The following is a 230,853-nucleotide window of genomic DNA, read 5'->3' on the forward strand; positions in this document are numbered from 1 at the left end:
TATGGTTTTCTAAAAACTTTACAGAAATGAGTTTGTTAAACTGATGATTCCTAAACTTTTCTTATTGAAACATATACATGTTAAATGAGAAACAAATATATTTAGTCTCATTGTTTTTATTTTCAATATAGGACATTTTAGTCTACTTATAAAGTAGAGATGAGACAAAATAAGTGCATGTTGTCACAATATTCACATTTTAAAACATTAAAATTTGGAGAATTTCCATCCATCCAGTCTTTTATTGATGTGGTGACCCAAATAAAAACTCCTGTGACCCACCTGTGGGTCACGACCCAGTGTTTGGGAACATCTGGTTTAAACTACAGGTGCATTTACAGGCAGGACCTCGAGTGGAATATTGTTTAAATATGATCACATGTTGAACACATCACATCCACATTATGGTCACCTGTCAACCAATCACGTAGTGAGCAGGTTCACAGAGGAAATATGATGTCATCAATAATTCAGGTATGATAAGTCTGTCGATACAGAGGAGCTTTTCATTATCTGCACACACACACACACACACACACACACTATTATTATAATTAACAACAACAGAAACTCACTGAGTGTAACTGGAAACTGTTTACTGTCACTGAGTGATCGCTTTAGTCTGAAACACCTGCTGACCTCACCTGTCTGTCTGTCCGTCTGTCTGTCTGACTGACTGTCTGTCTGTCCGTCTGTCTGCCTGTCTGTCTGTCCGTCTGTCCGTCTGTCCGTCTGTCTGCCTGTCTGTCTGCCTGTCTGTCTGTCCGTCTGCCTGTCTGTAGTTTACCACCGTCTGATGTTTGGAGTCCCACCCCTTCATCAGACGTCCATGTGTCCATCCAGCGGTGGTCAGCTGACAGGTCATGATAATCATTGTACAGATATCAAACAAAAACATGTTCAGTCACACTGAGCTCAGTAAAAATAAAGCAGGTAAAAGTCCTGCAGCACCTCGAGCATCACCTTGAATCTCACATGACTAGAACATCAGGTAGAACCGTCACAGTGACGTGCAGATTCAAGGTTGAAGGTTTGAGTAAAATGATTTTATAGCTTTATTGGATGGACACGTGGACACGCGGAGGTGTGTGTCCTCATTCGTCCATGTCCGATGAAGGGTCCGGGCTCAAAACGTCTCACGCGGTGATAAAAAACAAAGTATAAGGAGCAGTTTCTGGTGTTCAGACTTAATTTTATAACTTTAATATTTGTGATTTTGGACGTGGACGTGTCAGGATGTCTCTCAGCTTCACCTCTTCTTCTTCTTCTGTCTGTGACCAATGTTGAAGATGTTTGAAACTTTGAAGAGGACACTGTACTGTGTGTGTGTGTGTGTGTGTGTGTGTGTGTGTGTGTGTTTTTGTGTGTGTGTGTGTGTGTGTTTCTGTGTTATGAGACGTTACATCATGTGTCTCCTCTCTCTCTCTCTCTCTCTCTCTCTGTGCAGGCTAAGGACAGCGATGATGATGAGGAGGTGGTGCAGGTCGACAGGGACCACTTCATGGATGAGTTCTTTGAACAGGTGAGACACACACACACACACACACACACACACACATTTCACACATGTCATGGAAAACCCTAAAAGAACTTACACACTAATGTTCCAGCTGTAATTTGAGAAACTTTTTGAATTTTTTATCAGAAGGTCACGTTGACCCACAACACAGATCAAACACTAAAAATACAGACAAATCTCTTTATTTAAAAATTGTTGCTGCATTCGTTCTGTTGAACATTAAAGAAACTGAAAGCAAGAAATGTCAGTTTACAATTTAAATATTTAAAGAATCATAAAATTTTTTCTTGAAGATATTTGCAAAACAGAATCAATTGAATTCATGTGTGTAATGAATTTACTGATAAAACAAACAGATACATTTATAAATAAGGTAATTTAACTGGAGCAGGAAATTAATTCTGCCACTGTTAGACAAGTTCTATTCAAGAAATGATATGTAATATATCACATATAACAAGAGGAATTAAATATCAAAATGACAATAAAATCAGTACCAACTTTATTTTTGTTGTTTGGTTTCCAGAGGAATCAGAAATGAACTGAAACTTCTGATGAAATGTGTTTTTTCAGCCAAAAAAAACCACAATAAATAGATCGAGGTTCATACATGTTAGTGTAACTCAAAGTGTGTAACAGACAGAGTGAAACAAAAACCACAGATGAAAAAGCAGTAAAATAAAACAGAATTAAATAAAACTAGAAAATGAAAAATGAAACTAGAACTACATCAAATAGGTTAAAAAGCCAAAACAAAATAAAAGGAATAAAACAATACTGATAATAAAAGAACACCAGATAAAATTGAATAAAATCAATAAGCGTCTCTTCTCTGAGTCTGTGAGCTGCGGAGCTAAAGCAGAGTTAGCAGGACGTTAGCTTAGAGCAAAATAACAGATATCTGATTTAACATTTTGTTTCTGTGATCCACTGATCCAACATCACACCAGCAGCATCTTTCATATGACGGGAGAGAAAAGCTGCTGTGTGTCACACTGGAAAACAAAAAATATAGAAATCCATTAGAACCCCACCAGAAAAGAAAAGTTTTTTTCCTCTAACATATGAGGGAGGCACTTTAAGACGCAGGTTGTTTTTTAGCTGCACTTTCATGCTGTTTTTATTTGGTTGTTAACTCGTTTTAGTCAACCTTGTATGTACTTTTTAAAATGTCAGTTTATGACCTTTGACACCTCAGATTTTTTTATTATACCTTCAAATATGTTTTAAAGGTGTGGCGCAATATAAATCAAGTTTATTATTATCATTATTATCCCAAAAAGAGAGCGGAGAGAACGTCTGAACCCCCAGAGAACGTCGCTCCGACTCATTAATCGATGATTATTAATTCATACAAACATGTCAGAACTGTAATTCAGAAACACCTAAAACTGTGTAGGGGGTTTCCGTTTCTTTTTTTAATCCCCCCAAAGTGGGCGTGGCCTGACGTTTTGTCAAAGTGCCGGTCTGATGCATAAAGTCACAGAACGTTACTGACTGAACCAGAGACGGCAGGACAGCTAACGCTAACGTTAGCCTACATTAGCTTGGTTACATCGTGTGTGTTTAACCTCCAGGTTTAACTGAATGTGACTGAGATGTGCGTTGAATTAATTTGCACCTTTACCTGTTCTATAATTTAACACAGTTGTTGCCAAACACTGGGTCGTGACCCTCAGGTGGGTCGCGGGAGATTTTACTGGGGTCTCCAAATAAATAAATGACTGCAAATGTAAAGATTTATATGCAGAACACCTTTTATAAAGTATTGAAATGTGAATATTCTTTTCCTGATGTGAGGAAATAAAAACAGTAAGATGGCCTGGTTCATGCTAACGTTAGCTGTTGTCTGTTTTATATATATATGGCCCCTTGAGCCTAATATTAATATTAAGTGATAGAAAAGAATCTGGGCGGCGATGAGGAACTTACACGACTGATTCTGCAAAAATTTCCAAAACTGAAAGAAGAGTAGCAGATGAGTATTTGGAGGCTCAGTTTTGCTGCTAAATCTGTAAACGAGGAAGAAAGATGAAGCTCACTGACATTTCTTTAACCAGGTAGAGCTCTTTTATATTTAAGAGGAGTTTGAATTGTGAAACCAACTCCAAATATTTAAGCTGATAACCTCAAGAAAACTCTGGCAACTTGATTTTTGTGACTTCTTTGGGTTCACAGCGTGTGCACCAAACAGGAAGTCAGGTTACTGATGTGATGAAGAGCCTTAATTCTTGTGGATAAAGGTGAAGGATCCCATTTAATCAGTTTGATAAATACAGAATCTGAATCCTGACAAATGAAAGTTTATTTTCGCGCTGCGTCATAAAGAATCTGATGCAGGAAAGACGACTGAAAACTTTGATTTAGCTGCTTTATTTGTGACACGGAGAATTTTGGATTACCTGAGTGATCTGTGCAGAGATCTGCAGTGACACCCATCACACACACACACACACACACACACACACACACACACACACACACACACACAGACCTGATCTGAAGATCTGCTTAATGCCACCATCTTTTTATTTCCCTCCTGTTACGAGGAGCTTCATGGACAATCAGACTGTCAGTGGAGCTTCACTTTGACCTTTGACAGTTTTTCAGACGAATAATTGAACTCATCAGACAAACTGATGGTCACAGAGCGGAGACGCGCCTGAAGTTTACAGCCTTCATCAAAGCGTCTTAACGAGCTCGTTTTAAATTATACGAAGCAAAATGTGAGAAAAACTCCTCGATTAAAATATTATATTTACAACAGACGGTGAGAAAACTTTTCCTAAACTTCACTGCTGACTGCAACTAATGATTATTTTTAAAGTCAGTTAAGCTGTCGATCATTTTCCCCACTAATCGATTAGTTGTTTGGTTCAGAAAATTTTGAAAAATATTGATCAAAGTCTAAAATGACTTCCTCAAATGAAAACGATCTTCAGTTTACTGTCAGAAAATATTCACTTTTAAGAAGCTGAAATCACAGAATTTTGACTTTTTTAAAAAAGATTAATCCATTATCAAAATAGGTTGTCCGTTAATTTAATAATTACTTCATAATCAGTTGAATCAATTTACTGTTTCTGTTCCCACATTATGAGGACTTCAGTGTAGAGACTCCTGGTCACATATTTCTCCAACAGAGTCAAATCTTTTCAGGAGTACTTGGTTTTGAAATGCTGAAAAAAAAAAGTCTAAAAAGACGTAACGAGACAAAAACAACGTAAAAGATGTAGCAAGACTGAAATTACATAATGAGACTAGAGAGAAAGACGTAACGACAAAAATAAAGATGTAACAAGATGAAAAATCAGAAAAGAAAAGCAAGATGGAAAAAAGTATAACAGATGTAATATGATGAAATAAAAAGTGTTAAGACAAAGATGGTGTCAAAGATATTTGCTTTAATTTTTTTAAACAATTTTACAGACCAAATGATGAATCTATTAATTACTAAAGTAATGTTTCATGCAAAAATGTCAGAAAAAGCTGTTTTCAGTCCCTCAGATATGAAGATTTCCTGCTTTTCTCTGATTAAAGACGTCACCTTGGACTGTGAGAGACATTTTTTTTAATTATTTTTGACATTTTTTAGAACAAACAATTAATCAATTAATTGACTAACTCTTAATTACTTTCAATTCTACTTTTACTTGAATAAAGTGTGTAATTTTTCCACCGCTGCAGATTCTGCAGAAATGACGTTGATCATGAACTTCAGCCGCCTCTTTAACTCCCTACAGTCTGTCCTCCATCTTTAGTTTTATAAGAAAAAGAAAACGTGTCACATTTTTCAATAAATCAGCGTCAAGTAGCGACTTTTAACTAAACTTCCTCAGCACTTAAAGAAAATCAGTTTGTGTGGCGTGGGAGAGCGGTGACCTCACAGTCCGCAGTGGAAGGTGGATTATCCTCCTCAGCCGAGCCGATAGACATCGACGGGAACAACACACACACACACACACACACACACACACACACACACACACCGACGGACAGATTTGGCGTTGATCTCCCACCTGAGGGCAGGAAGCTTCAGAGCTGATCATCATCTCGTGTGTCAGACAGAAAAACAAACAGCTGATCATCACAACAGTCAACACACTGACACACACTGACACACACTGACACACACTGACACACACTGCAGGCTGATGTTCATTTCTCACTTCAAAATATTTATTACATTTATCAGCCAGTTAATATTCAGCCTGTATGTGGACATATCCTCTGTGGCTTTTCCAAAATAAGTCTTTTATTTTGAAAAATGAAAAGAGATCCCCCTCAAACTTATTTTATTTTTTTACAGTGTGTTTATTGATTATTGATTGATCATAATATTACAAATTAAAGAGAAGAAATACGTACGCTCTTTTTACCCTCAACACAGAACACGTTCTCCACACCTGCTAACAAATAATTCAAAATCAAAAAAAGGAACATAAACATACCTTTGATAAAATATTTGTCTGTTCCTACTGAATAAATAAATAAATCTTATCAATTGAAAAAAAGGTCCAAACTAATGATCAATCTGCCAATACTTTTCCCACTAATCGATCAGTTGTTTGGTCAGAAGATGTTGATGTTGACGTCTGTGTGATCCGTCTGTCTTTAGGTCGAAGAGATCAGAGGCTGTATAGAAAAGCTGTCGGAGGACGTGGAGCAGGTCAAGAAGCAGCACAGCGCCATCCTGGCCGCACCCAACCCTGACGAAAGTAAGACTCACACACACACACACACACACACACACACACACACCTGTGAACTGACGCGTCCGACTGAAATCCAGTTTACTGCAGTAAAAGCGAAAAGTTCAGGCTCTGGAATGTCCTCAGAGTATAAAAGTAAAAAATCGTCCTCTGAAAGACATTTCCTCTGATGACGTTAACTGAAGCTCATCTTCTCTCCTCCTCTTCGTCAGCTTTGTATTGTTACGTTTCTGACATCGTTCTCATCGTCTTACATCTTGTTTTGTCTTGTTTTGTTGTTTTCCCTTCGTTAGGTCATTTTTGTCTCGTTACATCCTGTTACCTCATTTCTGTCTTGTTACGTCGTTTTCATTTTGTTACGTTTTACATCATTTTCATCCTGTTCTGTCATGTTACGTGGTTTTTGTAGTGTTACATCATCTGTTGCATCTTATGCGTTGTTTTTGTCTTGTTACATCTTTTTTGTCTTATGTCTTTTACATAAATGTCATCATGTAATTTTTATATTTTTACGTCATATTTGTCTTGTTAAGTTATGTTGTGTAGTTTTTGCATTGTTACATCGTTTGTGTCTTTTTACATCTTAAATGTCATTTTAATCTTGTTACGTTGTTGTCGTCTTGATACATCTTTTACATCATATTTGTCTTGTTACATCGTGTAATGTTGATTTTGCGTTGTTATTTCTTGTTACATCATATTTGTCTTGTTGCATCTTTTACGTTTTTGTCGTCTGGATTCATCTTTTACATCATTTTCTTCTTGTGACGTCTTTAAGGCCATTTTTGCTACATCTTTTTTTATCTTGTTATGTCTTTTATGTAACTGTCGATTTGTTACGTATTGTTATGTTTTATTTGTTGTTGTTGTTGTCTTCCTTCATCTTTTGCATGATTTTTGTCGTGGTACATCGTGTTACATCATTTTCACATTGTCACGTCCTCTTAAGTCTTCATTTTTGTCTCACTATGTTTTGTTAAGTTGTATTTTTGTCGTGTTACACCTTTTACATCGTGTTCTCCTTGTTACGTTGTTTTCATCTCTTGTTACATCGTTTAATCATTTTTGTCTTGTTGCTTTTAGTTGTTTTCGTCTGATGTTGTTTTCATCTTGTTATGAAAGTTGATAAAATCAATAAATTTGAATATAAAACAGACTTTATGGGTTTTAGACTCAAAAACATGAGAAAACGGGGTCCAGGTTTAAAAGTACAGACTTAGAAAATAAAAAAGGTATGGAAGTGTGCAGCAGGTCTGTGTTGTTGCAGACAGTTTTAGACACGTTGTCACCATAAATACAGAAATAAAAGAGTTCAGTATTGTGTCTGTAACTGGACCCTGAACCTGAGAGTGAAATCCGATCCCGTTAACGTCTCACTGATGAGGAGCGCAGTTCGGGGTTGGCGAGCATCCACGGAGCAGCGCCGCCGCCGTCCGTCACCTCAGTCCACCTCCTCCCGACACGTCAGGGGGGAAAATCAAGAGCGAGCTGCAGTGCGTTCACCCTGACCCCGACACTGCTGTGACTCAGCAACAATGACTCAATGTCACCGCTGGAGCCTAAAGCCAAGTCTGTGCTGTCAGAGCCGCTGCACTGTAAAAAGTCTGCCCTCAAAACGGGGTTTGCATCAGAGATTCACTGGAGGAGACTCTCAGACGCCATTCCTCTGCTCCTCCTGTTAACCCTTTGACTCTGAATGATGGAATCTGTGCAGACAATCGTGTTTCTTCTTCTCACAAATCACTAATAAACATCCGTAAATCAGCAGGAGAAAGATGCTGCTTATAACTCCTGAGAATAATTGAATAAAAACATGAAAAAAGAAGATTTTGGTGTCTAGTCGGACATGTTTCAGTGCTGCTTTGAGGACATTTAGACTCATAACCTCTTTTTTATTTAACTCTTAGTTCTGCGTCTCGCTGCTTTTCTAAATTATTCCCTAAAATAAGCAAATTCAAACCTGTGTTAAATGAATTTAATTTTGTCAGCCCTGGACTTCCTTCAGAACAGCCTGACACATCAAATAATCACCAGAAAACTTTTGTTTTTAAATTACATTAAAAATGTGATATTGTTTACATATATGGTGTTTTGACGGACAGACGTCTGTATGTTTTCACGTTTGGACCTACTTTTCAACTAGTGATCAATCTGGCAATAATATCTCCAATAATCAATTCATTGTTTGCACCATAAAATGTCTGAAAATATTGATCACAGTCCAAGATGGCGTCCTCAAATGTCCTGTTTTGTCAAACCTGAAGAAACGTCACACAGCAGATCTACAAACACGTCGTCTGTCTTTTATTTTGACATCTTCATCACACAGCTTCCTGTTTGTTGTTGCATGCTGTCAGGGTTTGATTTGACGTCTTTGCATGATTTCTTTTCAGTTGTTTTGCATGATAAATGATTTTTGTTCTTGTTCTGTTTCTTTTCCGTCCTCTTCTTCTCTTTCTTCCTCTTCCTCTCCGTCCGTCTGTGTTGTTTTTCCTGTTGCATGCTGCCTGTGACGTCTCTCCTCCTCTTCTGGTTGAAGTGTTTAAACTGCATGAAGTCCAGTTAACCTCAGAGGAGATGACGAGGTTAACCGCTGACCACAGGATGTGAGTGACATCTGTCTGTCTGTCTGTCTGTCTGTCTGTCTGTCTGTCTGTCTGTCTGTCTCATGAGTTCTTTATGTGTTAATACAAAAAACAAAGACAGGATGTTATCAGTTCAGTTCAAAATACTTTAATCGTCCTGTTTGGGTTAAAAACAAGAAACATCTGAAACACAATTTGGTTCTGAAACCCGGTGCTAATGTGGCACCGGTTCCTGTCTGGTTCCTGTCTGGTTCCTGTCTGGTTCCTGCAGGACCGAATCACAATGTAGATTACAAACATCTGAATGTGTTAGCATGTAGCTACCTTCAAAGCTAAATGTCTGTTTTTCAGGATTATGATTGAATACAATATTGAAATCTTAATGAGGCAATGTTTTGATGATCATTTAAGATAAATTAATTGTTAGATTCATTTAATGATAACATTTTTTGTGCAGTCCTAAACTTAGACGCAGCCTAAATCTGTTAAAGAATAAAAAAAATAATATTGAATTATAAAGACAAATGAATTAAATCAAGAAAACAAAGTTCATTTCCTTTGTTTGGAGTCTAAAATAGAAATATCTGATATTATCTTCATCATCATAAAAGAAAGTTAGTGTGAGGTTATACTTTAGTGTTAAACTTTCATTTGTGTTTTATCAATAATTCTGACAATTCTGGAAAAAAAAGCATTTCCCCTCCTGTTCTTGAAGACTTTTATTGTGAAACATGCAGGAAGTGAGATGAGAGGCGAGTTAAAGTGTTTTTGTTTTTGGTATTGATGATATGAGAAATAAATTAATGTTTTAAAGTAAATAGAGACAAAGTGAGGTTATAAATGAGTGTGTGATGAGCAGAGGATTAATATCATGATGATATTGTCCACAGAGTGAGACGTTGTGGGACGGAGATGATCTCTGTTGTGTAAAAACATCACTTCATGTTAAACTGAGTCGACACTCTGACTCTTCTTCTTCCCTCTGGTGAAAACACGTCGCTTTCTTTCTTCTTCTCCTCCTCGGTTCTGGGTCAGCTCGCTCAGCGCTGCCAACACGCCGTCATACAAAATGCATCCCGGTGTTTCTGCCTGAATAATGCATGATGGGAGTTGTAGTGAGAGCGGAGGCAGGTACAGATGTAGTTCTGCTTCTGAACCGCATCCATTCAGAAAGACTCTGATCCTGCAGCTCACATCACAGAGCAGAGGAGGAAGGACTGCAGTGAAAGTAGTGAAATGTCCTCAGATTTATCAAGTTTTTGTCTCCATTCATCATGAAAGAAATGTAACAAATGAAAAGTATTTTGTCACATCTTTATTGTTTTGTTACGTTATTTTTGCTGTCATGTCTTTTTCATCTCATCTTGTTACGTCTTTTATGACGTTGTCTTCTTGTCATGCCTTTTATGTTCATCTTTATTTATATATAAATATATATATATACATACATACATATACACACATATTATCACAAGTCCTCACAACACAACACACATGTTGATTCAAACTCCTCCTCCTCCTGTTGGACTGATGTCTCTGATTTATTTTTACATGCTCATGTTTTTTTTTCTGTTCTCTGTTTTCTGGAATTATTGTAAAATGTGTGAAACTTTTACTGCCTCTGTAACTTTTTAAAGGAATAATTATCTAAATGCTGCTGCAGAGTTACAGTAAAAACAAGACAGACGCTGCCGAGTTTGACTTTACTGAGTTAAAAGCCGTCACTTTTGCGTCCACTGAGTGAAATCCTGCAGACTGTGACTTTTCACAGGTGTGACCTGCAAACTGGACATGCCTGTCGTCATAGAAACAGATCATAAGATAGTGATGTTTATTGTAAGTTCAGTAATATCTGCTGCCTTCACTGACACACACAGCTCAGCTCACAGCTCCAGCTGTTTCTCCACCGGTCTGAGACTCAGCCTTTTCTTACTCATTATGTGTAACCAATCAGACAGTTCTGTGGGCGGGACATTGAGCCAGACTACAGACAGTGAGAGGCGCCCACATCTTATTTTTAAATTTATTTAACCCAAAACTTTCATCTGAGTTTTGTGATCCGTTACATCCTGTTTCTGTCTGTCTTCTGCACTCACATGAAGTTTGATTATTGATCCTACACACAATTTGTTTGTTTGTTTTTGCTTTTGTTTTTTTATGACGCCCCCAATCAGAAAACATGACGGCTTTTTAAAATATCAGTCCCTCCAGGATTTTGCCTGCACTTTTTGTTGCAGCCCAAAATGTCTGATTTCTCTGCAGCTTCTCAAAAACAGTCGCGACGTTTCAATGAAACTGTTGGACCACAGAAAACTGCAAAAGAAAGTTGCGATTTTATTTTGTATAATTCATTAAAAAATTAATTCATTCAAGAAGAAAACCTGAGTGTTGTAACTAAGCTCACTTAAAAAGGTCAGCGGGGGGGTCAGCGGGCTGCTGATACTGGAACCAGTCTGAACTGGATTTCATTGGTTTCCTGTTTCTGCTGAATTCACCTCATGAACTCAGAACAACCTTCTTAAACAATGAATTCATTTTTGTTTTTCTCACTGTAAACGTGCTCTGTAAATAAGCTAAAATGTGATTGGCTGTTAGTGTTGAGCGTTAGCATCACGTGCTAACGGCAGTGAGGAGGGAGGGAGGGAGGATGAGGAGGGAGGGAGGATGAGGAGGAGGCGGTCAGACGGGGAGAGCAGGGTGAGTCAGAGGTAGAGAGGAGGCAGCGGCTGAATGGCACTGCAGCGCTCGTAAATCTGACTGCACTGCTGCAGTTCACACACACACACACACACACACACACACACACACACACACACACACACAGTCGGCGTTCCCCTCCTCCAACATGGCTGACATGATGTGATGTTACTGTTTGTGTGCTCACATCATCCAACACTGACTTCACATCCTCTCCTTCTTCTTCTTCTTCTTCTCTCGTGACCTTTTCTTGTTGCCAAATTCAGTTTTTATGAGTGTTAACGATCCTCAGAATCATAAAATTATCCACTTCTGTTTTTTGTATAGATAAAGATAAAATGAGCTCTCAGACTCATTAAATCCTCTGAAAATCCTCTGCAGCCTTTTTAAATTGAGTCTGTCTTTAACTCCAGATCAGTGGCTAAACGTCTCTTTTCTAGAAAAAGCTTAATATTTTTTTCTTTTAAAAACAGAGCAGCTTGTTTCCTGCTGAGTGAGTAAAATACTATTTTTAACTGAGGACATGTCAGTAGATTTTTAAAACAGTTTTGTCTTCAGACTTCTGTATTAATTGCAGGGTTCATATGGCTGCTGGAAATCCTTGAAAACACTTGAATTTTAATGTTTTCAAGGTTAACAAAGTGCTTGAAATTGTAATCACATTACTTTCATAATAAATTGCTGCCTGATTGAATTAGTTATTTATATTTTTAGATAAAGAAATAAAGATAAGTCAGATATTTGCTGATCCACAGTTAATCATTAATTGATTTATTGCCAAATAAGAATTGAACTGATTAATTAATTGTGCACTCATTGAATAAGGAAACTTCAAATAAGAAAAAAACGACAAGACCAAAAAAAACCCTATGTTTTAGATCTTATTAACGATTATTGATTAATCAGTTGTTTGCTTTTTCAACAATCAGTTAATGAAAATGCACAAAATTCACAACCCTAACAGGAATTAGTTTGCAGAGTCATAAAACATCACTTTGGTTGATAAAAGCACAAAAACATCTGATTTAATTTGGTGAACAGGAGAAATAATCATTGTTTTTGTTTGTTATCATCAGCTGTAAGAGACTTTGGAAAAAGGTTCTGAGGACCTCAGAGCAGAAAAAGATTTCCCCGGGTTGGGAACCGATGTCATCTAGATTTTGTGCATTTTAATCGATAATCAAACATTTTAACTATTGTTCATCAGTTGATCATTAATACAGCTGCCCGCTGACAGTCAAGTGGTTGATACATTTTTAATCAGTTACATTCTTAACAGCGATTAACTGATTAATCATTAATCATTTAAATCTGTATAATGCGTCTAAAAGTACCAGAAGAAGAATTTATCCTCACCAAGATAATCAATTCTGCATCTCATCAGCGCAGAGAGAACCACGAGGAACCGACCGAGTGTTTTTGAGGTTAATCATCGTTTATTCTGACAGTCAATTCATCGACTGTGGGTCATTTTTTAATTATGAAATTAAAGGAACAGTTCAACATTTTGGGAAACGTGTTTTAATCTGAGAGGTTTGAGGCGTGTTAATTAGTTAGTGGTGAAATAAAAATTAAACTAAAATAATCAGAAGGCTGTGTGGTCGGCATTACCGCTGACAAACCTTAAAAATCTAAGTCTAAATGTGTAAATTAATAAACTTTATTGTTAAATCAACATTTGAACAAACTGTCTGTGTGTGTTGTCTTGTTTGCAGAGACCAAGCAGGAGTTGGAGGACCTCACAGCTGACATCAAGAAGACAGCCAATAAAGTTCGTTCAAAATTAAAAGGTATGTTCTTGAAAACATCTTCACCATCTTCTTTTTAACACAAAGTTAACGTTGTGAGAAAAGTTTTGTAATAACTGGTTGATATTTTAGATTTAACATCAAACACTTGAATGAGGGTACGAGAATTCATCAGCTTTGAAATAAAATTGATGGTGCAAATCAAAAAATATCATACAGTGTTGTTTAAATATGTCCAACTTTTCCACTTCACTGCCTTTGACTAAATATTCAGGTTAGAGTAAGAAAAGCTGATTTTTTTTTAAACATTTAGCGTTGTTTACATCACGAGTAACACAAATGATAAATAAACAGCATGTAGATTATTAATAATAATAATAAATGTAGAGTTTATTGCTAAGTAACAAGTCTGTAAGAACAAATACATTTCAGCACCCAGATTCCACTGTTTCTCTAGAATGATCAGTTATATGTGCGTATTTCTGAAAACAAGTCTAAATAAACGCTTCAGTTAGCGTTTATATCCGTGAGACGCAGCTGCGGCATGAGACGCAGCTGCGGCGTGAGACGCGCGGCGCTGCAGACGGCTGCACCGATGAAAACCGTCACTTCCGGTGGAGACAGGAGGTCAGACAGTGAACGTCCCTGCAGAGTAGCTCCTTACAGCTGCACCATACTGAATTTATCCCGTGACACAAGACAGCACAGGTGAAACTCCCCGACCAGTCTCCGTTTTTTTTTTCTTTTTATTCATTTGGTCACCTGATTTGAGTCCTGGTCTGTGATTGGATGGTTCACAGGACGAGCGCGCACGGCGACCTTCAGCTGCTGCAGAAGAGGAAAATATTCAGAAACAGAAACAGTGGTGGTGATTTATCAGGCTGTAATCACTACACACACACACACACACACACACACACACACACACACACACACACACACACACACACACACACACGCACACACACTGAAGGTTCAAGGACATCACTGCTTTAATGTGAACAGCCAGAGGTTTGACTACACACACACACACACACAGACACACACACATGCCTGCAGACACATGTACACAGACACATGTACACACACACACATGCACACACGCCTGCAGACATGTACACACACTCTTACACACACACACACACACACACAGACTGTACATATGCAGTCTGAGAATAGCGGTGATGCTGGAGATAAAAGCTATAATTGGAAACCCCACAAGGCCTGAGTGTTATTGTCCTGTCTCACACACACACACACACACACACACACACACACACACACACACACACACACACACACACACACACACATACTGCAGCATGTCTCTACTGTAGATGTGTCATCCCTGAGATGTGGGAGCAGGGCGGGGCATGTTGGACGATCAGGCTCCGCCCACAGCTCTGACAGCAGATTCATGTTCTTGAAAAGTCGTCGTCGTCACGTCTGAGTGTCGGGGGTTAAACTGTGGAGCTGCGTGCACACACACACACACATACACGCACACACACACACACATTACTTTAATAGAGTGATGCATTCACACAACCTTTTGCATCTTGTTAATGAGACCAAACAGTGATGGACTCAGCACTCGGATTATTTATTAACCTCAAAGTCAATGTTTAAGTGTTTATATTCATGTATTTATTGATCTGTACGTCACCTGTATTCCACTATCTGACCCAACAAGAACAGAAGAGTCATTTTATAGATATTCTCAGGTATTTTTATTTCAGAGTTTTCAGATCAAACAATTTCTTGCTAATGACGCAGCAGAGCGTTAAGGTGAATAAATCTGGACTGCAGAGTTTCTGTACAAAAACACGACTTTATAACTTTTTTTTTTTAATGAATCTGGTGAAACTGGATCAGATTTTATGGAGAAAGTATTTTCTGGTTTCCTCTCTCATGTGTTCAGCTTCAACTGTCACCAGTTTAATTACAGTGTCCTGATGGACAGATAGCTCTAGTTTGCTTGTTGCTAAAGTAGCTAACTGTTAGCTGTTAGCGGGAACTCTACTGGCTGAAACCCGGCTATTACAACTGAATTTTTCTATTGGCTGATCTGGAGGCAGGTGACAGGTATATATATATATGTATATATATGTATATATATATGTGTATATATATATATATATATATATATATATATATATGGTGGCAGCTTTCATCACCAACCAATCCAAAATGCTGCTGCTCCACTTCGCCACAGATGTAACTAAAGACAGAAAAGAAAAGAGCAAAATAAATAAAAAGTCTTAGCAATATAAAAAGTTGCATTAACAAAATATTCAATAAGGTAGTTGTATTGATTTGGGCTCCTAACACCTGAAACTATTTGATGCATTTAATTTGAAAGGTGGTAAATGCAAATTCTGAGGTCTGCAAGGATTATTTTCAGCCAAAAAGGGGGCGGGGCATGATGCTGGAGCAGGATTGGCTGCTCTTATCCATACAGATCAGAGTGTAAACATGTTTATTTCTGCTGTACATTTATATTAAATTAAATTAAAATATATATATTAATATTTTTAATGAGACTCAGGATGAGTCATTGACATGTTTCTTATGTAAGAACCGACATCACTTTGTTTTTTGATGCTAAAGATGCTAAAGATGTCCTTACACACACACACACACACACACACACACACACACACACACACACACACACACACACAGACAAGGACTCACAATCTGTTGCTTACTCACCCAGTTTCATCTCACTGTCACTGAAAAACACAAAAATACACACAAATAAAACACACACACACACACACACACACACACACACACACACACACACACACCATCAGTGCTGTGTGATATTGCTGAGTCATCGTGGATCCAGCAGAGAGCAGCTGGGCCACGAGCCAGGAAACAAACACACACACACACACACACATTCAGTGGAAAATATTATATAAGCGTTTCAGTTCATCTCATCACTCGCTGGAGACAAACCGACATCACAGGGTCACATGACACCAGGACAGACCTGCAACCAGTTACCATGGCACCCAAAGACACACACACACACACACACACACACACACACACACACACACACAGTTCCAGCTGATGAGTTAATTATCAGCTGTGAATTTTTTTAAGTCTCAGGACTTCACCTGGAGTGAACCTGCTGGTTTGGCTTCCTGTCAGCGCCCCCTACAGTCTGTTCACTTCATTACAGACACAATAAAATAATAAATAAATCATTGATCATCACACTCCTGTTACATTATCACACTCATGATTGACAGTTTTTTTTTGTTTGCTTGCTTTTTTACTAAAAAGGATCAAAATCGCTGCAGCGCAGCCAGAGATGTCGTCATCTTCTCACCAGACATTCTTCTTCCTGGTCAAACCCGATGCCTACATTACCCAGAAACCCTTCATCTGATTTAAAGGGATAATTCGGATAATTTGAAGTGTTGTTGTGTGAAGTACTTATCTGTAGTCAGTGTATTACCAGCAGGAGTACCAGTGTAGGAAGCTCTTTACAAACCAACCAAACTCCATTGACAAAATTAGTAATTTTACCTCACGTAACTCAGGAGCTGCTGGTCTACTGCTCTTAGTTTGTTTGTGTTATTTTGACTTTTGAGTTTTAAAATGTTAGTTTGGACTCATCAAAGTCACACAATATGGCAAACAAACTAACCAATCAAAGCAGCAGTAGAACAACAACTCCTGTGTTCTGTGAGGTAAAACTAATGTTTCTGTCAAGGGAGTTTGGTTGGTTTGTAGAAAGTGATATTTGTCATATATAATAGGTGTGCTGCAACGCTATCTGTCTGTCTGTCTTTTAAAACCAACTTGAAAACAATTTGGCCAGTCTTAATTTTTATTTTATTATTATTTATTTTATTTTATTTTATTTTATTTTATTTTATTTTATTTCACTACTTTTGACTCATTTGTTTTACGTCACATACTTTTATATTTTTTATTGGTTGACTGGTGTTTTTTTCTTTTTTTGTATTCCTTTTGTTCAAAGTCTTTTAATTTGTATTTTAAGCTGTACAAAATACATGAAATCACAGATACGTTTCTGCTCTGTCACAGTATTACTGCCATTTAATAATCAGAGTTGATTTTATAAACAATTACAATCATACTAAATGAAAAATAGAGGAAAAAACAACTGCAAAAATACAGAATATTATGAATTGGTTATGAGAAAAATATTCAGAAAATAAAACTGAAATTCAAAATTAGATCTAAATAAATATGTTATATACTGTATGTAATAAGGGGTCAGCAGAATAAAACTCAAATGTCAGTGCCGTTAATTTATTTTTCTTCTCTTTAAGCTGTTTTAATTCTCATGTCTTACTATTTGACTGCTCAGTATCTGTTTCTGTTTTATATTCTTGTGGCTGCAGCTTTTGTGGTTCGTTGTCTGTGCAGCACATTGTCCACCCACCTGGAATAAAATTGCTGCACAGTACAAATAAAGTTCTGCTTCCTTCTCCAAACTGGGGGCGTGTCAACAGTTGTAATGTACTATGGATAAATTCCTCATACAACCACACTTCAAATCATCTGAACTATCCCTTTAATGTCGGAGTTTTTTTATCAGACGAACAGGAGGAAATACGCATTTGTTTGGGACTATTTTGAGTGGCGGATTAATCCACATTTGGTGCTGTGATGAGTATTTCTAGCAGCAGAACGGTGATGGAGTCCAGATAAACTACAGTGTGTGTGTTCATGGTGATGAAGAAGAACATCCACACACACACAGACAAAGTACATGTTAGGAGGTGCGTTCAGTGTTTGTCTCTGTTGTTAACGTCTCGGTGGACTGACGCGTCGTCCTCGTCCTGCTGACTTCAGTGTTCCTCTCGGCTCTGTGGGCGTCCGCAGACCAGAATATCTCACACACATTATTAAAGTGTGTCTCCCTGGTTGAATAATGAAGCACTGAAGCTGCAGCAGAGTGATGAGGTGGTGCTGATGGAGGACGAGGAAGATGAGGAGGAGGACAGAAGAGCTGCTCCTCAGAGACGAAGGTGGGCCGGCTGCAGGTTAAAGACTGAGCTGCAGTGAAGGAGGATAATCTGCAGTTAATCCTCAATTAATCCTCACACATCAAACCTGGAAAACAGACTGCAGCTCAACATGGACGACGTCCAAAACACACAACGATCTATTTACACTTTATGTTGCTATGACGTCACATCAAAATGATATTTAACACATTAAAACATGAACTGTTCCATCAAAGAATCTAAAGATGATGTTTCCTGTTTGATCTGTGTGTTTCTGCAGCAATCGAGCAGAGCATCGAGCAGGAGGAGGGTCTCAACAGATCATCAGCGGACCTCAGGATCCGTAAGACACAGGTGAGACACGTCCAGGTGTCCATCACATGTCTGACAAAACACCAGAAACAAACAAACACATGGCAGGGTTTTTTATTTTATTTATTTTATTTTTATTTATTTCTATTCTGTTTAGATTTTCATTTAAAAACTTTAGAATAATTATTAATAATAAATAGTGAATTGATAGTAATTTAAACTTTAGTTAATATTTATTTTATTGTTAACAAACATTCAGTAATGTTTACACATTCTTTATAAACAATCCATAATGTTTACAGATGCACTACACTGTATTTTTAACCTTTTACAAAGTATTTAAAGAGACATGTTGCCCAGAAATCAAACATACATATTTGTTCTCCTATCTTAGAGCTGTTTATCTATTTAGATTTTTGTGGTGCGAGTTGCAGAGTTTTGGAGATAAAAGCCGTCTTCTCTCAGCTGCATTTTTTGGGTCTCGTATAACCAAACAAAAGTTCTGACTCCATGCATACACATTCTGCCATAATGGGGGAAAAATTCCCTGCATCGTTTGCATTTCTTTAAACCAATCGCAAACATCTTGGGCGGAGCTAAACCCAGGATGCAGCGACGGTGCTGCTGCAAAATAGTGTCAAGGGGGAACTTGTTTTGGTGGAACATTTGCATGTCAGGAGTAGAGCTTGAGATCTGTGCCTGAACCCAGAGAGACCAGACGAGTTTGGGTCGGGTCAGGCTGTATTTCTCCACTCAAATCCCCGCCATGTATCGTCCCTGTCACTGCCCACTCCTACTGTTTGGTGCACCGGAGGGAAGCTTGTAAAGAAATATCTCGGGCTGTAACTGGGACCAGGCTGAAATATGCAAGTGAGGGACAGGTTCAGGTCGGGTTCAAAAACAGAATTTTGTAGGGCTTGGGCCTTTTCATGCACGATTAAAGTTCTAGTCAGGAGGCAAGCTCTGGCATTAAGATGACTACATCACTGCAAAGAAAAGCTAACAGCTGTTAGCATGTTTATGTTTGTACCATTGGTGTCCCACATGCTAATTTGCCATTTTCAGTGTGTAGGTTGCAGCTCAGAGACTGTTCTTGTTTCCCAGCGACTTTGAAAACGTAGATAGCAGACGCCATGATGCCGCTCAAAGCAAGAGGCCAATGGCAGACATCCGATAAGTCAGACTAGGCACTTTGAGCTCCGCGGGTCAAGTGCCATCTAATCCCATTATACTGGAGAGAAGGCAGAAACTTCTGTGGACGATATCTCCAAAACTCTGCAACTCACACCAAAACTGTCATGATGGATAAACAGTAAGAGGAAAAATATGTAGTTTGGATTTTGGGTGATTTCAAGATTCAAATTTATCTAAAGAAGAAAAGTAAATTATCTCAATGAAAGATGACAGGTTGGAAAAACTTTTGTTCAGTTTATTTAAAAACTTTCTCTTTCTTTTGAGAGTTTGATTTTTTTACAGGACAGAACTGATTCATTTTAAAAAAAACAAGTATTTCATGTTCAGTTAAGTTTATTTTTTATAACTAATAAATTTGGTTTTACAGTGAGGGTTGAGCTGCACCTTAAAACACTGTCCTCTGTCTTCTTCTGTGGTGTGGTACACAGGGACATGGTTATAGTGCAGTGCAGGAGGACTCGCACAAAATCAGACTAAAGTCTGGATTCTACTGATTTATATTTAAGTTTTTTCAGTTCCTAACAAACATGAATCGCTACTGAAGCCACTTTTTCAAACCTTTTACATGTAATTGAGTAATATTTTAGTGATGTAACAGTACTTGTACTTGAGTTTCAGTACTCTCTTCATTGCTGATCTGTTCTTCTCTCACTGTTTCCTGTCTGTTTTCTTCTTCTGTGGTTGTCTGCAGCACTCGACGCTGTCACGTAAGTTTGTGGAGGTGATGACTGAGTACAACACCACGCAGTCCAAGTACCGTGACCGCTGCAAGGACCGTATCCAGAGACAGCTGGAGATCAGTGAGTACACACTGCTGACCGCACACTGCACACATGCAACACTCCACACTGCACAAACCACACGGCTCTCAGCTCCTCACTCGTCACGCTCTGACGCTGCTCGTTCCTCTTTGGCATCATGTTTTGATGCGCCGTTGCAGTCAGGTGACCCAACAGCAAGGAAGTGAGAATATCAGTGTATGGAGGAGGTGGAGAGGGCGGAGTCTCACAACAACAGGATATCAGAACGTCAAAGTTTGTTACAGCTCAGTATCACAAATCAGGCCACAAAGGGCTGCACGTATAACAGAACAGCGATAAACCACAAACATGCAAAAATGCATAAAAGAAACACAACGGCATACGGCGTGAGGAGCTGCCGTTTGATGGGCCGCAGCCCCAACTAGTGGCGGGCGTCTGCATAAACTGGCATCGTACATGAATAAAATGCTGCTAAATAGTTTAACCAACTAGTATTTCTGGTGGCGACTAACGAGAGTGGTGACGTTTAATCCTATAGTCAACGAATCACACACATCAGGATGGTGCATGTTTATATTTGTTAAGATTGATACATGCAGCATCAGAGTATTTGAGTTGAGCTGGGAGTGAGAGTACACACACACACACACACACACACACACACACACACACACACTGTGGTTCACATCCCGTCTCCTGCTGTTCAGCGGTTCAGGAGTTCTGAGTTCAGTGTCACCAACAGAGTTAGAAACAACTTCACACTGAATCTACAGAATTAGAACCAATAAATTAACTGTAAGGAATTTTATTTTTCACCTCTGAAATAACAAACAAGGTCGATTCAGTCTGCAGATAAACATCACAGTATAACACACACACACACACACACACACACAGGAAGGAGGTTGCAGACAAACAAACAGCAGCACATTAAGCTGATGCAGACAGATAAACAAACACAGCAGCAGACAGACGGACTGCAGAGGTGCTGCAGAGATGTTATTCTCAGCTCTGACCTTCACACACACACACACACACACACACACACACACTGTTTACTATTACTGTTTTACTTTCCCTAATTTATCAAACATAACTTTAATAATTTTATATGACACAGTCGACAGTCCTTCACTGTTTGCAGCAGAAATGAGCAGATTATCTTGGATTGATTGATGATGTCTGGCTCTGGTTTGGTTCAGTTGTGCACAAAAAAAATCTTTATTTATAAAATTATTCTTTATTGTTGCAATTAGAAACAGAAAAAACTCCTCATATAATAACAAATAAATAAAACAATAAAATAAAACAAAATTACAGTCAGAAGTCGCCTCTACTGTCAAGCAGCAGCTAAATAATAATACTAAAACGCTGGCTGAGTTTCTGTGATTTCACGCTCTTATTTTAGGATTTTGGGGATTTGGCAGTTGCCTAGCAACACACCTTTAATCCTAATCTACCTGTGGTTCTACCTGCGGTTCTACCTGCCATGTTCTCTGTTTACATTGAGCTTCTGTCTGCAAGTCAGAATGAAAATATCTGCTGGTGAACTCTTAGAAATAACAGTTCTAACTAGAACCAACAGGGTTCTTCAGCTTGTTCCCACAGGAGAACCTTTTCACTTTGAACCCTTTCAGATGGTTCTTCCAAGAACCTGGGATAAATGATTAAACCTAGAAGCATCTGTGAAAGGTTCCACCCAGAACCCCCTATGAAAAGTTCTACAGAGAATCTGTCTATGGTGTAATGTATCCTCTGACAAGAACCCACCCAGGAGGTTCTACAAAGAACCCATTTTTCAATTAAAGTTGACATTTGGCAAATCAAAGATTTTAGAAATAAAACTTGTAAATAGAACCATATAGGGTTCTTTGGCTTGTCACCACAGGAGAACCCTTTTTGGTTCCTGGTTGAACCCTTTATAAAGGCTCCACTTGGAACCCTTTCAGAAAGTTCTCCCTAGAATCCAACATAAAGGGTTAAACCAAGAACCGTCTGTGAGAGGTTTCACCCAGAGGTTTTACAGAGAATCCTTCTATGGTGTAATGGTTCCACCTACAGTTCTCTCTGGGGGTTCTATTCAAAGTCTTCCCACCTCTAAAGGTGCTAACAAGAACCTACCCAGGGGGTTATACTGAGAACCATTTCTTTATTTAAACTTGACATCTGGCACATAAAAGGTGATGCCTCAGGTGTTCTCGACTCTAAACATTCTCTCTGTTCTTTTCTCTGTGTTCTGTCTGCAGCTGGAAGAACCACCACCAACGAGGAACTAGAGGACATGTTGGAGAGTGGCAAGCTGGCCATCTTCACCGATGATGTAAGCACCGCACCTGAGCCCGGCTGGCGCTCCGGGTCACTTTAACCTGCGCCATTCTGCATCCCATCAGCACGGTCAGTGACTGTGGGGATGCAGAATGGCCACGAGGTGCGCTGAGACATCAAGTGAATACGGCCTCTGTCACAGGACCACGCAGGGGTGGGGAGGTGGGGGGTGTGGGAGTTTGGGGGGGGGCTGTGAAGCTCTTATTTTGATGGAGTCACCTCGCATTATCATTCACTCCTTCAAATTAAAAGCTCCCATATGTGCAGGTACAACTGCTATTGATCAAAGCTGAGGTCACGTGTTGTGGTCAGTGGTCAGTTCTGCAGCCGGTAACCAGTGGAGGTCAACTCAGACACACTTTACAGCTGCTGTTAAAGGGATAGTTCATATTGTTTGAAGTGTGGTTGTATGATGAACTTACACGCCCTAAGCAACTGAAGCTGTTATATCACTCTCTGCAATCCAACCAAACTCCACTGACAAAATCAGTAATTTTACCTCATAGGACAGAGGAGTTGCTGGTCTGCTGCTGCCTCCACCTGTTAGTTTCTTTGCGTCATTTTGTGACTTCAGTGTTTTAAAGGGTTTGTTTGGATACATTCAAGTCTCACAATAACACAAACAAACTCACAGATAGAGGCAGCTGTCGACCAACAACTCCTGTGTTCTGTGACGTAAAATTACTGATTTTCTCAATGGAGTTTGGTTGGTTTACAGACAGTGTTATTTGGCTTAAATAACAGTGGTTTCCCGTTGAAAAAGTCTGTCTGACAGCAAGGTAAAGCAGTGAAAAATTTCTAAATATAGTGTACACTTAAACTAATATGGATTTTGCTGCTAACTCCTGCTGCTTCTCCAAGCTGGGGGCTTGCCAACTGTCATCTAGTGTGGGTAATACACTGACTATAGAGTAGTACCTCATACAACTACACTTCAAAAAATCTGAACTATCCCTTTAAGTTACTCTGTAAGCAGGTAAGTGCATCGGACACTTTAGTAACATGGCACCACTCAGCATCTGCGCCAGAAAACAGAAGAAACTGGAATTCAAAAGTCCTGACCACAGTTTACACCAACACCAGAATCTAATCAACACCTCTAAAAGTACTTGGATAAACAGCCACTGTGGCCCCAAAAACATTTTATTTTGAAGTATTCAAGTCACCATAGGTGCCATCTAGGAGCCGTCATTGTTATATGCCCCCCAAACTTAAAGTTGGGGGTGCAAAATATCTATTTTGTTTCTAAAATACTGGCCGTGGCTTTGTCAGCAACTAAAACCAATTTCCAAAGTACTTTTTTTGAGACTTGGTAATGAGACAGAAAAGAGAGGAGACTAAATACTGACCTCTCTTCTACTTTGCCATTTTTTCAATAGCTGTTGAAGCTGCTTCCTGCAAAGATTTTTCACATTAAAAGCCTTCCAGCAGCAAAGTATTTGAAATAAATAATGAATTTTTTTTTAGTTTTTTTGTTTGAAAGTCAGAGTGGTGAGTATGACGATCTACAGCTGGCCCTGCCCGTGGTTATTATTATAATTGTTATAATTATTAATTGATTTGATTTTTACAGTATTATCTTCCTCTTCCTCTTAACTAATTAGTTTGACATTGCTGTAAAGTTAAAGATCAAGTTTAACATGTTCCCAATTTTTTTTTTTAAGTTTTTGGTTGCATATATTTAAATTTTTGTTTTTACACATTTTACAGTATTTTATTTGTGTGTGTGTTCTTTTTTTTACCTTTTTTCATCAACCTTTCATAGTAAAATCATGTTCCTCTGCAGATCAAAATGGACTCTCAGATGACCAAGCAGGCTCTGAACGAGATCGAGACCCGACACACCGAGATCATCAAGCTGGAAAACAGCATCCGCGAGCTGCACGACATGTTCGTCGACATGGCCATGCTGGTCGAAAGCCAGGTAAGTCACAAGCAGGAAGTTACACGTGCCTTCGTGTTAGAAGTTGTAAAACAGTAAACATGTTAAACTTTGCGGTGTGTGTGTGTGTGTGTGTGTGTGTGTGTGTGTGTGCTTTTAGGGAGAGATGATTGACAGAATTGAGTACAACGTGGAACACTCCGTTGACTACGTGGAGCGAGCCGTATCCGACACCAAGAAGGCTGTCAAATACCAGAGCCAGGCCCGCAAGGTAACGTAAAAAAAACTACGACTTTTTAGATGAAAAGAAAACTACGGCTCCCAGAAAACATTGCTGCAAGAAACATTTAGTTGTAGAGTGTCAGAGTCTGTTGCTGTGTCCCCAAATTACATGAAATTGTCACAAATCCCATTTTTTATGATCAAATCACAGCTGATTCACTGTTTTGGTGTATTTTGACATGAAAATGTTTGTTGTGTTGTAATGAAGATAAACGTGGTTTAAATTGTTCAATTATTGATAAATAACTACAGACGACTCTGCAGTTCAAGTCTGATTACCAAGCTTCTGAAAGATGATGATCGCGCTGGAGCCGACGTTGTAAAGTTACAACAGTAGCGTTAGCATTAGCTTGATCTTAGCCTTTCCTGCTCAGCTTTCTTTGGGGCTGACCCCATCACCTACACCTACAGACAAGTCTGTACATTTACTGCCACACTGACAACTGACTGCTGAGTTAAAGTTTCTGCTCCGCCGTATTCAACGATATATCGAACAATCTGGCGCCGTGATGTCAGCTGGTTTTCTTGTAAATGTGATGAAAAATGGCCCTAAATGAGGCCTAAAACTCTGATGTCTCATTCTTTGTCTAACAAACCGTGTGTCTCCTGTCACCCTGCAGAAGAAGATCATGATCATCATCTGCTGCGTCATCCTGGGCGTGGTCCTGGCGTCGACCATCGGCGGCACGCTGGGCTTCTAAGACGCTCCGCCACCTGCCGCTGTGACGACCGACACCGACCGACCGTCTGACCGCCAGCAGAGAAGAGAAACACCGACGACAACAACAACTACACAAAAACTTGAAACACAAATGCAAGACAGATAACCAATCAGCTAGGAAGAGATAACAATCCAATCACAGATAAGAGGAAACACCGCGGGGTTGGGTGGGGTTCAAAAAACAAAGACAAAAAAAAAAAACACAATAAAAATGCCATCACATAATAGCAGACTTAAATACATAACGTATACAAAAAGAGGGTACAAATAAACCTACTATTTATTACAGATGTACATGTAAATGTATTGAACATATGAAGAAACACATGGGTTAGCTACCTGTAAAAAAGTATGACCTACAATATGACATTTACTTGTTTGTTTGTTTGTTTTGCCTTTTTTTTTTTCTTATTTTTTAACAGTTTCTTTCGTTTTTCGAGAGTCTCCGGACAGTGACGGCGACCGCTGCCGGGTGCCACTTCTGCAGGACGAGCGTTCCAGAGCCCCGCCTTCATTCGTTTGTTCATTCCTAACATTTATAATTTCCTAGTTAGAGGTTCTGGAGCTGAGTACGTTCTACAACATCGCGGAACACGTTCTCAATAAACGTGCTCGGCTTTCCGGTTAAGTGGACGTTCAAAAGTCTACTCAGCTCCGCCAGCATATTCTGGAGCTCCAGAACGGGAGGCTCCGGAACGTTGTCAGCAGTTCTGGAATATTCCAGACGGAATGCTGTCAGCATTTCTGGAATGTTACGGAATGCTGCCAGCATCGCAGGAATGTTCTCGAAGAACGCCATCAGTGACGCATTCCGGAATGCTGTCGGGAGTACAGGAATGTTCCGGAATGCTGTCAGTGATGTGGGAGTGTTCCGGAATGCTGCCCTGCAGGACGAGCACCCTCCGGCTTTAGTAGAACCAATTCTGTCCCTGTTTCTGGGAGGGAGGGACCGACCTCGCTGTTGGCTCGGCCACCTCTTTAGACCACCTCTCATTGGTTGTTCGCTCCTGTCATTCACCTCAGTCAGCCTATTAAATTAGCTTAGCCCGGCAAAGCCCGACCTGCCACACGCCATTAAAGGCGTGACGAGGACAGAGCGTGACACGCCGCCCACTGAGCTGTTTTTCACAGCCAGCTGAGTTGGTTGGGAAAACACTGTGGGGAGGGGAGGGGGGTGTCATTGCAATGTGGCAGGTTTCCACGACGACAACCTCCCCTTCTTGTCACACCTATCCAACCAAAGAGCTGGGGGAGGGAGGGCCTCTGGTTTTCCTGCTGATTCGATTGGCCGGCGGCAGAAAATGCGACATTTGACTGACAGGTGAACGGTGGGAAGCAGAGGGGGGGGGGGAGGGGGAGGGTTTAAAGGAGGGTGGGAGGAGACGGACAGTCAATCTATGCAGTTTAGAAAAGAGGAAGACGACTTGTCCCGCCTCCTCCGCCCAGGATAGCCAATGAGGATCGTGGGGTTCACGTTATTGCACTGATCGCTGTAGAAATGTTGTAGCGGAGGCCGGGTGTCATCTTCAAGCTGTCACAACTGTTCTTCCGGAAGATTCTAAAAAATGAAGAGAACACATTAAAAAGTAAAGAAGAAAAATAAACTAAAACATAAGGATATAAAACTAACAAACAAGCCAGACAACAAACGAGATGGACAGAAAATGTAGAAAAATCTGCAGATGCTGGCGTGCCCTGGTTACCTGAGTGTCGTGGTAATATTGTTGCTTTTTTTCTTTATTAATGGGGAACGTTTGTTGCTTCGTTGTTCCGTGGTGCTGCTGTTTATAGTGCGTGCGTGACGTGTCCCGTGACGTATCGGCCTGACATCATTTAGCGGTTACTGTTTAGTCCATATGGTTTGATGCATTTTGCCTGTTTCCTCCCTGCATCCCTCCATCTCCTGCCTGAGTGTGTGTGTGTGTGGGAACTGTGATTTTTAATTCACTCCATGTATAAATGCCTGAGTTGCACAGGTGCTACTGAACAGGAGAGGCTTTTCCTATTGGTGGACTTTCCTCCATGGAAGGTGGAACATGTGACACACACACATTTACATACATGCACAGCATAGCACATGCATGAACACCGTTTCACTCAGAAATTCCCCCTCAGCGTTTTAACTTTTCCTGTGTTCCACGTCATGCCAGTGCTTGTGTTAGACTGGGTCGCTTAGCATGCTAATAGCGTTAGCGTGTGTTACGTGTAGATCGTATAGAAGCCGCTTATTGGAGATTGAAGTTTTCTGTTCTCACTTTATGTTTTTAAATGTTAAAGACACTTTCCGTGTGTCCAGACCAGTGTTGGGTGAAGAATGAAACTTATAAAATAGGGACGTGTTAAAAGTTCATTCTTGACCTTTGAAATAGTAAATTGACAAAGCGAAGAACAATTTATTGCATCTAAAAGTCTTCATAAGTGGTTGGACTGATGACGCTTTAAAGTTTTTTTGTCTCTCATGTTAATCTAGGTAGCTTAAAGTGAAGCATTGGACATTTTACAAACCTGTAGCAATATACAGAAAATGAATAACACCCAAATTCTTGAGAAGTGGGACAAATCATGTCCTGCAAAAATGACAAAACTTTAAAAATGATTAATACCAACATTCTAATTCCAATAAAATGTGGTTTTATAATCATCTTTGATTTAAAATCATAAACAGGGTTAGCTATACCATAAGGACCCCTGTCTCAGTTCCTGGTTTAGAAAAGGCAGGAAAACTGCTCAAGCACCGGTAAACTTTCTATTTTTAGACAAATCCATCAAATCAAAAAAAATATTGCTATCAGATGTGTCAACCCCGCAGCCCTTCGAAATCAAAGCTAAATAAGAATTGTAGTTTAAAAATGTGTATTCTAAAAAGCATTAAGAGACTCTGAGACACTTTAAAAAATGAAATGCTGCTCACTGCGACTGTGCTGTGTAACGAAAAACTCAGTCAGATGATTTCCATCTGACTGAGTTGACATATGTTACAAGGTTTAACAGCCAAGAGTTTAATGTTTTAAAATATATTTTCTGACATTTTGAAATATGTTTTTTCCCAGTTCTCAAGAATGAGTGATTAACTGTGTATCAGATTGCGTTAGCATTAGCAGGTAGCGATCTGGCATGACAGAAATTAACATGCTAAAGTAAAATAAGCTAGTCCTAACTGAGTTTTAAACAGGTGTTAACCTCAGCACTGCTGCAGACTGGGTCAACATATGTGTGTGTTACATTTCAAGACTAGCATGTTGTGTTTCGTTACTGTTAATGTGGTCTGTGTTGAGACGTAAAACAAACGTGTGTGTTGCCCCAAACTGGACACACGGGTGTGTTGGACACAGTATTGTGACTCTGGCTTTAGACTGGGGGGGGGGGTGGGTTTAAGTAGATCTGTCCGTGCTCAGGCTCTGTGATATGGAGGTACGTCTGCCTCCGTTGAGGCCTTTGCCGGACGATCCTGCACCGTTACATCGCAATCGCTGTCAAGGTAACAACAACCACAAATACTACCTTCAACTCCACTAAATCAGTCTACACTATACTCTGTGTCAAAGCAATAAAGTCAGTTTGTTGTAGTTAAGTTTTAGTTGACAGAAAAAGTGTTACCTAGCTATCTCACGGTGTCTAGATTCTTGCAGAGTCCTTTTGTTAATTTCCTGACAGTTGTAACACTTCAGGGCTTGGATGGACATAAAAATAAATGGTCTGTTAATAAAAAGCCACTTTGCAGCTCTGTTGCTCTGGACGGCTACACTCCAACAAGAAGCTAACGCCACCGGTTGTTTGATAAGTATCGTTAGCAAGCAACCGAAGCCACGGCGTTCAAACCAAGATCACGTTAGCTTCTTGTCATGTCTGGCTGCTGGAGCGACGTGCAGACACAAGGACACGGTCATTGCTTTGTTGAATATGCGTGTTAGCTGTTAGCACTGTTAGTCGTAGATGTTTGTGATGCTGTGTAGTCGCTAGGTGAAATAAAGAGCGAGGATTTTCAGCCTCAGGTTTGGAGAAGAGCGGAGGTGGGAGCTTTTATTTTTACTCTTTGACTTCCCGAAACCAAAACTTAACTTTCTGTGTTCACCAAAGCTTTGCAAACATCCCCAACCCCTCTGAGCAGCCAAATCCAATAGATGTTTGTTCAAATGAACTGTCAGTAGATTTAGAATAATTTACTCTGCTGTTGTGTTGTTGGCGTTCATGGCTAAATCCTGTCTTTATAAGTTATTCTAAGTGGTTTTAGACTGAAGTGCAAACACTGAATCTGTCCACAAACGGATTAAATATCAAATGTTTGATGCCTGTGATGATCAAAGCCAAGTATGCTTGTTTTAACTACATTTCCCAGGTGTCTTTGGACTCTCTTAGGGCTCCGCAAAATCAAACTCAATACAATTTACTTCCACCAATCACAACGCTTCGTTCATCATAAAGTCAGCCACACAACATTTAATTCAGTTACATGTTCTTGATGGTCGATGGTTGTCGAGGTGACGTCACGGTTGTCGCGGTAGTCAAGCGACGGTCAGGCGGTGGATATAAATCAGTGATGTGAGGATGTCGTCGTAGCACCAGCCAGCTTGTTGACACTGATGTTTCTTTGCCATGTGTGCGTGTGTGTGTGTGTGTGTGTGCGTGTGTGTGTTTTCTGTAAAGTTCTCGTTCCTGTCCGGCAGACATCCGTCTGGCCCTGCTGCCATCATGGGAAAGAAAACACGGACAAAACCATAAACGCAGCGAGGTTACGGTTAATGAAACGACTTTCGCGAAGGTTGGGAGGTTTGTCCGAGTGTTCTGTCCCCCCGTCCGTCCGTCCATTTGTCCTTCTGTCTTCCCTCCATCCCATTTGTGTTGTAGTTGTTTGGTTGTACAAAAAGACGACGTCGAGGATTGGGAGTCTGTCCCTTCCCCTCCCCAGCAGGCCCCGCCCATCCCGTTGTGTGTAATAATGATAATAATGATAATAAAAAAGGCATGCAAAAGCGTTGTGGAGTTTGCATGATGGTGTTTTTTGTCCCCCACCCCCCCAAACTGCCCTCCATGTCGTGCACTTTACCGCTCATCGGACCCGTCTGTGGTTAGCGCGTTAGCTAACTACTCATTCTTACTTAATCTGCGTTATTTTTCTTGTTTATTTTAAAGTGATACATGTCGGCGTTAAATGTCGACGTGTGATTTGTAACATTGTTGGAACAGTTTTAAGGTTGAAGATATTTAAATTAATTCTCAAATACGCCGCTGTCGACTTCAGCCACCCTCCACCTCCCGCTAGGTTACACGCCGCTGTTACCAGCTGATCTGTGTTTGTTTGCTTCCTGCGTTTGTGTTGTTGTGTTGTCGTGGTGGAAATCGTCCCCACAAATGTTAATTAATGTTCTTCAGTATGAAACTTCAACCTGTGGGCGAATAACGTCCTTCCACCCGGCCTTGTGTGTGTGCAGCATGCCTCCCTTCCTCTTCAGTGAAACAAGATTTGGTGCGTGAATGTGTGTGTTCGTTTGTGTCGGAGCAGCACGAGTTTGTTTTGATGTGCGAAGCGTCCGATCGCAGGTCCACGGGTTGCAGCCGTTAAATGAATTCCACTTTTTATGTTAAAATGATGACAGATGAGAAGAGATCAGACATATTTATGGACACCATGATCACTGTTATTGATATTATTATTATAATTACTATATTTATTAAAATTCAAACCAAAGCGTTTCTTGCCCTCCCCTCATGTGTTCTCAAAATGTTCGCCGCTAATATCAAAGAGCACAACGCGAGTCAAGTTTACACTGAGATGTTTGTCACAAATGGTTTAAAAAAAATATAGAATAAAAAAACCAAGCTACCGTACCTACAGAAACAGAAGCCCAGCCCCCCTGCCCACCACCAGCCCTCGCTGCATGTTGGTCTGTCCGCCAATCAAACCGACAAAGCTATTCAATAGTTATCTCACGCCGCAACGACGATGTCTGCCTCCACGCCCGTGTTCCTTTCCTTTTCACCTGTAGATGTTAGTTTGTGGTCTAATTAGTGGAAAAATATGACACATAATCATCTGTGAAAAAAAGTTAGTATATGTACGCTTTTTCCTCCACTTGAGGCAAATACGGAGACGACGGTGGTGCTTTCTTCTTCTGTTTATTAATTGCTATTATTCTTGTTATTTTGCCGTTATTTTTTTCTGTACAGCTTGTTTATGGGTCTCTGTGTTCACACCACAGGATCAATGCTTCCCTGCAGGTTTGTCATTGACTTTCACAGCTGAAGGGTCAAAACCAACCAACCAAAGCCTCCTCAGCCAGCCCGTCATCACTCATGTTTAGCTGACACAAAAACAGCGGTCGGGTAAATTACGACGAAGCAGCGCTAGCTAGCAACGCTTCATCGTAACTGTCACGACTGTAATGTCACCACTCGATTCTTGTCTGCTGCTTGAACTCATCTACTGCACAACCACATGGTCGACATAAAAAGTCAAACATCTTGAGATTCATAGGAAAGGAAAGCTGGCTAACAAGTTTACCAGCTAACGTTATGCCTTTATTATCATCCTGACTCATGTTCGTGCTCGTCTTTTCTGCGCCCAGGTGTTTTTTTCAGCTTGAATCAGTCAGTATAAAATCAGACATCTGTCCCGGCAGCTGCGTTAGCTGCTTCCATTGGCAGGTTCTGTTGCAAATGATTTGTTTTACAAGAACCATTTTTGTTGAGCATCTGCAGTGGAGAAAAGTTTGAGGACTGCCAAACATCATCTAGAATCTAGCGCTTGTAGCTAGCTAGCCAGCTAGCTCCTGTAAAACCTACAGCGAGCATTGTCCTGTGTGTGAAACAGGATCGCAGCCTTGTCAACTGAAGTCACATATGTAGGGAAGAATATATATAAATCTTACACCAACATACTGCATTTCTATACTGCTTCGGTTGGCTGTGTACAGTTTTTGTCAGAGCAGGGTGCAGAAAGCAGAACAAAATCATCCGGAGGGAGTTTGGGTGCGACGCCAAGACTCCAAAGATTGACTTACCGTTAGCTGTTAGCCGTTAGCTTGTGCGTAGAAGTAACTTGGCATATTGTTTCACTGAAAAATGACTTGTAGTTCCTGCAGTTTGAGGTCATTTTAACACACAACAGGTGTGTGTGAGCTCAATACACTGTTACTTCTGCTCATGAGTTTTTTCAGTGTGAACCAGCAGCACGGCGTCTGAGACGGGCGTCTGTCTTCCACGTTTGTACTCAACAGACGCCGAGTTCAGAGGATCCGAGTCAGTCGTGCTTTTTTGTTCCTCCGCTGTCGGACGATCAAACTCTCCTCCGCGATGATTTTTGTCTTCCTGAAACAATTTTCAAAAACCAAAACCTGTTCGGTGCCCCGCTCTGGATGATGCTGATGATGAAAACGTTTGTTTGTTTATTTGTTTGTTTGTCGTGGCTTTGATCTGCGACTTGATATTAATTGTTGTTTCTGTATGTTTTTTTTATGTGAAGCTCCACCCATACGTCTTTCTGCTCTCTTCATTGTACGAGACAGTATTTCAGTTTGTATCAGTGTTTTTTTCCCTAGTGGGAGGGGTGGGATGAGTCAGGGGGAGGGGCCATGAAGACAGACCACGCCCACATGGTCTCTGCCATAGCAAGTAGGAAAGACACTTAAATAACATTGTTATTATCATTATTATTGTTATTATTATTATTATTATTATTACCATAAATGACAAATAAAATGCAGTAAACATTTGCAAAAACCCAGAAGGAGAACGAACGGCTTCACACAAAGTGATCAAACTAACATAAAATCTTTAAAAGAGGGAGGTTATGACGATTCTATAATAGCAATGATTTAAAGAAGTACAAAAGGAGTTATGTTATCATAAATAATAGTAGTAATATTGAATATTGAATGCTCGCAATTTTGTCAAACTGAAACTGGATTCTTTGTGTTATGTAATTATTGTAAATAACTTCAAAGAGAGAAAAAATGACTTGCATGTCTATGTATAAATCTACTGAGATATCTATTCCCGTCAAAGTTGACAAGTAGTTCGATCTCTGTCCTTTTTTGCCACTTTTGCTTCCCGCTTGAACATCATTGGTCCTCAGCTCCGCCCCTCGGCCCGCCCACCCGCCCCGACAGCCATCTTATTCTTTCTGTGCGGCTGAGAGACGACAGCAGAGAGACAGAGAAACATCCTCCAGCGTCCTTGTCCGCCATACTCAGATCAGACGCTGCGTTTACACCAGGAAAATGTCCGACAGTGTTCTCACCCACTGAGACGCTCTGCTGGACGATTTTTTTTTTTTTTAAGTTAGGTTTTTTGCTTTTGTTTTTCACTTTCATGGTGTAAACGCAGCCACAACCACACCTCCGTCCATCACCCCAGTTCCAGAGGCTCCACCCACGGGCTCCTCTGATGAAAGTGCTTCCCTCCATATTCGGAAAATTAACCCCGCCTCCAGGGCTTTCCAGGCCACACCCCCTGATCACTTCGGAAGCCGTGTTAGCGGGTTTCCGAACTCTCTCTCTCTCTCTGTCTGACTCTGTGTCTCTCAACTGCAGCTAGTTAGCCAAACAACTTAGCTAAAACACGGCCTCCTCACCTGCACGTTTCCCCAGAGATTAGCTTGCGGCAGATCCTGTAATGCAAGCACCCGGCTAGCTTGTGCTAGCTGACTGCTAACGGTTTGATTGGTGTAAGCAGCTCTAAAGCGTCATCCACACCAAGAACTATAACTATAAAAATATTGTTGCAACAGTAATTCAAGTGGATGCCGAAATCCACACCGCTGTGGTCCGGATTCCTCCATCCACGACGATTTGTACGACTAATTTTTTTTAGTTTTAGTCTTTAGTGTGGACGGCCCTTTAGTTGGCGCTAAATTTTGAATATTCAAAAAAAAAAATTGTCACAGTGCCATGTTGCTTTTACCCATCAAGCCTGCGAGGAAAAATGGATCTGATTATTAAGATTGATCCAGAAAATCGAGATCCGCAAGAAGCTTTTCAGTCGCTGCTGTGAAGCTTCGTCTCGATGTGAGACCACAATCTGACCCCGTCAGTGGAACCACAGCAACATCTGGGTCCCTTTCACCAGAAACATGTTTAAGCTAACGTCATCTTAGCCACATTGTAAGAAAGATCCCTGGCTTTAAAATGCTGGTGGGACAGATGTGTTTCTGTGACGTACCTCAGAACGCCACCACACTGTTCCATCGTCCAGTTCCTGGAGAAGGTCGTAGCTTCGGTTTCTCAAAAGCGTCTAAGCGCAAAAAGATTGCTCAAAGGTCAAACTTAAAAATTTGGATCTCAAACTGTTTGCAGCAAACAGATGGTTTCACCTGATCAGACTCATGAAAGCAGTTCTTGTTTGGGCAGAGTGCATCTTTTGCCTTTGACGGGTTTGAGGAACACGGTCCTCCCAGAGTCGCCACCTAATCTCGGGCCCGGTCTCCTGCCTCACACAGGCCACCATAACAAAGCGTGCAATATTCAGAGAAACAAGGGCTTTCTTTCTCATGCAGAGGCGTTCAGGCCCGGCCGCTCGGCTCAGACCTCCTGCAGGAACAAAATTTTAGACACCACAAATTCAGCATCCGTAAAGACGGACGGCTCTTGCGACACCCCACGTTTCTTAGCGAACAAGAGGCTTTCTCTCAGGGGGAAACGGCAGGCAGGAGACGTGAAGTTAGACAAAATATTTCCACAAATCTTTCCACGGAGACAGAAAAAAGAGGACAGGGCCATCGCTCTTCAGACGCAACTTTGACCGGAAATGCAACTTGTGTCCCGTTTTTTTTGTGTGTGTATGTGTGCGTAGCGTAATGTAAAAGCGATCTGTCCCCCCCCTCCCTGCCCCTCCCCTCTCTGCCCTCCCCCCTCTAAAAAACAAACACCCCCTCTCCCCCTCCCAGCCCCCCCACCCCACCCTCCGCCTGCCCCTCCAGCCCCGTCTCCCCCCTCCTCCCCCCCACTCTCGTACTGCTGTTGGCTGTTCTGTTTAGTTCATGTGACGTGCCAGTATTCCCCCTACCCCCCCCCACTTTACCCATCTGCCCCTCTCTTCCACCTCCCCCACTCTCCCTCCCCCCTCCCCCCACTCTCTCCCCCCCACCCTTCTCTCTCTCTCTTGCTCTCTCTCTCCTCCTCCTCCTCCCCCCTCTCTCTCTCTCTTCATGGATCTTTAAGATGACAACTCTATGCAGATGCTGTCTTTTATAAGTGTGTCAAAATTTTAATTTAAAATAAAAACTTAAAAAAAAAAACAAACCCTGACAGACATATTGAAATGATAACAAAAAATGAATAAAGAAAAGGATTGTTCAGTGTACTTCTGTCGCCTCATCGTATCTTTATTGCTTTGTGTCTTTTTAATCACTTTCACATCAAATCTTCAGTTTTCTCCACCAGATTCTTCCAAAAAAAAGTTTGAACGTTGTGTAAAACAAATAAAATCAGAATACAGTGATTTGCAGAAAACCTTTTGACCTCTGTTCAGCTGGAAGTTGTGCAGGTTTTGTCACACACACCTGGCAACCTGCCTAAAATGTCAGACTGTCCCTTTAAAAGAAAAACACCAGACACTTTGTGTTACAGCTCAGATGTCTTCATTATTTCAGGTTTTTTAAATCACAAAATATTTTCTCTTCTTGTATTTGTTGTTAAAGTTTCCTTTTCTTTACTTTTTTGTTTTTGCAGTGATTAGACTTTAATTTGATCAGAGTAAAAATACACTTTAAAAAACAAAAAGTTGAGAAAACTCAAAATTTTAAGGCAAAGATTTTTGAGTTTTGAAAAGGTGTCATCAACTAATGTTTTGCTGAGATAATGAACTTTTCTTTGTTGGATAAAAGTAAATCTTTGAGTTGCAGAAACCTCATAATAGTTAATAATTTAATATTTTGAATAAACCATTTTATTTTCAAGCTTGTTAGCGACTGTAAAAAAGACCCTGTAACATGACGAGTGTAATATCATTTTTCCAGACAGAAACGATGGACACATTTATCAAAATAAGAGCAGCTGATTGGTCAACTTCTGCTGCCTGATGACACTGATTAAAGAAATCAAACTTGTGCAGCAGCAGGAGGTGTAGAAACAGGATTTATTGATTTATAAAAACACAGAACAAAGTGAGAGAAGCCACCAAACACACACACACACACACACATACACACACACACAGAGCAGCGTCTTGTCTCTGTTACACTGTAAAAACTGAGGAGGAAAAAATATTTTTTTATTCCTGGTGGTTCGAGTCCTGAAGGTTTGTTCTTCTTGTTGAACAGAGAATAAATGAGATTAAAGTTAATTATTAATCCTGAAAAAAAAAAAAACATCTCACTTACTGAAGTACATGTTGTTTTCTTTATAATACAGATGAGTTGTCAAATATTGATTGACTGATCAATCGATCAAGATATTAGATGATCCGTTTTGTTGGCGGTGGGTTAGAAAAGTCAGGAAAAGCTAAATTATTCATCTGATGTTTTTGTTTTGTTTAAGTAAAACATCTGTGAGTGAGTCAATATTAATCAAATCATTTTATTTATTATTTAATATCTGTTTTATAATTACAATATTACTGTTTTTTCCTCAAAGCACAAACAGAAATACATTTTTTAAAAGAAAGAAACAAGAAAACAAATATTGCGTCACAGGCCACAACCTCCTTTTATCACTGGATATTCCAACTCAGACACAAGATGTGAAAAAGTTTTACCACCTTATGTTTTGTTGAGATAATTTACTTTTTGTCTTCAGATAAACTTGAATCTTTGAGTTTCAGAAACATTTGTTTTTCAAAAAATGTTCATGATTTAATATTTTCAGTTGCAACCATTTAATTTTCAAGCACCCAGAAAATGAAAAGTCAGGTTCTCAGCTCACTGTAAACAGTTTCTGATTTCTGATTTTTTTCATCAAGTTCATAAACTTTTTTACAGTGTTATTCCAAATTTGATTTCTTTTTTATATTTTAGTACTGTTAATGTTATTACTAATTGATTTTAAATTTCTGCAGCTGTGAGGCACTTTGAAAACTTTGAAAAGTGATAAATACTATTCTTATTCTCCTTCTTATTATTATTAGTAGTATTAGCACCAGTATTTATAGTATTGATGAATTAATTTGTGTGAATAATCCCTCCAGTAATTAATTGTGTAAATGATGGGAAACAAAATTATTCATGCATTTTTTTTTTATGAAGACATTTTTAAAATAATAAACAGAGTTTGGTGTCTGTCTGTTTGGTGGTGAGGGGCACTAGGACCCAGCGGAGCAGTGTCTCTGATTGAGCACCTTCACCTGACTGAGCAGGTGAGTGAACTCAGGTGTGAACTGATCTGATCTGCAGCTCAACACAAACATTTCATTCAGCTCTGCAGACAGTCGGACGTCTCTGCACGATTTCTACAAAACTCTGCAGCTCACAGCAAAACTGTCTACGACAGGTAAGAACAGAAACGGCTTCTTGATTTTGGGTGAACTGATCCTTTAAAAACACCTGACAGGTATAAAGTTTGACGTTTAAAAAGATCCAGAAGTTCTGCTCAACTTCTCAAACAAACAGGAGGAAACGGTGCGTTTGTTGGGGACTATTTTCAGCTGCGGATTAATCCACGTGTGGCAGCAGGACGACGTCTGTCGGACTGAGACTCAAATTTAACTACAGTTTTATTTCTGCTTCCAGTTTGTACACTGTAAAAAAAAAAAAACAGAAAAGAAAAGTAGAGAAAATGATCATTTCGAGGCTCATGTTGTCACTAAACTTTGAGTTTGAAGTCAAACTCCTGAACGTAACAAAGTGTTTCCATCTAATCTTTTGTTGAGAGAATTTACTTTTTTCTTTACATAAACTTCAATCTTTGACTTTTAGAAATAAAAAAAAAAAAATCTGTATTTAAAACAACTTTTATCTGGGTGTTTGAAAAATAAATAGTTGCAACTGAAAATACTGACTGACATTTTCTAAAAAAAAAAAAAAAAAAAAGTAGATTATCACAAAGGATTGAAGTAAGTTATTATTAAACTTTAATTTGATCTGGATAAAAAAAAATACACTGTAAAAACCAAAACATTTAGAAAACTTACTGAAACTCTTAAATTTTGGAATAAACTTTAAAAAGTTTTGCTGACCTATAATCTTTAGTGGATAAATTATTTTAAATAAACTTGAATCTTTGAGTTTTAGAAACGTATAAAAAAAGAAAATCCAAAGTTGATCACAGTGAGCCGCACTGATTTGTCTTTTTTTAGTGCCTGAAAAATTAAAGTTTTAATTGAAAATATTATAATTTTAACATTTACTTTCATTTTAATGAATTTTGTCTTTTTTTTAAAGAAAAATATGTTTTTAAAAAGTTTTTTTTAGATAATTTATTTTTTATATATATATATATATATATATATATATATATATATATATATATATATATATATATATATATATATATATATATATATGTGTGTGTGTATGTGTGTATACATACATATATGATGACAAATCAGGTTTTATAAAACCTAAAGTAAAAGATTGTAGGTCAGCGAAATTAAAACTTCAAACCTGAAAAGTCTGTTGCAGTTAGTTTGCCTTAAAATTTAGTTTGCTGTTAGAAAACAAATTTAATATAAGACAAAACTAATAAAGAGACAATTCAAATAAAATTGAGAAGAAAATCCAGATAAGCTTTAAGATACAAGATTTAAAAGATGATACTGAGTTCTAAAATAGTTTTTAAACTTCTTCTTCTTACACGTTTAACTTCTTCTTTTACAGAGTTTGTACTATATTTAATTTTTATTTGTGGTTTAATTCGTTTATATATTTTACCTGTTTGTTCCGGTGGACATTGTTCATGTATTGTCATGTAGTTCAGCACTTTTTGCTCAAAACAATTTTCCTTCAGGACAATAAAACTTTATCTCACCTAATAGTTTGACTCAAAACTCAAAATTTTACAGACTGTTTTTTTTTTTTTTTTTTTTTTTACAGTGCAGTACTTTTCTTTTATTAAGAACCATCAAGAAGAAAAAGTTTAAATCTGTGTTGGAGGATTTCTGATGGTGATTCTCCAAAGTGTCTGAGCTGCTCGTGAGTCGACGCCTTCGTTAACTTCACATCATAACGAGTAGAAATAAGGGGTTTACAGTTTTTTCTATAAAAGTTCATACGGAGGTTATGATACAGACGTACAGCGACAACACATCATCTAACCAAACACCACCGAGAGTCTACTGCTACGTTTCTACACGTCACTTTCCTACTGCGCCATTTTGCATCCCCAACTCACATCAGTTATTATGATGCAAACAAGTTTCTCCAATGAAATCAACAGCGAGTCCAGTTTTCTGTCACAGCTGCGTGAAGGTGAAGTCACGTTTTCCTTCATGTCCAAAAATCACAAAATCAAAGAGGCGTCAGAGTTCTGAAACACAAAAACTCTCCACGACCCGAAACACATTTCATATGAAAACATCCTGTTCAGTTTCAGTATGAAAACATTTTCTTATAATTATGAGAATTACCAGAATTATGACTCAGATCTCATAAGTTTAAAACTTTCTCATAATTCAGAGACACATTTTTTTTTTTACAGTGTTTATTCACTGAATTATGATTATAATGTTTTTTACAGTTATGAAGGTGTGAAAAAAGAAACTGCAGTATTTTATTATTAGAGTTTGCAGTCAGGAGAAAATAATAAGAATTACAAGAAAAGTTTCTCATGTTCATGAATATTCATGTGATTTTCCTCCAATGAAGAGATTTATATCTAATAACTATAAACATCTGTCTGCTTTTATTTGATCATAATTACAGAACCTCATGAGAAAAGACTTATTAATACCTGACAGACATCTTGATTTCTTATAAAACAAGTATCTCAAATAAAGTTTTTCATTTATGATTCATTTATTGAGACGATTAGAAAACATTCAGTGAAATGCTGCATTTTGTAATTGATGATGTTTTTCTCAGAATTATTCTCAGATCTCAGATCAGTTTGGAGAAAACGAGATAATTATGAGAAAATATTCTCATATTTTCAGACGACTTCATATTATTTCTCAGAGTTATGAGATCTGAATTTTCTGAGAAATGTATGTTTTATAAATTTTCTCATTCTTATATTTAGATGATGAGAATTTTCTCATGATTGTGAAATCCAGTATTACTGTGGTTGTTTGGGGTCTTAATTTATTTTAATTAGAGATATGAATTTTATATGACAAGTTTTTTTTCCCTCATAATTATGATTATAAGATTTCTTATTCTTGTATTTATGAAAATGATGAGAAATAAACTCAGCTGTTTTTTTTAAGTAATTATAAGATGTTAAGTTCCTCATGATTACAGAACCTTGTAATAATGACAGATTTTTTTTTAAACTTATTCTCATAATTAGATGATGAGAAAACATTTCCATAATTCCAAACAGTATTTTGATATTAAAGCAAATTGAATTGAGATTCAGATCTCACCATTTGAAGAAAATAAGAAATTCAAGAAAATGTTTTTACATTCACTGATGATTGTGTCTAATTTTTCATATTTATTATAAAAACCTCATAATTACAAAACTGTGCTCATAATTTAGACGTATGAATTCTGAAGGAGAATTTTTCCTCGTTCTTTTATTTATGAGGACGATGATAAAAAGAAACGTCAGTGTTTTCTAATATGAGATCTTTACTTGTTCATAACTGAAGAATCTAATAATTATGAGAAAAGATTTTAAAGTTAAAACAAAACAATGTAATAATTACCAGACGGACATTTTGTAATTATGAAATCATTTTCTTATAAGATGGATTTCTATAAGTTTACTCCTGATCATAGTTTGATTCTCATAATTACAAAATGCAACATTTTCTAGATACAACAGTTTCCAAAAAAATAAGATGATTATAACAAAATGTTCTTATTTTGATAAATATTTGCAGATGACTTCATCTCAACTGTCATAATCATGAGGATTAGAAAAAACTTCAGAAACTTGAAAATGTCTCAGATTTTTCCTCGTTGGTGGACGAGCGGCGCTGTGGGTTTGAGGAAGGGACACAAAATGGCCGCCACAACAGCTGCAGCTGTCTGTCACTGATTGGACGATTGTTGACCTTTTGATCTGATGGACCTGAAACAGGACAGACAGACGTCAGTGTTTCTGACAGACGTCAGTGTTTGACAGACGTCAGTGTTTCTGACAGACAGACGTCAGTGTTTCTGACAGACAGACGTCAGTGTTTGACAGACGTCTCTGACAGACGCGTCCTCGCTGTGACAGCAGCTGCAGATTGTGACAAACAGTCATCATCACATCAGAACTTTTATAAACTCTACGTGTCTTCAGTTTGTCCCACGGCCCTCTAACTACCTGTACATGTCCGTCCTCAGGCACAAAAACCAGTGAAGACGCAGATAGAAGGAGAACCATGAAGGAGAACCATGAAGGAGAACCATGAAGGAGAACCATGAAGGAGAACCACTGATGCTCTGAGCTCGTGTGATGCTGGTCGACAGGCGGCGGCCTGAAGTCTGCTGCTGGTGAGTTTCTTCAGAGACAAACCTGCGTGGCTCCCGACAGCAGATTTGTCCTCCAGAGAAATCCACATCGAGTCCACGTCGAGTCCACGTCGAGTCCACGTCGAGTCCTGCAGTCAGTGAAGGATCCCGCTTTTTAAACAGAACGTCGTGTCGTAGAACAGTTCATGGAAGTTCATTAATCTGAGGAGGGAAAAATTCCACCAACTTCTTTTGGTTTTTTTTTTTTTATAAAATATTATGAAGTGTTATTTTTCTCATAATAAAGACGTTGATTCTCATAATTTAGAGAAATATTTGTGAGATCTTAATGATTTCAAAGAAAAAGTAAAAGTTTGAGTTTATTCATAATTATTACACAAAACCTCATAGATATGAAAACTTCATCATAATTAAGAGAAAGTCACAATTTTAAGGCAGGAAATTGATCTTTGTCAAAGAGCTGTACACTGTAAAAACAAAAAAAGTTGAAAAAGTTTTACAGACGACTGATCTTTTGTTGAGATAATTTACTTTTCTTCTTTACATCAAATTAAAGGTTTGAATTTTAGAAACTCAAAAAACTGTATTTTTAAAGTACAATCAAATTTGTGACCATTTTTTTATTTTTGTTTCTAAAACTCAAAATATTCAAATTTTTCTAAAGAAAAGTAAATTTTCTCAACTAAAGATTACAAGTTTATTTCTTTTTTCTATTTCTTAAAAAAAAAAAAAATTTTTTTTTTTTTTAGAAAAATCAATTGCAGTACATTTCCTTAAAATTTAAAGTAATCTCCACTATTTTTTTTACAGTGTACAACCATTTAAACTTTCTAAGACTGAATCAAAGAAAATGTCAACTGTTTTTATTTTATGTTTATTTCTCACAATTATGAGAAACTGAGTTTTAATTATGGGAAAGTTTTTATAATTAAATATATGTGGTAGATTTTTTTTTTCCTCACACGACACTAATGTGCTTCCATACTTTTAAAAAGTTAAAAATCGTCTGAATCCGACTGAAGAGCAACAGAAACGTTCTGATTGGCTCTCAGTGGTGATGATGCAGGTGAACTGAGGCCGCGTCGTCCAACCGCTGCACAGACTCCGAGAAACTAAAACACTGCGTGAAGAACCGCACGTTCTGCCGCTCCGATCCACCTTTAATGTTCTGTAGAAGTTCATTAAACGCGTGACTCACAACAAGAGTTCACGGGTTTGATTCCCGTCAGTGCAGCTCATTTTTACAGGGTTTTTTGGGCTGACCTGAAGGCATCTCAGCACCCACAAAAATACTGTTTTCTCTCAGCGTCACGTTTTACACATCAGAAGTCTGAACGTCCACAAAAAACACAAAGTCTCCTTGTTTTTCGTTCGTGTCGACGTCCTGCAGATCTGTTCAGAAGTTTTATGTTTCTGTGTAAAGAGACACTGAGGAGTGTAAGGATGACCCTGAACACATCACAGAGACCATCAGCTGACCCTGAACACATCACCGTCAGTCTCGTTAAAGGCTCGGTTACTGTCTGAGCGCCGTTCATCATCAAAACAAGAACAGACGGGATATTTATGTTTCCATGGTAACACTGCTTTAGTTTTCCATTAACTTTCCGGGAGGAGAAAAAGTTTGGAAACGTCTTCAAAGGAAAAGACTCTGGAACTGGAATCATCACTGAATTATTAACTGGAAAATTAAAGCACTCCTGAACACGTCACATTTTATAAAAATTAAAATATTTAACCTCGTCAACCATCAGTCTGAATTCACGTATCTGAAATCTGAAGATTCAAAAACTTTACAAACTCAGAAAGAAATATACAATCAATATAAACACGCAAAAAAAAAAAGAAAAAAACTGTTCAAAGTTTGATTTTGGGAGATTTTTTTTTCTTCAGAAATGCTGCTTATAACTGATATTTATTGATTAGTTTATTTATCAGGGATGAATAAAATGATGATTTAAATGCACCAGAGTTCAGCCAAAATACTGTTTTTCTTATAATCTGTAGTGTCAGATGTGAAAAAGAACAGAAGATTCAAATTACACAAAAAATCTAGTTGCTCAAATTTGGTCAACGAAATTTAAAAAGAAGAAAAGAAAAGAAAAGAAAAAAGAAAAAGGAATCACACTTAAGCATCTGAGCTCTTAGTCATAATCTGTTAAATCTGGAAAGTGGAAGAAAAGTCACATGATCTGGTCAAAAATAACAAAAAAAAATCAATATTAAGAATTTGTAAATATGAAACAATAAAACGTAAAAAAAAAATGATACATAAAAACTTTGACATTAACCAATCAAGTTTTTGTTTCTCTCTTAAAACTACAATACCCATGAGCCTCAGCTGCTGTTGCTGTTGAGGCGTCAAATTCAAAATGTTGAATTTGAGAAGAGAACACGTCGACCAAATCAATTTAAACATTTCTCACTGTTAAAGGAGCGCACAGCAGAGTGAAGCTCTGTGATTGGCTGTTAGTCAGTGAAATGCATCCTGGGACATGAGTGAAATATCACCTCTCACGTTACATTTTGTGCTTCTGTAAATTTCAAAGAGAAGAACTCTGAGCAGGTGATTTCAGGTTGATGGTTTTCAAGTCAAATATTTCAGTGATAGAAATAATTTGACGTGACGTCTTCAGGTGAAACGTCTCCGTCAGGTGTCCAGCCGCTCCGCTCGCCCTGCAGGCGTCCTCAGGAGACGGCGTGTTTGTCTCGACTGTTTGAGGACCTCAGGAGGAGCAGGGGTTGTGACGTTTAGCTGAACGGTCTTGAGGAGACGGCGAGGAAGGCCGAGGACCTCCCTCTGGACAGTGGCGGACCCCGCCAGTGCACCTTCATGTGGTGCCGCAGGTTGGATCGGGACGAGAAGCGCTTGTCGCACTGCTGGCAGGAGAACGGCTTCTCCTTGGTGTGGATGCGGCGGTGGCAGACGAGTGCCGTGGACACCCGGAACGACTTGCCGCAGTCAGGGCAGCGGTAGCGTTTGGGCTCGGTGTGGATCCGCCGGTGGTTCTTGAGGGACATCAGGTTGGGGAACTCCTTCTGGCAGGAGTTGCAGAAGTAGGTCCCGGTCTTGTGGCTGTTCTTGTGGTTGAGCAGCGAGCTGGCGTGGCGGTAAGAGCGACCGCACTGACCGCAGACGAAGCTCCTGGAGCTGCTGGTCGAATCCGCCGGACTCAGATCTGAGAGGAGACAGACACCAGGGTTCAGTTCAGATGGACACACAGGAACTGATTCAGAGGACGTCCTCACTGCTGGGACCAGGTCTCATCGACAGACGTATAAATACCACGCCAACGTCTTCAGTCATTTCACGTGTTTACAGAACGCCATTGATGCTTTCCACGTGTCACGTCGCACCGTTTAGTCTGTCCTGACTTACACGCAGACAACATGTCGTTTTATGTATTAATGTCCTCAAGGGGACGGAATATAAAGAGAGACAAAGTCCCAGGAAACAGGACTTTTACCCAGGAGACACAGGTTCCTGTCCTGTACGAAACCAAAAGCCAACGTTAACTTATTTAACTTATCGTGCGTAACTTAAACTACGTCACGTTTATAACTTTAAATCTCGTACGCAGCCTAACGTCCATTATGTACAACTTAAACCACATATACAACTTAACTAACTTTAATCTTAACTGTATTCTTGTTGTAAAGCTACTTTTGGTGCCAAAACCCAACCAAGCTGCAACTGTTTCACACTGTTAACCACGATGAAGATCGCCATGACAACGGTGGTCACCTGACTGTTGTTCCCAGGCCCAAAACTCATAAATTGTGCTGGACTGAACGGCACTAAATGACACATGGAAAGCTTAAAATATGTGATGGTGACACGTGACATGTCATTAAAAGTGGCGTGCTGTTTATACGTCATGTCGTCTACAAATCAAAGTTCCCCTTTAACCAACATCCACCTGCAAACCTCTGGAGTCAGTCGACTTCAAGATAAAACCGGTTCATCACTGAGCCGCTCCACAACGTCTAACAACATCTGTACACAAAGAAAAAAATGAAAAAAAAAAATCTCCCACTTAACAAGATTCACGTCTCAGAACAGGAAATCTAATCAATAATCTAATCAATAATATAATCCTCGTCTTCAGTGAATGCAGCTGCAGGTTAGTAAATAAAAGTCTTCAGATGTTTTCAGAGGCTCTGAGAGGCGAGTGTTTTCATCCAGGTGAGTTTTAATGTCTCCGTAAAGTCTAAACACTGATATTATTATATTAGTCTAACGCTAAACCTCAGATTAAACATTTACATTCAAAAGAAATGACAGCAGACTCCACATATCGACCTCACAGAGGCATAAAGGAAGATGAAAGGATTTCTTTTTTTACATTTTCAGAATAAAGTTTAAATTTCAAGCATGAAGTCAGTAAAGGAACCAAAAGTCAAAGTTGAGATTGAACTTTCAGTTTGTGAGCATCATGTCAAAATCAAGTTGAAATATCGAACGTAAGAAATGTCAAAAAGAAAAGGGTAAATATTTACACTTTATTTATGTTTTGTTTTTATGCTCAACATTAATGTTGTTCTCAGCATTTTAATGACTTAAAAGTCAAAATGTCAAGTTTAACATTAAAATACAAAAACCTGAAGTCTAAATATCAAAAATAAAAGTTGAAACATCAACAGTGACGTAAATAAAGTCAAAATGTTGAGCATTAAGTCAGAATGATGAAAATGAAGTTGAAATGTTGAACCTAAAGTAAAAACCATTTTAACTTTATTCTCAAAATGTAAAATAAAAACAAATCTTCCTCTGACTTATTTTTTCTTAAGTTTGGCACTAAAACTAAAAAAATTTACTTTAATCTTGAAATTCAAACTTTATTTTAGAAATGCAAAATAATTTTTTTGTTTTTTCCTGAATGAGGCCGTGATAAAAACCTTCCTCCTCCTCCTCTTCTTCAGTCGTGAACAGCAGAGAAACATTTTAGTTCACACCAGAATTCTTTTTCTCTTTTGTCTCTCAGGGCTTCCGTAGTTTTCATCAGACTTCTTTGTTTGTTTGTTTGTTTTTAAGGAGCTGCTGCTGATTTAATGTGTTTTTAAAAGTGAAAAGAAAAAAACCAGCGCCGAGCGTCTGCAGCCGTGAAACGGCTTTTCAGAATAAAACAAAGAAGTCAGATTAATTAATGAGCGTTTCAGTTTACAACCAAAATCACAATGAATCCCCGGGAGGCCGTCGACTCGGCTGCTTGGATCTGAGCTGCGTGACCAAAGGATTTTCATTCAGTTTACTGTCTGACAAATCTACCATAAAGGGTTATTACACACAAATTACTTGCCTGACTTTACATAATCCACAGAAACAACAGTCAATGTAAAACATACAGATAAAATAAAATACTAACTAGCAGCTTCATTTTTGAATCAGACATTCGCATCCTTTTAGTTTTGTTTATTTACAGAGGATCGTTTATAATCAACAATAACAATTGGCTGCAAGATGATTGGCTGCTGAAATGTAAATAAACTGCAGGTCAGGATATGAACATAAAAGAAAAAGTGCAGTTTGGCTTCAAACTTTTTGAGTTTAAATTCACTCGACGTCCTCGATGGTTTGATGTTGGCTGTGAAACAGTTTGACAAAGTCTTCAAACCTTCATCATGAGAAAAGACACAGGAGGAAACTGAAGGCTTCAGTTTAGAAACATCACTGCTGTTCAGAGGAAACCCTCATTTCTAAAAAGTTGGGCGACGCAAATTAAAACAGAATGCAATGATTTGCAAATAATTTCTGACCTGTATTCGACTGAATCCAGCTCAAAGACGAGATATTTCATGTTCAACTGACAAACTTTATAGTTTTGTGTAAATCTGCAGTCATTTTGTTTCAGGATCCTGTTTCTGTCTGTGATCCATCATCTTGTCTTCTGACACTCAGTCAGTGTTTGTGAACTGAGACACTAACTGTTGAAGTTTTAAAGGTCAATTCTGTCTCATTCTTTCTTGATATTCGTCTTCAGCTGATCAACAGTCCACAGTCTCTGTTGTCCTATTTTGTGCTTCATAATGCACCACACATTTTCAATGGGAGACACGTCTGGACTGCAGGTCCAGGTCAGTCTAGGACCTGAACTCTTTTACTATGAAGACACGCTGTTGGAACACGTCCACAACGTGTCTCAGCATCATCTTGCTGAAATAATCGGGGACGTCTCTGAAGAAGACGTCAGTGATGGCAGCATGTGTCTCTCTGAATCCGTCCATACCATCACAGCTGCTGTCTGTTGAAGTCAGTGCTGGGAACAATCTGGATGGTCCTTTTCCTCTTCAGCCCGGAGGACACGACGTTTTCCTCTTTGCGTCCGTCCATCTCAGATGAGCTCTGGTCCAGAGACGTCTGCAGTGTCTCTGGATGTTGTTGATATCTGTCTTTGTCTTTGAGTCTGAACTTACATTTGTAGATGCAGAGACAAACTGTGTTTACTGACAACGGTTTTCCAAAGTGTTCCTGAGTCCATGAAGTGTCCTTTATACAATGATGAGGTTTTTTAATGCAGTGCTGTTGGACTGTTTGTAGTTTTTCAGAGTGGTGAACTTCACCTCATCCACGCTGTGAACCACTGAACGTGAATGTTTACAAAAAACAACAAATGTGATCAGTTTGACATTTAAATATCAGGGTTTTTTTTACTGTATTCAGTTGAATTCAAGTTTCTGCAAATCATTGCATTCTGTTTTCATTTGTTTTTTGCAACATCCCACATTCTTTAGAACTGGGGTTTGTAGAAAACCAGGTTGTTTCAGGGTCAAAATTACCTTTTAATAAATTAACAGATGCATTTAACACTTCAGCTTCTTTTAAAACCATTTTCTCAAAGAGGAAACTGGATTTTATCTTAAAAAAAAAAAAAGAACCAAAACACAAAGTAAAGTTCTTTCCGATTGAACCTTTGCACAGATCAGATTTAACAGCAAATACAAATAAATAATTAAATAATAAATCACATCTGAGCTGTTTTTAGTCAAAATCGTCTTGGTTGGACCACAGAGTGTCTGGTGTTTTAATTTTAAAAGGTACATTCCAACATTTTAGGCAGGGTTGCCAGGTCTGTGTGACATGAGCCAGGTCCATGTGTGCACATGCTGATCTGGAGTCAGTTTGGTAGAATTTGGGCAGAAATAAATTATTTTATTTCAAATACAGATGAAAAGGTCCACCCAACAATTCATCCAGTGGCAACACTTCAAAAGTAGCCCAAGTACGAGGAAAAAATGCAGACCTGGCAACCCTGATTTTAAGGAATCCTCATGCAAATAATGCAAGTTTAAACTCTCCAAGATTATTTTTACAAGCCACTATTATTTTATTTATTCAATTAAACGTTCTTTATTATTAAAATATTATTTAAAATATTTTAACCACTTTTACTTTGCTGTCAGACCGACGTCAGACAAATATCACTCTACAAACCAACCAAACTGCTTTGATAAAATCAGTCATTTTAGCACAGAACAGAGGAGATGTTGGTCTGCCGCTGCCTCCATCTGTTAGTTTGTGTCATTTAGTGACCTCAGCGAATCAGAACGAACCCTTTACACAAATTATTCACACTGTATTTGCAACAATACTGCAAGTGGCCACCAGGAAAAACTGAAAGCAAGGCTGAGCTGCGACGGCGTTGCTGTTTGATTTTACTCGTCTGCGCTCCAGTTTTGATCCGTCCTCCGTACGTCTGCAGCCCCCAGCAGCAGCGTTTTTGTTTTATCGCTCAGACTTGATTCCGTCCTCTTTGTGCTTCTACCGTGGATCAGTACCCAACGTGATTAGTTAATTTTCTGGCTCTCTTTATGATTGCGAGTGTGTACGGGGTCTTTTATTTTGAAAACTGACTGGCTTCTCTCTGCTTTTTCTGTGGATCTGCTCTGTGCAGGTTGATACAGCATCCGTCAAAATTAGACTCGGCATGTATTTGAAGCGGAGCGAAGAGCTTCTGGAACGTTCCAAGGTGCAGCTGGGGGAATCACAAGCTTCGTGTAGAATGGAATGTGGCCGTAATGCACAACAGTCAAAGCTAATGTTAGCACCACAAACTGCACATTAAATAGTGGTCGGAGCTCGCAGGTCTGAAAAGAACCTCGAACCTGCATTTTTTTTCTAATGTCTGACAGGGAGCACGTCAGACTGTAGAAACGAATCCAGCAAATGCTTCATGTGTTCCACCATCTTGCAGCGCCGGCGTGCCGTGTCCGTCACTCTCGGCGTCTACTGGTTGTGTTGAGACTCTTGTCAGATTTTTCATTGTTTTGGTCAAATCGTTCATTCTCACGAGAACTTGCAGATCTAGGGTTCCGTTCTAGGCGCCATGTCTGCTGTTGCCTGCTGACGGTGACAGATGGATAAGTTTTTCTAAAAAAAAACAAAAAACTAAAACTTTTTCCAAAGTTTAAATTTGAGACGACTGTTTGTGGTTCTTCCAGATTTCCTAGACATTCTTGTCAAAAGTAAAATTACACAAAAAGTAAGTAAGTAAAAGTAGAAAACTGTAAACTTCATATGACGGCTCATCTTAATTTTTTGCTCGTACTGCAGGGAGACGCCACTGCAGCAATGGCGTCTTGTTAACTTCTGCCATGGACAAACGGCGCGTGCAGCTTGTTCATGGCTGCCAAACTGTAAAAGGGTCAAATGCAAAAAATGAGCCAAACATGAATGGTACCCAACCCTCCCAGATGTTCCTCATAAACTGAACACTGAGTGTAAATTTCAGAGGAAGTTAACAGTAAAGTGTTGAAGGAGAACGGAGTGAAAACACTGACCTCACTGGGTTTTGTTTTCAGCTATTTATTTTCAGTACTCAGCAGTAAGGGTTATAGTATATGGACAAGTTTTTCTGTTAAGAAATGAATTATCAAAACATAGTTTATAAAAGTGTATAGTAAGCATTACATATATATGCATGGAAACAAAAGTTAGACTTCAAAACAAAAAAAGGGGGTTATAGTTGTTCCAAACCAATCGTTTTCTTCTTCTCTCTAAAAACTACTCGAAATGCAGGCGGGAAAGTGTCCACTCAGAAAACCAAAAAATCAAACATGGTGGAGGAAGAAAATGCAAAAATAAAAATAGAGAATGTACAGTTATTATTTCTGTGTTCTAGATCAAGATCACATCGACTCCTACAGCACTTGACGGTCACTGCACGGCTTTGACTTTTTGTCTTTTTTCTTTTTTTTAAAACTAGCACCAGTGCTCCTGAAAACGCTGACAAACGGTGGTTTTTCAAACACACACAGAGGCTTCCAAATAGTCATAGAACGCAATTAAATATAAGGAAAACAAAATGACACCAATAAATACAGGAGGTTACCATAAAAGTGTAACATAAAAAAAAAGGTTTTCAAATGATGAGGACTGAATGCACTCCAAATAAAGAGGAGAATCACCGAGTCGTCCCTTTTCAACGTGAGTTTGATTCTTGTGAGACAGGAAGTAGGAGGAGGAGGAGGAGGGAGGGGGCGTGGCGGGAGGGAGGAAGGGAGGGAGGTGTCAGTCAAACTCGGCGGAGAGATAAATATGGAAGCAAGGGATGATGGGAAGGCTCGACTGAGAAAGACCGTCACAACATCACTTGGTAAAAGGCAAGAAAAACACGTTCCATCATGGTGGTGTGGTTACAGTTCCTTAAATGTTCAGCAGAGTCCATCAGTAGAGTCCATCATCTCCACAGAACAGGGGCATTGTGGGTAGGGGGAGGTGTTTTACATCAACACAGCTCTAAACTCACACATCCTAAAGACTAGCGCCGTCCATTACAAGTGTTAATAATAATAATAATAATAATAATGATAATATAAATAAATGCATTACTACAATGATCTGTCGTCTTTTTTCCTTCTTATAAAAGAGGTACTGTAGAGAATACAGTCAGAAGTACGATTACAATACAGGATCAAACAAAACAGAACCGTGTCGGCTCAGGCCGATCAATATACACCTTTAACTCTGTTTTTACTTTCCCACGTAGTTTCTTTCTCCAATTTTTTTTCCAACCTGCAGCCACATTCAGCTGGTTGTACAGTGAACCTGCGAGACAGAGATCGGGGCACGACGCCGTCATGGACAACGGATTCATCACGTGATCACGCGCACAGATTCAAAAGTGGCAGGCGTCTAGACTCGAAATGATTAACTTCATAGGAATCAGGGCGTCACGATTCTCTTTTGATTTTAAGATCAGGATTTGATTTGAACATTTTCAGCGCAGACGAGTCCCTCCAGGAAGATCCAATCACAACTATTCACGACCTTGCAAGTTTTTTTTTTCCAATTGCTGGTACTTTTCTGCAAATCTGACTGATCGGTCACTGATCGGATACTCTTTGTATCCTGAATCTGTCTGGTGAATTATGGAACAGTTTTATTCTACCTGGAGTAAGTTACCTTTGATTTTTAAAGGATTTATACAAAAAATGTCTAAAAACATTGCAACATGCATTGCAATTTTTGAGAAAAGCTGCCATGAAATTGGGGATTTTAGGCCGTAACAGTCCCCTAAAACAGTCTGCAAAATCCTGGAAAGACTGACTGACTGACTGATTTGTCCTGACAATATTCTCACACTCTCCTTCTCTATAGGTTATCAAGTGTGATATAACGGCCGGTGAGCTCCGCTGTGTCGTCCTTTAACTGTTTTTTTTTTTCTTCAGACACGCCTCAAAGCACCATCCTCACTGATGGAGGAAATAAAAACATGATTTGATTCAATTATTAAAAGTGGAGGCCTATTTAGATTTTTTAACTAAATATTACAATTCATTCTCCACCTGTTGGGCCGATTTCTCAATCAAGATTGTTAAAAAAAAACACATTTTCAACGTTTTCTGGACCAAACGGATTAATCATAAAAATGATTGACAGATTGATAATTAAAATAATCATTAGTGGCAGCCATATAAAGATGTTTTCTTGAATAAAAATTGTTTTATCAATTTGATTTGAAAATCACAGTAGAAGAATAATTTGATCAATATAAATGACAGTTATCAGGATGTAAAACCGCAGAACAGCAGAACTGTCAGTGCAAAATAAAATGTTGAAATTGAAAAATCGAATCGAAACGTGACTTTGAAAATAAGAAAAAGTCATACTGAATTGTGGGTTTGGAGAATCATGACAACCCTGGTGAGGAGGTGACGTCAGATTAATGGCTGATTACAGTTTTAATGCCTCAGGCTCACGAGAGGCGGCGACCTGACTGCTCCTGTTGAATCTGTGCGAGTGAACGAGGCGTCAGAAGTCCGTCGGTTTGGGAAGCTACAAGAATATAAAGCTCATCTTTGTGCAGTAAGTCGCACACACACACGCACACACACACACGCACGCACACAAAACACGCACACATTTAAACCAGACCCTCAGAGACTGAAGTGTCCCGTCTTCAGTCCTAAAAAGCTCCCAGAAGTCATTGCTGCCTCCCATTAAAACACTCAGGTACAAAAAAGGAAAAAATAAACCAAACCTCTCTGTCTCCACCGGCACGTCCACTGCGTCTACATGTTGGTCACAGTTAAATAAAAACAGTTTGAAACTTTGTGTAGGCTGACTCGGTCAGAATGTGGTCTAAAAACTTTGTGACGAAGGCCACGAGAGAAGATTCATCGACACAAGACTCCCTAAAACATCGGTCAGGACTGAGACGGACGAGGGCAGGAAACACAGACTGCAACACAGGACCGATCAGCTGCCGGGACTGAGATGGACTCAAAAACAAGCATCAGACTTCCTCACGCTTTCATCTGGACCCTCACAGCAGCCACGACCCAAAGAACATGTCTCTACAGAGGACTCGTCAGTCTCTACAAGCTGGACGTTAACAGTCTCATCACAGCTGAGTCTCTGCGGGGCAGCAGCCGTCTGTCCTCGACTTTACGGGGCAACATGCAGCAGGGGAGGGGGGTAAGGCAGGTGTAGTGAAGTCCATCATGTCTGTCTACAGTCCATGTCGGTCTGTCTGTCTGTCTGTCCACCTGTCAGTCAGTCTGTGTGGGACAGTCGGACAGGTCTACAACCGGCGCAGGAAGCCTCAGCTTGAGGTGTGTGTGTGTGTGTGCGTGTGTGTAGCGTCCATGTCAGTCTCAGCACCCTGTCCTTCGCACACACACTACAGACACACATGGAAATGAGGAAGAGGAGGGTGAGCAGAGGAAGAGCTACGTTTTGGCACCTCCAGAAACCTTGGCATGTGACTGGCTCCCTCCCCCTCCCTCCCTCCCTGTGTCTCACCCCTCCCCCGCCCCCCCTCCCCTCATCCCTTAGCTTATATGAAGGGGCCGCCGGGCATACCCAGGAAGTTGGGCGCACCCATGGCCATGGGAGGGGGCGCCGTGGAGCCGCTCCAGTGCACCTTCATGTGGTGCCGCAGGTTGGACTTGGAGGAGAAGCGCTTGTCGCACTGCTGGCAGGAGAACGGCTTCTCCTTGGTGTGGATGCGGCGGTGGCAGATGAGCTGCGTGGACACCCGGAACGACTTTCCGCAGTCAGGGCACTGGTAGCGTTTGGGCTCGGTGTGGATCCGCCGGTGGTTCTTGAGGGACATCAGGTTGGGGAACTCCTTCTGGCAGGAGTTGCAGAAGTAGGTCCCGGTCTTGTGGCTGTTCTTGTGGTTGAGCAGGGAGCTGGCGTGGCGGTAAGAGCGACCGCACTGGTCGCAGACGTGGGACTTGACGACCTCGCCGCCGCCGCCCCCCCGGCCGCGGGCTTTGGTCATGCTGCCGGGGTCGAGTCCTTGCTCTTGCATCAGCGTGAGGTCCAGGCCCGACCCCCAGCCCAGCTCCTGGGAGCCCCCCGGTCGGGGCTGCTGGGGTCTGGGCTGGCGGGGCTGTGGCGCCTGGCCGTGGGTGATCTCCATGTGGAGCCTGAAGCTGGCGTGTGTGGGAAAGGCTCGTTGGCAGGACCGGCAGGTCAGCTCCCGCTGCTTCTGGTGGACGCGGCGGTGGTTGTAGAGCTGGGAGGAGACGCGGAAGGCCTTGCCGCAGTCGTGGCAACGGTGGCGCCGTGTCTCAGAGTGGATACGGCGGTGGTTCTTCAGGGCGAGCAGGTTGGAGTAGGTCTTGAGGCACACGGCGCAGTGGTAGATGCCGACAGTGTGGGTGTTCTTGTGGTTAAGGAGGGAGCTGGCATGGCGGTAGGAGCGGCCGCACTGATCACATCTGTGCAGAGACAAACAAGAACAAACAAGGGGGAGGAGCGAGGGTACGGGGGCGGGGACAGAAAGACAGAAAAAGGGAGATTAGTAACGGAAGATGGTGGTTTGTTTTCACTACTCTAGTCTCAGTTACTGGTTACCACTTTTTCTGTATTCAATTATTGAAATATTTTAACTAATCATCATCTAAGATGTTGCACATACAGGTATATGATCTGAAATCCGGCTTAAAGCTTTTAAAGAAAAACACTACAAAGTGGTGTACCATGTAAAATTAGGATTTCTACACAGGTCACAGGGGAGAGGACGGCTGGGTGGGGGAGGGAGGGACATGGGACAAACAACTGGGATTCATGTAGGGGACTGGGAGGTATCTGCCGCTCCCTGCACTGCACAAATGGACACAAGCTTCAAACAGCTTCTTTCACATCTGGAAACGGTTTCAAAGACCTGCTGTCACAGCCTTCTTTTGAGTGATTCTGAATGTAGTGATGAAAAATCCATCAGACATGCCCAAAGACCCTCAACCTTGCTGTGCTGTAGTAAAGAGAATAATAACCTCTGGACATGTGCAGTGCAGCTAGCTCCAAATACTTCCTAATCTTCCCTGAGATTTCAGTTTGCCAAGACATCAGAATGCAAGAGCCAATCACATGACTGCATTTTCTAGTCTAATAACTGGCCAGTGTCATGATACTACCTGAAGAAAACAAACATTAACAAAGTCAAAGACTACAATAAAAATCAGAACAAGAGCAAGGAACACACAACATCAATGCTTAAAATTTTGCTAAAATGCTACACACACAATACTACGTAAATAAAATCTGTGTCAAAGTTTGCTGAGAGAACAAAGCATGAAAACAAAACATCTAAACATGAAATGTTTGATTGCAGGAATCCTAAAAAACTCAGGTGTGTGATATATGCTAACTGAAAGCAAACAGGGTTGACTTATCTGGTCTCTCCACTAATTCAATTTGTCCAAACTTCAGAAAAATCCGAATTCCGGCACGCGTATGGTCCCAAGGAAGCCGGATTGGAGATCATATACCTGTAATAGACATGTAGAGACCTAAATTTATCTTCACTAATTTTTTTTCAACTTCGAAGAATCACAAACAACTGACGAGAACTCACGTGTACCGACACTCTTCGCCCTCTCCCGTGGGTGCAGTGGCCTTCCTCCTGACTTCCATGCCTACCTGGTTGTCCCCGCAGCGGTGCCGGGCCAGACCGGACCTCCCCTGGAAACTCTTCCCACAGGTGGGGCAGCCGAAGGGGGTGGCGCCCTCCTCGTGGACCTTCTGGTGGTTGCGGAGGAACCTGGCCAGCCGGAAGGCTTTCCCACACGTGTGGCAGATGTGCTTCTTCCGCTGCGTGTGGATGCGCATGTGGTTGCGGAGCGCCATGTAGTTGGTGTAGGGCTTGTCGCAGAAGTTGCACCGGAAGTTGCCCGTCTTGTGGGTGTGCTTGTGGTTCAGCAGAGAGCTGGCGTGTTTGTAGGCGCAGCTGCACAGGTCACAGGCGTAGGGTCTCTCGTCAGAGTCCATGTCCACAGAGCTTCTGTCCATGCTGATGGTGTTAGTGGAGCTGTTGGTGGATGAGGACGAAGGCAGGTGCTGGGCTGGGCAGTCGTGGGCTGCGAGCTCGTCGGCCGTGGCAAAGCCTTCGCAGCAACCGTCGCATTCAAAATCCATTTGGGCCCCGGGGCCCTGCGGGCCTTTGCACAGGCCGGCTGTAGTGTGGGTCGCGAGCTGCCTCTGGGTGCGGAAGCCCTTCCCGCACTCTTGACAGTTGTGCTTCTTCTGGGCGAAGTGGAGCCGCAGGTGGTTTTTCATTGCCAGCCTGTTAGGGTACGTAGAGTTGCAAACATTGCAGTGGTACTCTCCAATTTTGTGAAGGTTCTTGTGATTGGCCAGGCTGCCTGCGTGTCGGTAAGTCTTTCCACATTCTTCACAGGAAAAAGGCCGTCGTCCGCTTTCAGCTGGGTCAAACTTCTGGGGTCTGGACGTTCCAGCTGAGGAGTAGGGCTTTTTGAACCCTTGATGACTGTATTTCACACCCATCACCTGCCCCTTTGATGACTCTCCTCTCATTGGCTGCATCTGAGATGGACCAGGTTGCTGGAAGCGGGAACCGTTGGGGCCGGTCCGAACAAGGCCTTTGGCCCGGTGCTCCTCATGGAGACGGAGGTGGTTGATCAGCTGTTTTTGAATCTTGAAGGCTTTGCCACATTCTTCACACTTGTGCCTGCAGCAGACATGGACAGAAATGGAGAAAACACAACAGAAAGAAATCAAATGAATAAACTTCAATCAATATCAGGGCAGCGGTGGGATCAAACACAGCCATCTATACAAGCTGTTATCTTACGCATTATGGAGCAGGAGTCATCCTGATAACACTGGCAGTCCTGGTGCAACACTATAATGAGCAACTAAAGTTCAACCAGTTTACAACAGAATTAATCACTGGCAAACATCCTATAAAAATAATATCCAATCTTCTAAACCATCGGCCTCCACATCGAGCTGAAAAATCTCAACAACTGGAAATTTGGAACCTCGATGGTAATGAAATATTAAGTTCAATCCAAACAGATGAAAAGTGTGTAATAAGATTACATTACTTATTCACTTCCATTTGCAGAACAAGGGCAACATGAGCACCACCTTTTTGCACTAATGCCATATTAAGACATTTTTAACTCTTTAACTTAAGCTGTTCTTTTGATTGTTGTGGCCTAAGATGCCTGACTTCACAGCAGCTTTTTGAAAAAAAATGTTATGCACATTGCAGTGTTTAGACACTTTTTGCAATGAAATTGCAGGAACAAGAGAAAATTGCAATTTTGACTGCAAATTGGTATTGATGCTTAAAAACCAAAAGGCAACCCCACTCTGTTCTGACTAATCTTACTGAAAAGGCTTGGGATGACTTTTAACTAAATCTGCTGTATTTGTAAATAAAGAAGTGCACCTTTCTACAAAGCAGCTATTTTTTGGAATTCAAACACAGTCAAAACAGTATAGAATTATAAAAAAAAATGATTAATACAAATTGCACAATATTAATGAAAAACCTTGTGTTCAACTGAGTTGGTTCATTGAGATGTATGACATTTGCACGGGGGACTACTATGATTGGTGGAATTTGCAAGAAGCTACGGTGATTTTTAAAATTTGCAGAAATGTTGTGGTGATTTCTTTCAGAATCGACTGATTATTCCTAACTTTATATCTACCATTAGTAACAATTTTCTTATATGTGTGCAAAATGAAACATCTTTTAACTCATGACAACATCTGTCCAAATAAAATAAGAAAATGGACAAAATCAGGGACGCACCTCTTCAGATCAAAGTGGGTCCTTTGGTGGTTCTTGAGAGCCAGTAGATTGTAGTAGCGTTTCTGACACACCAAGCAGCGGAAGACGCCGGTCTTGTGGGACTTCTTGTGGTTAAGGAGTGAGCAGGGGTGTCTGTATCCTCGTCCACACTGGTCACACTTGTGGGGCTTGTCACTTTGGTCAACCATGGGCCTACGTCCATCACCACCAACATCACGGCTTCCTCCGGCGACCCCACCGCCGACGCCATCTCCTCCAGACATCCCTTTGGCTCCATTGAGGCCCTGCTTGTTCATTGAGCCGGCCCGATTCTTACCGGGGCACAGGTGGGTAATCAGGTGATGGCGATCAGCAAAAAACATGCCACAGTCAACACAAATGTGGTTGCGTCCATCCATCTTGTCGTTGCCATTAGCTGAGGTGCCTCCAATACCCTGTGGCTGTCCGTCCGGCCTCTGGGGGCCGTGGACTAACTGGTGATTCAGGAGGTCCTGCTTCCTGGAGAAGCTCTGACCGCAGGTGGAGCAGATCATCCTCCAGTCCTGCTCCAGGTTGGAAGGTCCCGGCCCTGTTGGGTTATTGGCATGGCTACGCAGGTGGCTTCTGAGGGCTCTGAGGCTGGCGTAGTGGTTGCCGCACACCGAACATTGATACACTTCTCCATCATCGTCGTCGTCTTTGTCATTGCTCCCCATCCTCTTCCCTCCGCTCTGGGAGTACTGCCGCTGGCTGCTGCCTTCCTTCAGGTTGCTGGAGCTCCCAGCAGGCAGTGAGGTTCCACTGGAGCCGTGGTAGTTCATGTTCCCCATAAAACCATTGGACATGTTGGCCTGCGGCTGTTGCTGCTGGCCACGGCGGGGACACAAGTGTGACTTAATGCCAGACACATCTCCATACATCTCACCGCAGTCCGCGCACACGTGTCTGTCAGCCTGACGGTGAGCAGAGTTGCTCTGGGACAGGGAGCTGCCATCGAAGCGATCATGAAACTCTAGAGAGTCCAAACCACTGCTGTGGCCACCGTCAGGTACAAAATGAGCAGCATCACCCAGATTTCCTGGCAGTGAGATCGGAGTGGTGGCGCCGCTGCCTTCTTGGACGTAGCTCTGCTGGGAGTCCAGAGTCAACGGTTCTGGAGACAGCCAGTCATTGCTGTCGTTACTAATGGGCTGGTTGGAGGGACGCCCCTTGTGGCTCCGTAGGTGGCTGTGTAGCGCTGCTAGGTGAGGGTACTGCTTACAGCAGATGGTGCACTGGTAGTGGCCCGTCTGATGGCAGCGTTTGTGGTTGACCAGGCTTCCTGCATGCCGGTAGCTTTTGCCACACTCGCCACACTTGAAACGCCGCTCTCCATCATCTGGAGAATTGGCCTGGGGCACCCGACCTCCGGATGGAGATGACACGGAGCCCTGTGATCCAGAGCTTAGTGTGTCTGAGTTGAGGATGGAGCTGTCCTGGCCGTGGGAGGCCGGGTGGGGGTCATGAGTCAGATAGTGGACTTTCAAGGTCTCCAGATCTGGATGTCCTGCGCCACAGTATGCACATGTGTAGATGGGATTGTTGACGGGAGGGCCCATGATGGGGTCGTAGGGACCTCTCTTCTCACTGGGCAGGGGCGGCAGGGGCAGAGGATCCCCCAGGGCGGGGGTGTAAGCCGGGGATCGAACCGCACTAAGGTTGTGAGGCATGATGCCCGGGAAACTGCGCGGCAGTCCGAGGGAGGGCGAGGCCGTGTTGTGCAGCAGGATGTGCTCCTGAAAGTCTGCCTTATTTGGCAGCGCTACCTGGCACAGGTGGCAGAAACAGGAGGCTGTGTCGTCGCTCTGGGACGACTGGGTGCCGCTGCTGCTGCTGCTGCTGCTGCTCACCATGGAGGCCCCGGGCGTCTTGAACTTCGAGTGAGTTCTCTCGTGGCTGTTTAGGGCAGCCAGGTTGCTAAACTGTTTAAAACACACAGAACACTTAAAAGTCCCTTGCTGGTGACACTTTTTGTGGTTCACCAGGCTACCGTGGTGCCGGTAGGTTCTGTCACACTGATCACACTTGAACGGTCTGTCCCAGGCGTCGTCGGATTCAGGGGAGCCTTTTTTCCCGTGGTCGTCTGTCTCGTGGCTCTGTAGGACACTATGGCCCATACCACTATTGTTCAAATGGGAGCGCCCGAACCCGTCCGAGAGGTCTTGGGCGAGGCCGTAGTCCCTCTCGTCGTGGCCGGCTTCTTCAGGTACTTCTTCGCTCTCTTCTTCTGTGTGCGCACTACTGGGGGACAATGTATGGATACGTAGGTGGTTCTTCAGAGCTACTGCGTTTGGGAGGGTACGGGTACAAACGGGACACTGGAATGAACCCACTTCGTGAGATTTCTTATGATTGGCTAGGCTGGCAGCGTGCTTGTAAATTCGTCCACACTGTTCACACTCAAAACGTCCTGTCTCTTCTTGCTGATAATGTGCTTTCATATGTTCTAGAAGACTTGGAGTACTCGGGCAAACCATATCACACTCTTTACAGGGGAAACCCTTGGCACGACTCATATCATGCATTGCCATAGTACTCTAAAGCAAATCGGTTGGCGGGAATCACGGTTCACAACAAAGCAATGAACAGTGATGTCAGGGAGGTAACAGCTGGGCTTAGCTCTTCAGCTGGGGGGCGGCAGCAGTGGCCATTTTCTCCCCAAGAGGGGTCAGTGTGGGTCCAGCCGATCAGGGCCCACCCTGGGAGGTGGCGGGCCTGTGGGGGTCACACCAGCCAATGAGGTATCACTGTGGAGAGAAGAAGAAAAAAAAGAAAGGAGAGTTACTTTAAGAGCATCTCGACACCCTGTTTCATCATCATTTTATTTAATTAAATAAAATCATGTTTGTAAAAGTACAGTTGCACTTTAGGTTGAGCTGCACAATTAATCACAATTGCAATAAAATCTAAATATGGCAAAGTGAAATATCCAAAACGCAGAATCAGAACCACACTGCAATTTTGTAAAAAACCGGAAAAATGTGAGAAAACAGCATTATAGTGATTCAGACCTAAATAAATATCAAATTACTTGCACAATCAATTGATTATCAAAATAGCTGCAGATAAATTCTCTTTCGATCAGTTAGCCATTTGATATGGCTACCTGCATGTTAGTTAAATCTCAAAACGTCTCATTTTACTTCAGTCTTCCAGCATCAGACATCTCATTTGATCGAAAATATCACATCACAGTGCAGAAGATCTGCAACCCGGGTGTTAATATTTAGTGAAAGAACCAATAGTTAGTATATGTAGCAGCGTTTCCTCTACATTCATTTAGGAGTGGCGGCCCGCCACTCCTAAATCCTAGCCGCCACTCCTTCAAATTCTTTTTTTTTTTTTATTGTTGACGCAAATACACCACCGCCGCATCTCTTCACCTTCAAAACAGACTCCTGTCGGTTACTTGCGAGCACTAAGGTAAACTGCAGATAACTATCTTGCTCAGTATGGAAATATACTTGCGCTGCTCATTTGCATGATGCTAGCGTTGTTTGGGGGGCGCGGTCGTCAAGCACGTCAAGCACCTAGGCGACGGGGCAGAGTCAGAGGAGCGAATTCCCGAATTACAAATAAACAATAAAGCAGCGAATTACCGGCCGGAGAAGAGGTAGACGTAAATTATTAGCTTTAGATAACTCGACATAGATTTTACAAGTTAAACAGACGTTCACAATATGTTGATGACCAGCTAACGTTACGTAACTTATCGGTAGTTTAAGTTAATTTGGCCCGGTGCCAACTCAGTGTCGCTAACGTGAGTAAACTAATTGATAGTATTAGGCTAACGTTAATATCTACACGCCATTATGTAACAACTGACTGCATTTTTCAGATGAGTTTATTGAAATATTTCTCTAAGAAGAGAAACGGAACGCTGCTGAAAAAAATCCTAGAGGAAACACTGGATGTAACATTATAATATAATATTAAATGATAAATCCAGTGGGCCAAAGCTTCTCTCTCTGCACCGAGCAGCAGGCAGGACACACCTTTGTTGATAGTGTAAAGAGGATGAACCCTCCCCCTCCCCCTCCCCCACCTCCATCAGCGGTCAGCACCAACAGCAGCCTGATCTCACACCAGCACCACTTTCCATCCAACGTACAGTTATTTACATTAGTACAGGAAAAATTACAGGAAGTAGAAATCCACAGAAACTGATGACAGATGAGAATCACATTTTAAACTCTACGGATAATCTTGATTTATGATAACGTAGGTCTGATGCATATTTTCTGCATCCAAATGATTATTTCCATTGTTGATTGATCTTTTCTTGATCAACTGAGTACTGGTTTGGTCCATAAAGTGTTAGAAAATGTTGATCAAAGTCCAAGACAACATCCTGTGAGTGTCTGAATGCTGCTGGCGGTCTAAATATTGACACACGACTGTTTGTTCCTGGCGTCACGTGATGCTCTGACAGAGGACGCCGCACCTGCCCACCCTCTACAGGAGGCTTTTATTCAGGTGTGTCATCATTCATGACCTCCACATACCTGAGATACATACATCATGACAGAAATCTGTTTTCTCTAAAACAACAAACCGTACCAGACAGCGACAATATCTACAGTGACACTACGTGGTTAATTATTTTATTTTATTAAAGGGTTACTACTGCATTTTTTTGTTTGAATACATAATTCAGGTTAAAGACAATTAATTATTAAATTAACTACCATCCATTTTCATAATTGATTTATTGATTTGAGCCTATTTTTTAAGAAAAAATATATACACTATTTGTATCACTGCATATTAAACTAAAAAAATAGAAAAACAATCTGCCTTATCATCTTTAAAAGGAAATTTTGATGTGAGCACATATCAGACAACACTGATACAGTTTACAGACTGATATCGGCCGATAATATCGCCCAATCGATCGATCGATCAGTGTGACTCCAGCACACATCCAGTTTGTGTCAATTAGAGTAGATCAATATTTATATACAAAATGTGTTTTAGTGAGGTCAAAAGAAAACAAATTAAAGGAAAACAATGGTTGATCTATGATGATTATATGATTATTATTATTACACATAATTAATAAAGCACATACAGCAGTGGGGTCTGTGCAGCTTTAATGTGGAAGTAAAGTTACTGTCAAGAAGAAAAAGTAGCAACAAAAACTTAAAAAATGGTTCAAATTGAGCAAAGTAAGAGCCAACACACACAGAGAGAGAGAGAGAGAGAGAGAGAGAGAGAGAGAGAGAGAGAGATCAGTAATCAGATCAATAGCTGTTTAAGGAGCAGGTGATTAATGTGAGTCCAAGTCTGTGACAGTTTTAACAAGATAATCTGAGATCTGTACCAGAGAACAGCAGGAGGTCACGTTAATCTGCTCCATGGACACACACACACACACACACACACACACACACACACACACACACACACACACACACACACGTTACACCTTGCCAAACACTCTGAAGTCACATTCAAGGACTTTTCAAGACAGACTCACAACTGAAACCTGAAGTGTTTGAGGTGAGAAAATCACCTGATAAATACGCCATAATCAATACACTCACACAGCTCTGCTCCTTCTTTCACTCGTCAGGTTTACAGAAAAGTTCTGAATTTCAAAGTAAAAGTCCAATGAAAACAAGACAGAGCTTTTGTCCGTCCTCTCCTGCAGTCGGTTTTCTTTGTTCACACACTTTGTAGATGTTTCATGGCTTTTTTTTCCTTCTACATTAAATTTCAATGTGTTTCTCCAGTGAAAAGCTGTTGGGTTGATAAAATATCAGACATTTCAGGGTTTCTTCCCTGGATGTTTTTGAGACAAAGCGCTGGAGAACATGGTACACATTTTGCCTTTAACAAATATTGCACCTCCTGCAATTTGAAAATTGACAAAATCCCAATCTGAGGAATGAAAGTGTCAACAGGATTTAAATTTTATTCCAAGATGAAACAAAAAGATAAGAAAAAGATGGTGACAGAGGAATCAACATAAAAACACCCAGCTGCAGATTTTAAAATCTGTCTGCACATTTCACAAGTCAAGAATGATGAAGGACATGAACTTTGGACAGGCACCAACAGGTGGGTCAAAAAATGCACAATTATAATAATAAAAAAAATCACATGAGTTGATCTGATCCAATTACAACCATATTATGTTTCTACGTGACATTATTATTAACTACCACGATGCATGAAGATCATCATCACCAGACCTTTGCAGCAGCTCTAACCTGACATGAGGAACTTCTGATTTCTGATCCCAACTCATCTCATCAAACTTCATCTGGAGGAGTGAAATAAACCAACCACCTCAGTCATGGTGACAAATTTAAAATTCATAAACCACAAAATTCACAACATGACCGACACAAGCCTCCATGTTCTGAACAAACACTAACGACAAGTAACATCTGCATCTTGGAACACAAAAAAAGCAAAATTAAACTCTTGGCAATGCATCATGGGAAAGTATGCAAACGAGGCCTGTGGATATCAGAAGCCACAACCCTACAGCGCCCCCAGTGGTCGGAGGACGCCATTACACATGTCAAGGTCTCTAGTTGATGAATTTAAAGATTCTCAGACGATGAAAACACAAACCACTGACATCAACTGACTACAAAACTTTACACCTCACAATTAATACTACTACAACAGAAAAAACATCTCTATAGTATCAACAAATATACAAATTCAGATAAAAATTAAAATGAGAGCTGCAAAGATTAATTGGCTTAATGATTATTAAATTAATCACCAACAATTCTGATAATAAATTAATTGGTGTAAGTCATTTTTGTATTTTTTTTTTTAAGAAAATTTAATTAAATTCTCTGATTTCAGTTTCTTAAATGTGAATATTTTCTGGTTTCTTTACTCCTCTCTGACAGTAAACTGAATATCTTTGAGTTGTGGACAAACTGATCAATATTGTTCACTGTTTCCAGACATTTATAGACCAAACAACTAATCAATTGATAGAGAAAATGACTGACAGATGAATTGATATTGAAGATAATCGTTACAGGAAAGGCTTGATGGCCAACTTCATGCTTAATGGCAGCATTAATAATTATTTAAGTATTTAAAAGGAAAACCAGAAAATATTCACCTTTATGAAGCTGGAACAGAATTTAAAAGATGTTGCTATTTTTGGGTTTTAAGGGGTTAAAGAGTCTCAGGCAGAGCTTATAATCAGAACTGATTACTTTTTCAATCAGTTGTTTGGTCTATAAAATGTCAGAAAGTGTTGATCAGAGTCCATGATGACGTCCTCAAATGTCTTGTTTTGTCCACAACTCAAAGATATTCAGTTTACTGTCAGAGAGGAAAGAAACCAGAAAATATTCACATTTAAGAAACTGGAAAAAAAGACTTTTCTTCTTAAAAAAGTACTCAATCCAATTAATCCATTATCAAAATATTTGCTAATTAATTTAATAATCAACCACATAAAGCCAGTTAAGTTTAAAAAGGGGAAAAGAATAAAGATATAAAGAACAAAAGAATGAAAGTGTGAAGTTAAAGGTGGATAAAAACAAACCAAAGAGGTGGAGGCACAGATGGAGGAGAAGGTGGGGGAGAAGAGGTGGTGAAGACGAGGTGGGGGAGAAGAGGTGGGGAAGACGAGGTGGGGGAGAAGAGGTGGGGGAGGGGTGGCAGCGGTTCAGGTTCAGAGTGACGGATGAAGAAGGGGGGTTAAAAAAAAGGGGGGGGGGAGGGGGACAATGGAAAATAAAGGTGTGGAGGAGGATTTGATTGGCGGGAGAGGAAAATGGTGGAGGGGAAGGTGGAGGAAAACACACACACACACACACACACACACACACACTGACGAGCCGTGGTCTGACAGGTAGGACGGCAGAGAGGAAAAATCAGAGCAGGTACAATCAGACAAACTGAATCAAACGGAGCCTGAGATTCATTAAATAAAATGCACAATAAATCAATAATAGTAATAATGATCATAGTAATAATAGTAATGTTGATGGTGACAGTTTGCAGGTGAAGCGTGCAGGTGTGGAGTCCTGCAGACAGTTTGAGTTTGATCTGCAGAGACTTCTCCTCCGACTCTCTGCTGAGCCTGAAGCAACACTTCAGATTTTTTTTCCTTTATTTAAGTCAGAGTCTCTCTTTTGCATGACAGACCAGGACCAGACGACAGCAGAAAAACACCACAAAAAGACCCAGCAGAAGAGCGATAAACATGCTGTATGTACAAAAATCTGCATTACAGCAAACCAAGACACTAAAATGATAAAGATATCTATCAGTGATAGACTCGTCATCAATAGCAATAAGAAAGCAGTTCAATAAAATGTGCGTTAAATGCAAACCACCATAACGAACACACCCCAGCTCATAAACAGCTTGTCACAACCCTCGCTAACACTAACAGCCAATCACAGAACAGCTTTGTTGTTCCGTTGCACCATCGACAACAGAAATAGCAACAAAATAAATGCAGATTTAAAAAAAAAACAACTAGGACAGGTCAGCTCACCAGGAATGGTCATTTTTGTTGTTTTTTTAATGCCTACCAAACACTATAAGATTGTGAAAAGACTTCAGTCTGACACCGTCTCACACCTAAAGACAATCTGTCAGAGGTCACAGACTAAGATTTTGCAAAGACCAGACATCTTGCCGGGTCACGATTTGTAAGACTGAAATTATTTTGCTCTTGTTCCCGCTCTCCCAACATAATGGTTCTGAATTCTTACTTTCCTATGATAAACTACTGTTGACATTTTTACACATTTCCTCCAAAACAAATAAATCAGATGTTTGTACTCATTTGTCAACTGACAAGATTGTGACAAGATTAATATTTCAATATATTGACTTTAGTGATTTTTTTAAAGTAAAAAAAAAAGTCTAAATCCTCTGATTTCAGCATCTGAAATGTGAATATTTTCTGGTTTCTTTACTCCTCTCTTACAGTAAACTGAAGATCTTTGAGTTATGGACAAAAAGACGTCATCCTGGACTTTAGGAAACACCGATTGACGTTTTTCAGCACAAAGATGAGTTCTGAGCATTTTAATGTTTATGCATTTTATCTGATTTAATAACATTTTTATTAATGTTTGTTTATTAACTGGCCCCTGGCTTCCTGTCATTTTGCAAAAGTGGCCCCCAGCTAAAGCAAGTTGAATATTCCTTCACAAGGACTCCTGGAAACTTGTCAATGAAGCCTTGAACTTCAAGGAGCCCTAGAACTTCAGAGACTCCTGCAACCTCCTATAAAACCTCAACAACTTCTTCAAGTACTCCTGAAACCTTCTTGACTAATCCTGGAAAATAACCCAAGAAATTCTGAAAACCTCCCCAAGAACCGCTACAAAACCCTCAAGGCCTCCTGGAACCTCCTAAAAGACACTAAAACGCTCCTCAGTGAGGAACTTTCTCAAAGACCCCTAAAACTTTCTCAAAGATGACTGGAACCTCCTCAAGAACTCCCCTGATATCAGTTATATCTGTGTACCCAGTGCAGACATCAGTCCAGGACATGTTTAGCCTAGCTTAGCACAAAGACTGGAAGCAGAGGGAAACTGTTAGCCTGATTCCATCCATCTGATTTACATGTTGTACTTTGTTAGCCAACAAGCTAGTTACCAATTATGTAAAAAACTTCTGAATTTATCAGTTACAATAAACGTTTATACAACTGCATCTTGAATTTGTACCTCAAAATGAAGGTTTTGTTACTTGATAAAAATTGAAAAGTAATATATAATAAGTATATAAGTAACTGTCATTCAAAAATGACAGAAAATGCTGTTTTAAGCCTCTCAAATATGGAGATATCCTGCTTTTCTGCATTCACTCTCGTATTTAACTGAGTATCTTTGGTTTTAGACTGACAAAATGAGGCATTAAAGGCATCACACTGGACTTTGAGAAACATTTTCACTATTCAGTCCCTCCAGAGCTTTTTTTTAATTGCTGCAGCCTAAAATGCCTGATTTCTCACCAGCTTTTCTAAAAGATTAAATTAATCAATCATTAAATTTAGCGCCAAATATTCTGATAATTGTTTTATTAGTTTGAGTATTTTCTGAGAAAAAAGGTTTAAATTCTCTGATTTCAGTTTCTTAAATGTGAATATTTTCTGGTTTCTTTATTCCTCTCTGACAGTAAACTGAATATCTTTGAGTTGTGGACAAAACAAGACATTTGAAGACGTCATCTTGGACAATTTCCACAATTTTCTGACATTTTATGGACCAAATATTTGATTAAAGGAGAAAATAACTGACAGATTGATTGACAGTGAAAGTAATTGTTAGTTGCAGCTCTAACTTAAAGTACCAAAGCTATAAAGAAAAGTTCGACGTGTTCATTTCAGATCTCTGTCAAACGTCAGGCAGGACAAGAAAAACTGAACTGAACTGAGTTCAGAAACTTTTTCTGGTCCAGAACTGTGTGCAGTTTGTTAATTAATTTTTCTGTTGTTGTGATATCAAATGAGAATCAAGTATGTTTTTAATACAAGTACTTAACAATTAATCACAATATGACCAAGAGCAATATCCAAATTGCAGAACAAGAACTAAATAGCATTTTTTTTTTAAATGTAAGAAAAAAGCATTATACTAAGGGTTCTATGGAGATGAGCTGACAAATGTTATTCTCCAGATGAAAGTAAACATGGTTGTTTGGTTCAGACATCAATAAATATCACATCATCATGATTTTAAGAGTTTTGGGTTTTTTTTCAGTAAACATGAAAATTGTGATGCCTAAATGATCATTCAGTAATTCAGCCCTGTTAGTAATGTATTTAAGTTTACAAAGAGCCCTAAAAACGATCCTCAATAATCCAGCACAGATTTAACAAATGAAGCATTTCATTCACAAACAGATTTGGATCAGGCCTCTCAGCAGCAGCCAATCAAAACGCTCTCTGTTTTTTCCTTCAACTTTTTTTTTCCTCCTGGAGCTTCAGATCATGTAAACAAACCGGCCTGAGCTGCTGACTGATTAAAACTCAACTTTATTGATAAATCAGAGGGTGCAGGTGAGCGCGCGAGCGTGTGAGGAGGGATCCTCCGTGTTGTTTTGATGGAGAGCAGCAGCAGAAGCAGAAAACCGTTTATTCTCTGCATTAAACTCCACATCAGCACATTAACAGTGATGAGACCCGCGCACAGACACACTGAGCCGGCTCCGCCGCAGCGGGGCTCCCTGACCTTGGCCCGTCTCCTCTCGCTCGGGTTCAGCCTCGGCATCAATCTATCGGGACAAAAGCGGAGAAGAGGCACGGCCGACATTTGCTGCGGCCGACTCCCCCGATTTAACCGGGGGAGTGACACCCGAGCCCGGCCTCTCCTGCAGGAGATCCCCCCCTACACCGAGGAAAACGGGCCGGTGTTAGCCGTGAGAGTCCGACATGATGCCGCCCGCAGAGCAGGACTGCACCTCCAGACATCAGCCATCAGCCCACCTTCACTGAGACCCCACATCCATCGGAAAATGGCTTTCAGCTGCACAGAGCCATTTTCCCCATGCTAACCATGCTAACGGGCTAGTGTCGCCTCTTTTTCAGCCCCACAAACACAACCTGCTAACCCGCTAGCATGCAGGCTAACGCTGCAGGCCGAGGATACGTTCATGTTGGTAACAACAACAGTCACAGTAACAATAACGAATTTAAGCGTCAATAAAAATCACATTTTCTGGATATGAGGTGAAAGGCAGGAAGATACACGGGGCGCGTCTAGAAGGGAACCCTCGGTTTGAGGAAATCTCACGAGATTTGTCCGCGTTTCTTCACTGAGTATTAACAGTTTCATAATGTGACTGTTATAATCTGGGGAGATTTAGGGACAAAATTATCTTTGACTCTGTTACAGAAACAACAACGAAAAGGCATAGCTATTATGACACCTCAAGTATATGGAAAAGAATAAATAAATACATAACTTGAATAATTAATATTTAAGTTAACATTTCCCTCGTATGGTGTTTTTCAATTATTTTATTTTTGTTTCCATTTTATTTCTTATTATGTTCCATAAAACTTTTGTAAATACTATACCTTATATAATAAAAAACTAAATATATAATTAATATTCAAGTTTATATTTCCCTCATACAGTTTGATTTTCAATATATTATTGTATTTGTTTTTTTGTTTATTTTCCTTTTTACATTCAATAACACTAATAATAGACAAGTTGTTACAATTAATATTTAAATTTACATTTCCCTCATACAGTTAGAATTTTTATCCCGTTTTTTTATCTTTTGATTTTGTGTAATAACACTGCTTTCAAAATAATCTGTAAATAATAAATAAATTGTATAATTGTTTTTCTCCTGCAATTCGTTTTTTTTACGTATTCTAATTTTATTTATTAATTTGTTAATTGATTATTGTTTTCTTTTTGATATGTTAAATAACGCTGTTCTGTGATTCCTGTAAAGTGTAAAAATGATAATTATTCGGTATCCGTCAGATGCAATGTACACTTTTTGTAGAAATGTGATTAATAAAAAAAAGTTTGGGGATAAAAACACCTGGTTAATATTTGATTTCAAATGAACTCTCGCGAGATTTTTCACGGGTCTGGGGTTCCCTTCTACAAGTTACCGATACACGGCCGCGCTAGCGTTAGCATTAGCCTGGCTAACATTAGCAACAACCCCCCGCGATGACAGAAAGAAGTTGAGAACAACAGAACCGTAAACAAAAACAACAAACAACACAAACACCGCCACGTACGAGCCACTAACACGTCCAGGTGTGTGTTCACGTGCAGTCCGTCACGAGCGGAGACGAACTCGCGGAGGTTAGCATCCCAGCTAGCCCAGCAGACCCGGGCTAGCCCGCAGCTACACAAAGATCTCGACAAACACACCGCGGCCCCCTTTGATCAAAACCCGCTTTTTGCGCCGTTTCGGCCGCGGACTCACCCCTCAGTTGGCCTCTGCGCCCCAGAAGTGACCGATGCACGGCGAAGAGGTGCAGAATGTGCACTTTCACGGATTAGGCATGCTTATTTGTTCCTCCTCCTCTTCAAACACCGACTTTTGCTTCTTGGCTCTCTCTCCCCCCGCTGCCGCCGCTACCGCTGCGCGCCGCGCGGTGCGCAGCTCGAGCGCACACTTTTACGCGTCATCATGCGCAGAATGCGTTTCAGCAGCGGCCACAACAACATCCAGTGTGTGTGTCGGTGTTTTCAATGCAGGTTAATGTCTCACTCTGTGTCTCAGAGCCGCTCTGTGTCGGTTGTGTCCATGTTGATGCGGATTACAGACGAACAGGCGGCAGACCTGCGCGGTGCGGCTCGGTTCGGCTCGGCCTGTCCTCCGCTTGAACAGCCGAGCAGAGCCGAGCGAGCGGCTGCTGGATGATGAAGATGATGATGATGATGATGATGATGATGAGGGGCAAATGACACTCTGAGGTCATTTTATCAGCTCTCTCCTGTAAACAAACACATTATAGGAGCTGCAGAGTTTCACTGTAAATATATTAGAAATGAGTCCACAGCTTTCAGGCTACCGCTCATCAATTAGTCTATTATTAGTCTTTGATTAATTAATGGATCATTGACTGCAGCCAGGTGGATCTGTCTGAGGCATCATCTGGAACACTTTACTCTCTACATAAAAATCTATTCTGATACAGTTACTAATTACATGTTAAAAATGTAATCAGTCATCCAGGTATCACAGTATTAAAGTAAATTACTTTCCATTACTTGTGGATTAACTACAAAATGTGGTGAACTAACCTAATATTTAGCCTAATATAGTGTTTTTATGGTTGCATCTTTGATCATCAACTAATCAGTCGATTATTTTCTCAGTTAATCAACTTTTTGTGGTTATGGTGAAGAATGTTGATTAAAGTCCAAGATGACGTCCTCACATGTCTCGTTTTGTCCACAACTCAAAGATATTCAGTTTTTACTGTCAGAGAGGAGGAAAGAAACCAGAAAATATTCACATTTAAGAAGCGGAAATCAGAGAATTTGGACTTTTTTGTCTTAAAAAAATGACACAAACTGATGAACTGATTAATTAATCTTGTAAGAATCTTGTCAGCTGAAAAATAGTTTGTGCTCCACATGTTTGGACGTGTTTTTCAAGTTTTTCCTGTAACAGTTATTTTCGTTATTGATTAAAAAGTAGGTTTGCTCTGTTTCTCCTTTAATCTGTCATTTTACTGTTTTATTGCTGAAACAAGCATCACCTGTGACAGAAACACTCTGGTATTTATTGGGAAATGAAGATGTGGGGTCTGGATTAAAGAGCCTCAGACCCTGAGACCATCTACAAATGCAGTCGGCACAGGAGGAAGAGGAGGAGAAAGAAGAAGAAGAGGAGGAGGAGGAGGAGGAGGAGGAGGAGGAAGAAGAGGAGGAGGAGGAGGAAGAAGAAGAGGAGGAGGAGGAAGAAGAAGAGGAGGAGGAGGAGGAGGAAGAAGAGGAGGAGGAGGAGGAGGAGGAGGAAGAGGAGGAGGAAGAAGAGGAGGAGGACGACGACTCTGTTTACATGGATGATACTGAAACATGTCACTCTTTGTATGTTTCATAGCCTACACTCTTCAAAATAAGGGTTCCAAAAGGGTTCTTCCTGAAGGGCTGTGGTTCTACACAGAACTATTTGTTTCTGAAGAACCCTTTTTGGAGGGAAAGGTTTGTCCAGGGTCCTTTCCAGTAGTAAGGGTTCCATTAAGAACTCTCTTCATCCAAATAACCTTTTTTAAGAAGAAAGAGTTCTTCAAGGATTGTTGAAATCCTTGAAGAACTCTTTCAAGGGTTCTTTGTACCATAATATAAAATGGTTCTTGGTGGAACCGCATGGGTTGATTCTAGATTTAAAAAAAAAACCCTGGAACATAAAAAGGTTCTTAAGGTAAAACACACTGGATGCATTAAGCTAACGTAGGCTAACGTTAAGATTAGCTGTCCTGCTGTCTCTTGTCCAAGTATGTAAGCTAATCTGCTAAAGCAGGTTTAGCAGGATGTTAGCTGAGAACAACATAACAGTCAGTTTGACATTGTTTAATAACTTTAGTGTTGCTGTAATCTGCATGAACACAACACAGAAATCTGTGTTTCAGTGAGCATAATGTCACACAACGTTACTGACTGAAACAGAGACAGCAGGACAGCTAACGCTAACGTTAGCCTAAATTAATTTGATTACATCCAGTGTGTTTTACATCCAAGTTTAAATAAATGTGTCCAAGATGTGTGTTGATATTTCAGAATTCATTTACATCTTTCCTATCCTGTAACACTATGAAATGGTAATGTTAGCTCGGAAGTGGTCGAATGCTAATGGTAGCTGTTGTGAAATAGTTGCTAATGTGTTTGTATATCTTGAAATATGTTCTCAAATATGTCCTATTTTCTCAATCATTGTTTTTTCAGTTGTTGATCAATCAGGAAGTGGTGAAAGGATAACAATTGGTCAGATTTTTATACAACTTCTAACCAGCAGGACTACAAACTGTGTGAATATGATGAACTGGGTCCTGTCCAATCCAGTGGTAGGCGGTAATCCAACTTTCTAGATGCACACGGCCTGTAAAATCCAACGAAGAACTGTAGGTGACTACGTGTCCCAGAATCCATTGCCTATCAGTGGTGACGTAATATTTCCTCGCCTGTATCTAACTCTTTCCCTCTTGTTCATACATCCTTCTTGATTCTTCTTTATTTGCGGACTTTGTGCTCCAGTTGCAGCAGTTTTGGAGGAGCAGCAGCAGGATGGGTCCCGTCGAGGTACAAACTTCAGCATATTTGTTGAATGGAATGAAATAATCTGACATTTCAGACGCAGATTTGCTCTGAGCTCCAGGCTGCATTCTTCCGCGCTTTGTGTTTTCATTAATGGGTCTATTTAACTTTAGAATCTCATACATTTCTCTGAAGGTAAAATATTCACGATCAGACTGATACATTTCTACATTTTTTAGCGTTAATTAATCCAACTTTTCTGTCTGAGTTCGCTGTTGGTAGGAAGAGAGATCGCACCAGGCCAAGCTCTGTCCAAAATTCTGCTAAATTTATCTTCTTTTCCTTATTAGTTAAAATTATCATATGACATAACAAGTTTAAACACATTTTTACGTTAAAGAAACTATCCTGCTTAATTCGGCTTGTGAGTGGAAAAGTTACCAGCCGTTACAGCCATAAATCAACTCAGTTCACTGATGATGATCTGTGTCTGTACCAGAAAGATTGAAGAGCTAAAAGCCAGGAGTGCGCCTTTTAAAATGACAACAAACACGTGTTAGTAACGCGCTCATTAAGTTTCTTATGTCGAGCCTGAATTAGGATGTGAATCAGCGTTTAAAGATTCATGTAATGTTGGGAAACTTCAGGAGCAGCAGCCTGGCACTTAAAAGTGATCAATATATATTTACAGAATATATACATAAACACCTCTTTTTGTAGTGATCCCCTAAATGTGCAGATGATGATATTTACATCTTATTTATAAATGATTTCAGGACACTGAAACAATAAACCTTCACTGGTATTTGTAATAATTATAAATAATGATTAAAAACACACAAATAGAACAAAACATATAGATATGAACTTGAATTCAGAAAAATAATCAAGTATACATAAAATGCTGCCGATAAAACTGAAAAATAAAAATCCTGTAAAAAAAAACCACTAGCTGATATAGGTCAATTTATTATTATTATTATTAGATGTAGTAGTATCATTATCATTCTCATTATTATCATTATTATTATTATTATTACTATCATTGTTGTTGTTAAGTTTACCAGACATGTTTTGGTGTTTTCAGACCGTTTTTTGTTGTTGTTCTTGTTGTTGTTCTTGTTGTTGTTGTTGTTGTTGTTGTTACTACTGTCAGTCATTTTACACTGAATTTGTGCACATTTTATAAAATTAAATTAAAATGAATGTTTTATACTTCTCATCTGATGGTTGTATGTGGTTTCATCCATTTGACATGTGATTATATTAATGTCATGATAACAGAAGTGTGATTTACTGTCATTCTTCACGCGACCACCAGATGGTGCCAAACTAAAAAAAAGAAGCAAATTAAAATCTTTCATCTTCATTCATTTCATTTCTTTGTATAGTTTTGTTTAGAGCTGCAACAATTAATCAATCAATTGATTATTTATTCATTATGAAATTAACTGCCAACAATCTTGATACCTGATTAACTGCTCTGAGTCATTTTTAAGTAAAAAAAAAAGTCTAATTTCTCTGATTTCAGCTTCTTAAATGTGAATATTTTCTGGTTTCTTTCCTCGTCTCTGACAGTAAACTGAATATCTTTGAGTTTTGGACAAAACGAGACATTTGAGGACGTCATCTTGGACTTTGATCAACATTTTGCAACATTTCATGGAGTTGGTTTTAGGGACTTGTTCACAAAGTTCTTACATTTTAAAGGCCAACCAACTATTAATCGAGAAAATAATCAACCGATTAATCAATGAATGACAGTAATGGTTTTGTTGTGAGTGAACAGTGTAATGAATCTGAGTTTAACCTCCTCACGTCGTCTCTCTCTGTCTCTGTGTCCTGCAGCTCCTCCACATGTCCGTCTTCTCTCAGAGTTTTTCTCCCTGCGGTCGATTTCTGGCAGCAGGAAACAACTACGGAGAGATCGCCCTCTTCAGGTGAGACGCACAGCTGCACCTGAGAGAACCAGTCCGTCAGTGTGCAGGTTTTCATCAGTGTGAAGGTGTGTTTTATTAACGGTGAGTGTGTTGACCTGTTGCAGCCTGTCCGCAGCTCTGAGTCCAGACGCCAGCGGACTGAGTCAGAAACCTGTTCTCACCTTTACAGGTGAGTGAAAACACACGGTGCCCTTCTTCACTGTCTGTGTGAACGTCTGCGTCGGTTTGATCTGTGACCCTGTTCAGGTTTCTAATGATGAAAAGTCTGAATCTGCATGTTTACTACTTTAATATTAAAAAATGACAATGTGCTGCTGCATCAGCTGCCTGTTTTCCACAACACACCTTCATCATTAGTTGCTCTTTATGATGTAATCATCATCATCATCATCATCATCATGAAAATCATAGTTTTTCCTCACGATTGTTTTAGCGGGTGTATATGTATGACAGAATAATAATATTGGAATAACAAATACTGAACAGACTGCAGTAGTAATGTGAATTTATTGCAATAACTCGTCTTCTTGTCCTCGTCCTTCAGCTCACGAGGGTCCCGTCTTCTCTCTGCTGTCCACCGACTGTCACCTCCTGAGCGCAGGAAACGGAGAGGTCAGCGCGTGGAGCTGGAGCGAGCTCATCAAGAAGGTGACGAGTCTCTGACTTCAGACCACAGCAGACGGTCACGCAGTACAAGTACAGATACTCGAGTAAAAGTAGAAGTACTGATTCAGCTTGTTTACTACACTAAACAGTCGTCCTCTGAAGGACATTTCTACTGACTGTCTCTGTGTAAAGACAACTGAACCTCAGCTTTTCTCCACCAGAGTCTCCGTCTCTGTCTGATTTGTCTTATTACCTCATTTTTTTGTCTCGTCGTGTCTGTTCTCTTCACGTACATCGTTTTCATCTCGTTACATCGTTTTCGTGTCTGTTCTCTTCACGTACATCGTTTTCATCTCGTTACATCGTTTTCGTCTCTTTACAACTTTAATGTTGTTTTTGTTATTTTTCATCGTGTTGCTTCACTTTTATCTCATTATGTTGTTTTTGTCCTTTTTTGTCTTTTCATATCACTTTCATCTCTCTGTCTTTTTCATGTTGTCCTGTTTTTGTCTTGCTAAGTTATTTTCATCTCTTAACATCTTTTAGGTCGTTTCCATCTTGTTATATGGTTTTCCTTTTCTTCTTATGCTGTTTGTTGTTACTTCATTTTTGTTTTGTTACACTGTTTTTGCCGTTTTTTTCTTGTTATGTTGTTTTCATCTCTTTGTTTTTTACATTGTTGTTGTCTTGTTATGTCATTTTTGTCTTTTTCATCTTAAGTCTCTCGTTGCATCGTTTTCATCTTGAGCGTCTTTTCCGTCTCGTCCCGTCTGTCCTGTCTGATGTCCTCTGATGGATCCACCAGTCAGTCGTCTTTTCTTTGTCTTATTGTTTCGTCCATTCAGGTTGAAATCAGCCTTTGATGTTGGAAGGCGGGGCACAATGATGCAAAATAACAATAATCAATAATTCACCTCAGTCATTAAAAGTCAAGTCTGTTTAGAAAATGTGAGGAGGAGAAAGTTCAGATGTTGGGAGGAAAAGTAAAAGATAGCGATTAAATGTTTCAGTAAGTTTTTCCTTTTTCTGTCTCTGATCTTGAAACATTTTGTCTCATACTTGACTTTTTGTTTCCTCAGAATGTCAAACCTGTGTGGACAAAAAGACCCAACTACAAGTGAGAGACGACACACACTCTTTGTTTACTTCTTTTTCTGTCCATCCTGCTGACTGCAGTCACTGAGCCCCCTGTCGTGTCTCTGTCGTGTCCCTGTCGTGTCTCTGTCGTGTCCCTGTCGTGTCCCTGTCGTGTCTCTGTCGTGTCCCTGTCGTGTCCCTGTCGTGTCTCTGTCGTGTCTCTGTCCTCAGATCCACTCTGGAGATCCCTGAGATCAACGCCATGATCATCAACCCCAGAGTGAGTCCATAGAACACGGTTCTCTTCAGGCAACACTGAACAGTTTTCCCGCCTTTTTTAAACCAGGAAGTGAGACAGGGGTCCTCAGGGTATAGCTGACCCTCCTTATGCCTGATTAAATCATCTGGGACACAACTTTAACTTTACAGGACCAACAGTTTCATTAAAATACATTTTAGAACAAAGATGATCATAATATCACATTTTTACACCTCTGTTATCAGCAGGTGTTGTTATTTTTAAACTGTTTGAAGTTGTAAATTTCATTTTTATAAATCCTTAAAGAATAAATTTACACCAAAAAAATGGAATTGGCATGTTTGCATTAATGATTTTTTAAAGTTTTCTTTTGGTAGGACCTGATTTGTCTGCTGCAGTAAACTGATCGGACAGTTTGAACGCTGCTCTCTGTGTTTCAGGACAACAGTCTCGTTGTCGGAGGAGGAGACAACAACGTCCACATCCTGGACCTGGAACACGGAGTCTTTAAGGTCTGTCACGGTTCCCGGGTTGACATCAGTTTGGACCACTGACATATTTAAAGATGGACTATTTACAGCTAAAGATCGCCCTCTGGTGGCTGGTCATAAGCCCCGCCCCCTCCATGTTAGCAGATGGGACATGAGCCAAACTAAAACGTCAAATAAATGTTTCCCAAAGATGTTTTCTGTCATTGTAGGTGATTTTTTTTTAATCACACTGATGTGTTAAATTCTCTCATCAGTTTTCACTCGTATCAGAAAATGTTGAACTAATTTTTGTAAAGAGGGAGGAAGACTGGATGTGGCGTCCATCTTTATTTATTGCGGTGGTTTGGACTCACTGAATCATGTTGAGACTGAGAGTTGTTCACGGCGTGAAGTTAAAACGTCCCTCGGGTCCGTCCAGCTGAACCGTGTCCCTCGTCCTCAGTCTGTCCTTCAGGGTCACTCCGACTACGTCCACTGCGTGAGTGTGAGAGAGAGGGAGGCCGAGATCCTGTCGGGAGGGGAGGACGGAGCCGTGAGGATCTGGGGTGAGTCGCAGAACAACAAACAGCACGCTGCTGTTTTATTCATGAGAAACTTTATTTACACTGAGCTTTCTAACAATCCTCCTGAATTCTGCTCAGCCTTACAATTTTGTCCAAACTATGCAACATTTCTGCAAATTTAACCGATCATCTTCATTCTTTTTTTTTTAGAAAATCTGCTGAAATCAGACATTTTAAGACGCAACAATCCTAAAAAAAAAAAAAAAAAAAAAGACAGGCCTGTGAAATCCTGGAGGGACCAGATATTTTTTCTATCACGATATCATGATAGTCAGTATTTTGTTAGATCTCTACTGAAACACAGTCGCATGTTTTCAAATGAAATTAAAAATAAAAAGGAATAAACATTAACATCAGATAAAAACAGAAAAAGCATTTAAAAAAAAACCAAAAAAAACAAAACTGTTTTTGAAATAAAAGGTGATATTTCACCTTCTGAGTTTTGTCATTTGTGTTTTAAATGATGATGATGATGATGATGATGTCGTGTTCTTCAGACAGCAGGACGGGTCAGTGTGTTCACTGCATCGAGGTCTACAAGTACGAGGTGAGAAAACTCTGCTGTTTGTTTGTGTTTGATTTCTTTTCTTTTTGTTCCTCAGCCTGTCGGAGGAACTGAGAACATCTTAAATAAAACAAACAGCAGAACTTTAAAAGTGGTCCACATGAATGTGGTCGAGCTCAGAATAAACTCGGGTCTCTTCGGTGTCTGTAGGTGTTGAAGTTGTGTGTCAGTTGATGTAACGTGTGTGTTTCAGAGCTGCGCTCGCCCTCAGTACGGTAAATGGATCAGCTGTGTGACCACCGACTCTGACTGGATGGTAAGAAAACAGACGCACACTGAATGTCTCTGAAGTCACATTTCTCACACTCTCTGACTCTGTGTGTGTGTGTGTGTTGTGTTGTTGTGTGTTTGTTCCAGTTGTGTGGTGGAGGTCCGTCTCTGTCTCTGTGGCATCTCCGCTCTCTGTCTCCGACCTCCGTCTTCCCTCTGACAGGCTGCCAGAGACAAGCTGCCTTCTACCAGGACATGGTGAGCCTTACACTGTGTGTTACAATATCTTAGTGTGTGTTACAGCGTTACAGTGTGTTAGTGTGTGTGTTACAGAGTGTTGGAGTGTGTGTTTCAGAGTGTTTGTGTGTTAGAGTGTGTGTTGATGAGATGTTACCGTCCTCTTCCTGTGCAGATCCTGGCTGTGGGTGAAGGTCCGTTTGTGTCTCACTGTCTGCTGGGCGGAGAAGTCAAAGCTCAGATCCCCTGTAAACCACAGAGCCTCAACACGCTGCAGCTCAACACCAACAGCACCGAGCACAGGGTGAGTCAGTGAACGCATCACATCCTCACAGTCAAACAGAGGAAGAGGACCAGAGGAGAAATACAGAGTCAGAGATAAATGAATATCATTCATGTAGGAAAACAACAAGTTTATTTCACTAAAATTCAACTTTAATCCTTTTTATCAGTTGTTTCCCTCGTTATTGTTAATGACTGATGATAACTGTGACGTCACACACTGACAGTGTGGGGTTATTTTTATATGAATCCAAACGTTGCGTAATATGCCTTTAAATTAAAGTGCAATCTAAGCTGTGGGACTCCTGAGTTTGCACTAACTGTGTTATTTTGTGTTTGCAGGTGCTGACAGTAGGGGGCAGCAGCGATCACATCGACGTGTTCACCAACCTGTCGTACAGAGCGTTTTCACTCAGCTTCTGACACACACACACACACACACACACACACACACACACACACACACACACACACACACACACACACACACACACACACTCAGTGTTGACGTGTTTGATTGCGTCTCTGTTGTTATAAACTCACCTCAGTTTTTGTATAATTTAGTCTGAAGATAATAAAATATTTTTGTCTCATTTTATACAAACTGTCATCGTTGATTTTTGTAACAGAATCCTCTGCAGTGTTTTAAAGGGTCAGTTCACACAAACAAACACACCAACAGATGGAGGCAGCTGTAGACCAACAACTCCTCAATTGATTAATTCTAACCAGTTATCAATTAGAGAAAGAATTTACAATCTGCAACCATATTGGGAACAAATTAGCAGTAGATAATATTAAACAAACACTGTCAGTTCAAACATTATTATTATTATAAAATATATCATTATAGCGTCTTTAATTAAATGATCATGAAGGAACCAGTGAAGCTGCAGTTTTGTTCTTCATCAGTGACTCAAACTGATTTCTGGATTTAAAAAGTTGAACTGAAACTTTTTAATTTATTTATGATGCAAAAAAATACATTTAATACATTTTCACTGTGAAAAGCAAACCATACAAACATCTTTACAACAGCGCCCTCCTGTGGTACAAAACAGAAACGTTCCTCCAACCAAACAACAAACAGAACCACCACCCGGTGCATTCAGGGAGCAGAATATATGTCAGGATAAATGAGCGTCAGTGACTTTGTCGGGATCAGACCACATCAGCGAACTAAGATGAGCATTAATGTCAGTGACAGGATGAAAAGCAGGCAATGATCCTTTAAAGAGTCATTCTGGTGTTTTTAAACCTGGAACCAATTTTTACATATTTTAGGGTCTGAATGAGAACAAAGTTGATTAATGTAGTTTCTGACAGCTGATCGATCAAGTGATTAATCGTTGCAGCTCTAATTGAGACACAGTCAGGAAGTAAAAATGTGCATCCAGTTAAAATCCTGTGAGAACATGTCCAATGTCATGTGTGACAGGACACATTCAGACGATGTCCTGAGCTGATTTCTGGACATTTTTCAGAGGTCATGTGTGAAAACAGCTCATGAGACACCTGAGGTCACCTGAGGACAAAAACATCTCGTGTTCTGGAAGTAAAATCAACATTTTTGTCAACAAAGTTTTTAAACAGAGCGATAAATCATCTGTTTCTGGACAAACAAAAGGATCTCACTCCATGTCTGCAGGGATCCTGTTTATATTATCAGACCCATTTCAGTCTACTGGACCCATTCCAATTCTTTTTGTGCCCATCAAGTCATTCAGACACTAAAATATATGAAAACGTGGAGTTAAAAACACCAAAGTGACTCTTTTAATGTTTGAAAAGATGAGATCAGATCAGACTGTAGTGTCCAGTGTGATGTCAGTGTGATGTCAGAGGTGGGCGGGGCCTCATGCCGCTGACAGACAGGCCTGTCTGACGCTCTGTGCCCACGTGTTGAGCAGCTCCGTCACCGAGTGTTTGTCCGGCAGCTGCAGCAGTTTAGACGTCATGTTTCTGTGGACCGTCTGCAGGAAGCTGTTTGCACCTGGAGGGTCAGACACAGGAGGTCACGTGGTCAGACACAGGAGGTCACGTGGTCAGACACAGGAGGTCACGTGGTCAGACACAGGAGGTCACGTGGTCAGACATGTATTTACATGCACGTCAGGTGCATTAGTGTCCTTTCTCATGTAAACACCTGATCCTGAATCAGTTCTCATCATGTAATCCAGGGTTCTCATGTTCCATGTAAACATCCGATCATGACTGAGACTCAATCCCTTATTTTTGTGGCATTTATTTTATTTAGCATGTTTCTTATTTTCGTGTATTTATTTTACATGTTTCTCATTTTTCTGGCAGGTTTATGTTTTATCTAATTCATGCAATTTTAAAAATCTAATTCTACGGTTTCTGTCAATACTTTTCTCACGTTTGTAGGATAAAATCTCACAAACATATTAACAGAAATCATCACACACACACACACACACACAAATCATTGCTGGCGATGTGTGTGACCTCAGATGGCTAAAATAAACATTTATTTTTTTTTAAACAGTCTGTAATAAACTGAGGGAAACCGTAGGTTCGTGTCACTCAGGAGCTTCTATAACTTCTTGTTAAAACAGTTATTATAGTTTATCAACTCGCACCATCTGCAGGTCAGCAGAGGAAACACACTCAGATTATTCAGCAGGTGTCCACAGAGGGGGGCGTTTAAAAGCAGAGTGAAGAACGTGTGTGTGTTGGTTTGTCGTCTCACCGTACTGGTCCCCGTCGTCGGCCCAGTATGGACTCTGATCTGGATAATCAGCAGGAACACTGAGCTGCAGAGGAGGAACGCTGGGGAGGTTTTTATCATCTGAGGACGAAACAAACACAACGAAAACGTTAAAATAACATTCTGATTATATCATCTCAAATAATGTTGGACAACAGTGGTTTCAAACGGTGGTAAAACTTGAGATGCTGCTGTGTCACATGACCTGTGGATTATCAGACAGGGTTAGTCAGTCTGTGTCTCAGGTCGGGCTCAGGACCAGGTGTCAGTTTTAAGCAGGTCTCAGTCTCACCCAGCTTGCAGACGAGGTGCACGGTGCCGTTGTTGCTGCAGTACGAAGGATCCAGGTTGACGAGGAACTTGACGTCGAGGCGAGCCACCTCCCCCTGCAGGATGTTGGGGATTGTCCCCCGCTCGTCCTCCTCGTGCTTCCTCTTCCTGCCGGAGATGTTGGGACCCCTGAGGAGGAAGAACACAACTCAGATGGTTTCACATGACCTCAGGATGGTTTTAACTTTAAAAAATTATCTTTAGCTGGAGACCTTTATTCCTGCTCACTGACTGTAGATGGATATTTATTTCTTTATTGCTTAAGTTTCTCTTTTCATGTTACTGTTTAGTTTTGTCAGCTCTGCCTTGTTTAAAGCACCTAAAGAACATAAACCTTAGAATTAAAAAACACTTTCAGTATCTTTTGTTCAGCTGCTGCGATATTTGAGATTTTTGATGTTTGTGGGGTTAAAAGCAGTAAAATGATATTTTAACATCCATCAGCAGCATCTTTCCTCGTATCTGTGGATAAACCGTAGAACTGGACCGTTTCCTCTGCAGAAAGCAGTTCTGGTGTTTTCTGTTCTGATCTGAGTCCAGATGTTCTGCAGAGGTGAGACGTACGTGATGGGGGGTCCGTGGATGGCGGTCATGGCGGGGGCGAAGGTCCGGTACAGAGAGTGGTTGAAGACCGGAGAGCGGATGTTGGCCATGACGGCGTCCAGCAGCGGCTGACACAAATACTGCTGCTTAGTGGCCACAGGAGGCGGCGGCGGGGTCGGCTGAAAGGAAACGCAGGGACGCCGCGTTTTAGTACGAATTATAACAAATCATATACTGCACATCCAGACGTGATAAATGCCACCTGCAGGTCAGATTTCCATGTGAAAAAAATTAAAGAAAAATACACAAAATAGATAAGAAAAAAATCAGAGACACCTCAGAAATCCCCTCTCATTATGAGAATCAGGAAAAAACTGTATTTTGACTTTTACTCTTCAATTATGCTGAAAACTATATTTTTAAAGATGAAACTCCTGTCCATTACACTTTGTAACGCACCAACCTCCTGGTGATTAAATCTTTTATTAAATGTAGACGTCGACTCCTGAAAATGGAAAATCTGAAAGAGTCGACAAAACTATTCAACAACAAACACGTTTAAAAACACTAAGAAGAGGAATCAGAGGTTCTCACCACGGCCATGTCGTTCTTCAGCTTCTCTAAAGCGATCTCACACTTCTGCAGCGTCTTCAGAGGACACCTGCAGGTCAGAGGACACGGACACAGAGTTTAATCGCCGAGTCGATGACGAGACGTGTGGACGAGTCAGTGATCGACCGTTACCTGGTGTTTGGATCCGTCAGGATGTTCAACAGACTCTTCATCTTACTCAAGTCCTTCTTCCTGTCTGTTCACACAGAAACAAAACACAAAGGAACATTCATGACAATAAAGAAATATGAAGGCCGCAACAAATATCAATTTCCATTATTGATCAGTTTGCTGTTTATTTTCAATTATTCATCATTTTGTTTTAGTGTAAGAGTCAAAATTTGTCTTCTGATTCAAATTATTAATTGATTATAAAGATATTTGCTGATCTATTAATCTATTAATAGTTTACTTGCCAGCAATGTTGTGAGTTTTATGTCAATAATGTAAAATATGTTTCCTCTGCATTATGAAACTGCAGGATGCTAACTTCAGTTTGTATTATTAGCCTAATTAGCATCAACTGGCAGCTACAGCTTGGTGGATTTTGATCACAGAACGTTTTTGGGGTTATTGACGACGCTGAATCCACTTCTGACCTTTTCAAATATTCAAAATGGCCGTTTAAACAGGATGCAGCTCCTGCAGGCCGATTCTGATGAATGTTCAGTCAGTTTAAAAATGTCAGAAAATAGTATTTCCAGGTTCAGAATATGACTCAGCTGGTCAATAACCGATTCATTGATTAAATGTTTCGGCTCGGAGGCCGACCTTCGTTCTTGTCGATCTTGTTGATCATCCTTCGCAGAGGCTCGATGTACTTGGAGAGCTGTTTGAGTTTCTCCATGTACTGCTGATCCTCCAGAGACGTGGCTCCGGCCGGACTCATCACTGAGCTGGGGTTACCTGCAGGACGAGACGGGGACAGGTGAGGACAGGTGAGGACAGGTGAGGACAGGTGAGGAAAATGGTTGAGAGGAAGTGGAACCTTTTATATGATTTATAGGAATATACTCTCTGTCCTCCAACCGTCTGGATTCTTAACCATGTTTAGTGTTTAGCATGTTGTCAGCTGTCACCTGATCACCAGATAACACACAGTTACTCTTTTATTTCTTGTGTTTCCTGTCTTGTTGCTGTGTGTTTTGGATCGTGTGTGTGTGTGTGTGTGTGTGTGTGTGTGTACCTGGAGTGTTGAGTCCAGGCGAGGGGACTCCATAGTTCTGGGGGGTTCGGGCGTTGTGGGGGCTCTGTGAGGGCTGAGGGGATGGGCTGGGCTGGAAACCCCCTGGAGACGGCGTGGGACCAGAGCTGCAGACAGGAAGCAGGAACGATATTTTAAAAAAAAAGCAGCAGCAGTCAGCGTTTTATTTTGAAAAGCCTGTGAAGCCGCTGCCATGTACCTGGCTGAGTTGGGCTGTGAGGTGGGGGGTTGGGGTGACGGCTGAGGAGGCGGGGGCATCGACTGCGGCGTCTGGACCTGCACCGGCGAGGGCGACGACATCATGGAATGCGGCTGAACCTGTGGAGGAAAAGCGATTGGACAAGAAGAGAGGGAGAATGAGCCAATCACAGGAGGAGAAGCTACAGCCAGAGGAGCAGCACGAGAGGTTCTCAATCATTTTTAACGTTGATATCTGGGTTCTTAACCATGTTAGAACCAGAAAGACCCGTTAGATCATCAAACAAAGATCTCACAGCATCTAGAACTTTCAGTCATTACGTACCGACTGTCTTTAATTCTCTTTCATATGAACTACGATCTGCTACAAGAGTGTTCTCTTTAAAAAGTAAAAAAAGTATACTTTCTTTTCTTACATGCCAGTTTATGTTTTGTCATGTATGATGTATTTTGAAGCACATTGAGTTTACACTTAATTAAATAAAGCTGACTTGACTTTTCAAACCTTGAAAACATTAAAGGTGGGGTTTGTTATTCTGGAGAAAGACTGAATATATTTGAACCAAACAAATCCTCCTTCACAAGATTTACCATCTCCTTCACTCTCCTTCTCCTCTCCGTGTCCTTTGCACAGGCGAGCACGCGGCCTGTCGTTGATCAGCTGATGTGGTGTTGTGTGGCTCGGCCTGAGACACTTTCTGTTTCCTGTTCATAAATCCAGGACTGTGTAGAAACGTCTGACTGTTTTCAGCGTATTCTGACTGATTTATGATTTGTGATATTAGAGGTAATGATAATGTTTACACCATTTTCTTATTTTGATTAAAAAACACATTAAAGTGATTATTGTGTGATTTGATGCACTTTAAATCAAATCTAGATTAACTGAGCAGCACAATAAAGTGTACTGGATTAGAAAAACACCCCCCACCTTTAAAATTCATCCGTAAGAACCCTGACAACCCTGATTCACCACGTGTTCCCGTAGCAACGTGTCTGACCCTGAGAGGGTGGAAGCAGCAGGACACGATGAGGTGACAGGCAGTGACAGACAGAAGCACACTGTGGACGGGACAGGGAGGGCGGGGTCAGAGGTCAAGGCTGGGGAAAAAATACCTGCTGCTGTGTCATTGGCTGTCCTCCCGCCGCAGTGGCGGCGGCGGCAGCAGCAGCGGCGGCGGCGGCAGCAGCAGCGTTTGGAGGAGTGATGGAGGGGTTCAGGGGGGCTCGAGGCAGCCGGGCTGGAATCTGCATCCCAGGACGGACCAGCTTCAGAGGACACACAACAGAGACACACCAGGACAGGTGAGCAGAGAGGAGGCAGACGGACACTGCAGCGCGCACACACACACACACACACACACACACACACACGCTGTCTGGCTATACTTGTGAGGACTCTGACAGCCTGTGACTGTCACCCCCACCCTGATCCGACCATCATCCGTCAGGCAAGTGGGTCAGAAATCTGTTTGCTCAAAGTCAGTTTTTACTTGTAGCTCTGCAAATACCTTTATTTATTTGTGATTATCAAATACAAACAAGACTAAAGTTAATTGTCTTGTTTAATCTACAGCTGCAATTTCTATAAAATGTCAGAAAATACTGAATCATGTCCATGTCAGTCTAAAACCTGCAAAATATCAAGGTTAATATAATAAATGAAGAAAAAAAAATATAATATTATATAATATATATATATTTTTTAACGAAAATGTACTTTACTGATCAATCAATTCTCAAAATAGTTTAATAGCGTTATTCTTTTTCAATCACTTGCCCAGTCAGGAAAGTGATTTGCCAGATTAACGAGCCAGACGGGCATTTTACTGCCTTATGGTTGAGCTTGATTACTGTGTCATCTCCACAGATTTTAATTTGAAGGGTCAGTCTCATTTTAGTCCACTGTGCAACACACAACAACTCTGATTGGTCAACAAACATGCAAGGCATCATGGGATGGAATTACTTGAATAATCCTGCTCTACCAATCTCTGTATGTCTGTGCAATTTTATCCTGTTTTATGTGGCAATAATTATTTATAATTTATTCTTAAATTCATATTTTTCCTCTTGTTTTATTTTTTTGTTTTATTGTGTTTGTACTTTCTGACCTTGAGCTGCTGTAACGAGTAAATTTTGTTATCTTATCTTATTGCCAGTGGGTGTCTAGCAACATGCTAACAACATCTGTTTAACACAGAAAAATGTATAAATAACTACAGAAAACACTCAGTGTTTGATTTATCATTATGTGGTAAAGGTGCAACACTAGCATTAGCTTTAGCTTAACATTAGCCTTTCCTGCCCAGCTTACTGCAGGGCTAACCTCCATCACTTTTCCAGCAGTTCAGAAAAAACAGATGAGACTTTTCTTAGTGTTGAGAGGCTGCAGCGGTTATTAACTGACACACTGCAATCTGAACTGAACATTTACTGCCACAGTGACAGACTGACTGCTGAGTTAAAGTTTCTGTTCCACTGTGAGCAGCACTACTGTCAGTCTGCTGCTCCCTCTGCTTCACTTGCACAGTAAAGTTCAGTAAAATGTTCAGTAAAACCATCACAGCCCTAGTAGTAAGGACTGGACAATTTTATTTATTTATGAATTTCATTTTACCTTTATTTAACCAGGCAAGTCACTAACAACAAATTCTTATTTACAATGGCAGCCCAGCAGCCAAAATGTGCTCACAAAGCAGCAAAGTCCTCATTTTGATGGTTTAACAGTGAATCCTCACAATGATAGCGAGATAAGCCCACACACACACAGATACAGATGTTTTCAGATGGAATAAGGACAGACACAGCTGTACTTTCATCTTTAAAGTCCGGCTTGATAACCGTACACTCTCTCTCAAGAGCTTAGATGAGGTGGTTGCTATGACAACATGTTAACTCAGCTGGATGAGATGAAGGTAAAGTGAGTCCACGTCTCTACATCACATGAATCTGACCGCAGTGTGCAGTTTGTGTTTATTTACCCGAAGAGCCAATTTGCAGATTAATATTTGCTTTTTTTCCTGTTTGACCACAGAGTCAGAAACGATCGGACATTAGTCTTCTTCCACCTGTGGGAGGTTCAGAGCATCTTAGAGGGATACTGTTGGATAGTACAGGAGTACCGGTGTAGAGTACCGGAAGATTAAACAATGTACGGCACTGTACTGTAGAACGTCGCTTTCACTGCTTAAAAACAAGCTTTGATTTAATTTAGTAAAATCTAAATAAATTCCACAAAGCTTGTAAGTAGAAGCCAGTTTAAATCTCACACCTGTGTGACACAGACAAGTTAAAGGTGTGCAGGTAAACAGGGCGGAGTGATGTTGCAGGGTGAGATGTCTCCTTTTCTCTCACACATAAAGCACCTGAGCTGGAGGCGGCGGCAGTCTCACCTGTCCAGGTACACCTGCAGTGGCTACAGCAGCGGCGTTGAGCTGCGCCTGTGCTGCGGCTTGCTGTGCTGCTTGCTGCGCCTGCTGGACCTGCTGCTGCTGCAAGGCTGCACGGGCCTGCTTTCACACAAACACACACACACACACACACACACACACACACACACACACACAGAAGGCAAAGCATGCAAGCAGAGGGTCGGGTAAGCAAGACTACTGGAACTCTACGCTGTGATTTATCAGCTGGCAGTTGTTCTTCACAAACTAAAACAGTGAATCACACGCATTGATGTGAACCCTTTACACCAGTCATTCCCAAACACTGGCTCGTGGCTCACAGGTGGGTCACAGGAGATTTTATTTGGGTCACCAAATAAACACAAGACTGTGGAAGAAATTCAGCAAATTTAAGATCTGTCAGACAGTTAAGAGAAATTCAATCAATTCCAGTGAATTCTGCACAACCTTGCAATTTTTTCTCCATGAACCAACTCGATGTTTTGTTTTATTATTCACTTTTTTCCTGCATTTATATTTTTTCTATTTTGTCACAGGTTTGTCACTGTTATTAACATTTATCAACCCTCTGTGTGCTGTTGTTTTATCATTTTGAGCTGTTTTCATTGAGTTTGAGCTCAAGAAGATTTTGTTTCTTGGTGAAATACCCGTCAGGTGCACGTCTTCATCTACAAATAAAGCAGGTTTTGTTAGAGTTTTTGTAATCCTTAGTCTTTTTGGTGAGGTCACTCAGAACAGAGTGCAGTTTTGTTCTCCCTGGAACAAGCTGCCTTTGATTTTAATGAATTATACAAAAAAGCAACTTTATTTTGAAATTTTCTCTTGCTTCTGCAATTTTATTGCAAAATAATGCAGAAAAACATTGCAGCTTGCATCGCAATTTTTTTTTAGAAAAAGCTGCCATGAAATCAGGCATTTTAGGTCACAACAATCCAAAAAAAAAGCACAAAATCCTGAAGGGACTGATTACAACATCTTTCATAAAGCATTTAGAACGTCTATATTGTTTTACTGATGAGAATTAAAAAAAAAAAAAACCAAGAGCCTGTTATTCTGCCTACACTGTCAATACAAAAACGTTCAGAAAACTCAAAACTTCAAGGGAATGTACTGCAACAGATTTGAGTTTTAGCATCCCTAAAATTGTGCTTAAGAGATTATTGAGTAAATTCCCTGAAATTAAAGTGAATGATGGTTAAATTTTTTATATTTTCAAGATTCTAAAACTCAAACATTGAAATTTATCCAGAGAAGAAAGGTAAATTATGTCAACTAAAATTACAGGACAGCAAAACTTTATGTTCATGTCAAAACGTAAGAATCTGAGTTGCAGTGTGTTGCCTTGAAATTTTAAGTTGTCTCAGCTTTTTTTTTTTTTTTTTTACAGTGTAAATGCACTTATTTGAACATCCTGACATAAACAAGTACCTCAGGCTGATATAGAGCAAACAGTGTTTTTATATGTACTAAAGTACAGAAGCATGGAGGTAAAACATCTCTAATTATGTTTCTAATTATTATGATACATACAAATAAAAACTAATGTTTGCTCTGGAACCACCATGAAAATAACACCATGACAACCGTTCTCACTGTATAAGACTAATAAAATTATAATGACATAACCAATTATTTTGTGAACATGCACAGAATTGTGAGCGAGTATTTTATTTCGTTCTCAGGGTCACTGGGATCTAGATGAATTAGATTAACAGAACGGGTAGGTTTGACCACGCCCACCAGGGGGGCCTAATGTTCAGATTTGTTCCTGATGTATGTTTCAAGACATCTGCCAAACCCCTTGAGATGTGCCGTCTCTTGAAAATATTTTGAACCTATCCTCCAATAGAACAAACTCTTCAAACCAGATTCGTACAGGGTTTTACAAGCTGTATCTGTGCAGGTAAGTCTCACCTGGATGGCCTGGATCTTGAGCTGGTGCTGCTGCTGCTGCTGACTGAGCGAGTTGATGGGAACATGCTGAGCGGACGCGATCTGTCCAGCCAGCGACTGAGGCACCATGCCGGGCTGCTGCTGCTGCTGCGGCTGCTGCTGCGAGTGTGGAGGCATCTGACCCGGCTGAGGCTGCGCCTGAACCTGCTGCTGCTGCTGCTGCTGCTGCTGAACCATGTGCTGTATGGACTGAGCCTGGGCCTGAGCTTGAGCCTGAGCATGAGCCTGGGCCTGAACTTGAGCCTGAGCTTGAACCTGAGCGTGCTGCTGCTGCTGCTGGAACTGCAGCTGCACCATCTGCTGCTGCTGCTGCTGGATCCTCGTCTGGTGCATCTGCAAACAGGACCAGGTGTTAGATGATAAGATTTCCTCATCATCAGCGAAAGAAAACAAAAAAGTAAAGTGTGTTAACAGTTAACACAAAGCCCCACTGCGGTTTAACTAGAGCAAAGGTTTTGATTTACAGTTCAGTATCAGATTTCACCAGACTGACCAGGAATCGCCACCACGTATCTGGGGGTTGGGCTTTGCTCCACGGAGCTTTGTCAGGCACGTCCCAATTATGAAACATTTACAGGGATGTGTTGTGGTAAACTAACTTGTACGTCTCGCTAGTGTTCCACCGACACCTAGCTGTAAAAGTCAGTGTTACTGGTTCAGTATTTGGCTAAATATCAATTCAGTCTGAAACTGTCTAAATTTCTCCAACCAATACTCTCCATGTTAAATTGTGACTGTGCCCTCATGCTCTGTTGGACTTGTTGTTAGCATGACTGTATACCTGGTTCTGCTGCTGCTGGTTCTGGGCCTGCTGCTGGTTCTGGTGCTGCTGAAGCTGTTGATTCTGGTGGTGCTGTTGCTGCAGCTGCTGCGCCCTCAGCTGCTGCTGCTGCTGCTGCACCTGGAACTGCTGCTGGATGGCAGCGTTCTGCTGCTGGACCTGCTGGAACTGCTGGAACTGGATCGACTGCTGCTGCTGCGGCGGCGCCTGTTGCATCTGTGGTATCTGCATCTGGCCCGGACCACCTACTGCAGAGTGAGCGAGAATAAGGTGAAGGACAGACCCGGTTTACAGCTCAGGACCAGTCTGAGGAGCGCTCTGGAGTCTAACACACACACAACGTGCCAAAGCGGAGACTGAAAGTAAGACCAGCTCTGACGCCAAAATATGCAGTTTAGACGCAGCCAGCATCCACCGAACGCTCTGAAGATGTGTATTTACAGCAAACACACACCACATGGAGGAAACACTCACTGGCTTGTGGGTTTCCAGCCACCCCTGCCATGGCATGCTGGCCTATCTGCATCGGCCCCATGGCCCCCATGCCACCCACTGGAGCACCGGTGGGGCGAGGCCCCATGCCAATGGCGCCCGGGCCCCCTCCAACCCCTGTCAGGTTAGTCAGGGCATTCATGGGATCTAGCAGAAGGGTAGACAACAGACAATATTTCACAGCTCCAACATGCACAGCAGAAATCATGAACACCATGAGTCTGGTAGTGACAGCAGAGGACAGAACACAGCAAAGAAAAACCAAATGAAACGGAAACCAAACAGAGACAAAACCCACATCCACTTACCGGGACCGCCAAGAGTCTTCTTATCTGTGGAGGAAACACCAGGAGTGTAATGTACAGTTAGGTTCAATATCATATATTATCATATTGTTATCTTCATCATCATGAGGTGCGATACAACTTTTTTTTATTACCTCTGAACCTCTATTTGTTAAAGGCAACTATTTTATCTGTTTGGTCTGACTTTCAAACCTGTCTGTCTCATTTTGCTGCCAGTGATGAAACCTGAGATTGAAACCCTGATTAATAACCACTCCTCTCTGATTCTTTTTTCAAATCACTGTGAAGTGTAAGCAACAAGCTGCCTACTGGACTTTGATTATTATAAGAGCTAACAGGTCAAATACTTACGGATGTCTCTGAAGTGAATGATCAGCCTCGCCACCAGAGATAAATACTCCTCCTGAAAATAAAACCACAGTGAGAGCCATTAAGACATCATCATGTTTTGTAGGAGGAATTTTAATTTTTCGCTCACCCCCTGAGGTCTGAAAATCTGCTCTGCAGTGATACAGTACTTACTCTGGATTTGGCTTTGACATAAACATGGTTCTCCATGTCATTGCTCGACTTGGTGTGTGCGGTTCCTGCCTTCCTCATCGCCTCTTCACTGGAAGCAAACAGAATCACACAGATCAAGACACTCAAATCATTTTCCATTTCATTCAGGTGTCACCTTTCATTGTTCTACTGTTATTTTACTATATAAAGTCTAAACAACATCAGTGATTATTCAGTTAGAAAAACTGCTGCGAATAAATATTAAATATTTAATAGATTTGTCGTTTTCGGCTTCTTAAATGTGAATATTTGTTGTTTGTTGTCTCCATTGTATTATTATTGTCATAAATATTCCTACTTGGAACCTTGGGGTAATTTCTCTCAGATTAATTGATAAAGACAATACGAGTTTTTTTCTTGTTGTTGTCAATAAGAAAAACAAAGTAATAAAGAATGAGATTAAATCATACCCAAACACTTAACATGTCTATAGTAGCTGTTCCTGTTCTGTAACCGGTGACATTAACCAGGTAAGAGCTAGAACGTGTGAAGAGATAAATATGAACAAACTGACGAGCAAATTATGCTAATGATGAAATCTAATAGAAACTTCCATTAGCCGTTGTTCTGTTCATTTTAAGTGCGCCGAATTAAAGAATGCACCAAAATCTTTCACAGTTTATTTTCTGATATATTCATGGACTTGTGTTCAGTTTGTTTTTGAAACGGTAATTTTAATTTGCCGTTTTTTCAAACACGGTTTGACGTGACGTTTTTTCCTGCCGAGCTAACGTTAGCTTAGCTCATTAGCCTAACGCAGCAGACAGAAACAATGAATCAACTAAAACACAACGCTGACGCAAAATATCTCACATCTGAGCGACCACTTTCTGTCGGAACTGAGGGCTCCTCCAGTCGCTGTCCGGTCCGGGAACTTCCATGGCAGAAATTATAGATTTATGGAGGATTTATTTTTTTTTACTTGAAGACTTTAATGTTTTCTCTCCGCTCTTCCTCCTTCCGCTTCGAGGAAAATGGCGGCTGCTGTGTTTGTGTTCGTGAACGCGGCCGCCGCCTGCTGGACTGAACGGTGAATAACAACACACTGTACATTTACCTGCACATTAATGATATAAATTGAATAAAAGTTATTTCGGACATTTTAAAAATAATTTTAATCAATCACTCAATAAAGAAATAAACGAATAAACAAAACCAACCCAAAAAAAAAACCCCAGAAACAGCCAATGATCTAAAAGAAATAACGTAAATAAGTAGGAAGAAGCAATGTTTATTTGGTCCTACCCCATTTTATTCTATCAGTTTATCTAGAGGCTAACATACATAAAGGCTGATCACGATAAATAGTATAATATAAAATAATATATATATAATGATATATAAGCTTTAAAATAATAATATATCATTTATTTATAACAATAACACATATCACCAAGTTCCTTCGCACAGTCATATTTATACAAAGTGTATACTCAATCCACAGAAAAATATAATCATGTTGATACAAAATTATGTGCCATACAAAGATCATTATACAATCCACATAGCACATCAGTACTCTGTATCAGCTGCCATATTGTTGATCTGTGGAATAACCTACCATTCATAATAATAACAATAATAATAATAATTATTATTATCATTATTATATAATAAGTGGTTTGAATTCTGTTTAAATGCACTGACACGTTCATGCTCTTATTTTGGATCTTATCCTGAGTATATGGCTATATGCACTGTTTATCTGTATTCATATTTTTGGTATTTCACTTTATATCATGACAACATGTGGATGAAAAACAATGTACAGGAGATTTCTGGGATTTATTACCCAACTGAAGCTGTACGACTGGCAACTTCTATTTGAAAATCAGGAAAGACTCAGGAAAGAAAATGACTGACCTCATTTCCTCAGGGACGCTGTTCCAGAGCCTCAGAGCACTGACTGAAAACGCCCCGTCCCCTTTAGTTTTCAGCCTGTGGAACAGACGAGAGAACCCTGCCTGAGGATCTCAAGGTACGTTCTTTTACTTCCATGGCAGAAATTAAAGATTTATGGAGGATTGTTTTTTTTACTTGAAGACTTTAATGACTTTTCTCTCCGCTCTTCCTGCTTTCGCTTCAAGGAAAAGCACACAGACACACACACACACCTAGACTGGGACTCACCTCATGACCTATGACCCACATATACACCATCCCATTTATTCCTAAATACTCAAACTGTAGTTGACTGTTTTTATGAATCCTGCCTCTCCAGAGTGTGCAGATTACTGGGTTTAACTTTTTTTTTACAAGGATTTATCATCATTTTCACATTTTTGAACCTATCAGGTTTAGAGGGGCTCCATCAAAGGAGATTAATGATCTGAATTTGCTCTAATTGTTTTGGATATTTCTTATCGACTTGTTTGCTTACAGCACAGTAGATAACAGATAAGGTGTTGGATTAAAGTTTAAATGTTGCTTGGTTACAGGAGTTACTTTCTATCATAGACGAGAGCTCGTGGTTAGAACTTCCTGTGTGTGCAGAGCAGGTGGCTCACGTTGGCCTTCGAGATGTGCTTTCTAATCTATGCAAAATGTACCTTTATTGATCAATCATAGGGCAAATTCTATTTGGCACAGCGGCACAAAAAAAGTAGCAGTGCAGGGGAAATGTAGGAAGAAAATTTTTTTTTTTTTTTTGTTATTGTTTTGAAAATGTAAGGAGTCGAAAGTACAGATATTTGTGTTCAAATGCTGGGAATAAAAGTAAAAATTAAAGAGCAAATACCTGAAAAATCATACGATAACAAAGTAATTGTACTTAGTTTCTTTCCGTTTCTGCTCGTTGGTGTTTTGACTCGGACTTGTTTCTGTCTTGCAGGTCTGGATGGTGACAGGTCCAGTCTGAGTCAAAACATCTGAAGAATAAGTTTGAGTTAAAGGGACAGTTCACTCTAAAATAAAAAAAAAATCAACATATTATTCCTCTTACCTGTTGTGCTCTTCATCCATCTAGAAAATCCTGGTGTGTCATACAGATCAGTCAGCCTTCTCTCCACTATAATGAAAGCAGACGACACTCAGCTGGTGCAGATCAAAGCACAAAAAGAAAAAAAAAAAGAATCAGCAACGTGTCCTTTCAGAAATCATGACCTGGTTCCTCCACAGACCTTGCTGTGAGCAGGAACTACTTTCTTTCTAACAGAAACTCAGACTCTTGTTGACACAGATGTTTATAGTAATGCAGTACATTTCGTCAATAATCAATAAAGAATCACTTCAAATCCTTTTGTCTAAGCTGCACATTTTTCTCTTTGGTTTTGATTAAACATTTATTTGTGGTTTTATAGTTTTTGCCTTTTGAGTTCAGGATGATGTTTCATATCAGTCACACCTACATACAGTCCAGAGTCCACAGAGGTAGATCACCTGTTCGCCCAGCAGACGCTTCCTGCTGACATTCATTATTCCACAGCTCCATGTTTGTTTGTTTGTTTGCTCCGTCAGATCACAGAGGAGCTCTACAGAAAATCTTCAGCAGACTGAAACACACAGATCTCTGTGAGCTGAGGTAAAAACTTTACTCTCTAAAGGTTTGTGACGAAACGCTGAATCATCTTTTAGAGCTGCAGTGAAATGATCAGAGGTCTGTAACCCTTTTATCTGTCTTTTTTAAGCTCAACCTTTATCTAGAGCACCGATTCGATTCGAGCAGGAGGACATCTGAACGTGAAAACACAGAAAAGAGCAGATATGAATGCTTGCCATGTGTTCCTGAGGGATCCTATAGGCTCTTCACAGGTTTCTTGCAGACTGTTGGTATTGTTCCACTGAAGCGTAAAGGCGTTGCTCTGACAGCTTCCTCTTGAGATGCTTCTGGATTTGCTCGGCTTGATTTTAATCTGAGCTCAGCTCTCAGTTCTCCTCTGAAGTTTTAATAATATCCGTACATTACAAGCCTTGACCACAATAAATCCTCTGACCAGTGGTGGCCTTTAGGTCAGGTCTTATCCTCTGTCCTCCAGCCACCTATGTCCAATGTCCTGACGGTCACTTCCATGGCCATAGTGAAGATAAGCCGGGACGCGGTGCAGCCACGGCCATGATCAGTGTTTCCAGCTGCTTTTTTTTTTTTTTTTTTTTTTGGCATTTTTAGCGGCACGTCATCAAAGAAGACTTGTGAGGGCCGGTGAAGAAGTCAAAAGCAGTCCAGAGGAGCTTCTGAGGGACGAAGGTCCAGGATCACCACATGGACGTCTGCTGCTTCCTTGTTTTGGTGCTGGCGTGTTCCAGACAGCTGGAGCAGCCTGGGATCCCTGGAATCAAACAGTTTCTTCTTTCAAGGTCCTGTCAGGACTCTGACAGGAAAAAAGTTCAATTCACCACAATTTGCACTTTACTGAGATTTTCTGCAGCAGTGAGTGGCTCCTCTTTTTCCACAGGCGCATGTTCTCCACTTCAGTATGTGCAGGAATACAAAGCTTCAATACATGCAGCCATGATGTTTTAAGATCATTCAGATGAAAATGTTCACTCTGTTGTTTTTGTGTGTTGCAGTGTTACTCTGAAACCTACAACCGCCATCTTTGATCTGATCCAGAAAACAACAAGATGGGGAATGGGATGAGTGAGGAGGAGTGGAAGAAGGAGGAGCAAGAAAGAGTTGACAAGTTTGTGAAAAGAATCAGTGAGGGTCCAAATCTGAGAGTCAACGACAGAATCAAGAAGTTCACCAGTCTGGATTCTTCAGACAACCTGAGAAAACACTATGAGAAGAGGAAAATGGAGGCAGGTGACTGTGCTGCAGACTGGATCAAGAACCTGGTGGAGAAGCTCGGAGCCTTGACACCAGCTCCTGAACTGGCGGGCCTCGGAGCGCTGGCCATCGCCGTCCTCATTGACATGATTTCCTTCAGCCCACCTGAGGAGAACACAAAGGAAGCTCTCAGATCAGTGTTTGCTGAGGAGAAGGCCTCTGAGGTCTGGGATCAGATCGACGAGTGTCTGAAGAGATGCAGGATGAACATCAAGAACAAACACGAGCTGGTGAAGGACATCAGACGGATCGAGCGCCAGCTGAGCGCTGCGCTCACCAAGCTGAAGAACTCCTTGTCGAGGCACATGTCATCTGAGGCTCTGAAGGCCTGGGTGAACGGGGCGGCCTTCCACATCCAGATGATGATTCACCTGGTCAGACTGGGAGGGACTGAAACCTGTGACCAGGTAAAGGAACTCCTCTTCATTTACAAGAAGGACCTGGACCCGCTGTTTGAAAAACACAAGGAAATGATAAAAGGAAAGTGCCACTTGAAAGAATTACGTCATGAAACTGTATTCTATTCTAATGTAAAATATCTGGTGGGTGAAGATTCAAAGTTGCATCACATGGATCCTAAGGGCCACTATAATACACATCTTGAGGCTTATTATAACCGCAGGTACGGCAGGCAGAAGTCTGAGATTCAGCAGTACTTCAGTGACGTAGGACAGAACCTGCAGAAGCTGATTGATCAGAGAGGCTCCTTCAGTATCGACTGAGAGAGAAGCTGATGGATCTGAATTCAACAGCTCATTGATTACAGAAACAAACTATATGTTCAGTACAAATGCAAAATATTAATAAAAACTACAGAAGGTGATTTATGAAGAAATTGCAGGTGTGAATGCTGCCTGTTGAAAAACTCATGTCAAACTGAACTGATTTCTTGAATGACGTTATTATGTGGAATATTTGAAGGTTTAGTTGAAAGATTGTCATTAAACTGAACTTCTGACTTTATAATATATTCTATAATAACATTGCATGATGTGGAATATTTAAAAATTCAAAAACTACTTGGTGTGTTTGGAAAAAAATCGGATGATTTTCTTTTTTTTTAAGACTGTAGGATTCACTGTGACTGTAGTCAGACTCTCGATGACATTATTGATTTTTACAGTAATACAGTGCATTTAATCAATAATCAATAAAGAATCATTCTTGTGTGGCACATGTTTTCTTGTTGCTGTTGATTTGACATGTATTTGTTGTGTCATGGTATTTTCCTGTGTGTTGTCATGCTGACTCAGCAGTTCTGTGGAGTTCAGTCTGTTGTTTCATATCAGCAGTACAGACAGTCTACAGTCCATACAGGCAACTGACCTGTACGACCAGCAGACACTTTCTGCTCAGTCTTCCTCACAAATCACTCATTCTTGAGAATCGGGACAAAAATGTATTTAAAGGAGGTTTTGATTTTCACAGTTAGACCTGAAAATAGATTTGAAAAGGTCAAACTCTTGGATATTAAACCTTATAACAGGACAACTTTTTTAGGACTAAAACAAAGATCGTTTCAGGAGCAGATTTTAGTCTCTGGGTGTTTCCTGTTGGGATCTACTTTCTAAATATCAGATGATAAAAGTGTCCTGTGGTTCAGCTCAGCAGCAGGTGGCGCCATCAGTCTGTCTGTCTTCATCTGGTTTGACTTTCACCTCAGTTTGAAGTCAGACAGAAAATCTTCAGCAGACTGAAACTGGACTGAGTTCACGTCAGGACAAAAGTCTCTGAGCTGAGGGACGAACTTCACCGTCTAAAGGTTTGTGATGAAATGTTGGAGACACCTCAGGACTAACCAGGAGTTTAACGTGTCTGTCCATCTGTCTGTCTGTGCATGATGCAGTCTGAAACCTCACACGTTTGTCACCGAGATCAGACTGAAGGCTGAGTTTGAAATAGGGCTGCAACTAATGATTATTTTTTATTGTTGATTAAATTGTTCATTATTTTTTCAGTTAATCAATTATTTGTTTGGTCCATAAAAATAACAGAATGCTAAGAGACTGAAGCTAAAGCTAACAGGCCCCAGGTCATGATGTCATGCTCATGATTATTTCCAGTGTTGTTTTATTTGTTTTTTTCTGTTAATCAATTAGTTGTTTGGTCCAAAAAAATGACATGAAATAGGAGCTTGATGACGTCCTCAAATGTCATGTTTTGTCCACAACTCAAAGATATTCAGTTTACTGTCAGAGACGAGGAAAGAAACCAGAAAATATTCACATTTAAGAAACTGAAATCAGAGAAATTTATCTTAAAAATTACTGAAACCAGTGTCAGTGATCAAAATAGTTGCAGATCAATTTAATTGACCTAAATGGTTCAAAATTGATTAATTGTTGACTTTCTGCAGCTTTAGTTTGAAGGGTGTGGCCCGAGCAGAACTGACTGTATCTCTCTAGTACGTCTGTAGCTGCTGTTATCTGGATCAAACAGTCACAACTTTCTGTCCATGATAAACTCGATATGCAACATGTTCTTTAAAAACCATAAACACCATCAATCATCACATATGATGCAGTAGAAGTGTGTGATGGTGTCTGTATCTGCAGAGTCTGCAGTCTCATCATTTCTTTCATTATTTTGCTTCTCGGGATACTTTACCAACCCAAGCCATCATTATTTAAACATCCTGGTAAAATTGATTTCTATATTTATTATCATACAGCATCACGTGTAGTAAACCTTAATGACTGCATAAATTCACAGCCATATTTTAATGTAGGCTAATAACCAATTAACTACTCTGAGCTAGAAGCAGTTAAATGTATTTTATAGGATTATAAACATGTTTTAACATTAATAATAACACATTTCCACCCAGAACCACCACAAAAAACTAACATAACCTTTGAGAAAAGGCCAGAAATTATTACAAAAATAAAACACAAGACATTGTATGATATCATGCTAACAGACTGAAGCTAAAGCTAACAGATCCCAGATCATTATACAAACTGCTAACTTTATCTACACAGACCAACCTGTTGTTTTTGTGTGTTGCAGTGTTACACAGAAACCTACAGCCTCCATCTTTGATCTGATCCTGAAAACAACAAGATGGGGAATCGGATGAGTGAGGAGGAGAGGAGGAGGAGGAAGGAGAAGAGGGAGCAAGAAAAACTTAACGATTTTGTTAAAAGAATCAGTGAGGGTCCAAATCTGAGAGTCAACAACAGAATCAAGAAGTTCACCAGTCTGGATTCTTCAGACAACCTGAGAAAACACTATGAGAAGAGGAAAATGGAGGCAGGTGACTGTGCTGCAGACTGGATCAAGAACCTGGTGGAGAAGCTCGGAGCCTTGACACCAGCTCCTGAACTGGCGGGCCTCGGAGCGCTGGCCATCGCCGTCCTCATTGACATGATTTCCTTCAGCCCATCTGATGAGAACACAAAGGAAGCTCTCAGATCAGTGTTTGCTGAGGAGAAGGCCTCTGAGGTCTGGGATCAGATCGACGAGTGTCTGAAGAGATGCAGGATGAACATCAAGAACAAACACGAGCTGGTGAAGGACATCAGACGGATCGAGCGCCAGCTGAGCGCCGCGCTCACCAAGCTGAAGAACTCCATGTTGAGGGACGGACACATGTCGTCTGAGGCTCTGAAGGCCTGGGTGAACGGGGCGGCCTTCCACATCCAGATGATGATTCACCTGGTCAGACTGGGAGGGACTGAAACCTGTGACCAGGTAAAGGAACTCCTCTTCATTTACAAGAAGGACCTGGACCCGCTGTTTGAAAAACACAAGGAAATGATAAAAGGAAAGTGCGGGACACATTCAATCGTTATCTACATGGCTGTTGCTTCTACATCCTTTGTGGATGAAGATTCAGAGAGGTATTTCATGTATTCCTCTGTCAGCTATAAAGCCCATCATGAGGCTTATTATAACCGCAGGTACGGCAGGCAGAAGTCTGAGATTCAGCAGTACTTCAGTGACGTAGGACAGAACCTGCAGAAGCTGATTGATCAGAGAGGCTCCTTCAGTATCGACTGAGAGAGAAGCTGATGGATCTGAATTCAACAGCTCATTGATTACAGAAACAAACTATATGTTCAGTACAAATGCAAAATATTAATAAAAACTACAGAAGGTGATTTATGAAGAAATTGCAGGTGTGAATGCTGCCTGTTGAAAAACTCATGTCAAACTGAATTGCTGCCTTTACAATATAGTATATAATAATGTTTGAATGATGTGGAATATTTTAATGCTATTTGAAAGGCTGATGCCAAGCTGAGTCACTGCCTTTATAATACATCATATCACTAAACTGAATTGCTGCCTTGATATTCTAATATTGTTTGAACGATGTGGGATATTTGAATGTTTGTTGAAAATCCTGAAAAATACATTTTCGATAAAAGTTTGGAATTGGAATGTTGATAGTTTTTAAGTTGTTGTTTTTTGTGGGGGGGCATAATTTGATTCTCAGGATGGGGAGTAACATTTCTTTAAAAAATTAAATAAGAAATAAAGAATATGAATTAGACTGTGCAAGATAAGCATTAATTACTCCAGTATAGCCTGTAAATGGATGCTGCTGCTCTTAACTCATAATGTTACATCATTATTATTATTATTATTGTTATTATTATTATTATTATTATACCAAACGTTTTATTGCTATTTTTCTTTAAATTTTCACCACTTTTATTTACATTTTGTTTCACAGTTCGTCAGTCACCACAAACACATAAATAAAAAAAAAAGCATCCAGTGATTAATATTGTTGAAATAAAATGTGGAATAATGTTAACAAATCATATTTTGTGTGCTCATAAATTTGTTTACAACTAAGTTTCCCATTATTCTGACAAACTTTCCTATTACTTTGAGAAAGTTTACCATTATATTGAGAAAGTGTCCACTTTTTTGAGAAAGTTTCCCATTTTCCAGACACACCTACATGTTGTGCGTGTGATAAAGTGTTAAGAAACAAAGATTTGAGAGCAGATTTTTGCTTTGAATCAAACTCCAAATTTGCTTTCAACTGCAGAAAATCTGTGAACAAAAGCTCCTGAATCCCAACTCTGTATCTGTCCAGAGCTTTTACTCAGGTAGGAAAGAAAACTATGAATAACGTTTCCTTCTCAGCTTGATGAGCTGCTGAACAAACTTTCACAGATCAAATTCTTTGTGATTTACTGTCAGAACAAAAACTACAGAGAGTCAGGACTAAAACAAAGATCGTTTTACGAGCAGATTTTAGTCTCTGGGTGTTTCCTGTTGGGATCTTCTTTCTAAATATCAGATGATAAAAGTGTCCTGTGGTTCAGCTCAGCAGCAGGTGGCGCCATCAGTCCGTCTGTCTTCATCTGGTTTGACTTTCACCTCAGTTTGAAGTCAGACAGAAAATCTTCAGCAGACTGAAACTGGACTGAGTTCACGTCAGGACAAAAGTCTCTGAGCTGAGGGACGAACTTCACCGTCGGGGTTTGTGATGAAATGTTGGAGACACCTCAGGACTAACCAGGAGTTTAACGTGTCTGTCCATCTGTCTGTCTGTGCATGATGCAGTCTGAAACCTCACACGTTTGTCACTGAGATCAGACTGAAGGCTGAGTTTGAAATAGGGCTGCAACTAATGATTATTTTTTATTGTTGATTAAATTGTTCATTATTTTTTCAGTTAATCAAATAGTTGTTTGGTCCATAAAAATAACAGAATGCTAAGAGACTGAAGCTAAAGCTAACAGGCCCCAGGTCATGATATCATGCTAACAGCCTGACACTAAAGCTAACAGGCCCCAGGTCATGATATCATGCTAACAGCCTGAAGCTAAAGCTAACAGGCCCCAGGTCATGATATCATGCTAATAGATTGAGGCTAAAGCTAACAGGTCCAAGGTCATGATATCATGCTAACAGCCTGAAGCTAAAGCTAACAGGCCCCAGGTCATGATATCATTCTAATAGATTGAGGCTAAAGCTAACAGGTCCAAGGTCATGATATCATGCTAACAGCCTGAAGCTAAAGCTAACAGGCCCCAGGTCATGATATCATACTAATAGCTTGAGGCTAAAGCTAACAGGTCCCAGATAATTATACAAACTGCTAACTTTATCTACACAGACCAACCTGTTGTTTTTGTGTGTTGCAGTGTTACACAGAAACCTACAGCCTCCATCTTTGATCTGATCCTGAAAACAACAAGATGGGGAATGGGATGAGTGAGGAGGAGAGGAGGAGGGAGGAGAAGAGGGAGCAAGAAAAACTTAAAGATTATTATAAAAATATCAGTGAGGGTCCAAATCTGAGAGTCAACAACAGAATCAAGAAGTTCACCAGTCTGGATTCTTCAGACAACCTGAGAAAACACTATAAGAAGAGGAAAATGGAGGCAGGTGACTGTGCTGCAGACTGGATCAAGAACCTGGTGGAGAAGCTCGGAGCCTTGACACCAGCTCCTGAACTGGCGGGCCTCGGAGCGCTGGCCATCGCCGTCCTCATTGACATCATTTCCTTCAGCCCATCTGAGGAGAACACAAAGGAAGCTCTCAGATCAGTGTTTGCTGAGGAGAAGGCCTCTGAGGTCTGGGATCAGATCGACGAGTGTCTGAAGAGATGCAGGATGAACATCAAGAACAAACACGAGCTGGTGAAGGACATCAGACGGATCGAGCGCCAGCTGAGCGCCGCGCTCACCAAGCTGAAGAACTCCTTGTCGAGGCACATGTCATCTGAGGCTCTGAAGGCCTGGGTGAACGGGGCGGCCTTCCACATCCAGATGATGATTCACCTGGTCAGACTGGGAGGGACTCAAACCTGTGACCAGGTAAAGGAACTCCTCTTCATTTACAAGAAGGACCTGGACCCGCTGTTTGAAAAACACAAGGAAATGATAAAAGGAAAGTGCCGTGTTCAAATAATAAGTGACGAAATTTACATAGTGGGTAGATCTCTGGTGGGTGAAGATTCAGAGCACCATTACATGGATCTTCAAAGCGGCTTTGATAAACATTTTGAGGCTTATTATAACCGCAGGTACGGCAGGCAGAAGTCTGAGATTCAGCAGTACTTCAGTGACGTAGGACAGAACCTGCAGAAGCTGATTGATCAGAGAGGCTCCTTCAGTATCGACTGAGAGAGAAGCTGATGGATCTGAATTCAACAGCTCATTGATTACAGAAACAAACTATATGTTCAGTACAAATGCAAAATATTAATAAAAACTATGGAAGGTGATTTATGAAGAAATTGCAGGTGTGAATGCTGCCTGTTGAAAAACTCATGTCAAACTGAACTGCTGCCTTTTTAGTATCATACTGTTTGAGTGATGTGAAATATTTTATTAATTGTTGCACAGCAGACGCCAAAAATTAATTGTTTTTCACTGATACCAGTAATGTAGAAATGATGAGGAACATTTGAAAGTTTCTTGAAATGTTGACGCCAAACTGAATTGCTGCCTTTACAATATAGTATATAATAATGTTTGAATGATGTGGAATATTTTAATGCTATTTGAAAGGCTGATGCCAAGCTGAGTCACTGCCTTTATAATACATCATATCTCTAAACTGAATTGCTGCCTTGATATTCTAATATTGTTTGAACGATGTGGGATATTTGAATGTTTGTTGAAAATCCTGAAAAATACATTTTCAATAAAAGTTTGGAATTGTAATGTTGATAGTCTATTAATTATTTTTAAGTTGTTGTTTTTTGATTTGATTCTCAGGATGGGGTGTAACATTTCTTTAAAAAATTAATTAATTAAAATAATCTTAAAATTGCTTTCATGGTACTAAAACAGTAGTATTTCGACACTTGTAACTTAAAGTTGTGGGTCCTCTCCTCTGCCATTGTTGCTACGAAATGCATTCTGGGAAACGTGGCTGCCCCAAGTCCACACAAGTCACCACCCGATGCATCCTCGATAAAACGGGCGGGGCAAGAACACATCCGGGTATTTGACTGTACTTGGCGAGATGCGGACTTTTGAATTGGAACAGTACTTGGACTGAGACTGATGACGTTTCTCAAGTACACAAGAACACAAGTACAGAGAAGAACGCATATTGAGAAACGGCTTGTGTTTATTACTTTTTTCAATTAATCAATTAGTTGTTTGGTCCATAAAATTGCAGAATGCTAACAGACTGAAGCTAAAGCTAACAGATTATTATTTTAAGGTTGTAATAATAATAATGGTGATGATAATAATAATACTGATACTACGACTAATAATAATAATAATAATAATAATAATACTTTTCTACGTAAATATTTTTATGTGCTAGTTTTTCCTGAGTTTTTTTTAGCTTGTTAGTCACCACAAACACTTAATTAATTACCCAAAGAAAAACATGGAATAACGTTTACAAATCATATTTCATGTGCTAGTAACTCCCCTCTCTCTCCTCTCACTCTCCACTGAACTACGAATTCATCTATCCGCCTACATTTCCCACAATCCTCCGCTATCAGAGAACAGCGGGCTGCTCCACGTGCTCGGGGATTTAAACAAGTATCTACTACACGGAGGAGCGCGAGGAGGGGCGGGAAAAGTGTGTCACTGGGGCACGAGGCTCTCCCCGCGGTCACATGGTCCCGTTTTCTGCCGCGTGCGGGCACGTCGGCTCCGTACACTGCGCGCGCGCCCTGTTTGAAAAAAAAAATACAGAGAGAAGGAAGCGCGTGCAGCAGCTGACAGGCTCCTCGTGCAGCAGACAGACATCAGTTGTGTTAAGGTCATTCAGAGAAACAGAGAAAGAATCACCTGTTCGTCTTCTTCTGTGGTGTTTCAGTCCTAATGCTGCAGTTCTTATTTTTCATGATGCGGGAAATATCCGGGATTTTTTAAAAAACTCTCGTGCGTGGCTCTATTGGAGTTCAGGATGACGACAACTGCCATGGACACAAACAACAACAACAACAACAACAATACAGGTAAACAACACTTCCCTCTTCCCCTTGTTCATCACCCCAATATTAAAGCCAGGTGACACCAGGTGCTGCGCGCGGAGCGTCGGTGTTTAACGTGAGCTGGCGGAGCCGAACCGTCGGGGTGAGTGTGACGGTAGTTGTGTAGTTCAGTGCAGATCCGTTAACTTCGGTTTCAATATTTCCTGCGCCGTGTTTGTTGAAAAGGTGAGCTTTCTGTCGGAGGTCCTTTAAAATGTTTCAGGCTGCAGGTGTCAGCGAAACGCCGCGCGACAATCCGCACCTGCGCTCGGTGATCTGCTGTGTGTGTTCGGAAACTGTAAACATAAAGTTCATGAATAAATATCACTCTTTATCGTTATTAAGCACCGAAACACCACAGGGAACTAACAAGATTTAATAAAACTACAAAAAAACTACAGTTTGGTTGGCAGTGAATAAAAGCTGCTGTTGGTGACTTCTGATCCATTTTGCGCTTAAAAACGTGAGGAAATATAACAGGTTAACACAGGAAATAATATGACATGCAACAAAATCAATCAATTAAAGCAGCAAACTTTGACACCTGACAGATTAAAATCATTAAATTGGCTCTTTCATGAATGGAGTTTGGTGCATGAAAAACCTGTCAGCATGAAACCAGAGCTGCAACATTTAATCGATTGGTTCTTGATGAATTGATGTCGGGCTTTTGGAAACACTGATCTTAATTTTTCAGCATTTTCTGACGACTTTATAACTAAACACCTGATCTATTTATGGAGAAACAATTGATACGGAAAATAATCACTAGTTGCAGCCCTACAAAAATCAGAACAGGTAAATCATCAATCAATTAATCAATATAATCAATCAATCAATCAATCAATCGCGGCTCTTTGCTCTGTCAGTAAAGAAGCAGCAAACTGTGGAACATGAAGGATTAAAATCCATAAATTGGCTTTTTATCGAACGGAGTTTGGTGCGTGAAAAACATGAAACCAAATCAATAATCTGTCCGATGATTCTGATCGGTTTGTGTTTCTGTACGAGCTGCCTCACTGCCCTCATTCCAGGCTCGAGCTCCGTGCAGGTGGAGTGTCAGTGAGGAGGAGGAGGAGGAGGAGGAGGAGGAAGCACATGTCGGTGTGTCTGATGCGGATCATCACGGGGACCGTCACCGTGATCCCGGCCGTGTTTCGGGGAACTGGGTCATGATGACAGCCTCGGTCGCTGGGTCGTTTGTGCGTCTGTGTGCGGTGCAAGTGTGTGCGCGCGCAGCCGTTACCGGTTCACATGGAGCAGCTCACTCGGCCATGTGCGCTTTGTTTTCACTGAACTCGGCGCGCTCTGATTGGCTGTTGGTCACACTGAGCTCATTGCGTAATTCTCCTCCTCCTCCTCTCTTGTGCGTGTGTTTCTCTCTCAGATTTTTTTAACACCTCTCCACGTTTTGATCAAAGCAGCAGAAATCATTAATAACTGCAGAAATCAATGAATTATTAATGAGAGAACAACCAATAAAAAAAAGATAGATGGCTGTGTAGGGGAGACCAGGGCCAACTGCAACATTTTTTTTTACATTTTCCCTCGTAAGTCACAGAATACATGAAATACACTCGTCATCTTTTCCTATAAGACAAATATATATGTGCACTAATTAATAATACACACATATATATATATGGATGATAATGATTAATCAATGACTGACTAATCACTCGTTAAGAATTTAATTGATCATGTAGAATTTAGTTGATCTTCTGTCATCATAGAGAGCTACATCTGAAATATGCAGATCTCTATCTGTTCCACAGGCTACACTCTTAGAAATAAGGGTTCCAAAAGGGTTCTTCCTGAAGGGCAGTGGTTCTACCCAATTTGCTTCTGAAGAACCCTTTTCAGAAGAAAAGGTTTGTCGAGGGTTCTTTGTAAGACTAAGGGTTCTATTAAGGATGCTTTTCATCCAGAGAACCTTTTTTTACAAGAAAAAGTTCTTCAAGGGTTGTTGAAATCCTCAAAGAACTATTTCAAGGGTTCTTTGCACCATAATATAAAAATATTCTCAGTAAAACCTCCTGAATGTGTTCTTGGAATCTAAAAAGGTTCTCAGTAGAACCCACAGGGGGTGTTCTAGATAAACCCTTATATTATAAAAAGGCTCTTGGTAGAACCTCCTGGTTGGGTTCTTATTAGCAGCCTTGAAAAGGTAGAAATGTTCTGGATAGAACCTCCAGAGAGGTGCTGTTCTTACATGAGCAGATTAACTGTGTTGGACTGACTGGACGTGGACGACTGACTGGACGTGGACGTCTGACTGGACGTGGGCGACTGACTGGACGTGGACGTCTGACTGACTGGACGTGGACGACTGACTGGACGTGCACGTCTGACTGGACGTGGACGTCTGACTGACTGGATGTGGACGACTGACTGACTGGACGTGGACGACTGACTGGACGTGGACGTCTGACTGGACGTGGACGTCTGACGTCTGACTGACTGGACGTGGACGTCTGACTGGACGTGGACGTCTGACTGACTGGACGTGGGCGACTGACTGGACGTGGACGTCTGACTGGACGTGGACGACTGACTGGACGTGGACGTCTGACTGGACGTGGACGTCTGACTGACTGGACGTGGATGACTGACTGGACGTGGACGACTGACTGGACGTGGACGTCTGACGTCTGACTGACTGGACGTGGACGTCTGACTGACTGAACGTGGACATCTGACTGACTGGACGTGGACGACTGACTGGACGTGGATGACTGACTGGACGTGGGCGTCTGACTGGACGTGGACGTCTGACTGGACGTGGACGTCTGACGTCTGACTGACTGAACGTGGACGTGGACTGACTGGACGTGGACGACTGACTGGACGTGGACGTCTGACTGGACGTGGGCGACTGACTGGACGTGGACTGACTGGACGTGGACGACTGACTGGACGTGGACGTCTGACTGGACGTGGACGTCTGACGTCTGACTGACTGAACGTGGACGTCTGACTGACTGGACGTGGATGACTGACTGGACGTGGACGTCTGACTGGACGTGGACGACTGACTGGACGTGGGCGACTGACTGACTGGACGTGGGCGACTGACTGGACGTGGACGTGAGGGTGAAGCATGAATGGAGCAGCAGAGGACGAGCTCCGTCTCTGGTTGGTCAGTGTGTAGGAGACGTGGATCAGGTCAGACAGGAGGAGACGGAGAGTGTTTCTGCAGGAGTCACAGTTATTATTTTACACCAGCATCATATTTAATGATGAACTCTTTAAATTTAAATTTATGACCCAGTTTCCTAAAACATCTCAACAGCTGTTGCAGGGTTTTAGTTCATGTTCTGCTTCTTTTATTCTCTTTTTTTACCAACCAGATAGAAGAGTTGGCTCGTTGGCCTTTTCCCCTCTTCAGTAAACCTTTATTAAGTGAAATGATGAACAGTCCTGAGGACAAAATGTCAGGGGGAGAAAACAGAAGAGACGTTGGCGTTTATCTCACCGAGCAGCCCTCTGATTCGTCACCATGGATGAGCTTCACTGGAACACATGATCATATCGTCATGATATTCCTCCAAAAGTCAGAATGTCATTTCATGATTTTAAAAGAGCTGAGTTTTATAAAACTCTTTAAATTCTCCAGATAATCTTCGAACATCGTTGTCTCTTTGTTGTCATTTTTGCCTCTTTTCGGTCATTTTGTGCTAATTTGTGGTCGTTCTGCATCTGTTTGTGGTTGGTTTTAGTGTTTGTGGGGTCACTGAGTTTGCCATTGTAGTTGTTTCCTCTCTCTTTGTGGTCAGTTTGCGTCTGTTGTGGTTATTTTGTCTCTTTGTGGTTGTTTTCAATCATTTATGTCTCTTGTGCCTCATAAGTTTGCACTTCTTTCTGGTCTTTTTTTAAACATTTTTTGTGGCTGCTTTGCATAATTTTTGTCTCCTTGTGGTCATTCTGTGTTTGATTGTCATTATTTTGCTTCTCTTTGAGGTTGGTTTGCACCTTTTGTGGTCATTTCTGCATAATTTCCTTCTCTTTTCAGTAACTTTGTGCTCCTCTGTGATTGTTCAGCATCTTTTTGTGGTTGTTTTTAGTCTGACACTGGTTGTTTTTGCATGATTTGCATTTTGGTGTGGTCATTTTGTGCCTCTTTTTGGTCCTTTTTGTGTCTTTGTAGTCATTCTGTCTCTCTGTGGGTCATTTTGCATCAGTTTGTGCTCCTTTGCATCATTTATCTCTTTTTGTGGTTATTTTGTGTGTCTTGGTCATTTTGAGCTTCTTTTTAGTCATTTGTATGTCTTTGTGTTTATTTGTCACCTCTCTGTTGTTGTTTAGTTGTCAGTCTGTCCACAGAATCAGAGTGCAGGAGTTGCACAACATCACTGAGGTCCTCACAAGTATATCCATCCAGCCTGTGTGTGTGTGTGTTGGTGATGAATGGAGGGAACGTGAGAGTGCAGCAGAGGGTGGTGTGTGTGTGTGTGTGTGTGTGTGTGTGTGTGTGTGTGTGTGTGTGTGTGTGTGTGGGCGGGCCGGACTCAGAGCCAGTCTCGTTGCAGAGTCTGCTGTGTGGAGGAGGCACGTGGCTCAGGGGTGTGACAACACACGAGCCTCTCCTCCTCCTCCTCCTCCTCCTCCTCCTCAGTCTGCAGGAGGGAGGGAGACACATTACTGACACACATCTATAATATCATGTAACTGAGTGATTCTTACAGTAGTGATCTGTCTCTGGAGTGTCTCTGTAACACTCCTGCCTTCTTCTTCTTCAGAGTTTTCATCTGAAGGTCCATTTAGCAGCACTGCCACTGATCTTCATCAGTTATCAACAGATATCAGATATGAACATTTTAAAAGCCTTGTCCTGGTGCCCCAAATATTCACTAGAGCACCAAATATGGATTAATGCACTGCAGAAAATAGTCCCCAACAAATGCACTATTTCCTGCTGTTTGTCTGATTAAAACTACAGAATCTTTGTGGGTGTTTTGCGTAATTGTGTTGACTATGTTTGTGCTCATTTTGCATCAGTTGGTGCTCCTTTGTTGTCCTTTTGTCTTTGTGGTTGTTAGGAGTCTTTTTTTGGGTTATTTTGCATAATTTTATGCTTCTTTTTGGTTGTTTCATGTCTCTTTTTTTGTCAGTTTGTGTCACTTCCTGGATATTTTGAGTATCTTTGTTGTCTTTTTGTGCCTGTTCTCAGTTGAAAGCAGCAGGCAGCTTAACACTTGTATATTAAATGTGTTGATTATTCTACTAATCAACTCTCCTGACTGCACAGCTCTTTATATTTGAAAACAGATGTATTATACATATTTTTTATTGTAAATTTGTGTTTCTCTACCTTTGTGTCTCTACACACCTCAGCAGTGAGCCCTTAAATCTGTTTAATCAGACATCATCATCAGAATTATTAAAAGCATCAGATTAGCAGCCAGAGTGCACGTGATGATCAGACAAACATCAACATGTGTGTTTGTGTCTGTGTTCTCATTAAGGCAGCAGCATGTTTCTGAATGTGTGAAAACAGACGGCTGTGGCTGTGTGTGTGTGTGTGTGTGTGTGTGTGTGTTTCACACCTCACAGACTGCCAGTCGTCACGTGCAGCACTGACACGTGGGAAACAGTTGCTGCTGCTGCTGCTGCTGCTGCAGGATGAGAGCACAGAACTACTCTCACATCTGTAGTTTGAACACATGCAGGAAGTCTGTCACGTTCCAGACCTCCTGTCACCTGCAGCATCTCTGCACCTGTGTGGACAATCACACCTGTCACTCCTCTCTGAAGTCACACTCCTCCTCCTCCTCCTCCTCCTCCTTCTTTATCTTCACCCTCTGAGGCAGTACTGAGTGAAATGTTTCACACACAGACAGTGAACACATGTTGAGATCATTCAGTGTGATTTACACTTCTGAGGATGTTGTTGTCTGCAGAGGAGACTTCTACTGCAGTAGAAGTAACAGTAGAAGTTCTGATTCAACTTGTTACTGCAGTAAAAGTGAAAAAGTTTTCCTCTGAAGGACATTTCTACTGACTGTTTCTGTGTAAAGACAACTGAACCTCAGCTTTTAACACTATTAATAATAATCATGTATTGTTTCAGATTTTTGTATATTTAATTTCTGTATTCTTTATTTTTATCATTATATAAACTATAAAAAAACTGTAGTTTATTCATCAGCAGAGAGTTTGTTTCACTGAGGAGGAGGAGTCAGTCTGTTCCCCCCTCCTCCGCTCCCCCCTCCTCTCTGTCCCTACAATTCCTAGAAACTCAGTTTGTTTTTTCTACTTTTACTCCAGAACACCCCCCATCCTCTCGCCACCCATCTGTTACCATGGCAACAGGAAAACAGCCAGGCTTCCTCTGCACCGCCCCCAACTGACCTCACGCACACGCACGCTATAAAACAAGGAGCTGCTTTAAAAAAAATCTACATTTGTGTATGAAATATTAATAAAATATAATATATAAAATTAAATTTAAAAAGACCCTGCAAACACTAAACTGAGCTGTGAGCTCTGTGAAAAACTTATTTTCCATGCTGCTACGTCCACACCTGTCTTTTTATTTATTTTTTTATTGCTTTGTTGTTCTTGTTTTTAATTCTATTTTTTATTATTTCTTTATTTTATTGTTTTTATTTATATTGTCATACATACCTGATTTATCTTGTATTTATTCTGACAATTTCGCGTCTTTTCTGTCTTATTATTTTAACGTTATATTGATTTGGTCATGTTTGGTCTCTGTGTTTAGCTAATGGTTACCCTGGTCACCCTGGAAGAACCTTTTAAAAACCTTTATTTCTAAGAGTGTATAAAGAACTGATGGATAAAATGTGGTTCTGAGCGATTGTGATTTCTGACCAAACATCTGCAGAACCGATGACATTCACACACAGAACCACGTCTGTTCTCTCAGCTGTGTGAGAACATGTGTTGTCCTCCAACATGGCTGCTCACCATCTTGCCTCCTCTGTCCACCTCCATCTCTCTACAGGTGGTGTGATCTCCTATGTGGGTTCCTGTGGAGGTTCTCCAGCTCGGACCAGTCCGGTCTCCATGTACAGCGAGAACTCCAACTCCCAGCCCGGGTTCCCCTCTTCATCCTCCTCGTCCTCTTTAACGCCCTCCTTCCTCAGCAGCAGCAGCTCCAGTTCAGGGTCCGCAGGAGAAGACGGCTCCTCCTCGGCCTCCTCCTCAGCGGGAGGTTCACCTCGAGGTCGAGATGACGGCGGTTCTCTGAGGGCGTCGCCCAGCAAGTCTGTGGCCAGTCTGACCAGTAAGACCTGACAGCTAAACCATTAACATCAGATGATCCTTCATTAGTCCCACAGAGGGGAAACCTGCAGCGTCACAGCAGCAAAGAGGACAGAAACACAGAACAAAGCATCAATAAACAACAGTCAATAATAAATAATAAGTAAACAAGAGGAAATAGAACAATGTGTGTCATATAAACATATAAGAGACGCAGCAGTTGATTTTACATCAAGTAACTTTTGTCAGTTTCTCCAAAATTTCTACATCTGTTATATTGTTGTTGTTTGTAATATTTTAAATAAATACCAGCATGTTCCAAATAAATTAAAAGAAATGTTCCAAATAAGTAACATCACCGTCATATTGTGTGTGTGTGTGTGTGTGTGTGTTTCAGAGCTGAATGGCATGGTGCTGCTGTGTAAAGTTTGTGGTGACGTGGCTTCAGGTTTCCATTATGGAGTTCATGCCTGTGAAGGCTGCAAGGTGAGATACTCATCACACACACACACACACACACACACACACACACACACACACACACACACACACACACACACACAGTAGAAGTGAGAATTGTGCTGCGTCGCCATGAATCAGCTTTAAGGCCTCAGTTTCCTTCAAATGATGAACACTGAAACTTCACTGTTGCTTTACTGACACCATTGGGTGTCGTCCTCTTGAACACAACACTGACTCTGTGTGTGTGTGTGTGTGTGTGTGTGTGTGTGTGTGTGTGTGTGTGTTCCTGCAGGGTTTCTTCCGTCGCAGCATCCAGCAGAACATCCAGTACAAGAAGTGTCTGAAGAATGAGAGCTGCACCATCATGAGGATCAACAGGAACCGCTGCCAGCAGTGTCGCTTCAAGAAGTGTCTGTCTGTGGGCATGAGCCGCGATGGTGAGACACCTCACCTGTCTGTCTGTACACCCACAGCTATAGAAACATAGGTACCTTGTTAGCTGCTGCTGTCCATGATGGGTCAGTGCAGTCACCATATTGGTGAGGTCAAAATCTGCTGTAAACAAATACAATGAGCCTCATGTTCTAATTAAATAACAAAATGTTCCAGATAAAGAACAAAATGAACTCTGAACTAAGACGAGCTTTAATTGGCTCATTAACTCTTTAAATTAAATAAAACTGATCTGTCTTTGTTGTTCCACCAGGCTGGTTTCCCCTCAGTCGTCTTCTGTCACAGTCGATTTTGTAGTGAAGTCTTTATCTCTCAGTGCACCTTGCAGTGTTTACCAGCAGATCTTGACCTCACCAATATGGCCGACCAGCAGACACATGTCAAATTGTGAATGTGGTATCTGCGTTCCTATATCTGTGTGTACACTGGGGTTCACATATAGCTCTTGTAACAACATCCCTTCGTCCTCCTCATCCTCATCCTCCTCCTCCTCCTCACAGCTGTTCGTTTCGGACGGATCCCGAAGCGAGAGAAGCAGAGGATGTTGGCGGAGATGCAGAACGCCATGAACAACATGGTGAACAACCAGCTGCAGAACGACTTCCAGCTCGCCAGCCTCTCTTCCTCTTCCTCCTCTTCATCATCATCCTCCTCCTCCTCCTCCTCTCCCTGCCCGGGGGTGACCATCGCCCCCCAGCCGCAGCCTTCAGCTCTACCACTTGCACCTTCCTCCCCTTCCCCTTCCCCTCCAGCTCCTGCCTCGTCTTCCTCGCCCCCTCCTCTTCCTCTTCCTCCTCCCCCCTGTCAGAGCCCCTCCCCCTCCTCTTCCCCGCCTCCCAGCCCCGGGTTGGACTCCACCATCAGCGCCATCGCACGGGCTCACCGGGAGACCTTCCTATACGCTCATGACAAGCTGGCCAATCCCCACGCGCCACCTCAGCAGCAACAGAATAATCACGCCCACCACCACAACGGGGAGGTGGAGCCCAACCGGTGCCCCAGCGGTTACCAGGCCAACGGCCTCAACACCATCTATCACCATAACAACAACCTGGGGACGGGGCGCTACCTCACACATCACCACCACAGCAATGGGAGGCGGAGCCTGCATAACAGTAATTTCATTGGAGGAGAGGAGTTCAGTGATCATGTGACCCAGGAACAGAACTGTCCAATGAAGAACCGCACGGGGATAGTGCTGGTAAGAACCAATCCAAAACAATTCTTTAAATGAGTTTAAATAAGCCCTGCCCCCGTTAGTTACTGTTGCTAAGCTGCCTAAGGTCCTGGATCATGATATCATGCTAGCAGACTGATGCTAACGCTAACAGGTCACGATATGCTAACAAACTGATGCTAAAGCTAATAGGTCCCAGAGCATGATGTCATGCTAACAGACTGAAGCTAACACCTGCTGTCAGTAGTTGCTGTTGTTGAGCTGTGATTGGACAGTTGATGTTCAGGTGACCCCTCCTCTTCCTCCAGGCCTGTCCAATGAACATGCAGCCTCACGCTGACCCCTCAAAGACTCCTCAGGAGATCTGGGAGGACTTCTCTCTGTCCTTCACCCCTGCTGTCAAGGAGGTGGTGGAGTTTGCCAAACATATCCCAGGATTCAGTTCTCTGTCCCAGAATGACCAGGTCACGCTGCTGAAGGCGGGAACCTTCGAGGTATGATGGCCGTAGCGTCACACTAACACCTGTCAGACTTTATGTTTGTAGAAACATTTGAAGGTTGTTGTCTTGTTTTCTGCAGCCCCTGGTGGCTGTTAGAGGAACTGCAGCTTATTGGCTTCAGCATCCTCTTCTTTGTCCTTCCAGGTGCTGATGGTTCGCTTTGCGTCGCTGTTCAACGTGAAGGAACAGACGGTGACCTTCATCTCTGGCACCACTTACAGCCTGGAGGAGCTGAAGGCGATGGGGATGAGCGAGCTGCTGGGAGCCATGTTTGACTTCAGCCACAAACTGGCGGCGCTGGAGCTGAACGCCCAGGAGCTGGGACTGTTCACCGCCGTGGTGCTGGTGTCTGCAGGTGAGGGTCGGTCAGAAGTATTTTGCCCACCAATAGAATAACTGGTAAAGGTAAAGACTTGTGGAATAGTTCAAAAATACATAGAAATACATGAAACAAAATAATTCTAATGTTTCAGATGAGATTTAAAAGAAGACACTAAAGTTGCAGCTTGATATCCTCAGGTGGGAGTTCCATATTCTAATATAGGCCTGTTGAAATAGAGGCCTGGTTCTCTGAGGTTAATTAAAGCTGCAGATATCAAGGCTAAAAATGGTTAAGAACCTAGATATAAGTTCTAAAACTGGTCAAGAACCCTGATGTATGTGTTACAAATGGTTAAGAACCTTGATTACAGCATTCTTCAGCTATTCTGTTTGGTCCGATCAGAATGTGTTTTAACCTCTTCCTCCTCCTCAGACCGGTCCGGGATTGAGAATGTGGCGTCCGTGGAACAGCTGCAGGAGAACCTGATCAGAGCTCTCCGCTTGCTGGTCAACAAGTCGGCCGTCGCCCCCGGCAACAACCAGCACAACGTGGAGTCGGCGCGCTTCACCAAACTGCTGCTGAAGCTGCCCGACCTGCGAACGCTCAACAACATGCACTCTGAGAAACTGCTGTCTTTCCGCATCGACGACCCCTGAGGACCTCACTGATGATGTCACGGCGCTCTCTGTTCTGACTCACTTCCTGCGGTCGCCGACGATGATAAATAAGATATCATGTGGTGCTCTCCATTGCCATGACGTCATTACATCATCATCCCTGATGTCATCGCATCGTTAAGACTGGTACGATGATGATGTCATCAACAGAACTGTTCGTCACACAGCTCACCGCCAAAATAAGAGTCTGTAGCGGACAGCTTGCGTCCCACGGGCCAAGTTAAAGGAGCAGTCCCACATTTTGAGAACGCTTGTTTTACCCAGAGGTCTTTAGCGTAGCTTAGCATAAAGAGTCTTGAGCTCATCACTGTCAAACTGAATCCCTGAAGGTTTCACCTCATAAAATCATAAAATTTACTCGTTAATAATAAGGTTGTTTGTTTTTTCATTTCAAACAGGTTGTTTTCTGTTTTCCTTCTCGTTTCCCAATTTCAGATTTCTCATTTTAAAATGGAAATTGATTGGCGTGAAGTACACTCACCAACAGAGTGGAAGGTTTGTTTCTCTTTTATAGGAGCTGGGCTAACAGTTTCCCTCTGCTCCCAGTCTTTGTGCTAAGCTAAGCTAAACACATCCTGAAGACGGGGACCGAGAACGAGAGGATTTATCGAAATGTGGGGACTCTTCAGAACATCCAGAACTTCCAAACACGTCACACACACAGAAGCTTCACTTCAACATTCAACTGTTTTTGTTTGAATGAACACCAGCCAATCAGACAAAGGAACAGCAGTGATGGACACTGACCAATGAGACAGAGGACAGAGGGTGACGTGTTTAAGGACGATCAGTCATCTCTCTAACAAACATTATGCAGCTGATCTTCTGTATAAAACCTGTAAATAAACATAAATATATCCAGTTATGCTTGAACTGTTTGAAAAACTGTTGATATGTTATACATCTATATTTTTTGTTAATATGAATGTGCAAATATTACGACTGTATAAAAGTGTGTGGGGCACAAACGTTATGTACAAGGTTTGAAACGTTGAGTTTGAAATGCATCCAATGGACCTGAGATATTCTGAAGTTTGTATTCTAATGTGTGTTTTCTGTTGTAAAGATATTATATATATATATACAGTATATATAAATATACACATCAGACTCCTGAACGCCTCGTCTCTCTTTAGTTTTCAGCTGACATACAGAATCATTTACTTTGAAATAACAGCAGTGATTCTTTTAAATCTGTGTTTCTCAAACATTTGACAGCACTTACCACCTCTGAAAACACTGAGCTCTCCAAATGAAAAATGTTTTTGACCTTTTGGCGCGGACAGGTTCTGTGGAGCGTCGCTGTCTTTTATGTCGTTTTTCATCTCGTTACATCTTTTAATTATGCTTTGTCTTTTTTGTCTTTGAACTGTTTGTTCAACAATCTGAAAACACAAAGTTTAGTTCAGTGTAGAGCTGCAACAATTAAGCCATTATTAATTGATTATTAAATTAATCTACAACTATTTTGATAATTAATCAATTGAGTGTTTGGAGTTATTTTTTAAGACAAAAAAGTCAAAATTCTCTGATTTCCGCTTCTTAAATGTGAATATATTTCTTTACTCCTCTCTGACAGTAAACTGAATATCTTTGAGTCGTGGACAAAACAATACATTTGAGGACGTCATCTTGGACATTGAGCGACATTTTTAAACATTTTCTGATATTTTTGGGACCAAACAACTCATCGATAAGTGGAAAAATGATCAACAGATGAATCGATAATGAAAATAATTCTTACAGTCAAGACGTGACAAATATATGAAAAATAAAAGCAGATTTTCAATTTGACTGTGACAGGATTAATTAATCGATTAATTGAGAAAGTGTTTTTTTAACAATGAAAATAAATATGAAACTGAGAAACAGATGGAACAGAAACAGAATCATCATGTTTGAAGTTTTTAACTGAATCAATAATTATTATTAATTTTATATTTTTAAGTAATCATTCAATATGTTCCATGTTAACCTGAGAGTTGGAGACAGAAGTCACACGGAGGAGAAGTAGGTCAAACTGGATCCTCATAACCAACTCTACACTCTGCTCTCTGATTGGTCAAGTGCCTTAAAGCCTTAGCATCCACAGCGACCAATCAGGAGTCAGCAGGTGGGACGACGAGCTTTGTCCCAGTTTCAGACTCAAACATAACTTCCTGTTTGTAGTGAAGTCTGTTGATTACATATGGAGCAGACTGAATACAGTCAGTGTGTTGTAATGAATTTAACATTTTATTTACCTTAATCAGATATTTTATTTTGTATGTTTTTTTTATTATTATTTATTACGTTTTTTTTTTTTCTTTTACAGACCTGACAACAAAAAGCAGTGAAACAATTAAAATCCAGCAAGAAATAAAAACATTAAAAATGTCATATAAAACTTTAATGTGTCCAGAAATCGTGAACACAGATAAAAACTGTAAATTAAAGTTATTACCAGTATACTTGTATTTTTTTTTGGTAATTTTAAGTATATTTCAAATGTACTTTTAAGAAAATGGATTTAAAGTTTAAGTTCAACTTGTATGCTAATTCTACAGTACTTAAATATTTCCATGTACTTACAAGAAGTTTAATTTATTATAAATCGTACATTACTGTACTTTTGAAAAATATGTTAAATTGCAAATATTTATCAAAGTAAGTACTTTTGAAAAGAATTAACTCCTACATAATAGCCTTAACTATTTTTTTTATCAAAGTGTATTTGAATGTAATTTCATTAGAAGTGTATTTAAGTATACTTAAAAAGAATGTGCTGTAATATTAGTTTGTTTAAAGCTTTGGTGACCTTGAAAAAGTAGCACAAACAATAACTTCATTAGTCAGTCATGAACTATATGAGTACACACAGCCAGATGCTTCAAGTTTACTAAACATACTTGAAGCTGTTCCACATAAAATTTCACTAAATACACTTTTAAAATGCAGATTATTGGCAGGATTACAATATTAAAATACAGGATGACACACTACCATGCACAGTGCTCACACAACAACTACTGACTGATTTAATTGAGAAAATAATCCACCGACTATGAAAATAATTGTCAAAATATTAAATAGCAAGGGCTCATAAAGACATGTTTTATATCCAGTATATGTAATCCTGTTACATGTAATCCATTACTCTTAAGCCTGACTATAGTACTGCATAGTAGAAGCATTTGTGCTTTTATTATGTAAAAGATAATTAAAGCTGTCAGATAAAGTAGTGCAGGAAACAGTATTACAAACTGAACTGCAGTACAGTAGTTCAGTAAAAAAATGGAAATCCTTCAGAAAGTCAGTTGTTTTCCTGACATGTTGTCTCATCACATGTACATGTGTGTGTTATGTCACAGAGTACAGTAGGACCTGCAGCTGTGCATGCTGGGAGGCCCAGACAGACAGGAGGACACAGTGACTCCTAGTGGCCACAGAGCAGCACTGCAGGGATGGATTTTCAAAATAAAAGCCCCAACTCAACAAGTCAGTGATCTTTTTGTTCATATATGAGAACAGGTTGAAATGTTGTTTTATTTTTTAAATAAGTATAATAATTTATAGTTTTCACAGTGATACCAGAGATTTATTTCACACCCAATCTTCTTGGTTTAAACTGTTTATTATTTGTAATAATTATTATTGTGATTACAGATGTTTTGTACAGAACAGATTTGATGCAACAGTGAAGGTCAGACAACAGGAACAAACGTGTGATAAACAGATAAATACTTTAAACATAAGAAATGGAAAACAAAACCACATCACTGGTCAAGAGAGACACAGACATCCAGTGGACATGTGAGGGAAGATAAAGGGTCAAATGAGGAGAGGAGAGGAGAGGAGAGGAGAGGAGAGGAGAGGAGAGGAGAGGAGAGGAGAGGAGTGAGGAGGAACAATAATTGGTCAGATGAGAGGACTGCTGCTGAGAAAAACCAACCAGTCAGTCAGACTGGGATCAGTTTTATAAGGCTGAGAGACAGACAGACAGAAAGACAGACACAGAGAGAGACAGATTAGTTCATTGTAATAACTGTGTAACGTTTCTTTTCTATGTCAAAGCATCAGAGGAAGAAAACATTATGATATGATATTTAACCAGCAGCAGTGGAAAGTAACTAAGTACATTTAGGAAGTGCAAATCAGTTTGCATATTAAAGTTGTTGTTGTTGTTGTTATAGGTTTCGGCTACAAAACTTTATTTTCTTGAACATGCAGGTTTTTCTAACAGCTTGTTTGTTTATTCTAACTGAAAATATTAGTTGATCGATTGATCAATTAATTTAGATTGGCCATTGTTTTGCATGATCTGTGTCACTTTAACATACAAGCATTGAATTGTTGTCTGACAGTAAACCTGCACTGATGTGTCTAACTGCTACGTTACCTTCAGTCCAGATGTGTCCACAGGTTGTCCGTCTCTTCGTACCGACAGCAGTCGGGCTCGTCCGTTGCTCGGGTAACCGTCCTCCACCTCCAGGTGACACACCAACAGTGCCGTCTTCAGGTAGACCAGCAGACGCTGAGCGGGACGCCAGTCGATGGCAAAACTTTCAAAACACACACACAGAAGATAAACGTCAGCGTCCAGGAGGTGTTTAGCCTAGCTTAGCACAAAGACTGGAAGCAAAGGGAAACTGTTAGCTTAGCTCCCAGAAAAAAATACAGGAAATCCAACTGTTGTCAGCTGAAAAGCTAATCACCAACTGATCCTGTAGTCAGGTGGGTTCAGTTCAACATATTTAGAGGTCAGTCTCAGCAGTGTCAGCTCCTCATGACAGCTGATCATTGATTATTGATGATCAGACCAATCAGAGGTCTCGCTTGTCATCACTGATGGACAGAAGGACAGACAGCCTGTAGAGTCTCACCTGGATCTCAGTCCCTGAATCTCAGACAGCAGCTCGAACTGACCCATGTAACACTGCAGGACGTCCAGCAGAGTGGCGCTCAGCTCACACCGTCTGCCCGAGACACAGTCCTCCACCAGACCAGCTGTCCCCTCGTCCACCTGGACACACACACACACACACACACACACACACACACACACACACACACACACACACACACACACACACACACAAACACACACACACACACACACACACACACACACACACACACAGGTTTATTCTTTTTTATTTGTCTGCATTATAGCGGAAACAGTTATTCAAATAATCAATTATTAAATTAATCCCCAACTATTTTGATAATCAATTGAACAGTGTGATGAGCTCAGGTGTTGTTACCTGCAGTCTGAAGCGGTCATCGTGGCTCCAAGTGACCGACAGCTTCAATGGCTCCAGCTCATTGGACGACTGGTCAGCGGGGGGGCGTGGCCTGAGCTCTACACACAGCTCTGATTGGTTGAAGGACAGCAGGTTGATCTGCATGACGTCCTGAGCGGCAGAGACGTCTGTCTGCAGCCTGATGGGTGAACACATGTTAGTGACCAATCACAATGAGCCGAGCAGGGACACGTGACCTGATGACACTCACTCATCTCTGAGTCGCTGCCAGTTGATCAGATGACCGAGCGCCGCCTCTGACTCCGCCCTCAGCCGGGTCAGCTGACGATCACATGACTGCAATGCATTCTGGGCCTTCAGCAGAGACCCGCCAAGCTGTTCACACTGCTGCTTCTGAAGGAGTCAAGGAGACAAAGAGAGAATGAGGCAAGGACAGGAGATTAGGAGTGTCTGCAGTGGATTCTGGGTATTGTAGTAACAACTGAACTTGACTGTAAACAATATTTGTAAAATGTTTCTTTTAAGACTGCAGTAAGATCCACAATAAAAACTTTATTTAAACAGAACTGACCCCAAAATAAAACTTTATTTAAAACAGAGAATAAACACACGTGACACCCAGTTTAACAAGGGACAAACCAGGGACATCAGTTTATTTTCAAATACCATCGCAACCACCTGAAACACTATAGTAACCACCTGATACCCACCTAGCAACCACCTGAAACACCCCATATCAAACACCTGATGCCCACCTAACATCCACCTGCAACATCATAGCAACCACCTGTTGCCGTGTGTAGCAACCATGTCAATAATGTAGTTATCACCTGTTACCCTCCTAGCAACCCCCAAAACACCATAGCAACCACCCATTACATACCTAGCAACTACCTGAAACACCACAGAAACCACCTGTTGTCCACCTAGCAACCACCTGGAACATCATAGTAAACACCCGAAACACAGGAGCAACTGCCTGTTACAAACCTGGCCAACACCATACAACCACCTGTCACCCATGCAGCGACCACATCAATACTGTAGCAATCAAGTGTAGAGCAAAACCAACGATCAGCAAAGCAATCCACGTGGAAACAATGGGTTGACTGATCATTGGTGCTGATATTGCAAAATTTTGGTTTTTCTCACAGAGCCACAAAGCACAGCCCTTTACTGCCTGCGCACGCGTTTGTGTGTGTGTGTGTGTGTGTGTGTGTGTGTGTGTGTGTGTGTGTGTGTGTGTGCGCGTGTGGACACCTTGCTGTGCAGCTGTTGGACCAGCTGTGTGAGTTTGTGTCGTCTGTCATGGATCTGTTGGATTCTGTCCTGCAGAGATCTGAGCAGAGTCTCCGTCTCCTCCACCCCCGACCTGTACTCCGCCTTCAGGGCCTTCCACCTGCCCCGAGCCCCGCCCTCTGACACACACACACACACACACACACACACACACACAAACACACACAAACAAACACACACAATAAATGTAATTAAAATGAATTCAGTTTTTTCTACAAGAATAACTGTAATAACTATAAAGAAGAGTAGAAAAGACTGATACAATATTTACACAGTAGTGTAAGTCAGTAGTTTATTTACTTACATGACTTTAAATATATCTACTGTTTATAACATGTCAGACTTCTCATTGTTTTTCAGACCATATTTGAAATTTGAGTATAAATGGTTTGATGTTTATTATAAATAAATGGTTTTAAAATCATGTAATCAGCATGAATGTATGTACTATTTGTCCTATTATGCTGCCAAATAATTAGATTGTAGATCAGTCGTGTAGCTCGAACAAATCACTAACACCAAACCCAGACAAGTTTCAGTGCAGCATTTTATTCAAGCTGCAGTTCTAAAACAGCACGTTAGTCCTTTTTTTTCTTTGTGGAAATGATGGAGGGAGCAATGTCACGGTTTCCCCAATATCGACAAAAATAATAATAAAAAAGATTATTAAAAAACAAATAAATAGAAAATAATGCAGCCGTGGTTTCCACTGTGCCTGTGAAATGCTGAACAATACTGAAAAAAAAAATGTCCCATGGTTGAACCAAACTGAGTCAAACATGATGAGTTCAATAAAAAGTAAATGTGATCAAATTTTCCTTCAGAATTTCTACAGCCCTGTACATGATGCACATGTACTGTGTGTACCAGGTTGAGGGGGGCAGGGTTGTGTCATCAGTTGCTGGGCAGACTCCAGACGCTCCAGCAAAGACATCATGGAGTCCAGAACAAACAGCTGACGCCAGAGAACCTTCTGAACACGACGACTGTCCTAAACACACAGACACACATACAGCTGTCAGTCTATGAAACAACAGATCAATTAATCGATTGATTCTGACATTCTGCATAAAATATGCCACCTCACTGTGAGCATACAGAGCTACAGTGAAGGGAGACTAACATCACAAACATTTCTCATTATGTTCGTTACAGTTCTGTCATTAGTGAGGACAATTTGACCAGCTGCTGTCCCCTCAGCTGGTCTGAGAACAGTCACAGGAGTGTAAACTTAAAATACTCCAGTAAAGTAGTACTTTGACATGGGTGGCCATCATATAACAGGCTTTTATATAAACCCAATATCACCCTCTGCAAACTAACCAAACTCCACTGACAAAAACAGTAACTTTACTGTTCGTTCTACCACTGCCTTGCTCTGTTAGTTTGTTTATTGTGTGACTATTAACAGTAACACAAACACAGTAACAGATGGAGGCAGCAGAAAACCAACAACTCCTGTATTCTGTGAGGTGAAGTTACTGATCTTGTCAAAGGAGTTTGGTTGGTTTGGAGGGAGTGATATTTGTCTCATATAACCAGACAGGTTTTTGTGTTTCTTGGCTTTTGGCCCCCCTGCATAACCCTCCAGAGTTCAAAGGCAGACAGACCGTCAGGTAGAGGACCATCCTGGCTGCTTCAGCACAGTCCGGCTCCACAGATTCTCCACAGGGGTCGAGGAGAGCTGGATCACAGCGCTGTAGGACACTGAGAGACACACACAGAGTTTATTAAACACTCTGAGCGAAAACTAACAACTGAGATCTTTTTAAACTGGAGCTTGACTGGTATTATCAGCCTGATATTTGCTTCTCGCAGCCCTGTCAGTATCGACATATACATCATGTGATATGTGCTAATATAGAAACATTTTTAACAGAACATAAAGCAGATTGATTTTAATATAACTTGTTAAAGTTTACTGTTTCAGTACCCTGGTGTTAATTTGGACAATAAAGCTAAGTTATTGTTAATTTCAGAGGCCCCTTGTGGACAAAGGTGGTAGTGTTTCCACCATAATAACGACAAAACAAAAAATAAAAGTATCTAGCTAAATAAAATTCTATTAACCACTTTTTAGGGATCATTGCAAAAAAACGTGTTGATGTATATATTCTATATTCTGTATATGTTGTGTAAAAAATATTGCCATTTTAATTTTCTCTCTAATATCGGTATCAGCCCCAAAAATCCAGTGTCAGCCTTATTTTAAATGAATCTAATTTCAAAAGTGGCAGACAGTGGTTTCGCCAAAGGACCATACCAGTGATCCTACATATTTCAGCCAAATTAAATTAAAGCTCATGTATAATTTCCATTACTGCTGACGTGCTGGAAAATGTTTTTGTGTAATACTCCAATATAGAGTTTAATTTTTGAGTTGTTTGTGACGTTTCTCTTGCATAAAAATAACAACGTGGTTTTAAAATTACTTCATTTTTTTATTTTAAAAAATATGCGTCTTTTTGTCTAAATGAAGAGATGGACCAGTCACCGTCTAATATGCGATATTTCACAAAAATAACTGATCACTGTCAGTCAGTTAGCTAGCTTCTGCTAACGTTAGCTTCAGCTAACATCCGTCACTGCCGTAAACTGCAGTCTGACCGTCAACTAACATTTAAACACGTCGTTTGAATCTTATCAGACGTTAACTGTGTATAATATGTAATATATGTTCCTTATATGTTGGTTATATGTTAAGTTTTAAAGAAACTTACGCTCGAACTTCAGCCATTTCTATTTTGAAATATCCGCGGTCCCACGAGCGATCTCATTGGCCACTTGACAATGACGTTTAGGAGATTGGGCCAATCAGAAATACTTTTTTCTTCTTCTATGACGTTTAACGGTGGCTTAGATATTTGGTGTCGCATTACTGCCACCTACTGGAATTAGTTAACTACTACTGTAGCTGACGGAGCAGATGCTGAATTTCATGTTAGTTTATAAAAGGACAGCTACTGACTGTTATATAATATTTACATGGTTAATTATTTTATTCAATTTTCTTTCATTATTTTGATTTTATTTTATAAAAGGACAGCTACTCACTGTTATATATTATTACATGGTTAATTATTTTATGTTATTATTGGTTGTGTTATTTTTCAGAAGTACTGGTACTGACTATTTTATGATATTATATGGCTAATTGTTATTTTGTTTTATTTAGTTTTGTTTTGTTTTATCTGGAGGCTGTCACATCAGATGTGTAAAATGGGAACATTCTGTTGGTTTCAGGTGTTTTCAAACCAAATAGTTTGGTGATGTTTCCCCAAACATTTAGCAAAAAACATGTTGTGCATACAGTAGATACTAAATATCACTGCAGACTGGACAGTTTGAAGCACTGACTGACTGAGACTGATGATGATTTGTGATTTGGGGGTATATAAATAATCCATGTCTCCACCTTATTTTCTTATTAATTAAATTTGTTCACCATAGGACTTTTATGCTATTAGCTAGTTAATGAAAACACAGATGTGACAACACACCTCAAACCTTTTTAATTCTGAATGACATACATGCAAAGTTGTGTAACTTTATAGTGCCTGTTAAAGGTACAAAGTTCATTTATTCATTGTGCCACAACACAGGGCTATAAGGATGTTGTGGTTATATTTCCAGTATGCTGCTCAATAAAACAAACAATAAAGAAAAAACTAAGTAAATGGGTGAGTGTATAAAGGTTCAGGGTTCAAGAGTTCATGTAGTGGCGTTATGCAAGTCCCTTTATGCTACACACTCACACAAACAACGGAGCAAATGAGAACCAAAAATGATTCATTTTGGTAAAGTTTCACTGAAAGGAAGCTGTTCTGTAGTCTGGTGGCACAGCAGTGAATACTTCTGTATGTTTTAGTGTAAAATGACTCGTATTCCACCTCAGGTCACATTCTTAATTTATGGGACACATTTAAGGTCCACATCAAACGGACGTCAGAGAGCTACTTGTTTCTGAATATTTACATATTTCCTGTAAAAACAGGCAGGTGGGGGGAGACATGTCACAATAACACAAAGGTGTCAAAAGTACACACAGTCTGTACTCCAGTCGAAGTACAAGTACATGTGTAAACATAAAAGACTCTAGTAAAGAATAGAAAAACTTACAGAATATAAAAGTATTACCGACTGTTTCTGTGCAAAACTAATCTCGCTCCTGTCTGTTTTGTCTTGTAAACCTTTTTCTCTCACTACATATTTTTTCGTCTTGTTACTTTTTTTGTCTTGTGAAATTTACGTCTTTTTTTAGCCTTGTTATGTCTTTTATGTCTTTGTTGTCTTATTACATCCTTTCCATCTTTTTTCACATCTTTTTTTGCCTCGTCTTAATTAGATGCACACTGTGACTTGAGAAGTGATCGAAAGGGTTAAAAAAAACATTTTTCATTTCATCTTAACTTTAAAAATGTTATATTCAGAATCATGGCAGCACATTTGAATTTCTAATTCTGCTCTTTGCTCTCCAACACCACCAGTCCAGGTTTATGACTTTATTATCTATCTGAACTGCAGAAATGATTTGTTGTCATTAATTAAGGTGGAACAGAGTCATGATGTCCTGCTGCAGGCTGTGAAATTCATCCAGTCATTCCAGGACGGTTCACAGAATCACAGCATGGAGGTCAGACTGTTGGTGTGTGGCGTCCTGCTCGGGGTTTTAACGGTTACAGGTCGGTGTTGTGTTGTTGTTATTTGTCTCAGTAGAAATCGGTGTTGGTAATCTGATTGGTTTTGTATTTATATGAAAAGAAATGTGAAGTGGAGAGATTACAAAAGAACAAAAGGAAAAATGAATGAATACATTTAAAACAGAGACATTTAAACACACACATACATTTAAATAAGTACTATATTTAAATACATACAGTCGAAGTGTTAGATGTTCAGATTAACACACATGTAACAAGATTACGTAATCTGAACACAAAATAATGAAATGTAAAACATTTGTTGAAATCTTTTCTAATAACAGAGTTTCTGTCTCTCCTGCAGGAAGCAACGCACAATTAGATGGTGAGTTATGTTCTCATACTTTCATTTATTCATTTAATTTCTGTTTTGAAAAGAGAACACATGGCTGATTCATGAATTGTCTATTAAGAGAAACACATACATAAGTGAAAGGTTCAATTTATGGCAGCAGATATTTATGTATCTCTTGCCAGACTGCAGCAAAGTGAACAAGTTGTAGCTCAGGTTGTTGAACTCTGTGTTAGTGAGCATTTCTCCTTTTCCAGAGATAATCCCTCCACCTGACAGGTGTGATGTATAGAGATACTGATCAAACAGCTGGATTATTGCACAGGTGTGTCTTGGACTGGTCACAGTCGATGGACACTTTTATCATATGACACAGATGTCACAAGACGGCAGCTATTTCCCTTGATTTGAATGAATTAAAATGGTCACAGTGAGCTGCAAACCTAATTTATATATATTTTTTAGTGCCTGAAAAATTAAATAGTTTTAATAGAAAATATTAACATTTTAACAGTGAATTCACTCATTAAAAAAAAAAAAAACGTTTTGAGCTTCTAAAACTCAAAGCTTTAAGTTTATCTAAAAAATAAAAGCAAATTATCTCAACTAAAGATCAATAGTTGGTCAAACTTTTTCAAACACCACTTAAAACTTGCCTTGAGAGAGGTTTCTCAACTTTTCCATTTTTACAATGCAGGTCATTTTAGTCTATTTTAGTCATTTTAGTCATAAATAAGACAAAATAAGTGCATTTAGTTTTTTTAGTTCTTTGCATAAACTTCAATCGTTTTAAAAACCCCAAAAATGTGTATTTCAAGAATTATTATAACCTTGTTGAAGTGACAGTGAATGATATTTTAATATTTTCAATTAAAACCATTTAATTTTCAAGCAATCAGGTTCACAGCTCATTGTGAAAAAAAATTTAAATACATTTTTTTAGTTACTAAAACTCAAAATTTCAAGTTTACCAAAAGAAGGGAGAAGAAGGCACACTTTATTATTCCCCTATAGAGTAACTTACATTTTTCCCTTTGTTACATACACAAACAGGCCTGAAATACACACACATGCTCCAACAGGACAGAAATCCATCCACTAGTTACTGAGATATTTCAGTCTGGACCAAAGTGGTGCAGCAACAGACAGACCGTCATGCTGATGCTGCTACCATTAAACAAATCAGAAACACATGACAGGCATCAATACAGATGACAGACAGCAGAAAGAGACGGTGCAGCAACAAAGACATCACCATCCTGCAGCGTTCACATGAAGTCTAACTGCTTCCCCTCAGTTTGTGGCACCGCACCGCTCAACAGCAGGATCGTAGGAGGCGGGGACGCTCCTGCAGGGTCGTGGCCCTGGATGGCCAGTCTGCACATGTTTGGCAGCCTTTTCTGTGGAGGGTCCCTGATCAACAACCAGTGGGTCCTGACTGCTGCCCACTGTTTCGAAAGGTGAACTCTGATCCTGTCACATGACTTGTTGTGTGGAAGAAACTGTTAAGACATTGTTGAATATCATCCATCAGGCAACACTGTTTTGGTATCACTGAGAAATAATTCCATAAAAACGTTTCACCGTGATGGTAGACTTAAACCAATCACAGGTCTTCTCAGACCTGGGGGGGCTCCTATTGGCTCTTCCACTAGTGCAGCTGTACATGCACATTTCTTCAATGAGACCCTGAATCAATAATGGAAAAGTGACTATCTTAAAAAGAGTCCACCTAATGACGGGCAGGCGGGGAGCTCAGAGTGTACGTTTCAAACGTCTGGGATTAAAAAGTGGATTTATCTTCACGTTTGCATGTAAACCTGTGTGCAGCAATGATCACGGAGGAGCCGACTGCGCTGTTTACAGTTAAATAGTCTGTCTGTCCACGCTGACATGCTGCTCGTCTGGTAGTAGGGGCTCAGGACGAAGAAAACAAAATCTAACTCAGATGAGACTCAGCGATCAGTTAGTTTTAGACTTTCTACCTGCTGCAGCTTTAAAGGCAGTTAAGTCACATGCTAAATTAAGCACAAGTGATGGACAGTGATTTTTTTTTAGAATCAATCCCAATTTATTACAACCTGGAAATATGTTTTTATCAAATGTTTTTATTAAAAGCCAATTCCTTGGTCAAGAAAGAACACAGTGAACACAACACAGCCCTGTCCCAGTCAAGAATCAGGATGTTATAATAACATATACATAACAATAAGTTCTACTGAAAAATTGTGTAAAATAATTAAACAACATGTTGTCTTTTTCTGTTTTTCAGCACCAGCACATCTGCTCTCAAGGTTTACCTCGGACGTGACACGCAAAAACTCTCAAACCCTAACGAGGTGTCCCGGACTGTGTCCAAGATCATCAAACATCCGAGCTATAATGCTGACAAATTCACCAATGACATAGCCCTGCTGCGGCTGTCCTCACCTGTCCACTTCACCAACTACATCAGACCGGTGTGTCTGGCGGCAGGCGGCAGCGTCTTCAACAGCGGGACCACCTGCTGGATCACCGGATGGGGAACCATTCGAAGTGATGGTGAGAATTTATTCAGTCGTTTTAAGTTTTTATCATTAATTGTGGAATATTGTCTCGATTTATTCATTTTTTGCCAAGTAGGTTTCCACATACAGGGAATTTGCTTTGGTGTTTTTGATATTATTGCTGCCTCTTTTCTTTTTCAGTTCCACTTCCTTTCCCAGGAAGGCTTCAGGAGGTGTCAGTCCCCATCGTGTCCAACAGTAAGTGTAGCTCTGCCTACAATCAAATCACGCAAATCACAAGCGACATGATGTGTGCCGGTCTGGACCAGGGAGGAAAGGACTCCTGCCAGGTGAGTCTAAGTCTGTAAACCACTCCTCCATCAGCTGGCAACACACAGTGTAAACTAATCAATACAGCTGTTTATGTGTGTATCAGCAAAGTAAATCTGCTACCTTCCACCACTGTTTGCTGGCTGACATGTTTGGTCTGTGCAGGGGGATTCAGGCGGCCCGCTGGTGGGTAAAAGCGGCTCTCGGTGGGTCCAGGGTGGAGTGGTGAGTTTTGGAAGAGGCTGTGCTGAGCCCCACTTCCCAGGAGTCTACACCCGAGTGTCCCGGTATCAGTCCTGGATCAAGAGCCACATCAGCAGAAACCAGCCGGGCTTCATCAACTTTGGGGGCGACGGTTCAACCTCCGGAGCCGCTCACGGGATTTTCCTCTCAGCTCCTCTGCTGCTGTCCATCTTACCTGTCCTCTTCTCTCTCTTTGTCCTTTAAGGTTAATTGGTGTTGATTAAGTGTGACCAGAAAATGTCTACTTATGTTCTTAATTAATCATTTTGTCTTTATAATAACAGAAAATAATAAAGAAATATCACTGAACAATGATGTAAAGGCTGTTTTTTTTATACATTTAATTATTTTTTCGGGATCCTGCCAGCTCAAAGCACGAGATGGTTTCTGCTCAACAGGGGAAACACAAGTTGTAAAGTTGCAGCACTTACAGACAGGGCTGTGCTAAAACAATCAATCCACTCAATTTCTTTGCCTTGCCCAATATCAATTCATAAAATCCCAAATTTGATCTTTTAATAGATATCTTTCCTCCCGCTTGTGTGATGAGTGGTACAGCCAGCAGGTTTAACTTTGTTAGTCTAATGAAGGAACTTGTAGCTCAAGATTTTGCTAATTTTAGTGTGTTGGTCAGGTCACGTTTGATAAAAAGAACATGAATTGCATCGATTTGTGATAAAACTTAAGTGATAAACTGAGTTTACCTCCTCTTTGTTCATTACTTTCACTTGGCAGCTCCTTTTGTAATGAACAGTAACAAGACCTAGAAGCCAGGAACGGTTGGTAATTACCGTTACTTTCATACTTGCAGAACAGGGCTTCGAGCAGGTAAGGCAGCACAACAAGTTTGTCATTCAGGCAAAGAGCAAGTTCAAAGTCTCTGTGGTAACGAGAACTGGAAGTGGGAACGTGAGCTGTGTCATGTGCCCACAAAACCCAAACAGTTCAGTCCTTTCACCGGCAACAGTACCAGAGAGGAGCAGGCAGGAGACATGATGGACCCGGTGGAGGATCCAGAACCAGGTGAGTAAACAGACGAGGCCGTCGAGGGACACGCAGAATGTGGGTCGAGGCCAGTCGGAGAATCAAGGAGCTGAAAGGTAGGTACACACAGGAACGTGTGTTGTGACACGATGAGAGTCTGAGCCACAGGTAAGCAGAATGCCACACCCACACTGCAGCGTCACCGACTCTCATGACTCATGGCAAACTTAATGTCAGGCAACTAATATCCAACAAGTACAGTCAGTTTAACTTTTAAGTGCTTTGACTTTAGGCAATGTTGTTTTGTTGACAGACATTCACAGACACGTCAAATCCTCTGCTGCTTTGAGGATTACCCATAATCCTTTGCTACTACTACTCAATGCAGGTATCGAATAAGAACAGCAGATGGCGTTTTTGTCCCATTTAGCGCAATTTAACCATGAATTTAATATGAACCTTTTAAACTATGCTACGATAGCATGCTAACACGCTAAACAAGTAAATTAGACCTGGTGGACATAAGCATGTTAGCGTTGTCATTGTGAAGATGATGCTGATGTCATCATTGACACGATATGAAGATTTATTTATTCATTTATTGATTAATTTAAATCAGGACACAAAACGTTATTCAGTCCCTTCAGGAAACTGTGATGCTGTAATTGCAACAATTCGTGTGAATTCTGAGCGACCTTGCAATTTTGTCCAAAACTTTTCTGCAACTTTGACCAATTATCATTGTTTCCTTCGAGTTCCACTGATCAGAACGGTTCCCTGCGCAGCAAAAATGGTCAAGAACGATCATTTAAACTCACATGAACTCTTACCAGAATTTATTGATCAGGCTTCTGTAAATGTTGTAAATTTGTTCTTCATGTGTGCGATGCTTAAAAAGTAAATCACAGTTGCAGGTGCCCAGTGCAAGGTGAAGGCATTACAGGAAGTAATGAGCAGATGACAGAGGTAATTAAGTCAGGTCGCACTTTATTTCACAGTTAATAAGACGTAACTATCTGCACTTTGTACCAAAGTAGACAAGGATTAGAGATTAGAGTGTAATTATGGACACATTCCAACAGAAGTGCACTGTAAACTAAAGTGAAATCACATATCTGCTACTGCTCCATTTAAAAACAATATGTGAACTAAATAAAGGCCAAAATTCAAGAGGTAGAGGAATATTTTGTTTATGGCTGCACAGACTGAATGACATTTAAACTCATCATCAGTACAAATGTTGAATATTTGTGCTCAAAAATAAAGAAAATTCAAATCCAGAGACAAAAATCATGAAAGAAAGTTTAACATTTGAACAAAAACTCATTATTGTCTGAATATCTGATCAGTTTCAGGCCAAAATCTGTTGAGTTTTGTGTTTAATTCAAATTTGTTTAATTACTTAACATATTAGTAAATCAATAATATAACAAAATATTTTCCAATAACAGTTGAAAAAGAAAAATGTATATATATGTATGTATATATATAATATGGGATTTGTTTTTTTGACTATTTTGTGCAAAACTTCAAGCAAGTTACATGATATAACAAAAGAATTAATCTCCACAGGCTGTGGGAAGCTACACTGGATATAATGTCTGTCGTTTTACAGAAAAAAATTGAGAAAATAATGTTTAAAAAGATTAATTTTCTTGATACAAATATCTGATTTCTCTCTTTTCTGTCAAACTCCTTATACACAAGTTGCACTGGGAATATTTTACTGCATGCACAGATTTTGTTGCTTGTGTTAAAGACAAATGAATCTAAACATGAGACAGTGAAGCAGTGACTTTACACAGGTACGTTAATCATCATTAAATGTCCTATGAGAGGACAAAGAGAAAGAAGAGGACAGGTAAGATGGACAGCAGCAGAGGAACTGAGAGGAAAATCCTGTGAGCGGCTGCAGGTTTCGGCCACTCCGTCGGAGGGACCGTCGGGTGATCGTTGCCCCCGAAGGTGATGAAGCCCGGCTGGTTGCTGCTGATGTGGCTCTTGATCCAGGACTGATACTGGGACACTCGGGTGTAGACTCCTGGAAAGTGGGGCTCAGCACAGCCTCTTCCAAAACTCACCACTCCACCCTGGACCCACCGAGAGCCACTTTTACCCACCAGTGGGCCGCCTGAATCTCCCTGCACAGACCAAACATGTCAGTTAACCACCAGCAAACAGTAACTAAGTACATTTACTCGAGTATTAATTTAAAAACTAATCACTGTGTTGACCCTTCACTGAACTGGACGATCACTATTTTGACTTCAAACTTTAACTGATTATGACATGGACTTATTTCATCACAACTTCATAATTCTTCCATAACTTTAGTTTTAGTCATTTGTATGATGTAAAGTTAGCAGCAGGTGATGAAGAAACTTGTAGAAAGTCTATCTTGTGAAGTGACTTCTACAGAAACATGTTCCACATGTTGATATACTCATAAATCATGTTGGCACCCAAACATAATAGAACGATATAAAGTAAACAGGGTGATGCTGCTGTCTCGCTGCTGCAGGAGGACAGGATGCTGAGCACAGCAGACGTTTCACACCATGTGCGCTGCAGTGAGAGAGGTTTGAATTCATGGCACTTTGTGTTTGTTAACCAGTTAATTAAAGTTCTCTGTGAGCTCGACCAGAAACAGAGCAACAAAACACACACAAAACTAAATATTAAGAATACTATATCACATGCTTTGACTTTATTTATGGTCTTTCAAAGACCAATAAAATTTTTTGGTCTCTGACAGTTTTACAACTACATTTTTTCCTGCTTTGCCTGAAGACTGGGGCGTCACTTCACCCCCAGCTTTAGCTTTGGGGGGCATAAAACCCAATGTGCTCCCTGTAAAATGTACCTATGACGGTGTCATTTGTTTATCCTCAAATAAATTCAATCAAACAATCAATCACTCAATCAGCTCACCTGGCAGGAGTCCTTTCCTCCTTCGTCCAGACCGGCACAGATCATGTTGTCTGTGATTTGACCGCCGTAGGCAGTGTTACACTGACTGTTGGACACGATGGGGACACTCACCTCCTGCAGCCACTGAGGGAAAGGAAGGGGAACTGAAGAAGAAGAGGGATGTTAATGATGAGTCTGTGGTTTTCTTTTGTCAGTAGTGTGTCTGTCACAGTCGGAGAGACATTCATGTGTTGAAATATAAAAATATTTGTCCTTTTCTCGACCTTTTTGATGACCATGTGTTTCAGCTGTGATTAGTCCTTGTGTTTCTGTGTCAGTTCATCATCACTCTTTTGTTTTCTGGATCCCCTTTGCTTTGGATTTATGCCTCATTTTGGACTTTGCGTTTGTTTTACACACTGTGACAGTCTGTCGGATTAAACATGAACAAAGAAGTCTGCAGCTACCAGGTTCTTTTCAGCAGTGGGAAAAGCTGTAACCATGCCCTTCAGGTGGTGCATCATGGGCAACTGCGATGATTAAATCACCATCTACTCCTATCTGACCCCCTGCTTCTTTTAAGATCTTGAAGGAACAATTTAATCTGCTAACAAACCGTCGCCACACCTTCCATCTCACCTGACTTACTGTATTCGTAGGTCAAATGAGGTGGAGCGTCATGGTGGCAAAGAGCCTACAAAACTTTTCTTCCCTCAAGATGAATGTCATCAATATACTTTTCTCACATTGGGCATTTTGTGTTCCATGTTGGTGCGTCTAAAAGCCACATCTGACAAGTCAGACTGTCCACTGTGAAAGACGTCTGGCTGCACGGCAGCTCAGTGTTTTGGCTTCACACAGGAACGGTCAGGTTCGGACTCCCAGCCTCGATCTACACTGCGTGAAGCTTCTACACTCCACCGTGTTGCCGTGGGTTTTCTCACATTTCAAATCATAACATTAATTAGTAAATTAATTAAAAAATATATATAAAAGTTTAAGTTATAAATTATGATAAAAAGAAATGTTGCATCTGGATGTGTCTCATTTTCAGCTCAGTATGACAAAATGAGTTTCACAATAGAAGAGGTATATTTTGTCTGATGGAATTAACCAGAAATAATTATTTATTTCTTTTACAAAAGGCTTCATTATAGCCTGCATTTAGTTTATGATTAAACTTTTATCAATCATCTCTCATTCACACAGAATTTTATTGACCTATGGTTCACTGCATTTAAGGTACATTTAAATTGTAAACTCTCACCTTTAATTTTGATGGCTCCCCATCCGGTGACCCACGTGGCGGTCGTGGCTTCGAAGACGCTGCCCTCTGCCGCCAGACACACCGGCCTGATGTAGTCTGTGAACTTAACCGGTGAAGACAGCTGCATCAGGGCTATGTCATTATTGTCTGTGGCGCCATCAAAGTCCGGATGTATGATGATCTGGGACACTGAGCGGGAAACCTCGTGAGGATTCAGTGATTGTTGGTTGTCAAGACCGAGATGAACAGTGACACCAGATGCAGGGGTACTGAGAAAGAGAGGAAACAACTTCAGTGTTCAGTTTTACTGGAGGTCATTTAGGGTGACCAGATGTGAACTGGTGGGAGTCACATCAGAAACAGAAATATTAAAACAGAAATATTTAGAGCAGCATTTACACCAGGCTGTTATCAGGCTTCTGCAGAGGCTTGATGATGAGCTGATGATTTGAATCAGGTGTGTTGGAGCAGGGAAACATCTAAAACATGCAGGACAGTGGATCCTGTGGACCAGGTTTGGGAAACACTGATTTAGAGGAACATCATTTGTTATTAAAATTATGAACATCAGATACAGACTGTGAGGATGAAGCACAGGTGACACAGGTGAGTGTCCGTTTATATCATCATGACCTCCAGTGAGAAAATTCCTCACAGGGTGGAAAATCCAATTTGCAGCACAGCTGGACAAATTAATAAATCTAACAAGAAACATGAAATACTAATAAGCTGCGATGATTAACATATTATTAGTCGACTATTAAATTTATCTGCATCTATTTTGACAACTGATACATCGTTTTAGTCCTGTTTTTTGGAAACTGGAAATTGAAAATTTCTCTGATTTCATTTTCTTAAATGTGAATATCTTCTGGTTTCTTTCCTCCTCTCTGACAGTAAACTGAATATCTTTGAGTTGTGGACAAAACAAGACATTTGAGGACGTCATCATGGACTTTGATCAATATTTTCTGAGATTTTAAGCATATTTTATATAGAAGTAATCAAAATGTAACAGAAAGTAATCAAGTTACATTACTTTAATATTGTGATACTTATATCACAATTATTAGTAACTGTATCAGAATACATTTTAAAAGAACTCTGTACCTTTACTTTTATCTTTTTCTAAATGTATCTGTAATCTGATCATTTTTTTTATCTGTAACTGTAATGCGCTAGATACCTTCTCAAAAAAATAAAATAAAAATACAGATTAAGTAATCCTGTTACATGTAATCCATTACTCCACAAGAGTATAACTGTACGTTTTCGAGACAAAAAAATGTCAGCATGTCTGGTCACCCCAGTTTTTCATTATTACATGAATACTCGATTCTGATTGGTCAGGTACAGCAGACTAAGGTCTGTTATTTCTGTATAACAGACCGTTGCCGTGGACACAGACTCTGGAGAAACAATAAAATCATTTTAAAATGAATATTTTTTGGGTACATAACCGTGAAACACACAGGATAATGTACAGTGAGCAGTTATTGTGAAATAATATCAGTGATGATGTCAGTGCGGTTTTCTGACACGCCCTCTCTGTGTTCTCAGGCCGATGTTCTGAGTCATGTGACAAGATCTGAGCTCACTTGTTGAAACAGTGGGCAGCAGTCAGGACCCACTGGTTGTTGATCAGGGAGCCTCCACAGAAATGTCCCCCGCTGTCGTGCAGACTGGTCTGCCAGGGCCACGCCCCCGAAGTGGCGTTCTCGCCTCCTACGATCTCGATGTTGCTCTCACCTCCTATGATCTTCATGTTGCGCGGAGCGGTGCCACAAACTGGAGGGAAACAGTCAGAATTCATGTAACCGCTGTGTTTTTGTTGCTGTGGTTTATCATCTGTGTTTGTGTCATGTGTCAGAGTGTGAGCACAGATCTCTTCCATTATATGGCACTGTGAGTTTTCCCCCAGAAGGGGGCGTGGCCTCGTTGGTCATCCGCGCCCCTCACAGGGTCCCGCTCCACAGTTTGGAAACCACTGCTGCAGACTTTTCATGGAGTTTAAAGTAATATATTATATTAAATGTATCATCATTCAATTAAATTAATTTGTACTGCTCTTTTTTATTGTACATTTATACTTTGGCAAGTGTTTACAAACAATCATGCCAATAAAACATGCTGAAATTAAAAGAAATGAAATTAATAAAAGGTTGTTTTGAAAAAGAGAAATTAAATAAATAAATAAAAGTATGAGAAGATGACTCACCGCTTAGCTGTGCATTGCTTCCTGTGGGACAGACAGAGAATAACACATTTAACACATTTAGAGTCGTGTTAAACCACAAAAAAATGTCATGTTATTTAAATAAATATGAAAATATATCAAATAAAATTAGGTGATGAGCTGATGTTAATTCATTGATCCAGTGTCTTCAGGAGGGAGGAAGGTTCAGTTTCCAGTTTACTAAAATGCTTTTTTTTTTTTTTTTGAAAAAATGAATTGTTTGACAGAGTTATCTGTTTTTTTTAATGGAATCCAGACTTCTCCAGATCCTGTGGAATATTATTATTTTAATAATACATTTCCAAACTCTGCAGTCATTGGGCAGTGACAGATCGTACATAAAAGATATGCATTTGTAAATTTACAATTTTGGCACATGCACATGTTCACTTCCTTTCTCTCTGTTAAGTGCATTTATTCATTTTCAATTTGTATGTTTACTTTATGTTGTTGTAATTATTTAAGAAACTCTGTTTATTATGATTCATGATAAAATAATTGTCCAACTGATTTGTTACAGGCTGAAGTTAAAGTTCAAGACAAAGTTCTAAAGTTCTGGAAAACTCACTTTAAACACTTAAACATACATTGTGATACGTTTAAGAGTTTAACTTAAGTATCTGAATTTGCTTTAAGTTGATAATTACACAGAAATAGAAGAGTCAAACTATTCTATTCACTTTTATTTTCATTATAAAGACAAAAATCAGATGATGAACACTAGTTTTCTATATAATAAGAGCACTCACCTGTTAAAGCACCAAGCAGGACGCCGCACACCAACAGTTTGACCTCCATGCTGTGATCCTGTGAACTGTCTTGGAATGACTGGACGGGTTTTAGCAGCTCAGAGCAGGAGGGTGTGATCTGTTAGATCCTGAGTTACCCCTGTACAGAAGTACTGGACCAGCTCTCTGCTTAAAGGGTCTTCAGGTATTACCCTGTTAGGTGTTAGATAGTTTGCATGAGAGTAGCAGTTTATTTGACAAACAGAAAGCTAAAGCAAAGATGTGCAACATCTTTTTATAAAGTCTCATCTGTGTATGGGTGTGTATGTGCTAGAAGGCAGATGTTTCCCCAGTTGGTTATTTCTGAGATCAGTGTCCCCAGACAGTCTTCAGAATATGTTGCATCACAACCTGAAGTCAATAACCTCTTAAGGTCACAGAACATTCATGCATACACAGAAAGAATAACACTGTTTGTGATCAAATATGAAAGCGTTATACAATATGTTTATGTGACATGTTGGCACCACCAAACTAAATGCCCTCATTCAGACATCTACCCTGCTCCGTCTGGTACAGCACCTGACTGAACAGACACTGCACCAGCTCTCCTCTTACTGATCTGAGCACTCGGTATGGTTTCTAGGATAATGTGGCCTGTACAGTTTGATTTGGTCGGCTTGTGTAACTTGGTGGCAGGAGCTTGAGGACTCTTGAGGTTGGAGGATGCTTGTAGGCCAAGGCAAAGAAAGGGGAAAAGAAGTGTGCCGGTTTTTATAGGCTGTATTGCTCCTCTCCTTTCCAGAGGAGGGGTTTTCCTTATCCTCTTCCTGTTATGAAGGTTTCCTCCTCCGACATGGGCATAGGTTAACTAGAGCTAGATTACAATGGTAAAAACCCCATTGATGGCCATTCCCATTCCTTCAGTCCAGGTCCACTCGTGCTCCTTTTTCCCCGTTCCACGGTGCATCCAGTCTTCTTCTGTGAAGTGGTCCCGTTCTTGTAGAGCCTATTAGGCTCCAGCCATTCAACCCCAGTGGTCTCCTTACTTTCACACAGGATTTTCTTGGATGTCCTTCAGCTATGATGATTGTTGGATCAGCAATGAATGGCACATTATTCCCCTGCACTTCTTTCCTCTTCGACACTCAATGCCCCATGATGGCTTTAGCACATCCAACTCTAGGTGGGAATTCTCTCATCCACTTGCCTCGCACTTTCGTCCAGACCACATGGTGTTCATAGGTGTCCTACTCATCTTTGCAGTATGATTGGCAGTGGTCCTTCCAACCGAGAACGTCTTGCACAGCTTATGGCACCTGTGGTGTTAGCTCTGTTGCACCTCATGTTCCAGGTGTTGGCCTACTCCATACTCCTGGTCATATGTCTTTAGACTGTAGCACCATACTGATACTTCACCCAGTAACTGCTTGCTTGGCACCCATTGTTCCACTTCTTCTTGTTCCAGAGCCCACCAGGTTGATCCAGTGCTGCACACAGTCCTCTTGGGTTGGTGGTTTCGATGGCGAGCCAACATTCTTGGTGGTTGTCCTCAGTGACGGCAGTCGTCGGTCGATCGCCACCAACTGTCCGTCCGCAAGATGCGCTCTGGAAATTCCATTCCCACATCCTGGTGTAGATGGCACAGTAGACACACTCTGGATATACTGTAGAGGTCAAGGACGCTCCCTTGTTTACCTTCCACAGCCACCATTGGCACATAGGGCATATTTGAGTGGCTGACAATGCTTCTTACAGATTTTATGGAGAAGTGGCTCGTACAGCTTGTTCTATCCTGCATGATACAACAACACAGAGTCTTAAGTTCAGCAAAGTTTTAGCATAAGCAAGCAAGCCAGGACCCTCTTCTTTTGTTGGCCCTTAGTTGTCACCTCTGGCAAACCTCTGAGCTAATGATGCTAGCCATGGGGATTGGAAGACAGCCTCCTTTGCTCCTTGTTTTCTGCCATCTCCTGTCACACTTTCATTTCAGTTTCATGCCTTCGCTTCTTCCGCTGCTTTTTCTTGTGGTAAATGTTAATTATGATCTTCCACTGGTCAAAACTTTAGCTGTCAGCCTTCAGAAAACAAGATAGTTTGGCAGCAAACACCCTCATCTGTCCTCCTCTTCATCTTCCATATTGACTTGCAGCATCTACTTAATGCATCTGCTCTGCAAAGCTGTAGCAAAACATAACGGCACAAATATCGGGAGAAGAAGACCTGCTCCAAATGTGAATAAAATGACTCATTCTAAGGTAATATCAACATGAGGATTATTAGTTTCAGTTGATTTAACATTAATAAAAAACACACTTATGTATCATATATTCCATTTCTACCAACTGATCCCTGTATGTTAGACACCGGACCTTTAAAAAGTAAATCACAGTTGCAGGTGCCCAGTACAAGGTGAAGGCATTACAGGAAGTAATTAATGAGTAGATTAAAGAGGTAATTAAGTCAGGTCGCACTTTATTTCACAGTAAAAAAAGATGCAACAAGCTGTACTTTCTATCAAATTAGACAAAAACTTGAAATAACATGTCCTTCATTATTATTATTGGAGGGTAATTATGGACACATTCCAACAGAAGTGCACTGTAAACTAAAGTGAAATCACATATCTGCTACTGCTCCATTTAAAAACAATATGTGAACTAAGTAAAGGCCAAAATTCAAGAGGTAGAGGAATATTTTGTTTATGGCTGCACAGACTTATTGTAATACTGTGGGCAGATACAGAGCATGTCGTCATCAGCACTTCAGCCACATCGCAGGCGAAAGTTCATCAACTTTTTAAACTCATCATCAGTGCAAATGTTGAATATTTGTTCTTAAAAATAAAGAAAATTCAAATCCAGAGATAAAAGAAAGTTTTGAAAGAAAGAAAGAAAGTTTAACATTTGAACAAAAACTCATTATTGTCTGAATATCTGATCAGTTTCAGGCCAAAATCTGTTGAGTTTAGTGCACTGGAAATATTTCACTCCAAGAACAGATTTTGTTGCTTGTGTTAAAGACAAATGAATCTAAACATGAGACAGTGAAGCAGTGACTTTACACAGGTACATTAATCATCATTAAATGTCCTATGAGAGGACAAAGAGAGAGAAGAGGACAGGTAAGATGGACAGCAGCAGAGGAACTGAGAAGAGAACCAGGTGAGCGGCTCCGGAGGTTGAACCGTCGCCCCCGAAGGTGATGAAGCCCGGCTGGTTTCTGCTGATGTGGCTGTTGATCCAGGTCTGATACTGGGACACTCGGGTGTAGACTCCCGGGAAGTCGGCCTCAGCACAGCCTCTTCCAAAACTCACCACTCCACCCTGGACCCACCGAGAGCTGCTTTTACTCACCAGCGGGCCGCCTGAATCCCCCTGCACAGACCAAACATGTCAGTTATATCACCAGCAAACAGTAACTAAGTACATTTACTCGAGTACTGCACTGAGGTACAGGTTTTAGGTGCTTGTCAGGGTTGAACATTAACTAGAACCTCTGTGGCCACAGTTCCACAAACATTCTCCTCCTGCACCTTTTAATCCAACATTCTGCAAATGTCTCAGTTCAGTGAAGAAGCACCAAAATCTGACTTTGGTCATTCTAATGAAAACTCCTATGAGCCATTTACATTTCAAAATGGCTGCAAATTTTACAGATGGCTGCAATGTCAGCCATTTTTACTGTAGAGTTACAGAAAAACAGTCACCTTTAATTCAAAAGGAGCTGTGATGCATATTAATTTAAAAACTAATCGCTGTGTCGACCCTTCACTGAACTGGACGATCACTAACTAATCTAACTGATTATGACATGGACTTATTTCATCACTGCAGGTCAGATGATCACTGTCAGTGTGTTTTTGCATCAGTGTGGAGAAAAGAAAATTATAGACAGTCTGTAACTTTAGTTTTAGCCACATCTGACTCGGCTGATAAAGTGAACAGAAAGTACAAAACGGTCGAATAACACCGTTAGATTACGCATGACATAAAGTTAGCAGCAGCAGTGCTGACATCATCATCATCAACATACGTCAACAATTCAATCAATCGATCAATCAGCTCACCTGGCAGGAGTCCTTTCCTCCTTCGTCCAGACCGGCACAGATCATGTTGTCTGTGATTTGACCGCCGTAGGCAGTGTTACACTGACTGTTGGACACGATGGGGACACTCACCTCCTGCAGCCTCTGAGGGAAAGGAAGGGAAACTGAAGAAGAAGAGGGATGTTAATGATGAGTCTGTGGTTTTCTTTTGTCAGTAGTGTGTCTGTCACAGTCGGTGAGACATTCGTATGTTTAATACAAATATATTCGCTCAAAGCTTGTAGCTGCTGAGAGGAATTTATCTGCTTATAACTGTTAAAAATGACAAAGTTGACACAAGTTGAGATGTTGTGACTGTTCTTTAGAGAAAACAGGCGGATTGTGAGGCCGATCTGTCCTGTCATCAAGGAAATGCAGCTATAGTTACAGCTAAAAAACTTCATATTTTTAATATGATGAGCTGCCAAGGCATGACATGACATCAAGCCAAAGTTCTCCAAAGGCAGCAATAGACAGAAGACAACACAGCGTCCAGTGCCTGACCAAAGTCAGGTGTCAGGCTCTGAAACGTCAAATATGGGACTCTATGGAGTGTCAGTTGATAAATCATCTCCTGAACCAGAGAGGACAATCAACAACCTCATCAATTCTCTGGTCATGAGGATCATCACAAAGGCCCCTCGGAAATCGATGAAGTTCGTTCGTACAGCAGATATCAGCGTCTGTCAAACAAGGTGCTGGATGAGATAAAACTCCCTCGCTCTGCTGTTCAAAAAATCAGGAATAAGATGAAAAAGCTCAACAAAGCCATCATTAAAGATCTTCGCCTCCAGAACAGCTACTGAAGGCTACAATGGCATCAAACAATCCATCTTTTGACGCTGCTGTTGTGACACATCTGAAAATCCATCTGGACGCCCTCCTCAATCCCCCAAAGAAGTCCGCAGCTACCAGATTCTTTTCAGCAGCGGGAAAAGCTGTAACCATGCCCTTCAGGTGGTGCATCATGGGCAACTGCAATGATTAAATCACCATCTACTGCCCCCTGCTTCTTTTAAGATCTTGAAGCACACCGCACTCATCTTGAAGGAACAATTTAATCTGCTAACAAACCGTCGCCACACCTTCCATCTCACCTGACTTACTGTATTCGTAGGTCAAATGAGGTGGAGCGTCATGGTGGCAAAGAGCCTACAAAACTTTTCTTCCCTCAAGATGAATGTCATCAATATACTTTTCTCACACTGGGCATTTTGTGTTCCATGTTGGTGCGTCTAAAAGCCAAGCGAGTCAAACTGTCCACTGTGAAAGACGTCTGGCCGCGCGGCAGCTCAGTGTTTTGGCTTCACACAGGAACGGTCAGGTTCGGACTCCCAGCCTCGATCTACGCTGCGTGAAGCTTCTACACTCCACCGTGTTGGCGTGGGTGCTCCGGTTTCCTCCCACATTTCAAATCATAACATTCATTAATAAATAAAAAAAATAATAATAATAATGTTTCTTGTATGTTGTGTTATAAATGGTTATAAAAAGAAATGTTGCGTCTGGATGTGTCTCATTTTCAGCTCAATATGACAAAATGAGTTTCACAATAGAAGAGGTATATTTTGTCTGATGGAATTAACCAGAAATAATTATTTATTTCTTTTACAAAAGGCTTCATTATAGCCTGCATTTAGTTTATGATTAAACTTTTATCAATCATTTCTCATTCACACAAGAATTTTATCGACCTATGGTTCACTGCAAAAAGGTGCGTTTAAATTGTAAACGCTCACCTCCACTTTGGATGGCTCCCCATCCGGTGACCCACGTGGTGGTCCCGGCGTTGAAGACGCTGCCGTCCGCCGCCAGGCACACCGGCCTGATGTAGTCTGTGAAGTCAACGGACGAGGACAGCTGCATCAGGGCTATGTCGTTGTTGTTCGGGCTGTTGTCATAGTCCGGATGTATGATGATCTGGGACACTGAGCGGGCCTTTTCATTAGGATTCAGGGACTGCTGGGTTTCACGACCGAGATAAACGGTGAGACCGAACGTGGAGGTGCTGAGAATCAGAAAAGACAACTTTAGAATTTAGTTTTACTGGATGTCATTTAGGGTAACATCATCAGAGTGACATCATTTGTTAATAAAATGAGGATCAGGTGAAGCACAGGTGACTGAGTGTCATTTTAAAAATCTGTTCTGCAGATAAGGCGGACTTTAAGCAACATATTTTTCATTTCATTTTTACTTTTTAAATAAAAAAATGACTCAAAATGGTTACTTGATTATGAAAATAGGTGCAGATTAATTTAATAATTGATTAAATTGGTTGTAGCACCAAGTGTTTCAGGTTCCTTGTTTGGTTTATTAGTTTGTCCAGCTGTTCCTTGCTTTGTTGTGCTCACTTTATCGATTGGCTGATTGATTGATTTAAAGACAAGAAATTATTAAATTTCCACCCTTTTTTTCCACTACAGGCCAAGAAGATAGTAATTTATCATTCTTTGGGCCTTTTCTTAGGCTGATCTAAAGTGCAAGTGTAAAGCAAGAGGCGCAGTGAATTTAATTTATTCAAGGTGTGTCCAAATCCACCTTTGTCAGCTTGCATCAGGTGTGCAGGGGAATTTTGTCCCGCCCCTTGAGCCAGTAGCGCACAGCGGGACACACCGATCATCTGCACCCAAGTGACAGGAGGAAACAGAGACAGACCTCCTGGTTTGAGAAGTGAAAGCAGGAGAGCGTAGAAAATATGGAGACAGCAGGACGTCTCCAAAGCAGCTTCATGTTTAAAAAGTTTGTTTCACATTAAAAGCTGCAAACACATGAACTGTAAAAGTCATGCAGATATTTAACTGCTTATGTTTTATACTGAAACACCTTAAAATTGTGTTGCATTTTTATAATTCATTATTATCATCATTATTATGTCGCTCCACTGGCTGAAGCTCCTGAAGAAGGGGCTGATGGGCAGGAGCGAGGTAGAGGAGAGACTGATGTTGGACTGAGGTGCAGCTTCAACCGTGCACAAAATTACACACAGGTTATCCGCCAGCATCAGGCTCTGACAGACGCACACGTAGCGTTTTCTCCCCGGGGTCAGACTGGTCTCTCAGACATAACCATTGTTTTTCTGGATCCCAGTGAACACACAGACACAAACACTCCAGCTGCTCCAGCTGTGACTGATCTGTTAAAGACGATCTGACGGATGTGATCCCACATTTTGCAGATTTACTGAGATTTATTGGGCTTTATGATTATAATACTAATTCATTATTCCTTATTAGTGGACACAGACTCTGGAGAAACATTGTTAAACCACTAAAATCATTTTAAAATGAATATTTTTGGGGGGGTATATAACTGTGTAACACACAGGATAATGTACAGTGAGCAGTTATTGTGAAATAATATCAGTGATGATGTCAGTGTGGTTTTCTGACACGCCCTCTCTGTGTTCTCAGGCCGATGTTCGGAGTCATGTGACAGGATCTGAGCTCACCTGCGGAAACAGTGGGCAGCAGTCAGGACCCACTGGTTGTTGATCAGGGAGCCTCCACAGAAATGTCCCCCGCTGTTGTGCAGACTGGCCTGCCAGGGCCACGCCCCCGCAGAGGCGCTCTCGCCTCCTACGATCCTAGTGTTGAGTGGAGCGATGCCACAAACTGGAGGGACACAGTCAGAATTCATGTAGCAGGATGGTGATGATTTTGCTGCTCTGTTCATCTGTGTGTGTGTGTGTCATGTGTCATAGTGTGACTGTTTCTGAGCTGGCAGCATGAGCACAGATCTCATTATATGAAACTGAGCTTTCCTTCAGAAGGGGGCGTGGCCTTGATTCGAGCTGGATGACATATTGGTAGTCTGCTGTATTTTTAGAAAGTACCGCTCCCTGAGCAGAGACCGATAATGTCCTCCCAACGTTCCCAGTCCTTGGGGAAAGTTCCTGCGGTGGAAACGCAGCTTTAGGACTTTAGGCCGAAACGCACTGAAGGCGCCTGACACTCACGTTTTGAGGTTCTACACAGCAGAACGTGCACTGAAAACATCTTGACCCACGTCAAACTGCCTTGACACTCGCACTCTGAACTTTTTTCAATTTTGCAGCGTCAGTTAGTTAACCATTTAATTTCCATCAAACGTTTTCTGATCAAATATGACACTGATTGATTATTTTAATACATTTTCAAACCTGGAATCAGAGTCTGAGGTGAGTCTCAGGGTTATGACTCTGTGGTTTTATTTTATTATTTTTCTTTTCTGTTGTTATAGTAGTATAATGCATGATTTTCTTGCAGATATCTGACGTGTTAGAATACAGTAACAGAAGTTACAGTGGTTTGGTTTCTCTGCTGTTTTTTGCAGTTAAAATTCTCCAAAATAAAACACGCGACTTCTGTGGAAACACAAGAAGCATTTCACTGCCTGGAGCTCCAGAAGCGTCTCCAACAGCAGTTTCCAAACTTTTTTCTAAATCAACTATTGAATTAAGCAGTGATTTTGATTATTGATTAATCATTTCGTGTCATTTTTTAAAAGAAAAAAAAGTCCAAATTCTTCTTAAATGTGATTATCTACTGGTTTCTTTCTTCTGAATATCTTTGAGTTGTGGACAAAACAAGACATTTGAGGACGTCATCTTTTCATCGTCTGACATTTTATGGCACAAACAACCGATTAATCAATAATGTATCAATCAATAATGTATTAATGTAAACTAACTAATCAATTATTGTTGAGTTAATTTGTACAAATCTTATTTATGTTTTTACAATATTGTTTACAAACATTCATGCCAATAAAACATGCTGAAATGAAAAACTAAAATGAATTAAAGGCTGTTTTGAAGAAGAGAAATGAATGAATGACGGTATGAGAGGATGACTCACCGTCTGACTGCCCGTTGCTTCCTGTGGGAGACACACACAGAAGGACACACTTAGTTAATTATAGGAAACTGACCGCTTGTCTGTTGAAACTCTGTTGTTATAAAAGGTTTTGTTTCGTTTCGTCACTGAGTAAACATTTCAGATTAGCAGTTTGCAAAAACTGAACCAACCGGCTGTTTGTGTATTCATCAGAGAACGTTGTGGGTGAGTTTGGCATTTGTGGAATGAGGTTTCAATGAAAACATGTTGGCTGACGACAGAAATTATATCACAGAGAACATGTGATGAGGTCAATGGGATTAATCACATTCCTTCTGGAAGTTGTCATCTTTTGTTCAAAAGAGTTGAGAAGCCAAGATGCATCTCCAACTGTGCAAAAAGTAACAATCTAACAGCAGCAGTTCCTGTGGGGTCAGTATGACCGCCTGATTTATATAGAAAAAAATACATTTAAAATGAAAATACAGATGCTTTTACTAAAAGTCAGGTAGCAGCAGCATTGATTTTTTCAATTCAACAGTGTTTGAACCCAAATATGTTAACAAAACTCAAAAAAATTAAGCCAATCGGTTGCCACATTTTTTGTGAGCTGTTCAACTCTCACACTCGTCGATTACAGTTAAATTAAAATGACTGATTAAGTTAAGTCTAATATTTTCAGTTAATGCAATTTCACCCCCAAATTCACGGCAACTTTTCAACAGATGTTTTATTTTTGACCCAACTCAAACATTTCAGTTCTGAGAACGTTCTACAAACTAATAATGTTTTATTGTTTGTTGTATTTTAAAAACAACTGAAGTGAATAATGGTTAATAATTTAATATCTTCAGTTTTTAAGCATCTAAAAACGATTTTCTGGGGGGTTTTCAAAAACTCAAAGATCCAAGTTCATCTAAAGAAGAAATGTCAATTATCTTAACAAAAGATTAAAAGTTGGCAAAACTTTAGTTTGTTTCAAAAACAGTTTGAGTTTGATTCAAAACTCTGAAATCTAGTGAAGGCAACTTTTTTTTTTTTTTTTTTAGTTATTAGACTTCAGGATCCTGTGGAATATTATTATTTTATTCTGGATTTGAGTATTTATTCATTTTCATTTAGAATATTCACTTTGTTTTGTTGTAATTCTTTGAGAAAACTCAGTTAATTAGGATTTATAATAAAATAATTGTCCGACTGGTTTGTTACAGGCTGTTAAAGTTCAGTTCTGTGTGACACTCAACACAGCGAGACTCAAACTTGCTCTTCTGGATTTTCATGTAGGGGGAAATATTTTTTAGATGCGATTCAGTCAGATCCTCTCTCACCTCAAGTCACCTGTCGGAATAGGTGTCGTTTTCTGATTTACAATTCAGACTTAATTTGACACAATTAAATTGATATTAAAAATGTAAACCAGTTTGTTCCTCTGCTCTGTTATAAGCAGTTATAACAGACTGTCCAGACTGGAGTATCTGAATTTGCTTTAAGTTGATAATTACACAGAAATAGAAGAGTCAAACTATTCTATTCACATTTCTCTTCATGATAAAGATAAAACGAGATGATGAACACTGGTTTTCTATATAATAAGAGCGCTCACCTGTTAAAGCCCCGAGCAGGACGCCGCACACCAACAGTTTGACCTCCATGCTGTGATCCTGTGAACTGTCTTGGAATGACTAGACGGGTTTTAGCAGCCCGGAGCAGGAGGGTGTGACCGCCTGCACTAAAACCTGCCCTCCTGACAGGTGCGTTCTGCTGCTGCCATGATCCATCGATGGCAACACCCCACATACCACATAACAGCCTCCTTCACAAACAAAACCACATGTGAAAGGCTCCCACAGGGCCGGAAACACACTTTCTGTGGCCCTGAGCGGCGCACTGACCAGAAACTGTGGCCTGAGGCGCCCGGAGCCGATATTACCTGTGAGTCTGAGCCAAAACTGTGGCCGCTCCGACCGTCTGCTTCTGGGGATCAAAAGACAGGGACGTGCTTTATTTTACAGTAAGCTAACAAGACGTATCAAACTGTATTTTGTATTAAATTAAACAAAAACTAGAAAAAATGGTTTGTTATTAGACAGTAAACAGACATAAATACAGAGGTGGCAAAGGTAAACTGTTACTCTTACATTTCGTGTTGTTTTCATTTCATCTTTTTTGTTTTGTTATGTTTTCACGTTGTTTTTTTTCATGTTAAGTCTTGTTTACATTGTTTTTGTCTTATTATGTCTTTTACGTTACTTTCATCTTGTTACGTATTTTATGTAATTTTTGTTTTTTTACATCTTTCATGTCATTTTCATCTTGTTGCGTCTTTTGTTTAGTTACATCTTTGATGTTTTTGTCTTCATCTGTCTTCTGAGCAGGTTTTTAGAAGAATACTTAGTACTTTTAGTATTTTTCTGGCACCAGTACTTTCATTTGTAATTGAGTAATATTTTCATAAAGTAACAGTTTTTGTACTTGAGTACAGATTTTCATCCCTCTCTCCACCTCTGGTGACCTGTGATGTCAGGGGTTCAGTCTGTAAAACAGATGTTATTCATTAATCATTATGGCATTATAACAGATGAACAGGCAGGATTTTTCCAGTTTAAGCAGGACGTCTCTTCTTCAGAGGAGATAAAGGTTGAAAAACATGCAGCCAGAGGGAGTCAGAGGAGAATCTGTGGCCGGGGGGGGAGACAGACACACAGACAGACAGGTAAAACACTCAGACACACCCATCTTCTGATAAGATCACGTCTGTCAACATGTTCATGTTCCAACCAGTGACTGTAAATAAAGATGGACGCTGCGTCTCCACTTCCTCTTGCTGGAGTCCAAATATCCCAAATATGAGCATCAAGAGTCTGTGCAATGGTGACTGTGACCAAAAAAAATTAAATTAAATTAAAATTAAATCATTAGATATCTAATCATAACCAAACAGATCAGAAAAACGAACGCTTGAAAAAACACCAGCGTGACAAAAATGACCTAAAACGACAGAAACCATCTTTGTTAAACGTTTATTTGATGTCGTTTGATGTCCCGTCTCTCAGCACTGAGAGGCAAAGAAAAAAATACTGACCACCTGATGCTTCTTTTTGTTGTAAACTGGTCACCATTCACTTCCACTGTCTGGGAGACTCTGCTTTCCTGTGAACTTCAGTCAGCATGAAGGTGAGGAGAAAATGACTGAATCTTCATTTCTGAGTGAACTATCTCCTTAAGAGTTTTGTTTTGTGTTTTGTATTTGTGTTGGTTTGATTTTGTTTGTGTTTGTTTGATTTTGTTTGTGTTGGTTTGAAGTGTGTGTGTGTGTGTGTGTGTGTGTGTGTGTAAGCATATAGGGCAATTTATGTGTTTGTTTCTTATTTATTTGTTCTTTTTGTTTTTTGTTGTTGGGTTTTGCAGTGACTGCTGCCTGCAGCGCACTGATGATCCACCAGAGGGCAGAAGACATGACTCAGATTGATACATCAGTTATTTCAGGAGAGTATTGATCATATTGATGTTGAAGTCTCAGAAACTTATTTACCAAATGGCTTTAAAATCACAGTGAAGTCACAGTAAACCTCATCCCTTCTACTGGCTGAGTTCTGTTTAATGCTCATCATTTAGCTTTTATTTTGTGATGTGAACAAGCAATGAATGTTTAAATTACATTATAAATTAATTTAGTTTGAAAAAACACCTCACATAAATGTATAATATGAAAAAGATTGTGTATCCAGCAGGAAACTCTTACACTGAAGTTCTCTTGCTTCTCTTCATGTCGCTGCGCTGTTTGTTTGTAGAATACTGATATCTGGTTTCACTTTATATGAAGCTCTGATGAATCAATATTTTAAAATGCATCTCCAACTCAACTGATCAGAACGAATACAGGCAAGATTAAACCAAAAGACGTACAAAAATTCATTTACCAGTGATTTTTATTGCAAAGTCCAGCAGTGCAACAATGTAAAACCATGTGAACAGGTCAGTTCTCTAAAGATCTTCATTGTTAAGATTACACATCATAGATAGAAGGACAAATACATACATGACGAGGTATAAAAGTGCATATTAAACAGTTTTTGTGATCACAGAGTCCATATTAAGGGCCACTTTAGTCCACCTCCTCGATGGTGGGCCCCTGAGATCCGGCTCCTGCCTGCCCCCTGCAGCCGCCTGCAGGCATTCCTCCCTGATACAACTTGCTGATGACGGGGTTACACACTTTCTCCAGCTCTTTCTGTCTGTGTTGGTACTCGTCTTTATCAGCCAGCTGGTTGTTCTCCAGCCAGCCGATGGTCTCGTCACACTTCTCAATCAGCTTCTTCTGCTCCTCCTCACTAATTTTGCCCTTTAGGTTCTCATCCTGCACGCTGCTCTTCATGTTGAAGGCGTAGGACTCCAGGGAGTTCTTGGCAGCGATTCTGTCCCTCTGAAGGTCGTCCTCAGCTTTGTATTTGTCGGCGTCCTGCACCATCCTCTCGATCTCCTCTTTGCTCAGTCGCCCCTTATCGTTGGTGATGGTGATCTTGTTCTCTTTGCCGGTGCTTTTGTCCACCGCGGACACGTTCAAAATGCCGTTGGCGTCCACGTCGAACGTGACCTCGATCTGCGGGACCCCTCGTGGGGCAGGTGGGATTCCTGTCAACTCAAACTTGCCCAGCAGGTTGTTGTCCTTGGTCATGGCTCTCTCCCCTTCGTAGACCTGGATGAGGACCCCGGGCTGGTTGTCAGAGTAGGTGGAGAACACCTGGGTTTGTTTAGTGGGGATGGTGGTGTTGCGTTTGATCAGGGACGTCATCACCCCTCCGGCCGTCTCGATACCCAGGGACAGAGGGGCCACGTCCAGCAGCAGCAGGTCCTGAACGTTGCCCGAGGTGTCGCCTGTGAGAATGGCGGCCTGGACGGCGGCACCGTACGCCACCGCCTCGTCTGGGTTGATGCTCTTGTTCAGCTCACGCCCGTTGAAGAAGTCTTGCAGGAGTTTCTGGATTTTGGGGATGCGGGTGGAGCCTCCGACCAGGACGATGTCGTGGATCTGTGCCTTGTCCATTTTGGCGTCCCTCAGGGCCTTCTCCACCGGCTCCAGCGTTCCCCTGAACAGGTCGGAGCACAGCTCCTCAAAGCGAGCCCTGGTGACGGAGGTGTAGAAGTCGACGCCCTCAAACAGAGAGTCGATCTCGATGCTGGCCTGGGAGCTGGAGGACAGCGTCCTCTTGGCCCTCTCACAAGCTGTGCGCAGCCTCCTCAATGCTCTCTTGTTCTGGCTGATGTCCTTCTTGTGTTTCCTCTTGAATTCTTCCACAAAGTGGTTGACCATGCGGTTGTCAAAGTCCTCTCCACCCAGGTGAGTGTCTCCGGCCGTGGCTTTGACCTCAAAGATGCCGTCTTCGATGGTCAGGATGGACACGTCGAAGGTGCCTCCCCCCAGGTCAAAGATCAGGACGTTACGTTCTCCTGACTTGCTTTTGTCCAGACCGTACGCGATGGCGGCCGCCGTGGGCTCGTTGATGATCCTCAGGACATTCAGTCCCGCGATGACGCCTGCGTCTTTAGTCGCCTGTCGCTGGGAGTCGTTGAAGTACGCTGGGACTGTGATGACTGCGTTGGACACCTGCTGGCCGAGGTAGGCCTCAGCAATCTCCTTCATCTTCACCAGGACCATGGAGGAAATCTCCTCAGGGTAGAAGGACTTGTCCTCCCCTTTGTACTCCACCGTAATTTTGGGCTTCCCTCCATCTCCGACCACCTTGAAGGGCCAGTGCTTCATGTCAGCCTGCACCACCGGATCCTCCAACTTCCTTCCGATCAGTCTCTTGGCATCAAACACCGTGTTGCTGGGGTTCATGGCCACCTGGTTCTTGGCCGCGTCCCCGATGAGCCTCTCGGTGTCAGTGAACGCCACATAGCTGGGGGTCGTCCTGTTGCCCTGGTCGTTGGCGATGATTTCTACTTTTCCGTGCTGGCAAACCCCCACACAGGAGTAGGTGGTGCCCAGGTCGATGCCGATCGCTACACCTTTAGCTGCACACATTTTCACTGAAGATGGTCGTCTGTGGAACAGTTCAACAACGTTTTAGAAACAAGTTGAAGAACGTAAACATCAGGACTTTACTACACATGTACACTGACTCACAGCAGCAACATTTCACCGCCTGCACTTACATTTATCATCACTAGTTTACTTTCAGACTGTTAACTTTTAGTCAAACTGGGCAAAAACACAACAGATCTGATGAAAAATAAATATATTCAATATATTCATTGTTTGCATTCTTGCATGTACTTACAGTCAGACTATTCATCAGTAAACTTAAAGTGGGTTCAGGATTAATTCACTTGGAATTTGCTGTTTTGGAACAACTCATTTTGCACTGAGTATAGCTTATAACTACTTTAAGTATTTGCAGTTTTTTAATATACTTTTTAAAAGTACTGTAATATACAATAATGTACACTTCTTGTAGTAAAGGTACACTCGAATACAACTTAAAAGATTTTACTATTATTACAATTATAAAACACATAAATGACTTAACCAGATATAAAAGCATTGAAGTGTGTAAAGTAGTTTTGAGATCAGTAATGAGGGTTGTACTCACAGCTCAGTGTTGACTGATGAAGAGGAGGAGGAGGACGATGTTCTTCTTCTGCGCTCTGATCTCTGTCTGTCTGTCTCCACTCTGCCACCAGCCGCTTTATATCTGACGACTGTCAGCAGGAACACGCTCCTCTTTTCTAGACGTTTCACACACGAACACCATCAAGTAAGCGCCTACGGCAGATACAACTTCCTGTTCAGGATTTCAAAATAATACGTTTTCTAATTAACATTCTGTGTAAGTAACAGCCAACTCACACGCGCCCGTCTTGTTTTGAAGGCAAGGTAATCTTATTTCCGGTATTTTCGTGTGTCAGAATCTTCTGGAGAACTGGAGCAAAAACCAGAAACTTCAACATGTCGTCAGAGTGAGAAACTGAAAGATAAAACAAACAGACTTTTATTCTGGAATATTTATTTTAGTTCGTTAAACTTTTCTGAGCTCGGCTGGTTTGATCTTTTTTAATAATGAGTATGAGGCTGTTTGAATTATGTTTTTAAAATTATTTTTTTTATTTAAATCCATCTTCTTTTCAGTTTAGTTTCTAGAATATATGCATACTCGTTTCAGTTTTGTTTTTATGGTTTGAAAACGTGTCATTTCAGTTGAGTTTTCATCAGTTTCAGCATCAGTTTTAGTTTTGATTTTTTTTTTATTATCAGTATAATATGGGGGTATTTGTAACTGGTAAAATGTAATAAGTTCAGAACACAAAACTTTGTGCAATTGTGTCAGTCATGTAGAAATCCCAGTTTTTATCTTGTTTTTATTTGTAATTTACTCTTTTGAATTTCCCCAAGGATCAATAAGGTTCAGTTAGGTTTGAGGTAGGCTCAATACGGTTTATCCAATCACTTATCTTAAAATAAAGAAATTAATCCAAACAGCCTTAAACTCATTATTAAAAGGCACATTGTTTTGAGATGAAAACTCAAACTTGTAAATTTTGAGGGATAAGAAAAGTTTTTTCAGCTGAGATACATTACTTTTCTGCTTTAGATAAACTTGAATCTTTGAGTTTTAGAAAGTAAAATAAATAATGTATATTTCAAAATCTGGTCACAGTAAGTTGTGAACCGTATTTGTCATTATCATGATTGAAAATTAAATTGTTTTCATTAAAAATATTAAAGTATTGATCATTAGTGACTTTAATTTCAAAGACTGAATAATCTTTCAAAAACTATTGGTGGGGATTTCTAAAACTAAAAACTCCTGTTTGTCTCTAGAAGAAGATTATCACATGAATATTTGTAGTATTTGGTAAAACTTTTTCAAAACGTAAGATTTTGAGTTTTAAACTCAAAACTCTTTTGCAGGAAGTTGCCTTTAAATTTTGAGTTTTCTCAACTCGTTTTTGCAGTGAAGGTGAATGTTTGAACCTGTGAGTGAAAACAAAAACTCAAACTGTGAATCACTCCAACAGACACCGTCTGAAAGTTTCTCATTGTTGCTCCAGATGTTCAGAAAGTTCTGGCGCAGACCAGAGACTTCGTTGTATTGCGTCATCACGCCGAAGCGTGACTGTCGCTAGGCAGCCATGCTACAAATAAGCCAAACCGTTAAATCAAAACTCAGAAAGAATTACCGAAAATACCGGAAATAAGATTATCTTGCCTTCAAAATAAGACGGGCGCGTGTGAGTTGGCTGTTACTTACACAGAATGTTAATTAGAAAACGTATTATTTTGAAATCCTGAACAGGAAGTTGTATCTGCCGTAGGCGCTGACTTGATGGTGTTCGTGTGTGAAACGTCTAGAAAAGAGGAGCGTGTTCCTGCTGACAGTCGTCAGATATAAAACGGCTGGTGGCAGAGTGGAGACAGACAGACAGAGATCAGAGCGCAGAAGAAGAACATCGTCCTCCTCCTCTTCATCAGTCAACACTGAGCTGTGAGTACAACCCTCATTACTGATCTCAAAACTACTTTACACACTTCAATGCTTTTATATCTGGTTAAGTCGTTTATGTGTTTTATAATTGTAATAATAGTAAAATCTTTTAAGTTGTATTTGAGTGTACCTTTACTACAAGAAGTGTACATTATTGTATATTACAGTACTTTTAAAAAGTATATTAAAAAACTGCAAATACTTAAAGTAGTTATAAGCTATACTCAGTGCAAAATGAGTTGTTCCAAAACAGCAAATTCCAAGTGAATTAATCCTGAACCCACTTTAAGTTTACTGATGAATAGTCTGACTGTAAGTACATGCAAGAATACAAACAATGAATATATTAATATATTTATTTTTCATCAGATCTGTTGTGTTTTTGCCCAGTTTGACTAAAAGTTAACAGTCTGAAAGTAAACTAGTGATGATAAATGTAAGTGCAGGCGGTGAAATGTTTCTGCTGTGAGTCAGTGTACATGTGTAGCAAAGTCCTGATGTTCACGTTCTTCAACTTGTTTCTAAAACGTTGTTGAACTGTTCCACAGACGACCATCTTCAGTGAAAATGTGTGCAGCTAAAGGTGTAGCGATCGGCATCGACCTGGGCACCACCTACTCCTGTGTGGGGGTTTTCCAGCACGGAAAAGTAGAAATCATCGCCAACGACCAGGGCAACAGGACGACCCCCAGCTATGTGGCGTTCACTGACACCGAGAGGCTCATCGGGGACGCGGCCAAGAACCAGGTGGCCATGAACCCCAGCAACACGGTGTTTGATGCCAAGAGACTGATCGGAAGGAAGTTGGAGGATCCGGTGGTGCAGGCTGACATGAAGCACTGGCCCTTCAAGGTGGTCGGAGATGGAGGGAAGCCCAAAATTACGGTGGAGTACAAAGGGGAGGACAAGTCCTTCTACCCTGAGGAGATTTCCTCCATGGTCCTGGTGAAGATGAAGGAGATTGCTGAGGCCTACCTCGGCCAGCAGGTGTCCAACGCAGTCATCACAGTCCCAGCGTACTTCAACGACTCCCAGCGACAGGCGACTAAAGACGCAGGCGTCATCGCGGGACTGAATGTCCTGAGGATCATCAACGAGCCCACGGCGGCCGCCATCGCGTACGGTCTGGACAAAAGCAAGTCAGGAGAACGTAACGTCCTGATCTTTGACCTGGGGGGAGGCACCTTCGACGTGTCCATCCTGACCATCGAAGACGGCATCTTTGAGGTCAAAGCCACGGCCGGAGACACTCACTTGGGTGGAGAGGACTTTGACAACCGCATGGTCAACCACTTTGTGGAAGAATTCAAGAGGAAACACAAGAAGGACATCAGCCAGAACAAGAGAGCATTGAGGAGGCTGCGCACAGCTTGTGAGAGGGCCAAGAGGACGCTGTCCTCCAGCTCCCAGGCCAGCATCGAGATCGACTCTCTGTTTGAGGGCGTCGACTTCTACACCTCCGTCACCAGGGCTCGCTTTGAGGAGCTGTGCTCCGACCTGTTCAGGGGAACGCTGGAGCCGGTGGAGAAGGCCCTGAGGGACGCCAAAATGGACAAGGCACAGATCCACGACATCGTCCTGGTCGGAGGCTCCACCCGCATCCCCAAAATCCAGAAACTCCTGCAAGACTTCTTCAACGGGCGTGAGCTGAACAAGAGCATCAACCCAGACGAGGCGGTGGCGTACGGTGCCGCCGTCCAGGCCGCCATTCTCACAGGCGATACCTCGGGCAACGTTCAGGACCTGCTGCTGCTGGACGTGGCCCCTCTGTCCCTGGGTATCGAGACGGCCGGAGGAGTGATGACGTCCCTGATCAAACGCAACACCACCATCCCCACTAAACAAACCCAGGTGTTCTCCACCTACTCTGACAACCAGCCCGGGGTCCTCATCCAGGTCTACGAAGGGGAGAGAGCCATGACCAAGGACAACAACCTGCTGGGCAAGTTTGAGTTGACAGGAATCCCACCTGCCCCACGAGGGGTCCCGCAGATCGAGGTCACGTTCGACGTGGACGCCAACGGCATTTTGAACGTGTCCGCGGTGGACAAAAGCACCGGCAAAGAGAACAAGATCACCATCACCAACGATAAGGGGCGACTGAGCAAAGAGGAGATCGAGAGGATGGTGCAGGACGCCGACAAATACAAAGCTGAGGACGACCTTCAGAGGGACAGAATCGCTGCCAAGAACTCCCTGGAGTCCTACGCCTTCAACATGAAGAGCAGCGTGCAGGATGAGAACCTAAAGGGCAAAATTAGTGAGGAGGAGCAGAAGAAGCTGATTGAGAAGTGTGACGAGACCATCGGCTGGCTGGAGAACAACCAGCTGGCTGATAAAGACGAGTACCAACACAGACAGAAAGAGCTGGAGAAAGTGTGTAACCCCGTCATCAGCAAGTTGTATCAGGGAGGAATGCCTGCAGGCGGCTGCAGGGGGCAGGCAGGAGCCGGATCTCAGGGGCCCACCATCGAGGAGGTGGACTAAAGTGGCCCTTAATATGGACTCTGTGATCACAAAAACTGTTTAATATGCACTTTTATACCTCGTCATGTATGTATTTGTCCTTCTATCTATGATGTGTAATCTTAACAATGAAGATCTTTAGAGAACTGACCTGTTCACATGGTTTTACATTGTTGCACTGCTGGACTTTGCAATAAAAATCACTGGTAAATGAATTTTTGTACGTCTTTTGGTTTAATCTTGCCTGTATTCGTTCTGATCAGTTGAGTTGGAGATGCATTTTAAAATATCGATTCATCAGAGCTTCATATAAAGTGAAACCAGATATCAGTATTCTACAAACAAACAGCGCAGCGACATGAAGAGAAGCAAGAGAACTTCAGTGTAAGAGTTTCCTGCTGGATACACAATCTTTTTCATATTATACATTTATGTGAGGTGTTTTTTCAAACTAAATTAATTAATAATGTAATTTAAACATTCATTGCTTGTGCACATCACAAAATAAAAGCTAAATGATGAGCATTAAACAGAACTCAGCCAGTAGAAGGGATGGGGTTAACTGTGACTTCACTGTGATTTTAAAGCCATTTGGTAAATAAGTTTCTGAGACTCCAACATCAATATGATCAATACTCTCCTGAAATAACTGATGTATCAATCTGAGTCATGTCTTCTGCCCTCTGGTGGTTCATCAGTGCGCTGCAGGCAGCAGTCACTGCAAAACCCAACAACAAAAAACAAAAAGAACAAATAAATAAGAAACAAACACATAAATTGCCCTATATGCTTACACACACACACACACACACACACACACACACACACACACACACACACACCACAATGTGAAATAAAAAGCTTCCTGTTTGAAAAAGAAAGAAGTGCCAATTTTCTAAAATCAATGAACAATATTTGTTTTTGTCTATAAGACAGAAAGTATTGTCATTAATGAATTTCCATAAATGCCCAACATATAACATATGATACAACCAAAATGTTTGTATATTATTTCACAAAAAGTAATCAAATCCTGTGTTTAATTAAGTCCATCAGGTTCAACTGATGAACCCAACACGCCTCCTTTCTTCTAAATTCTGAACATCTTGACCTGTTAGTGTGGATGCATGTGTTTGACTGTCAGAAATACGGCAGTGCAGAACACAGAAATACACTAGATGTCACCATTTCATGAAATATAGACTTTTAATGTCTATATTTAAGTTTTATTGTTGTCAGCCAGTATATTGAATATACAGTCTAAACCTCTGACAGTTTAACTTTGGCAGATTATATTAAATCTATTTATTTCATGGAAGAATATAGACTCTTAAAACTACAACTATGAAACTGTATGTTTGTGTTATGTATGTTTTATCTTTATTGTTTTTTTTTTTTTTATTATTTCTAGTTCTGTGTTTTATTACTTACTTGTGTTTCTGTTACTTTCTTACTGTTCTTACTTCCACGTTTTTCACACGATTGTACTTTGATTGTATAACCGGTGTGACAATCAGCATCTTGACTCTTGAATCTTTAATGTCTATTTTCTGGGTTTGGTTTATGAAACTGTGCTATCTCCAACTCTCATTTTATTTTTGTCACCTGCATGTGTTTGTGAAGATGGGATCACTGAATTTACTGTGACAGTAACCATCAGAAGGAGTAACTGAACACAGACGGGACTCAGCTCTCACTCCAGGATGATTTTATCCAGCTTGTGTTTAGATGTTGTGTAATTTCTCACAGTGCCAAACTTCACTTGATTCCAGAAACCTTTTAAAACAGGTAGCTAGAAAAATGCCTCACTTATTTTTTTTACAGAAAGTGAAAAGTTTATTTTATTTTATTTAAGAAGAGACAGTGCATATTAATTAACCTGAGCACCTAAGCAGTGATACTGAATTTGCAGCATGCAGGCCAGATTTTGCAATTATTGATGATTAAATATTGATTTTCCACTGTTTCATAGATTTGATTCTTAAGATATATGATGCCCCTTGTCCATCCAGGCTCAGGCTTGTGATAGTGTTTATACCCTTTCTATAACACCAATTTCATATCTTTCCTGGAGCTAAAAGTATTTTTGGACACGTCCAAAAGATGTGGCTGCACTGTCTCCAGCACTGCCCTTGTTACCAGGCTAGTGTACTTTTACAGTGAGGTGTGATGAAAAACAAATCAAAATGTTTCCAGCCAAATTTACGACAGTTACAAGCTCTTAAAGTGTTCTGTTAAAAAATAAAATCATCTTATTTTTCCCATTTTTTGACAAGAAAATAGGAAATTACAAAGTAATCTAAAAGTATGTATGTATATATTTTAATTATGTAATTATGTATATATTTTAATTTTTTTATTTGATTTTTTATATATTCTTTAAATACATTTTATTGAAATACTGCTCATCTCTGTGCTGCTCTATTGCAAAAGGCTGACTGCCCGAATATACATTTTATATCTGGTATTTTAGAGTCCTCTTTGGTAGTTTTGATTTTGTTGAATGAATTCATTGAGCAGAGGTCTACTCAGTGCTGCGCCTCAACGTCATGAAGTGTGGCCAACATATACGGAGTCTTGTTAAAATCGTTATTAAATCGAGCCTTCGAGCCTTTGTTCTAGATTATTAATATTATCTAGGTCGATTTATTTATACCCTTTTATTTGTGAAGCGGAAATCTCACAGGAAATAGAACAAATCATTTTCCGGGCGATTGTGTCTAAATGGGAACTCCAGACCCGCAAACGATCTCGCGAGAGCGATCCCTTTAACACAAACCAGGATTTTTTCTAACCCTGGCCAGGCGTTTTCTGTCTCCAAACCTACACAGATCACAGCTGCGGCGTTGTCACATTAGAAAACATAATTAGGTTGCACAACGAGCACACTGAAGAATCAACGCGTACAAATCTCGCGAGAATTTTGCAAATCAAGAGTTCCCTTCTATACACGACACTTGAGTCCCGCCCCACCAGTCTGTGCCATCTTGTATTTAGCCAGAACAAAAACGGTGTAAGGAACAAGTCCACCCTCAGGATGGGGCGCAGATATCAGGACGAACTTTAAGAGGAGATTTTAGAAAGCTTAACCGTAACAGGACAATATGCTTAGAAGCGGGGCACCGCCGAGAAACATCAGCCACACCCAGAAGAACAGCTAATGTTAACGTTAGCTTACAAGCTATCAAAGCTAAGCTAGCCAATTAGCTACGGCTAACGTAAGAGAGACAACTGGCGAGCTTCAAGTTTCTGTCTGAGCCCGCTGAAGTAGCAGTGTTATTTTGAACCCGTCAATTTATTTCGCTGCTGTTCTGAAATCAGGAGGGACCTCGGTGGAAATGGGCCGGACGTCGTGCTGATTGTCCGCCGACAGGAGACCCAGCCGGGCTATGAGGACAGCGGCTCGCTGCTAGCTCTGCTGCTAACACTTGTTTTTCGTTCCAGAGCGGAACCACAATAAGCCGCGGTGAGTGATGCTACATTTAGCTAACAGCTTGGTGCAGTGCTAGCCAACCCAGTTAACTGTTCCATGGGGTTTCAAACTTGGGTCCGGGGACGCCCAGTGGTCTTTGATTTGATTCACAGGCCTTCAGTAAGATGAGAAATAGTGGACATTTGCAGCAGCTAACCGTTAACTTGGTTCACTCTGATGTCTGAGATGAAAACTGAGGACATTTCTAGTTCGGTGATCATCATGTCATTAAAATGACCAACATTATCTAGTGTTGTTAAGTTGGCTTGATGTTTTTCTGCCAACTAATTGCTCAGAATCCGCCCAAATTGACTTGAAAACCCACCCACATATAAGCTATAAAAAACAATACAATTGCATTCAGAAATAGTAGCAATTGTCTTGCGGATCATAACAAATTTTCAATATGTAATAACAATAATAATAATAATAATGGTAATAATAATAAAAAAAACAATGCAAGCGTTTCCCAGTGGGTTAGAATGCAGACTGAAGAAGACACTAAGTATATGAAACTTTTCCATTTCTGCCCTCTGCCTTAAGAACAAAGGGACATATCAAATAACAGAAATGATAGTTTTATTTTGTAACATGGTAAACGCAACAAGCCTCGACAGTGTGCCAACTTTAAGTACTTTTATTGTTAGAATAAATGTGACATTTGGTCCTGTCGTAGCAGCTCAGTTTCCAACAAACATCGGGACAAGAAACAAAAATTAAGACAGGAGACAAACAGTACACTGCATTTAACAATATAAATGCTGAAGATGACATTCAGAGCTCTCTAATATACATTTGATCTGAGATTGAGCTCTGTATTTGATGTTAAGATTGACTGATGCACAAAGAGTTTTTCAGTCTAAGCTTATTAAAATGCAGGACCCCGTGTCTCTGGTTGGATGGAAACAATCTGTGTTCACTATTGAGGACATGGCTGGGATTAAAAACAATGTTGGTATGTTATTATTGTGGTGGGCTGATTCATAGATGAATGATGATGATGTGAACATGAATCTCTTCTCAGCACAGTGAATAAAAAGTCATGTCAAAATTGCTCTAAGTGACTTGACATATTTGCATAACTAAAGAAATACAATTGATGAATACATTTTTAGTGTACTATAAATTTTAACATATTTTAAAAAACAGCCCAGTCTATTGTAAACCAGACCAAATCCTGTCCACTCACCCAACCCCATTTTTACCAACACAATGCAGGTTAAAACAGCTAATTTGGACTGAAAACCATCTAATCTGCCAACACTGAAGTAATTCTTCTTTTAACTAGCTGCAATACTAGCTAACCCATTTAACTGTTCTAGGGGGGTTCAGACTTCTTTCTTCTTCGTTTCTAGGGACACCCAGTGGACATTGACTTGTTTCAGAAGCCTTCAGTAAATTGAGAAGTAGTGGACATTTGCTGCAGCTAACTGTTAGCTCAGATCATTCTGATGGACTGTTTTATCAGCATTTACTTAGTTCATGTTAGCTGGATGTAACACTATTTTTCTGCACATTGAACACAAAATTAAGATACACAAATCAGTGATAATTCTAGAACATAACCCGACTTCTGGAAATTTAGGAAAGATATTGTTTAACTGTTTCTAATGAGGGTCTGTGAATCTTCCCTGCAAAAACCCTGTAAGATTTGCATTAGTTTCTGCTGCCATTAAGACCTAATCAACATTTATTGCCATATGCTAATATTGATACATTAAAGCTGGGAAAGGTAGTTTATTTTTGGCCTCACTGGGCAAAAGTTCCATAATAACAGTTCAGCATATTTAGTGATGCACACTATTGGATTTTTGCAAATATTTAGTATGTCAGTATTTTCCAACTCATTGCAGAGAACATCTCTCAAATCTCCTCTGTGAATTCTTCTTTTGTTGTGAAGGCTCACTGGCTTATGCATACATGAAATGACATGCTTTTCAAAATTTTAATTATCACAGGGCAAATTGAGAAGACTACTACTGACAGATTTTTTTTTTCTTTGGCCATAATGGTCAGGATGACGCCTCTTTAAGATAGCTACATTCATTTCAGGTTGGTACTGATATTTTATTTTAAAGCCTTTATCGGGCGATACCAGTGATGTGCCAGTAATATTGTGCATCCCTAAGCTTATTGTAATTCAAGTTATCTGAGTGAAAACCAGACTTCCGCTCCTCTTCTTGAATTTGTTTTCAGGCTTTAGAAAATTTAGCTTGTGACAAGAGAATTTGGCCAATCACAGGTTGGTAAGATAGTTGATGCTTGAATTTCAGGCTGTGTCCAAAATTCCACACTAACATGCTATTTATTATGCTAAAACAGTATGAGATATTTTTTAGTATGTCCAAAATCATATTCAAGATAAACATACTATTTCTGGGGAAGTATTACAGTGTGGAAGCACTGGACACTACGCTGGCATAAATACTGCACGATGCAATACAGCAACCAAGTTAGCTCTTGTGTAACATCAAACGCTTCAATTTAAATGTAAGGTTTCACTTTGCTAGGTGCACTATATAATTTTTTTTAAATTAGTTCATTGATGGCAGGGGTTACCATGATTATGTCTTGCCAACTGATGCGGATGCACTCAGGAAGTGACATGATACATGCCAAGCAATAAGTTTGAAAATATTCATGCTACTGTTTCTTTACACAAAATTACTTAGAATGATAGTAAGTTATCGTACACATGTTGGGTAGGTAGTGCTTCATTTGTCAAACCTGGACTGCTTTTGGCCAAAACGTCAGTGTTTGATAATCTGAGAATGAAACTCTACAGTCAACCATCTCTCTCCAGAACTGGTTACTGCACCTTTTTGATAAAATTAGTAACAACCAAGTAAACAGAACATAGTTTTGTATGGTTCAGCAGGTTGAATCCAGGGTGTATTTTAGATTTAGATTTATTTAATTTGTTTAAAAATGGGACATACTTAATAATGAACATTTCCATGTAAACATTACACATTATCAAAACAGTTGGCGATTAATTCAATATTTGACAACTAATCAATTAATTGACTAATCATTGCTGCTGTAGTGCAGTTTGTGGATATTGGCTTTTTCATGCAACAGTATGATCCTTTCTCAAAAGATTGGACCACGCCCGGTGAAAAAATGAAAAATTGTTGATACCACTTTGCCTGTGATCCAGTCTCTCTCTCTCTCTCTCTCTCTCTCCCCCTCTCTCTCTCTCTTTTTTTTTTTTAGAAAGTAGCTCACATCAGTTTAGCTTTTGGACGTGTTGATTACTGGTGGTAATACATGTTTGTACTCCCACTTTGTGTGAATGTTTTACGTGCACAACAAGGAGCTTCTGATATGCAAAACTTGTTTCCCAGTCAGAGCTGCATTCAGCCATGTGATCCTGGTCACTCAGCACCACTGACACACCAAATTTCACGTCACTCATTATGTTTAAAACTTCTGTCTGTGGCTCCGTTTCCCTTCTCTGTTTTTTAAGCGTCTTGTGCTGCCTTTTAAATTTAACTTAATTGAACTTGTGAGTTTGTTTTTTCCACATAGGAAGTTGAAGAAACTTGCTTCCCCAGACAGCGTAGTGTGCCCAAACTTGTGAGAACAACTGGGTTCCTTGGAAAATGACAAAAATAGATACCACAAGACGGCTTCTCATTTCAAAAATGGTGAATGATTTGGTGGTGTTCTTTTTTTTTTTTTTGAAGCGTTTCAACATGAAGCAGAGGAATCTGAAAATGGTGGACAGCAATAATGACAAACCACGGTGCACTTTGTTTAAACACACCAGCACATGTCCCAATCCACGAGTTGAGGTTTTCAGAAAATTTCCACTGATGTCATGAATACCACAACATTGGGTCATTTATATGGACACATAAATCAGTGAATGTGACCCCATTTGAAGGCCACAATTATATTCACTTTTACCTTTTTATTGTGAAAATTTATAGCGGAAAGTGATAGAAAACATGAAAGGGGAATAGAGAACCAGTACAGGCTTTTAGGATGGCCCATTTTTCCTCCTAATGTGGAAAAACCTGCTGTTCTTGCTGTAGACAAATGCATTTCTTTATTTCATATATTTCAGATTGCTTGTTTTTCCTCTGACTGTAGACAGTAGCTGCAGGCGTCTGCATCCTCGCCTTGGATTGAACACTGAGTGCCACATAATATATGATTGGAAATTGGTTCACTGCGTTCTGAAGAAATGTTGGGCTGGGGGGGCGGGAGGGTGGGAATCTGTCTCCTCGTCTAGCACAGATTTACTAGCACGTTTACACAGCAGTGCTTTAAAGGGAACAAGCCTTGCAGTCCTGCATTAAACGGGGACCCCGAGGGCGTGTTTTCATGCATTCACCGAATCACAGAGGCCTGGTTATGTTGCTGGCTCTCCGCGGGGCTCCAGCTGACACTCGAGGACGAGCGGCTACATTAACCCCATTATAAAATGATGTTGCATTTGTCAATAAGCTAGGCTCAGTGAGCAGGCTGAGACTACATTCAGGGGGCTGATTTAGTCAGATGATTTGATTTGAGGCTCGACTCATCTTCATGGATTTATTCATACCCATCTTTGATTGGAGTTGGATGGTGAAGAAGTGCAGTGTTGTCAGTTCGACTCTCTGATCTTCAGACACATGAGACGACACAAGTGTCGAGTCTGTAATTAAATGCATTTAAAGATTCAGTTTCTTCTTCGTTTTTCCCTGCTGGTGGACTGTTTGAATATTGATTTCCTTCCTTTATCTCTAACTAGAGCTGAAACAAGTGATAGATTAGTTGATCAACTAGGCCAGAGTGATTATAGATGAAAAACCTCTCATCATAGTCAAGTTTCATGTTGGTTGATATTGATAGTTATTGATCATATTATAGGTTGTGGCTGAGGACATGTTGTGAGCTCCAAACGGTGGAAGTGGTTAAGGTGATAAATTAAATAGAGCTGTGATGATTAATTGATTATGAAATTAATCACCAATTATTTTGATTAATCAGGCTGAGTAATTTTTTAAGGCAAAAAAAGTCAAAGTTATCTGACTCTGGCTTCTTAGATGTAAATATTTTCTGTCTTTTTATATTTATCTTGATCTTTGATTAACATTTTTCACCATTTTCTGACATTTTATGCACTGATTGACTAATCAAAAAAAGGATCGACAGATTAACTGATAATGAAAATAATCGTGACAGGAAAGATGTAGGTTTGTGTGACAGGATTAATGAATTCATTAATTGAGAAAATAATAAACAAATCAGCACAATGAAAATAATTGATAGCTGCAACCTGAAAATTAAGTATGTTTTATTATTGTTGGATGTTCTTTCTTTCTTTCTTTGTTTCTTTCATCTTCAAATGTAAAGAAACCAGAAAAAACTCATTTAAAAATCACATTTAATAAGCTGGAATCAGAGAAGTATCCTATCCTTTTTTTCCCCAATACCAATTTTAGAAAGATCCATTTAACCAAAAAGAAAATTGTTACACATCACAATACACTTATTCTCCTCAAAGGAAGAAGTGGTTCAAAGATAAGTGAGAAAATAATTGACAGATTAATCGATAATGAAAATGATCACTAGTTGCAGGCCTACTATATATATGTCCTTTAGTAAATCATGGATAAACCAATAAATTTCGTGTGAAGACTGGTTCAAAACACGCTGGTTTATCAATATTTTTGTTAAATTCTTTATTACACCAAGAGCGACACTAAATGTCTCTTTTTAGGCTCAGTTAATAAATTGTAAAAGCAGCTGTGTGCTCTTATTTTGGAGGCTGTTGAGCCTTTGCAGAATTTATGCTTTTTGACGTTACAAGTTCCAGCCAAACTGAACAGTTAATAATTGAAATTCATTCATGTTGATGTGTACTCTGTGAAAACCAGCTGCCATTTTGTCTCCACCACATCAGTACTCAGTCTCTCCTGTTCATGTCACTCTTTCTCGTGTCTCCTGTCTCTTTCTGTTTGTAACTTGCTCCCTCCAGTTTTTCAGGCCTCTCACAGTTGAACATCCTGGTTTCTCAGTTTTCTGTTGAATGTCTTCATGTCACAACTTGTCAGCCTGTTACTGTCCCAGATAGATCAACTGTGGGAGATAAAGACTGTTTTCTATCACCACAGAGGTGCAGAGCCCACGATAACTCCAAATGTTTATGCCAAAAGCAGCCAGTCATGACATTCCTGGAATATTGGAGAATATTTCGGACATGCACCGTGGATTCTGTGTATCAGGGAGGCTGATAAAGTCTCTGATTTTGGTGCACATGAGGGAATTTTGCAAATGGGTCACTTTAGAAGAGTACAAGAATGCATTTTCCAGCGTGTTTAACACATTAATTAGATGGTTTTCTGCCCAGCTGAAGTGGAAAACAGACGCTTCACATCTTTCAAAAACAAAATGGGCACACAATCCATGTTCCAATTTTAAACCAAAGGCTAGTTTCTTCAGCACAATTCAAAACACTGGATTGGAACCTGCTAGGACTCCTAAAGTGATTGTCACATCGCTCAGTACATCAAATGTAAATGTTCTCTTTATAGGATTGTTTAAATCAGCAGTTCAGTAAAACATGATATTTTCAGGTGTGATGTGATGTTCACTTATTTCTCTTTTTGTCTGACTAGCAGCAATTCAAAGTCGAAGATATTCAATTAATTATGCGGTTAAACAGAGAAAAACAGTCAGTGTATTATGTACGGTAAATGGAGGTGTGTGCGCTGTGGACAGGGTCAGCAGCAGGCTGTATTTTAGACACCTAAAAAAATATTATTTATATTTAGACTATTTTCACCACTTTTCCTTGATGTCAGCCTCTTTTAACAGGAAAGCACCATTAAATAAGCCATATATCACTCCCTCCAAACCAACCAAACTCCATTGGCAAAATAAGTAATTTTACCTCACAGAACAAAAGAGATGCTGATACCGCTGCCTCAATCTTTGTTTGTGTTATTGTGAGACTTCTGTAATTAAAAGGCTAGTTTGGACTCACCATAGCCACACAATAACACAAACAAACAAATAGATTGATGCAGCAGTAGACTAACAACTCTTGTGATCTGTGAGGTAAAATTACTGATTTCTCCCAGTGGAGTTTGGTTGGTTTGTAGGGAGTGATAATTAGCTTGTATAATGGTAGTTTCCTGTTGAAAAAGGCTGTCTGACAGCAAGGAGAAATCGTGAAAACATTCTGAATATACTTTTATGTTAAAAATAGTTTGGTATTAGAATTTGTCAGCATCTGTTGTGAGTTGCTATTTGTTTGTTGGCACAGAAAGTGAGGTGATTTTTTTTTTTGTCTTGCACACTAACGAGGGTGTGTCTTTGTGTTCGCTGCAGCCTCTGACTCAGCAGCACTCTTAACAGGTAAAAATATTATAAATATAGTGTGGGCAGGATCAGAATAACATATGAATGACCTACAGTGGATGACGGTTGACAGGCCACCAGTTTGGAGAAGCAGCAGGAGTACTGGAGTAGGAAGCTAAACAGTGTACTGCTGTGGGTCAGGACAGGGTCAGCAGCAAAACGTATTTTAGACATCTGAAAAAAAAAAATTGAATATTTTCACCACTTGATCTTGCTGTCAGACAGACTTTCCCGTAGGAAGATGCCATTATATATCCCTTTTATTGATTTCACCTTCAGTGAAAAAAGTGACAGATTGGGGCTTATGTGTAAAAGAGAGAACTGAAGTTGCAGTAGTGATATAATTGTATAGTAGAAAGCCTTTATTTATCTAAGAGTTGATTCCTAAAACCAGGCCCAAAATGTTTTTCTCAGTAATGCCTCTGAGGTCTGGTGGTGTCTGCTTGTTTTGGTGTTTCCGCTCTTCACTTCCATCTCCCTGTACTAACCTGTGCTCTCCCCTGTACTGCAGGCCCTGGCCATGCCCTCGAGTGCACGGGCGGGCAATCTCAAGGACCCGGAGGTGGCAGATCTCTTCTGCAAAGATGATCCGGAGAAGCTGTTCGCTGACCTCCGTGAGATCGGCCATGGCAGTTTCGGAGCTGTTTACTTTGTGAGTAGGACGTTGAGTCAGTCTACCTTTTGGCAGCATATGTTTGTTTGGTAAAACCAGTATGTCTTTACATTCAACACAGCATCTCTACTTAGTGATAATCCGTGAATGAGATTTTTAAGACAAGATCAGACTGAAATGCCCTCTTTCTCTATCTTCTCTATCATTCACCATGACGTTGTGCTCATGTTGGGACTGGGTTATGTGGAAAATAGCTAGTTTTCCATTTCCATGGGAATGCAAAGGTGATTATGCCTGTTCTGACAGGCCACTCTTGAAGGTGTTTGTTTTTTTGTTTTTTGTTTTTCTTCCCATTTCACATTAATCAGAGTTCAAATTAATGCTGAACGTTCACTGAATGTGTAGGAGTCTGTTTATGAGTTGCATTAATTTTTTAGGTGTAGATGTTTAACGGTTAAATTAAGCAATTTGTGAATGGAGTCTGGACTTTTAAGTGACTGCCAACCACACTGCCTGCCAGAGTGTGTATTTTCAGAGCAGTGGGCTTTTATTTTCAGGATAACAGGCTTAACTTTACATCGACAGGTTAGAAACAGCTGATCAGCTTATAGTGTAAGACTCGTCATCACATGTATTTGTCAGTTTATGGTGTTGCACACATCTGGAGTTCCTTCAGCCTGCGAGAGCGTTCCCAAGTCTTTGGAGGAGGGGACGTAGGAAACGACTTGCTTCAACCATAGATTGTATATAAAGTTATTATTATTAACACAGTCTGTGGATCTGGAACTGACGAGACTAAACCAAGTCCAGGCCAAGTCACAGTATGTCACTCACCAGCTCCACGCTCTTGTTGGTACCAAGCATGCTCTGGTTGCCAAAAAACCAAGATGACAACCTACCCTAATGTCTGACTCGAGGCTTCAGAACGATAGTTGTGACAGTGGTTCTGTCCTCTGATACACTGTCAGTGTTAATAAAGTTTTCTGAAAGTCTCACACGTTGGGCTTAAAGTGTGGCTAATGGAGCACATTTTCAGACTGTCTCTCCTGGAAGACATTCATGGTGTTGTACTCTGCACCCCGGTTACTTTTCTCACCTCCACACAGCTGCCAATCACGGTGTGAAGTGGGTGTGAATGTCAGATTGTCTGAAAGATGTCAGGGGGGAGGGAGGGGGGTTTCCAAAGCATGCCGACTATCTGACAAGCAGTTCTGATGAAACACACTGGCAGCTTTAGGCAGCTTTGTGTGTGTGTGTGTGTGTGTGTGTGTGTGTGTGTGTGTGTGCGTGTGCGTGTGCGTGTGTGTGTGTGTGCGTGCAAGTGTGTGTGTGCGCTGATCAGTAGTGACTGACTGATCCAACCTGCTGATGCCACTTTCAGTTGACAGAAAGCTTTGGTATTGATTATGAGGAACAGCTGTAGAACATTTTAGAGTTTACAAGTTGTAACGCTCTGCTGCTGAAATGCTGCTGGTGGGAACTGCAGTCGCTCATATGACAGAACAAAACCGCAGCGCACACGCGACATCACAAAGCCGCATCTGGTGGAAATCCGCTGCTTTGTGACTTGACTAGGGATGATATGTGTGACACTTTGCGCCGTGTGATTTATTGCACATTAAGCTACAAAACGTGACAACAACTCATTAAATGCTTCAACTTTTCAGTGCGAACAGGATCACAGAATATAGGACTAAACAACATTGTTTACCCTGAGCTAACGTTAGCTGCCAGCCTGCTATACAGTGTGGCTAATGTTAGCTTTGCTAGCAGCAGCAGTAGCTCTGCTTGCAGGTTAATGTTTGTGTCTGTGCTGAAAGTAGTCACACATTGAGTTGTTATATTCTGTCACGGTCTACATTCAACATTAATTCCATTTTCTATGTGAAAACACTACCAAACTGTGCTGGTTTTATGAGCTGTCATCTGTCCCAATTTGCTGATTAAAAACACCCAGGTTTGCGTGGGTCATTGTGGCATATGCACTGGGTGGGAGGGGCTGCCATCTGACGGCGCCGCAGCCCTGACTAGTGCAACAGTTAGCTGGCCTTGTGCGTGAATAAAGTATTTAGAAATAGTTTAATGGACTAGTACTTCTGGTGTCAACTAGCGACGGTGGTGACATTTAATTGTGTAGTTGTACATCCCTAGACTTGACCCACCCATCGTGACCTGTGGTATTGTCTAGAAAGTCAATCTGACTGCTGTTCTATTCGGCTGTTCTATTATTTTGGGTTTACCCACTTAGTCATTATATGTATGTTACTAATGATCAAAAATCACGTTGTGTTAATATTTTGTGAAAGCACCAATAGTCACCCATACATTATTGTTGCAATATCGATATCTGTGTGAGAAGGTGAAGTTGATATTCTTGATCTTGCTCTGATTTGTCCAGTGTTCTCCAACTGGTGGAAACAACCATCAATGTGCACAAAAAGTAGAATAAATCAGAGATGTGGAGGGTGATTCAGAGGTTTGTTGGCAGAACAAACCATATGGTCTAAAACACACACTTGTCCTCTACTTATTTCTTTATAGGTTCCTGTTCATTGTGCAAAAGCAACACAATACTGTATGTTGCTCAGTACTGAGATTGTGTTGAGGAAAATCAAACTGTTCAGATATTTATCAGATTTCCAAAGAATTTCCCTGAGACGCACACTGACTGAACCCAGGAGGCCTGAGCAGTGTTAACTTTGTGTGGGTTTCCAAAAGACAGAAATTCTGTCTCATCTGCATTTTCTCATTAATAAGGAAACTGTGAATCTGAAAATTTCCCTACCTAATTAGGAAAACAGTGGGAACACAATGTGTGTATGCACTAAGCTGTGCATCTCATTTTACCTTTATTCTTCAGGCTGTGTGGTAGACTCACACCTCCACAGTGTTCTCACTGCCACACTGAATGTCTGAGTTTCAGAGGATCCTTAAAAGGCCATTAGAGATGTGCTACAAAAATAGATGATGTGCATCAATTTGCATCAATTTAACAAGAATGCCACTGCTTTATACTGTATTTCCTCAGAGCTCAGACTCGGTGTACACTTGGTGTGTGTCAGAGGGGATGGCTGACCTTAAATGACCGTTCATAACCTCAGCCAGGCTTAAGAGGGCCTAGTTTACTGATAAACACGTTTTAAAATAAACTCATACAGCTCTACAGGCTGATTTCACCTGATTACTCCAGCTTTTAATGCTGTTATTAAGGATTTTTCTCAGTAGAAATAGTAACAATGCAGCTGATTTCATGTTGTCACAGTGAAGCTTGCCGTCGTCTGGTGTCCGATGGCAGTGTCCTCGCTGGGATTTAGGATTAAGCCCTTTGGAGGATTAAGCATTTGCCATAGATTTGAGAAAAAATGAGTATTTTATCCGAAAAACAAATACTGTAGTTTGGTTGACAAATGGATCATTGTGTACATTTTTGTTCTCGTCTCACTGAACATGTCAGATTGATGTTTTGGCACCACCAAGTGGTGAAAAAATATTTCATGTGCTTTGATAAAAAAAAAAAAAAAAGTAGTTTTTCCACAGCAGTAACAATGTTGAAGGAACAAATGAAATATTGTTTTCATTATTTGATAAATCAGAGAACTTTCTCTGACAAAAACTCTAGGGTTAATTGGACAGAGAAGCCAAAAAAAGCAGCATTTTAAGAAGTAAAGCTTCTTATTTACATGATCGGACTGACCTGCTCAGGTCCTTAAATGTGGATCAATTCTAGCTCTGACTGAAAAACAGTCCCACTATAAAGTTAACTGGTTCTGTGGTTGATTAATACTGGCCCATGGCTACAGAGATGAAGCTGCTTTTCTTTGTCTTCTCTGTCATTTACATGCATTTAAGTAACTGGGTTACAGTTTTATTTCTCCATTAAGCTGATTTTTTAAATGTAGTGTGAAATCAGGGTAGGGGATTAGAGAAGCCCGATTTCTTCAGGAGACAGCTGATTTCCTGAACATGTGTACATGTATGTGGCACATAGTTGGCGCCACTGTTTACACAGCTCAGTGTAAGTAACCTCCTTAAATAAAGATTTAAAAAGCGACCTGTTTTCCTCTGAGTAACTGTGTTTCTTGAATGCACATGATAATGTATTAATAATTGTGTTTCTGTATTCCAACAGGCCCGAGATGTGCGCAACAATGAGGTGGTGGCCATTAAGAAAATGTCCTACAGCGGCAAGCAGACGAACGAGGTAACAGACAAGAAAGAAACAACTATTTCCTTTTAAGATTTTAATTTTAAATTTGATTGATTGATTAAAATACTTCTCTATCAATAATCTGTCTCTGAAAAGTTCTGAAGAATACAAGATGTGGACTTGCTGAGTGTTTTGTCTTCATGTGCAGAAATGGCAGGACATCATTAAAGAGGTGAAGTTCCTGCAGAAACTTCGCCACCCCAACACCATCGAGTATCGGGGATGTTACCTGAAAGAGCACACAGCATGGGTACGTATCCTGTCAGTTAGCAGGACTGTTGTTATGTCTAATAAACTTTGAAAAATCCACTGCCCATCATCTACATTTTAATTATATCAGAACTTCATAAACTGATGACATTCATGCTGCAATAAACATTTATGTGGGTTTATTCTGTGAAAAATGTCCAGAATGAGATCTTAAAATAACTTTATTCCAACAAATCCTCACCCTGCACGTTGGAAAAAAACAAATGTACGACAAACTTTATTAAATAACTTTAGTGATTATTGATAATCAAAGCTGTTGATGCTGATTAAAGCTGCTATAAGGATTTTTTTTACTGGTTATGAAACCCATATATCTGAATGTAAAAAAGCCACCTGCGTGTTTCTGCTAACCGTCATGTTGAATTGTTTGTCCCTCAGCTGGTGATGGAGTACTGCCTCGGCTCGGCCTCAGACCTCCTTGAAGGTTAGTTCAACCCTCAACACTTTCCACATTTTCAGTCGTTAAGACGTGATTATTTATCAGTCTCTCGTTGTTTGTGACCCTCTTCTCTGCAGTTCACAAAAAGCCCCTCCAGGAAATTGAAATAGCTGCTATTACCCATGGTGCACTGCAGGGATTAGCATATCTTCACTCTCACAATATGATTCACAGGTAAAATCTTTTTCTCACGTTCTCGTCTTTCTGGCAGTTACGTTGGGATGTTATTACAACAATTTACTGCAAGAAATCCTGGCAAAATGTTTGTGTATCTGCCGGGTTCCCTTGAAAAAAAAGAGTGACATCAAGAGTAAGAACTTTAGAAAACTCACTTCCAATTAAACCCGCCTGCAGACCCTCTTATCTGTGTGTGTGTGTGTGTGTGTGTGTGTGTGTTTAGGAGCAATCAATGAAACATAAATAAATACACAAAGTAGGGCTGCAACTAACAATTATTTTCATTATTTATCCTGTCGATTATTTTCTTGATTAATTGATTTGTTGTTTGGTCCAGAACACGTCAGTCAGTGTTTCTCAAAGCCCAAGATGACGTCCTCAAATGTCTTGTTTTGTCCAGAACCCAAAGATATTCAGTTTACTGTGGACTAAAGGACTAAAGAAACCATAAAATGTTCACTTTTCAGAGAATTCTAACAATTAATCAATTCGAAATAGTTGCAGCTTAATTTAATAATTGATTATTTGTTGCAGCTTTAATGCAAAGCTAAAACAAATTTGGTTTAACAGCTTAGTAAAAATAAAACTTTAAGTATCGACTTTTTTTTTTTTTTTTTTTTTTTTTGGGATCATTGTGGTGAGTTTACATGTTAAACATAATACAAGTTGAGACAAGTGGTTAAAGAATGTGCTCCATGTTTAAAAAACAGGTCTTGGCATTCTGAGAGTCTGAACATAACTTGTTTAAAAGTCGTTATGCTGCACTTGAGTTGTATCCTGAGCTGAAATGATGAAGGCGTAACTGATTCACTTTGTCTCACTATGATTCTGTATCCTGTTAGTCCAACCTATGCCACAGTGTGTTGTAGTCAGACATGTCTAGATTCTTATTTTAAATGCGATAATGAGAAATAAAGTTATTTGAACACCTGAGTGTAGACTTCTCCATCAGTGTTAATCTGACAGCAGTATATTAATGTTTTTAAAAATGTTACTGGTATATGTATGCAACAGTCGCAGTTGGATTTACCATCTGATCGTTTGTAGGGACGTGAAAGCAGGAAACATCCTGCTGACGGAGCCTGGTCAGGTCAAACTGGGGGACTTTGGTTCTGCTTCAATCGTGGCTCCAGCCAACTCCTTCGTGGGGACGCCCTACTGGTGAGTGTTGAACCAAATCCTGCAGTCTTTTTCTAAACCAACGTCATTTCATAAGTGAGCAGAATATATGTTGAAATCAGTCGAAACAGGCTGTTAAAAGACATTTGGTTGACATTCTTGCTCTTTTTATCCTCCTGATTTTATCTTAACCCTGCTTTCTTTAATCTTAGTGTGTGATGTTACTGCAGAGCAGCGTAGAGCTACAGATGAATAATGAATGAATGAGCACTATGAGATTCTTCAGTCTTGTGTATTGTTGATCTCTGCTGTGCTTCCTTTGTTAGGATGGCTCCAGAGGTGATCTTAGCCATGGATGAGGGCCAGTATGACGGCAAGGTGGACGTCTGGTCGCTGGGCATCACCTGCATAGAGCTGGGTATGACCTGCAGATGATGAAGATGATGAAGATTATGATGTGTGTGACTAAATCCAGACATGATTGTTTGTCTATATTTTTTTTGACGTTGTGTTCTTTCCACAGCGGAGAGGAAGCCCCCACTGTTCAACATGAATGCTATGAGTGCCTTATATCACATCGCTCAGAATGAAAGCCCCATCCTTCAGTCCAACCACTGGTGAGAATATTTCTTTGTCTTCTCTGTTTGATCTTCACAGAAGCCGTAAACTTCTTTTGTCCTCAAGATTGAGATGCAGGTACCTTAAGATAAACTCTTTATTCATAATCATATCTTAATCACATTTCTGAAATAAAAAGTTAAGACTTTGTACTTTTCCGCAAATAAAAACTGATCAAATAAAATCTAGGTCTGAAAAACTGACAGGGGCGTGGTCAACATGAGCAGATAAAGGCCTGTCTCAAATGATGGCTTGGGGAAAAAACAAACTCTTCAAATCTATTGATTATATTATAATTATATATCTATTGTGAAACTAGTAACTTCATGAATAAACTTGTGATAATGAGACAGTTGTGACAAAGAACACTATTTGATATTTTAATGTTTAGATGACTTTCTCATGGGATAATGGACTTAAAAAACTAAATAGAAGTGCTCTTAGTTATCCTTAGAGGACTTAAATAATTGTTTGCTTTCGCAGATCTCCACTTTTCCTCTTGTTTCGTCTCCATAAAGGAGTTTATCACGTTAAGTAACACAATCCCATATTTCTCTGCAGGTCTGATTCCTTCCGCAACTTTGTTGACTCTTGCCTACAGAAGATTCCCCAGGACCGGCCTACCTCGGACGTGCTGCTCAATGTGAGTCATTCATCCAGTGACATCATCAAAACACACACAAACCTCCTCTGCAGAGTCTCATCTGTCGTTTCCGTCCTGCAGCATCGGTTTTTGTGTCGCGAGCGTCCGCTGACGGTGATCATGGACCTGATTGCCCGAACCAAGGATGCGGTGCGGGAGCTGGACAACCTGCAGTACCGCAAGATGAAGAAGATCCTCTTCCAGGAGACCCAGCAGAACGGCCCTGTGTCCGAGGGAGGGGAGGATGAGGAGGTGAGGAGCAAGGAGAGGGGGAAGATAAAGGCTGGAATGAGTGTGAAGGGAATGAATGACTCCTGGGAGGGGAAGACAGGAGCAGGAGGGAGGAAACGATGTAGCGGACAAGGAGGAAAAAACAAAGAAATGAAATAAGTGCTCCGACTTATAAGACGAGCTAGAGTATCATGGGAAAGGACATCGTATACGTCAATCATAATGTTGTGTGAATTTGTACACCCTAAACAAGGTGTCTGCAACCTGCTGCATGTGGCTTTGTTGCCTCTCTCTAATGGCTCCCTGTGGCTTTGACAAAAAAATATTTTTTTAATTAAATTATTATTTAAATTATTTATTTTTTAACACACCTCAAATTACCAAAAGGTTTTGTTTCATCAACTGAAATGTGCATCATAGTCTGCATTGACAGCTTGGTTTCTTTAGCCTTGAGTCTCCCTCCACAAGCTATGGATGCCAACTCCAAAGAGAAATATAGAAATAATTGCAACTCTAGACAGATTTTTCTTTGATTTTTTGGGGCCAAATGACTCTTAGGAAAGGTTGCATTTGCATTATGTGCATTTATCTCCCCTTTTCTCCCCTAAAAATGAAAAGAATCAGTCTATGATAGGGAGGGATGGAGTGGGTTGAGCTTTAATGATGTGCTAATACTAATTCTTCTCATTTTACGTGGGACTACAACAAAATAGAAAAGACAAATTAGGCAGACAAAAATGCAAATTTAATGGCCTGTTATCAAAGAAAATATCTGTGTCGAGCTACATCCAGTTTGTGTGTTTGTGGGTGTCAGGAGGTGGAGCAGTACCTGCTGCGGACGGGAACAGTCAACAGCATGGAGAGCTCGCAGTCGGTGCCCAGCATGTCCATCTCGGCCAGTTCTCAGAGCAGCTCGGTCAACAGTCTGGCCGATGCCTCTGATGACAGCAGCAGTGAGATGGCCATGATGCAGGAGGGCGAGCACACGGTCACGTCCAACAGCTCCATCATCCACCGACCCACGGTAAACACACCCAACCCCAAGTCTGGTTGATCTTTAATATTATATATTAATAATAATAATATATATTACAATTTTCATTTGGACATCTGATCCCATTAAATTAACGTTTTCCCATGCAACGTCTAGTTTCATAAAGAGAAATTAGGTAAGCCTAAATTTATGTGTGTGCGATATTAAAAGTGTCTCCTCCTCCTGTTCAGGGTCAGGATAACATCTACGATGACCCGTACCAGCCAGAGATGGACCAGCCCCAGGCTACCTCAGCTGGACGCCGTCGAGCCTACTATCGTAACCGTGACCACTTCGCCACCATCCGAACGGCCTCTCTGGTAACTTCGTCTTCCTCGGTCTCCTCGTCCTTGCAGCTTATAGTGTGGTGTTGTGTGCTGTCAACTCAGAAAGCATATAAATAATTATGTTTTTTTGTTTGTTTTTTTAAGCAAATTATTGGTTTAATCCTTGATTTAAAGTCAAATGAATCAAAATTCTCATTATCTGCTATCCTAAATCAATCACAGTCAAAGATTTTATTCTTATTAAGTTTAGAGTTTCTCTTTGTCTCTTTGTTTATGTGGGGTGTTTGTGATGATGGTTCAATGATTATGTTTTATTCTAGTGGTGTCGTGTTGCAGAAGTCTCTAAATGCATGCCATTAAAACTGTGTGCAGAGCTCCATCTGAACTGGGTGACCTGACCCTTTTTAAAATGGAGCCACTCTGCAGACAGACTGATGCCTTCATGCCACAGTTTAGTGGAGAACATTGTTTGCATGGCAGCAGTTGTAGTTTCACATCATCTCTCACAGAAACTCTCACTTACAAACATCAGTTAGAGCAGGTCCATATGGCTTATGCATGACAGCTCAATATTTTTAGGCTATTGTGAGCTATATCAAGCAAAAATACAATGATTTTATAGAATATGATGCATTGTTGTGGATTAAACTACCCAACACTATGTAATGTGGTAAGGGTCGGGCTATATGGACACAGAAAATACTAACACAATAGGATTTTTGATCAATAATCATCAGTAATGTGGATTTAGTGACTAAGACAAATAATAGAACAGCTGGAGCAGTTCAGAAAATTACATCATGTTTACTGTAATGCAGCCTTTACAACCAACTTATTCCACTTATATAACATATTATATAACAACATCCAAAAACTGAGATGATATCTAGTCTCTTATCAAGATATTGATATAATATTGATGTAATGTCCAGCCCTAATATCTGTGTTCTTCCGTTTCTCGTCTCCTCCTCCAGGTGACCCGTCAAATCCAGGAACATGAGCAGGGCTCGGCGCTACGAGAGCAGATGTCCGGCTACAAGCGTATGCGGCGGCAGCACCAGAAGCAGCTGATGGGGCTGGAGAACAAACTGAAGGCGGAGATGGACGAGCACCAGCTGAAGCTGGACAAAGAGCTGGAGAACCAGAGGAACAGTTTCTCCACCGAAGCCGACAAGCTGGTCAAGAAGCACCAGGCCATCCTGGAGAAGGAGGTGAGACTGTAGAGCAGACTCAGTACGTTCACACCAGTACGCTGTGAGATCATTTCTATGGCTGCGTTTAAAGGGAAATTCTGGTATTTTTATATCTGGGTATATCTATATCTGGGGAGCTTGGAGTAGAACTGCTGCTCCTCTGTGTGGACAGGAGCTGGCTGAGGTGGAGAAAAGTGTCGCTCGGGCTGCTGCAACTGGGCCCCGACCCCAGATAGGTATGCACGAACAACTATCAGATCAGCGTTGTGTGTAAACTGCAGGAATACCTTCCCGACTAAGATCAGTAATACAACAAACTTATTTTATCACCTCAGCCACTTCCCCCCCTTTGGAGACACAACATGTCATCAGTCATGAGCTACATGATCAGTAATAATCAATATAACATAATGCCCTCAAGGATTATGTTGCAGCCCGTTTCATAGCTGCACACTCCAAAACCTTTTGTACCTCTTAGTCATTTTGACCTCCCAAAAAATATAGGGGCAGGTTTAAAAACACCAGAATCATCCTTTAATCATTTCAGCAGTAGTAGCACTGATGTGGTTTGTGTCGTCCTGCAGACGAAAGCAGCTCTGGCAGAAGAGAAGAAGTTCCAGCAGCACATTCTGGGCCAGCAGAAGAAAGAACTGACCAGTTTACTGGAGTCACAGAAACGCCAGTATCGCCAGCGCAAGGAGCAGCTGAAAGAGGTAACAACATCAAATACCAGTTTGTGTAATGGATGTTATTCTCCAAACCAGAGCACTCAGAGCTCATATTAGGAGTTCCCCTGCATGTCCAGTGGATGTAGACAACATGCTGCAGAGAGGAAGAACAGGCCTGCAGTTGTTCATGGCAGCTCTGTCCTGCATTAAACAGGAGCTGAACGAGAACCAGTCGACCCCGAAGCGGGAGAAGCAGGAGTGGCTGATCCGTCAGAAGGAGTGTCTGCAGCAGATGCAAGCGGAGGAGGAGGCCAGCCTGCTCAGGAGGCAGAGGCAGTACTACGAGCTGCAGTGTCGCCAGTACAAGAGGAAGATGCTGCTGGCTCGCCACAACCTGGAGCAGGACCTGCTCAGAGAGGTACGACAGCTCTGTCTGTGGTTATAAAATCAGTGTTAGTTTGACAGCGAATTTTGATTTAGTTTTAGTCATCTGAATTGTTTCAGTTGTAGTTTTGATTTAGTCGACTAAATCTACAGTAGATTTAAACCTGTAATGTAATAATATTGTTGAATAGACCATGAATTCAGGCCTGCAGTGTAATTTATCACTTTAGATTTCAATATTAGTCAGAAATGTCTCAATTTGATTTTTTAACAATTTAACCCTAATGTGTGATCTGTATGTTCCTTTCTTACTACACATCTTCCTCTCTCCCTCTTCCTTCCCTCTGACCTCTGTCTCGTCCTCCGCCAGGACCTGAACAAGAAGCAGACCCAGAAGGATCTGGAGTGTGCCATGCTGCTGCGGCACCACGAGTCCACCCAGGAGCTGGAGTTCAGGCAGCTGAGCTCGGTGCAGCGGACTCGTGCCGAGCTCATCCGCACGCAACATCAGACCGAACTGACCAACCAGATGGAGTACAACAAGCGTCGTGAACAAGAACTGCGACAGAAACACGCCATGGAGGTCCGGCAGCAGCCCAAGAGCCTCAAGGTACATAAGAGAAATGGAAAAACGATAAAGCAATAAATTAAATGTTCACCACAGTTTAGTTTTAGCAGATAAGTTATAGGGTTTTATTGGCATTAGCTGATTATTATTATTTAAACCTGTTTTCAGTCCAAAGAGCTGCAGATCAAGCGTCAGTTCCAGGAGACCTGTAAGATCCAGACCCGTCAGTACAAAGCCCTGAGGAACCACCTGCTGGAGAGCACTCCCAAATCCGACCACAAGGCTGTCCTCAAACGCCTCAAAGAGGAACAAACACGTAAGCTGGCCATCCTGGCCGAGCAGTACGACCACTCCATCAACGACATGCTGTCCACACAGGCTGTGAGTAAGGCAAGGAAACCTCCGCGCACCTGCTACACCTGCACTGCACCACCACCTTCACCATCATCCTCACCATCATCATCAGCAGCAGCAGCAGCTCCACCTCAGTGACAGAGACGCAAACAAACATTTAGTTTGTGAAGGCAACATGAATTTATCAGCAGCATATCAAATCAAAAAGGAAATCCAGCGCATCCAAAGAAAACCCAGAAACAATCGATATGATCCAGACATTCAGACCTTTTTAAAGAATGATTTGAAAATGTAAATGACATTCGTCTTTACATCTGACTTTAAGTTTTAGGTTCATTTATTTATTGTTTTAAAACATTCATCAAGTAACAATTCTCACGTTTTCTTGTTCAGACTGAGAATTTTCTGCTTTTCTCTTAATTTTTACTGTTGCAGTCTGAATATATGTCAGTTTTGAACTGTTATTCAGACGAAACAAGACATATAAAGACGTCAAATGGAGCTTCAGAGAAAATACTTTTTGATATTTTTGAGACCGAAACAACTGAGCTGTCACAAAGCTGCTCTTCCTCTGAAATTCACTGTTTTTGAAAAATGAAAAGAGTTGACGAGATCAGAATAGTTGGCAATTCATTTTATTTTGTTTGATTGATTATTAGATTTATTGAGTAACTGTTGCAGTTCTGATATAAATACAAACATAAGACACTAAGAGGAGTGACACCAGCAGAAGGCCAGTTGCTCTATCTTATAATGACAAAAGTGAAAAATGATTCATATATCTGTCTTTAATCTGCTCCAAAATTCTGTGTTCTTCTTCCTTGGCCCATGTTTCACCCTTTAACCATGTTTCATGAAAACCAGGCCAGTAATTTATCTGTAATCCTGCTGACAACCAGTACAGAAAATAAAACCTCCTTGGCCGAAGTAATAATCTTTTTACTGAAGATGGGAAGAAAAGTAACTAAATCAGAACTTCGCTGCACATCACATCTCATTAATAAAACTATTAGACAGCGTGACTCTTTGAACAGCAGACTGTTTTCTGCTCATACTGATCTTCGTCCTCGTTGGTCCTCACAGCTGCGGCTCGATGAGACGCAGGAGGCCGAGTACCAGGTGCTGCGGATGCAGCTGCAGCAGGAGCTGGAGCTGCTGAACGCCTACCAGAGCAAAATCAAGATCCACACTGACACGCAGCACGAGCGAGAGGTGAAGGACCTGGAGCAGAGGGTGTCCATCCGCCGGGCGCTGCTGGAGCAAAGGGTACGAAGACGTTGTGACTGTGTTATACTGTCATTAACTCAGACACAGGACTGTCCTCTGAGCTTTTTGGTGTTTTTTAGTGCTCGACTGCTGGCGTACTGCCTGACACATCTAGTGAGGCTGAGTGTAGGTTAATGTTGGGCCCCGTCCACACGAGAGCGCCGCTTCCATCACAGAAACTCAGTGTCCTATAAGCAGAGGTTTGCTCTGGTATGAGGTTCTGCCTTTCCCTAGATAAAATCACAATCGTCTTGGACGGCGTTAAGCCCAGAATACAGTGACGCTCCTGCAAAATGGTGTTGAAGGGGGAACTTGTTTTGGTAGAATATCCGCCATTTTCAGCGTGTAGGTAGCAGCTCTGAGGTTACTGTTGTTGTTTCCTGTGGACTTTGAAAATGCAGACTGCAGATGCTGCCTGAAACAAGAGTCCAGAGGCAAGCTTACACCCACACAGATCATCCAGTGAGTCACACTAAGGCTTAGCTTAGCTAAACCAAGCTATCCTTGATGAGGATTCCGAATAATTATCATCAATATACAACACAGGGTTTGAAATGAAATTAGAGTTGTTGATCCCTCACATAAAATACAACTTACATGTAATATAAAACAAAATAAATACACAAAAAGTGACTCAGAGCAACCCATCCAGGTACTTTGCTCCTGTTTCATGACTCCGCCCCTTTTGGATGGAAACAGTTGTTCTAAATTGACTGGCGGTCAGAGCAGATTTTGAGGTCTTTGCCAATTTAAATAAATTAAATAAGAAAACTGCATCACTGTTGAAGAAAACCTTTTCCATCAGTTGATAAATCATGGACTGCTGGTTTGGTGTATAAATGTTTTTCATTTGTTGCCATGGTGACTAACCGTGTGGCTGTCTGTTGTCAGATCGAGGAGGAGATGCTCTCCCTGCAGAACGAACGTTCCGAGCGGATCCGGACTTTGCTCGAGCGTCAGGCTCACGAGATCGAAGCCTTCGACTCGGAGAGCATGCGTCTCGGCTTCAGCAACATGGCGCTGACCGGCATCCCGGCCGAGGCTTTCAACCAGGGCTACCCGACCCCCAGCCCTTCCTCGGGCTCCAGCGGCTGGCCATCCCGGCCCGTCCCCCGCTCCGGCAGCCACTGGAGCCACAGCGTCCAGAACTCTGTGGCGACTCCGTCCTGGCGCAGCCAGAACCATGGCGGAGGAGGCTTCAGCCGGGCCGAGTCCATCACCTCCTCCCACGGCCTCGGCAGGGACAGCGAGCTGCACAAGAGCGGCAGGGGCCACTCCTCGTCCTCCTCGTCCACCTCCTCCTCGTCCTCCCACCACCACCAGCAGCACTACCTCCCCCAGCACTACCAACACCATCAGAGCACGCCGCAGCTGTACCGCGACAGCCACGAGCGCGACAGCAGGGAGCGCGAGCGCGCCCGCGAGTGGGTGGGTGGAGGGAGCCACTACCCCCACCACTCCCAGGGCCACCACCACCACCACCACCACCACCTCTCCTCCCACGCCTCCTCCCAGTCCCTGGCTCTGCTGCCTCCCCCGCCGCCACCTCCTCCCATCTCCCTGTCCTCTTCCTCCCCACCCTCCTCCGCCTCCTCCTCTTCATCGTCACAGGGAGGCTACGGAGGCGGGGGCCTGAGCGTGCGGGGCCCCAGTCTGATGGCCCTCAGGAACAGCCCCCAGCCTCTGAGGAGGACGGCATCTGGGGGTCCGGGCGGCGGGGGGAGCGACGGAGGGCTGAGCCGCAGCACGTCGGTCACCTCGCACATCTCCAACGGCTCGCACCTCTCTTACTCATGAAAGAGCCAACGTCTCGTCTGCGCTCCGACCTGCGAGCATCGTTCTGCTTCTGAACACAACACACTGACACACACTGACACACACTGACACACACACACTGACACACACACACTGACACACACACACACACACACACACACACACACACACAGGGAGGGAGAGAACAGAGGTAGAACCAGGCCCATGCCAGAGAGAGACGATATTAGCATGTTTTAACAGGTTTCAAAGAGCTAAAACAAAACAAACCCCAGTTTTAAAAGTGTAAATTTTAAGATCTCCTTTCCTGACGTGTGCCGGGGCTCTAAACCGCTCCGGACGCACAAAAAGAGAAAGAGAGGAAGCCTTTTATAGAGTCACTACAGTCCTGAATGAGGATCGATCACTGTTCATTAAAGCCTCTTCCATATGGTGCAGAGTTGCACCGAAGCAGTGATGAAACAAAACGGCACGTCCACATGTGAAAATGAGCCGTGTGTCGCAGAATGAACAACCAGTAAAGATCCGATTTTTTTTTTTTTTTTTTGCAAAAATAAAAAAAAAAGTTCATTTTGTTACACACTGAATCCATTGCACAGTATTGACTCACTGCAGGAGACGCCTGTCGGACCAGTTTGAGATTCAGGTTTGAGCCGAGACCTTCAGGTGTTCAGGTTTAAAGTTGAGCCGACGAGCAGGTTTTTTTTTTTTCTTTCTTTCAGTTTGTATTGAACTGAGCAACGAGCGACAGTTGTGGAGCTTCCACTTGGCTAGCGGTGCTTTAAAAACCACTGTAACTATGTAAATAACGGTCAATTGTAAACCCAGTTTTTTTGATTTGTAAGTGTTTCATACATTCAAGCGGGGCGGCGGCGGCGGTGGGAGGGGGGGCGTCAACCAAGGGAAGATTTCTTGAAAACACGTTTTTTTCTTTGTAGTGATAAGATTCTGTATATGACAATTAAACAAACACTGCCATCTCTTTGTTGGGCTGACCCAAGACAACTCTACCACTGCCCTTTAATTCTTCTTAAAGGAACAGTCTGATATTTTGAGCTTGTTTGTCGTCTCAGCTGGAGTCAGAAGACTTTGAATCAGTTTGATGTGTGGCTGCTCAGAACAGAAGGAGCTCCACTTTAGTTTTAGCAGGAGGGAGGAGCAATTTTCAAATCACACAAGGTGCAATATTTGTTCAAAGCAAAATGTGTCATAAAACTTTTTAAATGAATGAACACGTCAGATTCTACTTAAAACACAAAGATCCCTGCAAAAAATGTTTTTCAGTCATATTAAAAATAATGATGTAAAAATGATCATTACCTCTATTATTGCAAATCATATCACAATTGCAATATCAGTCAAAATAATCACAATTAGATATTTCTTCATACCAGGAGATTGTCAATATTTAATATTAAACAAGTATTGTGGTTATAAAAAGGAAAGATTTAAATTCTCGTTCCAAACCTCTGTTCAGTTTAGTCTGTAGTTTCCTGCCTGAAATTTGTCTTGCAACAGAAAAATCAGTATTCAGTAAATTTTTAACGAAGATTAAAATGATCCTTTCTTTTGTGCCTCAGACGTTTTCCTGATATCAAAAGGTCTTTTTTAAAATACCAGTATTATATAGCAGTTTATAATTCTGTTGTTGTGACAACTGAAGCAGGAGATGATCAGAGAAATGACAGAAAATCCACAAAACTGCATCATTTTTTTTACCTACAGTCTTATGCAGCACACACAAAATACAAATATGTGGAAATATATAGAGAGCAGGGCTGCATCTAATGAAAAAAAGAAACTGAAATCAGAGAAATTTGATTTGTTTTTGCTTAAAAAAAGAAAAAAAGACTCAAACCAATTAATCGGTTATGAGAGTAGTTTATCAATCGATTGATAATGGATGCAGCTCTGATATATAGATGCGTAAATATGCAGAGTCAGTCCACATTATTGCCATCTACCTTTGAATGCGTGCGTGTCGTTCTGGTTATGAAGGGGATTGATATCTTTGACTGTAGATGAATTAGTTCATATTTTTTTTTACCTCCTGCTTCCTGTTTTCGTTCTGAACTCAGACGCCGGCGACATCCTCTGACTCCAGTCGAAACGGCAGAGAAGAAAAACAAAATGTTGGAGTGCTCCTTTAAAGGGATGCTGCCAGAGAGTATTTTTGAGTGAGCCGAGCACTAAAACTCTGCGTTGCCGAGAGTGTGTGAGCGTCTGTGAGCGTGTGTGAGCGTGTGTGTGTGTGTGTGTGTGCGCAGCTTACCGACACCTCCACCTGTCTCCCCACAGTCTGGTCTGCATCTGTAGATAAGATGTACATGTTACATTACAAATTAGTACAATTCAGTGCATGGAACTTGTGTACAGACGGCATTTGTATGGATAACATGCACACTACCTATTTATATAAATGCATATAAATGTAAGATACCTGTGTAAATGTAGCAGGTATACTGAAGATTGTTCACTGTCCAAACACTTTTGACTTGCATTGTACTTACCAGTGTACATAAAAGCACTAACTTTGAGACTGTGTTAGAGTAATAATAATGATTATTTTGTCACGTGAGTTATACCGATTTGTACTAGATTCAGACAAATAGATGCTATCATTATTATTACCTCTACTGCAGTTGGAATATTTATGTTGTATGCTAATTTTTAAATTGTAATTGCCAATTTTGACCACTAGGTGGGGAATAAGCGCAATGTTACTGTGATAGAGCTATAAAAAAAGAAAAAAATATTAATGTTTTTAAGGAGGACAAAAAAGGACTACCTTTCCCAGCATTCCTGTCGAGGTCTCAGGGAAGGAGTCTACAGTTCTGGGCAGGGCTGCGTTCTACTTTTTACTTTTATTATTTTTTATTTTGAGCCAGTATTAAAGAAAAAAACAAAAACAAGAAAAAGTGGAGCGTCCACAGTCGAACTGAATAATAACGACGTATTTCCAGATTCTGTCACTACGTTCGGTGCCATGTTTTTTATTTTTATGTTTATTCTATGTTTCGCACTCTTAAGTCGACGTGCAAAGGACTTCCCCAAACACACTGTAACCTGCGGCGTATGGAGCCCCGAAGCGTTCGGTATTAAATCATTTACTTTATGGAGTAAATAGTCACGTGAATAAATTGTATAAAACATAAATGATCCAACAGAAAACTGTTAAAATTCATCCCATAATGATGAAATGCTATTTTTATTGAATTTTATTGGATTTCATTTTTATTTCCAGTGTCTTTCTTCAGAAGTCGCTTTCTGTTTTTCCCCAGTGAGACTTTTTTAATGCAGTGAGCTCTTTGTTGTGATAACGGGATAATTTATCTCAATATCAAGACAAACATTTTTTTTCCCCCCATAAAGACAGTTAACTTGTGATTGACATTAACAAAAATATTTTCAAGTATCACAATAACTATGCTTCTTTTTTCATAACAGGTTTATTTTGTCTCGCAAAAACGAGATTCATCTTGAAAAAAACGAAATAATTAACTTGAAATATTTTAAAGTACGGCCCTTCTTTGCTTCCATACGTGCTACTTTATTTCATAGCATTTTATTTTATATCCAAAGTGTCCAAATAAATGACAAAATAGTAGAGTTGAGTTTTAATTATTTTTTTAATTGATATATTTTGCACAATTTGATCACGTGACTGTTTTATGCTGTAATTATTGATTTGACGTTGGACGTTGGGGCTCCGGCAGCAGAACTCCACTCTCTCTTGTTCCACTTTAACACCTCATCATTTTATTTTGCACAGTCCGAATGGGTAGAAAAAAAATCATCTGGTCACTTCGTGCAGCGGCGTCCCCTGCAAGTGGGGGGGAAAAAACCTGTCATGGTCACATGACCCGCGGTCGCTGCTGCTGCAGGAATGTGACCTCCGTGTGATCTGATGCTGTCTGTCATGTCTACCTCATTTGCACTGATAGTGAAAGAATGTTTGGGTGGGAAAAATGCATATTTCTTGTGTGCAGACTTTGGCTAAAAAGTTTTAGTTTCTTTCCCGTGTTTGTGCAAATGTTGACGAGAGACGCTGGTGGAGAGCAGGAGGGGACAGAAAAGTCTTCGTCTTCAGTGTGAAAATCAAGAGTGGAAGCTGGAAACAGGTTTTTTTTTATTATTATTATAATTAATTTCCCCTCCGCTGACTCATCTTTACAGGACATGCTGGACTTTAATCCCATGTGGAGACACTAAAGACGTTGCGGGTGAAAACGAGTCGCCCGACGTGTTGGGATGATCTTTGAGGTTGGAAGTGTTTGGTGGGAATCTGCTGGCAGCGGGTGGATGAACTCTTACTTCTCCCCATCCTCCAAAAAAACCTCGAGAATACATTTAAACCGTGAGATTTCATTTTGCCAACTTTTTTTTTCTGTTTTTAAATGCATCGTTTTGTAATAAGGCATTCCTGTGTTTATTTTTTTGCCAATTAAAGCTGCACTGTGGAGGATTCAGTCAGAAAATAGATGTAGATGAACCCTGTTACTAATGTTGGACTCGCCAACATCAGATCAGTTCTTTGGTCCCAACAGCAGATAGACATGATCGTACTGTGAGTAGTTCACTGACATCAGGATTTCTGTGTTTTCATTTGGTCAAAATTAAAGGAACATTTTGGGAATTTTTCATGTTTGCTGTCTTCTCCAGAGTTACACGAGGAGAGACGCGTGTCATTTACAGCAGCAACCAATGAATCATCATTATTTTGGATTAATCTGCAAATTATTTTCTGGATTATTTGAGTTTTTTCTTGTTTGTGGTTGAAAAATGCCCGTTATATTTTCTTTAACCAACTTTCCAACTCATGAAATATTCCATTAAGAGCTGAAATCATTTGATTAATGGACAGATAATTAGTTGCCAGCTGTTGATAATTGATCAGTTATCTCTGCAAACAAAAATGTCAAAAAATCTCTGCTCTCTACAGAAGCCCACGTCCACCAATGAGATGAAAGGGAAAAAAAAAACATTCTGTCATTATGAAGAGGCACTTTGTCCTTAAATGTCTTGTTTTGCCCCCAAAATCTCCAAAAGCTAAAAAAAAAAATTGTGTTGACTGTGATCAAACAGAGAAAAGTCATTATTTTGAAACATAAAATCATTTTTGCAGAAACGGGCTTCCATCCTCTCAGATGTGTGAAACTGTAGTTTTTTCTGTTTGATCAGACAAAACAAGACATTTGAAGATGTGAGGAGTTTTTTCTGGACATTTTTAAGTTTGATTGAAAAAAAAAAAAATGCTTGGTTTGATCAATAATCACAATGATTAGTTGCTGCTCCTCATCGTTAATGTAGGCTTAGTGTTGATTAATAAAATATTTGGTATATAAACTGGTTTTCAGATGTCAGAGAGATCATTTCATCATCACATTAAAACAGAAGACCAGTAAATCCTGACAGCTGTTTTCTTCTCAATAGTTGATGATAATTTTCAGATTTTTATCAACTAATTATTTCAACTCTAATTCAGTTTCCCTTCAGAAGAATATTAGTGCCAGACATAAAGAGGAAATGAAGTTTGTTTTAAATTAGATTTATTTTACATTTTGAGAAAAAAAAAAACAAAAACAACTCAATATCAGCACCAGTCATAAAAAATAATTAGAAGAGATTTTTTTTTTTTTTATAAATTTTTAGAAAAATGTTGAGAATAAAGTTGAACTATCAGTTTCAACTTAATTCTCAACATTTTTATTTTTATTTTTCCCAAGCAAATTTAATTCCAAAGAAAAATGATAACTGAGCAAAAATCAACACAGTGAGAAAGATGTGAACCTGCAGCTCCACAACTCAAACGGAGAAAACAAGCAAAAAAAACTTCCCAAAATGCCGTTCGGTTCTGTTCTGTTCTGTTCTGTTCCTGTTCTTTCATGTGGGTCCATGTGTTTCCTGGTGCAGTCCAATGTTTCACCTTCCCTCCCCCCGAAAGACAACCCCACCCCCCCGACTGTCCTGCTGTATGTTTGCCAGCAGGTTCATGAACTGACAGCTGTGATGATGATGATGAAGATGATGAAGATGTTTGTGTGCAGAGCAGGATGGATGTTGATGTTGTGAGGAGACGTGGATGGACTTGAAACAGTTTTTACAGCAGGAAGTCGAGTTTCAAATGTTCAGGTTCAATGCAAAATGTTTGGAGGAGCTGAAAGTCGAGTTGTACAGAAACGTAACAAAATAATTTTGGAGAAATAAAAGAAGAAAAAGAGAAACGTTTGGTTTGGTTTCTGTTGGTGAGACGTTCACACATCAACTGATTAAAAAAAAATTCAGTTAAAGAAATCACATAAGGAAACTTTCTGTTCAAACTCACAAAACTTTAAAGTTTTTTGTAGAGATCCCCAAATTATTTCAGAATTCAGTATCAAATGAATATATATATAAAAAAAACATAACTGAATGCATCAATAAATAATGTTGTTAGATTATTAAATGGAAGGTAAAGAAAGATTTACATTTTCCCTTCAACATCAAATCAGTTAATAAAATAAAAATCTTTTTCTGGACCGACATGGAATAATTATAGACCCTGATGATAGTTTTTACCTCCAAGTTTTAAAAAAGACATTAAAAATTATTCTGTTTTCAAATTATGAATTAATAATCAAACTTCATTTCAAATATTCTGATTTAATGCAAAATATTTGGAGCAGCTGAAACACGAACAAAACAATAATTTTGGAGAAATAAAAGAACACAAAGTCATTCATTTATCCAATTTACAACTGATCTTTTTGTTTGTTTTAATATTTACATTTTCCATTTTACCAGAACTAAAACACAAAGAACTTCAGAAATTCAGAGACATTTCTCACAAATTGTTAGAAATATTTTTGTATTACTATTATTTTTCATTTTCCTCCTTTCCCGTTTGATCTCAGAGGTGAAAAATCTAAAAATAACTTTTCAATCAATCTGTTTCTGGGAGGAGAAATTATTAAAGGGGAGGCGCGCGCTGCACGCTGTGGGCTGCGTCATATGACGTCATGAGCTACCGGAGCCTCGCGGAGGTCGCTGCCGTTATCAAGCTGGACTAAAAAAGGAAATACAAACCGGAAACAGATCTTTTTTTCCTAGTAAATAAAAGCACAACTTGAATGTAATTCAGTCACATCGGGAAAAAGAGGAGGGTGTATTTATCCAGTATAAAATCATAATTATTTATCTACACATTTATTTAAGCATTTTAATTGTATAATTATGTATTTATCTATTTATCTATTTAACACTGTTAAAAAGCTCCTGTTTCAGATTTGAGGCGTCAGGAACTGAACTCTTCAACGCTACATCACTTTTATTCTGATAACGGACTCAGCGGAAGTCGTGCTCTTATTGTTGTTGTGTGTGAACGGAAGTTTGACGGAAAGCTGCTGTGAGGAAGTCATCGCTTCAAAAAAAAATCCAACTGTCGCTCGTAGTGAGTTTGTCAAATACGAGTTAATAAAGCAACGAGAAGACGACGCGTTTCCACTGAAAACCGCCACAAACATCAAAGATGGCGCAGGAAAATATTTTCCTCTTCGTCCCCAATTTGATCGGTGAGTTTTTACCGTCTCTCTGCCAACATGGAGCTGAGTTAGCTTAGCATTAGCCAGCATACAGTGGATGCTGCTCAGAGAAATGTCACACCAAACCCCATTCAAAAAAGTGCCAAATATTGAGAATAGAAAAAACACTGTAATCTATTAATCTGTCTGTTGTCAAATCTGTTTCAGCTTCATGACTCCATTTTCGTTTAGTGTGAAATATTGGACACTTCAAACAGTTCAGGCCTCTAAAATCCCTAAAATAAAATTATCTTTGGTTGAACTACCAACACTAAATATTTTAATACATCAATGATTATAAAATTAAAATGCTTAAATAAATTAATAGACATAAAGACAAATATAAATAGACAATAGACAAATATACATACTCGACATATACAGTAGACAAACAAATTAGATGCAACATGAAACATATTACATATAAAATATTTTAAAGTTGTTTATTATTTATTCATTATATTTACACGTTTGTATATTTATTCATTCATTCATATATAAATGGAGTTATTATTCATTTATTTACCTATTACCTATACACACTGCTGTAATTAACCTGGTAACAAGTTCAACTATCCATTAAAGTAAATATAAAACATTTACTGTAAAACTGAAAAGTTTTTTTTTATTTTCAATTAAAATACTAAATATTTTCAAACATTTTACTGCCTTTGTTATTAGTAACTTGTATATATGTCAAAAAATCTGCAACAAAAACAAAATATGTAATAAAACTCACACAAAAGAGACGGTTTAAACAGTAAACAGTTAAAAAGTATAATGTTGAAATAAAACTATGTTCACTTAAATGTATCTGATAAGTGATCAGCGACAGGAGAGAGATGACAGGAAATCCAACAAAAGTCCCTGGACAGACATGGTGGCCTCGTGGTTTTAAACGTCCTGCCCTTTTCTGCGTGCTCACATTTCCTGTTTGATGCATCCTCTCTAGTGAAGGGAAAAACATCCTGAAATACACACATCAGGGCAAATTTAACCACGCTGCAGGTTTGATCTTAGTCAGACAGACACAAAGTTGAGCATCATGTTTCTGAATAATTGTATAAAAAGGTGTAACTGGTTCTCTGTTTCTGCAGGTTACGCCCGTGTTATTTTGGCTCTGATCTCCTTCTACTTGATGCCCTGCTGTCCGTGGCCCGCCGTCTTCTGCTACCTGCTCAGCGCCCTGCTCGACGCCTTCGACGGCCACGCTGCTCGGGCGCTCAACCAGTGTACGTACAGTGTTCCCTTTTTACTGTCTAGCTGCCTCAGTCCAGATGAGAGAAGATCTGATAAATTAAAATATTGATGTGCAGCTGAGTTATGTTCAGGTGAAACTGTGCCCTCAGTTTTGACTCTCAGGTATCAGAATCAACTTTATTGACTGAGTGTGTGAACTCATACAAGGAATTTGATTTTTGACCAATTTGTATTTTGGTTTTAAGCTGCTCTCAATAGCAGGCCTGCAACTAATAATTATTTTCAATCTGCTGATTATTTTCTTGATTAATCAATTGTTAATTGATCATCTTGTTATGTCCACAACACAGATAATCATTCTCCTGTCCTGAAGAGTAAAGAAACCAGAACATATTCATGTTTAAGAAACTGAAATCAGAGAATTTGGACAATTTTGTCTTAAAAAAATGACTCAAAATGATTAATCAATTATCAAAATAGTTGGCGATTAGTTTCATAATTGATAAATCATTATATATTTCCTTTCAGCCACAAAGTTTGGGGCCATGATGGACATGCTGACAGACCGCTGTGCCACCATGTGTCTGCTGGTCAACCTGTCCCTGCTCTACCCGTCCTACACCTTCCTGTTCCAGCTCAGCATGACTCTGGACGTCGCCAGCCACTGGCTGCACCTGCACAGGTACGCCAGCACAGGTCAGCCTCCTCCACCAGCATCAACCCTGTCCTGTTGGATCCTCAGAAACATAGAGATGATGTCATTTATTAGACGGTTAATGGTGGAAACGGAGGCTGGTTTGATTGAAAGGTTCAAGAATTTTGAACAGAACCGGTTAAAGAACCAGAGTCATTTTGGTGGAAAAACACTAAGAATGAATTTGTTTTTCTCTACATGGATTTGAGCCTCAGGCTGAATGTTCCTGCAGTTCAGCGTCACGTGGAGGAAGAGGCAGAGTTTCTGTTCTGTGATGTGGACAAGAAAACAAGTGTTGGATGATATTTGTCACAATAATCCAGATAAAACTTATTTTTTTGTTGTCTGTTGGGCACAGCTGGGCCGCGCTGGTCGCAGCCGTTGTCGAGAAGCGCCGCAGAGCGTCCCGGAAGCAGCTCTGAGCTCTGCTCCACAGAGAACACGCTCACAAGTCTATTTTTGACAGAAGCTGCTTCAAGCTGCACAGAGCAAATCGATTCAGACACGAGAACGCTTCGAGCATCCAGTCGGTTTTCAAAATAAAAGACCCTGTGAAGACTGCTGAATGTAAAATCAGACAAAAAAGAAACGATTTAAGCACCGACCCACAGTAGAAGCACAGAAACCAACAAACAATCACCAAATCAACTAAATCTGAGCAAGTCAACAAAATCAGGCGGGCAAAACGCTGTGCTGTTTTCAGCCTCTCAGATATGAGGATTTCCTGCTTTCTTTGTTTATTAACACATTAAACTGAATATCTTTGAGTTTTAGACAAAACGAGACGTTTAAGGACGTCACTATTCTTTGAAACATTTTTCACTATTTTCTGACATTTTAGACGCTGCAGACCGAGATCTAACATAATTGGTAAATATATTTTACTTTTTCGATCTTCGCTGTCACCATCCCATCTGAGAAAATGCAAAAGCCCAAGCCGACCAATCACAGTCCTCGTTATCTCCGTGTGTTGTCTCTGGATGCTGTGGCCCCGACATGTTGTCATATTTATGAGGTGGGAGAAGTAATCGATTCTTAAATGCATCATGATTCTCTCTTGAAAGATTATAAATCAATCCAGAAAAATCAATAATCAGACATTTAAAACTCAATTCTCAACATTATGATCTCCTGTAACAGTAAGATCAGTCTGTGTGAAAAAAATAAAAATAAAAGCAATAACAGTGATACGAAAACTACAAACAAATATTACAAAGAAAATAATTAAAACAATAATTAGGTAAAACCAAAAACAAACAAAGAGATACAAATGCTGAAAAAAAAAAAAATCAAGATTCCACATTGATCTGTGGAGCTCTGGCATCAGTTACAGCCTGTAAGGCTTATCTCTTGTAATACAAACATTATTATTGTAGTCCAAGAATGGCCGCCATAGTTTTTGCACTTTATTAATCCACAGCGTGTGTTTGGGCCTGCAGGTGCATTGATGATCACATCGTAGTCCTCTGAATCCAACAGATTCCCACCCCACAAAAACAACGACACATGTAGAAAACAACGACTTTAACTCCTGAACTAAAACCTCCTCCTCCTCCTCCTCCTCCTTCTTCTTCTTCTTCTGCTGCTCTTCATCATCTTTGTTTCCTTTTTCTCAGCTCAACAATAAAGGGATCAGCCAGTCACAAGTCCATCGACCTCTCAGGCAACCCCATCCTCCGGATCTACTACACATCCAAGGTGACGAACACACACACACACACACACACACACACACACACACACACACACACACACAGAGAGATCCTGTCATACTGACAGTTTGTGTGTTCGTCTCTTGCAGCCGGTGCTGTTTGTGATGTGCGCCGGGAACGAGCTCTTCTTCTGTCTGCTCTACCTTCTCTATCACATCCAGGAACCTGCTGGTAAGATGTTCCTTCTCTTCACCCTGTAAACACGTCATTTCAGCCCTGATTTTCTAATCGCTGACAAACGCCCCCGTGATCAGAGGTAATCTGGTGCTCAAAATTATATGGAAATAATAATAGTTAGTTTTGAAAACATTTTAAAAGTTGAAATACTCAAAATTTCACGGCAGCTCACTGCAATAGATTTTTGAGTTTTGAGGCCAACTCAAACTCTCAAGTTTTAAAGAAAGTTTTACCAAAAACTGATCTTTTGTTGAGATTTACTTTTCTTCTTTAGATAAACTAAAATCTTTGAGTTCAAGAAACCTCACACAAAATGTTTTTTTTATTAAAACTATTATTAAAACTATTTCATTTTCAAACATCAAAATAATCAAGACAAGTCAGGTTTGCAGCTCACTGTGACCAAATGTTGAATTTAAATATGGCCGCCAAATAAAATCTTCCAAAAAAGTCTTCAGGGAAAAGAAAGAATTGAATAGTTTCGGCTCAAGACAGATTTTTTTTTCTTTTCTTTTCTTTTGGCCTAGAAATACAAATGTTTGTTTTAAAAGTGTTTTTGATTCATCTATCTCGAGTTTAAGTCGAGTCTAAAGTCATTAATACCAAGTTAAAGTTAAGGTTTCAATCAGTTTTAGTCAAGCTAGTCTCAAGTCCTCGAATTTGTGACTTAAGTCATGTGACTGGAGTCCCCTCCTCTGGTCCACGTCCTGAAGCGTTTCAGTGCTCCGTGTGTTCGTTCGTTCCAGCAGCAGCTGAGTGTTTGTGTGTTTTGACCTGCTGTGTGTCTGCGCTCTCTGCTGCAGCCTGGCTCTACTGGCTGCAGGGACTCTGTGGGATCATCTGCCTCGTGAAGTCCGGCATCAGCCTCCTGCACCTCATCACCGCCTCCCAGAACATGGCCGCCCTCGACGCCGCCGAGCGAGAGAAAAACAAGGCACAGTGAGAGAGAGAGAGAGAGAGAGAGAGAGAGAGAGAGGAGGGAGCAGCTGATTCAATCTGGTTCTGTTTCTTGTTATTTTAAAGGTAACACTTCACGTGAATGAAGGAACTTAAATAAGACGTGAAACAACTTCAGTTTGTCAAACGACATCAGACAGAAAGAAAAAAGTTTTATGACCAAATATCATGACATTAAAATTCCAGATCCAGCAGGTGTGAGTCTGAAAGGTGGATCATTCAAACTGAACAGTTTCCTGAGCTCTGATTGATTTCATAAGCATACAGTGTTGGCAGGAGAGATATGATCATAAATACAGTGAGATGATGAAAAAGTCAACGGGTCCCATTTACACCTGACATTAACATGTGTCCTGAGTGAGCCAATCACAAGTTGACACCCAGCAAATAAACACATACCTCCATCCATATGATTTTTTTCACCCAGGACACGTGAACTCCAGGTGTAAACAGGCCCTGATGGTTCTGAACCTCATGATCTTAATTTACTGTAAATGTTTCGGCTCTTTGTAGCGTCTTCATCTTCATCAATGCTAAAATTCAAGTTGTGTAACTCTCAGACGTGGAGTTTGACCCTCACTCTGTCATGAAGCCTGTGAAGTGGATCTCAGAGCTCAGAAACGGTGACCACACTTTCACCTCTCGACTCTTCCACCGCCGTTTGCTCACATGAGTCATTCTGAGAGAAGCTGCTCCTGTTTTAAGGTCTGTGTCACTCATCGGAAATTTAAAAAGACAATCAGATGAGCATAAATATCAGATTTATTAAGAAAGGTATCAGTGACTGACTGTTTGGTAAACGTTGGTAAAAGTGAAGCCAGATTAAACCCTGTCAACACAAGGGAAAACATTATGGAAAGATATTTGGCCATTTAAAATCTGAACAAACCAGTATGATAAAAATCACAGTTTACTGTACATTTAAGAGAAAAATATGATAAATATTTACAGCAGACATGTTAGTTCATGCTAACAAAATCTTCAGTTTCACATTTTCTCTCTAAACTTCATCTGTGGTGAACTGAGTCTAAGAATAAGAACAATAATGCTTCATGTATCAGTTATAAACCTTTAGATTGCCAGAAAAAAAATCTAATTTGCAGAAACAGGGTCGTAATGAAGATATTCTTGATGAGATATCAGAAAAAGTCACAGTAAATTAAATGAATGAAAACAGAAGCCTCTTTGGTGGAACAAAAGCTTTATTATACTTTCATAAAACATGAACTGACAGACATGAAACTTGAAACCAGAAGTACAGTAGAATTCAGTACAGGGGCAAAAGATAACCACCAGTTTTAATTTTTCATCAATCCGTCAGTTCACCTGCAGTAAAAATGAATCTGCAACTACTTTTTAGCATTTTTTAAAGCAGAAACTCCAAAAACTTTCTGTCTCCATCTTCTCAAAAGTGAATATCTGATGGTTTTCTTTGTCCTCTGTGATGTTAAATTTATTTTCTCTGAGTTTTGGACTGTTGATCAGATAAAACATTTAAATATGTCGACTCTGGAAACTGTGATGGATCAGAAGTTGCAGCCCTGAAGTAACTGTAAAGTAATAAACAGATTTTGGTCTAAATACTAGATATATTCTTAACAAAGGTTTTGACTCTTTGCTCTGCTCAGCTTCAAGTACACGCAAAGTCTATAAATAATAAAATAAAAGACCCTGTGCAGACTTGAGATCATAAATACAGACAAAAAAGAAATTATTTAACTACTGGTACATGGTAGTAGCGAAAAAGCAAAGAAAGAGGACCAAATCGACAGAGTCGACATAATGAAGCAGACAGACGCCGCTGCTGAAACGCTTCTGAAGCAGCCGCGGTGCCGACGTGTCGCATCCATCGACGCATCAGAGCGGCTGACTGGTCTAACAGTAAGAAAACACTCAGAAAACAATGTCATATTGGTTTGTTGAGTGGAGCTAACGTTAGCAGCGCTAGCAAAAGCAGCTTGCTCTTCCTGCCGGTTAACGTCCACGTGGTTCAGCATTTCTCTGGTCATACAACATTTTTATTTTCTCGATCAAAATACTGCCACATCGCACTGGTTCCTCATCTTTGTTCCACTGTCCACTTCAATGGTTTACATTCAGCCACAGTCCTGCCTGCTTCTAACTGATCTGTGAAACATTTGTAAAAGATTTATTAACCAGCCATTAGTTTACTGATTAACACTTATTAGAAAGTAAATAAACTGACGTGGTAGCTTCATATTCTACATTCAAACAAACTCACAATGTTTTTGTTTATCGTCTCCTGTCAGGTGGAACTACAGAAAGCATAAAGAACTTTTACTCGCAGGAACAATCCACCTTTATTCCTCATTTGTTTTGTTTTTATTTTGATTTGTGAAGATGAAATTATGTCCCAGAAATCGATGCCACAGACCAAAAAACTGAAGCGTTTGTTCAGTTTACGCAGACGACACCCTTCTGTTCTTAATAAAGAAAAAACTTTTCCTTTTAAAACAAAAAGCACTCTGCTTAAAACGCTTAAATATTCCTTTTGTGACGTCCGAGCCACTCTATTTTTGCTGTTGTTATTGTTTATTTGTTGATGATGTCGCAGTAGAGGGACGCTGATCAGCTGGTGCTTCTTTGACTTTGATGATGCTGTTATTTGGTTTTTGTTTTTTTGTGGTAGAGGAGACGTGTTTCCATTTTGTTTTAGTCTTCTTAGACGCAAATAGTAAGTTATGCAGGTCATAAGTTATACCTCACATGAAGAGCACTAGGTATTTATCATTTATGGTTTCACGTACTTTTTAAAGTCATTGACCACGTTTGTATGTGCTGCTTATGGACTACTGTAAAGCCAAGTTTCAGTGCAGAATGTGGGAAAAGTGTTAAAATATAAAGTTGTTTGTGATGGAACTCATTTCCTAGAATGTATTATTAGAAAATATAAATGTATATCAACAGACAACAGCAAAGCCAAGTCTATATTGTATTTAAAAGACATCAACTGTTGTAAGTAATATATTTGATGGGTTTTTTTTTTGTGTTTGTTTATTTGTTTGGAGTGCAAGTGGTTTGAATTTACTGTTAAAGCAAATACAAAATAAAGGAAATGAAAACCAGATTTGTTTTTTCACTTTGTATTCCACAGAAGCCCAGTTTAACTACTGTGATGGGAAAAAAACACATCCTGTATTCATTATGAGTAACTGTTGATTTAGCTCCTCCATTTTTATCTAATCACTCACAGAACTGATCTTCATTATAATTAGAGAACTTCAATAACTCATTATTTCTCTTGAAACCAAAGCAGGGGGAATTTAACAGTCAAGCTGATTCTACAAATGACATAAAAAGTTCAAATTATGAGATAAGGTCAAAATTATGAATTAAAACATTGGAATTATGGGAATACATTTTCAAATTATGAGATATAAAGTCATAATTGTGACAAAGTTGAAATTATGAGTTAAAAAGTCATAATTAAGAGATAAAAGTAACTTTGTATCCTATTTCAACTTTTTATCTCATAATATATTAATTATGACTTACCCTGGGGACATTTGAAAAAAGTTTACATTTTTTAAAAAACAGAATATTTGTTGGTGAATTCCATGCAGAAGTCTTACTGAATAGAAAAAACATCGCTGGTGCTGTTTCTGTAATTGTTATTGTGAACTTAGAGGAAGCCTACAGTAAATTTGAGTTTTTCTGAATGGAGTTTGGTGTGTCACCCTGTGGTGAACTGAGGTTAAATACAGCTGTTTATGAGATAAAAAGTCATAGTTTTTCTCCCAGAATTTCATCTTTGTTTTGCCACAATTGTTACTGTTTATCTCATAATTAATTCTGACTTGGCATGTTTTGTTTGTTTGTTTGTTTGTTTGTTTGTTTACTTTTACTGGCGGAAATTGGCTTCTATACCACCCTCTTTGGTCACATAAGGAAGAAACGTTTACTAAAAAAAACAAAAAACAAAACAAAACAGAATATAGCTTGGTGCAGTCCATGCATGCCGAATTTATGATACACTGTTATTGAATGAAGAGCGTCGTCCCTACTTATAATTATCATTGTGAGTAATTTTAGGTTTTCTGAATGGAATTTGGTGCGCCACTCTCTCTGGTGCGCCACTCTCATTACATGAACATCATGTAAGTTTAGATCAGATCCAGCTGTTTATGAGATAAACTTTAGTCAGTTTGTCATAATTCATTATGATTTACCATGTTGTTGTTTTTTTTTTCGCTCTCTTTTCTTTTACTGGCGGAAATTGTCTTTCATATCACCGTCTTTAGTCACAATAAAAAAAAAAAAATCACTTTTTTTTTTTTTTAAAAAAACACAGAATACAGTCTGGTGGATTCAATGTATGCCGAATGTAGGACTGACTCTTATTGAATGGCAAGAAGATCGTTGTCCCCACAATTATAATTATCATTATGAGTATTTAAGAAATTTTAGGTTTTCTGAATGGAGTTTGGCGTGCCACTGCGTCTGGCCCACTCAAGAATGGACGTCATGTGAATTGAGGTTAGATCCAGCTGTTGCACTTGCGCGCATCGTTACCTTTAAGATGCTCGCGGATAAAGCCTTGATTTAGCTAAACCCGACACCATTTTAGCTAAGAAGAGTTTGGCGCGTCTGGTGAGCAAGGTCCGGATGACCGGCCGTGTGTTTTTAGCAGCACCGGTGGATTTTCTCCTGAAAGCGACGCGGGGGGAATTTAACGGCCGAGCTGGTTCTATAAATGTCGGATTTCATTATTTGTCGGCCTACCGTGAAGAGGCGGCGGCGGCGGGGGCGAGAGGGACGGCACGAGACGAGACGGGGTCCGTGAGGAGGGTGCATACACAAAATACTTTCCCTTTAAAGCAGAGAGGGACAGAGGGGGTGAAGAAGAGATAAAAAAAGAAAAGGAAGAAAGACAGAGAGGGAGGGAGGGCGAGCGCCAGCGAGTGAGGGAGAGAAATTTGAAAAAAAGAGAAAGATGTCATCCTGTCGATTGAAACACCGAGGCGGAGCCACGGACCGCGGCCGACCAACAGCGCTCTAGTTAGGGGACGAGCTCTACGCAACGCCGAGGCTTGGGACCCGACGCTGCGGCCTTGTCGGAGCTATCGCAAATAAATGACTCCTGAACAGCTGCTGACTATGATTAGCACGTTTCGACTACATCCTACTCATCTTCTGTATAAAAATAATCTCTATTTTGCATGCAATTCACCAAATTTTATTACAGTAGACATAAGCAAATGATATTAAAATGCACCATTAAAGCAAGCATGATACCAACCATTTTGTCGCATTTACAAAACCATCTTGGCAGTGCCTGTATATTGCCAACAGATTGCCATATTAATTCATAACTCATAGCAGCCTAATCCATAATAAGTGTGAGTTGACTTAAGATAAATATCGTATATATTTCCATGAATTAACCCGGGCAGGTAGAGCAGAGCTGCGATACAGGCCTCAGATTGTGTTTTCATAGCAGCAGTTGGAGCATTTCTTGCCCTCCTCCCTCCCTCTTTGCTCCCGGGCTGGTCAGCTGTGAGTCCCCGCAGTGTTCAGGATGGACACCTCCTGGAGTAATTTCCTCTTTCAGGTAAGTCTTAATTGATGCTGGAGCTGCTCTGTGGTGGTGTTGGTGGGTTTTTTTTTTTAGGGGGGAGGAGGAGGAGGAGGAAAGGAATGGAGAGGGTGAGGGGGGGTGTTTGACATTTGTGCATGGGGTTAAAGAGGAAGGTGGGGGGGTATGAAAGATGGAGGAGGTCACAGAGGGGTTAGGGGAAAGTTGGCTTTTGGTTTGGTCTTCCCCAGCTGGCAGGTTGGAGCACAGCCAGATTTGTTCCCATCTAATGTTTTGATTCAGAGGTGGATTATTTCCATCAGGCCTGAGATATCCCCATGAAAAACATATCAGTCCATATCAATAATTATTGATCATGTAGGACGATATGTTGTGTGCTCCACAGGGTGCGTGCGGCTAAGGTGATAAATTAAGTAGAGCTGCAACGATTAATCGAGTAATCCACCATTAATTGATAATCAGTTAATCAGTTTGAAAGTCACAATGATCAGATTCTATCTTAAATGTGATTATTTTCTGGTTTTGTTCTGGTTTCTGAGGATGTCATCTTTGGCTTTGGGAAACACTGACCAGCAACAAATCAACAAACAACTAATCGATTATCCAAAAAATGATCATTAAATGAAAATAATCGTTACAGGATAAACTTGAAAAACATGTTTGGACCTTTATTTCAAGTGATGACTGTGACGGGATTAATTAACCGACTAATCAAGAAAATAATTAACAGTTTAATCGACAATGAAAATAATCAATATGGACAAAATCAAATAGATTATTTTTGACCAGATATTGTAATATTGTAGGTGTTTTTCACAAAATTATAAAACAGGGTTGCAAATTTTGTGCATTTTCCTTAACAGATAGTTGAAAATGTTAACAATCTGTAAACCAGTAACAATTAATAAGATAAATAACACTTTTTTCTCATGTTTTGTCTCATTTTCGTTGTTTTTCTCTTTTTTCCCTTCATTTTAAGTTGAAGTTTCCTCTTTCAACAAATGGCCTGCCCAGAAAAAAACAATGTCACTCATTCACTCTAAAACAAACTAATTTAAGAGTGAAAAATCATGTTCAGATCATTTAGACTGGAAATTTATGGTATAATTAGTGTGTTTTTTTTTACATATGAAACCTGCTCCCATTCTAAATCACTTTTTACGCCTCATCCCAACCTCCAGTCATCACTATTTTGATAAACACTGAAGTGTTTTGAGTCATTTTTTAAAGAACAATAGTGAAAAATCTCTGAGTTCAGTTTCTTAAATGTGATTTCGTTTGGTTTCTTTACTCCTCTATGACTGTAAACTGAATATCTTTGAGTTTTGAGTAAAACAAGACATTTCAGGACGTCATCTCAGGCTTTTTTACCATTTGTTCATCTGACATTTTAAACAAACAACTTTTGATCGATTAATTGAGAAAATAATCAACTATGAAAATATAGTTGCAGCCCCAGACCTCCTGTTGGTGGGTCGTCACTGTGGTCGTATCGATAAGTCGACCAGTAGACCCAGAAACGATAACTGGATTAAAAACTGAACATTGTCAAACTGCGTGTCAGTCATGTATCTGAGGATTAATAAATACATTCCTGTTGAATTCTGGCAGACGCCGTCGACTCAGAGTCAACCTGAGACGCCTCTTCAGTCCGAGCTGCTGCCCGAGCTGACCGGCTCAGCTCAGAGTCCTCCAGCAGAGCACATCGTGACGCCGCCGTCCACCGTCGACACCGCCGCCCTGAGCGAGGAGCCGCTACCCGGTGAGGACGAGGAGGAGGGGCTACAGAATTCTGTACCTCAGTACAGACTTTTGTCTGCTGCACTTTGTGTAATTGGATAGTTACAGACAGGAAGCACGCGGACAGGAAACAAAAATGATAAGGTGTGTTCAGACAGAACACTAAGTGAACATGCAGAACCAGGTTTAATGTCCTGGTAAACTGGTGGACAAGAACAAACACAGTGCAAGGAAGTCTAAATAAAGACGAAAGCTGCAGTGTGGTAACTGCAGAGTTGTCTGGATGGTCGCTTGCGGCTCAGCAAATTACAAAACAAGGCAGTGGCACTTCTGTGTGAGCAGAATTAAACGTACAACTAAAACCAAAAACGTCAAAGCTGAACAGATAGATCAAAATTAAAGGGACAGTTAAGGTTTTTTTTTTTTTTAAGTGGCATTGTATGAGGTAGTTTGTACTGTGACAGATGGGGTCAACAAAAAAGTGTATTTTAGCCACATATATAAAGGACTATGACATTTTTATTATGTTTTTCAAGTGTATTTTTGTTGCTTTGAGCATCACAAGCTGAGTACCATCTAGTTCTGCTATTGTGGGAAGAAAAAGGCAAAATTCTGCAACTAACAGTCTTATCAAGACAGAGGAAAATGTGTATTTTTTATTGTGGGATGAACTGTCCCTTTAAGACAGAATTGTTATATAATGGTGCTTTGATTTGAATTTTTTTATTTGCACGCATATAAAAACTGCAGTGAAATACAGCAACGAAAGAAAAAACAAAAATATGTGTTATGAGAGTTCAGGAAGCCACAGGCTTGGACAAAAGGCCTCTCCTCCTTTTAGGAAAAAACAAACAAACAAAAACAATAATATCATTCAAAACTAGCACGAACATATTTTAACAAAAAACACATACAATAAGTGGAAAAACCAGAAAACAGTCAATAAACAAATGATCCAGTGAAAACAAAGAAGTACATAAACAATACGTAAAAAAAAAATGAAATCTATAAAAATAAAACCTTAAATGTAAAGGTAAAATCTAACAGTGATATTTTGTCCCTCTGCTGTGTCTCTCAGTCAAACCGCTCACCAAACCGAGCCGGCCGGCCCACATCTGCGCCACCTGCAACAAGGAGTTCAAGAACAGCTACAACCTGCGGCGGCACCAGTCGGTGCACACGGGCATCAAGATGAAGGACCGCGCCGCCCGCGAGAAGGAGGACGCGGGGAAGGTCGGACGGGTGGAGAAGCAGATGGTCCCTCTCTCCCTCCTCCACCTCACCCTGCCCACCCAGCCTGCTCCTCCTCCCCCCACCGCCGCCCCGGAGACCCTCCCCCAGCCCGGTCAGCACGCCAACCAAGAGAGCCAGCCGGTCTCTGTGTCCATCGCCCCGGCAACCGTAACCATGGCTGCGCCGCCTCAGCCCATCCAGGCAGCTGTTGTTGTTGTGGGCTCCATGGAGCAGGTGGGTTTGCTGGGAGGAGAGCCAGTTAATGTGCATTCAGAGAGTCCAGTCCATGATTAAAGGGCAATTCAGGCTTTTTAATTCATCTGCATGTAAACACAGAAATTCCTGTCAAAGTGTGTGAACGGAGCCGCTTGGTTTCAGTTCAGTTCACTATTTATTAAGCTTCACTCAACTTCCGCTAACAGCACAGTGAGTCCCTGATAACCATCTTATCTTCATTTATTTGGTCATGTTTTAGATATGATTTACAACATAAACCTGGTTATTAATAACTTTGTATGATACTGTACGTGATTCTTTGTTTGGAAGTTGAGTTTCGTGCTGTCGTTTTAGCCTGTTACCAGTCAGATATCTTCTCAAACAAGCAGGAGTCGTTTTCCTCTCTTAACCCTGACTGGACGAAGCTTTATAACTTTTCTCTGCTACTCCACAGAATCCAAACCCCAATCCCAACCCCAACACCAACCAGGTGAGGAAGAACCACGCCTGTGAGGCCTGTGGAAAGGCGTTCAGAGACGTCTATCACCTCAACCGTCACCGGCTGTCCCACTCGGACGAGAAACCCTACTCCTGCCCCATCTGCCAGCAGCGCTTCAAGAGGAAAGACAGGATGAGCTACCATGTGCGCTCGCACCAAGGCGGCGTGGAGAAACCATACATCTGTCCTCACTGCGCCAAGGCCTTCTCTCGGTACTAAGATCCATGTCCTTTAAAGTTGAGGAGACTTGTCCAAAACTGATAAAGCTTTACATCTGTTCCACTAACTCAGTCCAACTACACTGCGGTGGTTTTCTTGCTGGGTTTGTCTCCTTGCGTCCTGGTGTTGACCTGGACATAAACATAATAATAATCTAGTGTGGAGATATTTTGTAGCGTGTAATGACTCGTTTTGTTTTGTGTTTGTTTATTTTTTCAGACCAGACCACCTCAACAGCCACGTTCGACAGGTGCACTCTACAGAGAGACCATTCAAGTGCACGGTAACGTCCTCATCTGTCTGTTTACTGGAGTTCAATATGGGTCTATGAATCATGTAGACCATGAAACACTGGAGAATAATGATGATGATTGTGATGAAAATGAACAAATAACAAGCCAAAATAACTGTTAAACCCTGACATACTTGCAGTGGTTATAACCACATGAAGCTACATAGAAATGCAAAGAAGTTAAAAACAAAATTTAACTAAAGATAATAAAGAAAGCCTCACAGTATAGAAATTAAAATACTTTAAATAGTTAAATCATTGGACAATCAGACCTGACATACTGCAGGTGGAAATAACTCTCACATCGTCTGATTTTGACTTCCTCCCTCCCTCTCTTCTTTCTTTATGTCCGTGTCCATGCATGTCTTCTCGTCCTGCACAGACGTGCACGTCAGCGTTCGCCACACGGGATCGTCTCCGTGCCCACCTGATCCGTCACGAGGAGAAGGTGCCGTGTCACATCTGCGGGAAGCTGCTGTCTGCTGCTTACATCACTGACCACATGAGGGTCCACAACCAGTCGCAGCACCACGCCTGTCACCTCTGTAACCGCAGTGAGTCACATCACGATGTGTCTTTTTTTCTTTCTTTCTTTCTTTTTTTTTTTTTTGTACCTCAGAGTCCAATTTTGCGTGCCAGTTTAGGAAATGATCATGGTTTGGGTTGAGATAAGGATATTGCACTATGTTTGGTACGTGACATAATTAAATATGTTACATCCTTAAATGTTGACATGTGATTTCGGTGTCCAGGGTGAAAGTCCTGAGTTTGTTTGACCCCTGCATCCATCCTAACCTCCACCTAACACGTTTTTTTTTGGTCACATCTGACAGAAGTGAATTAAAAGGATTGGTGTATCACCTTCACACTTTTAAAGTCTAAAGTTGTGATGTTTATATGCAGACTGAGGAGAGGCTGCAGTCAAAGAAATGTTTGTTTTCCAGGCTTCACCACCCTCACATACCTGCGCGTCCACGCTCAGAAGCACCATGGCCAGGAGTGGAAGGAGAGTGGCGGGGCGCGTGGGGGCTTTGGCGGGACGGGGGCCGGCGGGGTGCTCCTCTGCCAGCTGTGCGGGGTGCAGTGCAAGACGGCCACGCAGCTCCAGGGTCACATGGGCACCCACGCCAACCAGGGCGACCCCAGCCCCGACCCGACGAGCACGGGGCCCGTGGGCACCACCAGCGTGGCTGTCACTGTGTCCAGCGCTAGCACAGTGGGACTGCTGGTAACTGACTGCTCCAGTATCGCCCCCCAGCCCCACAGCTAGCACGCTGCAAGGGCGAGGGGAGGGGGCGGTTGGGGTGGGACGAGCGGGGCTGGGGACGGAGGCAGGGGAGTGAAATGGAGGCAAACAAGTACTTGTGGAGGAGAAGGCTGGAAAGACGTTGTCCAATCCAGGTGAGTGTGAATGATTCATCTGTATGAACATGTTCCTCTTCATTTGTCACCTGCTAACATGAGTTTTTAACTAGTTATGAAACCGTCTTAATGTATTACCAGTGCCTCTGTACGAGACCAGCAGACAGAAGATCGGCTGTCTCTATACACTTACTCTTAATGTCTGCCACCAGGTCAGATTCTCCTTAAAATGGATAAACTGTTCATAGACGTGTCTGGGATAAACACACTATTTCCTTAAATTATTCACAATAAAAGTCTCCTGTTGTTTCATTATTTAAAGACTTTTATTTTGAAGCAGCACAAACAGGAAATGTTTTCATTTGGGGTTTCATCAGCAGTAACTTAACACGACTCCGACACGGCCGAAAGCAAATATTAAACCTGAAAAGGAGAGAAACTACATTTCAGAGCGCAGAGATTCAGTTAGAAGCTACAGAAGCTGAACATAAAGAGACTTTCAGAAACGTCTTTCTCTCTGTGCTCTCTGCACACACTCGAGCTGAATATCACGACATGCACTTATTGGAGGGAGATGAAGGAGGCTCATGGTCTGTTTGGAGGTGGGCCGGGCTCGCTGTGACCCCACTCCAGAGTTGGTCCATCTCAGACGCAGCGAGCTGTGCCGTGCAGATGGAAGTGCAGATGAGCGCGGCACGGTTTCACTTGGTTTGGCCAAAAGTGTCAGTGGAAAAATTCCCATGACTGAACTGTGAGTGGTCAAGTTGCATTATGGGCAATGTAGGTGCCAGGTTGTATTAATAAGAATGTGTGGAATTCAATACTATGTCATTGATTCTGCTGCATCAAATTAGGTGTTTTTTCTTCATAGTGAATCCAGCAGTGTTGGAAGTGAAAGGCTTTTTAAGTTCTCTCTTACTCAAGTATAAAACTCCTTAATTTTTCAGTTTCAGTTTCAGGACACTTGTTCGCCTCATGTCTGCAGCTTTCAGTGTATGTGTCCATTCTGCATTATAATAGAGCCCTTAACCCTAACCCTTAATATTATTCCCAGTGGTGTTCAAATTTTAAGGCGGAATGAAAGTATCCAAACATTCTTCTTAAACCACCTCTGCAGCAACTGATTCCAAACATAATCGACTCTGTTCCAAACAGCTGAGACACATTTTAACTGTTCAAATGTGACAGTTTAGTTTGACATTCACATTAACTGCTTTTGTTTTCACATTCCAGATTTTTCTACCAGACTGCCAGCAGAGAACCCTGACCGGGAGAAGCTGCCATGGAAGTCATGTTCCCTCCTCAGCGCTGCTCCTGGTCTCATGAGGAACAGCGGCCTTTTCAGACCTTTTGTTTTCCAGCTCCATCAGCAGCGTTAAAACAGCTCACCTGCCACGAACACTGACAGACACACTCTACTGTACATGTTATGTACTGTACAACAAATCAGACGAGTCCAAGCCTGTGAAGAGACTGTGGATCAGACAATGAGGAAACCTCTGCTCATTCATAAGAAGGAAAATTAATGTGTTTTTATTCATATGGCTTTAGCAGTTAACTGTTTGTATTTGCCATCATGTCATTGTTTTAATTTTCAACTGACTTGCACAGCCTGTCATGATTTTGTAAAGCTGTTTTAGATCATTTATATTCCATGATATCAGTGTTTGTTTATTATGAGGAAATTGACCTAAAAACCTCAAGTATGCTGACATACGATAATATGACTTATGATCTCAGTTTCTCCCCTAAGTTATTACAAGACAGTCTCCAGTTTGCCTTTGTCAGAGACCTCCGAACAGGACATGGGAACAAGTGTGTCAGACGGGCCATCATGTATATACACTTTTATATAGCTGATAAAGGCAAACTAATAGTTGTTGATGTATATTCTCCATGAACATTGAATGTGCATAACTTCTCTGCTTCATATGATCTTTGCTCTTACGCTGGATGCTGATTTGTAATTCTTGAAAAAGGTAAATTGCCATGTAATTTGTAGCTACCTTGGTGACACATTTCTGTGGCTGTGCATATTGATTGTACTTGATGCATAGTGCATAGCGCCTCGTTACTACTGTATTAAAAGGCAGTAAAATGCATGTGTGGATTCAAGTTGAAATCATCTTCGTGGGCGTCTGGGTGATTGTGCACCTCAGTCAGATTTTCTCAGGTGGTCGTCTGAAGCATCAGAGCAACGTATGTAAGCCCATTTCTGCAATTAAATGAAAAAAATATCCCTTATGATGAGTCATAATTATGAGATAGAAAAGTCAAAATTATGAGACATTCAAATTATAAGATAAAAAGCAGAAATTATAAGGTAAAAAAGAGATTTTAAAAAGTCAGAAGTAAGAGATAAAGCCATAATCATTAGATATAAAGTTAAAATTATGAGAAGTCGAAATCATGAAATAGTTATATTATGTGATAAGTAAAAATTATTTGGTAAAAAATACTTTAAAATACTTACTTAACAATACGAGATAGCCTAAAGATGAAGTCATAATTTTGACATAAAAAGTCTATGATATAAAAAATCTAAATTGTGAAATAGTCAGAAATATGACATTTAAGGTTATATTTGGAGATTAAAGAACATTTTGAGATATAAACAAAAATTAATAGTCATAATTCTGACTCAAGATTTTGATTTTCTATCTGATAATATTGACTTTACATCTCATAGTTTCGACTTAATCTCAATATTATCTCATCTAATCTCATAACGTTTTAACGATTACAATTTTTGATCTCAAAATTAAGAGTTAATCTCATACCTCTGACTTTTTATTTTAATGTGGCCGTTTGATCTCAGAACTTTTCAACTCATAACTTTGATTTCTATCTCATAATTACGACTTTTTATAATTATTCAATTTTTATGTTTTATCACATAACTATTTTATATAACTATTTAAATTCAAATTTTAATTTAATAATTCTGACTTTTTAATATTACTATGACTTTTACATCATAATTCTAACATTTTGTCTCATAATTAACTTTTTTAATCTCATATTTTTCTTACTTTTTATCTCATAATTATGACTTATATTGGGGATAATGTTTTGATTTTACTGGCAGCAGTGGGCTTCCATACAGCAGCTAAATTATCGTTAGCAGTGTTTACAGCAGGATGAGAAGCACCAACCCTCCCCCACCCGGCTTTAACCACCGGCTCCTCCTACTCGACAAGCTAACAGTTAAGTTAGCTGAAGCTGTAGCTGTAAAAGCGACCATAAACCAGTTGGTTTAAAATAAAGACGGAGGAGCGGCTGGATGAGACACTTTCATCCAGAAAACAGAAGAAACTGTCTTCAAGAGACGCTGGTCCAGTGAATTTAAGGACGCGGTGGTCAGATAACGAGCACTGCAAACTTGGTGGTGTTTAGATGGGAACCCTAGATTTGTGAAACTCTCGCGAGATTTGTGCGCGTTGGTTCAATTCCATTCAAATTTTGGGGTCCTTTGCTATCACAAAAAATGAGAGAAAAATGAGACGTTTAGTTCCGTGTAAGCACGTTATATAGGAAGAATGAAAGTAATAAAATACTAAACAGAAATTATGATGAAAAAAATATCACTATGTTATAATTTTCCCTGTCTTATACAAAATAGTTGAAAAAAGCAGAACTGATGAAAACACTCATGAATTAATAATGAAAGTGATGATCTAATCTAGAGTTTTTAGGGCAGAAGCTAGTGATTATTTTCATCATCAATTAATCAATCAATTATTTTCTCAAGTTCAGTTTACTTTCAGAGAAGAGTAAAGAAAGCTGAAATCAGAGAAATTAGATTTTTTTTTCTGGAAAAAATTCTCAAAACCTTTAATCCATTATGCAGATTAATTTAATAGTCGATTAATAATATATTTGATTTTTGAACTTCAAAAATAGTGAATTTTTGTTATTTCCACCCAACCTCAGTAATAATAATTCTCGTCTGAATAATGATTTGCATTCTGGAAAACAAACACAAAAAACTGCAAGGCTAAGTGGACAATAAATAAGAATAAAAGTAAAAATAAATGTACTTAAAGTAAGGCATTTTCCTCACTTTGAGACCCTGTCATCCAATCACAGACAACCCCAGTGATATCAGTTAATAAAATTCACAAATGCACAGCAAAAACGTTTTTGTCAAAACGTTACGATATTTTATTTCCAGTCCCCGTAAAAAAAAATAAATAGATAAAATAGAAAATAATAATTGAAAGAAAAGCAATATGGTGGTTTTGGTTTAAATAGTAACTCTCGCGGGATCTTTGGCGCCTCTGGGGTTCCCTTGTAAACGCGACCTGCAGAGCTAGCCGCAGCTAGCTGGTCGGCTACATCACAGAGCTAACTAGCTAACAATCCGGCTAGCTCCAGCAGCCGGAGCAGCAGCTCCGCCGACGAGCATCTAAGTCGGTTATTTTCGCCTTTTTGGAATTAGTTTTAGTTTCATGTCGTCATTAATTTGACTGAACTTTGTTTGTACGTCGGTCAAATTAAATTGGATGGGAAGACCTTTTTTCTAACATATATGTAGGTCACAGTAGCCGACCAATGATAGTTATGTGGGTCATATAGACATCAGTGGGTTAACATATTAGCTGTAACAGCTGGTTAGCAGGTTAGCTAGCTGAGGGCTTTTTTATCAATCATTTCAAACGAAGAGGCAATAACGTTGCTGCACATGCTTGTGTTAGTGAGGATCACTCTGCAGCTCGTGTGGCGGAGGTATACATCGGCTGGGACGTTTGATTTCTTCATATTTTGGAGTCGTCGCTGAGCATCGTTAGCCTCGTTAGCTAGCTGGACGCTGTTAGCAGCTTCACTAACCAGGTAAGAGCAGCAGCTGCTACAAACAAAGGTAACTTAGCTCTCTGATTAAAGTGTGTGAGTCAGTGGTTTGTTCGGACCGTGTTGGATTAATTCAGCTGTTTTATCCAACACGCTTCAGACTTGTGATGTGTTTGTTTGTGCTTCTTAAAGCTAAATAAATTAGCATGTGATGTGTGGCTGCAGTGTTAACACGGCAGCTCTACCTTTCTTCAGCTTGGCATCGAGCTTTCTTGTTTACATCTTTACATACAGATGGGCGAGTAATTAAATGAAATTACGTAAAATTTCATTTAATTTTTATTACTGTGTCATGCACAAATAATGTGTTCAGCCCAGACAGGCCTACAAGACACCATCAGTTAGACACACACCAGAAACCAGAGCAGCAACATAAATTACAAGTGATGCCAAAGTAATAAACCATCCTGGTGTTTTTTCAAGCTTTAGAAACGAAGGTAATCCCTGACCTGTACTGGATTTTGGGACTAGTGATGCTGATATTAGAGAGTACAACAAATATTAATTTTAATATATAGGCCAGTATTCTTTATATATACATATATGGAATCCTAAATACCATTAGAGCATTTAAACAGTAAATTTGACTGGTATTTGTAATCATTTTACATAGCTATAAGAACATACACACAAATAGAATAACTTTAATTAAAGTTACTACAACAGACATCGATATTTTGGGGATTTGGAGCCCCCTGTGGACAAAAGTGGTAGTGTTTCCACCGTGTTAACCACAAAATGTTTGAGTTGTGACAGTACGCTGGGCCTCACGGAGGAACTGCTTGTACGAACAAATTTGTTCTTTTTCTTCTTGTGTATGAGTGACACAGGTGCAAACATAATTTATGATGTCCAGACCTGTCATAGAGTCATGTGCATTCAGTCTGCTGCCCTTCTGCTACAAGCCCTTCGTACAAAAAAAAAGTAAGAATACGAAAATGTTCTTGCACGTGGCTCAAAGTCTCCCAGTTCAATGCTTTCATGATACTTGGGTGCTGAGTCACTGCGTGGCGATTCTTAAAGACTGATTCTGCAAGTATTGGGATTCAATATTATACTTAACTTTTTTTTAACTTTAGACCATGTGAAAAAGACTGAGACTGTATATTATGAGTCATGTCAGTCTATGAGTTTCATCTCAGCAACACCGTTGCTATAGCTGCCTGCTCATCACGGTAGTGCCATGACAAAATTCTGAATAAAATAAAGGAATCGAGGTCATTTATTATCATTAATATATATTACATTATCATAATACACCACAGGGTTGTACAGTGAAATCAGCGTTTTAGTTCCTTCATGATGCACACAAAATACATTTTCTTTATTTTTAATAGAAAGAAAGTAGTTCCTACATGAAACTGCACTCAACAAGGTGTGTGGATTATGTTTAGTAACCAGGTCATGATTTTTGGAAATGCTGTTTGTTGAATTTTTAAAATCTATGTTTTGGAGCTTTGAGCACCACAAGCCAAGTGTCATTTAGTTCCATTGTATCGTGGAGAAGGCAGACATCTCTACAGCCGATATCTCCAAAACTCTGCAACTCTCAACAAAAAATCTACATGGATAAATAGAACTAGAGGCTGAAGAGTAAATGTGTGTTTTTGATTTTGGAATGAACTGTCCCTTTAAGTCAAGTCTAGTGTTTTCGTATAGATGAGATCATTTCTGCTCAAGTCATATTCAAGATCAGTTTTTATGATCTTTATAAATAAGGCCCATGGTTTGTAGAATAAAGAATCTTCACTTTAGGGCTGCACAATTAATCGCTATATGGCCAAGTGCAATATCCAAATTGCAGAACCAGAAAAAAATCTGAATTAATTTGAAAAAGTAAAAATATCTTAGAAAACGGCATTATAACGAGGTATTGTAGTCATACAGAGACGACCTGACCTAAAAATCTTGTTTTTCAGATGAAAGAAAACATGTTTGTTTGGTTCAGACATCAACAAATATCACATCATAATAATTTTAATAGTTTCTTTTTTTTGGTCACAAATTGCAGTGTCAGTCAAAATAATCAAAATATGCCTTTTACCAAATCCTGCAGCTCTGTACCAAGGAACACTGATGTTGACACCTTACTCGTATGTTGCTTTTTCTTTTAATTCGTCACCCCTCTGTGTGATGTTCAGTCCTCTCTGTTTTCACACACAGGACCCTGATGGATCATGCTGAGTGAGCAGCGCCGTTTCCTCCGCGCCTAGCCGGCCACAGCAGCAGCAGCAGCTTGGTGCAGACACAGCCGACTTTTTCGGGGTCTGGTGTGAGGAGGATGGCATTTCACGGCGCGGGCCGGCAGACTGTCTGTGGAGACTTGTTTCCGGGCTCTGAGCTGGGCCACAAGTATTTCTGTGTCAACTCCTCCTGCGGCGCTCCCTCCACGGGCCTCAGCGCCACACCGTGCCTGACTGGACCCACTGCCCCTGCAGGAACCCCTCGTCACCCCACCGCTCTCGGAGGGAGCACCGGCGGCGGAGCGGCGGTGCCTCAGCCCTACAGTAACCCGGCCAGCGAAGTGCCCAGCCCTGCAGAGATGGAGCCTGACCGCCCCATTGGTTACGGTGCTTTTGGTGTTGTCTGGTAAATATACATTATTATTCATGACCATTTCAGTGATTTGCATGTTTTAACTTCACAATATTTGATTTTTGCTGATTAGGGCTGCAACTAACGATTATGTTCACTGTCAATTAATATGTTGATTATTTTCTCAATGAATTGATTAGTTAGATAATCAGTTTACCGTCAGAGAGGAGCAAAGAAACTAGAAGATATTCACATTTAAGAAGCTGACATCTGAGAAGTTTGCCTTTGTTTCTCATAAAATCACTCAAACCGATGAATCGATTATCAGAATAGTTGAGTCGTTGCAGCTCTAATGCTGATGTTTTCCAATTCATTTTGGCAGATTGCTGATGCTAATATGCACATTCCCTTTTCCATCTAATCGACCCTTTGCTAAGTCCCGCCCTTTGTAGTTACTGTTGCTACGCCTGCCAAACTTTCCAATATTTCACTGCATTTCTGCAGTTTACAGTGATAACGGCGGCAGATTTAACATCAAAATTGGGAGTAATTGTTCAAATATGAGGTCTGTGATTCCTTAGAGATGTAAACAAAAGCAGATTCTCATTTCTAGCTGATGATGGTGGATTTTGTTGCTAAAATAATGACTCACAAGCAAATTTCATAAGTGTAGCTGGCTGATGTAAGCTAATGCTAACTCGAGCTGATGTTTTAATGTTTCCATCTGACACCTTTTAAAACAAGAACCCTGTGAAAGTGTTTATGTAAAGTTAGCTAACAGCTGCGTACATGATATAACGTTAATGCTAACAGACTGAGGCTAAAGCTAGCTTACATCTCAGCAAACATTGGTCAGATGGTGACATACAGCAGGTATATCTACATGATAGATGACAGAAATACACTCATTAATGTGGGAAAAGGAAGAGATGACAAAACAGACGCCACCATCCAGACTCATGAAATGCCAAGTGTTGCTCTTTTCAGAGCGTCCTGCACACCTTCAACATGTAGAGAAATGAAAACCTAGTTGCTGTGTAGAGGTGGGGCTTAGCAAAGGGTCTATTGCAGAGAACATCAAGTCTCTCCTGGTGTGAATTAACATTATTATACATACAAGCATGTGATTCTGATTGATTGGACAATTTTTTAGAAACAGTTCTCAACTTGAATCGGTTCCTGAGTCCCATCCTTGCTCAAATTTTCCCTTGAGGCATCTGTGTGTCTAAACTCCCTGTGATTCTCACTTTCTTGCAGGTCGGTCACAGATCCACGTGATGGCCGCAAGGTGGCTTTGAAGAAGATGCCTAATGTCTTCCAGAACCTGGTCTCCTGTAAGAGGGTCTTCAGAGAGCTGCGGATGCTGTGCTTCTTCAAACATGACAACGTAATGACTGCAAGAAGGGGACATGCAGGGTTCTTAGGGGTGCTGGAAATCCTTGAAAACGCTTTAATTTTCATGTTTTCATTTTTTCAATGTATGAAAAGGGCCTGGATTTTGGATAAAGTGCTTAAAATTGTTATTTTATTTTCTTCAGAGAAATCAGAGTAGTTTATTTTTTCTTAAAAAAAAACAACAACAAAAAAACCCAAAAAGGACGGTCACACTTATCACTTGAAAAATCATTCCAAACACTTGGACACCTTATCATTTGGACCTACTATTCATTTTCTAATTATAAAGTACATGAAGGTTTATGGTATATGAACCTAAGAGTAGCTGCATTAACAGAGTGCTGGTTCAGTTCCATGAACCTTGAAGAGGCTGACAATCTCAGTACACCAGTGTGTCCTACACCAGGATTTGTTGGCTACAGAATCCTTGGAAATCCTTGAAAACACTTGAATTTTATTGTAATGTCTTCAGGGTTTGAAAAGTGCTTGGATTTTTGAATAAAGTGTGTGCACTTTTCACACACTAATTTTCTTTAAGGTAACCAGAAGGTTTGAAACCATGAAAAGGACCAAAGACTAAATGATTTTTTCTGTCTCTGTCTCATGCAGGTTTTGTCGGCTCTGGACATTTTGCAGCCGCCACAAATCGACTGCTTTGAGGAAATGTATCCTTTTTTTTAAATACGAGAAAAGAAAGTGTTTAGAAGTCAGAATCAGCCCACATTTATTTGATTTATCATCATATCACCATCTCAGTTATCACATACATTTACTTCCTCACAGCCTCCGTCCCAGTTTCCCTTCTTTTAATTGTCCCTATCATGTCCTCATTTTTATTCACTTAATTTAGCTTCTTGTCTCAGGTCTAAATCCAGCTCATCACTGCAGATGTGAGACCGGCCACTGATGAATCTTAAACATGGCTAGTTGACATGATGCTTGTTCATCAACCTAAAACGAGACCTGTTCTCAGAGAATCAGGTGGTTCGTGTAGGCGGAGGTCACTCCGTGTGTGAGCTTTGTGGGGTTTTTTTGGTTTAGTTTTTTTCCTTGACAGCCAACCGCCCCGCAGCTACGTGATAACAGAACTGATGCAGAGCGACCTCCACAAAGTGATCGTGTCTCCTCAGCCTCTCACCACCGACCACATCAAGGTCTTCCTCTATCAGATCCTCCGAGGTGAGCGGCCGGTCTCACTTCACACATTCTTTACTGCAGTACAAGTACAGATACCTGTGGAAATAAAGTACTGATTCAACTTGTATACTGCAGTAAAAGTGAAAAAGTTGAGGCTCTGAAATGTCCTCAGAGTATAAAAGTCACCTTCTGAATGACATTTCTATTTCACATTTTTCTGTGTGAACCTAACTGAACCTCAGCTTTTCTCCACCAGAGAGTCTGGTGGTTTGATAATCGTTTTGTTAAAATGTTGAAAAAAATACTGAAATCATTGCATCAAATTTTATATTGATGAACGACAAATAAAGTTATCAGCACTGTGTTTGAATAAGCATTAAAAATGATACCAGCCAGTTGCCAAAACTTTCTGTAAACATAAATTTATCTCTGTGAACTAGACAAGTTTAATATGACCACTTGTCTGTGATGTATGTAGTTCAAACGTATTATTGAAGAAATTAGATATTTAGATTAACACATTTTATTGGCCGTCGGGTTATGAGACTGAGATTAATAGAGTTTGTAACATGAAGAAGCAGGAAGAAGAAGAAATATGAATGCTGCTGTTTTGTTGCTCAGGTTTGAAGTACCTGCACTCTGCTGGGATCCTGCACAGGGACATCAAACCTGGAAACCTGCTGGTCAACAGCAACTGTCTGCTGAAGGTAAACCTGTGATTTATCTGTCCTACTTTTTGCAAACACAGCATGATTAAAACAAGAGAAAAGTACCTCTGAGTTTGTTGTTTATTTTAGGGTTACGATCTGATCATGATTTTGTCTGACAGATTTTATTAAATGTTTAAGAAATGAAAAGACACGCTCAGACATATATCATCCAGCCCTAATTTAAAACAGTGAGAAGCATCTAAAGTTGACAAAACTTTGTCCGTGTTCAGATCTGTGACTTCGGCCTGGCGCGGGTGGAGGAGCCCGACCCGTCTCGTCACATGACCCAGGAGGTGGTGACGCAGTACTACCGAGCGCCGGAGGTGCTGATGGGCTGCCGACACTACGGCTCGGCCATCGACGTCTGGTCAGTGGGCTGCATCTTTGCGGAGCTGCTGGGACGACGCATCCTCTTCCAGGCTCAGAGCCCCATTCAGCAGGTGAGACCAGGTGACGCTTCACCCGACAGGAACGCCTCCACGATCCATCCAAAATGTGCTTCAAGGGGAGTCGACTTTAGGCTCGGCAGTATTTGTTTTTTCATACTTTCCTGACACATAAATAAAGTTGTATGTGGAAATATTTTCATTAATTGGGAAGGAGACCGAGGCTATAGACCCTTTTACACGTCAACAAAAAATAATCTGGTTTCTTCTTCCATCAGTTTCCTGAACACTTTCTGTCCTCCCTCCCTGTTCTGTTTCAGCTGGATCTGATCACAGACCTGCTGGGAACGCCTCCTCTGTCGGCCCTGGCGTCGGCCTGTGAAGGAGCCAGAGCCCACATCCTGAGGGGGCCGCACAAGCCGGTACGTGACTGTGTGGTCTGCTCACACTGAATCAACCAACAACAGAAACACTACCGGCAAAAAACAGCAGGAGAGACTCTGCAGCAACACCGTGCTGCCTCATTGTTTAGTCAGAAATGTTGTTCAGTGGTATTTTATCAAACCTAAATCTGGCTTTAGGTTTAAGATAGGAATTAAAGTTAGAAATGACTGTCTGTGAAGTAAAGCTGCACAGTTAATCCAAATTTTATCAAAATCACACGGTGAGGCAGAGACCTTCCTTACAGTAAACGCAGCATATCAAATCGTAACCCGAGTGTCGTGATCGTGTGTATCGTTTCGCAAGATTCCTGCCAATACACAGGCCTAAAGTGAAAACACTTTTTAAATTTAAAGGGACAGTTCACAAAATATGCAGTTTTGATTGTGAGGTGAACTGTCCCTTTAAATTCTGTGTCAGCTCAGTAAGCTTGTGTCACCATGTTCGATTCTTGAAGTCCAGTATTTCTGAAAATCGTATTTGTTGAATTTAATACCAAACAGTTAAAGCTGCCTTATTGATTTTTGGTCACCAGGGGGCAGTAAACATCAGATACACAGTCAGCTTCACGTCTGCAGCTTTTTTATCATTGGTTCATGGAATTAATTGCGTAATAAATCAAACCCATCATCAAGACGAGGGCTGCAACTAACTTTGGTTTTCATAGTCGATTAATCTGCCGATTATGTTCTCGATTAATAGTTGTTTGCTCCAAGAAATGTTAGAAACTGTTGATCAAAGTCCAACACGACGTCCTCAAATGTCTTGTTTTGCCCACAACTAATAAAGTCTTACAGCGTGTCATGTGAGTTGTTGGTCCAGCAGCAGACTTTCAGTCCGACTGATGAAACGAAGTGTTTGTTTTGCAGCCGTCGCTGTCGGTGCTCTACATGCTGTCTGACGGCGCCACACACGAGGCGGTGCACCTGCTCTGTCGGATGTTGGTCTTTGATCCGGTGAGTTCAGACGATACAAACCAACAGAGATTTGGCTTTTCACAGCGCCGTGTTTGATGTTTGTGTTGATCTTTGATCAAAGTCACCAGCTGACAAAATAAAAGCAGCTATTTTAACTGCGGATGACTAAAATCACACTTTCACAGGTTTTCTGGATCGGCACATCTCTTTTCAACACGTCTGTCTTTGTCTCCAGGCTAAACGGATTTCTGGCAGCGACGCCCTGTCCCACCCTTACCTGGACGAAGGGCGTCTGCGTTACCACACCTGCATGTGTCAGTGCTGCTACTCCGTTCCCAGCGGCCGAGTTTACACCCGGGACTTTGAGCCGGTCGCCGAGCGGCCATTCAGCCACAGCTACGAGAACAGTCTGCTGTCTGTGTGGCAGGGAAAAGGTACGCCGCCACCGCTTAGTCACTTCCTGTCGTAGAACCCGTCTTTGACCCCGATTCTGTTTGTATAAACCCTGACGGCTGATGTGCTTCTCTGTCCCAACATCAGAGTTAATCCATCGCTTCATCACGGAGCACCAGCAGGGAAAACGAGTGCCGCTGTGCATCAACCCTCAGAGTGCTGCCTTCAAGACCTTCATCAGGTGAGGAAGAGTCTGAGCTCATCACGGAGAGTTTATCCTGATTAATTTTCAGCTTTTAATTATGCAAACACACCAACGTCTCAACTCTACTGTGGCTTCATCAGAGTCAAAGTGGACAAAGACATAAAGCAAACTCCGAGATTTTCACCTGCTGCATCTCCAGCTTCCGTCTCCAATCCCAGAAAAGCTGGAACGTTGTGGAAAATGCAAATAAAAACAGAATGCATTGAACTTTTTGACTTATATTCAACTGAAAACACAAAGACAAGATATTTAATGTTCAAACTGATAAACTATTGTTTTTTGTAACTATAAACTCATTCTGATTTTGATTGAATTTTAGCAGAGTAACAGTACTTGGCTTATTTATTACAGGTTTAAACCGGTTTAATTGATGGATGTGTGTTTGTTTGTGTCCTCAGGTCCACTGCATGGCACTCGTCCAAGGTGTCCAGGAAGGAGGAGAGATGAACGCTCCTCCTCGTCATCTTGAGGAGCAACAGCGGTTTGAGAAGAAAGGATTTCATTGGCCGAGGAATCTGAAAATACCGAAGAGTTTGGGTCTTGTTTTTTCTTCTTCTGTTCATTCGGGGGACGCGGAGCAGAAACAACTCATCCAACCACAAGAGAGGGGAAAACACTGGCCCCGCCTCCTGAAAACCCTCACTGTTTTATCCCCCCTACAAATCTGCAAAGTTTCTAAATGACCCAAACAGCTGATGCTCAAGGCGTTTTCGGTGCTGAATTTAAAAAAAAATGCTGCTGAAGTGCTTGAGGAGGAATAAGAAAGAGAAAAATAACTGAACTCGGTACTAGATTGGATTTTCCATCTATGTTAGTAGAGACATTAAGGAATAATGGTTTTAATTGTTTGGTAGAATCGTTGCTTAGTTGATTTTTGAAGTCATTCCAGCCCTGTGCAATATGGTTTAATTTAAACAAGCGATAAACACACTGAGCGTGCTCGCTTGCCAACCTGGATATTTGGATTTTTGCTATATGACGACGTACCAGATCAGTGTGTCACGACGTAATAACCCGCCAAACAACATGACAACGTAAACCGCCAAACACCTCCAATGTTTTCTCTCTTTTTGGGAACTGCATTTGAACACATCACTCACTGTGTTTCCGTCGCGCGGCGTCTCAGTGCGTCGGTGCGGCTACAATAATGCAATTTAACAGATGTAGCAGGTTCTAACCACAGTCAAAGTTCCCCGCTGTTCCTCCACATACGGTTAGCTTTGTTGTTGTTGTTGTTGTTGTTGTTTTTATCGCGGCTTGTTTTCCTCACAGTGAGCTGTTGTCTGTTGTTCACCTTTAACCTCCTCTACACTCAGCAGGAGTTTAATCAGGACACAAAGAAACAGGAATTCATTCCCCACAAGTTTGTTTTTCATGTCAACAGACTGTGTGATCGCAAGCTGTTTTATTTTGACCGTTATCACAGGAAATTGTGACTTTTATATGGAAACCCATTTCCACCAATGTGATGGTAAAAAAAAAAAAAAGATCCTATAAGTTACAATCATCATAAACTTTCCTAAAATAATGTCTTAGTATCTCAAAATAATGACCTGGTATTGTTTAGACCTTTAACTGACTCAGTTGCTTCGACAGTATCGAGTGTCAGAAAGCTCCTCCTCATTTGACACCAACTTTTGATGCCTAAAGAAATCACATCAGTGTCAGTGAGCCAATAATCACGCAGCATGCTTCTACTGAGATCTAATAACGCTGGTGATTGGCTGTTGAACTTAAGTTACCCTTACGCTCAGAGGTACGGATCGCTGTTGATGTTTTTTATTGAACCAAAAGTTACTTATCTACTTACCGTCTAACCTGTTAGCTCATCGATGAGTCTGTTCATCACAGCATCCATCATGAGGTTTGATAACCTGCAGCCGAGGCCGTCGCAGCAGGGCGAGCTGCTCTCTAACACAGAGAAAGTAAGAGGTCTCACTCTGCTTCTGTTTCCCAGAACCACACAGTCATTCACTTCCTCTTCCTCAGACTTCTTTTTGTTATTGATGTATTTATGATTTTTATATATTCCAGTACTGTCAGCCTCTTCATTTTAGTCCAGGTGGAGTAAAGTGTGCAAAGTAAACGTGTTTTTAACGGTACGCAGCCCTAAGAAATATTTAATATTGCAAATGCTGAATTCAACTTTTTTCTGCTAGAATAACAAAACAAGAATTTTCCTTTGGAGGTATAATTTGAAAAAAGGCAATAAGTTGCATTTAGCACAATGCTCAGCACACTGCAAAATCTTAAAAATCATAATATGGTATTGTGCAGCCTCTGGTGATTCCCTGACAAAGTTATTTTTTGGGAAATTTCCAGTATTTGATTTATATTAAGTCATTATTTTGTAGGGGTGTGAAAAAGTATCAATAAAGCAAGGAAGTATTGTATCGATACACAAACACCAAGTTTCATATTTCTGAATAAATAAATGACAGTATGGTGATTATAATGTGTTGTAGAGCCACTGGTGATTTAATCCCATATTATTTTGAGAGAATTTCTTCTTATGTGAGATTAAATCATTACTTTTTGAAAGCTTCTCGTTATTTTGCATGATAAATTCATTATTCTGAGAAAGTTTCTCTTGAAAATGACTGACAGGATCTTTTTTTTCATCACGTTGGTGTAAATGGGCTTCCAAACTTTTAAGTGTTTTTAAGTTTGACAGAAAAATGCCAAAACTACAAATACTTGGCTTTTTTTCCTTCTTTTTTTACTGAAACTGGTCAATGGCTTCTTCTTCTTCTTCTTCTTCTTCCTCTCGTCTCGACGTGTATCATCTTCACACCGTGTGGACGTTTGTGTTTTTGCTGACCTCCTCGGCCTCAACTTTTTGTCCCACCAGCGGAGAGAAAGAGACAGAGAAGAAGGAAGCGATGATGTTTTGTTTTTTTATTTCCTAATTTATTGAGTGTTTGTTGAAGAGTGTGTGTCTCCACCCTTTCAGTTTGAAGCGACTCCTCTGCGGGTCGGCAGCGGCGGCGATGGTCTCGGTTACCTCAAACCCTGGAAAGACAAAAAAACAAAAAAACAAAAAAAAAAACCTGATATGTGCATATCTGTAAACTGAAACCCTCCCGTCACAACTTTAACGTCATTCCTCCAGATTCAGTGACTTGTTTTACCTCGTGCTCACTCCTCGCCACTCGCGCAGAATCAGTGTGAGGTTTTGAGAGAAGGATGTTGTCGGTGAAATGCTGCTGTTATTTTTATTTTTTTGTTTTTGTTTTTGTTTTGTTTATTTTCATCGGTTCGTTGTTTTTAGTTCCTGTTTTAGTTTAAGGCTCAGGTGTCCCGTTGTAACAGACTATGAATTGTACAAAGCCACGTTAGGATGCACCAGTATTGATCCTGGTCTGGATTAAAAGCAGCGTCAGACTCGACGCTGTGAGGAGTTCAGTAGAAGAGTCTCACGGCGTGATGTGAGTTCTATCTGAAGACATAAACTGATGGATGATGTTTGACTGTCACAGTGAGACGACACCATGGAGTCTGACTGGTTTCATGTCCACGGTGATGCAGTGAAAGTGACCGTACTGCTGGTTTTACATGTTTGGTCATTTTACCAAAACATCCTGGAAGTTTGATTTTCCAGTTCAGTTAAAAATGAACTTGTCAACTTGCTGCAGATCGATGATCCATCACAGTCGGCTGAATGAAGTGTTTAGTTGATAAAAATGAAGATAAAAAAAAATCAAGATTTTCAATTTATGACACAAATATTCAGATTTGAGAAACTGGAACAGGTATCTGTTTGACTTAAACCATTAAGCCTTTATTAAAGTTGTTGCTGATGAGTTTGAGACAACAGCAAATCAATTAACTGACTTATTGTTTGGTATTTTATTGAATTGATCTCCACAGTGTTACATTTTAAAAATTCTAGCCCAGGTTGAAGTGAGCAGTGATCAGCAGTGTTGTGAGAAAATACAGATTTAGACTTAAGAGGTATTTAAAAAAAAAAAAAGGTCTCCATTTTTAAATATTTTGGAGTCTAAATGACCAAAGAGTACAAAAGGTTTTTGAATTGGTTCAGCCGATCCCTTCAGGCAGCAGCAGCAAATGAAGTTGTGTCCACTAAACGTGCTTCATGTTTCAGGTCACTGACTCACTCAGGTTGTTATTCTAAGTGTCCATCTCTGCAGGGATCATTTCCATAATGTTGGTAAAGAGTCAGAACCTCTTGTAGCTCAGTTGGTCGTGGATGTTCCCCGTGTATTTAGAACATCAGTCCTCTGCAGCAGCCGCAAGTTCGACTCCTGCCTGCTGCCTATTTGCTGTCTCTCTGTCCACTTTCCTGTTTTTTAACCAAACAGCTGATGCATCGTTTTGGTCCCGACTGTGATTTAAACACCACGTCACAAATTCAAGATTTAGTTTTGTTTTTTTTTTGGTCTACTTGCATCCATGAAATACACAAAGCAAAATGACAAAACAAGTAAACCACATTCAGCTCGGTGATCTCTGCAGAAAGTTTACAGTCTGTTCATGTTTAGGTTCTTAAATGAGCTCAAACTGGATGGATGTTCAGGTGAAGTGAAACATGTGGAACCATCAGTATGATCCTCGGGTTTCTGCAGGAACTCTTCCAGAAACCTCTTTTAGGATCTCAGGAACTTTTTCCGCCGAGGGTTCGACTCGTTCGCTCTGCAGAAACCAAACAGAGCGACGGCCGGCCACCTCGGCATCCAAACATCATCAACAGCGGTTTGTCTCGCCATCGCGTGTCAGAACGACGTCTCCAAACAGGCTGTTTGTCCTTCAATCCGTTTTGTTTAGAACACACTGAAGGAACCGTCGGCTCCTGGTTTAGTTCCTGTGGCTCCTCACTTCCTGGATCATGTTTTTGAAAGACTGAAGGGGGATTTTTGTTTGTTTGTTTGTTTGTTTTTTTTCTTGTAAATGCCCTGAACCTCCAGCAGATGGGGCCCCTGAGCCGCCGGGCCCCTAAGCGTCCATGTTGGTCCCTCACAGTTTCCTGGTTTTTGAACCCCTGAAACCTCAGCTCGTCTTCTACAGGAACACACAGCGAGTCTGTGAGCAGCTCCTCGCCGCGGCTGCCACATCACCTGACTTGTATATCTGCATGTGTATATTTATTATCCCATGGAGAGCATTTGGGTTTGAATGCTGTGCAATGGTTGAGTTTGTCGACGATGACGAAAACGTACATTTTGTGGTAATTTTTATTTAATTCATCTTAGGAAGTGATTTTATTAGGAGTTTTGTTTTTGTTTGTTGTGATCTAATTAGATTTTTTACAAGAGCCAAAAGTTGGAGAACGTTCTGATGATTGTTCCCTAAAAGTGTTAGCGAGCCTCTGCACACTGTCGCACTAATACGTTTATTTTACGTTTATTCATGGTTAATTAGCAACATTTCATTCTGATCATTTGGCTGAAATGTTGCTACCTGAAATAAACTTATTAGTGCAGAGTTATTGTTGTAATCTGTGTCCTTAAATTACTACATCAGTTCCCTTAAATTGCTGAATTTTCATGTTAGGGCTCCAGCATTTGTCTATGAAATGTCAGAAAATGGTAAAAAATGTTGATCATTGTTTCCTAAAGTCCAAGATGATGTCCTCAAGCCAAAAATATTCAGTTTACTGTCAGAGAGGATTAAAGAAACCAGAAAATATTCACATTTAAAAGCTGAAATCTGAGAATTTTTACTTTTTTTTTTAAAATACTTGAAACATTCGATTATCAAAATGGTTGACGATTAATTTAATTATTGATGAATCATTGCAGCTGTAGTTCCCTAAAAGCTAAATTTGTAGCATTTAGGAGGATCAGTTTGTATAAAATGAATTTAATAGTCATATAAATGGTTTTATTTAAACCCTTTTTAACACCTGAATGTAAAAATCATTCTGATTTTGTCGCAGTAGAATAAGCCCTTTTTATCTACATTATCCACAGAGACCGCCATGTTTCTACAGGAGCCCAGAGCGGACAAATCAAATTCTGTTGTTTAGGTGCAGTAGAGGAGTCGGTTGCAATCTGTTGTTTCACCACTAGATGTCACTAAATCCTACAAACCTTTCCTTTTAAATTTATATAAATGATCCTTTTGCATCTATTTTTTTTTTTTATTTCTTAAGCACTCCGACAGTGTAATTTTTATTTGGTGTTTTAAGAGATATTTATTTTAATAATCAATCATTTAGATTGATTATCTGGTCTGTAAAAAATTTCATATCCTGAGTTATGTTTGAGGTTAAATTTTGGGAATAAAACTTTTCAGTGAAGTTGAGACGATGATGGTTTCAGCTAAATGTCTAAAAAAAAAAGAGAGAGAGAGAGAAAAAGAAAAGAAATCTTGTCTCAGACATTTGTCCACCGTCTGTCCCTCAACGTCAGTGAGCGAACAAATCTAATGAGATGACATCATCGACCAGTGAACGTTTGTCAGACACGTTCACAAAAGTTCATGAAAAAACAAGTGTTCTCATTTTGTTGCTTTAATAATCTGGGTGTCATCTGGTTTCTTATGTATATAAACATCATTTCTACAGAAAGGGGTTTCTATAATATAAATAATATATATCTATAATATAAAAAATGTTTTACTGAGATTACAAATTAATTATTTTGTTATCTTGAGATAACGAGGCTTCTTGCTCGTAATAACAGGTTAATTTATCTCGTTATTGAGAAAACAAAAGGCCGATTTCCTGAAAACGTATTACCTTATCTTTAGATTAATTTTAAGATTACAAGTCATTGTGTCATTATCTCAAGAAATTTAAGACAATGTGACAATTTGCTGCTTTTGTTTTCTGTCAAACTTATTTATCTTAGAACTTGTGTAGAAGCTGAGAACATCCGTGTTTGGTTGTTATTAAA

The 230,853-nt window shown here is 40.5% G+C and overlaps 18 protein-coding genes and 1 long non-coding RNA gene across 26 annotated transcripts in view; 12 read left to right on the forward strand and 7 right to left on the reverse strand.

The window, feature by feature from the left end:
- stx1b (syntaxin 1B) overlaps positions 1–25,900 on the forward strand; it is a 59,859-nt gene extending 33,959 nt beyond the window's left edge. The window contains exons 2-10 of the mRNA XM_084743583.1: positions 1,448–1,522; positions 6,138–6,237; positions 13,229–13,303; positions 18,542–18,615; positions 20,459–20,567; positions 22,775–22,848; positions 24,640–24,777; positions 24,896–25,006; positions 25,638–25,900. Of these exons, the coding sequence (XP_084599709.1) occupies positions 1,448–1,522; positions 6,138–6,237; positions 13,229–13,303; positions 18,542–18,615; positions 20,459–20,567; positions 22,775–22,848; positions 24,640–24,777; positions 24,896–25,006; positions 25,638–25,718 (837 nt within the window). The 3' untranslated portion in view covers positions 25,719–25,900. The remainder of the gene's footprint in view (positions 1–1,447; positions 1,523–6,137; positions 6,238–13,228; positions 13,304–18,541; positions 18,616–20,458; positions 20,568–22,774; positions 22,849–24,639; positions 24,778–24,895; positions 25,007–25,637) is intronic.
- Positions 25,901–44,484: 18,584 nt separating this feature from the next.
- LOC146308953 (zinc finger protein 646) lies at positions 44,485–71,970 on the reverse strand. Its single transcript, XM_084743585.1, has 5 exons — positions 71,672–71,970; positions 58,748–61,512; positions 56,537–57,649; positions 54,535–55,400; positions 44,485–45,409 (listed from the first exon to the last, which is right to left on the reverse strand). The coding sequence occupies exons 2-5, from the start codon at positions 61,294–61,296 to the stop codon at positions 44,982–44,984; spliced, it is 4,956 nt and encodes a 1,651-aa protein (XP_084599711.1). The 5' UTR covers positions 61,297–61,512; positions 71,672–71,970; the 3' UTR covers positions 44,485–44,981.
- Positions 71,971–74,338: 2,368 nt separating this feature from the next.
- On the forward strand, positions 74,339–81,285 carry thoc6 (THO complex 6). The gene is made up of 13 exons (XM_084743587.1): positions 74,339–74,496; positions 76,300–76,391; positions 76,496–76,560; positions 76,936–77,039; positions 78,077–78,114; positions 78,306–78,354; positions 78,774–78,845; positions 79,267–79,369; positions 79,885–79,934; positions 80,146–80,208; positions 80,310–80,420; positions 80,575–80,703; positions 81,024–81,285. The coding sequence occupies exons 1-13, from the start codon at positions 74,482–74,484 to the stop codon at positions 81,102–81,104; spliced, it is 972 nt and encodes a 323-aa protein (XP_084599713.1). The 5' UTR covers positions 74,339–74,481; the 3' UTR covers positions 81,105–81,285.
- Positions 81,286–81,840: 555 nt separating this feature from the next.
- med15 (mediator complex subunit 15) lies at positions 81,841–94,791 on the reverse strand. Of its 2 annotated transcripts, XM_084743566.1 has the most exons (18): positions 94,618–94,791; positions 93,766–93,853; positions 93,595–93,646; positions 93,247–93,270; positions 92,921–93,085; positions 92,447–92,694; positions 91,627–91,998; positions 89,695–89,814; positions 87,416–87,568; positions 86,301–86,419; positions 86,084–86,208; positions 85,669–85,803; positions 85,030–85,093; positions 84,880–84,946; positions 84,307–84,464; positions 83,705–83,871; positions 83,395–83,493; positions 81,841–82,674 (listed from the first exon to the last, which is right to left on the reverse strand). In XM_084743566.1, the coding sequence occupies exons 1-18, from the start codon at positions 94,683–94,685 to the stop codon at positions 82,538–82,540; spliced, it is 2,361 nt and encodes a 786-aa protein (XP_084599692.1). In that variant the 5' UTR covers positions 94,686–94,791; the 3' UTR covers positions 81,841–82,537. The 2 variants fall into 2 exon arrangements, with proteins under 2 accessions (XP_084599692.1, XP_084599691.1); XM_084743565.1 differs by lacking the exons at positions 81,841–82,674; positions 93,247–93,270; positions 93,595–93,646; positions 93,766–93,853; positions 94,618–94,791 and having other exon boundaries at positions 83,618–83,871; positions 92,921–93,131.
- Positions 94,792–96,576: 1,785 nt separating this feature from the next.
- On the reverse strand, positions 96,577–114,552 carry LOC146308956 (uncharacterized). 2 transcript variants are annotated; one of them, XR_014772400.1, is made up of 4 exons: positions 114,417–114,552; positions 113,033–113,298; positions 96,746–96,837; positions 96,577–96,671 (listed from the first exon to the last, which is right to left on the reverse strand). It is a non-coding gene; the product is annotated as an uncharacterized LOC146308956 (long non-coding RNA). The 2 variants fall into 2 exon arrangements; XR_014772399.1 differs by lacking the exons at positions 113,033–113,298; positions 114,417–114,552 and adding an exon at positions 97,519–97,887.
- LOC146308957 (uncharacterized) lies at positions 97,305–99,625 on the forward strand. 2 transcript variants are annotated; one of them, XM_084743581.1, is made up of 2 exons: positions 97,305–97,324; positions 98,311–99,625. In XM_084743581.1, exon 2 carries the CDS (start codon positions 98,365–98,367, stop codon positions 99,289–99,291), a length of 927 nt encoding a protein of 308 aa, XP_084599707.1. In that variant the 5' UTR covers positions 97,305–97,324; positions 98,311–98,364; the 3' UTR covers positions 99,292–99,625. The 2 variants fall into 2 exon arrangements, with proteins under 2 accessions (XP_084599707.1, XP_084599708.1); XM_084743582.1 differs by lacking the exon at positions 97,305–97,324 and adding an exon at positions 97,966–98,097.
- On the forward strand, positions 100,626–102,919 carry LOC146308958 (uncharacterized). Its single transcript, XM_084743579.1, has one exon. It carries the CDS (start codon positions 101,633–101,635, stop codon positions 102,569–102,571), a length of 939 nt encoding a protein of 312 aa, XP_084599705.1. The 5' UTR covers positions 100,626–101,632; the 3' UTR covers positions 102,572–102,919.
- LOC146308959 (uncharacterized) lies at positions 103,290–106,206 on the forward strand. The gene is made up of 2 exons (XM_084743580.1): positions 103,290–104,329; positions 104,378–106,206. The coding sequence occupies exon 2, from the start codon at positions 104,734–104,736 to the stop codon at positions 105,661–105,663; it is 930 nt and encodes a 309-aa protein (XP_084599706.1). The 5' UTR covers positions 103,290–104,329; positions 104,378–104,733; the 3' UTR covers positions 105,664–106,206.
- nr1d1 (nuclear receptor subfamily 1, group d, member 1) lies at positions 106,939–119,422 on the forward strand. The gene is made up of 8 exons (XM_084743570.1): positions 106,939–107,471; positions 114,454–114,735; positions 115,111–115,199; positions 115,468–115,612; positions 116,129–116,829; positions 117,114–117,299; positions 117,450–117,660; positions 118,060–119,422. The coding sequence occupies exons 1-8, from the start codon at positions 107,420–107,422 to the stop codon at positions 118,281–118,283; spliced, it is 1,890 nt and encodes a 629-aa protein (XP_084599696.1). The 5' UTR covers positions 106,939–107,419; the 3' UTR covers positions 118,284–119,422.
- Positions 119,423–121,898: 2,476 nt separating this feature from the next.
- Positions 121,899–127,632, reverse strand: LOC146308961 (uncharacterized). The gene is made up of 9 exons (XM_084743575.1): positions 127,567–127,632; positions 126,457–126,553; positions 125,714–125,837; positions 124,808–124,965; positions 123,798–123,940; positions 123,548–123,725; positions 123,167–123,306; positions 122,683–122,845; positions 121,899–122,267 (listed from the first exon to the last, which is right to left on the reverse strand). Exons 1-9 carry the CDS (start codon positions 127,581–127,583, stop codon positions 122,202–122,204), a joined length of 1,086 nt encoding a protein of 361 aa, XP_084599701.1. The 5' UTR covers positions 127,584–127,632; the 3' UTR covers positions 121,899–122,201.
- A 1,761-nt stretch (positions 127,633–129,393) lies between these two features.
- LOC146308962 (serine protease 27-like) lies at positions 129,394–133,206 on the forward strand. Its single transcript, XM_084743578.1, has 6 exons — positions 129,394–129,528; positions 129,851–129,871; positions 131,136–131,298; positions 132,111–132,379; positions 132,526–132,674; positions 132,820–133,206. Exons 1-6 carry the CDS (start codon positions 129,474–129,476, stop codon positions 133,099–133,101), a joined length of 939 nt encoding a protein of 312 aa, XP_084599704.1. The 5' UTR covers positions 129,394–129,473; the 3' UTR covers positions 133,102–133,206.
- A 1,885-nt stretch (positions 133,207–135,091) lies between these two features.
- On the reverse strand, positions 135,092–141,334 carry LOC146308963 (trypsin-like). The gene is made up of 6 exons (XM_084743577.1): positions 141,044–141,334; positions 140,277–140,297; positions 139,657–139,846; positions 138,059–138,327; positions 136,813–136,955; positions 135,092–136,022 (listed from the first exon to the last, which is right to left on the reverse strand). Exons 1-6 carry the CDS (start codon positions 141,090–141,092, stop codon positions 135,711–135,713), a joined length of 984 nt encoding a protein of 327 aa, XP_084599703.1. The 5' UTR covers positions 141,093–141,334; the 3' UTR covers positions 135,092–135,710.
- A 2,576-nt stretch (positions 141,335–143,910) lies between these two features.
- On the reverse strand, positions 143,911–148,748 carry LOC146308964 (serine protease 1-like). Its single transcript, XM_084744097.1, has 4 exons — positions 148,561–148,748; positions 146,849–147,117; positions 145,092–145,234; positions 143,911–144,399 (listed from the first exon to the last, which is right to left on the reverse strand). The coding sequence occupies exons 1-4, from the start codon at positions 148,746–148,748 to the stop codon at positions 144,115–144,117; spliced, it is 885 nt and encodes a 294-aa protein (XP_084600223.1). The 3' UTR covers positions 143,911–144,114.
- Positions 148,749–153,837: 5,089 nt separating this feature from the next.
- LOC146308965 (heat shock 70 kDa protein 1-like) lies at positions 153,838–156,911 on the reverse strand. Of its 2 annotated transcripts, XM_084743568.1 has the most exons (3): positions 156,777–156,910; positions 156,520–156,692; positions 153,838–155,970 (listed from the first exon to the last, which is right to left on the reverse strand). In XM_084743568.1, exon 3 carries the CDS (start codon positions 155,949–155,951, stop codon positions 154,032–154,034), a length of 1,920 nt encoding a protein of 639 aa, XP_084599694.1. In that variant the 5' UTR covers positions 155,952–155,970; positions 156,520–156,692; positions 156,777–156,910; the 3' UTR covers positions 153,838–154,031. The 2 variants fall into 2 exon arrangements, with proteins under 2 accessions (XP_084599694.1, XP_084599693.1); XM_084743567.1 differs by having other exon boundaries at positions 156,520–156,911.
- Positions 156,912–158,316: 1,405 nt separating this feature from the next.
- LOC146308966 (heat shock 70 kDa protein 1) lies at positions 158,317–161,093 on the forward strand. Its single transcript, XM_084743569.1, has 2 exons — positions 158,317–158,412; positions 158,961–161,093. Exon 2 carries the CDS (start codon positions 158,980–158,982, stop codon positions 160,897–160,899), a length of 1,920 nt encoding a protein of 639 aa, XP_084599695.1. The 5' UTR covers positions 158,317–158,412; positions 158,961–158,979; the 3' UTR covers positions 160,900–161,093.
- A 2,756-nt stretch (positions 161,094–163,849) lies between these two features.
- taok2a (TAO kinase 2a) lies at positions 163,850–188,688 on the forward strand. 3 transcript variants are annotated; one of them, XM_084743562.1, is made up of 21 exons: positions 163,850–164,344; positions 166,309–166,402; positions 172,218–172,358; positions 176,449–176,520; positions 176,675–176,776; positions 177,175–177,220; positions 177,313–177,409; positions 178,460–178,573; positions 178,858–178,949; positions 179,055–179,148; positions 179,711–179,792; positions 179,874–180,044; positions 180,838–181,047; positions 181,248–181,376; positions 182,318–182,554; positions 183,121–183,249; positions 183,419–183,622; positions 183,959–184,198; positions 184,325–184,546; positions 185,594–185,776; positions 186,668–188,688. In XM_084743562.1, the coding sequence occupies exons 3-21, from the start codon at positions 172,227–172,229 to the stop codon at positions 187,571–187,573; spliced, it is 3,462 nt and encodes a 1,153-aa protein (XP_084599688.1). In that variant the 5' UTR covers positions 163,850–164,344; positions 166,309–166,402; positions 172,218–172,226; the 3' UTR covers positions 187,574–188,688. The 3 variants fall into 3 exon arrangements, with proteins under 3 accessions (XP_084599688.1, XP_084599687.1, XP_084599689.1); XM_084743561.1 differs by lacking the exon at positions 166,309–166,402; XM_084743563.1 differs by lacking the exon at positions 166,309–166,402 and having other exon boundaries at positions 184,325–184,537.
- A 6,214-nt stretch (positions 188,689–194,902) lies between these two features.
- Positions 194,903–202,811, forward strand: cdipt (CDP-diacylglycerol--inositol 3-phosphatidyltransferase (phosphatidylinositol synthase)). 2 transcript variants are annotated; one of them, XR_014772398.1, is made up of 7 exons: positions 194,903–195,099; positions 196,206–196,340; positions 196,837–196,990; positions 198,619–198,700; positions 198,804–198,885; positions 199,695–199,914; positions 202,119–202,811. XR_014772398.1 is itself a non-coding variant. In XM_084743584.1 (6 exons), the coding sequence occupies exons 1-6, from the start codon at positions 195,057–195,059 to the stop codon at positions 199,832–199,834; spliced, it is 636 nt and encodes a 211-aa protein (XP_084599710.1). In that variant the 5' UTR covers positions 194,903–195,056; the 3' UTR covers positions 199,835–200,212. The 2 variants fall into 2 exon arrangements, 1 of the variants encoding a protein (XP_084599710.1); XM_084743584.1 differs by lacking the exon at positions 202,119–202,811 and having other exon boundaries at positions 199,695–200,212.
- Positions 202,812–204,232: 1,421 nt separating this feature from the next.
- maza (MYC-associated zinc finger protein a (purine-binding transcription factor)) lies at positions 204,233–211,989 on the forward strand. Its single transcript, XM_084743574.1, has 7 exons — positions 204,233–205,420; positions 207,017–207,167; positions 208,224–208,612; positions 209,049–209,305; positions 209,532–209,595; positions 209,987–210,158; positions 210,549–211,989. Exons 1-7 carry the CDS (start codon positions 205,388–205,390, stop codon positions 210,872–210,874), a joined length of 1,392 nt encoding a protein of 463 aa, XP_084599700.1. The 5' UTR covers positions 204,233–205,387; the 3' UTR covers positions 210,875–211,989.
- A 3,314-nt stretch (positions 211,990–215,303) lies between these two features.
- Positions 215,304–226,537, forward strand: nlk1 (nemo-like kinase, type 1). Its single transcript, XM_084743573.1, has 12 exons — positions 215,304–215,799; positions 217,981–218,406; positions 219,610–219,739; positions 220,357–220,412; positions 220,820–220,926; positions 221,506–221,591; positions 221,825–222,034; positions 222,301–222,402; positions 223,291–223,377; positions 223,574–223,772; positions 223,879–223,972; positions 224,395–226,537. The coding sequence occupies exons 2-12, from the start codon at positions 218,099–218,101 to the stop codon at positions 224,441–224,443; spliced, it is 1,428 nt and encodes a 475-aa protein (XP_084599699.1). The 5' UTR covers positions 215,304–215,799; positions 217,981–218,098; the 3' UTR covers positions 224,444–226,537.
- The last annotated feature ends 4,316 nt before the right edge of the window (positions 226,538–230,853 follow it).

This window comes from Lutjanus erythropterus, chromosome 19 (assembly GCF_056507025.1).
Source record: "Lutjanus erythropterus isolate fLutEry1 chromosome 19, fLutEry1.hap2, whole genome shotgun sequence".
Lineage (NCBI taxonomy): Eukaryota > Metazoa > Chordata > Actinopteri > Lutjaniformes > Lutjanidae > Lutjanus > Lutjanus erythropterus.

Excerpts from the sequence above, each read along its gene's own strand:
- LOC146308965 (XM_084743567.1), bottom strand. The coding sequence starts at position 155,951 with ATGTGTGCAGCTAAAGGTGTAGCGATCGGCATCGACCTGGGCACCACC.
- LOC146308957 (XM_084743581.1), top strand. The coding sequence starts at position 98,365 with ATGGGGAATGGGATGAGTGAGGAGGAGTGGAAGAAGGAGGAGCAAGAA.
- taok2a (XM_084743562.1), top strand. The coding sequence starts at position 172,227 with ATGCCCTCGAGTGCACGGGCGGGCAATCTCAAGGACCCGGAGGTGGCA. Across the intron at positions 172,359-176,448 it reads GTTTCGGAGCTGTTTACTTT|GCCCGAGATGTGCGCAACAA; the intron begins GTGAGTAGGACG and ends GTATTCCAACAG. Across the intron at positions 181,048-181,247 it reads CCATCATCCACCGACCCACG|GGTCAGGATAACATCTACGA; the intron begins GTAAACACACCC and ends CCTCCTGTTCAG.
- LOC146308961 (XM_084743575.1), bottom strand. Across the intron at positions 124,966-125,713 it reads ACCCTGCCCCCCTCAACCTG|AGGGCGGGGCTCGGGGCAGG; the intron begins GTACACACAGTA and ends TGTGTGTGTCAG. Across the intron at positions 122,268-122,682 it reads TGGACACATCTGGACTGAAG|CCTTATAAAACTGATCCCAG; the intron begins GTAACGTAGCAG and ends TCTGTCTCTCAG.
- LOC146308963 (XM_084743577.1), bottom strand. The coding sequence starts at position 141,092 with ATGGAGGTCAAACTGTTGGTGTGCGGCGTCCTGCTTGGTGCTTTAACA. Across the intron at positions 140,298-141,043 it reads CCTGCTTGGTGCTTTAACAG|GAAGCAATGCACAGCTAAGC; the intron begins GTGAGTGCTCTT and ends TCTGTCCCACAG. Across the intron at positions 139,847-140,276 it reads AAGCAATGCACAGCTAAGCG|TTTGTGGCACCGCTCCGCGC; the intron begins GTGAGTCATCTT and ends GTTTCCCTCCAG.
- nr1d1 (XM_084743570.1), top strand. The coding sequence starts at position 107,420 with ATGACGACAACTGCCATGGACACAAACAACAACAACAACAACAACAAT. Across the intron at positions 115,200-115,467 it reads ATGCCTGTGAAGGCTGCAAG|GGTTTCTTCCGTCGCAGCAT; the intron begins GTGAGATACTCA and ends GTGTTCCTGCAG. Across the intron at positions 115,613-116,128 it reads TGTGGGCATGAGCCGCGATG|CTGTTCGTTTCGGACGGATC; the intron begins GTGAGACACCTC and ends TCCTCCTCACAG.
- thoc6 (XM_084743587.1), top strand. Across the intron at positions 78,846-79,266 it reads TGGAACACGGAGTCTTTAAG|TCTGTCCTTCAGGGTCACTC; the intron begins GTCTGTCACGGT and ends CCTCGTCCTCAG. Across the intron at positions 80,209-80,309 it reads CCACCGACTCTGACTGGATG|TTGTGTGGTGGAGGTCCGTC; the intron begins GTAAGAAAACAG and ends TGTTTGTTCCAG.
- LOC146308958 (XM_084743579.1), top strand. The coding sequence starts at position 101,633 with ATGGGGAATCGGATGAGTGAGGAGGAGAGGAGGAGGAGGAAGGAGAAG.
- LOC146308953 (XM_084743585.1), bottom strand. The coding sequence starts at position 61,296 with ATGGCAATGCATGATATGAGTCGTGCCAAGGGTTTCCCCTGTAAAGAG. Across the intron at positions 57,650-58,747 it reads ACCCACTTTGATCTGAAGAG|GCACAAGTGTGAAGAATGTG; the intron begins GTGCGTCCCTGA and ends TGTCTGCTGCAG. Across the intron at positions 45,410-54,534 it reads GGGTGCGCCCAACTTCCTGG|ATCTGAGTCCGGCGGATTCG; the intron begins GTATGCCCGGCG and ends GTCTCCTCTCAG.
- nlk1 (XM_084743573.1), top strand. The coding sequence starts at position 218,099 with ATGGCATTTCACGGCGCGGGCCGGCAGACTGTCTGTGGAGACTTGTTT. Across the intron at positions 218,407-219,609 it reads GGTGCTTTTGGTGTTGTCTG|GTCGGTCACAGATCCACGTG; the intron begins GTAAATATACAT and ends ACTTTCTTGCAG. Across the intron at positions 223,773-223,878 it reads GTCTGTGTGGCAGGGAAAAG|AGTTAATCCATCGCTTCATC; the intron begins GTACGCCGCCAC and ends TCCCAACATCAG.
- med15 (XM_084743566.1), bottom strand. The coding sequence starts at position 94,685 with ATGGAAGTTCCCGGACCGGACAGCGACTGGAGGAGCCCTCAGTTCCGA. Across the intron at positions 92,695-92,920 it reads GGCTGGAAACCCACAAGCCA|TAGGTGGTCCGGGCCAGATG; the intron begins GTGAGTGTTTCC and ends CTCACTCTGCAG. Across the intron at positions 84,465-84,879 it reads TGAAGAACGACATGGCCGTG|CCGACCCCGCCGCCGCCTCC; the intron begins GTGAGAACCTCT and ends GTTTCCTTTCAG.
- cdipt (XM_084743584.1), top strand. The coding sequence starts at position 195,057 with ATGGCGCAGGAAAATATTTTCCTCTTCGTCCCCAATTTGATCG. Across the intron at positions 195,100-196,205 it reads CTTCGTCCCCAATTTGATCG|GTTACGCCCGTGTTATTTTG; the intron begins GTGAGTTTTTAC and ends CTGTTTCTGCAG. Across the intron at positions 198,886-199,694 it reads TCACATCCAGGAACCTGCTG|CCTGGCTCTACTGGCTGCAG; the intron begins GTAAGATGTTCC and ends TCTCTGCTGCAG.
- LOC146308966 (XM_084743569.1), top strand. The coding sequence starts at position 158,980 with ATGTGTGCAGCTAAAGGTGTAGCGATCGGCATCGACCTGGGCACCACC.
- maza (XM_084743574.1), top strand. The coding sequence starts at position 205,388 with ATGGACACCTCCTGGAGTAATTTCCTCTTTCAG. Across the intron at positions 205,421-207,016 it reads GGAGTAATTTCCTCTTTCAG|ACGCCGTCGACTCAGAGTCA; the intron begins GTAAGTCTTAAT and ends GAATTCTGGCAG. Across the intron at positions 209,306-209,531 it reads TGCGCCAAGGCCTTCTCTCG|ACCAGACCACCTCAACAGCC; the intron begins GTACTAAGATCC and ends TTATTTTTTCAG.
- LOC146308962 (XM_084743578.1), top strand. The coding sequence starts at position 129,474 with ATGGAGGTCAGACTGTTGGTGTGTGGCGTCCTGCTCGGGGTTTTAACG. Across the intron at positions 129,529-129,850 it reads CGGGGTTTTAACGGTTACAG|GAAGCAACGCACAATTAGAT; the intron begins GTCGGTGTTGTG and ends TCTCTCCTGCAG. Across the intron at positions 129,872-131,135 it reads AAGCAACGCACAATTAGATG|TTTGTGGCACCGCACCGCTC; the intron begins GTGAGTTATGTT and ends GCTTCCCCTCAG.
- LOC146308964 (XM_084744097.1), bottom strand. The coding sequence starts at position 148,748 with ATGAATTCTGACTGTGTCCCTCCAGTTTGTGGCATCGCTCCACTCAAC. Across the intron at positions 147,118-148,560 it reads GCTGCCCACTGTTTCCGCAG|CACCTCCACGTTCGGTCTCA; the intron begins GTGAGCTCAGAT and ends TCTGATTCTCAG. Across the intron at positions 144,400-145,091 it reads GAGGAAAGGACTCCTGCCAG|GGGGATTCAGGCGGCCCGCT; the intron begins GTGAGCTGATTG and ends TGGTCTGTGCAG.
- LOC146308959 (XM_084743580.1), top strand. The coding sequence starts at position 104,734 with ATGGGGAATGGGATGAGTGAGGAGGAGAGGAGGAGGGAGGAGAAGAGG.